The 262,500-nt window shown below is 34.8% G+C and overlaps 12 protein-coding genes across 17 annotated transcripts in view; 5 read left to right on the plus strand and 7 right to left on the minus strand.

The window, feature by feature from the left end:
* Positions 1-3,223, minus strand: part of elac1 (elaC ribonuclease Z 1) — a 3,742-nt gene extending 519 nt beyond the window's left edge. Inside the window, exons 1-3 of the mRNA XM_042751966.1 lie at positions 2,962-3,223; positions 1,419-1,895; positions 1-30 (exon numbers count right to left, since the gene is read on the minus strand). The exon at positions 1-30 is cut by the window's left edge and continues 519 nt beyond it. Coding sequence (XP_042607900.1) covers positions 1-30; positions 1,419-1,895; positions 2,962-3,202 — 748 coding nt within the window. The 5' untranslated portion in view covers positions 3,203-3,223. The remainder of the gene's footprint in view (positions 31-1,418; positions 1,896-2,961) is intronic.
* A 2,265-nt stretch (positions 3,224-5,488) lies between these two features.
* me2 (malic enzyme 2, NAD(+)-dependent, mitochondrial) lies at positions 5,489-23,033 on the minus strand. 2 transcript variants are annotated; one of them, XR_006158440.1, is made up of 16 exons: positions 22,878-23,033; positions 20,144-20,275; positions 17,777-17,910; positions 17,306-17,455; positions 16,573-16,648; positions 16,168-16,329; positions 15,027-15,240; positions 14,149-14,246; positions 13,924-14,037; positions 12,044-12,155; positions 11,223-11,365; positions 10,271-10,373; positions 10,039-10,109; positions 9,247-9,345; positions 5,768-6,849; positions 5,489-5,708 (listed from the first exon to the last, which is right to left on the minus strand). XR_006158440.1 is itself a non-coding variant. In XM_042751979.1 (15 exons), exons 2-15 carry the CDS (start codon positions 20,249-20,251, stop codon positions 6,688-6,690), a joined length of 1,746 nt encoding a protein of 581 aa, XP_042607913.1. In that variant the 5' UTR covers positions 20,252-20,275; positions 22,878-23,033; the 3' UTR covers positions 5,489-6,687. The 2 variants fall into 2 exon arrangements, 1 of the variants encoding a protein (XP_042607913.1); XM_042751979.1 differs by having other exon boundaries at positions 5,489-6,849.
* Positions 23,034-25,493: 2,460 nt separating this feature from the next.
* Positions 25,494-35,437, minus strand: LOC109095743 (proheparin-binding EGF-like growth factor). Its single transcript, XM_042751989.1, has 7 exons — positions 35,262-35,437; positions 32,454-32,550; positions 29,524-29,697; positions 29,159-29,360; positions 27,930-28,088; positions 25,840-25,934; positions 25,494-25,721 (listed from the first exon to the last, which is right to left on the minus strand). The coding sequence occupies exons 2-6, from the start codon at positions 32,527-32,529 to the stop codon at positions 25,847-25,849; spliced, it is 699 nt and encodes a 232-aa protein (XP_042607923.1). The 5' UTR covers positions 32,530-32,550; positions 35,262-35,437; the 3' UTR covers positions 25,494-25,721; positions 25,840-25,846.
* LOC109095995 (osteoclast-stimulating factor 1-like) lies at positions 34,614-39,971 on the plus strand. The gene is made up of 10 exons (XM_019109661.2): positions 34,614-34,845; positions 37,478-37,524; positions 37,614-37,664; positions 37,774-37,837; positions 38,191-38,244; positions 38,328-38,435; positions 38,606-38,655; positions 38,837-38,915; positions 39,190-39,288; positions 39,371-39,971. Exons 1-10 carry the CDS (start codon positions 34,812-34,814, stop codon positions 39,427-39,429), a joined length of 645 nt encoding a protein of 214 aa, XP_018965206.1. The 5' UTR covers positions 34,614-34,811; the 3' UTR covers positions 39,430-39,971.
* A 1,984-nt stretch (positions 39,972-41,955) lies between these two features.
* On the minus strand, positions 41,956-84,777 carry pxna (paxillin a). 3 transcript variants are annotated; one of them, XM_042752016.1, is made up of 11 exons: positions 84,629-84,749; positions 65,650-65,726; positions 63,290-63,492; positions 62,115-62,322; positions 56,970-57,162; positions 55,986-56,136; positions 49,416-49,574; positions 48,256-48,429; positions 47,064-47,145; positions 46,774-46,922; positions 41,956-43,368 (listed from the first exon to the last, which is right to left on the minus strand). In XM_042752016.1, the coding sequence occupies exons 4-11, from the start codon at positions 62,209-62,211 to the stop codon at positions 43,102-43,104; spliced, it is 1,272 nt and encodes a 423-aa protein (XP_042607950.1). In that variant the 5' UTR covers positions 62,212-62,322; positions 63,290-63,492; positions 65,650-65,726; positions 84,629-84,749; the 3' UTR covers positions 41,956-43,101. The 3 variants fall into 3 exon arrangements, with proteins under 3 accessions (XP_042607950.1, XP_042607946.1, XP_042607940.1); XM_042752012.1 differs by lacking the exon at positions 65,650-65,726 and having other exon boundaries at positions 84,629-84,777; XM_042752006.1 differs by lacking the exons at positions 65,650-65,726; positions 84,629-84,749 and adding an exon at positions 67,915-68,410.
* LOC122142210 (proteoglycan 4-like) lies at positions 49,583-55,856 on the minus strand. Its single transcript, XM_042752026.1, has 3 exons — positions 53,992-55,856; positions 52,418-52,687; positions 49,583-51,793 (listed from the first exon to the last, which is right to left on the minus strand). Exons 1-3 carry the CDS (start codon positions 54,853-54,855, stop codon positions 51,656-51,658), a joined length of 1,272 nt encoding a protein of 423 aa, XP_042607960.1. The 5' UTR covers positions 54,856-55,856; the 3' UTR covers positions 49,583-51,655.
* Positions 84,778-90,013: 5,236 nt separating the features above from the next.
* Positions 90,014-96,275, minus strand: crybb3 (crystallin, beta B3). The gene is made up of 6 exons (XM_042752037.1): positions 96,170-96,275; positions 94,967-95,049; positions 93,689-93,807; positions 91,327-91,459; positions 91,095-91,237; positions 90,014-90,430 (listed from the first exon to the last, which is right to left on the minus strand). The coding sequence occupies exons 2-6, from the start codon at positions 95,039-95,041 to the stop codon at positions 90,157-90,159; spliced, it is 744 nt and encodes a 247-aa protein (XP_042607971.1). The 5' UTR covers positions 95,042-95,049; positions 96,170-96,275; the 3' UTR covers positions 90,014-90,156.
* Positions 96,276-98,080: 1,805 nt separating this feature from the next.
* Positions 98,081-120,936, minus strand: LOC109060245 (trichohyalin-like). The gene is given in 11 exon segments (XM_042752044.1): positions 98,081-98,513; positions 98,757-98,848; positions 100,012-100,160; positions 100,454-100,590; positions 100,813-100,978; positions 101,398-101,530; positions 102,896-103,005; positions 114,053-115,527; positions 115,530-116,575; positions 117,518-118,464; positions 120,887-120,936. Coding segments are annotated over 9 exon segments (4,224 nt in total). The 5' UTR covers positions 118,450-118,464; positions 120,887-120,936; the 3' UTR covers positions 98,081-98,513; positions 98,757-98,772.
* Positions 120,937-133,290: 12,354 nt separating this feature from the next.
* Positions 133,291-166,523, plus strand: LOC109084885 (RNA-binding protein Musashi homolog 1-like). Its single transcript, XM_042752051.1, has 14 exons — positions 133,291-133,445; positions 133,990-134,030; positions 134,601-134,682; positions 134,786-134,870; positions 147,249-147,290; positions 148,782-148,874; positions 156,728-156,776; positions 158,082-158,164; positions 159,134-159,251; positions 160,787-160,867; positions 162,870-162,926; positions 164,278-164,337; positions 164,463-164,617; positions 166,040-166,523. Exons 1-14 carry the CDS (start codon positions 133,381-133,383, stop codon positions 166,079-166,081), a joined length of 1,053 nt encoding a protein of 350 aa, XP_042607985.1. The 5' UTR covers positions 133,291-133,380; the 3' UTR covers positions 166,082-166,523.
* A 3,526-nt stretch (positions 166,524-170,049) lies between these two features.
* LOC109089575 (transmembrane protein 233-like) lies at positions 170,050-174,139 on the plus strand. Its single transcript, XM_019103620.2, has 3 exons — positions 170,050-170,544; positions 171,494-171,628; positions 173,387-174,139. Exons 1-3 carry the CDS (start codon positions 170,146-170,148, stop codon positions 173,396-173,398), a joined length of 546 nt encoding a protein of 181 aa, XP_018959165.2. The 5' UTR covers positions 170,050-170,145; the 3' UTR covers positions 173,399-174,139.
* Positions 174,140-178,084: 3,945 nt separating this feature from the next.
* LOC109080090 (BCL2/adenovirus E1B 19 kDa protein-interacting protein 3-like) lies at positions 178,085-186,834 on the plus strand. Its single transcript, XM_042752065.1, has 6 exons — positions 178,085-178,242; positions 179,745-179,901; positions 180,790-180,877; positions 181,777-181,853; positions 184,124-184,270; positions 185,390-186,834. The coding sequence occupies exons 1-6, from the start codon at positions 178,200-178,202 to the stop codon at positions 185,436-185,438; spliced, it is 561 nt and encodes a 186-aa protein (XP_042607999.1). The 5' UTR covers positions 178,085-178,199; the 3' UTR covers positions 185,439-186,834.
* A 4,562-nt stretch (positions 186,835-191,396) lies between these two features.
* LOC122142217 (mucin-2) overlaps positions 191,397-262,500 on the plus strand; it is a 98,769-nt gene continuing 27,665 nt past the window's right edge. The window contains exons 1-6 of one of the 3 annotated variants that reach the window (XM_042752083.1): positions 191,398-191,458; positions 192,304-192,384; positions 194,991-195,424; positions 211,169-211,490; positions 219,231-223,058; positions 242,937-243,011. In XM_042752083.1, the coding sequence (XP_042608017.1) occupies positions 220,054-223,058; positions 242,937-243,011 (3,080 nt within the window). In that variant the 5' untranslated portion in view covers positions 191,398-191,458; positions 192,304-192,384; positions 194,991-195,424; positions 211,169-211,490; positions 219,231-220,053. Of the gene's footprint in view, positions 191,459-192,303; positions 192,385-194,990; positions 195,425-211,168; positions 211,491-219,230; positions 223,059-242,936; positions 243,012-262,500 lie in introns of all 3 variants that reach the window. The other 2 variants (XM_042752089.1, XM_042752074.1) reach the window with 2 other exon arrangements.

A 262,500-nucleotide genomic window follows, 5' to 3' on the forward strand; every position in this document is an offset into this window, starting at 1 on the left:
GACACCCGTACAGAGGCCCCGGCTTCAAACCTGCAAGAGATGACATGAGAGGGATTTTAAAATTGAATGAGTTTGGTTTTTTTTTTTTTTAATTACTGAGATTATATTTTTACTGTATAGCTAGATGTACTAAAGTACATACTTTATTGGTTGGCTGGTGTTTTAACGCCATGCCATCTTCGCTAGCTATTTTCATTTATGAGTAACAACTGAAATAGTATAAAAGATCAATTTAAAAAAAAATCTATATATGGTTTTTAATGTTTAATTTAGATAAAAACTCTAAAATGGATTCAGGGCTGACACTGTTAAATATTACTTTTGCTGAGCAATATATTATCATATTTACGCCATAATAATAAGATTTAACAATACATTTAATTATACATATATACAAAAAAAACCTATTATTTGTATATATTATAAATATAAATTATATATATATATACACACACATTATATATATATATATATATATAATGTGTGTATACACATATATAGATATTTTACAAAGTGATAAATAAATAATTCAAATTAATATTTGATTTTTTTGTATCTATTTCTTTTCCAGGAGAAACTTATTTATATATATTTTTTTATATTTTTTTAATGAAGGCCCATGATTTTGTTTCATTTGTTAGTTTCATTTGTATCATTTCATTGAAGGAAATAAAAATGATTTACACTGAAGGAGTAGTTACCGAAAAATAAATAACAAATTAAACACACACACACACACACACAGGCAATTATTCTTCTTTCAATAAATATACATGGGGACAAATTCAATATCTTGTATATACTGGTCATTTCTATTTTCAAAATAAAATCAATGATTAGATATTTCATTTATAATTAGATTCATAATGTAGGCCTAATTTGTTATGGATTCATTCATTCCATTCAATTTACCACTTTTTGGAAATATATGAATTCAGTATGAGTAATATCAATTCCTAAAAGAACTTAAACTAGCACAGTTTAATAAAATATATTTAAGAGATACATCCACAACACACAACATTCAGATTTAAGTTATCAAAGTAACAATAACTCAAGTAACTACAGCATATTGGTGCAAGCTATCATTTTACCATGGTATTTTTTTGTTAGGGTTGCAAAAAAGCTGGAAAACTTCCAGTAAATTTCAGAAACGTTCCAGAAATTTTGGAAACTTTCCAGGATTTTTTGGAATATTCCAGGGATTTTTGAAAAGTTTCCTGGAAATTTTCCACCCTTTTGCAACTCTATTTTTTGTACACATTAAAGGTAGAAACGTTAAAAAAAAAAGGTTCATTGTACCTGTAATATGTGTATATTTTAAAATAAACTGCTTAATAATCAATTAATAAATTAAAAAAATGAATAAAACAATAATATTTAATAGATGAATCAGCTTTTTGCCTTTAACAAGTTACCTAGTTCTTTCAACAGGTCTGTGTTTAACCGTCCTGGACGCTCTCGCTCCTCCACCGAGAAGCCGAACGATGGGACTCTGTGGTAGAGCTTGAATGCTTTAACCACAAACTGTTTGTCCTGGATGAGGTGGTAACACTCTGTGTGCGGGTCCAGCTGTACGGTTCTGCCGGGCCGCTCCTGTGGGTGGAGCGTATCGCTGCTGGCGGTCAGCGCAGGACTGAGACGCCCCTCCGCGGGACACTGCTCATCCGACGGCTCCAGCTCGTGCACAGCATACGGGAAGAGCAGCTGGGAGCTGGACAGCTCTAACGCCACGCGCAGGAAGTGTCTTAACCCGCGCGGGCCGTAGATGTCCACGCAGGGAGGAGGCTGATCCGGCTGGGGGTTTGAGTTCAGGCTGATGGTGCACAGCAAACCAGGAAGACCGAAGAGATGATCACCATGGAGGTGAGATATGAACACTTTGGTGATTTTGCCTGAACAGGGAACATGGGAAGGTTGAAACTATGAGACTATATGTGTGTGTGTGTGTGTGTGTGCGTGTGCATATTATACTATTTTTTTTAAAGAAATTAAAACTTTTATTCAATAAGAATTATTTATTCAGTTTCAATTTTCTATTCACAAAAATATTAACATATCAACAGCAACTGTTTCCAACACTGATAATAATCAGAAATGTTTCTTATGCAACAGATCAGCATACGAGAATGATTTCTGAATGATCATGTGACACTGAAGACTGGAGTAATGATGCTGAAAATTCAGCTTTGATTACAGAAATATATTAGATATTAATATATATTAAAACAGAAAACAATTATTTTAAGTGGCAATAATATTTCCCAATATTACTTTATAGAGGGCTTTTTTTTCTCAAATGTGATTTTCAATATATACCGTGATTTATAATGCAGTATTTTCTTTACATCAACATTCATTCTAAATTAAATAAGAGATAATACAATAACTTCATATCAGCATACATTTAAAAATCTGTTAAAATAGTGTTGTTTCATACGAGCATAAATTCAAATTGGAATCAGTTAAAAAAATAATAAAGTATTTTTAGAGTAGCTTAAATTAAAGAAATCAATACAAATATGATATCATATATATTTTAAAGACACTAATTAAAAGGTAATACAACAAATACTAACAATAAATCTTAAACAATGGATTTTTATAGCAGTAGTGATTTTTTTTTCACCTTTGCAGTATTTAAGACATTAGTGAAGGATGTGATTATTGTCATGAAAAGTAACAATTAAAACACACACACACACACACACACACACACACACACACACACACACACACACACACACACACACACACCCTAAAGGGGCCTAAAGTATTTCTCATAAGCAAAAAATAATGTCCTATTTGTTCTACAGATTCATGAGATTCAGCCAGTAGAGGACGAGCATGCAACATGTAAACACAACACGAAACACTGATCAAGATACATCCAGCAGAGCTACAAGTGAACTAGCGCGAGCTCAGACATCCAGCAGAGCTGCATCAGTGACAGTGACTCACTCGCTTTAAGAGAACTCCTCATGAGCTGAGTCTGTGTTCCCTCTCCGCAGTCAAACAGCCAGCTTTCCCCTTCAGTCCTCAACACCAGCGCAGACGCGCCGCGACTGGGAGACGGATACGCGGAGCCGGTCCCGAGGAACGTGAGGTCCATGGACATGGTGCTGTTTTGCGTGCATGTGACGACTAACAACGTTAAGTCTGTTAAAATACACCGGCACCGTCTCACGCGCTCGATCAACATCCGGGGCACGAGTACGACGCGGACGCGCACAATTACGACTGTTGCGTACTGCTCAAGATGAATGTTTAAAAATACTGCTACATGGGGTCGAGTTATGATTTTAAAAATAAAATAAATTAAAAAAATTATTATTATTATTAAATTTTTTGTTACAAATGTGACTGCTATTATGTCTGGTTCTGGTCAAGTAAATTAAGGTTTATTTTCCGGGACACTAGAGGTCAGCATAACATCACACACTAATCTAATAATATCTGTAGGTCACAGTTTAATCAGATCAGAATATTCAAGGCAACGTTTGCATATTAATATTAATTTAAAAGTAAATCAGTAAAAAATGTATATCAGCATACATTTAAAAATGAGTTAATGAGTCAGTTTTTTCATATAAATTCATTTTAACCTGTAAAAATATTATAAAACAGATATTATAAAACAGTCAGTAAAATAATAATGACTATATTATTGGTGTTTGTTTTTTAATTTGCTGACATAAAAATTTACTTGTATTTATTTTTTACAGATTAAAATGAATTTATATGAAAAAAAATATATATATTTTTTTAATTTATTTGCAAGGCATCTCTTCTTTTTTTTAGTTTTACATAATTCAACGTTAGCATTTAAAAGTAAAATTATACACACACACACACAAACACACACACACACACACATATATATATTATATATATATTTATTATGTGCATATTTTTTATAATCAGTAAAAGTATGTCTTAGTATATGCTATTTTTGCATTCTACTATGTATATTTTTTACATAAATTGTATATTAATTTTAATACACAAATAAGTAAAATAAAAATATGTATTATATATTTTACTGTTTTAAATATTTCCTTGTGTAAAATAAAAAAAAAAAAAAAAAAAAAAAAAAAGCATATTACCTTATTTTGACAGACAAAAAAATCGGATAATAGTAACAATTTTTTTGACAGAATCCCCAAAGCAGCTCTTATTTATATTAATGCATAATTCCCAGATGATATGTTAGTTTACTTCAATTAGCTGGAATTTTTTAACTATAACATATTTAAAATAATACTTAACCTCCTGAGACCCAGATGATTTTTTATTTATTTTTTTTTTTTTATTTTTTTTTTTTGAATTTTGTTTTTTTTTTTGTGTGTGTGTTTCTTTGTTTTTAGTATTTTTTCATGTCATTTAATTGTTTAGAGCATAAAAAAATACCAATATTAAAAAATGATATTTTATTCATGTTATGCCAATTTAATAAATAAATAAAAAGATATGAATGAACATGAATAGGCAAAAACAATAAATTATCAATACATTTTTAGGTTTCAGGATTTTTGTTTTATTCCAAACTTTATATAAAGATGATTCTCGACTATGCTATGAAAGATATAACAGGATAATTTGATTTTGCTTCATGCATGTGTAAAACAGACATAAGAGGGCTTTCCCATAATATACAATGTATCTGTATACTGTATCTAATTTGCATATTAATGTATTCTTGGGGCAACATGTGATGAAAAGTGTAATAATTGGCAAGATTTTCATAATAATATCTAATATTTCATAGGAATATTAAAATTTAATTTCCTTCTCCATTCATTTGTTGAGTCTCCCAAAATGCATCATAAACATGCTGTTTCGATTATTTATTTTATTTTCCTTTGATTTTAGTTTACGAATTTTATTTTAATGAGTTGGTTTTTTATGATAGTTAAAAATTATTATGGTTTTTATGTTAGAGTGTTCAATTTTATCATAATTGATGTCAGTCATATTTAAAGATCAAGGAGAGGGAGTGGTATCTCTGAAAAGCCCTGAATGTGCTCTGTACAGAAACTCAGAGAAACTCGCTAAAATATAATGTCCTCTACTGAGGAAAAAAGGTCTCGGGAGGTTAAATTACTTCAAAATGAGGGCAGAAAACAGACTAACAGTGATCCAAGCACAAATGTTTATTCTGCACTTGCAACAGCGCACACAGGGTTTTGAGAGGCTTTTAGTGTTCAGACACTAAACTTAATGAATAATGTTGTAATGTGTTGTTCTTGTGATCTATGACTTCTGCATTTACAATCACCAATAAAATATCTAACATATGATGTGCGACGACTAGCCTATATAAAAATACATAAGCAGGTCAACAGGTGCAAGCTGCACTGAGATTTTAATATTTTATAATTTACTGCTGTTGCATGAAACCTACACAGCTGTGATGATGATGATATCAGATCTCTAATTAACACAACATTCTTCTCTTTTTTCACATTATCTGAACTCAAATCAACACTTCAAGCCCATATTTTGATTTATTTGGGAAGCAGCTGTGCAATAAGTCGGATAACATACACTCAGCCGGTCATTTTTCAAAATAAACCCCTTTAAGGAGAAACAAGATGACCACGTTAAGGTTTATTTTGTTACAATGACATGCATTTTTTTTTATAATTATATAAAAAGCATGTTCATATCCTAAGCATGTAAATATTTGCTGGTAAATGCCCTAAAAACTTAGCCTGACTTCGTCATACTGGGCGGGGTTCGGGCTGGCACCCAGGCTACTAAAAACTCACAGTCACAGCTACAAATATACGCCATAATGCAATGACTGTAATATTGTGCAATATACTATATAATATAGAACTCTGCTAGTCCTCCACGTCCTGTACTTCCTCCTCCTCTTGGAAACAAATGGATCTTTATGAACTGAATGGCTGTTACAGACACAACAAGAAACCAACACAAAGATGAACAAATGAAGTGCAATTTCATTTTAGAAAAGGTTTCATTGCACACAGCATATAAAAACGACTGAGAGGAGTGACAAGGCACGCTACTGAACTCTACACAGGAGGAAATACTGTAAGGGTGCAAAAAAGAAAATATATATATATATATATGTATATATATATTTTGCATAAAGAAAATGAAGCTTACTTAGAATCATTCAGATATTTTGCATTGTGAAATCATTTTCAATTTTTACTACCAAATTCTCATAAGCACAATGGACCTGGACATTTTACTTTTGAGTTTAATTTTTAATTCTTTTTAGTCTCAATGGTTTCTTATTACATTCTCATTTCTGTAATGTTGTGAAGAAGTGAAAAGGTGTTACACAAATGAGAGGAAACATCTAAATACTACTGTGCATAAATGTAGATAAAATATTTCACAGTGCATTTTAGGAAAAATGTGCTTAATTGTGATGGAAATAATTAAAACAGGCTTCATTTTCTTTGTGCAAAATATCATTTAGTATTTATTTTGATTCTGTAGTGAAATGTTTCCTGGACATGTACAGGATAAAGATATGGTAAAATTCATCCATAAACTGAAATTGCGATTTAAACAAAGGGTGAGAAATATGAATAAATACTAGAAGTTGCAAAAAAGGAGTGTCTAAAACAGAAGAATGAAAACTCCCTTCAGACTTCCTAGTTTTTGTTCTGTTTCTCTCTATCTGGTGTTTTCTCAGGTGTTCGTCGTCTAGTCTACTACAGGGCTGTGAGAAACCCCGGGCCAGTCGTATATCTCGGGCAGAAACGAATCGTAGTTGATGTTCCACACAACTGATCTGATGTACGCTTCCTTATCCACAGGCTCTGGGTATCGAAACGCCATTCCCTTTGAATACACGTACTCCACCACCTGTGCACAAAACACACAGCGTCTTAGCAAGGGCTTCTGACAGAAAACAAGTGGCATTTGTGTCCCATATCAGGATTTATGCAAGTTTTATGAAGGTAAATCTAAGACTTTTTAAAGACCAATTAAAGAAAATTGTCAAAGCTTGAAAAATACAACTTCCAACCAATTTCCATTTCTTTTCAGAAGAAAACAGGATTTAATTTGTGAAAGGGCGATCAAGACCCTTTTACAAGCTTTATAAACCCTGCTTTATATATATGGTGCACGATACTGGCATAAAAAAAAACATTACTATATATATACAGTACAGACCAAAAGTTTGGAAACATTACTTTTTTTAATGCTTTTGAAAGAAGTCTCTTCTGCTCATCAAGCCTGCATTTATTTGATCAAAAATACAGAAAAAACAGTAATATTGTGAAATATTATTACAACTTAAAATAATAGTTTTCAGCCTTCAGTGTCACATGTAACATCCAGTCTATCACATGATCATTTAGAAATCATTCTAATATTCTGATTTATTATGAGTGTTGGAAACAGTTCTGCTGTCTAATATATTTGATGAATAAAAGGTTAAAGAGAACTGCATTTATTAAAAAAAAAAAAAAACATTCTAATAATATATATTCTAATAATATATTTTCTTTACTATCACTTTTTATCAATTTAACACATCCTTGTTGAATAAGAGTATTGATTTTATTTAAAAAAAAAGAAAGAAAAAAATTACTGACCCCAAATTACTGACCAGTAGTGTATATTGTTATTACAAAATATTTATATTTTAAAAACATAGCTTCTTTTTTTTTTTTTTTTTTTTTTTTTACTTTTTATTCATCAAAGTATCCTAAAAAAGTATCACATGTTCTGAAAAAATATTAATTCCAACTTTGATAATGAATCATCATATTAGAATGATTTCTAAAGGATCATGTGATAATGATCCTAAAAATTCAGCTTTGCATCACAGAAATAAATGATAATTTAAAGTATAATAATTTTAAATACAATTATTTTAAATTGTAATAATATATCACAATATTACATTTTTTTTCTGTATTTTTGATCAAATAAATGCAGGCTTGATGAGCAGAAGAAACTTCTTTCAAAAACATTAAAAAATAGTAATGTTTCCAAACTTTTGACCTGTACTGTATATATATATGTACTATGTATATATATATATATATATATATATATATTATATATATATATATTATATATAATATATATATATATAATTTGTTTTTTGTTTTTTTTTAATTTTACATAATTTTTTTATTTATTTTTTTTGCTGTATATATTGAAAATCAGGGATTTTTTTATCAGATGCTTGTATATCTTGGGGGGAAAAACATTTAGAGTTACTATGGTTGTTTTTTTTGAGTGCATCTGAAAATCAGGGATTTTTTTATCAGATGCTTATATATATATATATATAATATATATATATATATATATATATATATATATATATATATATATATATATATATGAGTGAAATCTTTTTAGGGCTGAATGATTTTGGGAAAAACCATCTCAAAGTTGCCTCATTTCCACTGTTTTATACCAATTCAATATGGCTATAAAATAATTATCATGATTTTATTGTGATTATGAAATAAAAAAATATTAAATGTGAAATATGTTGTTGTAAAACTGCAAAATGTTGTAAAAATAGTCAGAAATGTTTTCTTTTTTACTATAAAATGATAATAATTCTAATATATACATCTTAATTTCTTTATTTTCAAGCTGTAAACCATCAAGGTTTTATTTTGACGGGTTGTCTGCAAACAAAAATATGTTCTGCTGGTTTCAGAGCGAAGCTCAGCATTGTATGTTCTTCATGTTGCCTTCATGTGCCATCAGAAATTTCCATTCTGAAGTTGTAATTACAAGTTTGTTGCAATCAAGTAAAAAAAAAAAAGAAAATAAAAAATAAAAAATAAATCATCCCCATTCATGATTTCTTGGGGAAATCTTTTTAAAGCCAAATTGTATTGAAGATATTTAGTCAATATCCAAAAGATTTTGAATAAAATGTAGCATCCTATTCATCGTAACCATTCAGCTTGCTGATGATTCCGAAAAATTTGGTCAAATAAATGCTATTTTGGTTGTGTACAATACAAACAAAATGCATCAAATGTTTTTTTTTTAATAAAGTACATAAATATACATGACTGTAATGACAAGAGAAAGCAATGTAGATGTTGTGGGAAAAGCAAATGAAACATAACAGTACTATGCCGCTCGTGTCTGATTTGAATCATGTGTGTAAATGCTGAGCTTCACTCTGAAGTAAAGCAAATCTTTATTTAACCCAATCGCAGTCTGTGCGATTTGACATACTGTGACACACCGTGTCCTAAAACACACACACAGTCTGACCTTGATGGCCATCTGCAGTGACACCTCTCTGATGTTGGACAGGGGTGGATACAGTCGGCCCTGACTCAGCTCTTCATCTGTCAGCTGATCCACCAGCGTCTACAAAACAAACACTGTTTTAACAAGTTACAATATCAAATATTAACAAAAACAGCAATTACAACTTCTGCTTTTTACACACAGGCCACACAGGGCTAATAACTTATGAAAAATAACTCTAGAGATGCTAAATATATGCACTACATTACAGATTCATGATGTTTTTGCTTAAAATGTTGTCTTTATGATTTATTCAAACATGTTATTATGACAGCCACCATGTAAAGGTTTATATATCAACAATGAATTGAAGAAAAATCATAATTGTGTCATAAAAACTTAGTAAAAATGATATTAAAGCTTTTTTTTAAGTGCAATTTAAGTGTTTTATTTTAATAATAAAAAAACTAATACTACATATTTAAATTAATTTGATAGATTGAATGAACTTACAGTTTTCAGACTAAATTAAAACTTAAATTTAGGTAAAACAACTGTTTTGGTTCAAATTAATTTCAGTCCATCAATTAAAATGAATAATAAAATTGATTGATTAATTTGATAGCTACAAAAATTCCTGAAAACTAACATCTGTTGTGGTGAGACGAGACAATATTCAATACTGTACAATAAAATTAACTATACTATAATAATGAACTATACCATAATTGAATCCTTTTGAATTTAAAAATAATGCACATAAAAAAAAAAGTATAATCTGGTCTACAGTGTGGTTCAGGATTGTGCATTTACCTTTGCGGCCTCAAGGAAGACCGTATCACTGATGTGTCGCACTCCACTGAGTATAACAGCCAGAGCTACACCTGAAATCACAACCTACAGCTCAACACTCAGTTTTAAACCATCTGTTCATAAGCATCTTTACATGCTTCTTAGATATTAGCAGCTTTAAAATGTGTATGCGTTTAGAGCTAACCATTAAAACATCCATCACTATATGACTGTAATTAGTGCATGTTAATACCTGGGAATATATAAGCGTTGTTGCCCTGTCCTGGGGTCAGTATTCTGCCATCTTCTAGTGACACCGGGGCAAACGGACTGCCACTGGCAAACAAACACCTTCCCTGAAACAGAACCGTCTTCACTTATATTCACATACTACTATTCTTATGGTATGACAATCCATATACACATCAGATCCGTGTAAGACTACAGGTGTAATGTATGTTATCTGTGTACATCTGAGAGTATTAATGCTGTTATTACTGTAACACTGTAGTGATTCAAGCAAAAGCCACATTGGGACTTTTTCATGCTGAATTTACAAAAATTAAGTTTTGGCTCATCCGATCAGATTTTAAAGCTATTTGATATACAAATTTCTAAAGCCACTAATTAATCAACATGAACAAAACTTTTGTTGTACACAATCTACTACATACCTTATGTCTTTTTGCTGTAAAATCGTTCTGATTTTTATAAAGTATACATAAGAATAACTTTTGTATCGTAAGTAATATTTCATGATAAATACTGGACCAAAACAACTTAGGTTTACTTGATTATCTATACAGTAAAAAAAAAAAAAAAAAAAATCTAGAAAAAATAATCATGTTCTACTGTGATTATCAAATATGATCGATTATCAGGCTTTTGATTTGTTCATCTCTCAATCTGAATTATATTGCATCCTATATTTACACTGTTATAAAGATTTATATTACAAGCTATCAGGATTTCATCCTGCTTTTACTAAATTAATATCAGCAACTGGAGCAAATTGTATATTTTTTGGCCTCTGAATAAAACTGAGGTGTTTTTCCTTCCATATTCTCACTATCTCATACTATATGAGCCATAAAAGCCTGATGTATCAAATATGATTTGCAATAAAACAACACATATGCAATGTTTTTTTTCTGGCTATTATTTTAATCTGGCTTTGCAGGGTTAATGCATGAATGATATTTAACCTGTGTGAGGCTGTAGGCGTCTTCAGCTGTACACTCTGCCTTGGCAGTCGGGTTGCTGAGGGCGAAGATAATCGGACGCTCGTTCAAGCTGCCCATTGCTCTGATGACATCATGAGTGAAGAGCCGGCCAGCACCTGACACACCTGATGACATTGAGAAAGAGGTCAAAATAGCATATGCACATATTAATACAGAATTTAGGGGTTATATGTGACCCTGGACCACAAAACCAGTCTTAAGTGTCAATTTTTCGAAATTGAGATTTATACACAATCTAAAAGCTGAATAAATAAGCTGTTGTTAGGATAGGACAATATTTCTCAGAGATACAACTATTTGAAAATCTGGAATCTGAGGGTGCAAAAAAATCTAAATATTGAGGAAATTGCCTTTAAAGTTGTCTAAATGATGTTCTTAGCAATGCATATTACTAATCAAAAATTAAGTTGATATATTTACGGTAGGAAATTTACAAAATATCTTCATGAAACATGATCTTTACTTAATATCCTAATAATTTTTGGCATAAAAGAAAAATGTATAATTTTGACCCATACAATGTATTTTTGGCTATTGCTACAAATATACCCCAGCGACTTAAGACTGCTTTTGTGCTCCAGGGTCACATATATGATGCATTCAGCTATATGCATAAACTATATGCATCAATAAAACAATGACAACCTATGTTTACTTGCATACACAATTCTTTAAGGTACAGCAACAAAAGGAGGCTAATTAATTCAAATGGTCATGAAAAACGAAATGACAACTGTTTTAGTGCAATCCTTGACTAACACAGAGGGAGCAGCTCATCTTACCAATGATCGCCGTGGGCTTAATAACATTGACAGCGTCTAAGAAGCTTTTCACATCCCCGGGATCAGGGTGAATAAAACCCTCCTGATTACTATCTGTCTCATAAGCTCTGCCCTGGAAAACAGAGAAATCACACTGGATTACTGGCCTGCAGTTGTGAGTCTCAAAGCATGTGAAAGAAGAACAAGTTGGTAAATGACACAGATTCTCAATTCCTGTTTAGAGTGTTTAGAGGAGACTTTGCATGTGAACTCAGATAGTGAGTCAGCTAAGCTTAGTAAAATACTGTGATTGCATTTCGAGGAAAACAAACAACCTCAGTGGTAGTACTCATTTTTATTTCAGTATTATTTATATATTATTATATTGTTTATATTTTCAGTTTTAAATTTTAATTCAAGTACATTTTTTGTCATTTTACACTTTTTTATTTCTTTCTTTCTATTTAGGTTTAATTGATCTTTATTTCAGTTTTAGTTTCCGGTTAGTATTTTTAGTTTAAACTTAAACTTTAACATTTCAGTTACTTATTTCGGTTTAGGTATGGTAAGGTAAGGTTAGGCAAGTTATTTTTTTCTTTCTTTTTTAAATTTTTTATAAAGAAATAAAATGCAATTAAAATGAAAGTGCTCCTATTATGCCATTTTTAAGGTTCCTAATATTGTTTCGAGAGTCTCCTACAATAGGTTTACATGCATGCAAGGTCAAAAATTAGTTTGAAGCAGTTCTAAGATTGAGTCTCTCTAACCCCCTCCTTTTCGTGAGCCTACTCTGCTCTGATTGGTCAGATGGTCCAGTCTGTTGTGATTGGTCTACCACGTACAACCCATGTCAGAAACGATACGCCCATTGACATAGTTCCATACTTTAAACACTCGATAGAAAATATAAACATCTTTTATTTATCATACTTACAGGTTGTGATTCAGTGGAGCCAGCTGGTCCAAATAAACTGAGAACTGATTCATCTTTCCAAAGCAAGCGTTTTGTGAATCCCGCGTTGAACTCCCCGAGATTAGAGAAGCAGTAGTCAGTAAAATAGCGTGTTTGAGGGCGGGGTCAAGTTGTACGCGGCCGGCCAATATAGAACAAAGGTGGGAATTATGCAAATGTATTACCACATGATGTGTAGCAGTCACGGAAATGGGATTCGAATTACTAACGACTCGTTTAGGCTGTACAGAGTCGATTCTTTATTTTGGAAGATGATAACTTTATTTATCGCGCACTTTCAGCTTTACAACTTCGCAGATCGTTTACATTCACATACAGCCGCAGTACACACTGTATAAAAGGCAATATTCGAAATGGCAAAATAGGGGCACTTTAACATTTTACTTGTTTAAATGTTATTTTATTTACAATTATTATTATTATTTTATCATATTTTAAATTATTTTATATAAAATAACCAAAGTGTTTTAAAGAGTTTTAGCTATAGTTATGATCATTTTAACAGTAATTACAAAAATAATCCTGGTAGCACTGAGAAGTCTGATTAATTTTTAAGAGTCGGTTCATTTGATTCAATGAACTGGTTCAAAACCAGGATTCACTTATCATTGTTTATATTCCATTTTTGTAGTAAAATCCATTTTAATTAAAGCAAGCATCATTAGTGTTATAGCTCATAGTATTAGTGATTTTTAAAAACTCAATAATCAAAAGTATTAACGTTTGGCTTATAACTTGTCATGAGAAAAGTAGGGATGTGAATCTTCACTGGTTTCACGATTCGATTCAAATACAATTATGTCAATGATTCGATACATTTTCATATTAATTTTATATCAAATTTATTTAGTGCATTTTTATTAAATTACATAAGCAGGCTACTTTTTAAAATAATTACAAATTAATAATAAATGTTATGCTCACCCACCTTTACTAACAGACCATATTTGTCAAACATCCAGATTTTCTTTCTGGCTTCTGCCTGAGACATTCCTGACTCCATCATGGCCATGACGATCAGATTAGCGATTCCCAGAGCAGCCTAAAAAATACAAAATTCCATCTTAAATACACAGGTTACGTTAGTTTAATCTCATATCAAACCACACAGATTAAAAGACTGGGTTTGCATTAACGTGTCACGTGAGCTCACCTCTCCAGCCCCCAGAAACAGAACTTTATGTTCAGTTATTGGCTTCCCCAAAACACGCTGAGCTGCCAGTAAACCTGCCAGAGCTACTGATGCAGTGCCTGCGGACACACAAACACAACTACTGATGCACAGGAGACAAGCAAACATCTGAAAATAAATCAAACAAATATGCATTTCTTAAAGGAAATACCGGTGCTTGTAAGGCAAAGGAGGACCGATAACAATTCAGTATGAAAATATGACAAAGACATCATTAGTCTCATTTAGATTTTGAAAACAAAAAAAAACAAAAGCTGAAAAGTCTGATCATGCTTTCCTCAACAATATGCGTGGTTTGAGGAATAATTCATGTTTGGAGCACGTTAAACACTTAATGTTAGAAGTTTGTTTAAATCACCAAGTAACATAATAAACCAGCTCATTTGATTCAATGGTTAATCCTTGTGATTTGGAATTTGTTAAAACCACTAATACTATGATCAGTAGCACTAATGATGCTTGTTTTAATTAAAATGGATTTAACTACAAAAATGGAATGTAAACGATCATTCCTGGTTTTGAACCAGTTCACTGAATCAAATGAAATGATTCACTCAGATGAATCAGACTTCTCAGTGCTTCCAGTGTTATCATTAACTTAAAGTAAAAGTTATAAAAACATTTTGGCTAATTTAAATAAAGTTGAAATAAAATATAAATAATAGATTAAAAACTTTTTACTAAATGAACTAAACGAAAATTAGAAACTGAAATTTGAAAGTTTAAGTTGAAGCACTAAAATTACTAACTGGACTGAAACTGAAATAAAAATAAATGAAACTAAGTAATAGCAACTGTGGTTAGCAAACCCCATTAATAAGTCCAGTACTGGTACAAACCCTGGATGTCATCATTGAAGGTGCAGTACTTCTCACGGTATTTCTTCAGAAATCGAAAGGCATTGTGGTTCCCGAAGTCCTCAAATTGGATGAGGGTGTCCTGTCCGTACTTATCCACCACAGCCTCCATGAACTCATCTATGAGATCGTCGTAGCGCTGGGAACGGTCACGCCGCTGATACAGACCCATGTAGAACGGGTCCCTCAGTAACTTCTGCAGAAACACACAAAAACACAAACACACATAAAACAGATGCTTTCATACACCATCCGTAAGCAAACGTAATGTATGTTTGAACATTGAACACCCACTTCAGCAGGATTCTGGACTTAAGGAAAGCATTCAAATCTCCAGAATGAAACTGACAGTGAAAAGTCTCACCGTGATGGATATTCAATTCAAGTTTTTCAATTCAAGTTTATTTGTATAGCGCTTTTTACGATACAAATCATTGCAAAGCAACTTTACAGAAAATTAAGTTTCTACAATATTTAGTAGTAGCTTATCAGTGGTGACTGTCAGTTTATGTGTATACGGCAGAAATGTTCAGAAAAATCAATTAAAGACGTAAACAAACAGACGATTAACACTATTAACAGCAATTATGCAATCAAACTTATAGCAAAATGTGGTAGTTCTGTATAGTTATATAGTTAATATTCTTCTATATTTTAATATTTATATATGTAATAATTTTATATACATTTTATGTATATATAAAATGTTCTATATAAAATATAAACAAAAGTATATAGTATCACAACTTTAAATTACCTTTACATAAAAATGTATGTTAAATAGATCTTAAAAAATAAATAAAATTATACTAATAATATACAATTGTGATTGAATGTTAAATGTAAGTGATTATAATGTTTATTTATTTATAAAATGTATAGCTATATCCCATGGCTTTCTCATATACTAAATACTGTGTGATATATTATTAGTATAATTTTTTTTTAAAGATCTATTTAACATAAATTTTTATGTAAAGGTAATTTAAAGTTTTGATACTATATATATATATTGTTATTATTAAGGGTTAAATGTTAAATGAATATATACACATACACAGAGCTCTATACAGTAAACAAATCTCGCCACTCATGAATGGTTTAGAAATGAATGGTTACCAACCTCGTTATCCGTGCCTACATCAATGCAGACCGGCAGGCAACTCTCTGGCCGGATTCCAGCACAGGCCGTATAAAGACACAGCTTTCCTACAGGAATACCCATCCCATACACTCCCAGATCACCCAGACCCAGGATACGCTCACCGTCTGTCACCACAACAGCCTGTAAACACACACAGATGAACAATCCCTCGCTGTACTAACTCAAACTCTCGCAAGAAATCCAAGTAATATACGCACCACAGTCTAAAAGATGTCGTTCGCCAAAAAATCTCAATGCTGTCGTGTGTTTGGAACAGCATGAGGGTGAAACGACAAAACTTACTAATCAAAGAGTGTCATCAAACATGCACTTTAATAAAAACGAAAAGCAGCGGAATGCTGGAATGCTGAAATGCTCCAATACCTTGACACTGGTTTCTGGCCAATTATCCAATATGGAACGAATATGTCCTTGGTCCTTAATGGTGATAAACAGACCTCTGTGGAAAAAGAGACAAAAAGTTAATTCTCTCTGCCACACAAACCAGTGTTTTTGAGTAAATCTCCCCTATAATGACAATGACAACAACAAAAATAGTCCTAAATGTATACTAAACAAAACAATACTTTTCTGGCAAAATGTTTTTACTCCATTTCGAATGTGCATCTACTTTAAGCTACACATTGTTAAACCAGCAAACATCCTGACTGACTCAGTGTTGAAGGACTCAAATAGAAGAATTCAAACCGATAATTCATGAGTTTCTGAGTAGCACTGAATGATTTATTACAAGAACTGGCTCAAAGATTCATTTGTTCATTAATCAGGCTGGTCACACCATATTTGTTTTTGCATGCAGCCAGGGAAGACAAGTAATTTTTCAATTAAAATCTAGAAAATACTATTTTTATTCTTCAATTTCTTTTGCAGTTATGCTGTAAATCCTGAGCAAGTGGCTCTCAGTATCACCATCATATTTATTTGAGCACCTGGTAAGCAGTATTTCTAACTTGCAATATTTTTGCACATCTAAAAATGACTTCAACACAAGCTGAGAATAAGAGCAGGCTGGGCGTACAATCACAGCTGTGATCTACACAGAAAAGGTTCAATGTATCAAAGCTAAATGGGTCATTATTAATGAAGCATAGCTTACTTGGGTCGCCTGAAGATATGTCCATACTGAGTACATGCGAGACCAACAGTAGGTGTGTAGACGATGGGCATGAGAGCCTCGATGTCTTCCATCAGCACGCGGTAGAAGAGACGCTCGTTTCTTTCTTGAATCCCCATTAGATAGATGTACCTGTTCAAATGAACCCATACATGAATCTGCATTCAAAAAAATTTAACTTTTGTAATTGGACATGTTTTCAAACAGAAACAGAGTACGGAGTGTGAAATAATGTTGGGTTGCACTATTTAGCTACATAACTTTATCCATCAGGATCATGAAAAAAGCAGGTTATGATATAATTGGCTAAGATTTTTTTGAACCACACAACCTTTGTTGAAAAGTTTCTCTTATTTTTGCATAATATACACAGCAAACTTTGGGCATTTGGATATTAATTAGAACAGCTCTTATTCTCTGGAAAGGGTAGTGAAGTCAAGTGAATGAATGTACTTCTGCAGTGGGTCGGACATCTTCTTCAGGTTCTTCTGGAAGCGCATGGCCTGGGTGTCCTGAGTCTCGATCTTTGGAGGCAACAGACCATGAATGCCCAAAATCTGCCGTTCTTTCAGAGTGAAGGCCATTCCCTATGCATTCACAAATACACAATGAATGTTTACACTACATTTTTACTGCAGTAAAATAGAGGATTGCAAGTTGGGAGTGTTTGTCAAAGTCAAAAGAGCCCAAAACCGAGTCTCTAAGGCTTACTTTAAAATACAGAATGCCTAACAATGGTCAAATGAAAATGGTTTTTACCATTAAATATGGTTTTTACATTCAATGATCAAGGTTTTTTTTTTTTTTTTTCTGTTTAATATAATAATAATAATAATAATAATAATAATAGATCCAATCCAAATGTTTTTTTTTTTTTTTTTTTTAATTATTTTTTTTTTTTTTTTTTTATTATTATTATTGTTGTTGTTATTATGTAGTGCTATTTAATGTACAGAATAAAGTTACTTTTAAACTTATTCTATATCCATTTTTGGTTTGAAATTATTTTTATTATTTAATAATAATATTTAAAGAAATGTACAGATTATGGTTATTTTTAATATTTTTGTTTATAGTTAACATTAAGAACTACACGGTCTACAAACGGATCAAATTTCATCACTTGCTTGTTGCAACACCAAAGTTTCTTTAGGGTCACAGGCTTGTTCAAATCCCCAACCATAAGTATGAGCAATGCTAGTGATGCTTGCCTTAGCAAACGACACAGATTACAGACAAAGCCAGACACACAAAGACAGCTGCAGATGGTCTAATCTAATGCATCGTCTGTGCAGAGTGTCATGATAAATGGAGGGCAGAAAACACAATGAGTCACACAGAGAGAGACCCTGAAACACTGGCTATATGTGTGTTTGGAGGTGGGCTGGGGTCCTGCTCTGCTGTACATTAAAACCATGCATGAATCTTTGACCTGAGCTGCCACAAATGTAATGCATACATCCTATGTTAGAGGAGGAAATGTCTGCGGAGAGGAGATCAAACAAGAACAGCGACCAATGAGGGTCAGTGAGAGGGAAACACCCATCTATAACATACAGGAACTGCATTCACTTTACATTTCATACGCCTGGAGTGTGTGTACATGTGTGTTTGAGCATCTTTAACAGGGATGGTGGGTTACACGTCTGCTTAAAAAAATTATGTTAAATGCAAATAATAAAATGACGACAGACTACATTAAATACAATTGCAGCAAGGATAAACATAGATTGTCAACCACTATATGCTTTATGAGGTGAATTACTGGCTGCTGAGAACATGAAACCACCAGGCAGTTTAGTTTCCTTTTGTACAATAAACATTTCTGATTGTGTCTTGGGTCATCGCTTGATCTCCAAAGTAAAATAAGAGTCCTGAAGCAAAACCAGTGGTCTACAGCATGGAAATGAAGCACACACCCATGTTTTTGAGGATACGTGGCACATCTGCTGAGTCACTCCTCTAATGTTTTCCAGACAAAAGCATTAAGACCCTCAATACACACAGGGGCTGTGTTAGACTGTATACATCAGCACTGGGGAGTTCAGGAGTTTAAAAAGGTAGTGATGTAAGTGTTGTAGAATGATGTTACACTGTATTGTGCATGCAGTCTTACATTTATTTCAGTTTTGGATTTACTTGAGATGACTCTACTAAAACGTCCAGTTTAATTTAGTTTAGGTATACATTATATATCTAAATAAAATTGATATAGCAATACGGCTTAGTGTGATTATAAAATTATAAAGGCAGTGATTTAATTAAATAAATACATGCACTGCATGTTTCAGAGGAAAGCGTGGCACTGTGTTCATTTACATTTACAGCTCATGATACAAACATTAGCATAATTTTTACATCTTTTCTTGTTGACATCTTATTTCATGATAATCACAACATATATAATAATAATATTATATAATAATATATATACTAAGGCACCGAATCACTCAGGACACCTTAGCAACCACATAGAAACACCCTGGCAACCACCATAGAATTGTGGTGTCAAGTGTTACACGGGTCCCTTCTCTAATCTAACTAAATGTTGTTTATCACTCTGTTTTTTCATTAAGATTTATAAACTGGTGTGTTTTATGAGTTTTATTTAGTGTAAGTGTATGCGTTTGAGTTTAATGCTGTCTTTAAGACTGAGATCCTTGTTTTTGTGCCACTTGTATCATTTAAATGCTGCAAATTACAGATTAAAAGCAGGTTCTCCAACTCTTCAATAAATGATACTGGAAACCAGAAAGGACGGTGACTGAAAGAGACACTGAGAGAGAACTAGAAGGAAAGACAGACTGAATTTAGTCTCACCTTGTTGGTACGTGGGTTGAGCATGAGCGGTTTCCCCTTTTCTTTCGTGTGAACCCATCGGCACATGCTCACACACGGCCTCACACTCATGCTTAATCTGGACAGCATGGCTGCACTGATACCGACACACACCTGCAAAAGAAAAAAATAATACATGCCATTACACTTGCACTCAGACACAATAACAGATCACTTTCGATCAGTTGTGTCTGATAGAAGAGCTCTTATTTGCTGATTAGATTCAATTAGAATTATTATGGCTGATCTGTCAGCAGCACTTGATTCTCACACCACAACCCTGAGTGAGAACATTATGAGACACTGCTGTGCTGATAAACATTCATGCTAGAGACCTTCAGCACACAGATGGCACTGAAGAACATCTCTGTAGCCTTTGTAAATGCTGTGGTACTAAGGGGTGTGGGTTTGATTCCCAGGGAAAAACGTTAGCCTGAATGCACTGTAAGTCGCTTTGGATAAAAGCGTCTGTCTGCTAAATGCATAAATGTAATGTAAATGTAAGGCATAGAAACACATGCACGTGATCACTGAACACAAGACAATGACTGGCCCAATAAAGCAAGTGATAGTTCTCAGTAAAACAAAATTAGCATTTTTGTACGAGCTATTCCTTTAGGAATAAATCACATTACTTGTCTCAACACCATTAAAAAAAAATCAACTCCCTTCCCCCATGAGCTGACCTTACAGTGTGAGAGACACACAGTACACATTCAGTGCTCTTACACTCACAAGGAATCAGAATCTACTGTCAAAATCAGCTTTTCACAAACTGCGGTTTGTGAGTTGATGAAAATAATTAAATAATAAAAACGCAACATTCACACACATAATTAAAATAAATTACATTTTAAATTAAAATTTTAAATAAAAAAATCTAAATATGTACTAAAATATTGTATATAAAAATTTCAGAATATAAATAAATAATATTTCATTGGTTTACCTGCATGTCATGTGCCCATTAACTAGCATTAGAGAACTGTGAACATTAGGGATGCATCATGCACCGAAATGAAAATTCTGGGCGGAAGACAAATTAAATGAAACACTGGGCCGAATGCTGAATACCAAACACAGCGATAGACTGCATTGCATGTCTTCAATGGTTACTGTATGATGACTGAAATCGCAAAATGCCCTTACTGATCAATACCAATACTGATCTTTTTACAATGACAAAGGGATCACTCAAATAATGCAAACAAAAGCAGTGATGAATGGAAATTATAAAGCATTAAACACAATCATATTAAACATATGAAATTACCCTATGTCTAATATATCCATTTAAATAGAATGCGGATGTAATATCACTGAAGATTCAATCACATACTCAACTCTAAAACAACATAATCAGATGTGTGATGACTGCTGGTTGGTATGTCAGCATGTACTATATAAGCAGCTGAACATACTCATATCAGCACTGAAGTCGCCTACTTTGATTTACAAAGACGCAATAAAACTTTTACAAACATAAAACCACACCCTTACAACAAATAACCCAAGATCGCTCCTTATTGATTTATTATATTGTGTTCTTCTGGGTCATTAAAAAAAAGTCCAAGTACACAATGGTGGTGTGCATGCTGATGTCATTGTTATTGTTAGGTCGGGACTGTTTCATCCAGTGTGATTCACAGCAGACTCAATTCAAGAGCCTCGCTCGAGGGTGCAATGATGACAGTGCAGGGAGTTTCAGGGGTCACTCTAAACTGGGACATGTGCATTTAAAGAAACAGTTCACCCAAAACACGGAAACAGTATATTCCAAGATATTGTGAAGGTACTGAAGAACAGACCATTATCTGTCTATCAGATATCTACATCTATCAGATGTTTTTTTTTTTTTTTTTAAAGAACAGACCATTATCTGCAAGGCGGCAACCACTAACAATGTGATTCATGCATACATCTATCAGATTGTTTTTTTAAAAACAAGTTACCAAACTTACTACAGTTTATTATTACAGATTATTCACCATCAGGCTACAAATGCATCCAAGACACAGAAAGCATGCATTCTCTCTGTAAGGCTGTTCCTGCCATGGCCTTTGACCTTTAACAAGTGACACTGAAAGTTATTTTAGGGACCAAATGGGAAGTCACACCAGCTCTATCTAGCAGAATCTACAAGCTTCCAGTTACCAGTCTAGATCTCTCAGTACAACATCACAGAACACACACAAAATGGGAATTTGTAAATATAAATTAAGAGCATAACGCTGGTAGCATATGAATAGAGTTTGAAGTAAAGCGATTTTATTATAAAATATACAGATGCGTATAGATGAAATGTGATTAAATGTGAATTTGGGGTGTTTTCTTTTCACTAGTATGAAAGAAGACATGTTATGGAAGCAGAATAGCCCAAAATCTCCAAATTGACCAATGCCTGAAAAAACAAACAAACAATGCTTTTGCATGTACGTCAGATATTTAACCATTTAAACTCTGAAACCGTTAGTTAATGCAGCAAACCCAACGAGCCACAGGTGTAGAACCAAAATACTAATAATGTTAAACCACAAGGCCATCAGCTAACTAATTACACAATCATGTAAACACATTGTAGAACGTGATGCTGTGAATCTAACGTTAGTTGAGTGAAGTAATGACAGCTGCTGCTCAGCTAGGCTAACACAAAACGCTCAAAACACTTAATATATACACTCCAAAGCTGTCATAAAGGATATAACTGACGCCTTACCCTTTCCTTCAAACGTCTCAGAGTCAGTTGGTCACAATGATACGCGACTAAACATTTTATTTTGGATAAATTCACCGGTTTGGGGTCTGCGCGTCAAGCTGCGCTGAGTGACAAACAATCGCTAGCCTTCTCTGCACGAGACATTCTGCCCACACGCTGACAGCCAATCAGAAACGACCTCAAGTTTACCGTAAAGGTCTAACATAAAGCGCAGAACAAACAACAAAAACCGCCGACCACAGAAGCGGAAGGAAAATTATGAAATCACCGTAAGTTTCTTACACAAACCTCATCTCAGTCCTCCTCAGTTGAGTTTTTGCAAGACTTAAGCTAGCAGTATTGTTATAAAAGATTTTCTGTTTTTTTTTTTTTTTTTTTGAAATTATTTTTTATTTTTTTTACTTTTTAATCATCAAAAAATCCTGAAAAAAGTATCACAGGTTATAAAATAAATATTAAGTGTAATAATATTAATATTAACTGTTTTTATTATTTGTAATTTTTTATGATTGAATGATGATTTGACATTGAGGATCATGTTACAGTGATGGATTATTGAATTTTGGCTTTTTTATTATTTGTATTTGTATCACAGAAATAGATTCTTTTTTAAAGTAGAGTATACTAAAAAAGCATTATTTTAAATTGAAATATTACACAATATTTTACAGTAGAGTAAACTAAAAAAGCATTATTTTAAATTGTAATGATATTACAAAATATTTTAAAGTATAGTAAAATAAAAAAAGCATTATTTTAAATTGTAATGATATTACACAATATTTTAAAGTAGAGTAAACTAAAAAAAGCATTATTTTAAATTGTAATGATATTACACAATATTTTAAAGTAGAGTAAACTAAAAAAAGCATTATTTTAAATTGTAATGATATTTCACAATATCACTTGTATTTGAATCAAATAAATGCAGGCTTGATGAGCATAAGAGACTTCTTTCAAAGACAATAAAAATATTAATGTGTCCAAACTTTAGACAGGTACTGTAAAAAGCAGAAATATACAAAATTTAACATGAAATGGTGTATGAATACAAATATTAGGACTCATATTTGTTTCATGTGCATGTTATTGGGGGTGGGGGGCCTCCAACATGAATTTTGTCTATAGGGCCTCCAAATGTCTAGAACCTAACCCAAACATTCTGATAAAAATTAATGTCTGGTTATCTTTATATGCTTCATATACGTAAATGTATGTCCAGCTCGCGCATGTCTGTTCGCTCTATGACCAGAAGAGGTCGTAGTTAACTTGTTTTTAGTCTTGAGAAAACAATTAAAAGTCCTTGCACAACTAAACCAACCACTGACGTTTGAGATACTTTCAACAGGTTTGTTTATCATGCTGCAGTGTAAATGTGTTAATATGGTAGCACTTCTTAATATTTCTCATGAACAAACATGATCAGTATAGCTGATGTATTTTCCAACATATATTTTATGAACAATAATATATTATTTTTATTATATTTATATTTAATGTTTAAAGTATGAATTATGAATTTAATTTTATTTTTTTTTTTTTTTATTTTTAATTAAAATTCTAATGATCTGTTAATTATAATATCATGTTATGGTTTTACTCTTTCAGTCACAACCAGCAACATGGCAAGTATTTAGTAGCTGTCTTCTGGACCTGCAGAGTTTAGCTCCAACCCTAATCAAACACACCTGAACCAGCTAATCAAGGTCTTCAAGATCACTAGTAAAGTCACAGGCCAGGTGTGCTGAAGCAGGTTGAAAATAAACTTTGCAGGACAGCAGGGTTGAAGACCTATGAGTTACACCAAGGGTGTCAAACTCAGTTCCTGGAGGGCCAGGACACAACTCCCCTGCATAGTTTAGATATAACCCTAATTAAACACATCTGATACAGCTAATCTAATCATTTAGGCTTATTTGAAAACTATATGGTGAGTGTGTTGGAGCAGGGTTGGAACTAAACTCTGCAGGGCTGCAGCCCTCCAGGACACCCCTGAGTTACACCATAGCAGTTGAGGTTATTTAATGTGTTCCCCTTGTTTGTGCCTCTTTGACTGTTTGAGTAAATCAATAATGGTGTCTAAACCTGTTTTGCCAGTATATTTTTCCCCTCCTGCCACATTCACCAAACATTTGTTGATCAAACACTCTCACCTCCAAATTGATCTGTTCTTATATAATCTTCTATTATGTTATGAACCATAAGGATTAAAGATGATTGGGACATGGAAACATTGCAGAAAATTGCAGGGAGAGGCACCGCAGACTCCACCTGATCAGGTTTAAAAATGACTGCGGCGGACGTCTGCTTTCATATGTGAATAACACTCATAGCTGCAAGATTTGACATAATGTCTAAAGACTTAAATATTAATTCCTTTTACTAAAAAACAGCATTAATCCTTTCCATTTTTGTGGCTCGTCTGGTATTTCTGGTACTTGGTTTCAAAAAACAGAACAATTTTAAGAAAACAGAAAAATCCCAATCCTCTGTCCTCTTTTCACTGCAAAATTTAGCCATCGTATATAGTTCTATCAGATATAACTATTACTCAACGTTTTACAAGAATGCCCTGAGAAGGAAAATGGAAGAAAATGAGTGAAAGAAAGACAAAAATCTTATGAGTGTCCTTTATTTCATATGTGTACATGAATATCACATATCAAATAAACATTCAGTTTTTTTTTATTATCAAAATAAACACAAATACTAAGGAAATTATATAATTTGTTAATAAATAGATACAAACAATAAATATATTATTACAATAGGTTTTATTATATTAATCTATGTGCAATATATCTGTAGTGCACTCCACACCAGTGACGACAGCAGGACTTCTACCTGAAACAAAAACAATTTATTATTTTATTATGTCATATATATATATATACATACACATGGCAAACACCACACTAAAAATCTTATATTTAGCAACCCATAAATAAAGACTAGATCTTACTTCCTCTTCACACCATAATGTTCTTCTTCTCTAGATTCTCTCTCTCATTAGTGGAGCTCAGGAACGCCGCCTGAAAGCGATGATGTGTTCTATAGCTGGAATATAAAATCAATACAACAAAAAACATATTTAGTACATGGTTCTGTCAAATACTCAAATCTACTCTTATTTCTTTCCATTGTACTTTGCTTGATAGTTGATGTTGTTAGGCCTATTTCTTCTTATATGTTGAATTTGCATTATAGTAAAAAACAAAAAACAAACATAATATTAGTAGTGTCATATTCTTCAAAATGACGCTACGCTGATTTGGAGAGACACAGAGGAGACGACTTGTTGAATAGAGTCGTTGTTTTTGTTTTCTTCATGTACAAAAAATATTCTCGTAGCTTCATAACGTTAGCGGTTGAACCACTGATTGCAGATGGACTATTCTGATGATGCTTTTCATACTTTCCTGGACCTTGACAGTGTATTTTACTTGGCAGTCTATGGGACAGTCACAAGCCTCCCTGTTTTCATCCGAAATATCTTAAATTGTGTTCCAACGACGAACAGAGCTTTTACAGGTTTGGAACGACATGGGGGTAAGTGATTAATGACAATTTATGACAAAATTTTCATTTTGTGGTTTTGTATGATTTTTTAGGTTTTGTTATATTAAATTCCTGATAACTTACTCATTCCCATGTCATCCAAGATGTTCATGTCTTTCTGTCTTCAGTCGCAAAGAAATTAAAGATTTTAAGGGAAAACATTCCAGCATTTTTCTCCATATAATGTGTGCCTTCAGTGGTGCTCAAAACGGGTTGAAGGGGTTCCAAACGCAGTTTTCAGTCAGCGTACTAGAAAGTAGGTTGAAGGTCCAAACTGCAGATTCAGAGCAGCTTATCTAGAGAAACGATTTTTAATTTTCTAGTAAAGTAGGAAAGGTCACGCATGACGTAAACGGAAGTAGCGACCCAGTGAGTGTTTACAAAGTGAACGTGCAAATATAGTCAAACTCCCTTTATAAAAAAAAGGTAAAACAATGACGTTGGACGATTTTGAAGTTGGAGGAGAACATTAGATGAATGAGTTTTTCACCCTACCCTACCTTTTTGAACCGAAGTACCAGACGAAGAGCAAGACGAGCATTTGTGGTTAAAAAGTATAGGAATTATTATTTAAAATTATCATTCCTTTTTCTAGATTAGACCCTTATTCCTCAGCTGGGATCATGCAGAGCCCTTTAAAGCTGTGCTGAAACTGCAGTTTGGACCTTCAACCCATTGAACACCATTGAAGTCCATTATATGAAGAAAAATCCAGGAATGTTTTCCTCAAAAACCTTTATTTCTTTGCGACTGATAATATAAATACAGACTTTTTATTCTGGAAGTGAACTAATCCTTTAATATTACTGAAATGTTGTCACTTTAGGGCCTTGATCATAATAGTCATGCGTAATGCTTGAAATTAATTTAAGAGGCAATTATAGACCTAAATAGTGCATATGAATTTCTTCACAATGCTAAATGTTTTTTTTATAGGTAAGTTAAAAAAAAATGCTTGAGTATCCAGATTACGCATAAACTCCTTTAAAAGCATCCCAAGATACACCGAGCTGGTTTATGTATGTCCAGACTGAGTAGAGCTGCAATCAAGTACAAATCTAAGATGGTTCTGGAAGTTACTGGGTCTTTAATAATGCTCTCAAAAAGTTGGCAAAAACGAATACATTTATACTTTTTATTTTTTTATTTTTTTTTACATCTTGCGCATTCATCTAACATATTTTTAATGTTACTACAGAAAACATTCAAAAGCAACATTCCCATAATATTTACAAATTATAAAATTCACATAACAAAGAAAAAACGTTTTTAAAACTGATGTTTAGAATGTTCAGAGAACATTCAGAAACAATGGGAAACTTAATTGGAACGTTAGCTAGGTAGAGTTATTTCATAGTATTAATGACTTATTATGATTTACAATAGTAATGATAGGTGTGTCCAAACTGCTGTCACAATATGTGCCAATTATATCTCAGGCGTGTGTTTTGTGTGTGAAAGATGAATAAGTGTGTGGGAAGTGAATGTACTTACTGCACGCAGACCATGAGCAGAATGGCTAAGCAGCTGATGACTGACAGGACGACAGCCATAATGACGAGCGCGGTGTGGGTCGTTTCAGTGCTGCTCTCGTCTCGAGACGTCCCGAGAAGCTGGATCCCACAGCGCTCCCCATCATAACCTCTCTTACATCTGAAATGATCAGACTTTCATTACTTGAACACAACGATAATCCAGTGTTGATTGAATTTCATTAATTGTAACTCTTTATGTGAATTCCATGTAGTGTGCATGCAGAGAAGTATAGAAGCCTGTTTCTGCCATGGAATAAATAAAAAAGGTAGTTGTGAAAAAGGTTGTTTATCTCACAATTCTTGTGATTTTTATATCTCACAATTCAGAATTCCAGTCTCGGAATTCTGAGTTTAAATCTTGCAGTTTTCAGAAAAAAGTAAGAATTGCTATTTAAACTCGGAACTCCGAGACATAAACTCCAAATTCAGACTCTTTTCTCACTAAATCTCTAAATTCAGACTCTTTTCTCACTAAATCTTGCAATTTTAAGTTTTCTCAGAATTTCCACATTTAATTCTTGTGATTTTGTTTCCACCATAAAATAACAAATAAAAATATAAACTTTATATCTCACAATTCTGTTTATAACTCATAATTCTTAAAAAAAAAGTCAGAATTGTGAGACATAAACCTCCAAATTCTGACTTTTTCTATCTCATAGAGTGAAGTTTATATCTTGCATTTCTGAATTTATTTCTCAGAACTCTGAATTTTTAAAATTAAATTTCACCAGTTTTTTTCCGCCATGAAATAAAAAATAAATAAGGTAATTTAGACTTTGTATCTCACATTTCTGAGATCATATCTTTCAATTCTCAGAATAAGAGTCAGAATTGCAAGATATTATCTCAGTATTTATATCTGGCAATTTTGAGTTTATATCTACAATTCTGAATTTTTTCCTCTGAATTCTGAGTTTAAATCTTGCAATTGTGTTTTTTTTAGTTTTCACCATGAATAAAAGGTAATTCTGACTTTTTTCCCCCTCACAATTCTTGAGTTTGTATCTCACAATTCAGCATTTACATCACGCAATTCTGAGTTTATGTCTAACAGTTCTGAGAAATTGTCAGAAATAAATTCAGAACTGCAAGAAAGAAAGTCGAATTGTGAGATAAAAAGTCACGTTACCTTTTTATTTCTCATCCCGAGGTGGAAACAAGCTTCTGTAGATAAGTGTCACTCACACACAGACAGGCTCTCTCAGGCCGTGCAGGTACGTGCAGTGGCCGTGGATGCAGTAGTCCACGTGAGAGGTCAGGCAGGGGTCAGCGGTGGTGCTGTGATTTGGCTGAACAGGAGTGATATTTTTATTCTTTCTTCTTCCTTTGTTCTTTCTGCGCCCAGAGCGCTTGTGATTCTGCTCGTCTCCTTTGCTGACTTGGGTTACTGAAAGACACAAGATATATGAGAAACTTCATAATCATAAATTATGTATTTAATATCCTTATTAAAATGCCAAAGGTGTTATTAGGGTCAGTAATTATAATCTAAGAATAACAGACGTCTGCGGGGGATTGTCAAGCAAGTGGACGGGTTTGTTCGTCTGTACCTTTAAACAAAGTTGGATCACTGAACATTCCTGATGGATCCTGATCATCATCAGATTCCAAATCTTCACCCATGGCGCTCTGAAGCCCCTCCCCCGATGATGACATCACAGTCACATGATCCAGTGCAGATGTGTGAGCAGCAGCTGTTGTTATGGTGAAAACTGCACTGCAAACTACACACAGAAACACACACTATGAATCACAGCAGAAATGCAGTAACAGATTTGGGAGGAATGCTGATTTGTATTTAGTTTCGGCCCAGTTTGCACATAATAACAGGATCAAACGCTTCATTATATCACAATGACACATTAACCTCAATTAGCAGACATAAAGAGAGGTTAATCTTCTAATGTTGCGGTTGATATTGAGTCATCCTGTAAACACCCCATGTTTATTGTCCTGAGCAGATTAACTGTGTATGTGTGAGAGAGAGGGAAAATAAGAGTGAAAGACATAAGCGAGTGGAGAAGTTGAGGTTATGTGAGGTAAAGCTGCACCTGCTGCAAACACAATACAACATTAGAGTCATTTATTTCTACTTGTCTTGTTGGACACCTGCTTATGAGATACATAGTTCAGAATCTGATACGATCAACACAGCGTTCCATTCATGCTAAAATACACAACATAATGACAGGTATGATGCAAATAGGCCTACTGCACAGAACCCATACAGACCAGCTATTAAAGGTAAATTTGCAGATTTTGCCAACTTTTATTAAAACCCCATTTTGTCAGCTGTGAATTAGCCCTTTAACCTTATTTTACATATCTGGGATTAGATTTTCTATATGAAGAATGGCACTTTTGATTAATAATACGATGATTTTGATTAAGAAAATTATGTTTCAATGAAAATTTGTCAAATATGTAATCTCTCAAACATTGTATTGCACTGCATTATATGTTTTGCCCCCACAATAAAAACTACAGAGCTTTGATAATAAAACTAAGCATTTAAATATCATCTAATACATATTATCGGTAGATACAGAGTGACAAAAGATATTTATATGCATTTTATATAGTCTGCTGTACTGATATAAAGATTTAAATTTTTGGCCATATAAATACAAGCAACTGCACCAAATCTGGGCCTCTGAAGTTTTTCTTTTTTGCCATATTCCATATTCTATATATCATGCCTATATCATGCAATAAAATCAATAAACTATTCCATAATTTTTTATTTTTTTTTTAAATAGACTTTTAGATTTTTCAGACTATTATTTCATATGTCAGGGTTAAGACAACATAAAACAATGTTTGCATCTAAGGAGGTCTCAATGCTCACAACCCATGTGATTCATTTCCACAGTGAAACATGCTATTCAGCGAGAAAAAATGTAAGCTGGGATTTGATTTTATCCATCAGGAATTGATTGGGATCAAAAGAAAAAAAAAAAAAGAAAAGAAAAGAAAAAAGAAAGTGGGCGTTATATAGCAAAATGGATCTAGACCTGAATGTGAACGTGGAGGACTACTCCCATCCTGAAACACAGCCAGCATCTGTTGGTTGAAACTTAAGTAACCATGGTAACGTTGTTGCATAGGTGGAATAAGCTTTGATCGTCATGTTTTGATGGAAGATTACAAAGTCAACCTTGTTTGTATTTGGAATAATGAACAAAAAGACGAGAAAAAAGCATCTGTCTGATTTCCTCTTGGCTTGAATTGGTGCCATTGTCTGAAAATTGCAGGTACAAATTCCACCAGCCCTGGGTGTGTGGCAATCCAATCCAGTCCATCAAGCACTAATTGTAATTCTGCATGCCATTTTATTCTGCACATATTCTTTTCTTCATCACATTAACTATTAACAAGTTCCTTTAATATTTTACAAACACAGAGTCTCGGAAAGCTTTATTTTAGAACATCACTATATTAAACAACAAACTTTGTTGTCAAATATTTTGCCTGAAAAGCAAAGCATGCATGCAATTCAATGACATTCAGACACCCTGCTCTCACAGGTATCATTTGGCAACGGCTGCAGTCAAACAAGTCTACACAGAGAATGTTTGAGTAAATGCATTTGATCTGAACACTCCTACCGACTGGAATCCTGCATTTAATTGTCAAAGAAATTCACACAGACACACACACACACACACACACACACACACACACACACACACACACACACACACACACACCTATTATTGTGTGTAGGGATGACCTTTATAACGTTAGTTCACAAAGCTAAATATATATTTAACACGGCGGTGTGACGCCCTAATCCTTCGTCCTTTGCCATGAACAATAAGCGCTTTGTGACGTCGAACATGACAACAGACAGCCGAGATTTAAACTGTGAGGTGTTCTGGAATACACCTCTATGGGAAAAGCCGAAGCTCACAGCTATTCAGAGGCATGTTACTACAGGTCGAGTCAATTTCCCAAAGCCTGCCTCTCTGGAGACACAAATACAATACCACACTTCACTCAGCAAGAGACTTACTATCTTGGAGTCTTTCATACGCATCAGTCGATTGTCTTCTGTCAGTGGTCAAAGTGAAATTAAAATACAGTATGCAAATAAATAATAATAAGCAATTGCACATAATTTACACTCAACATGGAAGAGAATATCTTGCAAATTTCACCCACCTTTGACTTTTCGTGATTTTTCCAGTTGTTACTTTTATCATTGGACAAGGGTTTTCAAATTTGTCATCAAAATTACAAATTTCTTAGCAATATGAATATTTTAGAGCAAAGCATAACTAGAAATACATATATTCACACATAAAAAAATCCCACAACATTTTAAGATTGTATAAATGTCCATGATTTCAGAACTGGAAATCACAGTTTTAATTCCCCTACGATTTCCAGGTTTTCTATTACCGTGCCACACCTGAAGCTGCCAGGTCAAAACTAATATAACACAGGGTCAGATCAGGATGGAGAAAACGCAACTCACCAACACAGAGCAGCAGAGAGGAGAGGTGCTGTAGGTTCATGGCAGCTGAGTTCTGTGCTGAGTTTCTGTTTGTCATGTACTTATCGTCCAGGAGGAGCTTTTATAGGGAGGTTTCCATTCACACACACACACACACACACACACACACACACACACACACACACACACACACACACACACACACACAGATAATGTGAATGTTTGTAGGCGCCTTTTGTAAGGTGAATGTTTGACGAGAGTCCACCTGTAGAATACATCCACTGATCATTCACACACAATTCATTAAGTCAGATTCATTTTCCATTTCACGTCACTGAGCTATGATGCTGAATGTTTCTAATACTGTTCCTCTACTGTTTTATCGGCTGTTGAGATTTGAATGGGATATAAAAATACTAAATAAATAAACATGAAAATTGTCCATCTTTATTTTTATTTTAATGGTCAATTGTGAGGCCTCTAAATGTAGGAGTCACTGGAACTGAATTTGGCCTAGGATCTTTGAAATATCTGGGATGGAATATGAGACACATCACGTCTGGAATGAAAAGAATGAATGAACAGATAAAGAAAGAAGCCAAAATACCACCAGTACACACATTTTGTGCCTGTGGGCTCATGGGTCATTAAGTCTGATTACTGTCCCTGAAATTTGAGGCCAAAAAACTATGGTTCTCTACGGAAGAACGGAAGCTGGAAGAACAACCGGTTTTCTTAGATGAACCCATGAATAAACGTGTTTGTGCATTTTAAATTCTGTTTGAGTCGCATGCCGTGCAACATGTCCCTTACATTTGCATGGTAATGAGTTTCTGAAGAGCCCAAAAGGAAGAGAATTACAACTAATGACCCTGAACCGTTAACACCATAAACACCCAATTAGATGCTAACATGAACTAAGTAAAAGATATTTTGAGACACCACTGGATGCACTCCTTTTAACTTTTAACTAAAAGCAATGCATTTACAAATGCATTTTACATTGTCCTATGTAATTAAAAAAATTTAGTGAGAATGTGTACAGAAATCAATTCCACAAAGGTAAGAATGAGTTTGCATTCTGTTTATATGGAAGACGCCTTAAAATTCCATGTATAGGGACTCAGTGATAACATCGGACATCCTTTTTTAGCTCAGAACTTACATAATAGACAGGTCTATATGGACAGTGGATGTAATGCTGATGTTTTTAAAACAGAAATAACTAAAAGCAGAGCTATTCTGAGGCAGCTTCTTAAAACTTGCCTGCAATGTAAACCAACTTGTTGGTGCAGACCAATGTTATGTGTCTCCTCACAAGTCTAGAGGTTTACATACATACTTGTAGTTTCATTTGTGAGCTAGGTATTAAAAAGGGGTTTTAAAAAAAGTGCAGAAAAATGTTCTGCATTTGTTAGCTATTTTTTTTTTTAGTACTTTAGATTAACTTATCACAGTTTGACCATGCGGTCTAAAAGTTTATATTTGTCAGTAATGTTTTCTAATTGTCTACACTCCTGTTAAGCATTGTGTAATACATTAATGTTGGTTAATGTTATAAATGAAGGTTTATAAATTGTTAAGTGCATTCCCTAAATCTAAGACTTACATCAAACCGGATTCAATCATTTCAACAATCATTTATACAAATAAACTAAAGCCAATAAAAAAGAAATGTTATTTTCCATATTGCAAAAAAAGAAAATGATTCATTTGAAGTTTCTTCATTGACTACATAATTAAAATAAAATTCAAGTACATAAATCATTATTAAAAGTGATAAATATATCAGTCCAATATATGGTTTATAATTTGTAGCAAATACATTTATATCTAAGTTTGAAATAAATAGTTTTATATGCAACATGGCATTTTTATAGTAGCCTAACTATTGTTATGTTACTATAGTTTGCATTGATTGCACTGTATTTTACTTATTCACTGTATTTTATGTAAAATCATTTTCTATTTTTAACTGTTTTAAATTCATTAAAATCATTTCCAATGTTTTAAAATTGTTTGTTTTATGTTTTAAAATTGCTTGTTTTATTTTTGTTATTATTTTTCTTCATGATTATTTTACTTTCTTTTATGTAAAGCATTTTGAATTACCATTGTGTACGAAATGTGCTATATAAATAAACTTGCCTTGCCTTAGTAAAACTGTCATATGGGCAGTGCGCAATTTCAGAATTCCGCGCATGCGCAGTGCTACTTTTCCGCATTGGGCTCCTTCACGCTTCCTCATTGACAGCGCCTAAAGGAAGAAAGCAGCGATAGACTTTCATTTGCACTCTTAACAGTTTTTAATACCGTTTTCACGTAATATTTTCTTAAACAACTCGGAAGTCTTCTTTAAAAGTCTTGGAAAGTTCAGAAATGTCAAAGCCTCCCCCCAAACCAGCTAAACCAGGTAAGAGGTGCGCGTGGCGGAAAAGCCTACCTCGGCAAGCCTACTAAAGTCTCGTTATTTATTCGTACGTTTTTGCATGGTGTATTTGTCTGATAGCTATACAAACACGTTGGTTTCCGATGTCATACAATGCAATGTTTATAAGAGCATGCAATTTAGGGTCTTCGTGAACTTTCTCCTGCGGGTGGAGTTTGGCGTTTCTCCAAAAGAAAGTTGAGTTGCTTTGCGCTTTTACGCGTTTTAAACGCCTGTCACTGGTTAACATGCGCAAAAACCACCACATCTTAGCTTAAAGTTTCAAAGAGCAAGAAAAAATAATAAAAGGCCTTTGCCACACATGGCAGGATTGGGTTTGGAAAGAGAAAATCGCTCAAGCCAGCCATTGGCTGCGGATCAGATTCAGAACCACAGCCTACCTAGACAGCGCGTTTGGTGAGCGTAGACCCACAACGCATTTTTGGCTAAAATCGGTTCCTTCTTTAAAAAATAAATAGTTCCTATGATGCCCAAAAATGTAGACTAGCTCGACAGATCAACTGTTTTGAGTCACAGCTGTTGTCTCACAGTTACTTCCCCATATGAAAGAGCAGCTTGACTGTGCTTGTGTGTGCAAAATAACATGCCATTTGGACTGGTGATGTATGCACGGTCAAAGATACGCGTTGTAGGTAGAGCTAGACCAATATTAACTTTTCACAACTGGTACAGTGCATGTTATTTTCATATTAAAACAACCAATAACTGATTTGCAGAACTGAAAAAAAAAAAAAAGTTTTATTTCTGCTTTTAGTTACAACAATACCTAAATCTTTAGACTACAGAACGAGGCGTAGTTAAAAATAATGCCATTCCCTCATGCAAAATCACCTGAATGGTCACAAATTTATTTTTGATACCAGTTATTTAGAAAACTGAACTGAACTTTTTTATCGTTCCTGTATCAAGTCTTTTCATTTCATTTATTTATTTTATTTTATTTTATTTTATTTTATTTTATTTTATTTTATTTTATGTATTTATTGTTTTATTATTATTATTTTATTTTTTCTTTTTGTTTTTATGTATTATATGATTTGAAAAAAAAGAAAAATCTTGCTACGTGTACTGCATTAAGCTAACTGAGACTTTTTATAGCACTTAGGGTTGGGAATCATTAGAAATTTTCCGTTTCCGGTTGCACCTAACGGTTCCGGTTCCATTAAAATCATTAAACAACTATTAAAAAAAATAGTATGCACAATACTAAATGCACAATACTCAACTACTCAAAGCTCAACACTGTTTATTACTTTCTGTCAACTTAATTTAAAGGTTGGCAATGTCAAAATACAACATTTGTCAGTATACGAATCTTCATAAGTAGGGTTGGGTATTGTTAGACATTTTCCGTTTGCGATTCCATTTTAATATGAGCTATTATTATGTTTTTTACTATTTTACCTGCATTGAATGTAGTGTTGCTGGAAGGTACAGTAAGTAATGTTATGTAATGCTAGTCCATCAATCAGCATGAGCTTCAAAGTTGATGTTTTTTACAATATCAATAACATTTTGCTTGGAATAAGCTGGTTGGCCAAGTAGTCCCTTGAGGGCAAATACACTTGTTCATTTCCCTAAATTAATGAAATATAAACTGTTATACTTATAACCATGTATACACACACTCCATAAAGCCCCTATTTTACAAATAATAATGCAGTCAGGAGATGCTGTGATGCAATGAGTGGTTCCCACATTTTTAAACATTTAAAATGCATGATACCTAATATTTTCTATCACTTTGTTTATCACTCTTGAAATGGCCTTTACACTAAATAATCCAACCCTCATACTTTCATTTAATGGTCCAAGTTGAAGTCAGTATGTATATTAATGAGAATATGGGACAAATATAATGTAATTTAGTGGCAGACAAAACAACGTGCACAGTTATCAAAGGTGCGAGTGCGTGTACAGTCGTAGGAACGATGTGTTCGCTGCGCGTCTGTGGAGTGCACGTCATTGGAAACTATGTGCTCAGTAATTAAAGAGGCAAGGCGGCATTTCTGTTATTTGGTTTGTGACATCCTTTACAGGAAACGGGATAATAATAAAATGTGGTGTAGATTCGAGGGGAACTTTACGAAACATCTTATTGTCACTATTGCAGAGTAGATTTGATACTGGTTGAAGTGACTTCTACACTTCTTAACGATTGATTGTAACTGTAATTGTTGGCAAACAGAGTGATTATATCCAGTGGAGGCCAGTGTTTCCATTTCAGAGCCTGATCTGGAAGTTCAGGAGGGGCCGGTTGGATCCCGCTCAGCAGGGCTTCTCACTTGTTTTGTTATAGGGCAAATGGAAATACCTTTGCAGTCAGGAAATGCCCTTTGTTGTGCGTGTAGTGGTTTGTTTAATTTTACATTTAGGCCTCAGGGCCTGGGTTCCTCTGGCTTGGAGACTTACGCACATTTCTGTGTGATGTGGTTTGCCCTGCAGTTGAGCTGCGTTTAGTTCTGCGATACTACCTGGTTGTAGATGGGATGGTGTTTTGCATATGGTTGGGCTGATCGGTGAAGAGAAACTTTAACAGGTGGAACTGAAATGTGTGAAAGAATGCATCATTCATGTGAATGTATGTTTTTAACAGGGCAGGTCAAGGTGTACAGGGCTTTATTCACCTTTGACCCAAGGACGGTGAGTTTCCTTCTTACTTATACTCTTTCCCTGTTGTTTTAGCTCATTGCCTGAATCGAGCTCATCGTGTATATTTTCCTCTTTTTCAGCCAGATGAACTGTACTTTGAGGAAGGAGATATTTTGTACATCTCAGATACAGTAAGTTTACGATCTCGCTTGGAAGTACTGATAGTTCTTCCTGTGATTAAGAGCATTATATTCATGGCAGTGTTGGTGATTTTGTACTGATTGCTGGGTTTATTTTCAGAGTGACAGTAACTGGTGGAAGGGGACATGCAGGGGAAGGACTGGTCTTATTCCCAGTAATTATGGTAAGGAAAACAAGCGGCAAACTAGAGCCTACTTTACTAGAACATCTTCGGTGACTAAAAAGGTGGCTTTTGTAAAATGTGTAAATGTGAGTTTTACAGTCTTTTATGATGTCAGGAAAGTTTTATTAGAGATAATCAGTTGTGTTTGCTAAAGAAATCCTAGAAATACTATTACCATTGCACATAAACACAGGAGGTTAATGATTGGAACAAAACCCAACCTCAAGTTGATGCATTACATGCTATTACTTTTCAAAACTTTACCTAAATTTGCCTGGACGACAATAAATTGGGTAAAAGTATCCTGTAGTGGGTGCATCATTCTTATCTTGATCTGCTTTGCCTTTTTCCAGTGGCTGAGCAAGCTGAGTCCATAGACAACCCCATGCATGAAGCAGCCAAGCGAGGTACCCCAATAGAACCCTATCTAGCATTTTGTTTATTTGATAACATGGTGAAACAATCAAATGTTTTGTGTGTGTGAATGCAGGTAATCTGAGCTGGCTCAGAGAGTGTTTGGATAATAAGGTTGGCATCAACGGACTGGACAAAGCTGGGAACACCGCTCTCTACTGGGCCTGTCATGGAGGACATAAAGGTAAAAGATGCACACGTGCTTTATTTGTTTTCACATTTTCAGCAGTCGTGCACAAGCCTACAGCCTATAAGAACTCTTTAAGCCTGTTTTGTCTAAAAATGGCTCTTAAAAATCAAACTAATTACAAAGATGAAACATTTCACCTATTGTGTGTTTGTATTTTTTTATAGATGTGGTGGAGATTTTGCTGAGTCAGCCGAACTGTGAGCTCGATCAGCAGGTAAATGTGGTGTTTTGATCAATCGCTGTTCTTTAAATCAAATGCATTTATTTTTTTTTTTTTTGTTATGATGAATAATATGTTCTTATTAAGGTGTTTTTTATGAAGTGACAGTGAAACGGAAGCAGTGTTCTTTATATTTGACTCAGTGTAATAAAGAGCATGTTCATTTCCTCAACAGAATAAACTGGGAGACACGGCTCTACATGCAGCTGCCTGGAAGGGCTACTCAGATATAGCTGAGATGTTGCTTAATAAAAGTGAGTGAATTCTTTTTTTCCCTACTTATATAGCTCAACAGAAATCCAACTGCATTGAAATGAACCTTACATGGATTATGTGAGAATAGTGAAATGATATGACACATGAACACAACGAATATCTATGTACTGTAAAAAGATTTGCAAAAACGTTCTTGCATTAAGCCTTAACAGGAGTGATATAGTTTTGTTGCGATACATGTCTTTTTTTTTATATCTGTATCTGCATGTTTGATTTTTCTGCATTGTTTGTATTGCATATGTGCTGTTCTAGATGCCAGGACAGACGTGGTTAACAATGAGAAGAAGACTGCTCTGGATATGGCCACCAATGCACAGTGTGCTTCTCTGCTGAAGAGGAAACTGGGAGGAGGTGAGTCACAAGGCGTCTCCTTTCAGTCACCTTCCTGTGAGAGAGATTCACACCTAACTGTCTCTCTCTGTTGAATTTGCAGTGATTCTGCGCACCCACAGTAACGCCGAGGAGTATCTCGATGATGAAGACTCCGACTGAGAGAAGAGCAGCACTAATGTCCATTCATTCCTACATTCATTCCAACACAACATGTATATAGATCAGATTATATGTGCGAGAAACATTACTTACAAGGGTGTGAAAGCTGGTTGTCGTTGTCTGATTGTCTCAACTTTCTTCTTCATTCCAGTTCGTTGTAAACGTATTGCAGTACTTGTCTGTTCTGTACATGTTTAGGATGGACACAGTGAACATTTGTTCTTCTGTTTGCTGCTCCTCTCTTAACTGTATTTATTCCATAGAACTGTCTTTTTGATTTTAAAGTGCCTTCTTTAACAGGGAGATCGCCCAGAGTGCCTCAGAGCACTGGGGCTTTTTATTCCAAAAGTTTTATGCGCGTGTATGTGGTAAGCGTGTGTGTTTGAGCGTTTCACCCGTTTGACTGTGTTTGTGTGTGTGTGCGAGAGATGCTTGAGGATAGCTTCTGAGATGCATGTAAATCTGAATGTTATAACTATGCAAATAAACCAGTGTGGGCTTTGCTTGATATGCAAGACTCAAGCTTGGAGCTCCAATATAAAGGTGTGTGTCTTTTTTTTTTTTCATTGTGTGCATTAATTTAGCCATTTTTTTTAGTTCACGGTTGATAATTTGTGTGAATGTATTTTAGTGTTTCACCACTTTGCATCATTTTTAATCAGATTATCATGCGCTATTCAACACTAAGGACATTCTAGAGAAGACTATATTTAGAGCTTACTTTCCAAAATGGCAAAATGAAACTAAGTTGATTATATTTTTCTGTATCTTCATAATGCAATTAGAGAAATGCTTTCATTTCTTGACATGTTTTAGAGGGATAGTTCACCCAAAAATGAAATTCTGTTATTTACACACCAAAACTTGTGGAGCTTCCTCCTCCTGCTGAATTAAAAAGAGGATATTTTGAAGAATGTGGGTAATCAAAAAGTTGCTGGTTGACTTCATATAAATTGACTTTTCATAAAAAATACTATGGAAGTCAATGGTGACCAGAAACTGTTTAGTTAACCACATTTTTCAAAAATATCTTTGTGTTCAGCCAAAGAAAGAAATTCATACATGTTTGGAAAAACTTTATGGCGAGTAAATGATGACGGATTGATTTTCGGATCCCTTTTTTCATTAAGACATGATGTCAGGTCAACCACAAACCTTGTTCCAATCTATTTTTTATTTTATTTTTCATTTGTTTTAAAAACAGATGTGTTTGTGGTGTGGTCCTTATTAAATTATGTTTGCGTAGTTTGTGCCGCTTTTCATGAACTCTTGGCTTTGAGAGCAACACGATTCATGGCAAAGAAATTAAATAATAGTGTTTATTCCACAGGTTACTACTTCATTCTTATTCTATATGCGCAAGATAATGTAATAATAAAGAGTATATGTGTGTCCAGTCTTTATGTGACCCTGGAGCACAAAACCAGTCTTAAGTCTCTGGGGTATATTTGTAACAATAGCCAAAAAACATTGTATCGGTCAAAATTATTGATTTTTCTTTTATGCCAAAAATCATTAGGATATTAAGTAAAGATCATGTTCCATGAAGATATTTTGTAAATTTCCTACCGTAAATATATCAAAACTTAATTTTTGATTAGTAATATGCATTGTTAAGAACTTCATTTGGACAATTTTAAAGGTGATTATTTTGCACCCTCAGATTCCCGATTTTCAAATAGTTGTATCTCAGCCAAATATTGTCCTCCTAACAAACCATACATCAATGGAAAGATTATTTATTAAAAAAAAAGAAAGAAAGAAAAACCCTTATGACTGGTTTTGTGGTGCAGGGTCACAGTGATTTTGTATTCAGTTGTTTCAGGAGATTTAGTTGATTTCTGAACTAGGAACTATAAGGAGGTCATTGACCCACCTATTGCATTTACTGGAAGAGCATTCAAAGTAACTGCAGTTTAGTGGCCTCATGTTACATCTTGCCAATTCAACAAAAAAGTATGTTCTGAAATAATTTGCTGACTTCTCCATTTGTTCAGCCAGTCTCAGCTGCTGAATGTGCATTTTAGATTATGATACTGAACAATACACTAATGCAACAAAAGGTAAAAATCAGTAGTTTTAGTGTGTGATATATATATCTTAATTTTGACCACAGGCCTGAGCTAAGACATTATACTGAATGCATATAGGCCTATTAGCAAGGGACTTTAAATGAAATCATGCTGGCACTAAAGAGCCAGATTAGTATAACAGCCAAATGGTCTTAAAATTGAGTTTGGAATTTGACATCAGAATGTATGCATGAATGAACATTCTTTATCATACTATAAAATGTCGTTCTGATTATTTTCGTGGAATGTGGAAAATATTAACATTTATATTCATGCATTTGCCAGACACTTTTATCCAGGATGACTTACATCGCATTCAAGGTGTACACTTTTATCAGTGCATTTATTCCCCGGGAATGGAATTGATACAAAATGACTTAAAACAGATAGAAAAAAACATTTTGTGAGCTTTTAATGAGATTTCAATGCTAATAAATCAACAATGCATAAATCATTCATTCAGATCCTGGTATTTATTCAACGTCTTGTACAGTCCATTTAGACCCCAAGGTTTAAATACAATGTGCATGTCATCAGTCAATGTAGAACAAAATATGACATCACCCTGAAAAAGAAAATCTTTAAATTATGGAAAAACATAAGTCGAGTACATTTCTTTGCAATCACTAATAATCAGTAAGACTTTAATTTACTTGCATACAGTAGGAAATCAGATGAATTGAAATAAGGGAAAAATGTGCATCACAAACTCATTACATACAAGAAATTAAGACAAAAATCATTGTAAGTAAATCACAAAACATGCCTGGTGGCATTAGGCACATTGTGGAACGCCATATACTCAACGAAACAGGCATCTGGGCCCAAACTGGTATCTTTAAGAAGGCGTTTTGTAAGAATAAAATATGTAATTATAACAGCAGAAGTAAGTTGGTTCCACAGTTAAACTCTCATAAAGGCATAAGGATGGAAGCTCAAACCACTCCAGCCATCCAGAAAAACAAAGACCACCCATGAATATAAAAATAGAAACAATCATCAACAAAAAAAGGTAAAAGAGCACACTTTATAAAGTGATCAGACAGAGAAATACATGCACAATAAAATCAGGGCTGAGCAAACTCTGAGTACCAAAAATTAGAAAAATATCCAGAATATGGCATTGAGATTCTGATGATGCCAAGCTGTTATTGCACCTTTAAGAAAAACCTGATGTGGCCGATGGAGTAAAGAAGCAAAACTGAATAACAGAAAGTGTCGTTATACCAGAAAGCAGCAAAGAGATGCCTGAAATGTGCAAACAGAAGTGTGCATACGCATGTTCAAGTTAAGCTCAGTGTGTACAAAAATAGATCTGGATTTGTCCAATGCAGTCGATAATATCTAAAATAGCTCCACTCAATTTAAGAACCATAATTTAGTCTCTAGATCCAGGGAAAGCATTTTAAAAAGGCTGTTAAAAATCATCATAGCCTCCCTGAAGATCTACACTTCTCTGACAGTGCTTTGGCACAGGAACAAGCTGGTGTAATGCTCACTACCGCCACGAGATGACACTGTGACGAACTGTAAAACTCGGCCCTTGGGACTTTGGGTATTGGTGTGCATGTTCAAACACACTCCTCTCAACACTCAGATTCTAGCTGAAGAGCTTGACGAAGCAGCTTTGGCAGTAGGGTTTGTCGTTCTGCTCTTTGAACGTGCCCTTGTTCAGCTGTTTAAGGCAGAAGGCGCAGACGAAATGCTCGGGGTGAAACTTCTTGCCCATGGCGGTGATGCAGCGGCCGGTAATGGGCTTCTGACAGCCGGAGCAGAGGGAGCCGCGGTGCTCGTGGTAATGAGCCTCACAGTAGGGCTGCCCTTCATGCTCGAAGAAACTGCCGTTCACAAACGGAATGAAACACTCCTGTGGAGGACAGAGTGAAAACGCAGGAATCAGTCAGTTATGCAGGAATGATTCAAATAATGCTACAATAAAACAGCACAGATAATACACGCAGCAACATAGAAACATCTGATATTAAAATGTGCATACATTCAAAACACACAGATAGCAACATAAACACCACAAATCTTCCGAAACCGATACCAATACCTAGAAAGCAGCATGGCTTAAGATTGATCACATGTATATGTGAATTAATATACACTGCTGTTCAAAAGTTTGGGATCAGTAAGATTTTTAACGTGTTTTAAAAAAGTATTTTCTGTTTATTAAGGCTGCATTTATTTGACCAAAAATACAGAAAAACAGTAATATTGTAAAATATTATTAAGTTTAATGTTATTACATTTCGTTTTATTTTTTTTTTTTTTTTATATTATATTTTATTTTTGTTTTGCAAAGCTGAGTTTTCAGCATCATTACTCCAGTCTTCAGTGTCACATGATCCTTGAGAAATCATTCTAATATGCTGATTAATTACAGTTTTGCTGCTTAATATTTTTTTTAAACCTGTGATACTTTTTTTTCAGGATTGTTTGATGAATTAAAAGGAACATGCATTTATTTAAAATAGAATCTTGTCTAACAATATAGGTCTTTATTATCATTTTTTGTCAATTTAAAAAAAATATTTTTTTAGTGTATATTGTTACAAAAGATTTCTATTTTGAATAAATGCTGTTCTTTTTAACTTTTTATTCAATCCTGAAAAAAGTATCACAGGTTCCAAAAAATATTAAGCAGCACAACTGTAATAAATCAGCATATTAGAATGATTTCTGAAGGATCATGTGACACTGAAGACTGGAGTAATGATGCTGAAAATTCAGCTTTGAACACAGAAATAAATTATATTTCAAAGTATATTAAAATAGAAAACCATTATTTTAAATTGCAACAATATTTTACAATATTACTGTTTTTTTGGTGTTTTTTTTTTTTTTTTTTTATTTCTGAATAAAAATTTATTTATTTTTTTTTACAATTTTTTGTTGTTGTTTTAAAAAATATATATTACAAATCTTACTGATCCCAAACTTTTGAACGACAATGTATTTTCATATCAAACACAAACACACACACACATATAAAATCAGAATATTTACAAATCTGAATAATGTATAAAATGTATAAAATAATATAGTATAGTATAATGTAATAAGGTATAAAATGTAATTTATAACAATCAGTGGCGGGCCGTGCATTTCACAGTGGTGTCCTACCTGAATGAATCCACCTCTTAATACCACCATTATGACGCCACGGCTATAGAAACCATCAATATTATACAGAAATGCATCACAGACAGGTATCTCATGTAGTGAGAATGAATGTCATTACTAAAGCAAGAAACCCAATTAACACAATTCAACAAGTCTCCTTTCACTGCAGCCACAGCTGCACCACGTACATCATCTAATGAAGTGACAAAAATGCAGTCCACCCCGGTGTTCTTACAGACATTTATTAACTCAGACGTATTTATACCTTGCATATAACATTGGTATAAAATAAATAAGGTGATTACATGTGTTTTAAAGTTGACCTAACAATTTAACGTACTCATACAGCTTTTCATCTTCGCGAGTCTCTCCGCAAGTCTGCCAGCGCGCTACGGGAGGAGAATACTGGTTAGCACAGCTTTACTGGGAAAGTGAGCAAGTAACGTTAAAATAATTCATACAAGATGATGAAGAAAAGTGTAAACGTGCTTTAATGGGTACCTGGAATTTAACGCACGCCTAGGACGTTCATCTTGACGACGAGTCTCTCCTCGGGTGCCGCTGCGGGAGGAAAACTCGGAATCTGAGCGCTCCTTAGATATTCTTACAGAAACTTAAACGTAGCTTTATATACTGCGAATAACATTAGTATAAAACATATAAAGCGATTAAAAAGCCCAAAATGAAAATGAAACTTAGTCTTTCCTACGATATTTTTACGGAAGCTTTATATAGTGAGAAATGAAAATGAACCTACCATACTCTTCACGACGAGTCTGTCCTAATATTTTCCCAGAATGCATTGAAAATCTACAATAACATACTGTACACAGTGTATACAGTAAGAAACCTGAGAATACAGTAACAATACTGTGGAAACAACAAAAATGTTTTACAGTGTGCTGTTTTCTAGCTCTGACTACTAGTACGCTTTTTGACCAACCAATCAAAGGACGTGAAAATGCTGACGTTACTGTACGCCTGCTAGACGGACCCGCTGTCGCCAACTCAAAATCTGATTGGTTAAAGCAACAGTTTCATTCCATTTATTTTAAGCTACAGGCGCCCGCACTGATGATTCTGAAGGCCTCAAGGCAGATTTCTTTGACCCTGGCAAAACATGCTTGCTGAAACATGATTGGATAAAAGCTCTTATATAAGCATATGCTACTGGAAGCAGCGTAACCAAGAGAAAAGCTATGAAATGAAAGGAATAGACTATTGCACATAATTTAATACACATTTCATGGAAAAAAAAAATTATTAAAACTAAGTCAGTGATTCTGATAGTGTTTAGGCCCTGACGGCCCACCACTGATAACAATATATTCAGACAATTCAATAACTATACACACTCTGATATTGCAGATTAGATTATATTTTGATTATATTATATCAATATTTAGTATAATATATTAATAGGCCAATATTTGGTATCAGCAACCCTGCTGAATTAAATAAATTTAATAAAATATAAAACATTTAAAGAAATGTAAATCTTGACAGTAACAATCTCAATATAAGTATAAATCCTAAATATTTAACTATAAATATAGATTATAAAACACAAATATTTACAAATCTGAATATAATAATAAAAGTAACTTAAAACAATATATTTGAACATTTTAAACTTCAGATTTATATAACTATATTCACTCATATTGCAGATGTTATATAATTATTTGGTATATTAATAGACCAATATTTGGTGTCAGCATTGCAACACTGATCAATTAAATAAATTGGATAAAATGTAGTACATTTAATGAAATGTAAATCCTGACGATAATATAACGTATTATAATAAGTGTAAATCTTAAAAAAGCAACTATAAACAAAGATAAATAATCATAAAATATAAATATTTATAAATATGAATATAAAAGAAAATCTGATTTATAACTATATACACTCAGATATAGGATATTTTATATATCATTTTGTATAATATACTAATAAGAAAATATTTAATTCAACCCTGCTGAATTAAATAAATAAATGTAATAAATGTAATACATTTAATGTAATTCGAGAAAATGTGATTAAAATTAAATTTAATAACATCTGCCCATGCCAAATATTGGCCTATTAATTGGCCCGGCTGATATATCAGTACAAACACCCACAAACACATACTGACCCTGCAGACAAAACACTCAGGGTGCCACAGAGCGTTGAGGGCTGAAATATAGTTCTCCAAGATGGCACGGGCACAGCCGCCACATTTGGGGGCAAACATGTCGAAGTAGTCCTTCCTACAGTACGCCTTTCCCTCCTTCTCATGAAACCCTGCAGGAAATAAACAGAGAGAGAAAAAAAGGTTGCCAAAGGCTTAAAACCATTTTAAAGAAGAAGAAGAAAAAGCTGGTAGAAAAAGAAAGCATCAACTAAAGAGAAGAAAAGAGGTTGAGAGGAGTGGAAGCTGCTTACCCTCAGGCCCAAAGAATGACCCGCACTGGGCACAAAAGAAATGCTCCGGATGCCAAGTCCTGTCTAATGCGGTCACCACTCTCTGCAGGAGGAAGTAAAAGCAATGAAATTGTGGTGAAACACGAACAGAAACAGAAAGCACAATTTGATTTGAAAGAATTTATGCAAAATTAAGACAATTATCAACAATTATCTGCAATGTGTAATAACTGGCAAAGTGCTCATTACCCATTCAACCAACCTACATAAACAAAAATGTGAATCACTTGTGTTTTGGTGATATAAACTCCAATCCAAACTACATGCTAAACAAAATGCTGTTTTTCAACAATGTTATTTAGTTAGCTTTTGTGTGTGTTTTGTTTTAATGTGTATCTTTATCGGTTATCATATAAACATCCAGTCATTAAGTGAGTAGAAATTCATGACTGATTCAATTAACTTCTGTGATATAACCGACTCATTAAAAGAATCTGCTCATAAGAATCAGTTGTTACTGAATAGACTACACTGGATGCACTGTGTGTTTTTGCATGCAGCCAGCGAACACAAAACCTCATGAGTTCTTGTTTTTTTTATTACCTTTTTAATTTGATTAATTTTGTTTTCTGTAAAATTTTGTGTTAGTGTATCTTTATCTCTATGTTATCATATAAACATACAGTCAGTAAGCGATCCAAATCTGTGATTCGTGACTGATTCAATCATGTAACTCGTATGTTCATGAATCTTTTCAACAGACTCATTAAAAAGACCTTCTCGTAAGAACCATGCTAGTCAATCAGACTACACTGGTTGCTCTGTTTTTACATGCAGCCATGTATTGTATTGCTTTTGTATTATGTTGTGGTAGACAGTTTTTGTAAATATATCTTGCTTTAAGGACCTTTAGTAATTTTTCCTAAAAGAGTCTTATAATTATTTATTTTATGCATTTACATTTATGTTGTCAGCAGACTCTCTATCTACATGCATGTGTTGCATTCTACTGCAAACCATACTTGACAAATTTAGACTGTCTTTAATAAGTGACTGTTTATGTTTAAAGGAGATCTGAAACCAAATGTAAAGTGTGGAGGGCTATAGTAAGCACCATCACAACCGGGTGCTGACATATGAGACACTAACACACGTCCGTGAACGCCCCCGTGTGTGACCTCTTAAGGGTGGTGATACGAAACAGAATCCTTACGTCCAGAATGGGTCCGTTGCAGTAGTAACAGCGTGGAGAGAAGAGGCTGTGGTAGTCCTTTTCACAGTATGGCTGGCCGTCTCGCTCAAAGAAGTTTTTGGAGCCGATTTCCTCCTGACAGTGAGTACACACGAAATGCTCCGGATGCCACGTCCGACCCATTGCTGTCACCACCTGAATCAGTCAAAGACAACGAGGAGGGAAGTGTACGATTTCACTTTAATAAGTAAACAACAAAAGACATCACTGAATATCAGCAGCTCATAAACTTAATTAAGCCTGCAAGCTTAAACTTCAAGGCCTGGTTTCACAGTTAAGGGCTTAAACTAAGCCAGGTTTAGGCCATAGTTCAATTTGGACATTTAAGTATCTTTTATAAAAGTTAATAAACTTAATGTGAGTGTGAGAAATGGCAATGGTATTTTTTTATTTTTGTAAGTGTAAGTTTATTTTTGTTTAAGTTAGATCAGACATGCATTTTAGTCTGGGGCTTAAGCCTTGTCTGAGAAACCGGGAGTAAGATCACAACATCTGGAGCAATCCATATTCACACTCTATCAGTTAAAAGTTTGGAATAAAATTAAAATAAATAAATATAATAATTTATCTATTTTAATTCATTATTAAAATGTAATTTATTCCTGTGTGAGAACAGGGATACATTTTTTTCATGTATAGAAAGAACAGCATTTTTCACAAAAAAAAAGAAAAACTGCTGTTCTTAATCAGCATATTAAAGTGATTTCTGAAGGATCATGTGACACTGAAGACTGGAGTAATGATGCTGAAAATTCAGCTTTGATCACAGGAATAAATTTGATTTTACAACATACTCGAATAGAAAACTATTATTTCAAATTGCAATAATATTTCACAATATAACTGTTTTTACAGTGTTTTGATCAAAAAATTACAGCCTTGGTGAGCATAGGAGACTTTTAAATACATATTATATTTAAATTATTATTATTTTCAGATTTATGACAATAAAATAAATGTACTTCTTAAACAAACAAACATAAAAAATGTCTATACTGACATGCAAAATATACACATTGGCGGCCTTTTGGTTTGTTTTGGAGCACAGCATCTGCTCTAGAGCACATAATCCTAAAAATTCAAATGGATAATAATTTGGGGCTCTTTAAGGGATTTCTCACCTGGCCAGCGATGGGTTTCTTGCAGGCTCCACAAACGCCTTTGGCGACAGTCTGGACACCCAGCCGGTTGAGGTCTGACTGCAGGCTGCCCAACATGTTATCCAGTTTATTCCCCTGCTTTGGAACGCTGGCGGGGGAACTCTTGCCCTGAGCCATAATCTACAGGAAAAAGGAAAGAATTTTCACTTTTTAAAGACCGTTTCATTGAGCAAAGGAAATGTGGACACAGATCCCTCTCTGCACACACAGGCACAAAATAAGCACTTTCTCCTTAGTACACATTACTACTTACTACCATTCAGCAGATGCATTTATCCAAAGCGTCTTTTCATACATTTTTTTACCAGGTCAATCTTGATCAACTCGATCAATGACACAATGTTGATTATTCATGCTTAAACACTTGCAGGATTTGACACCACACCACCCACTGATACTCAACTTGTTTTGGAGACTCAACACTGAGAAGTGAATATAAATGCCCTCTAATAAGTGATGTAAGATTTATCCATACAAGCCCCAAAACTGATGATCAACTCTGCACTATGGGAAATCAACTTCCTTATTAAAATTCTCTTTTGGATGAATATTTTCTCAATATGACCATCAGCATGTGAAAAGATATTTTCTCACGTCAATAACAATACAGCATGTACATTAAGAGCTGTTTGATTGCACACATTTAATTGCATCATTTATTAGTCAACCCATTACATAATGTTAGTGTTATTAAACAACAACCACATGCACTAAGAGAAGCTCAAGTAGTTCTCAACTTTGCCGAAACACTGAATCACTTACATGGAATCAATTGTAATTAACCATACCAATGCATGTCATGGAAATTGTTTCCTTTGATTAATAAAAAGACATGATTCAAAGGCCTGTTGCATAAAGTCTAACAAGATTTGCTGTTTATGAATGGTAACTATTGCTTCTTTGTGCAGGATCATGCATCTCTTCCAACGGCTGTGAAATAAGACAAATGCAGTAAACATTTCCATCTCCCACTCCCTACATAACCTTCCCTAAATACAGCGGGATCAAGAAGGTGTTAAAGACATAATCAGATGACAGACCAAGCAAGGTTATGGGTCAAAAAGGGCTGGTGGTAACCCCATCTCTGTTCTCTCAATTCAAAGAACCGTGACACAGAAGCATTCTTCAGAAAGCAAAAATAGCAACCCACACATCCTCTGTTATTTCTGCACATGAACTCACACTTAAACAAGCTACTCTTGAAGCACTTCCACGCAGCCTGACTTTTAACTTGCAGCATTAAGTCTAGTACATTCTGCAGAATATTCCTAAACTCACAATTCTGACTTAAAAACTTGGCTTTGCTTTAGAGTCAGAAACCTCCCAAAAACAGGAAGAATTCAATCATAGATAGTTACAAACTTAGTCTTAAAAGACAACTCTAACTGATGGCCAACAGATCAACAGTCTTTTCTGTGATCACTAGCACTTCATTTGCAACAGAATTTGTTCACGTACCAGGATTCTACAGGGAAAACAAGGGAAAACACAAGGACAGACTGTCTTCATGGGACATGTTGGCACCAGCAAGCTATTTGATAAATGCTGAGACACTCCTAGTGTGAGCGCTGTTTGGAGGTCAAACACATAACGGCATGCGCTCCATATGCAACATGCTAGAAACCATGAAAGAATGGCTAGAAACAAGGCATAGGGTTCCCACACAATCTGATCGATGTTTTTTTCAAAATGACCATTCCAGTAGTTATATACTGTATATACACATTTACTATAAATTCAGAATGATTCACTAAAGAATCATTCAAATTGAATTGTGAACCACTTCAAGAAGTTTGCAGAAAAGAATCACCTCTCAGAATGATTCACTATGGCTTGTGAGCAAGATTTACTCTACACAAACCCAACATACAACCTGCTTCCTTTTATTCATTTCCATTTAGACTTTTCCAGGCCTAACAAATGCCCTACTAATTCAAAGTTTTCCATGACTGTGGGAACCCTGAAGACATGGATGTAAGCTCTGATCAGATGCAGATAGACAGAGAGAGCAAGTTCATGCCTGTACCGGTGGAAAAAGAGGTTCATATTCCGTTTGGCAGCCAACAGATGCTAAAACCTTGGGTGGAGGGGGCGGGGTCACAGGTTTAGGAGGAGGGGACGGAGGAGGGGTGGGGTCTTTAGGTGGAGGTGGAGCTGGAACTGGAGGAGCAGGAGGAGGAGGTGGAGGAGGAGAGGGCTCCCTAGGGTGGGGGGGTGGGTGGGGGTGGAGGTGGTGGGGGCAGAGGAGCGGGCATCTGTATCACAGGATCAGGCTTTTTTGGGACAGGATGGGTTAGGACTTTTTTCAGAGGACTGGGTGAGTCTGGAGGAATGATAATCTGATGGACAAAAAAACATGAAACACGTAGCAGGAAGTGAAAGGAGCACAAAATGCATAATAAAGTGCAACAATCAGGTTCTGGAAGTAAAAATAGCATTCATTTTCTAAAGAGGGAAATTTTTTTTTTTTTTTTTTTTTTTTATATACGATGTGAGCTCTGAGGTTTTAAAATCAAAGGTATAAGTATAGGCATCAGTTTGCATTATTTAAACCTCTTTTTTTTTTAAAGACTTGTGTTAAACAGCAGAATTGCCGAAAAACTACATTACCCATGATGCTGTAAAGAAAATTCCATCAATCATAGTTGTAATAAGCAAATTGCACCAAAAGTGCATGCTTTAAAAACAGCACATCACTTAATCAAGCCTGACTTGATAAGGTCTTAAAATACTTAAACAATTGTCTATATATGCATATTTTGCTATAAACTACTGCAAAGTCTTTTAACCCAATTTTTAAGTGCTTTTATGCTTCAAATAAAAGTTGTAACATGATTCTCCTCGTCACTGGTTGGTTTGGTTCATGGCTTATAACGCTAAAAAGCCAGTTTTATAAAACAAACCAATATAGGAAAAGCTGTTGTGCTACCATTTTGTGAGTTCCACTAGTAATCTTACGCTACCTTATCAACTGTTGGTGATACACCACCTTCCTCTCTCAAGCGCTGTGGGTTGGAACAGACAATGACTCCTTCCGTGAGCCAATCAGCTGGCTGCTTTCGTGGCCGCTCAGTGCGACCAATTCCCAGTTTCCCTTGCAGCTCTTCAATGAGTAGATCCTGCGAGTTATTCTTGTTGACAATTAGCGGGCCCATTTTTCGTCGCATGTGGCCATCACGAAACATCGGATGGACATTGGACGTTTCCTTTGTGCGTCTGATGACCGATTTAAGCTGCGGAAATGCAGCATTAATAAAGTGACCACCTTAAACGTTTAGATCATGCAGTGCTTTCTATGTGAATGCCATTCAAAAACATCCAGTCCAAACGCCTCTAGAAAGCAACCTCACACTACTCTGGTTTGGGCCAATGCAATTTGTAGCTTCAAGCTCCCTCTTCATGACTCACAATAGAAACATCTCTAACCTTCAACAAATGATGCAGGAGCATGTATAAAGACCATGAAGCAAACACAACATGCCAAAAGCAATGCAAAGCAAAACTGACAAAGCAAACTCAATTTTAACCTTAGAGTTGACACCAAAATCATTAAATTCAATGCATTTTAACTTAAAATTTGATTCAAAACCCTTTCTTTATTCAAATTCAGAGTGAATAAATTCAATACAATACAAATTTTGATTTAATTAATAACCATTACATGCAATATATTTTTGGATGCACTTCTAATATTTAAATAAATGTTCAGATGGAACAGACATTGCCCACATAGTGTACATTACTTAAATTGATTTTTAGCTTTCTAAACATGTTACTGGCAAACACAAGCAACATATGATTTAAAAGTTAGATTTCAAGATCAATGCATATGAATCGGCATGATTTTTAATGAATCAAGAAAATAACTGAACAGTTATATCATTCATTAGATTTCACACATCAACTTTAGCAACTGCAAATAATTTGCATCATGCAAAACCATTGGACTATGGAATCAGTAAAAAAAAACACTTTGCAGAACATCTCATGCATCAAGTGCGGAAGAAGTGAAGATAGAATGCAACTGCACAATGAAACTCCACTACAGAACTGCAAAGAAACAAGCAAGCCTAGCCTTGTTGTCCATTTAGTGCTATACACCTCGATGAGGAAGCGCGTCAGGGCATGCATTTGAACACCGCAAAGACTCCTTCCACAGAATCTTATCCATTTCATGCACCACACATACTTTGGATTCCTAAAATCTCCACCTTTCCAAAAGCACGTGATGCAAAGCAATGCAACAGAAACCCAATTAATTGACTATCCCTCCAATTTTAGGAGCACCAAGTGACATTTGCATACGTGTATCAGGTTTTTGAGAGGCATATTTAACTTGCTAATGGTGGGTGCTTCTATCCAGGCAAGATGGAAAGGTTCAGATTGGGTATCAACAGGCCCCTTGGCCCAAGGATCAGGCTCATGTATTTGAGAAAGCATAAACAGCCGTATGTGGTTCAGCATGCTTCTTGCTCATGCTCGCTAAATTTAGGGGTGCAAACTGGAGACAGTCTGACAGAGTTGGTGAGCCTCATACTTGTCCAGAAGCAGAGAGCCTTTCAACCGCCGATGGCTGGAGAAGTGGAAGGTCCAGCGAACCATCTGATGCCCCAGGGAACGATGTGGGGTTTAGAGAGTCGTCCATCCAAGTGACATCTTTAATGCCACCCTGTGGAGTCAACTGATGAAGAAGTCCCAGAACATCATCGTTCACCTCTGATGAGGCAGGAGCTCCTTCACCAAATTTCACCGGCTCTGGTTGGGAAAGACTGGACATCAACAGCTTGTCCAGAGCTTCCTCAAGATGATGCTTGGGGCAAGGAAGACTTATTCCCAATATGCCCGGTTCAAAGCTCTCAGGTTTCTCTTTGGAAGGCTTCGGAGTTAATGTTAGGGTTGAAACTGGAGGAGCGGGCAGTGAAATGGTAGTTGGCACTGGACTCTTGCTAGTAATCCCTGGTTGGGGACTTGGGCTCTTGGCAAGGACTCCAGGGACTGGACTTTTGGTTGCTCTAACAGCTGTAACTGGGCATGGGCTCTTTCTTACCACGACTGGACTAGAGGTTTTAGTAACTGTTACAGGACTAGGAATTTTCACATCAACAATTCGATTTGAGCCCTTGATAACCTGTGGTGGACTGGGGCTTTTAGCCACTGGGCTAGATATCCTTGGAGTCCTAGCTGGTGAGGAGGCATTTGGTACCACATGTGGACTATTTTTGGTGACTGAAACTGGACTTGAGGTTTTCGGATCGACAGTCTTGGGCGAATTGACTTCACGTGTCCATAAACTTGATGCCAGAAGGTTTGAAGATTTTTCAGAAGGTTCAGGTGATAAAAGAGACTCAGGGGCTGTACTCGTTGTGCTAGAAACTACCAGTACTTTCTCCGAATGGTTCATGGAGGAAGTGTAGAGCACCGTGGAGTTGGACTCTGGAGCAGCGGTTGACGATTCCTCAACAATGTGGAGTTCCAGTAAAAGTGGTGCACTATTAGGGGAAGGCTGGGGAGGAACGCTGCGATCAGACACCTCTGATTCTGGGACTAGAACAGAAGGGACTGTGAGGTTCTCAGTCACCACAATATTAGGAAGTTCTGACTCTTTAGTGGATAATGAGTCCTCCTTAACTGACAGAGAGCCAGACTAGACAATCAACAGCAAGACAACAACAACAAAAAGAAAAGGAGGAAAGCGTTTGAGTAGAAGAAATGATGATGAAGCAAAAAGAGGAGGCAATGTGACATGACATCCAATCTGATCCATTATCTTACATTTACATTTACATTTATGTATTTAGCAGACAATTTTGTGCATTCAGGCTATACATTTGTTTTTTGTTTTTTTACCAGTATCTTATTCTAAAATGCGAAAACTATGCATAAAAACCAGTGGCCTAATGTAATGCGTTATGTATTATCTCAACTTCTGGCTTATTTAGTCAATGTAACAAAGTATAAGTTGGTTTACCAACCTGAAGGCAAATATAATCACCAGAATTCCCAGATATAACATGACACCACAACCACAACATTCCAGATTCTCTCTTTTCGACCGCAGTGCGGCTCGCGTCCAAGACAGATATGCTAACAAGACCTTCAAATTGGACCCATGAGAGCATGCCCTCATTAAGGCATATAAACTCTTATTCATTTTAAAAGCCTTGATTGATAATAATCTACTGTTTACTATCTGATTATCATTATCAGCACTTAAAGACACACATATAATAATCACAACATAGCTGATATCCCTGCAATACATTAAAATGCAAAATCCAGTGACAACTCATTAAAACTGCCCTTGTAAAGATTGAAGCCAGATTATATGCTAATCAATAAGAATTACATAAGCACTACAAAATAATTTAACTAATTAAACACTTAGTCGATTTCAAACACATAAACGATCAGTGTGACTTTATTTTTTATTAGTTTTATTTTGTTTGTAATTGTTTTGTTTTTTTGTGGGAATGATTTGTTTGTTTGATGGAAAATTTTATTGCAATTTATCTCACTTTCTCTAAAACTTACATTGCTCTGAACTTTAAAGTCAGACAGTGAAGCCATGAGTTCATCAAGTTCTCGTGTCGCTGAGGAGGCAGAGATTCTGGCCTGCTGCTGGGCAGGAGTCTCTTCTTGAGCTTCCCTCAACTCAGGGACCACTTGTACTGATGGGGCGGGTCTGTAAATGTCGCAAATTTAAAAATGGGATGTAAGAATAGGTCTAAACCACAGATAGGAAATCTTCACTTGATCACAACTTTTCTGCTCATTTGCACACTAGAGTGGAGTCCAAAAGACCACAATGGAAAAATAGTATCCAAAGTTGTTTTTGAACTCAAAAATAAACTAAAACATAGGACTGTAAAAAAAAAAAAAAATTTTAATTTAAACATCATTCTATTTTCTCAAGTTAAGAGAAGAAATATCAATAAAATATTTTAAATAATATTTACTCACTAAAAAGTAGTAAAACAAATATAAAATATTTACATTATAACGAAAAACATTAAATATTATTATATAATAAAATATACACTACCAGTTAAACGTTTGGAATAATTAAGATGTTTAATGTTTTTGAAAGACGTGTTCAACAAGGCTGCATTTATTTAGTCAATGATACTAGCAAGAGGTTGTGGGTTCGATTCCCAGGGAACACATGTTAGGTAAAAAATGTTAGCCTGAAAGCACTGTAAGTCTCTTTGGATAAAAGCGTCTGCTAAATGCATAAATGTAAATGCTGAAAATTCAGCTTTGATCACAGGAATAAATGACATTTTAGACAGACAACAGAGTTCCTTTAAATTGTAATAATTTTTTAATGAAATTATGTTTTTTATTTTTGATAAATGCAGCCTTGGAGAGCAGAAGAGACTTCTTTTTAAAAACATAAAAAAAAATAAAAAAAATAAAAAAAAAACCTTTGTTGACTGGTAATGGGCACAAATATATGTACATATATATACATACATAAAAAAATAAAAAAATGAATGTTTTCAGCAGTGTGCTTACGCAGGGGCCGGCACAGAGCTTTCCAACTCATTTAGCAGGCTCTCCACACTGGGTCTGACGTCCTCTATCCCCCGTCCGGGTGCACTGCGTTTGGGTTTCTCTATCTTGGGAGGAGCCGCTTTCACTACTGCTGAGACGCCGTTTTCTGGGACATATCGCTGTGTGTTGCTGGCTGGTTTGGGTGGGTAGGCCTCTGTGAAACACAAAATGGAAAAACATCTATTGGATATGTTTGATATAGTGTGAAAAATGTTGATGGGATGTTTAACAACCCATTGACGCTGAGTTTTGAAGCACTCACCTTCAGTAGCGAAGGAGTGTGTGCTGTGCTGTACAGCGTTGAGCTCCAGCAGCAGACGGTCCAGCTCTGACAGGTTACTGCCCAGTGACGAGCTCATGACGGCGGCGGGGGAGTCAGTAGTCTTCTGCTTGTTGGGGAAACTATAGACGTGCTCTTCTTCAGACTGTGACACGCGAGGACTTGCACTTTTCGGAGCCGAGCTGAAAGACGAGGAAAGAAAAAAAAGCTGTTTTACTTTAAGGCACTAAAGCAAAAATAGGGAAATACTACAACAACAAATGTTTAACAGTATAAACCTGCGTTTCTCAAGGGCACTGCTTAATGCAGTCTCTCAAAACATTAATGGATTTATTTTTTATTTATTTTTTAGCTTTGTATAATAAGAGTTGCATGCAAATTCTTAAAGTGAAATCATGTGGGACTGAACTTTGTGAACTAAGCTTTTAATAATTCCTGTTTTTTGATTTGGCCTCTATATGTGATCAAAAAAAAAACCCACAGAGCCCAAAACATGCATTTTTAAACGAAATAAATGTCCCCTGTAGGAAAGCTATCAAAAACAGCCAAATATTTAATGCAAAAACTAAGCTACAAATACATAAACATTAGAATTTACATATCAGTGCAGATTCAATATTGAGAAACTTAACCCAAACTCATCTGTTAATTATAACAAACATAATTCAACTCAAATGCAACAATATAATACTCCCAAGGCAGTCACGTGGTTAAGATTTAAAAACTTTTTATTATAAAATTGTTGGCCAACATGTTTCGGCTTCTCTCAGGCTTCCTCAGATCACCTAATCGAATCATCTTAAAGGTACAGCTGCAAAAACAAATTATTTTCTCAGAGTCACCGAGAGAGTGGATAATGGTTGTGAAAGACTAAATTATGACCGGTTTTTAGTCCAAGAAGGCTTGACTAACATTATAAGTGAACTTAAATGTTACAAATATGTATAATATGGCCCCATTCAAGAACCCTTGAAATGTTGAACCTGTTTAACGGCACAAGTCTCTGGAGCTGCTGAAGATGAAGTGCTTTGCTCGAGGCGACAACAGGCTGAATGTGGAACAGGCCGGCTTCTGCTATTTGTCATAAGGTTAAAGGATAACCAGCAGCCTCATATAAAGACCAGCAGAAAGCTCTAGGGGATAAAGAAACGCTTCAGGAAGTGATGTTGCATTTTACCTGGGTGGATGAGTGCTTTGATTCTGGCTTTTCTACCCAAGATCCATTCAGTGTTTGAGCAGGAGGAGAGGTTAGCTGAGGAGGGGAGGACACGTCCTTATATTCACTTCCTGTGGGGCAGGAATATGGCGTCTCTTCTGGCAGAAAAACAGCTTGTTTGGAAATGAGGGAGGTTGTGGACTCCAAATCCGCAAGAAGAAGCATCTAAAAAAAAAAACAAAAGAATCAAAATGTTGGTTTTATTCTCAGGGCTGGATGTTTTTTTTAATGCCACATGGCTTCTTTGGCTGTTTTCATGGCGAGTAAACAACTAGAAATGGTATTAAAGAGAGATTTAAAAATTGATCTAAATGTAGCTTTAGAAAAAAAGCTGACAGTTAAACATTTATTTATTTATTTTTGACAATTTACAAAACTTCTGTATGTGGAATAATACAGTTTTCATAAGAGAACTTAAACCAGCAACATAAAATTCTGAAGACTATAGGGCTGTTCAAATCCATAACCTCAAGTATTCAGACGTTTGCTTCAGATTCAGGTTCCCTGGGGTGGTTTTGTGCAAGAATACCATAAATCCATCAGAAATCAAACGGGTTGCTGCTGAATAACCCGTTTCAACTTGACTCTGTCAAGTCTGTTCAAAAACATGGCTCTCGCCAGCTGGATCGGAGGGATAATTCTGAATCACATGATCAGGATGGTGAAATAACTGCAGGCTTCACTCATTCGGGGTGTGGTGGAGAGTGACAACCTCTTGTGTAAAGACTGCTCTGAGACAGCATGCCTACAGGCATAGATTCATCAGGAAGTAAGGTGCAAAATTCATGTGCATAAATGGACACACCTCTTAATGCACACATAAAATCAACATTCAAAAGCCATAGGATCAGGAATAGAGCAGAAATCACTTACACAATCCACACACTAGGTAAGCTTGTAAAACATGTTCTGAAGTGACTGTCAACACATCTCTGGTTTAAAAGTCCTTAACTTAGCAACTTCTTCTAAGATAAGGCACCTTTAGATCTCAGTTGCACCATCATCTTTGCAACCAAGCGTGTCACACCGCGTCTATACAGGAAGTGTTGATGTCATATCGCAGTGTGACAGCTTGAGGTTCACACTGTGGAAGCGAAGCAGCAAGTCACCTAAATTAGTTTGTCACACTGAACTGAGCTATGATAAATAATAGTAAAAAATGTTTTAAAAAAATGGACTTTGTATGGGTTTATTGCAGAATCCTAAAATAATTTTATAGATAATGTGTGCACAAGTTTAGAATAAAAAAATGTAAGTCAGTAAGCCAGAAACATCATGGGCCTAGGATATTTAAATAGAAAACATATAAAGTTTACAGCATATTAATTCATAATTACATAGCTCACAAAATTCAGAGCAATTTAAGTTATAAATATAAAATGTATAAAATTCAACCCAAATTAATTTACAAGCATTTAACTCATAACATTCTGAGCAAATTAATTCATTAATATACAATGCATATAATTCAGAGCAAATAAATCCATAAATTTAGAAGAAAGTATTCATAAATATACTGCATATAATATTCAGAGCATATTAATTCAAAAATATATAACGCACAAGCAAATACATTTATAAATATATAACGCAAAAAAATTCAGAGCAAATTAATTAAAAAATATAGAAAGGCCAATATTCAAAGAATATTAATTAAAAATACTTAACACAAAATTAAGAGGATATTAATTCATAAATATAACAAAAAATGCAGAGAAAATTAATTAATAAACAAATATTTCATCAAATTCAGAGAAAGTGTATTTATGAATAAATAAAAAAATAAAATTCAGAGTATATTAATTTATAAATATATGACATAATTCAGAACAAATCAGTGTATAAATATATAACGCACAAAACACACTGCAATTAATTCAGATATAAATAAAATTGTAAATGAAAAAAATCTGACAAATGGGAAAAATAAAGTAGCTAGAGTTATAAAGAGTGTGTCAAATAAGGCATCGGTTGTCAGTGATGATTTGATTGTAAGTTTTGATGCTTTTCGACATGCTGTTTCATGCCCAGTGTAGACACATGATGTTAATTTAGATGTTAGGTGTTAGGTTTATCTAGAACCATACATGTTATACAGTCCAAACTCACACAAGACGATTAATAACATCAAACTCAACAAGCAACCTCTGTGAGCAGCTAAACTTTGATCAGTCCACAAACACACAACACTTTGTCAAATCACACAATATCAACCGTCAACAACAGCAGATCCCCAAAATCACCATTACAGCCACAAACACATGAAGCCACAATCCCAAAGGAACAACCAACTAAATGCAAAGGACAGGAATGGACTGAAGCTGGTTACTTACAGTGTGAGCGGGACAGGACAGAAACCCCCTGCTGAGCTCGGTGTCTTTACCTTCGCACTTTATCTCAGACAGGAGGAGCTACGACAAGGAGTGGAAAAAACAGATAGGATAAGGATGGAATATCAAAGAGGAAAAGAAGGATCTAGATAGAAGAGGAGAAGAGAGAAGAAAAGGAAAACAGAGCACTTCGAGACAGGACAAGAATAGTAAACTCTTCTGCGCTCATTAGCAGGGACTGTGGAGTCGTCCGAGGGAAGGGTGGGCGGCTGTTTTTCGACAGGTGCTAACTTTAAACTTCCCCTCCACATACCACATACTAAAAATGCTGCGGTATATAACCTGCCTGCAGCTGTGTGCAGGTCACCAATCTGGTCAAGCGAGAGAAAGACACCGCTACCATTAGACCAAACAGATTAACTTGCTAAATGACTCGGTCAGTAATACTTCAGTATCATGATTATGCCATTTGCCAAATAAATGTGAATATATTTACAACAGCAAGGGAGCGTAAGACTTTGAGACTCGAATCTGCCCATATCTTGACTGTTTGCTCAGCACTCGGCCTGATGAGGGAGTGGCAAAGGAAACCATTAACCCATATTTCTCTCTCGCTCTCTCTCTCTCCAATCCTCTTTGCCGTTTCTCTGTGTTCCATCCATTACATTGATATTAGCAATCATTCTCCCGCACATTGAAAATTTAAAGGGATACTCCACCCTAAAACGAAAAAATTTTGTCATTAATCTACTTAAACCGCCCATGTCGTTCCAAACCTGTAAAAGCTTCGTTCGTCTTCAGAACACAATTTAAGATATTTTGGATGAAAACCGGGAGGCCTGTGACTGTCCCCATAATACTGCCAAATAAATGTCAAGGTCCATAAAGGTATGAAAGTCGTCGTCAGAATACTCCATCTGCCATCAGAACTGCAATCTGGGGTTATATAAAGTGACGGTATAACACTTTTTTGTAAGTGAAGAAAACAAAAATAACGACTTTATTTCAACAATTCCTTTGTCAACGGTCTCCTCTGTGTCGAGTCCTCGTCCATATGACCATGTGGTAAAGTGATTAATGACAACATTTTCATTTTGTGGGTGGGAGTAGCCCTTTAAGGCATAGTTCATCCAAAAATAACAATTCTGTTACCATTTACTCATCCTCAAGTTGTTCCAAGCCCAGCTACTTTCTTCTGTTGAACATAAAAAAGATATAGTGTGAAAAATGTTGATGGGATGTTTAACAACCCATTGACGCTGAGTTTTTGAAGCACTCACCTTCAGTAGCGAAGGAGGGTGTGCTGTGCTGTACAGCGTTGAGCTCCAGCAGCAGACGGTCCAGCTCTGACAGGTTACTGCCCAGTGACGAGCTCATGACGGCGGCGGGGGAGTCAGTAGTCTTCTGCTTGTTGGGGAAACTATAGACGTGCTCTTCTTCAGACTGTGACACGCGAGGACTTGCACTTTTCGGAGCCGAGCTGAAAGACTTGAGGAAAGAAAAAAAAGCTGTTTTACTTTAAGGCACTAAAGCAAAAATAGGGAAATACTACAACAACAAAAAATGTTTAACAGTATAACCTGCGTTCTCAAGGCACTGCTTAATGCAGTCTCTCAAAACATTAATGGATTTATTTTATTTATTTTTTAGCTTTGTATAATAAGAGTTGCATGCAAATTCTTAAAGTGAAATCATGTGGGACTGAACTTTGTGAACTAAGCTTTTAATAATTCCTGTTTTTTGATTTGGCCTCTATATGTGATCCCACAGAGCCCGAAACATGCATTTAAACGAATAAATGTCCCCTGTAGGAAAGCTATCAAAAACAGCCAAATATTTAATTGAAACTAAGCTACAAATACATAAACATTAGAATTTACATATCAATGCAGATTCAATATTGAGAAACTTAACCCAAACTCATCTGTTAATTATAACAAACATAATTCAACTCAAATGCAACAATATAATACTCCCAAGGCAGTCACGTGGTTAAGATTTTAAAACTTTTTATTATTAAATTGTTGGCCAACATGTTTCGGCTTCTCTCAGGCTTCCTCAGATCACCTAATCGAATCATCTTAAAGGTACAGCTGCAAAAACAAATTATTTCTCAGTCACCGAGAGAGTGGAAAATGGTTGTGAAAAACTAAATTATGACCGTTTTTAGTCCAAGAAGGCTTGACTAACATTATAAGTGAACTTAAATGCTACAAATATGTATAATATGGCCCCATTCAAGAACCCTTGAAATGTTGAACCTGTTTAATGGCACAAGTCTCTGGAGCTGCTGAAGATGAAGTGCTTTGCTCGAGGGCACAACAGGCTGAATGTGGAACAGGCCGGCTTCTGCTGTTTGTCATAAGGTTAAAGGATAACCAGCAGCCGCATATAAAGACCAGCAGAAAGCTCTAGGGGATAAAGAAACACTTTAGGAAGCGATGGTGCATTTTACCTGGGTGGATGAGTGCTTGGATTCTGGCTTTTCTAGCCAAGATCCATTCAGTGTTTGAGCAGGAGGAGAGGTTAGCTGAGGAGGGGAGGACACGTCCTTATATTCACTTCCTGTGGGGCAGGAATATGGCGTCTCTTCTGGCAGAAAAACAGCTTGTTTGGAAATGAGGGAGGTTGTGGACTCCAAATCCGCAAGAAGAGCATCTAAAAAAAACAAAAGAATCAAAATATTGGTTTTATTCTCAGGGCTGGATGTTTTTTTTAATGCCACATGGCTTCTTTGGCTGTTTTCATGGCGAGTAACAACTAGAAATGGTATTAAAGAGCGATTTAAAAATTGATCTAAATGTAGCTTTAGAAAAAAAGCTGACACAGTTAAACATTTATTTATTTATTTTTGACAATTTACAAAACTTCTGTATGTGGAATAATACAGTTTTCATAAGAGAACTTAAACCAGCAACATAAAATTCTGAAGACTATAGGGCTGTTCAAATCCATAACCTCAAGTATTCAGACGTTTGCTTCAGATTCAGGTTCCCTGGGGTGGTTTTGTGCAAGAATACCATAAATCCATCAGAAATCAAACGGGTTGCTGCTGAATAACCCGTTTCAACTTGACTCTGTCAAGTCTGTTCAAAACATGGCTCTCGCAGCTGGATCGGAGGGATAATTCTGAATCACATGATCAGGATGGTGAAATAACTGCAGGCTTCACTCATTCGGGGTGTGGTGAGAGTGACAACCTCTTGTGTAAAGACTGCTCTGAGACAGCATGCCTACAGGCATAGATTCATCAGGAAGTAAGGTGCAAAATTCATGTGCATAAATGAACACACCTCTTAATGCACACTTAAAATCAACATTCAAAAGCCATAGGATCAGGAATAGAGCAGAAATCACTTACACAATCCACACACTAGGTAAGCTTGTAAAACATGTTCTGAAGTGACTGTCAACACATCTCTGGTTTAAAAGTCCTTAACTTAGCAACTTCTTCTAAGATAAGGCACCTTTAGATCTCAGTTGCACCATCATCTTTGCAACCAAGCGTGTCACACCGCGTCTATACAGGAAGTGATTGATGTCATATCGCAGTGTGACAGCTTGAGGTTCACACTGTGGAAGCGAAGCAGCAAGTCACCTAAATTAGTTTGTCACACTGAACTGAGCTATGATAAATAATAGTAAAAAATGTTTTAAAAAAATTGACTTTGTATGGGTTTATTGCAGAATCCTAAAAATAATTTTATAGATAATGTGTGCACAAGTTTAGAATAAAAAATGTAAGTCAGTAAGCCAGAAACATCATGGGCCTAGGATATTTAAATAGAAAACATATAAAGTTTACAGCATATTAATTCATAATTACATAGCTCACAAAATTCAGAGCAATTTAAGTTATAAATATAAAATGCATTAAATTCAATCCAAATTAATTTACAAGCATTTAACTCATAAAATTCTGAGAAAATTAATTCATTAATATATAATGCATATAATTCAGAGCAAATAAATCCATAAATTTAGAATAAAGTATTCATAAATATATAATATTCAGAGCATATTAATTCAAAAATATATAACGCACAAGCAAATACATTTATAAATATATAACGCAAAAAAAATTCCAGAGTAAATTAATAAAAAAAATATAGAAAGGGCAATATTCAGAGAATATTAACTAAAAATACTTAACACAAAATTAAGAGGAAATTAATTCATAAATATAACAAAAATGCAGAGAAAAATAATAAATAAACAAATATTTCATCAAATTCAGAGAAAGTGTATTTATGAATAAATAAAAAATAAATTTCAGAGTATATTAATTTATAAATATATGACATAATTCAGAACAAATTAGTGTATAAATATATAACGCACAAAACACACTGCAATTAATTCAGATATAAATTAAATTATAAATGAAAAAAATCTGACAAATGGGAAAAATAAAGTAGCTAGAGTTATAAAGAGTGTGTCAAATAAGGCATCGGTTGTCAGTGATGATTTGATTGTAAGTTTTGATGCTTTTCGACATGCTGTTCATGCCCAGTGTAGACACATGATGTTAATTTAGATGTTAGGTGTTAGGTTTATCTAGAACCGTACATGTTATACAGTCCAAACTCACACAAGACGATTAAAAACATCAAACTCAACAAGCAACCTCTGTGAGCAGCTAAACTTTGATCAGTCCACAAACACACAACCCTTTGTCAAATCACACATAAACTTTGATCAGTAAAAGAAGATACAAAAATTTGTCATTACAGCCACAAACACATGAAGCCACAATCCCAAAGGAACAACCAACTAAATGCAAAGGACAGGAATGGACTGAAGCTGGTTACTTACAGTGTGAGCTGGACAGACAGAAACACCCTGCTGAGCTCGGTGTCTTTACCTTCGCACTTTATCTCAGACAGGAGGAGCTACGACAAGGAGTGGAAAAAACAGATAGGATAAGGATGGAATATCAAAGAGGGACAGAAGGATCTAGAAAGAAGAGGAGAAGAGAGAAGAGAGAAGAAAAGGAAAACAGAGCACTTCGAGACAGGACAAGAATAGTAAACTCTTCTGCGCTCATTAGCAGGGACTGTGGAGTCGTCCGAGGGAAGGGTGGGCGGCTGTTTTTCGACAGGTGCTAACTTTAACTTCCCCTCCACATACCACATACTAAAAATGCTGCGGTATATAACCTGCCTGCAGCTGTGTGCAGGTCACCAATCTGGTCAAGCGAGAGAAAGACACCGCTACCATTAGACCAACAGATTAACTTGCTAAATGACTCGGTCAGTAATACTTCAGTATCATGATTATGCCATTTGCCAAATAAATGTGAATATTATTTACAACAGCAAGGAGCGTAAGACTTTGAGACTCGAATCTGCCCATATCTTGACTGTTTGCTCAGCACTCGGCCTGATGAGGGAGTGGCAAAGGAAACATTAACCCATATTTCTCTCTCGCTCTCTCTCTCTCCAATCCTCTTTGCCGTTTCTCTGTTTACATCCATTACATTGATATTAGCAATCATTCTCCCTCACATTGAAATTTAAAGGGATACTCCACCCTAAAACGAAAATTTTGTCATTAATCACTTACCCCCATGTCGTTCCAAACCTGTAAAAGCTTCGTTCGTATTCAGAACACAATTTAAGATATTTTGGATGAAAACCGGGAGGCCTGTGACTGTCCCATAGACTGCCAAATAAATGTCAAGGTCCATAAAAGGTATGAAAGTCGTCGTCAGAATACTCCATCTGCCATCAGACGTGCAATCTGGGTTATATGAAGTGATGGTAACACTTTTTGTAAGTGAAGAAAACAAAAATAATGACTTTATTCAACAATTCCTTTGTCAACGGTCTCCTCTGTGTCTCTCCATATGACCATGTGGTAAGTGATTAATGACAACATTTTCATTTTGGGGTGGAGTATCCCTTTAAGGGATAGTTCATCCAAAAATAACAATTCTGTTACCATTTACTCATCCTCAAGTTGTTCCAAACCAGCTACTTTCTTCTGTTGAACATAAAAAAAGGATATTTTGAAGAAAGTGGGTAACCAAACAGTTGACGGTAGCCATTGACTTCCACAGTATGGGAAAAATACTATGGAGTCAATGGGGACCATCAACTGTTTGGTTACCCATATTTTTCAAAATATATCTTTTTTTTTTTCTGTGTTTAGCAGAGGAAATAAATTCATAAAGGTTTGGAACAACTTGAAAGTGAATAAGTGAAAACAAAATTTTCATTTTTGAGTGAACTATCTCTTTAAACATTTAACATCATATCAAATCATTTGACCAAAAAAAAAAAAAAAAAAAAAAAGGCTGTATTATCTGTATCAGGCTGCATACATATATATATACATATATATAATATAAAGAAATAATAAATAAATAAATAAATTATCATATCATGTTTATTGGTTAAGGATTTTTAAATACCACTTAGAGACTCCACTAAAAAAATAACAATTTCTAGTCACTGAAACATAGATACTTTAGAAATTTCTATGACTTCCATGTTTTTAAGATTTGCATGGTTGCTAATGACTATTTTTAAATGCCCTGATTTTTCCAGGTTTTTATGACCATGGGTATTATCTTCTGATAAACATAAGCTAATCTTAAAATAAGCTAATTATGAATATAAATAATAAATGTTTTTAAATTATTTTTTTTTAATGAAAGCCACAAAAACACTGTTCACACATCCACTAATTAATGAATGAATGAATGATAAGCTAATTATGAATATAGCCACATAGTTACTGCGTACATTTTGAAAAACAAAAACACTGTTCACCCATCCACTAATATTATATATATATACACACACACACACATTTTTTTATTTATTTGTGCACTTAATCTGTTTTAATTATACTGTTTTTATGTTTCTGTAATATTAATAATAATAAATTTATAAATGTAATTTTATTGTTAATTCATTTTTACAATCAATCATCTGTTACTTCTGAGAACCAAAGCTCATGAAACCCCAAACATCAGTCAGCCATATCTGCAAACGTATGTGTGCTAAAAGGGATTTTGGGAAATAAATACATACATTAACTGCACAGTGACAAGACAATAAGAGCCAATCCTACCTCCTCCCGTCACCCAATCCGGGTCTGGGATCATGTATGTCCCGTCTGAATCAGACGTGCCGGTCGAATGAACGACAGAACCTGTCAATGACTCTCCAGCATGTGCGGTTTCAGTTCCCAGAGCAGTGTGTGTGTCTGACGCCTCAAACAGAGCTGAATGTGGGTCAGGAGCGGATGTTAATGAGGACACTTCTACGGATGGAGCGACTGAATCTGAATTGATTTCTAAAGCCGAAACTAAAACGGATTCAGCAGCTAAATCAGAAATCACCTCCTTTTCTAGCATTTCTTCTACAGCACCTGATACCGAAGCTGACGCAGGTGCCAAATTGCTTGAATCAGGTGACGTCTTCACTGGCAAAGCTGATATATCGGTTTCAGGCATCGGCTCTTGGGCCCGTCCCGATTCTGGTGTGAAATCCTGCATGTCGAATTCCCATAAAACCTTCTCAATCTCCTCAACTGCTAAAACTGAGGAAGTTTCTCCGTCCATCTGAGAACAAAAAAAGGAACCGCACCCGAAAGAATTGAGCATGGGATCCGGAAAAGTCTGGAGTGGGATGAAGAAAGGAAGGGTCGTTCCCATTCCAAAGCATTCATAACATTCCACTGGGCTCGATTATGTATACAGCCGGCAGTCTGCTAGATAACGCTTTCTCTCAGGGGGTTTGGCTTACATAAGCTATAGACACTACGCAAACCCATATATGACCACGTTTTAGGGTCTCCAAAAAACACTACAGGGCTAAACATTCCCAGACGTTATCTAGGAAGAAAGTTATTCTGAAAATCCTGCAAGAGCGAGCAGAGGACCGCTATTCCTTCAAAACACTATACAGGATGTGGCTTATTTAAACATCGTTCATCAGACCATCTCTGCTCAGCTTCAAAAGAAGGACAGTCCGCTCAAAATCAGTTATCATCTGTAAAAAAATCAGGTCAATAAGGATCAGTCGTCATGAAACCCTATTCAGGGTTTCAGCAGGTTTTATAAAAAGTTACATTTTTAAGATCAAGTAAAGAAATGTATGTATAAATAATAAAATGGAACACAATACGGGAGTAAAGTCTCTAGATGTAACTTTTAACCTATTCTCATTACTTTTACAAAAAGAAATAGCATATGGCTTGAATAGCTCTGCTTCCAACCACTAGAATATGAGAATAAGTCAATACTTGGAGACAAGCAATATGAACTTCTCCATTGTTGTTCAGTCGTAGTACAAGAAGGGCGTGACGGTTGGTCGGTGTGGTATTAGTCCCACCCCTCCTCCACTGTGATTGGTTAGCTGATCAAAAAGTGACAGCGCTGTGTTTTACCCAAAGTTGAACATTCTTCAACTCTTGGTGCCTCGACACGCTCCTGGTGTTTAAAAAAAACAAAACGCAGTGCTCCCAATGAAAACAATTGAAAAAATATGCTAGCCTCGGGAGAAAAATGCTTTGGTGCACACGCAGCCTACAATTTACTAATCCTTCTGACCACACTGCAAAAAAGTGGTGTTCTTCATCAGTATATTTGATTTGTTTCCAGTGCAAATGTCTAAGGACTCTTAAATCAAGGTACATTTACTTAAGAAGCAAAATTACATAAGAGGTCTTGTTTTATGAGAATTTGATCAAAATTAAACGAGTTTATGATTAAAACAAGAACAGATCAACAGAAAAATCAACTTAATTCAAAAACTAAATAAGTTTTCATTGACTGATATTTGTTCTTGTTTTAAGCATAAGCTCAATTAATTTTGTTCAGTTTCTCTCTTTTTTTTATTTATTTATTTTTTGCAGTGCATGCAATATTTAATGTCATGACTATGAATTTAAGGCTTTCTGCTCCAATTCAAGACCCTTTAAGGCCTTAATTTGTGGAAGGGCGAATTAAGACTTTTTAAGACCCGCAGACACCCTGCTATTGCCACATGGTCAAAAACATAGCACATTATCATGGTATCTTGGTCTAGCTAATCAAAGGAGCTTTTCATAAAAGGGTCATGAAATAGAAAATCTAAATATCCTTGAAATTTACACATATTACTCTCCAATAAAATCATACTGAAAGTTTTCCACCCTTCTGAAACACAGGATTTGAAATCCTGGATGTAGACAAAACTCTGCATATCCTTCTAAAAGATCAATGTATTATAAATGCATGGCTGAAGATAATTTTTAACAACGTATCTGTAGGATTGAAGGAGAACGTTTTTAACGTTTAAACAAAATAAAGATCTGAAAATGCCCCTTTAGTCAGCTCTATGCTTTTGCTAAGGGAGCTTGTTAACCAAACAATTTGATGATTTTTAGCTTTGGCAAAATACTTATGAAGAAGGGATGTACGGTAGGATGATTCATATCCTGGCCACGATATAAAGTGTCTATCAATGGAGATTTTGCTATATTATGGTATGTAAATATATCCACGCATCCAGTGCACAGCGATAAAGAAACAATTTCTGTATTTCATAATTGCTTCTGTTAAATAAACAGACAAATAGATTGTCCCTGAGAAAAATTATAACACTTGTTAAGTACTAGTTTAGTTGTGTCTTTCTTCTTTCTAATACTGTACGTCATATTGTTTGTTATTTTTTTTTTATAATAAAGATAAAATAAAACACCAAATACACTAAAATACACCAATGCAAATATAACTGCAGCATAACTTCACCCTGACCCAACCTCCTCTGGCACGAAGGTCTATAAACAACGTCTATAAAACATTCAAACAGTGGTAGGAAAAGAAGGAATCATTCATTGGACTGGGATTATTAGTGGAAAACAGTGATTATGCATTGTAATACATGTTAAATAATAGAAGCCCGAACTATTTTCTAACACACCATTTCACAATCCAGCACATTTATATGATGTAGGTCAATAAATCTAGAGTCTAGAAGGAATAAACACAGCTGGAAATACAAGTCTAGGGTGCCAAGACCTGCTATCTCTGCTATTCATTATTGCCTATTTCATAATCCATTCATTTCCACTCTTACAGATATACTTGTTCGTCCCCTTCTTGTCAATAAGTGGAAGTGCAGGTAACACCTTCTGCACGCGAAGAGATAAACCAGTTGAGCTGAGAAACAGGTCTTAAAAATGACTCTGACAACTCACTCCAGTCTTAATTGCAGGAAACTCAATCTACACAGACACATCAAACCAAAAGAGTCTGATGTTGGTCATTTATGAGATTGAAATAGAGGCTTCTCAACTCTGAAGTCCTGACCTTCAGGTTTGAAAGCACCGGGGTGGTCGAGCCAAGGAGGGAGACCCAAGACCCCTGCACTAAAATAAGAGCCTCCAGTCCTAAACCTGCCACGAAGAGCCGATGAAATACATCCCACGCTGTAAAACCTGAGAGATCCGAGGGAGTAAAGCATTAATAACCCAGAATTCTCAAGTGTTCTGTTCTTGACATGTGACACAGATGTCAACCCTGCAAGAATGAGGGAGCGTATCGTGATTACACGGTAAGGAGATGACACAATCTGTTTTTCCATCACAACAGAGCAAACATAGTGAGGCAACAAAGTGACTGACAGGGATAAATCCCACAAAAACACCAAACACCAGACATGAAGCAGAATGTCGAATCTGCTTAAAAAAACTGATGCTTCTATTCACAGTGAATGTATTACATTATCATACATTTGCCACCAATTCTCAAAATACCCCAGACAATGCAACGCAAGCCCCGCCTTGATGTAATGAATGGCAGGGTGGGGCTGTGTTCAGCTCGGTATGCATTTTCAAATCCACATTGACTTAAATTCATTGCATGCAATTTAAACGTCTTAAATGTAAGTGTCAATGCATTTAAGAGAAATCAAAGACATTTAAATCACCACTTTGCAAGCCTTTTGCAATACCTTTGGCTCACAATGCATTTTGAAATTCACACTGCATTTTGCTACAATTACTATGCTGTATTCTGATGAAAATGCAATCCCAAGTGTCCTTTTTAGTGGTCGACCGATATATCACCAAGGTCGATATATCGGCCGATATTTGGCATTTTTCAAATATCTCCATCGGCCGATAAGTTTTTCTGCTTGGCTGATGTGTTCGATGCAGGACTTTTATTTTATACTCCAGTGCTCACATTCTCCCTCTTGTTTACTGTCGTTGTTAACAGTTCTGTCTAATACGGATAGAAGTCTGTCTAATAATAATCTGTCTAATAAGAAAGTATTATAACGACTGCTTATATATTATTAGTAATAGAAAGGCAAACATTATAATACTTTCGCGTTTGCCGTCAGCATTAAGCAAATACGCATTTATATAATTTAAACAAATCTTTGAATGACTAATGAACATTTAATTTCACAAACCTTGCATACTTTTTCGAATCCAGCTGTGAGATCTTGTGAAGTGTGGATTTTTATCCAGCATGATCGTGTTTTCTCTGTGTGACGGTCGGTCCGTGTGAATTGAACGCTTTAAACTTTAAACTCGTGATTTCAAATTATGCTGCGCTTTATGCATTTGCCCACTTTCATAGTCATGTCATTTACACTATATGCTGTATGTTAAATGAGTGTTAACCTGGCTTTATTTGAAAAATTTTATTCCCAATGCACACAAACTTCCCAGAATACTGTTGGTTACAGTGTTTACTTCCTTTTTAATTACATTTTTATTAAATATTTATTTGTGAAAAATACTTTGTCATCTAAAGTATAAGTATGTTTATCTTACACATTTATTTTTTAATCCACTAACGTGATGTGACATACAGCCAAGTATGGTGACCCATACTCAGAATTCGTGCTCTGCATTAACCCATCCGAAGTGCACACACAGATTTATTGGTATGTTTTTCTATGCTGCGGCGCCCGAGGAGCAGTTGGGGGTTCAGTGCCTTGCTCGAGGGCACCTCAGTCGTGGTATTGAAGGTGGAGAGAGCGCCGTACATTCACACCCCACCACCTACAATCCCTGCCAGTATGAGACTCAAACCTGCAACCTTCGGATTACGAGTCCAACTCTCTAACCATTAGGCCATGACTTCCCCAAATCATTACCAAATGATTTCAGATCTCTCTTAAATATTAATAAGAATAATTAAAAAAAAATTATATTGGCTTTATATCGGCTCCCTGCTTTCCAAGATATCGGCATCAGCAGTCAAAAAAAACAATATCGGTCGATCGCTAGTCCTTTTGCTAGTTTTTGCTTGAATAAGTAAAACATTTAATCAATTAGGGTAATACATTTTAATTTTGCAACTTATAAAGCATTAAAATATGTATTTAATTGACATATTAGAACCGAAATGTCAAATGTAAATTATATAATTGAATTTTCATTTTGCACCAACCGTTGCACATATGTGTGGGAAAATGTACATTTAAATACAGAAATACATTGCCATTTTACATATTATATTGCCATTTTTCAAATTACATTTCAAAAGGAATACTGCTACCTATATGTTTCCATATATGTGTGTGTGTGTGTGTGTGTGTGTGTGTGTGTGTGTGTGTGTGTGTGTGTGTGTGCGCGTGTATATCCAGCAATCACTTATATTAATTAATTATAATTCCCTTAAGATAAAAATATAAAAAATATATTGTTATATATTTATATCACAATAAACTATGTGTGACATTTTAAATGAGCAAACATTCAACGTTGGCCTGTTAATTAATTAAAAGCTACATAAAGAGAGTGAAAGACATGAGAAAGAGCTGTTCCTCGGTGGAGATCGTGTCCCTTTGGCTCCTCTATATTTAAGGCTGTGTGCTTTTTTTAATTATGATTCTGTCAGAGAGACGCCATGTGGGACCAATTACCAGCTCTGAGTCAAACACACAGACAGAGCGACGGTCCAGTATCATTATCAAACTGCTATTTATTCTAGTGGACCATCTGATTAATAACCTAAGAGTTAAATCACATTTAATCTAAAATGATAGCCTTCTCATGAGGAGAATCTTCTGCAGGCTACAGTACATTTGTGTAACTTGTGGTCAAATGATCTTGAAATTAACCATAAACCAATGATGAATCAACGCAGCTGATGACACAGATGTGAAGTCAAAACATATGTGGTCATATGGAGGAAGTGAACACACACAGACAGACAGTTAATAGTGCCTGAGCTGAAGAATAAATGATCCATCCTGAACATTGCTAGATGTCAACAGAGCTCTTCTGATTTATCTAAAAATATGATTGTGTGATTTTTTTGTGATTTTTCTGTGATTGTGATTTTGACTCTTTTACGTGAACATGAAAAGTCATTCACAAGGTATTTTAATTTAAAAAATAAAAATTTAAAAATAATAAAATCTGGAGTTTGGTTAACAGAGACTTAAAATTATAAAAATGAAAAATAAAATAATTTAAATATAAAAAATTAAATAAAATACTAAAACAAATTATATAAAATAAATATAAAATAAAATATAAGTAGTAAAAATAATAAAAGAAATATAAAAAATAAAAGAAAAAAGATCAATTAAAAAATTAAATAAAAATTAATATTAAATAAGAAAACGTATAAAATAGCAAAACAGAATATATATATATATATATATATATAATATATATATATATACAACACACGCATACATACATTCACACACACACACACACACACACACATACATATATATATATATATATATATATCGTCATATATATATATATATATACACACACACACACACACACACACACACACACACACACACACACACACACACACACACACACACACACACACACACACACACACACACACACACACACACACACACACACACACACACACACACATATATATATATACACACATATATATAATAAATTGTATAAAAAATTTAAATAAGGAAATGTTAATAAAATTTAACAAATTAAATAAAACTATAAATAGAATGAAAATGTAAAAAGATTTAATAAAACTCTTTAGATGGGAAGTCAAAGAGCATGTGAAGTAGTTACTGTTCCAGCTGCCATGTACAGGTGTATCTGAGAGAAAACAAGAGCACAGGCCCAAACTATCTCAATCAAAACCACCTGCAACCCATGGGATCCATGCAAATTGTTTTTTTTTAAAACTTAAGCACATGCTAACCAGTCTTGGTCACGACATGCCTGGGATTCAAAGCCTAATCAGAGAGGATACGTGCAGGCATCACCCATACAAACATGTGCCCTGAGAGTTACTGTGCTTTCAAAGAGAGAAGCGCATGGAAGGAACAGGAGAATAAATGTGCAAGTCTCTACTTAACATTCCTACATCCAGCCGTTCTCCCATGAGCTCTTTCTCTCTCTCCCTCCGTCTATCTATCTGATGGGCAGAAAGGTGTGCTGGGAATTCCTCAGATGCTTTGGCCTGTTTAGACTCATCCAGAACGGCTCTGATCGCCCTGCCAAATGCATCACTTAGATTAAGTCAAGGAAAACGCACAGCCAGTTCTGGGTATAGAAAGCATTTACGGAGTAGCCCAATAATTATCCTGACAGCGGGACTTGTTAGAAGCATGTTAAATTTATCTAACTAGGTTATAAGAGATTTCCAATATGTGCATGTCAGTTATGCTGTCTGCTGATGAGATGCTTTTAATTTCTGTTTAATGGTTTTAAATGACGAATGACTAATAGAAATGTAGCCATTTATGTTTAATGGTTTTTGTTGATTTGTTAATTATAGAAAGCATTTCCAACTATATTCTGCACAGAGCATACTGCCACAAACCATACAGTGAGTGTTCAACACAACATAAAAATGAATATATAACAAGAAAAAATTAAACAAGAACTTATTTATAATATTTAAGGACATATTTATAGAGACAATAAATATAATATTAAAAGAAGAAAAATATAACACTTAAGAAAGTTTAATATTATTATAATATATTAAAATATTATTGAAATATTAATTTATTTTTATCCTTATATATTTGTTTCTCCTTAAATGCTCCTTTAATATTATATGTACTTTTCTCCCTAAAATATTACATTTATCTGTTTCCTTAAAATATAATTTATTTTTCAAAATCAATATAACAAACAGAAATAAAAAATAATTAATAAATAAAAATAAATATACTATTTAAAGAGAAAATACAACATTGCATATAATATTTAAGGAGAAAAATATAAATATGAATATAAATATACATACAATATATTTTTATTTTGCAATAATTCATGTATTTGTTTTCTACTTAATATATCTTGTCTTACAACATTACTTAAAATAATAAAAGTATTAACTGAGTAATTGAATAAAAGCCTTTAAACTCTAACTTTTTTAATTGCTCAGTATGGCATCTCAAACACAAAACCTATTGTTTACCACAACAACACAGTATGTGGTATCTTCAAGACAAGACCAGATAAGCTTTCAGCTGTGAGAAAGTGTTCAGCTATGTGTTGTAAAAGATGTGAGCGTATCTGCCCGGCAAACAGGTGATGCTCTTGATAAATTCAGTCTGAAAGTCACTTTTTTTTTTTACAGTACAAAAACAGAATAAACTTAGCTATACGAGAAAGATAAAATGATCACATTCTCAAACCATAACACATACAAATACAAACACGTCACAGTTTGGGCCTGTACAGTTCACCATTAAGCCTGTGTTTATGTATGTGTGTGTGTGTGTGTGTGTGTGTGTGTGTGTGTGTGTGTGTGTTTGTGTGTGTGTGTGTGTGTGTGTGTGTGTGTGTGTGTGTGTGTGTGTGTGTGTGTGTGTGTGTGTGTGTGTGTGTGTGTGTGTTGAGGTTGAAGCGTTTCACCAATCGCCAAACACTCAGTGTTTACACATCACAACCAAACGCTCTTTCCCAGAAAAGGAACTGTCGTGAGAGCGTTTGCAGTGTGACTAAGAATCACCAAGGGAAGTTCATACAGTCATTTTACTCAATGCTTTCCATACAATGAAATGGATGGTTATTTATATATAAGACCACACAAAAAAAGGGGAACAAAAATGTATTAAAGCAGCGGTTCTCAATTCTATTCCTCGCGCCCCCCAGCTCTGCATATTTTGCATGTCTCTCTTTGTTAACACACCAGTTTCAGATAATCAGCTCGTTAGTGCATGAACTGTGTTCCCATTGACATGGTCCCTACAAAGTGTTCATTGCTCCCTACTCCCTGAGCAGGGGAAATCTGTTGAAGTTTACCTCACTTCAGAACATTCATTCACGCATTTGTGCTGCACAACGTCTTCAAACACTGACAAGTGTGACATCATATACCTCTGTAAATAAATACAATTTAAATTCACGTCTCGCACACTTCAGTGCACTCTGAATAGAACATATACAGTACATTAGCTTCAAACTGGAATCATGGCAGAATATCTTGTGATGTCCACTTCACTTACGTTCGAATAGAACAAACGTCTGAAGCCATAAGAGAAACATACAAATTGTGCAGAGCAGGGGGGCGCGAGGACTGGAATTGAGAACCTCTGTATTAAAGTATTTCTTATGACTTGTATGCTTATAATAGTCATACAACAGGTTTTTTTTTTTCCTTTCTTTTTTTTGAGCAGAACAGGTTTAAATTGAAGTCTTTGAATATATTGTTAGAGTCATATGCCCTACTTTTAAGTTCATTGTGCGTATTTGTATTTGTATATATATATATATATATAGCAATTGCAACTTTTGACCTCACAATTCCAAACTTGTCTCTCACAATTCTGACTTTTTTCCTCAGAAGCTTAGTCTGAATTTTAGATTACTTTTTTTTTTTTGCCCTATTCAAAGCCTGATAACCATGCACTTATTTCAAATGCAAATGAGCTGCTTAGACATTCTGCTAAACATCTCAGTTTGTGTTTCACACATAAAAATAAAACACAAGGGTGAGTAAATGAGGAACTTTCTTTTTTTAGGTGAGCTATTCCTTTAACTAACACATCATCAGACCACAGTGTTGCTTGCAGCAAACTCAATGGTTGAGTGCAAATGTGCTTATGACCACAATTTCACACTGTGTACAACAGAATATCACAGTTTAGCTCTACACACATCAGCAAACTCACACAGTGTCTGAGATGGTTTAGGTCAGACATAAAATAAAGCTTAATAACACACAATCCTTTCTGATTCTCACCAGATAATTTAGATAAATTTCATCTTGTGCAGTGTGCACACAAGGGGGGACGAGGTTAAACATCCAGGCCTTGATCATACAGACTATTATCATCAAGCTTGGACTTAAGGCCGTGTGTCCACCAAAGTGTGAAACGCCTAGCTGTGAGCACTTGAGAGTGATTGTGCAGCACAGCATTTTCAGTCGAGACGGTTTGGTGCTCTTATCCATTGTTTAAAATGGTTGAATGAATGTGCGGTAATTGCCTTAAAGAAATGTAATGATGTTAAACATTTAATTAATTTTTGATGGTTGTGTGTTGGTGGTGTAACTGCTTTGAATATTTTTATTTATGTTTTGCATTTAGTTAATTTTTTGTGAAGGAAAAATGACACAGAATAGAATGGAGCGCAAAGTTTCAATCCAACATAAGCCGATCTGATAAAGCAGTGGCTTGTAAACATGCCTGATTGTTTCACCACAGGGTGTCAGTGCCCTAAACTAGTAATCGCGACGCTGCAATGTGTGTGAGATCTGATGAATAAGATCAGAATGAACCTTTATTTATCTGTATTAAATATGTTTAAAAATATGTATGTAAATGTCACTATTCTGTGTCATTTTTCATTCACTGTATGCAATGGCAGAATATGAATATTCAAAGTAGTTGCACTGTCAAGGCAGGGCTCCAGACTGGCACCAAATGGTTGCATTTTGCGACCATTTTTTCAGCCGGTGCGACTAATTTTTATGAGAGGTCGCACTGGCGCGACCACCACGTTGCCCATCTCATAAGCTCTGCTATTTCTGTTGCATTTGAGAAACATCAAATGGCGGACGAAAGCGAAACTAAACCGCGCTACATTTCAGTTGCACAGCGCAAACCATTTATCAGCTCCGACCGTTACGCAAACAAACTTGTCCGAGCTCAGTACAGCTTTTCTCGGGAGCCAAAGCTGATTTTGCGACACTGTTACTGCACAGATGCAACAGTGCTACGAGATCCAGTGAGAAGAGTTTGAATTCACCGCACAATGACAAGGTGGCAGTAATCGCGACGCTGCAATGTGTGTGAGATCTGATGAATTCTCTGTTATAAACAGCGCTGACATACATCAGGAAACCAGAAGCGGTAATGCTAACTGTAACCATGGTGTTGTGGTAGAAATAGTCGAATGCATTACATCATTAATTTCAGGGTTTGTACAACTTTTTGAGAGAGAAATTCAAACACTTTTCAATGACTTTCAAGCATTTCACCCAACTGTTTCCAGCACTTTAAAGCTCTAAAATGATCCAGTTTGAATGTTATTTTTAATGGGATGAACAAAATATAGTTTGTGATAAACAAACACTTACGTAAAATTTTTAAAAATACATCAAATCACAATTATAACCAATAGACCAGAGCAGAGGAGCACTTATTGGCTTATTATTCATTCATTTCTACTTTTTCTCTATATTTTGAAATGATAAAATCACTATTATAAAAAATATGATTTTGCCAGATTTTTACACTTTTTTTTGTATGAAGTAGGAAAAGTCACAAACTTTTTAAAATTATCTTTATTTTGAATACCCCCACACACCACCCCAGCGCTACCAAATCTGCTCCTAGCGCCACCATCTGTAGAACTTTGTGGCGCTGATGCTCTGCTCTCAAATCTTAGTCTGAAGCCCTGCAAGGCGTCACTGTCAAAAATTAATTAAATGTTTAACATTGTAAAATTTCTTTAAGGCAGTTACTGCACATTCATTCAACCATTTTAAACAATGGAATAACTGAAATTGAAATTGAAAATACGCCAAATGGAAACACATCATTTTCACTAAAACTCCCATATATCACAAAAAAAGTTTTTACGCTAACATGAGATGGTTTTTCTGGCAATTCGAAAAAGGACTATTTTGCAAAACTGCAATCGAAACATTTACAGTTCACCTGGCATACGTAAAAGTCCCATGATCATTCTACAATGTACTATAACCTCCAAGAAACATCTCATCCACGGCCCCTCTTAAGTATAAGGGGCTTTCCTTGCCATTAAGTCAAGTCAAGTCTGCTTTATTGACTTGACTTGACTTGACTTAATGGCAAGGAAAGCCCCTTATACTTGAGAGCAGCCGTGGATTAATATTTGGATGAACTCTTATTTACACTGCACATGTCTACGGCGCATTACGGTTACAACACAACCACCGGAGCTGATTGTGGCCACTCTAGTCAATGCTTGTGTGTTTATACCACATTTTCTCTACACTGCTTTGCTAAAGATACACACCTACATCTCCTTCGATTAAAAATAATGGCTAGTGTGGGGACTGCGATATACTAAACCTACTAAATTCTTTCGCCATTAATTATCGCAATAGGAAAAAATAGCTCTTTAGTCGCATAACATTGGTTAATGAAAACGCTGTCATTTCGTAATTGTTTTTTTATTGACATTTATAAAATATCTATATCTAATATCTAAAAATATTTATTTGCAAATCTGTATGGAAATGCAGCTAATGATGAGTGCTGCGTTTTACCTAAAGTTGAACATTCTTCGACTCTCGGTGCTGAAGAAAACGCAGTGCTCCCATTGGAAAAAAGAAAATACAAACAAAAAAAACTTAATTATATATATTTTTAAAAGTAAGTGCTTTCTATTTGAATATATTTTAAAATAGAATTTATTCATGTGATGCAAAGATGAATTTTCAGCATCATTACTAGCCTATCTATTTTAGCAATAACGCCCTGGCAAATGATAAAAATATGATAAAAAATAAACTATAACAAATGGATTTCTCAACTCAGATGCATCTCTGTCCAGATACATTTTAGATGTATCTTTAGCATTTTACATTTTATCACTACACATGATTAACGATCAGTCCAAATTTCACCACACACTTGACACTGTGAAAATAAACTCTACTACTTCTGTGTCTAATTCTGTCCGTTTGTATTTTTGTGCAGTTGCCTGGTGATCATAAACACACAAGTGAACAGCAGAACCTCAGCACTCTTTCAACTCTCTTGTGTTTTATGGCTTTTTAGTTATTTATTTAGTAAGTAGCTGTGAAATGTAATGTAATGTACACTTAAGCTAATGTACATGCATTACCGTTTAAATGTTTGGGGTCAGTATTTTAAAAAATTAATAGCAATTCAGCAAGGATGTATTAAATTGTTTAGTACTGTCAGAAAAGACAATGTTACAAAAGATTCCATTTGACATAAATGCTGTTCTTTTGAACTTTTTTTTTTTTAATTATCAAAGAGTTATGAAAAGGATAGTGGTTTGTTAAAGTATTTTGAGGTGTTTTTGGTTTTAATAATAATCAGAAATATTTCTTGAACAGCTAATCAGCATATTAGAATGATTTCTGAAAGTTCATGTGACATTGAAGACTGGAGTAATGATGCTGAGGATATTTCAGCTTTGCATAACAGGAATAAATTATATTTTTTAATATATTCAAATAGAACACATTTAATTTAAATTATAATAATATTTCACACCATTACTGTATTTTTTATCAAATAAATACAGCCTTGATGAGCATATGAGACTTCTTTAAAAAAAATTTTTAAATCTTTAAGACTTTAAGCATTTGAACGGTACTGTAATCTGATTTGCTACAATGGATCAGACTTCTCTCCACTAAGAGACACACACGGACAGGTTTGTTTGTTTAAGAACGTCACATTAACTGTCTCAAGACACAATACACTGAAAAGGACGCTGGCGTACAGGTTTTTTAGGTTCAAGCGCTCCTTCACAGCCCACAACAGAGGCTTATGGTTTCAGGAGAGGCCTGGTAAAAAAAAAAAAACTTAAATAACAAAAAAAAAAAAAAAAAAAAAAAAAAAAACACGCTCACACCTGTGATCTCAATGTCTGTCTCGATCTATGCTCCACTGCAGAGGATAAAGAAACCACTGTTTGTGTGCCATTTAGGACACAGTCGATGCGGGCCTTATGAGATGAGGTAAAAGTGCACTGTGCACTTTCTTCATGCATGCTCTGAGTCTTATTTTGCAAAATTTGCATAGAAAAAAAGCCACTGAACTCAATAACAAAGATCTGCACATCTATATTGCTGCTGAATATCTGTGCGGAGATGCACTTGAAATGGTTTTGGAATCAGATTGTGATGCCACTCTACAAAATATTAAATGTCATGGATGGAAATTAATAATCCACTATTCTGACAATAGTAGTGATGACAATTTTTACCTGAGATTTAGAGCCAAGTTACAAGAGGGGGAAAATTACTTTATGGCAGAATCATGTTATTTTTAGACAGAGATTAGTTGGTCTAATAGTAAAATCGCCTGACTTTAGCAATCTTGTTGCATTATATGCATTACAAAATGGGAAAATGCACTTTTTGTGTTTATTTTTCCAAAGTTTGAACGCTTGTAACTCAAGAAGTATTAAAGATATCTCAATATCCTTTTGGATTTTGGTTCTTAATCTTTTATGTTGGCATCTTCATTTTTAAGACCCTATACAGTTAGTTTCCAGAGATATTGGGATTTCAATGTCACTCAATTAGTAAATTATTCAATTGTACACAAATATTTGTAGTGAAACGGAGTCATTCTGTGTCAAATAAACCAAATTTCAGAAACTTTCTGGCTACAATTTTTGATTTTGTTTATATTTTTCTGAAGAAAGACAAACGTAAATAGTGATGAGAGGCAAAATATTAAATGTACATGGATATATATTTGCAGAATAATCCACTATTTTGCAGAAGAGAGTCAAAAATGACAATTTTCACCTGACGTTTGGAGTCAAATTACAAGAGAGGGAAAATTATTTTAACTAAACACTTGCAACTCAAGAAATATTAAAGATATCTCAATATCCTTTTGGATGCTGGTTCTTAACAAACTTTTCTTTTGGTGTCTTAATTTTTAAGGTCCAATATGGTTCAGTTCCAGAGATATTGGGATTTCAATGCGCCTCCATGAGTAAACTGTTAAATAGTACACATTATCAACAAACTCCTACATTTTAGCCAGGGAATTTTCTGAGATTTGGATGATTTGGCACAGAATGACCCAAAAGTATAATCAAGTTTCAGCAAAGACTTGCAATGAAAAGACACTTGAGATTGTGCCCCATTTATGCCAGTCTGCATTACAGAGTATAGAAGGCTCCTGTGATCAGTAAGAGAACAGACGGTTTACAACGAGGCGGACACTAAAGCGCTGTCAGGACGACACTACCATATCACTGCTAAAAATAGGTTTGTGTGTTCGAATTCTTTGATTGAGTCTATTCAGACTGAGAAGACATCAATGCATGTAAACACAGTCAACCTAGCTTTCAGAAATAAAGGCATGTTGTTAGTGTTTTCTCAAGCTATGATATAAATCTCACATACATGCACTTTAAACCCCACATGTGAGACTGTTCTAACATACAACAGTCTAATCCGATGTGTAAAGATGAAGTACAACACTAAATATGTGTTAACTGGTTATGCATGCAGCATCAGAAATGGACTTAATTAAGGGACAACTTTCACCCCCTGGAATTCATTTTTCCATTGTGCCATCCACAAATGTCAAAGTAACTCATCTCAAACTCATTTCTAACAAAGTGAACGCAAATACCTGACAGCAAAGGCACTAAAGTCAACACTAGACAAGCCTAGATAAAAATGTAGTCCCCAAATATCAAATAAAAAGAGGAATGCACCACAATCGAAGGCGATTCTGTTACGTCCACTTTGGCATTTCAGCCCCCAGTCCTGGTTAATTTCTGACCCTGCTCCCACATTAATGTCTAAACGCTCATGCTTGTGGCACGGCGTCAGAGATGAACGAAGATAACTTCACTAAACAACATGCCCCTCATGAAAACACCACTCAACAGCCTCAAGGCAGTAATATTGAGATTAGTTAGATTAGGCTGCAGCTCATTTTCTCATTGCCCTGGGCAACAAGTCAACAAGTTACAACATCAAGCCCAAGATTATAGGATCAGATCCTACAGTGCGCCACTACTAGTTAATTGGCAACAAAAACAACTAATACTTTTATTGCTTATTTTGTAATGAAAGTGTTCTGGAAACCCATGTGTGTTGAATCCTCCATAAAAGCCCATGCAATCAAATGCACAAACCCAACAGAAAGTTTAAGGAGCGTATTTGTGAAGTTTGGAGGTCGGGTGCGAAATGACACATTGTTGTTTTGTTGACACATTGCAGAAGCTGCACTACAAATCAACCAGACAGGAACTATGCACAATAATTAGCAACAAAAATATGCTCTATACTTAGGGACAAGCATAAAGCTCAAAGCGGTCTAGTAATGCTCTGGTATTAATCACATAGTGTTGCAAGGGAAGCAGCTGTAAAGAATGAATCAAGCTGACTCCTGCTACACTGCAGCATCAACACAACAGCAAAACAGCTGGACACACATGAATATAATGCGTCAAGCAGCTTTAAACAGCCGTCCAGAGGCGCGAGCGTGTGTTTTTCAGCATGCTGCAGCAGTCGTGCATCGACGCGCGCTGACGTTGGCAGCAGCAACGCGCTCCATCCGCTTCTACGGTGTCAATTCAGCGCTCTAGCGTCGCGTCGAACTTCTCTTTACGCGATTATCCGATGTCAAACGTCAAAGTGGCTCACACTCACCTAAATCGTCCATGTTTCGCGGTGGTTCTGATTCGGGGACGGGAGCAGGAGTCCGTGATTTACCGCTCTGGCTCTGGTTCGCGTCTCGTGTGCGCTCCGCAATCGCGCGGAGAAGTTTTCAACTCAAGTGCACGAGCTGCGCGAGCCCGTGGTGAGTCGAGCACACGCAGCGCCCGCTCACTGACCTACAACGAGGTTTTAGGAAAAGCGTCAAAAACCTATGAAAAGATGACAAAATTATTACAAACAAATAATAACCAAAAAATAATACTAATAATTATAATCGGTGCTAATATGTAATGTAATGTAATGTAGTAGTAGTAGTAATAATAATAATAATAATAATTATAATAATAATAATAATAATAATAATAATAATAAATATTTGCATCACACACACATTAATAATTTAGCAAATTAAAAAAAAACATTAATAATAAGTGTCAATATTTAATTTATTTATAAAAAGAAAATAAAAATGGTAATAAAATAATATATGTAATATATAATAGAATATTTATGTATAAAATACTTAAAATAATTATTAAAAAATACAAATAATAATGGGTGCTAATAGTAAAAATATTCAAACAATACATGGTAATAAAATAATACATATAATATATAATAATATAACATTAAATATTGAAATAATATATACATACTACAATTGAGTAATATATACTTTAACAAATAATGCAAAAAAATACTAATGGTGCTAATATTTCATGTAATAATACAATTATTAAAATGATTAAAAAAAACATAACATAAAATATTATGCAAATAATAATAATAATAATCAGAAGAGAATCAGAATCAGAAAGAGCTTTATTGCCAAGTGTGCTTACACACACAAGGAAGCTTTCAGTACACAGACAGGTTAAAAAGTGACAAGACACAGATGACAAAAAAAAAAAAAAAAAATTAAGTGAGTAAAAATAAATGTGTAAAAACAATACACAAGAGACAGTAAACGGTATATTGTATGTACAAATGTGCTATAGACAAATTATTCAAGGGAATGTGGATAGACGTAAGATATATTAAATCAATAACATAGGCATAATAAATATAAGTATAGATAGTTGGGTATCACACATGTTTTATTGCACAGTGGGGAGAACATTTAACTGTTCATGAGGTAGATGGCCTGAGAGTAGAAACGTTTCCTATGTCTGACTGTTCTCTGTAGCTCCGCCGCCGGCCAGACGGCAACAGTTCAAAGAGGAAGTGTGCTGGGTGTGAGGGGTCCAGAATGATTTTACCAGCTCTTTTACTGACTCTGGATGAGTGCAGTTCTTGGAGAGTGGGGAGGGTCGTGCCAGTGACTTACTCAGCAGCCCGGACTGTCCGCTGCAATCTTCTAAGGTCTGCATTGGCAGCTGAGCTGAACCAGACAGTTATAGAAGAGCAGAGGACGGATTCTGTGACTCTGAGTAGAACTGTTTCAGCAGCTCCTGTGGCAGGTTGAACTTCTTCAGCTGGCGAAGGAAAAACAACCTCTGCTGGGCCTTTTTCACAGTGGAGTCAATATAAGTGTCCCACTTCAGGTCCTGACAAACAGTGGTGCCCAGAAACCTGAATGCCATGTATCAAATATATAAGCAAAAAAAATTGTATATAAGCAAAAAATAAAAAATACAATTTAATACATAAAATGTATTTAGATGAAGTTTGTGTGAATACTACATATACATTGATTTTTAACATTTTCCATTAAAAAAGATATTATCAGAAATAGAATTTGATTGAAGTTATGCATATATGTACACTATCTGCATGCGTTTGATAAAGCAGTTGTGTGAAGATGTCTTTGCTTGTCTCTCCCATGTGTTTAGCTCATTTAGACAGCAATAGCAATAGCACACACGAAATGTCATCCCATTACGTTCATGCAGTGCCACGTCAACCTATGCATTGCATAGCGATCAAGTCATCAGAGTCATTTCTGCACAGCAGCTTCAGCATGTTCTTAAGGATCATGCAGTGCAGGATTGTAATGACAACAGATAGGCTATACAGTGAATTTCAGACTTTTATTTACTGTGAAGAATCCATTTGATCATCTTTAGTGCTTTCTCTTATGTTGAGGGTGAAGATTGTGTGTGTGGGTCCGTCACGGGGAGCTGTTGGCTGTCATTAGACACTGGGATATCCCATGTTTCAACAGCTGTGAACAGGCTGCTGAAAGCTTCGGGCTCTTTGGGAATTTACTGAACACACTCTAAATTCACACGTCCATGTCCGTGGTGAAGTGAGCGGCGTTCACAGTGCTGCAGAGGAACCGCGTGAGGAATGTAAGGACATCTGTGTTTACCTGTGCTATTCCTGCATGCACTCCAAAACAAACACACTTCAATACTGAATTAAGGCAGGATTTATTTCTTAATTAAATGTGTAACTGGTTTCTTTTACCCAGTTAAAAACTCATTTTATCAAGCATGTAAGAAAAAGCATGTATTTGGAATAATAATATGTATGTACACAACTATTCAAAAGTTTAGGTTCAGTATTTTTTTTTATTTTTTTTGAAAAAATAAAAAAAAATTATAATGCTTTTATTCACCAATAGTGCATTAAATTGATCAATTTAAAATACACAACATTTCTATTTTAAATAAATGCTGTTCTTTTTAACTTTCTATGCATGTTTTCCACAAAAGTATGAAGCAGCACAACTGTTAATAATAATAAGAAATGTTTCTTGAGCAGCAGATCAGCATATTAGAATGATTTCTGAAGGATTATGTGACACTGAAGACTGCAGTAATGATGCTTTCATGAAGATTCAGCTTTGCATTACAGGAATAAATTACTTTTTGAAATATATTAAAATAGAAAACACTTCTTATAAATTGTCATAATGTTTCACAATATTACTGTTTTTACTATATTTTTGATCAAATAAATGCAGCCTTTGAGTATATAAAATTATATTATAATGCAAAATAAAAAAAATGCAAGAAAGAAACAAAAAAAAGATATGCAATTTAAAATAATTTGAAAAAACAATTTAATAAAAAATTATTAATTAGCATTTAAAATAATCTTTAAAAATTATTAGCAATTAAAAATAGTTAAAAATAATAATTAGTAAAAATTTTGAATTAAAAATTAGCTGTTAAAAGCAATAATTAAAAAAACTAAAGCTGAGTTAGGTTAGTAATGTTTTAGTGAATCTGCAAAATGTTAGATTTTATCAGTGATTATCTTTTGCACAATAATGTGAGATTCACAGTAGCTTTAAACAGTTCAACATCTGCAATGATTATATCAGAGTTTAGAGTCACAGTTGTGTTTTCCTCACCAAAATCTGCCTTTGTAGTAATTTGGTGATGCAAAGGCCTAGTCTGCTTTGGTAACCTCATCGATATGTTTTGCAGAATGACTCCAGTAAAGGCCTATAGACACTTCTGAACTACACACACTGCTTTCAGGACAGCAAAGGCCTGAATACAACTCACTAATGACATCATATTGTGTGCAATGATTTTAAACGCCAGGAAATCTTAATTTCACAACTGCCGAAGCCAACTGGATGAGTAACAAAACATTTTGAGCAACAGAGCGCAGCTGACTGCTTTACAAAAACATCTACACAATGACCTGGATCACTGTGAACCTTCTCAGACAGAAGAAAAGAAACGTACAAATGAAAAATGAAAGAACAGGGTTATTAAAGGCCCTTGGGGAAACTTGTCAAAAAATCGTTTGATTCTAAAATAGAATCTCAAATTGTGACATGTTTCTGTTGTTCTGCTGTTTTTAGGAAACTGCTTGCTCTTAAATCTGGCAACTGAGCTGACACACGCTATAGAAGGAATGCAATTATTTAAAAACTCATTTGAATAAACGTCAAACATTTGTTCTCTTTTCCAGTGAGGTTGTTTGCAGCACCACGTACAAACTGTTTTAGAGAGAAAATAATTGTCTCAGTCTTTTACAAGCTACTATTTCAAAATAAATGCACGGAAATGTGGGTTTTTGTCAAATAATCTAGCTTTGTTGCTCTTGGCTTGAATTAAACGTAACTAGTTTCTGCAGTTTGGATGGAAAAAGACCTTCAAATTTACTGTAGAAAAAAAAAAGATTTTTCAAAGTTGTAAATAAAACGATTAAATAAAATATTATCTGAGTATGTTTTATAAGAAATCACTATTTCAGTCTTTTCAAAATTTCACATTTAATTCTTTGTAATTATTCATGAAATTTTCTAGGAATTTTGCAGTGAAAATTAATTTAAAGTAAATCCTACACCATTTGCCCAGTGTATAAAAGACAGAATATATATATATATATATATATATATATATATATAATAAAAAAAAATACAAATAAAAAATAATTAGTAGTTTTTAGTAGTTTTTTATTATATTTTAATAAATAAGGAAGGTAAATGATGAAAATAAAATCATAAATAAAATTATTAGCCAAAATTACAAAAAACATTAGCAGTTAAAAATAATAATTAAAAATAATTAGGAAAAAAAATAATAATTCAATAATAAATAATTATTAACAGTTAACAATAATAATAAAAATTGTAAAAATTAATCATACAGTTAAAAAAAACATAGCAGTTAAAAAACAATCATTAAAAATAAATAAAATTATTTTTTAAATAATTGAATAATAATTTGTAAAAATTAATAATTCAATTTAAAAATAACCATAATAATTACTTTTTTTAAATAAAAATAAATAATTTAATTATTAGCTATTTACATATTAGATAATAATAAAAAAAATTTTAAACCGTCTTTTTCACAATAATGTCAGATACACAGTAACTAGCTAAATATTTAGATCTACAATCTACAGTGATTATATCAGAGTTTAGAGTCACAGTTGTGTTTTCCTCACCAAAATCTGCCTGCACTAGTAGTTTAGTGAGGCATAGAAAGACCTAGTCTGGTTTGGTAACCTCATCGGTATGCCATGGATTGGCATTTTGGACCAGCAGTGGAAGCTTGCCATATTTTTTCATCATCATTCGTGACAGAAATGCCAAACCATGGCAAGCCAAGCCCACATCAGCCTGGAGTTATTTCATTAGTTGTCATTTTTGGAGGCTGCCATGCTTTGTTCTCCATTCAAATGACTCAGCTGAACTCCTGCCAAGAGCCAACGACTTACAAAGAGACAGGAAAGACATACAGAGGATGAAAGGAAATAAAGAGAAATACACACAGATACGCACACCAATATGGACAATAGTTAGCCTAAAAACTAGGAGAAATTATAGATTTTGAATTGTAATAATATTTCACATTTTTGATCAAACAAGTGCAGCCCTGCTGAGCATTCATTACCAAACTTGTGGTATTTTCAGTGTTATATCAGTCTAGCAGAAAAAAAATAAAATCAGACACGAGCCAAAGGTCAGAGATCAAAGCATGGGGCCGAGGCCTTTATTTCCAATGATAGACACACAAGAGGCAAGGCAGTCACTTTTGCTTTCGAGCTTTCTTTGTGGTCCTCTGAGCAGGCGCAGGGCAGAGGTCATGGGCAGGGCTGGCCCTCCTTCAGCTGCTGGCAGCCGGGGCAGATGGGGCAGCGGGAGCAGGAGCAGGAGCAGGAGCGGGGGCGGGAGCAGGACTGGGGTTTGGGTTTGGATTAGGGTTGGGAGCCGGGTCGGGGACGGTGAAGCAGCCCCGTTTGTGCCACTGCATGTCACGTACACGTCTGACGGACTGCAGCTGTGGTTCTGTGGCTCCCCAGTCATTCCAGTGTTTGTATTCGCCATGTTCAAACACGAACTGACGCCCGCGGTAGCCAGGGTACATGTAGCCGACCCACCTGAGGAAAGAGATTGAAGTCATACTCGACTGTGAAAATAGTGTCCGAAGAAATCATGAAACAGCATTTGAATCCAATCAATTTACTTTTGTCACATAAAAAAAGATATTTAACAAGAAAAAAAAAACAAAACAAAAAAAACACCAGACTTGCTTTTATGATTGGATAAATCTGCCATTTTACGTAAGAATTCAAATTTGAGTTTGTTGTGGATTGACACACATGAAAACATTTGCTGTGCTTAATATTTTTGAGAAAACAAAGATTTTTTTTTGATGAAGAGAAAAAACAGCATTTATTTGAATTAGAAATCTTTTGTAATGTTATAAATGTCTTTATTGTCACTTTTTGATCTAATGCTTGTTTCTTTCAAATTTAAAAAAAAATTCAAAAAAAAAAAAAAAAAAAAAAAAAAAAAAAAACTGACCCCAAACTTTTCAAAGGTAGTTTCTTTCAAATAACATGCACTAATGACCAGGAAAATGTATTTAAGAAGTAAAAAGAGTACATTGTGAGATCACATTGACTTTCAGACTGTTTGTAATCAGGTAAAATAAGATTTGAAACAAAAATCAAAACCATCTTGAAAAATCAAGCTTCATGAGTTAATGGTCTTTGGATAGCAGCGGCAAGAAAACAATCTCAAACAAACTCTCAAACTCACGTTCCGTTGACAGCTTTGGCACTGGCCACACGGTCCTGGAAGCCGTGGACCCACAAGCTGGGAATGTCATCATCCACGATTTCCATCTTTCTCCCGGCAAAGCTGCAGTTCTCGAACAGATGTAGTTTGTGGTCTGCGCTGTCCTAGTAATGGAGCGTAAACACAAGACTCAGTGGGCCGTGGCAGAAGAGCAGATCTTTAAGCAGGTGTGAGGTGTGAACGTGTCTCTCACCACTCTCAGAGGTCTAATGGACAGGAGGCAGTAGCTGCTCTGGCTGTTGGTCCAGGTGGACCAGCGAGGATATTCTCCCTTCTCCAAAACAAACTGCTCTCCCAGAAAGCCCTTCTGCTCAAAGGCGACCCATCTATGACAAGATCATCAAGATCAGGACGGATCAATGGATGATTCCTTTTGATTAAAGAAGGGATTCACAAACTTTCTTTGCCAAACCCCTTTCAACATAAATATTTACTTGAAGAACCCCTGAGAGTTTAAGTTAATATTTCAATAATTTAACAATACATTTAAATTTTGACAGTTTTCTGATGTTGGTTAATGGTCACATGACATGCAGGTAAAGCTGTTTTATTTTAGTGTCATTTATATACTATTATAGCTATTACCTATTAAAGTTTTTGTTAATATTTTGAGTTAGATTTAATTTTTAGTTTTTTATATTAATTTTCATTTTAAAGTTTTAGTTTTTTTCTGTTTTTTTTATTTTTATTATTTTAAAAAAAAAAAATCTTTATATAGCCTATTGTTCATTTAGTTGGAGTTATTTTAGTACTTCAACTTATTAAAAAATACATTTCTAAAAGAAAATGAGAAATGTTTACTTGGCAACTAGCTGAAATGAAAGTTATTCAAATGAGTTTTTATTTTTTTTTATTTTATTTTATTTTATTTTATTTCTATTTTATTTGTATTTTATTTATTTTATTTGTATTTTATTAATTTAATATTTAATTTATTTATTAATTTGAATTTAATTTTAATTTAATTTAATTTAATTTAATTTAGGGTTATTTTATTTATTTTATTTTCATTTTATCATTTTATTTCAAGTAATTCCGTTTTTTTTTTTTTTTAGTTAAGGACAATAACCCGTAGTTAAACAAGTTAAACAAATAAAAAATTTTCAGTTATTTCAGATATTTCAATAGCTCTTTAATTTTTTTTTTTTATATATATATATTTTTTTTTACTTGAAAACGCACTATATAATATAATTCTAAGCTGTTATTTACATTTTTTAAATGCCCATATAGGTAAATTAATAAATCACAGTTCATTTTGGGATTCCAGAGGTTTTAAGAACTGCTTGTTCTAAACGAACATTATAGAGAAGAAAAAAGAAATATGATTCCATCTTTATATCTTTATTGTATTTTTGCATTTATATTATTATATTATATTATGTAGTATTATATTATATTATATTATATTATATTATATTATATTTTATATTATATTATTATTTATATTATATTATATTATTATCAATTTTAAGAAAGGTCTGCACTGTAAAAAATAAGTGTCATTTTAACTGTACAATTTTGTAAAAACGCTACAAAAAAAAAGTGTTAATAGGTTAACAGTAAGTTCCTGTACTATATACAGGGAAAAACTGTAAAAGATCTAACCAGACATTTCATGTAATTTTACAGTAAAATGCTGTTAATTTTACAGTTTTTAGAAATAAAAAAAGAACAAAATCAATGTATAATTTACAGTCAAAAACTGTAAACTGATATTCCCAGAATTCCCTGTGTGACGCTCCACATTTGAAAGTATTTTGTTTAAATAATCATGTTTTTTAATAGTTTTTTGTTATCAGTTGTACATTTGGGCTTTATGTTACATCTTCTGCTGTTTAATGAAAGTTTATTGAATTGTTTAAGTATCGTGTGTCACCATGATGGTGTTTTGTGTTTGCATGAATGGACTTTGTGCACCTTCTATATATTAATATAAACTTCTGCTTGTGGCGAAGCTACTTGTGATGAACTTCCATTCTTCATGTGGCTTTCTCTTTACCACCTGCATTATTATGGTGGTTGTCAGTATGTTAAAGGTACAAAAACAGATTTTAATAGCAGTGTGCGTTGTTGAATTTACTGGTTTACATTAAAATTTTCTTGTTTGTAAATAACAGTTTTATACTGTAAATTTACAGTTTTTGGCCGTAATTGTGTTTACAGTTTTTCTGTATTTTTTACAAAAGTATTCTGGCAACCACAGCTGCCAAAATTATTTTGTAAAAACTACAGACTTTTTTTTACAGTGTATTTTTTACAAAAGTATTCTGGCAACCACAGCTGCCAAAATTATTTTGTAAAAACTACAGACTTTTTTTTACAGTGTGGTTGAGAAGCACTGATATAAGTTGTCCATTGAGTTATAATCTTCTGAAGTCATTTGCTATAATCTGTGTGCAAAACAGACTGAAAACCTTCTCCTAGAGTTCTCCAACAGACAAATTCAGTTTGCATATATTCAAACATTTGCTTCAAGAACAGTCTGAACATTCTTCAGTCCTTCTTTTGTGGTTGTAGATAATGTTGTTTGACAGTAGAGAGCATGTACTCACGGGCAAGACTCAACTATGATTGATCCAACTTTTTCCAAGTTCTTCTCAATCAAGTCCTTGCATTCTGCTGACAGCTCGACCTTTTTTCCACGGAAGTTCTCGAATTCAAACAGTGAGACCTGTTAAGATGATTGATTCAACACATTTTAAGTCATAAACTGTTTGTCATAAACTTTATAAGCCATAAACTCTTTCATTCGTGAAAAACGAGCAGAATTTGTGTGTAAATAATTTGTAAAACCATTCATGTAAATTGTCATTCATTTTAATGAAGAACTTCATTCTGCTCTTGTTTCCCCTAGACAGCAATAAGAGTTAATGAAGAACAAGTGGAGATATTTGCTGTTCAGAATTTTCTTCTCAAGACAATGTCTCAAACTGTGTTCAAATTTGTCAGTATCAAAGTCTGTAATCAAAATTCAAGAGATCTCAATATTAAAGAAATAGTTCACCTTAAATGAAAATGTACTCACTCTCAGGTCATGTAATGATGTAGTTTTGTTTTTTTGTTGTTTTTGTTTCTTAGTAAGATTTGTAGTATGAAGTGTATTGTTGAGTTAATGGTTGGAGTCAGAATGGGTGTTAAAAAAGTTGATAAAAACAACAAGTAATCCATAATTTTTAACTTTAAACCGTTGCTTATGACCAAAACATGAGTCCAGAATCCATAATTATGCTTCCTCCAGTGAAAACGTCCAGTTGTCCTTCCCCTGTTGTCCTCTCATATTAAAATCCATTGAAATATTTGTTTAGAATGGCTTTGGACTGTTTTTGCTTGTAAATGTGCTTAATCTGTGCGTATTTCTCTCCTGATTCACACGAGATTACTTTTTCAATGGTTTCAAGTAATAGTTTGAAATTAAAATGAAAAATTATTTTTTTCTTCTTACAAACATGCATGTTTTTTTTGGCTTCATAATTTATTGATTTGTGTGGTGGGTTGGTTTGGATTATTACATTATTTGTTGTTATCAGCTGTTTGGACTTTCATTCTGACGGCACCCATTCACTGCAGAGGATCCACTGGTGAGCAAGTGATGCAATGCTACATTTCTCCAAATCTGTTCTGATGAAGAAACAAACTCATCTACATCTTAGATGCCCTGAGGGTGAGTACATTTTTACATTCCTTCATAGATAAATACTCTTACTGTGTGTCAGCTATTGGCTTGTTGTGTCTGCTTTTGCAAGAATCCACTCAGTCTCAGGAGCTCTAAAAGAGTTTCCTCTGGGCTTTTTGTCTGTGAAAAAGAACTGTATAAATTAGTATATCTGGACCTTGTAAACTGCTCCTGCTCCTCCTTGGCTCTTCTCAGCGACCTGCTGATCTGGGACTCCCTGCTGATCCGACATCTCTCCACCTGTCCAAAACACAAACACACGTCAGAGATGAGGAAAAAGTGATTCACCAGCTATTGCTGTATGAGCATTAAAAACATGAGAAGAGTAAATAACTTCAATAAAATGTTAAACCAAAAGAAAACAGGAAATTTAATCTAAAGAGGATGGCCACAAAGCACATCTGGACACTTATAAATACATAAATATTATTGTATTAGATAAAAAAACAAGAGGCATTTAACTTGAAGAAACATACACAATCATGCAAAATATTCATAACTGATATGAACAGTATTTTTTATTTTATTTTTTAACAAAACACAACTTGCGTTTCCCCAAAATTAGACAGGTAAACATATTCCTTAAGCAGCAATTTATAAAACTGAAATTAAACAAGCTGTTACAATTGTTACAGCTTGTTTAATTTTTATGTACATTATTGTATATATATATTGTTGAATTGATAAAATATGTTCTTGGTAGTAGGGGAAAAACAAAAACCATACAAAACAATGACTGAAAAAACTTCAGAAGGGACACAATTAAACATAGCTTATCATGTTCATTATTGTAACACATTGTCTTAAAAAATATTTTTGGTAAAACAAAACAAAACAAAACAAAACAAAACAAAACAAAACAAAACAAAACAAAACAAAACAAAACAAAACAAAACATTCAAAAGGGACACAATTAAATTCAGCTTATTATGCTCATTATTGTTACATATCCATTGTGTCAGTAAAAATGTTGTTAGTCGGGTGGCAAAAATAAAACAAAACAAAACAGATAACAAAAAGCTAATGCATCTTTCTTTTCAATTCACAAAAAAGAGGTTTGTTATAGGTTTTAAACTGAAACAATAGATCTAGCGGTGACAATTAAGACAAAAACATTTTGTAAACGTTCTTGTTTTAGCAGTAAAAGTTTGGATCAAATAGATTAGTCTTGATCAAGGAAAAATCTCTCTAAAAAGGATTTTCCTTTCTCTTTTATACCAATTTCTGTATTTCAATTACACTGCATTAGGTATCCAATTAAACCTAAGACAGATTTCTATGACAATGATATTTAGTTTCTTTTTTACTGCCAGCACACATGAAAAGTAAGACTTCAGATGAAGGCTGAACATATCTTTACCTGTTTCTCCCGTCCTTCACCTTCAGCAGTTCTCACCCCTCCACTCTCTCTCAGCGTGTGTGTGTATGAGTGTGTGTGTGTGTGTGTGTGTGTGTGAGGAGTGTGTATGGAGGTGAGGGTGTATGGTGGAGGGAACCTGGGGGGTATTTATGGTTTAATTCCGTCCACAGCAGCAGAAATGGGTTGGGCGTTGATTGCTGTTGATGCAGCAAGTCTGTCGTTCGAATTTGTGTCCATCAGACTGCCTCTCAATAGGCTGTGAGTTGGCAGGAGTTGCCCGCAGCCACCAGCTTGCTCTGCTGCCAGCGTGGGTACAGTGGGCACCGACAGGGCGCGAGCCAAGAGGATTCAGACAGGATCAGCTGCTGTCATCACAACCCTGCTCACTATCCTCTCTCTCTCTCTCTCTCTCTCTCTGGTCTCTCTGCCTCTCTGAGCCCAAACCCATTCCACAGATCTGGGCCATTCATCCTCATTTGATGGATTCTCAAAATTAGTGATTGTTTTCTATAACTTTTTGCCCAAGAAAAGCATGCATGTAAAAAAAAAGGAAAAAAAGAAAGAAACTTTTGAAATGAACAAATGAATAAAAAAGGGCTTAATTTTGGTTTAAAATGTAGTTAAATACAACTTAAATTGAATTTTCAAAACTTGGTCGATGTAAGTAAATGTATATCCAACACTTCCCACTATCACGCGCTATATTAAATTCAATATATTTAAATTCAACAAACTGCATTTACAAAAGACTAGGGATGCACCTTAAAAAAAAGCAAATCAATTATTATTTAATTTAAAAAACAAACAAACTTTGAAATCACATTTGAAATCGGTAAATAAATAAAAAATGCTTTAATTTTGGTTTAAAATGTAGTTAAAAGTATCAATAACTTAATATGTATTTGTTTAAATAACATTTAAATTGCACTTAAAAAAAAACAAGGGATGCACCTTAAAAAAGGAAACCAATTATTAAATAGTTAAAAAACACAATGAAATCACTTTTGAAATCGACAAATAAATTAAAAATATTTATTTAAATGCTTTAAATGCTTAATTTTGGTATAACATATTAAATGTATCTAATTAACATGTATATATTTTAAAATTCAACTTAAACAGCATTTAAAAAAGAATCTGGGTGCACCTTAAAGGAAATTAATTATCAATAATTTTAAAAAGTCTTAATTTAGGTTTAAAATGTAGTTAAATGTAACAAATGAATATGATCTACTGTACAATTTACCCTCTTATAAGGACTGTTTTCATAGCTCTTTCACTGATCTCTACTGATATCTCAGTCCTGCAGCACATACGCAAGCAGTATATACAAAGACAAACTTGCTTCCCATTTAGAAAAATATTTAATGAAGATAATTGCAGTTCGTTTTTTAGAAAACACAATTCATGTTACCCAACATTAAACAGGTAAACATTTTCCTCAAGCAGCAATTTACACAGCTGAAGTCTAAAAATAAACATGACTGAAAAACATTTCAAAGGAACACAGACACAACTTATTAGACATTATCTTAACTCTGATTTGTGTTTGTAAAAGTGTTCTTGGCAGGACAGAAAAGACATGGGCAACAAAACCTCATAAATGACAATCAGCCAGATCCAAGCACATCAGCTGATGCTTTTCTGCTCACTAGCTTTGATTAAATTAGAAACATAGAGAATAAAATAAAAGAATGAACTGAATGAGATCAAAATATCATCAAACAATGAATTGGTCTTAAAGGAATGGCATGATGTAAACAGAATGAAAACAATTAAGAGAAAAAAAAAGGAGTTTCATATAGCAATGCCATAATGAAGAATCTTAAGACTTTAGAAACACAATATTTAAAATCAGAAAAATCAAACTCAAATGCAATTTAATGCCTTAGAGCCCTAAGGCACCTTTTCCAGTGGTCTGACTCATTTAAAGTGCATTGAAGCTATACTGATTTCTGCTTCTCCATGATCAGAGATGAACAGAAGATATGTGCATTTGGCCCCTGATCGAACTGGAGGAACTCGAATGCTTGTTTTACCATCCTCACTTTGGATAAAAACATCTGCTGGATTATTAAATGTAAACAAAATTAAAATGAACAGCACTTGCTTTTGCCACTTATAATGCTGCCAAATTATGACAGACTTTTAATGTAAAAAGTAAAAATGTACATCTTGGCAAAGCCTTCAAACTGTTTAGTCCAGGACTTGTACTCAAAATAGTCTGATACTCAGTCAGCATGAGAATGAAAGATCATTGCACTTCTCATTCATGTAAGTCAGTTCCTTTGGCATCTTTGTGGCATCACACAGACTTCCTCTGCAGAGGACTTCTGCATCAAACCTGTGAGGCAAGACAGCAGGGTAAACAGCCTTTAATGTACTCTTCAAATTGTAAGAAGAACTAAATGAAGTGATATGTGTGTGTGTGTGTGTGTGTGTATGTGTGTGTGTGTGTGTGTATGGATTTGTCCCCTCTATTGGAGATGAAGGTAGCAACATGCAAATATTCCTGGATTTTCAGGAAAGTTTCAGGAAGCTTCATTATTTAAGCAATCAGAGAACTGGATCCTGCAAATACACTGACCTGAGCTTCACGAGCTTCATGCTTCACTTTCAGGTTGACTCATTCGCTTCTTGGATTTGAGCTCAAGCAGCCAGGAGGGGGAAGAGCCGGACCTGGATTTACAATGAATCACAATGATTACATTTGACATAATGATGAATAAGAATGATCTGAATGGTGTATTCAGACAAATAATGCTAAATGAAGCACCATAATAAATGTGGCACCATAAAACATAATGTGCATCAAAGATAATAAAACACTGAAGCTGCACAATGAAATTAATCCTTTAAAGCCTGACATATGAAATAATAGTCAGAAATTTTTTTTTGGAACAGTTTTTGAACCTTTAGACAAATATGAAAAAAAGAAGAAGAAAAAAAAAGGTTTGCGTGTGTTTAATTGTATAATTGGTACATCAGGATTTTATAGCTCATTTTATATGATATAGTGAGAATATGGAGAAAAAAAACACCCCCGATTTTATTCAGAGGCACATATTGAGCAACACTACACAATTTGGTGCAGTTGTTGATATTTGTATGGCCAAAAAGTAATACAATTATGATAGTATGACATACAATAACAGTATAACAGACTACTGACATAAAGTGCATATAAATATCAGTTTTCACTCCATATCTCCTAATAATATGACTTAGTAAGACAATATTTAATTGTTTAGTTTTATGATCAAAGCTCTGTACTGTAGTTTCTAAACATATAATGCAATGCAATACAATGATGATTGAGAGATAAACAAATAAATATTCCTCAAAAGCCTGATGATCATATTTTATAATCACATTTTAACATGATTAAAAAAAAAAAAGATCTATGGATGATCAAGTAAACCTAAGTTGCATCAGTCCATAAAGTGTTCATCAATATACTATAAATATTACTAACAATATGAAAGTTATTCTTACATTTACTTCATAAAAATCAGTAAAGATTTCACAGCAAAAATACACGTGAACCATGATCTTATGGTGGATGTTTTTACAATTAAAATAAAAGGTGTTTACTTGCTAAAAAGTATCAGTCAGATGACAGAAAGCATGTAGTAAATTGTGAACAACAGGTTTTTCAGCAAAGTTTTGATCATGTTGATCATTCAGAGGCCTTAGAAATGTATCAAATATAATACAGTAGGCTTTATAGGGTTAAATTAGCTGAAGAGTTATAAAACGCATTGATCTGACAATGAAATTGTGATTGCATCTCATCCGATAAGCAATTATTTTTTTTACTGAAAGTTTCTGGTCACACGTACCCACTGTCCTTGGCGTCAACAGGGGGCAGCACTCTGGGGCCGAGGGACCTGGTGTGTGCGAGGGGAGAGCGTGTGGGGACAGACGGAGGCGTCTGTGCTTCTGCTGGACTTACTGTTTCTGCAACTCCACTTCTCCGCTTTAGCTGGGCCTGCGAGAGAAAAACAAGACATGAAGAGTTGATGTGTGGCTTCAGAGGGACTTTAGTTAGGTAAAGTGTGAGTGTGATGTGTAGCCAAGTATGGTGTCCCATATTCAGAATTTGGATTTAACCTATCCAAGTGCACACACACACACAAGGGTCTCACGTCAGTCTGGTATTGAGGGTGGAAGAGAGCATTGTTTATTCACTCTCCCCACCTACAATCCCTTCCAGTACTTAGACTCGAGCCCATGACTTTTGGGCTACAAGTCCGACTCTCTAACCATTAGGCCACAACATACCATGAGGGCAGAAGGGTCCATCCCAGGAAACACAGGGACTCTCTTGGGCTGGCTCGGGGCTGGAGAGGACGTGACATCCTGGGACGGTTCCTCTTCTGATTCAGAGTCCGCTCCATTGGAACACTGATCTTTTGCTTCTGTAACATATTGTTTTCTGTCTAATCAATCATTGACATAAAGGTTTGTGGAATTTATGCAGCTGAAGCATACAGATTCTAAAGGATTAAGACTAAAATGTAACGTAATGTAACTATGATTCAGTGTTAAATATAAAAACTGCTCTGCATGGGACATCATCTATATAAATAGTTTTTATTTGTGATATACAGTATGATATATGATAAGAGGTATGATATGACCTGTGGAGTCACAGAACCTCCAGTCGGGATGCGTTCCCTCTGTCAGAGAGGGCAGGGCGGCTCTCTGTCGTATAGAACGAGACGGTCTGGAACGCTTTATGCTCCGTTTCTTCCCCAGATCAACCTTTGAACGGAAAACACTGGAGTCCGGTAGAGGAGCCGCAGTCTAATCCAGCATTTCACATGCAAAAATACAAACATTAACACAAGTACACAATTATTTACATCATATTATATTATTTTTATGTCATATATATTATAAAGATTATTTTATATTATTTTAGAAGACTTGAGTATAATATAACAGATATGAATTATATATAAATTAATATGAATTCTTATAAAATGTGTATCTGTTAAGCAGAAAAGTCTGATGATCCTCGTGCATTACATTATATTACTGTAATACATAATGAAAAAAATCGAATAAAATCCTAACTTATAATGGATATAAAACATTTTAATGTTAGTGTATATAATGCATATAAATATAAACATATAAATACATGAATAAATAAAAATAATCTGAATATAAACATAATATATAGATATATAAAATCTGATAAAATCGTAACTGAATTGTACCTCAAGAACCGGCAGCGGTTCGGGCTCCTCCTGAACTGGGACGTCTGCTGTGTCTGAATCAGTAGATGTATTTCGTTGTCGGACCTGAGTCAGTCTCTGTAGGACTTGATTGATTTTGGTCTGTGTAGCGTGACTGAACAGAAGAAAACATATCAAATCAACCCTAATGTAAGTCTACAGTGAAAGAACTGATGTTTGATGCTTTTCATGACCACTAGGGGACAGTCTGAGCAAAACTGATGTCTGATGACTGTTAGTCTAAAGGTACATGTACATACAATGCAGTGTTGGGAAAGATACTTTAAACCAGGGTTATAGTTCATTATAGCTAACTTAACCTATAAAAAAACATATATCTTAATAAAAATAAAAATACATTTTAACATATATTTTTTTTTCAGGTAGTTGCCAAAGCCACATCATTTTCATTTTGTTTAAATTTATATGCTTAATTTACTTAAAAACGATAGACATAAAAAAAAAAAAATGCTGAAAAAACTTAACCTTTAACTAAGACTTAAATATAAACACAAAATGCACTAATAAAAAATTAATTCAAAATATTGAAAAAAAAAAAAATCAATAAAAAGTATATCAATAAAAAAACAAAACACTGCTTAAACTCTATTGGATCTATCAGTGAAACACAGCAAGTTATGTAATTTCTTTGACAAATACGAACATTATTTATCTGACACAAAAACAATGTGGATCTCATGTTGTAACACTTTATCGGTTCATTCTGTCTTTTGTGGACTTTTAGTTTGTTTCTGTTCAGTCTCCTTTGTTCTAGTCCCCACCTGTACTTAGTTGTCATGGTAACTGATATGATTTCATATTCTGTCCAGCTGTGTGTTGTTCATTATCCTAGCTTGCCTCAGTATTTATCTACCTGTGCTTTCACCTCATTAATGCTCTGCTAAGTTTGGTTAAGGGTTTTGTTCATGTTCATCCTGTTGTCTGCCTACACCACGCTTAGACTGATGATGTCAAAGTTGAACACATAAATTTACACTAATATAACTATAAACCCTAATTATTTAAATATAAGCATGTACATAAAAAGCAGCTTTTAACGAAACAATAATTTTGCTACTAAGAAGATATGAATAAATAATGAGTGATTAATCACTGTTTTTTTTTTTTTTTTTTTAAGTTCAGTGTAATGAATCATCTAAACAAAACTAGCAAAATTTTTAGTTAAGGGTATTTTAAGAGACCTGAGACTTTTATTATTCCCTCAAACTTATTGCAAGAATGAACACAGAACATAAAAACACAGCAATATAGTTATTTTACCACCTGACACCAGGGGAAATAATAACTTGTTACTGGAAAAACGACATGGTTTTGAGACTAAAAAAGTCAGCAGCTTTGCTAGTTTTAGTTAGTAGCTCCACAACACTGATCTAATGCTATTCTCAGATGTTCAAAAGACAACTAAAGGTTTATTGCGTCAGTGAAAATGATGATGTATCATGTTGTAGATATTTCTTACTTATCAACAGTGTCGTTGTTTTCATTTTGTTCGTCGGTTTCCCCGATTAGATTCTCTGTGTCCTGTTCTGCAGCTGCATCCTCCTCAGACTCACCGTCCTTCAACTCACCCTGCAGGGATTAATGAGAGCATACAAACACACACATACTTCAATACTCCGATTACAGTAAAGAGCTGCTGAAAACACCAGCTTGTTGCCACATCAAAACCATGGAAACCATAGGAAAACCATGCTGGTTGATCAAGTTTCTTTTATAAACAGCTTGCCAATACAACCACCAAACCAGCTCAGACCAGTACAGAAAGACCAAAGCTGCTCTCCTCAAAGCACTGTTATTATTCATATACGATTATAGCTTTCATTAATATTCTGAATTAGACATTTCTCATTTTGATTTAATATAATGATGTACTTCAAATAACTAAAACAGATGTTATATATATAAAATATATAAATATTAATAAAATCTATAATTGTATCTCAGTTATACTAAAATAATATTGTTCAGCTAAATGAAATTATTTATTTTCAGTTAGAAAATGTATTGCAACTTAAACATGCACGTTTCAGTTTAACTTTTTTGTTTTAGTTTTAAGTTTTCGTCTGCTGTCATAATTTCATAATCCATGAACCTCATGGCACGACACATTTCTGGAGTCAAGCCATTAAAACAAAACTCTGAAGACCAAAATAATTGTAGGTCTCAGTGTTTTTATGATAGATAATATTTTACCAAATGGCTAGAATATTTATACATACATTCAAAATGTAGTGTTGCATATAACAGACTTGCAGTCACACTTTAGTTTGGGAACCATGTCTCACTATTAGCTAAATATTAACTATAATTTTTGCCTAAATAAACTCATAATTTGCTGCATATTAATTAGTAAGGTAGTTGTTAAGTTTAGGTATGGGGTAGGATTAAGGGATCTAAAATATGGTCATGCAGAATAAGGCATTAATATGTGCTTTATAAGTACTAATAAATATAGTGAAATGCATGCTAATAAGCAACTAGTTAATAGTGAGAACTGGTCCCAAAATTAAAGTCTTACCAGAATTGCATAATGCATAAGGCAAAATACAAATTCAAACAGGCAAAAAAAAAAAAAAAATTATGATCAGAAAGTTTCAATTCACATTCTGTTGGCAGGCATGAAAAAAAGTTCATTTTGGTGCTAAGTGATGAGTTAAAACTACACACACACACCAAAACCACATTCACTGCAAACAGAAAGGCACCAACAATCCAGGCATACGCATTTTAATGATCAAAGGGGCGAAACTGTCCTTTATAAACACAACAAACACACACACACTCGCTCTCTCAATCATCCAGACACATCTTTGTACACAGACCAGATACTTTGAATTTCACGTCACTCTGCTGTTTAAAACATGTCAGGGTACAAGAATTGCTACTAGGAAACAAAACACTTCCTCGTAAACAAGCTCTCTGTGAGCAGCACATTAATGTTCATTCTACAGTCCATCACAAGACAATAACATAAACATACAGCAATGACAGCTGGACTGTATCTCTGATCTGTACACATTACTCACAATAAACAGCCCCTCTTCTGCATCACACCCATCATTCATTTCTCTTCTATACTGACAGAGTTGGAGGCTCTAAAAGATGCTGTATGTGATGTTTTCAGTGTTGAAGTAATGGAAACCAGGGGAAATTGTGAGATGCTTTTAATATGAGAAACATATAAGTGTCAAAATATAATGACAAAGACTAGATCAAAATATTAATAACAGGGGTTAGGGGCGATCTAGTGCTGTCAAACGATTAATCGCGATTAATCGCATTCAAAATAAAAGTTTTTGTTTATATAATATATGTGTGTGTACTGTGTATATTTATTATGTACTGTATATATAAATACACACACATGCATGTATATATTTAAGAAAAATATGTTTTGTTTATATATAAAATATTTATATTTGTATATAATATAAATTCTATATATACATGTAAATATTTGTAAAAATATACATGTGTGTTTGTGCATTTATATATAAACATAATAAATATACACAGTACACACATATATTATATAAACAAAAACTTTTATTTTGAATGCGATTAATCGCGATTAATTGTTTGACAGCACTAGGGCAATCACTTAAAAAAATAAATGATATTAACCCAATTTATCTCAAATAAGAGGCAATAACAGCAATAAAAATCACAGTTTGAATATATATTACTATTACTAGTTTAAAGCTTCGTATGGTACCATTTACGGTGACAGGGAAGAGAAGAATTGTTGAATAAATTGTTTTTTTTTTCTTTGCACACAAAAAGTATTCTCGTAGCTTCATTAAATTACAGTTGACCCTCTGATGTCACATGGACTGTTTTAATGATGTCCTTACTACTTTTTTAGGTCTTGAACGTTTAGGTTCGGGTCAGAAAGCTCTTGGATTTCATCAAAAATATCTTCATTTATGTTCCGAAGATGAATGAACGTCTTACAGGTTTAGAACGACGTGAGGCTTAGTAATTAATGCATGAAATTTTCTTTTCTTTTTTTTTCTTTTCATTTTTGGGTGAACTATCTCTTTAACCAGAATTTGCATGTGCATCAGTAAATGATGTGTATGTAAACATGGCTGATGTGCAGCTTTAATTTGTGTAGTTACTCACTAGGGAAATTTAGGACTGCTCTGCTCTTCTATGAGCACCATTAGAGTCATCCTGTGACATTTTAGTAATAATCCATGAGTCATGCAGCAACTACTGAACTAAAACACGCCGTTAAACTTTATACAGACTCATTTTACCATTCAAAAAGTTTGCAGTCAGTAAGATGGTTTTTTTTTTTTTTTTTTAATTATAGTTGACATTTATACATTTAAAATGTTACTGAAGATTTCATATAAATGCTGTCCTTTTGAACTTTTCTGTTCAGAAAAGAACCCTGATGAAAAATGCCTCACCGTTTAGACAAAAATATTAAGCAGCACAAGTTTTCAATGCTGATAATAAAACATGTTTCTTGAGCAGCAAATCAGCATATTAGAATGATTTTTAAAGGATCATGTGACACTGAAGACTGGAGTAATGATCACAGCTTTGATCATAAATTACATTTTCAAATATATTCAAATTATTAATTTTATTTATATTGAAATAGATTATTTTTTTTGGTTGTTATTTTTATTTATATATATGTTTTTTTTTTATTTTTAATTAAATAAATGCAGCCTTGGTGAGCATTAGGGACTTCTTGCAAAAACATTTAAACATCTTACAGACTCCAAACTTTTGTATGTCCATCTAAAACCTCTGTATTGACACACGTGCATGTCTGTGGGTTGGGTGCCATTTTCACCAAATTGGTCTAATAGAATTCTGTGAGTTTTGGGTGGATCAAGACCTGTCATGACTGACAGAGATGCATGTAGGGAAAGAACATCCAAAACGAGAGGATGAGCAAATTTACAAGTGAATAAAAACAAGCCTAGACAGCTCGAGATTCTGAATTATTCCAGAAGACCTCACATCCTGTTTAACAGCATCTGAACACACTGACTCACGCATGTGCAGTGGCAGGAACTGAAATCAGTTTCTAATGAATAATAATTCAGCATCATATTCGCTGATTGAAATCCAATATGTGTTTCTTACTAATTTTGGGGTGCTGATTCTAAATATAGTGCCTGTTTATAGTTTATAGTTCCTTGCAAATACATTTTCTTTTAGCATTTTTGCTTCTGATAACCATTTGTACGGTGAAGAAGTTTTGTATTATCCCTTTATCACCAAAAAAACACCACAAAGACATGATTCCTGTTTTTTTCTGAGCCAGATTACGACTGTTTCTTCAGCTCTCAGCCTATTTTCAGGTTGATATATGCCTATACAATTATATATTTATAATTACAATGAATGACAGAAGAAAATGCAAACATGAATCAGATGTTTTTGGTACATCTGTGGGTATTTTACTATATTCAGAATGCATATCTTGATTATTTTGTAAAGTACTTTGACAATAAATGGGATATTTGAACACATTTTTTCCCATTGGCACATTTTGAATTCCTTATTGATGTCATTAACATTTGACTGCTTTTATTATTTTGATATCCTCATTCTTATTTAGTGGAAAAATTGTATGGCATGGAAAAGGTTTTTTTATTTATTTATTTATTTATTTATTTTTAACTCAGCATCATCAATTTAGGTACTATCAGGGCTTTTTGGCCATTCAGGAGATTTTTCTCTTTTTCTTTTTCAGAAAATAATAATATTAGTCTCAACCCTAAATCTTTCTCAAAGCAATGCTTGATGCATATTTTGAGAGCATGCAGTAAAAACAATCGTGACTGTTGAAGATCTTTTAAAGTAAGAGCAATGCCTTAAAAATTGTCTGACAGAGCAAGACAAAATAGAAGAGAGGGCAGAAAACATTCAGCATAGTCTTACATTATTTGAGTCTGATGCAGTCGTGCGTTTGCGCAGGGAAAAACGCTGACGACTTTGCTGAGACAGATTTCGAAGAGACAGTCGACCACGAACTGCAAAACTTCTCAGCGGTGAGATGGCCCTCTCAAACCTTCCCACTCGTTCTTCATCTTCCTCTTCCTCGATTACTCCCTCAGGCTCCAAAGCGCCCGACATCAACTCCACAGCCTCCTGTAAGGAGCGACGCATGTTGCCCACCCATCCCGACACCTGCGTCTGCGCCTCGGACAGTTTGTTACCCAAGAACTGCATCTTGCAGTTATTTCACAACTGACAGAGTATGTTGAAAAAGTCAGTGGTATCTGGCAGGAAACTCCCAGATATGAGGTCTAGAGGGCGTTATAGCCAACATGCATTGGCATCTCTGTAGGCATCTTGATTTGTAGACCAGACTTTCTGGACCAGACTTTATGCCAATGTCCATCAAAGACAGCACTTCCAGTTGTCAATCAATCCTAGACGCTCTTCTAGCACCTTCCACCACAAAACACATTAATGTCAATCCATTCTGCAGCTGATCTTCTCTTCTTGTTTAAATGAGGTAGAAACACAAATCTGGGAATACAATCTTCTGACATCCAGAAATTAAAGTCTCGTAAGCTTCTCTCTTGTGCAATTCCCCCAGATCTCAACGGAAAAGCATAGCAGCACTCCGGCAAGCCCACCGCTTACACTTGAAACGCTGCAGGTACGAACAGGTACCGGAAACAGACACAGCCCTCAAATGAGTGACAACATCCCTCAGAGAAACACACACACAGAGAGAGAGAGAGAGAGGGAGGGAATGAAAGGGGGAAGGGATGAAAGAAGATCAAGGACGTTTATGTGTCACTGCATTTGAAATAGTAAAATACAGACGGACTGAGAGAGAAATCAGGAAAACGTTTTATGTGGGAGCCTTTCTGTATCTGTGAACTTTGGAAGAGAAACTCTAAACCACAAAACCCTTATGCAAACTACTGATGAATCAGGCGCTTTATACTTCACTGTGCATTAGTTTGACTATTGGTCATGACTAACAGGCTGTGTTTGTCTAATATGAGCCATAGCGTGTGTGTCTGCAATAAATTCTCCTTGACACCAGCTGTCATGTTTAAAGTAAGTACTGGTTTAACTGGAGGACATTTATTTCACACTAAATAATCACATGGGATAAGAAACTTTGTAGTAGCCATTCTAAGTATAAAATAAAGATGCATGGTAATTAATAGGAATATTTGTTTGAAATGGCTTTCACAACACGTTTTGCGATAGATAGATAGATAGATAGATAGATAGATAGATAGATAGATAGATAGATAGATAGATAGATAGATAGATAGATAGATAGATAGATAGATAGATAGATAGACTCTTATGCTTATCAAGGGTGTATTTATTTTATCCATACAGTAATATTGTGAAATATTATTACAATTTAAAGCAACAGTTTTCTATTTTAATGTATTTTTAAAAAAAATAATTTATTCCTGTGATCAAAGCTGAATTTTCAGCATCATTACTCCAGTCTTCAGTGCCACATGATCCTTCAGAAATCATTCTAATATGGTTATTTTTTTTTATTGTTGGAGATGGTGATGGTTAATGCTTTTTTTTTTTGGGTGTGTTTGTTTTTTTTTTTATTGATTATGTTACAAAACATTTCTGTTTTAAATAAAAACATTTTTTTTTTTCTGAATTATGTGACAATGAAATTGTCTGCTGAATTTTTTCCCCATCACATTTATATAATTACATTTTATTATATTTTTGTGCAATTATATTTATTTATTATATTTTAATAAACAAGTGTTATTAATATAATTTTTTTTAATTATATTTCACAATATTGATCATTTTACTGTATTTCAGTCTTTTTCAGAGACTTACTGATCACAAACATTTGAATAGTAGCGTATATTTTTTACACTTCTACAGCTGAACACATTTAATGATCTAGCACTGGCAAAGCAACTAAAAACTTAAATAGTGTCCGTTTTGATTTCATGTCGACTCTAAGTACTTGAGCAGCATGAATAACTGAAATAAAAACCACGTTAAAAATATAAAAATACTCTACAGATAAGAACGTTTGTGAAAACTCATCAGTCATAACCAGTTTCGAGGGAAGTTACTTTTAAAAGTAATGCATTACAATATTGCAAAAAAAGTAACTACTTGTGTTATTTTTATGGAAAGTAATGCATTAAGCTACTTTTGCATTAATTGATCTCATCTTTCTCGTTTGTGTTATTTAAAATTAATTATTGCAGGCTTGCATTTCACAGCTTTTATTCATTTTGAGGAATACTGAATCTGTTTTTGAGCGAGTGAGATGAGTAAATACAAGTTCACATTCAGCCTAGAACTATAAGCATCATGTTTACACAGCACACACAACACCTCTGCACTTATTCCTGATTTCTCTACACGGGGACAGGACAGCTGTCAGAGTAACAGATTCAGCAGTACAGCACAGCATAGAGAACTACAATATATCATTACTCGATGAGCTGAACACTGTTCAAGAGAAGTGAAATCATAGACGTTTCCTCACGTGAATAAAAACTACCCGAGAATCATATTTCATAACCTTGAACAGATCAAATGGCTTCTTTGGAACTGCACTTAATTATATCCTTTCACAAGAGCTGAAGAGGTAGAGACACTGTCCTATACTGTAATCATAATGAATTTCACAGCAATCAGGAACCAGGAAGACATTCCCTTATGTTATGATATTACTTTACTAAGCACATGAAAAAACAATTTTCAACTAGTAGATAATAAAACAGGCTGATAAAATCAACCTTTGAAGAACTGATTAATATCTAGAGTATGCCAGCACCCTAGCAACTGCATACCACATGCTGAAAATGATCCAAACACAAAAAGACAAAACATTTATAATGTAACAAATAATTTCTATTTCTTTTTTTCTTTTGAGAAACAATTTTCTTTGTTTCATCACATTATATCCCTATTACATTTTATTGTTTAATTTTAATTATATTTTTAAATATTTAAAAAATTGATTTTTTACATTTCATTTTTTAATAATATTTCACAATATTACAAATTTTACTGTATTTCAGAGACTTTTTTATTTTATTTTATTTTTATTTTTATTGAACCTTTGGGTTGCTGGGTAAAACAAATTAGAAACAAAAATTACTGTAAAACAACCATATTTCTTAGTGAATAATCAAAATAATGGCAATTTGCATGTAAACAACTGAAGAGGTTGTATTTAATAATAATAATAATAATAATAATAATAATAATAATAATAAAAATGGACTAATAAAAAAAGTACTCTATTATGAATAAACTGAAAATATTTGGAAAGGTTTTTAAATTTTATATTTATTTATTTATTTTATAAGTGTTATTATATATTTAAAAAAATGATGCTGACCTTTGTACCACTCACTTTCTTAAGAAAATGTAAACTTAATTTCATTAAATACCTCTAAAGGCTACATTCAGATGCTGAACGTTTTATTAAACCACTCTATAAACAAAAGTACATAAACCAGAGAAATCCCACCCATGCACAGATATTTCTCTCCTTCTCCTGATGTGAACAACTGCATGAACACACAGCAAGACCCAAGTGAATCTTAATCTGTAGCCCAATAGATTCAACCAGTAGTTCACATGAAGATATGAAAACCAAACAAAGAAAACATTCAGATCATTCTACATCAGTGCAAATGTTCTATTTTTGTTTTAAATATTTTGGAGTTTCAAACTTTATTTGCTTTGCATACGAAAGTAAACATCCAAACCTTCAGGGCTTTGCAAATCATTTACATGAAGATCGGAGCAGAGAAACTTCCCTGACTGTCCCCAAAACCTTTCACAGGAATCAAATGCAAATTCAGCCTCTAAACCATAATTAGTGGTGCTCACTAAACTCAACTGTAGTTCATACTCAGGGTCTGATCAAATCCAGTGCACCCTTAGCTGGAAGCATTGGCTATGTGCCATTAAGATTGTGATTATGTTGCTGTGATTACATCGGTGCTCATGTTATCAAAATATTGCGAATGATGCAATTCTGATCATAATTACAGTACAACCATTATCACAGGAAAATATGTGGTGGTTTTAATTACACTATAGGCAAGTACACAATTTAATCGCATTTCTGTCACTCAGATAAACAAGAAGCAGGAACTATTTTGCATTTGAAGCAGCAAATAAAAAGCAGCAACAAACAAGTCAACTGCATTTGAATTGAGCATGCTGCTGTGTACAAAATGGCTAAAAATCGTCGCAAAAATTACTCCTCATTGATGTTAATTGCAATGAATTTTATTATACCAATAGAGAAAGACACTGACACTAAATTGTGACTAAATGAGCTGTGTTCAGATAACAGCTTTCAATAGACAGACAAAAGTACTTAATTATGAATGGAAATATTTAGACTGATTTTGCAACTTTTATAATTATATACAGTATATATATATATATATATATAGAGAGAGAGAGAGAGAGAGAGAGAGAGAGAGAGGGGGAGGGGGGGAGAGAGAGAGAGAGAGAGAGAGAGAGAGAGAGAGAGAATTTTTATTTTAATTGAACATTTTTTTTTTATTGCTCGATACAAGAAAATAGAAACAAAATGGCTGTAAAACAACTAGATTTCTTAGAAAATAATCAAAATAATGGCAAGGATCATGTAAAAACAACTGAAGAGGTTGTCTCTCCATGTCATGTAGGCATCCTAATAATAATATAACAATATTTTAATTTGGATTAATTGTTCAGTAAATAGACATATATTGGTGTAGATGTAATCAGTGCCAATGTTTGTATGATCTGCTTCTCAAATGCAGTTGATAAGTGTTGTTTGAAAATGCCATAGGCCTAACTCAAGGACAAGTGTCAAGTAAGAACAAACACATCAATTTACAGTACACACACCCAAAACAAAGCAGGGTCTACTGTGATGACATCACTCTACGCAGTTATAAGACACCAATGGGAAATTTCAACATGACACTATCAAAGGAAACAAAGGCCCTGCCCCGAAGAGTAACATCAGCGAAACAAGGTTTCTCGTACCCTCACCTATAAGTTCAGAGCGGATTATGGTTGCAGTCACTAAAAAAATCATGCAATTCTCTATAGGTAATATTACAAACTAGATTTTTTGACTTTTAGCAAGTTTAATGCATGCGAGTTGTGCTTATACAAGTCTGGGCTGCATTTCCCAAAAGCATCGTAACCCAAAGTACACTGTAAGATCTATTGCCACCAATGGTCTCTACGATCAACTTTTCTTACGATGCTTTTGAGAAACGCAGCTCTGGACATTTACAGTTCTTGCGGTTCTCTTGTTAAGACACAGTGCTTGTGAAGTTTGGCAAATCCAGATACTATTTTTCTTCCCTCAGAACTTCCAACAAACATAAAAACATCCGTTGAGCAAATTACGTGCATTTGTTTTTAGATTAGGTTAGGATGACAGCATGTAGGTTGTATATTTTACTGATACGCGCATCTGAAACTGTGACTGAGAGGAAAACTAATGAGATCTGCTTTCAACAAACACCAAAAAAAAAAAAAACATCTACAAAAACATAACTAAGTTTCAGTGATTGCGAAGAATTGTATGATATATGGATTTGAACAGCTGTGAATGAAGGCAGGTGTCGTTTGCCCCATAATGTAGGAGCAACTAGCAGAGATTAACTAGTAAACCAGCTAGTTCTCCTAACCAGCTAGTAACCCCTTACAGGCTGCTGCACATTAATCTACTGAAAACCAAAAGGGCCAAAATCGTCTTTTCAAATAGTGTTTACAGCCAGCTGAGCTTATTGGGGACCATTTAGTTTCTGTTTCATTAAAATTCAAATATTTACTTCATAAAAATGACTTATTTTATGATTTTAAATTCTGATTGCATGAGCCATGCTCGAATGCAGATAAATGTACACCTGTGATTGCACATTATAAATTTGGTGCCAAGTTGGTACATTGCTTTTCAGATTTAAGTTATAGACAAAATTATATTCAGATTTATTTTTATTAATGAATAATTAATGAATACTATTAATAAAAAGTTTATAAAAGTTATATAAGTTATATGTTTTTTACTTTTTTAATGATATACTTTATAATGCATTATTTTTGTTATAAAATATTTTATTATTTTTATATAATTTTTATTTTATACTTTTTTTTCATATTACATTACATTATTTTATAATATAAACATTTATTTATTTTCATATATTTTATATTATGTGTATTTATTTAAAAAGTTTTTAGATTTTTAATATATTTTATATTAATATGTGCCCTGGACTGTAATTGCTCTGCAACTTTTATATTTGTATAATAGATTATTTTATATTATACATTTTTAAATATTATTTCTAATATATTTTATATTATTTTATTTTTTATTTATATTTTATAGAATTAAAGATGTACCTTGGACCAGTACACTGATTATTATTAATTAATGTAGATTTTTTTTTTACTTTTATATTTTTATATTAAGATTAAGAAAGTTAAGAGAGTTTTACACTCATAAGAACACCCCTAAACTTGAGGTAAAATCACTGTAATTTAAAGTCTCTTGTGGCTTATTGTTTTTTATTAAAGTAAAACATATCACAATATTAATAAATAAATAATTTTGCAATATTTAAATAACTGTCATTGGTCTCACCTCATCAGATTGAGTTTGTGGCTCCAGCAGGTCCTCTGGTTTGGACTCCTCAAATAAATATGTCTGCTTTCTGCTTTCTGTCAAGTTCTGTGGACTGGAAGCTTCAGGTTCAAATCCCATCAGATCGTGCACATATACCTGATCTCCGCATGGTTCTTGGGATCCAGGATCATTGGACTTTGATTCTGGCTGTAGACTGTGGTCAGGAGCAGCAGGATGTTCTCTGGATGGAGACGGTGTTGAGGAACGTCTCGCCCTGGTTCCCCATCTTCGAGGTTTCACTGAAAAGTCATCATAAATCACTTCAGTGAGCAGAGGCGGGACGTCAGCGGCTTGGACGGTGGAGACCAGAGTCTGTGACGCCGCCGGCTCCTCCGCGTCAAACGATATTAAATCATAACTCGTAGGAACTTCCTCTCGTGATCTCTCTGCTGCTTTACATGTTTCCATCTCCATCTCATAATCTCGTTCTTTTCTCAATCTTTCCTCCTCTTTCAGTCTCTCCAACTCCTGAATTCTTTGTCTCTCCTCTTCCTTCACTTTTTCTTTTTTTAGTCTCTCTATTTCTCTTTCCTGTCTCAGTTTTTCCTCTGCTTTCAATATCTCCATCTCTTGAATTCTTCTCCTCTCTTCTTCCATCTCTTTTTCTTTCTGTAGTCTCTCCTTTACTCGTTCTTGTCTCAGTCTATCTTCCTCCTCTTTCTGTTTCTCCATCTCTTGAATTCTTCTCCTCTCTTCTTCCATCTCTTTTTCTTTCTGTAGTCTCTCTTTTTCTCGTTCTTGTCTCAATCTTTCCTCCTCTTTCTGTCTCTCCATCTGAATTCTTTGTTTCTCTTCTTCCATCTCTTTTTCTTTCCTTATTCTCTCTAATTCTTGCTCTTTTCTCAATCTTTCTTCCTCTTTCTGTCTCTCCATCTCCTGAATTCTTCTCCTCTCTTCTTCCATCTCTTTTTCTTTCCGTAGTCTCTCTTTTTCTCGTTCTTGTCTCAATCTTTCCTCCTCTTTCTGTCTCTCCATCTCTTGAATTCTTTGTTTTCTTCTCTCCATTCTTTGTTCTCTCTTCTCTCTCTCTCTTTTTTCTTTCCGTAGTCTCTCTTTTTCTCTTTCTTCTCTGAGTTCTTCTCAGTCTTTCCTCTCTTTTCTTTCTGTCTCTCTCCATCTCCTGAATTCTTCTCCGCTCTGTTTCATCTCCTGAATTCTTTGTTTCTCTTTTTTCATCTCTTTTTCTTTCTGTAGTAGTCTCTCTTTTTCTCGTTCTTGTCTCAATCTTTCCTCCTCTTTCTGTCTCTCCATCTCTTGAATTCTTCTCCTCTCTTCTTCCATCTCTTTTTCTTTCCGTAGTCTCTCTTTTTCTCGTTCTTGTCTCAGTCTTTCCTCCTCTTTTGTCTCTCATCTCCTGAATCTTCTTGAATTCTTCTCCTCTCTTTTTCTTTCCAGTCTCTTTTTTTCTTTCCGTAGTCTTTCCTCTCTTTTTCTCTCGTCTCTTGTCTTTGTTTCTCTTTTCCATCTCCTTCTTTCTGTCTCTCCATCTCTTGAATCTTTCTTCCTCTTTCTTCTCCCATCTCTCTTTCTTCCATCTCTTTTTCTTTCCGTAGTCTCTCTTTTTCTCGTTCTTGTCTCAGTCTTTCCTCCTCTTTCTGTCTCTCCATCTCCTGAATTCTTTGTTTCTCTTCTTCCATCTCTTTTTCTTTCCTTATTCTCTCTAATTCTTGCTCTTTTCTCAATCTTTCCTCCTCTTTCTGTCTCTCCATCTCCTGAATTCTTTGTTTCTCTTCTTTCATCTCTTTTTCTTTCTGTAGTCTCTCTTTTTCTCGTTCTTGTCTCAATCTTTCTTCCTCTTTCTGTCTCTCCATCTCCTGAATTCTTCTCCGCTCTTCTTCCATCTCTTTTTCCTTCTGTAGTCTCTCTTTTTCTTGTTCCTGTCTCAGTCTTTCCTCTTCTTTCAGTCTCTCTTCTTCCATTTGTTTTCTTTCCTCCATTTCTTTCTCTTTCTTTAGTTTCTCCAGTCTTTCCTCTTCTCTCAGTCTCTCTTTTTCTTCTTGAATCCTTCTCTTCTCCTCTTCAATCTGTCTCTCCCTCTCTTTTTCGGCTTGTCTCCTCCTCTCCTCCTCTTTTCTTTCTTCTTCAATTCTTCTCAGTCGTTCTTCTTCTTGCTTTCTCCTTTCCTCCATCTGTCTTTGCTTTTCCTCTTCCTGTTTTCTCTCTTGTTTTCTCTCTTCTTCCAAAAGTCTTTCCCTTTCCCGCTGTTGTCTTTCTTGCTCTAACTGCTCATCTTTTCTCTGTTTTTCTTCTTCTTCCCTTCTCTTTTTCTCCTCATCTAGGCTCATGCCAACCCTTTGGTAAACAGGAATGGCAACATGGTCTTCCTCTTCTTCTACATTCTCCACACTAGCAGCAGAGTTCTTGATTTCTGTTGTACTTGCTGCTTTGTCTCCAGTCACCTTCTCTGTCACTGCAGGTTTTTCAGATGATCTCTCATTCGGTGGCTCATCTGAGGTGCTCTGTGTCTTCTCGGATGGTGGACTGCAAACATAAGAGTTTGGAAATATGTTACAGCTTTTAAAATAAGGACAACATAAGGCCAGAGTACATACTTAACATTCCTGCCAACATTTCCGTTGGCCCCACTACAAAATAACTTTTTATTTGCCAAGACTAATATTTATATTTTTCATGAAATGTTATTTTTTTGATACCACCACAGTAGGCCAATACACAAAAAGAATATTTGCAACAAATTATATAGCTACATTATTCTTAAACAGCATTAATTCATAAACACTTTTTCTGATAAATGATTGCATAAAACGTCACTGATTGTCATCTTTGCAATTTCAACAAAATCAGTTAGCGATCTAACATTGTCTTGGCGACAATTCAGCAAAATTTAAAAAGTTAATTGCGAAACACGATTCTAAAGAAAAATGTTTATGTTAGGCTACTAAATAAATGAAAATAAAAAGAACATTTGGAAAACATCACTATTTTAAAATGAAAAATTTGTTCTTGAATGATTCAGGTTTTTTTTTTTGAACAAATCCGCTGAATGATTGGATCATTGACTCGCTCGCATGAATCACTTATTAAAAAAGTCACCTGTCAAGATGTTTGTGAAGCTTTTCATACATAAACATGACAACTGCTCCTTCTGGATCAGCGGCGGTGTTTAAACTTGATTCTGTCACTGGTGTGATTGTTGGCTATGTGTCAAATGGTTAAGAGTCATAACTGACATAGCTGAAATGTTTTCAAATACAACTGAGTGGGTGTTTGGATCAGGATCGCGATCACACATATACATCTTTATGCAATACATAAAAACTGATCAGCAAGATCATTTAATGTAAAATCGACAGTTCAAGTTCTGTCAGCTGAGCCCTGGTATCTGTTTACATACACAAAGTATGTTTTGTGCATAAAAACACAAGTATTGAAGGTCAGAATGAAAAGATAGGCTCCGCTAACCTTTTATGAGCACCAGTGGATGGCAAGCGCGTCCTTGGAGCGTCCAAGCTCAGATTCTGGATTCTCTGTTTAATGTCAACAGATATTTCAGCTTGTGGATTGTCTCTTTTGTTGAAGGTGTCCCTGCACCGAGCTGCTGTAGATCGATCGAAGAGAAGGCTGATCCGTCTCTTAATGCTGCCTCCGATGACCTCCTCGTCTCCCGTCTCTCCTTTCTCCATCAGAGGCTTTGAAGAGCTGGACTCAGAAGGAGAATGCGGTGGCCAACTTTTCTCCGGTGGAGACAGTGACTCGAACTTGGAGGTCAGCTCCACGGAGAGACGATTTCGAGGCGGCCAGCATTTTGAAGACATTTTGACATCTGCATCAGTCTTGGCTGCTTCTCCTTGGACCTTCTGGCTCAGGATCTTTTGTTCCTGAGAACCCAAGGATTTTGCCCTGCTTCTGAGCTGAACGTCCTTCACATCTTCAAAGGTCACACCAGGCTTTGAGTTTAGACCGGTTTGGTTAGTAGAACTTATTAGAGTCTTTGTGGGTTCTGGTTTAGCCTTAGCCATTAAGTCAGGTTTTGGGCTGAGTGGGATGAGTTTAGGGGCTGCACTTTGGTTAGAGCCATTTACTGTGTCGTTTGAGCCTGATTTTAGGGATTCTGATGGTTTTGAACCACCAGTATCAGGTTTTGTGATATCAAAAAGCATTTCGGAAGAGGTGGCTCGATTGAGCTCTCTGCTAAAGTTGGTTTTCGGGGCCCGGATTGGGCGGATGGTGGCGTTCCTTTGCAGGACAAATGGTTTGGGCATGAGGTGGGATTTTGGGCCCAATGCTGTCTTCCCCGTGTCTCCAGGGAGAGCAGAGGCTGAAACTGAAGGTTTGTCTGGGTTAATGAGCGACTGGCCCATTTCCCTTGTGGACGCCTCCACCCATGCAGCCATGGCTACACACTGCACCTGAATGGGAAAACAAAAGAGAAACACCCCTGTGGGATCTCAGTGGTATTAACATACATCTTTGGGACATTATAATAAGCACGCTTGTTAATGATTAGATAGAGTTGTTAGTTCCTTTGTTTGGCTCTCTTCAAATTAAATGGCATTGCATCGAAGATTCTTTCCTTATATATTCCTTCCTCCTAAAGCAACCTAAAAAATGGCCACACATTATGCTGATCACTTCAGTGGCCAGCAAGACAACAAGCCCAGAGCTATGAGGAAACCTCTGAGTACAAGCGAGATAACGAAAGTGTAATGTAATATCCGTGAAGTAGTCAAAGGTTTTTGGATGGTTTAATCAGTGTGCATTCTGGAAAGATTTGTTTGAATTTTCTAAGTCAGTTGTTCGGATTTAGATCACTAAGTAAATAAATGGTCATTTAGTGAACAATTTTAGGCATCTTGCAGCATTTTCGCTTTCAATACGGACAGAAAAAGAGGTTAGGACCTGCCAGGAAAGTCATTATATTATAGTAATTTTTTTTCATTAGTGACAGATTGCAACTTCCTAATGAAGCAGGTTGTGTATTTCACTTGACGCATGTGACAAAGGATATGCTATGCATGTTCATGGAAATCTTTATATAAGACCTTTTTGGCAGAGGCAGAATGAATGAATCAATGAACACTTCAAAGCAGCCATAAACACATAAAACAGTGCTCTCTGGGAAAGACACAAAAAGCCAGTCCAGTTGGTTGAGCTCTCCGAGGCCATGTTACTCTGGTTGGGCTAGATTTTTACGTTTTTCCATCCAACTAGAGTTACTCAAACAAGAACCGACTAGACATTTTTTCTACAGGCTGTTTATACACACCCTGCATGACCCACAATAAATGACCAGCATCACTTTCCCCTGATGTTTGACTCTGATATCAGCAGTCTGCATGCACACAAACACCATCACATGGAGAAATTACTCATTTGCTAGAAGTCACGCACTAGCCTGAAATGAACTGAAAAAAAAATCTGAATGTTGACATTTTGAAACCGTCACCGATGTTCTCTTATCATCTAAACTATCAAAACTAACAGTGCAAAACTAGTTAGAGCCTGGTTGTTGTGAGTGTTTAGGAAGAAATCCCTTCCTCAGGCTGCATACAAAGTTAGGCAAAGTTGAGTTATCTTAGTGTACCTTCTGATTTCCATTGGCCACAAACAGAAAATCCTTCAAGCAAAGACACTGAAACATTATCCATAGGAGAAAAAAATGGTCACTTCTCACTATTTTGGCTTGACGTAAATCTGTCTTCGTTCAACAAACAGGTCCAACAGGAAGACAGTATTGCCAGATGAGATATAGATGGACAAAATGTGTTACACTCAAAATATATCACAATGATAATGGCTGACAGTTGGAGCAAGCAGTTATCAGACAATCCCTTATCAATATTTATTGGAGTTGCCGCCAAAGCAGCATTTCTAGGCAAGATATTGAAAATTATAGCTGTTAATTACATCTCAACAAAAAATACCCATAGTTTTAAACAAACTAGATTATTAATATGCATACTGTCTTTCTCTGCTTTCTGAGATCCAATGGTTTTGACCTGGGATGGTCGAAGGACAGAGTTAATGTTCAAAGTAAGTAAGTTCACAGCATATAACCTAGATCTGCAGTACTTACACTCACCAGGAACATATGCAAATTATTATGGACAAATTTATATGCTGAGCTTGTAACATGACCAGTGCGTGTCTGGAGAGGAGCAATATAACCTCCTTTTGTTCATCAGTCAGGTGCATTTATTTAGGCCTGCTTTTCTGCTTCTCTGAATTTGCATAGTTAAATTTCACAATAACTTTTTTTTTAGTTAGAAACGTTATTAATAACCAACAACATTATATAATTAATTAGTTAACCAATTAAATGCAAATATCTATAAATGGCATCAAACTTATTCATATATTTTCAAAAATAAATTTATATATTAATGTAAACGAACTATTAAGGTTAAGCATTATATAATGTTATTGACTACTGATGAGGGTTTTACGTATATATAAAAAAAATAAATAAATAAATAAAAACGAGAGAGAAAAAAAAAGCTTATATAACAGGAGCACAGTAATCTGCACCTGTTGGTTGGTAATAAGTAACTTATGAATAAGTGCCTCTCACAATGAACCGTCTGTCTTTGAACCCTGTATAATTTCCAGCTGTGGGGGAAAAAACACACTATTTTGGCAGTTTAGTCCGGAGGTACTGTTAAGCATACAGAATGATTAACAAAATAAATCTTACAACCGGAATAAGTATACCCTTTATTTACATTAGAGACTGAATGAATGTTGTTATTAGCATATTAAATACACAAACAATTTCAAATAATGTGCATTTACCTGTATAGTAATAAAATTATTCCATAAGATTGTACATACAGATTCCAAGCTCAAATACACGTCTGTGTCCTTTGGGTTGTAGGTGTGCAGCTCAAACTTTAAAGAAGGGAGGGCGGGTCGTAAATGTAGGAATCCTACTATGACGACTACTGATCTCATGAATATTAATATAACGTTCCTTAGAAACCTGACGGGAGTGTCCATGGCTAATTAATATTCAGAAGACAACGGGAGAGTCTGATTCGTTTATTTGAGAACTTTCATCCAATCAGTGGCGAACGTCACGGTACGTAATTAATATTCATGAGACAGGCCTGGACGGGCGATTCCTGTCAGACCCAGCAGCACGCGCAGCTGCGGTCTCGAGTGTTGCGCGTGGCCACTCCTCTCATATACCTGCTCAGTCTTCAACCGGAAAAACCAGTTAAGCTGAATGGAACCAGAAAGACGCGGGGTGTGTAAGAAAACACTGTTTGAGATGGGAGACAGAAATATCGGTGCATGTTCCATGATAAACCATTCAGTGACAACGCGTGGCATCTAATTCATTCTATTTCATTTAGAGTCTTTCTGACTGTAGAGTTAACATCAAAATTTGGACAGACCTGTAGTCTGGTCTGAAACTAATAACCTGATCGGGCAAACGTTTATTTAAGACTAGTGCAATAAAACAAAAATAGAGTAGATGGGTCAGATAAATATAGTGCTATCATATCGACCTGTAGATTCATGATCATTAGAGCCATGCAAGTTAAAGCAGTGTCTAGGTATCTTTGAGATATTGTTATAGTTTTACTAATATTTTTGCATTTTTCATTTTCATCTAAAATGTTTATGTGTGTGTGTGTGTGTGTGTGTGTGTGTGTGTGTGTGTGTGTGTGTGTAAAAAACCATATACAACTATAACTATATGTAATATAATAACCTGGACATAAGGTTCCGAAATCTATAATTTGAAATCAGTCATTTGTAGGACTAATTCACCCCTGAAAATAAAAGTCTGTGTCATCATTTACTCACCCTCATGCGGTTCCAAACCTGTTTAACTTTCTTTTTTCTTACAAAAAAGTAATATTTCATCACAATTTTTTGTGCTACATTATGCTAAATCTTCTAAAGTCATATGACAGCTTTATGTGAGAAACAGAACATAATTTAAGGCATTATTTGCTGAAGATCTTCCTGTCTGTCACAAATTTAATTAGCACTCAAATCAGTTTTTTTTTTTTTTTTTTTTTTTTTTTTATTTTTTTGATTTTGTGGTTTTGAAGTTATTGCTTTAATGTTGTTTTGTTTTAACCCATTCTTTGAAGAAAAGGTTCTATATATAAAAATGGTTCTGTTGGGCACTTTTGGTATTTTTGGGGGGTTCAGTCAAGACATGTTGTAGTTTGACATCACTTCATTGGCTACAGACCTGTGCAATCTTTATGTGCCATAATTGAATTTAATGTGAATAAGATTTAGAACTTTGACAGAGAGGAAGATATGAATGATGGATTTGTTTTTTTACAAACATGCAGTTTTTCACTTCACGAGATGTTAACTGATGGAGTGGAGTGGTGTGGATTATTGTGATGTTTTTATCAGCGGTTTGGACTCTCATTCTGACGGCACCCATTCACTGCAGAGGATGTATTGCTGAGCGAGTGATGGAATGCTACATTTCTCCAAATCTGACGAAGAAACAAACTCATCTACGTCTTGGATGACCCGTAGGTGAGTAGATTTTCAGCAACTTTACTTACATTAATGCAGCCTAAACATTTATATTGAAGTATCACTCTCGATAGACAGGAGAGAAGCACACTTTGCTTTGTCTGAAGAGAAAGACTTTGGTCTTACATTCTGGTAAATCACTTGTTTTCACAACAACAGGATGAAAGTGTTCACTACTGTACAGACTTTCTCTCTTTACACCTCCCAAATAAAGTTTCAGACACCACGTGCTGCAGACGCTGAGTGATATGACTCATCAGAATGATTACATTTCCTGTCAAAATGATTATTGTCATAATTACATACTTAGTATAATCACATAAACACAAACAAAGAAAGTGAACTGACTCAGCCTGTGAAAGAGCCGTTTTGCATTTCAGGAGCAGTGTGTGGGGGGTTAAATGAGGTCATTGGCTTTTTCTGTGAATTTCTTTTGCATGTTTGCTGACATCTGGTGGAAAGTCTTTGCTGCTGCGGTTTTCCTCTTCAGGCAGGGATGTCATCTTTTTGTTTATTTTTTTAGGCCAAGGACCCATTGGTGAAAATATACAGAGCAGAGATCCTTGTTACAAATTGTGAAAATTGTGTTGCATTTTAAGCCTGGCCTACAATATCATGTGTATATTACCATAGTCTTGTATTTACTTACATTACACATTTAAAAATAAAAGGAGACATTCCAAAACGAAAATATATTATGTAATATTTTAATATGTAATATATGTATACAACTAATTTTTGTGGAAGAAACATATGTGAGCTTAAACAATCATTGGCAGACCTCCAGTTTATGTTCTTTGATTTAAATGTGGGATTTTTTGCTTATTTAATGACAGCATACAATAATTTAGAAATAGCAACAGATGCGGTGTCCTCCCCGTGCTTGTGTTACCTGCACACCACACCCAGTAATCACAACTGATGGCCTCCATTATGTGTTTGGTCCATTTTTTATGACATTCTGACAAGGTCAAATGGGTGGAGTCTTTCAGTCCATGCCGGGGCATGTGCTTTCTATGAGGATCTCATAAATATGAAGAAATAAGCATTATTTTAAAATTAGACTACATTTACAGTACTTTTTTTTTACATTTTCTGAAGAAAATGTGAGTGCCTGTGCAAAATTCAGAATTTTACTAAATGGTCAAAAAGGTATTCTAGCTGGTTGCTAGGGTGTTCCGGATGGTTACTAGGTGATTGTTTACTGGCCCCGGGTCAAATGATGCCCTGCCTACACACCAAATTTTTAAAGTGATATTTCACCCAAAAATGAAAATTCTGTCATTAATTATTTTCCCTCATGTCATCCCAAGCTTTAAAATACAAATTAAGATATTTTTGATGAAATCCCAGAGCTTTCTGACCCTGCATAGACAGCAACGGAACCTCCACATTCAAGTCCAAGAAAGGATGTAAGGACATCGTTAAAATAGTCCATGTGACAGTGGTTCAACTCTAATTTTATGAAGCTACAAGAATACTTTTTGTTTTTGCAAAAAAAATAAAAATAAAATAACCAGTTTATTTAACAATTTCTTCTCTTCCCTGTCACTGTCCGCCGCCATTCACGAGAGTACCATGATATGTGCGTGTGCAATCTTCTGCTCATAAACAAGGTATTAGACTAAGGAATATTTCATTTCAAAATCAAATATTAATTTTTTCGCATGCGGGTTCTACATCAGAACGCCGGCTCCTGCGTCAGCAGCATCACACGCATGCGTCACGATAGAAAGCTCTTGGATATCATCAAAAAATCTTAATTTGTGTTCCAAAGATGAACAAAGGTCTTACAGGTTTGAAGCAACATGGAAGGACATAAGTAATTAATGACAGAATTTTCATTTTTAGGTGAACTATCCCTTTAATACTTAATGCTAAATATTTAAGTTAACTTATGAGCAATAATATGCTTGTCTTGGCAAACACCACTAATGATATAATTGTCCTTTTGACACAACAAACTGAGTTTATTTATTTTTTAATTTGTCTCACTTTATCTCTTTTTGTCTCTCCATTTGTATAATTGTATAAGTTTATAATTTGTATTGTCAGATAAAAGCGTCTGCTAAATGAGTAAATGTAAATATACCTGGTGCACTTCTGCCTTTGGTCAAAAGAGGGCGCAAGAGGAGAGATTCACAACTTTCTCAATATTCCTCCGTGAATTAATCGAAATTACATATGGAACTTTAAGATATATGTGTTATAAATATGTGTTATCCCTGTGAAGTCTGACATAGTAGTCCAAAAAAAGAAGAAAAAAGAGAGAAAAACTTAAAAATTAATTGTGTTTTTCTTTGATACATCAGGACAAAAAAGAAAAAGTTGCTGATATGGAAATGGCCAATAAGTAAAATAAAATTCTGATTGCAATGCAACTCAATGAGCTCTTTATAACTGAATAGCAGAATTCTTACATATAATACATATGAACAGTTGTCACTGTATCTGCCAATAATATGTCTGAGTAGGAAGATGATATTTAAATGCATAGTTTTAAGATCAAAGCTCTGTAGTTTCAAAACGTATAATGCAATGCAATGTAATAATGATTGAGAGATGAACAAATAAATGTTCCTCAAAGGTCTTTGAATGATACTCGTTTTAACAATTTTTTCAAAAAAATAAAAAATAAAAATAAATAAAATGTATGTATGGATAATCAAGTAAATATTCAGTCCAGTAAGTGTTTTTACAGCAAAAAGACACATGAACCACAAAGTGGATGTTTTCACAATTGTACTAAAATTAATTTTACTTGCTAAAAATCAATCAGATGACAGATGACACCTGCTGCCAAATGATGTTTCATTTTGTAAACTAAAGCCTATTGACTATTTTCCCCTAAATATGTCCTGGCAAACTTACTTTTTAGAGAACTGCACATTTTAAGTCACAGGGTCTTTGAATTCACTGTTAATTATACTACGCTAGATCATGCTGATCTCAAATGATTCCAGTTATGCTTGATTATGTTTCTGCTCAAACCCCTCGTTCTTTTCAGAAGGCTACTAAATCACTTTCATTCATACTGCGCTGATCCCTTCTTTATGTTAACAATTCATCCTGTCTTCCTCTTCCCTGCTCTCCCGTTTTTTTTTTGTCGGCTTTTTTGCGCTCCTTCGTTGCTTCGTTGTTTTTTTTTTTTTTTTCTTCCACTCTCACCAGGTAACCAGACCTCCTGTGGGGGGTGTTGAGTTTCCACTTTCCCAGAGAAGGAGACAATTTGAGCCTCACAAAGCCCACAAAAGCTGTATGGCAGCGTCCCTCCTCTCTCGCTCTCGGTCCTTTCTCCCTCTAATTCGCCACTGTCCGTGTGCCTTCCTCACTATTCCCTTGGCTGTTTTATCTCTTTGCTCTCTTTCTCTCTCTTTCTCTTTCTCTCTCCCTTTTTTTGGTTTCAATCAGATATACTGGCAAAAATAATTGCGGGGCAAACTGTGAAACACATATACGCACATTGGCAAAAATCACATCAGACCTCAGTTGTTCACAAGATATGGGAAAGAAATCAAATAAAGTAAACAGTGATTGGTATCTTCTCTGCTGCTTCGCTCGATACAAAACACTTGTGTGTGTGTGTGTGTGCAGCTGGACAGCAAAGAACAAGTGTAACTGAGTCGATGTGGCAGGCGGGGGGGCGGGGGGATCTATATGAGTGTTGGTTTACAGTGTGCAACGATGACAGCAGTGGCACCGTGAGAGACGAGCCGAGATTCACCCTGTGACCTCTCATGCTGTCGCTCACTGAGAAAAATACTGCGTCATTATAGTTTACTGTGCCGTTTACTGCAGTTAAAGGAGTCAGTCACTCAGAAATGAAAATTCGGGCATCATTTATTGACTCTGTCATCTGTGAAATTTAAAAGGAGATGTTTTGTAGCATGTTTGCACTGCACTTTTCTGTGCAGTGAAGGGATGCAGAGACCACGGCAGAGAGGAACACTTTAATTTAATTTAATTTAATTTAGTGCACTGATAACAGCATGTAAATAAAAGGTTGTTTAAAAGTTTTTACTGTAAAAGTTTTTACTTTTACTCTTTTAAACACACACACACACACACACACACACACACACTCTTTTAAAAAAAAAAAAAAAAAAAAAAACACACACACATCTAATAACATTTTAATGGTATGCTTTAAACAGCATAAAAAGTTTACTTCTCAAAAGTTTGTGGAGTTAGTAAGATTTTTTAAGACATGAATACTTTTATTCAGCAAGTACAGAATTAAATTGATCAAAAATATAAACAGTAAAGACATTTATAAAGTCACAAAATATTTATATTTCAAATAAATTGAACTTTCTACTCATCAAGGAAATCCTAAAATTAATTTTGTATTATTACTATTATTATTATAAATGGCTGCTGAAATTTCTGATTTTTTTTTTATATATTGCAATACTAAACAGTTTTTTTTAAAGTTGTAATAATACTTTATAATTTTACTGTTTTTACATCAAGTAAATGCAGCTTTGGTGAGCTTAAGAGAATTATTTAGAACTATAGTGTACACTCATATATATATATTTTTAAATATGTTATTTCTATGGTGCTTTTAAGGTGTTTTTGTTAGTTTCATTGTATGGAAAAGAGCAGCTTGGACCTTCTGCAAGTGTCCTTTAGTGTTCCATGGAAGAAATAAGAACATGAAGGTGACTGAATGATGTGAGAATTTTTTTATGAAATATTTCTTAGTCTATGTCGAAGTAGGGGCTTTTCAAAAAATAAAAAGGGGAAAAATGTTGTAATGAATTCAGTTTTGGCTGAATAAGTCCTGGCCTTTCCAGCACCCAAAATAACAAAAATCAAAAGAAAAGAGTCTGTTAAAAACAAGCCTGTTAAAACAATCTCTCTCTAGATGAAGGCCACAAACTTTAAAAATGCTTTTGCAGATTTGGAACAACATGAAGAAACTGGGGAACAATGGATATTCAGATTGAGATCATTATCAACAGTTTTCACATCTTCTGACGAAAATGTGAATGGTGCATCCCCATGCAAATCTCCCCTCCTCAATATGTAATAATAAGACCTAAGGCATTACTTTGCGGTTGCTAGGGTGTTGCTATGTGGTTACTTTATGACCAAGAGTCAAAAGAGTTCACCCTCAAGTCTCTGTGATATTTTGATCTTTATAAGTGGCCTGGGTCCTTCTCAATGCAGCTATAGGATTTCTTCACCAATTGTATTATTTGTCAGGTGAAAACAAAGTTTATACAGCTCTTGGACCGCTATACACTGAAAAAAAAGTAGGAAAATGAAATGCTATTTCAGTTTAATTTGTTTAGTTTACTGCTGATATTATTAATATATTTTTTTTTTCAGTTTACTAGAAATTTCTGTGTGAAATGTCTAACTTGTTTGCTTCAATAATTTCTTAAAATGTAAAAAAAAAAAAAATGGTGTTATTGAAATTAGCTGAAAACATAACAAGAAATACTGTAACATTTTCCAAGACTTTTGGTGTGGTACTCACAAAAACTCACAAAAAGCCTTGAAATTGTATTGCACTGACAAACACCATTGTTTATTATCAATATTTTCATAAGCAAATTTTATGTTGTTTAAAGGATGTTGAAATATTTGTACTGTAAATATATAATATATATATATATATATATATATATATATATATATATATATATGTATGTATGTATGTATGTATGTATGTCTTATAGTAACAAATATTTAAACATCCTTTAGTTTTAAATAGGATTGGCATTTTTTTTTCATATATATATAATTTGTTTTAAGCATAAATCTAAAAACATTAATGATATTTATGCTTTAAACGTTTTTGAAAATGTGCAAAATTTAATACATTTTACTTCTCATTACCTGTTCAAAAGTTTGGAATCAGTATGTTTTTTTTTTTTTTTTTTTTTATAAATTTATATTTTAATTCTGCAAGGATGCATTAAATTGAAACCATGTGAGAAACTAAATCTATTTGCTATTAATCATTTAGTAATTAAAGCAAACATGTTCAGTGAATAATGACTTAAATATCACACAGGTTAATTTTATGGTGCTTTTTCAGTCTTTTAGGAGTTTGATGGCTCTTATGCTACAATTTTATGGAAAAGAGCTGCTTGTACATTCTGCCTAACATCCGTTTTTATGCTCCACAGATGAAAGAAAGTGTCAGGGGTTTGCAACTCATAAGTAAACAATGACAGAATTTCCCTTTCAGGGTAAACTTCCCCTTTAAGAACACACCAAACCAATTCACCTGATCTGACATATGTTAAACAAATAAAAAGTAAAAATAAATGTCCCCTGGTCAGTAGGGGATTCCCATGTCCTCCGTCTTGACCCCCACCAAAATCCTTCAGTAACCCATTCACTAACCAGGCAGTTCCAAAACGAACCCCCCTTCATCCCACAGAAAGAGGGAACGCTGTGGTCCTATAAATAGAGGCGAGGAATGGTGCTGATATGTTGAAGGAAGGAGGGGGGCATGGAAAAAGGATTAAGAGAGATATTCGACTGGTGATCGGGCTGTTCTTGCAGCCTGTGGATCTCTGACTCAGGTAATCTGGATAGGAGGGATGTCACATGTGAGTTTCGTGCGATCTTGATGACAGTACAATTGGCCTTGATGTGCTCGTTTTGCTCCATCTCTTTCTCTATTTACCTCTCTTCCTTTTGGCAGCAGTGCTGCGCCTTCCCCCTAAGGATAAGATGTGTGTTCAGTATTGGAGGTAAAGGTGTGATGACTGTACATCGTGTTCAGGTGCTTACTTCCTGAATGGAAACAGTCTGTCTTCCTTATTGGCTCATCGGATGCTCTTATCCAATCAGAATCTGGCCAAGTTCACTCCTTGGTAACTTAATGTAAGAAGATTTACAGGGAGTCTAGATCTAAATTGAACATGTTGTGCTATATAACTTGCCTACTGCAATCACTCACACAAACAGATACACGTTCAGCTGTCTGAGTCAGTTTGCTAAGGTTAATTGGCATGACTATACACATTTACAATATTTATGAAGCATTTACAGGTCAGAGATCACAATATGAACTGAATATAGCTTGTAAAAAATATTTTTCAAAGTTTTAAATAAAGCATAGATTATTGGAGTACATTTTCCAAGAAAACACTATTTCATTCTTCAAAATTTAACATTTAATTTAATGTATTACTTTCAATTTCTTTGTAATTATTTTGTGAAATTTACTAGCAAATTCTTCGTAAAAATTATTTCTATACAATTTTTATATATCATTTAAATATATATATATATATATATATATATATATATATATATATATATATATATATATATATATATATAATATATATATATATTTATAATATATATATATATAATTTTTATCTATAATTTCAGGTTAGTTTTTTTTTTTTTTTATTATAAAGAAATCCATACCTTTATTCATCAAGGATGCATTAAACTGATCAAAAGTAAAGACATTTATAAATTCACTAAATAATTATATTTTAAAATAAATGCTGTTTTTTAAAAGAGAAATACTTTCTAGTCATCAAAGAATTTTGAAAAAATAGGCAGCAAAATACAACATTTTCAACCTTGAAAATAATCAGAAATATTTCTTGAGCAGCAAATCAGCATATTATTATGATTTCTGAAGGATCATGTGACACTGAAGACTGGGGTAATGATGCTGAAAATTCAGCTTTACATCACATTTACATTAAAATATGTTCAAGTAGAACATCATTATTTTAAATTGTAATAATATTTCAAAATATTACTGTTTTACTATATTTTTGATTAAATAAATGCAGCCTTGGTGAGCAAAAACAATTTTTAAAAATAAATAAATAAAAATGTATTGTCTGTAGCCCTAATGGTGACTTTTCTCTCATTCATTTTTGCACTTTATCTCAAAAATTAGGAAAAGACAAAGAGGCCAAAGTTAGGCCTCCTTTCCTGCTTAACAGAATCAGTGAGTCGGGAGCAGGTCTCAGGGTTGACAGAGGTTAAAGAGCAACAATAGCATGTGAGACCCAGGGTCAAAAGAGCCACAGGAGTGATGAATGGCCAAGAAAATCACACTAGTTTGTGTGACTGTGCAAGTTTGGGTAAAGAAAGAGTGGGAAGAAACAGAGCAAAACATTTCATCGTCATGTTTCATAAGACTATTTTATGATATAATAAACTTTTAGAATGCAAGGCTAAAGCAATCAACATTATTGTGGGAAAAAAGCATATAGTGGAGACTCCAATAAATATTTCTCAGGGTGGGTTTCATTTCTGAAAGTCAGTTTCTTTTCATTTACCACAAATTGCATGTTGTCACACTATATGGGGTAAGTTGTCACATTGGGTTATAGATATTAATATGAAAGGTAACACTCATATTGTTTTAGCCAGCATAAATTGTATTTAATAAATTATATATAATTACAACATTTGTAACAATATACCCCAATTTGACATTTATGAAACTATGAAAACTTGTTTCCACCGTTTTTTTTTTTTTCTAATCCCGTGGCAGAAACAATCTTTCATATGAAACATGTTAAAATCCAGTTAAGATGTGTGGCTTTATTGTTTACTTGTTACCCAACAGCTACAGCAAAAATGTGATGGGAATGTAACTTCAGAAGACAGAATTCACAAATATAATTTTCATTTATGGCAATTTTCTACATACAAAAGCACTGCTGGAGAAAAGAAGAATTTGTGTAATTGAACTTCTGACTCAAAATTTCATAACCTCTGTGACAACTAGCCCCAGTGCCCCCTGTAAATATGCCATATTCTTTATCTGGGGTGTAACTTCTTATTTTGCTTTCTTCAGCTCTTTTGTGCAGTTCCAGAACCTGCTTCATTGACTCCTGTCCTGTCATGTCCAAACCAACTTCAAAGGACTGTGTTTAAGCCGCCAGCCAGTGCAAAAGAATAAAAAGTTGCATATGAAAACAGATGTACATCACTCATTGTCACCCACTGTTGAGGTACTTTTCCTGTGCAATTCTCATAATGAGGTTGAGATTTATCATAAATGCATCTTGTCTCGTCATTCTGTTTTTCAACCTCTTCTCAACCCCCTTTCAAACTAATTCTTTACCCTCCCCCTCTCCCTCTTTCTATTTATTCAAAGCCATTGATCATGCATGCAGAAATTTAGCACGCCCATAGCTCCAGTCGGGAGCGCTGGGGCGCTGTCCTACATACTGCTTCTTCACACACACACACACACACACACACACACACACACACACACACACACACATATACAACACACACACACACACACACACACACACACACACACACACACACACACACACACACACACTTGTACTGAGACCACAATCAAATATACAAGCATGCACCCACACCCACACACACACACCGGGCAACCGTGCTGACAAACTCTTGAGCCGTGATACATAAGCACGCAAATTTTTTACAAATTGTGGCATGCATTCCTACCTGTTCAGCCTATGAACTGCTCTCAAAACTTTTGGTGCATGAGTATGATTTTGGATCTGATAATTCAGATTTTCACTTTGCATCTGTTTTCTTGTCATCCACTGAAATATCACGTTGCATATATTTAACTTGTACTACTTTCTTTTTGCAGGTGCACTTCTGCTCTAGCTTTTGTGCTCTTAACTGCTGATATTGTTGGCTTTTGTATGATAAATTGCTTTGGATAACAAAATGATTAAATGTAAATGTCATAGAGATGCAGATGCAGATGTCATTTTTATTTTGCTTTATTGAAGTAAACAAATTAGGAAACATAAAATCCACATTTTATTTTTGCATGAGATGTTTTGTGAACCACATAGTTTGGTATAAATTGTTTACATTTTTGGAATTATGTTTCAAGGTAAATGTGCTCAGAGCCAGTAAATATATTTTGGAACAGGCTTTAATATTCCGAATTATTAAACTATTTTTTTCAGCCTGCATGACCTCTGAATGTCAGTACAAATCACAAAATAACAAAACATTAAAAATGATAACAATACCATGTGAGACGCTGATGTTTATGAGGAACAATGCACACCTCCCTGAGGACTACAAATGGTTGTGGTCAGTCTGTAAGCCCCACCCACACATACAAACCACCAATCACCTGGTCTTCACTTTGTGCCAATTCAGGCCTCTGAAATCCAGACTACCAATCACCAAACTCAGCCTGATGCTGTGTGATATTGGCTGCTGCTTGGCTATAGACAGCGCTGGGTTGGTTTGGTTGATAATACACACAATAGACACAACAGTCTTAATCTATGTATTTGTCTGTCTGTCTATCTGTATATCATCTGTATCACTGTCTACTTCTTATTTTATATTCTTTTATATATATATATCATAGTATATAATATATATATTCTTTTATATATATATATCACAGTCTGTTGTGTTTTTTTTTTTTTTCTGTTGATTGTTCATTCTTTCTTTTTTTTCATCATCTTTTTATTCTATCTATCTATCTATCTATCTATCTATCTATCTATCTATCTATCTATCTGTCTATCTGTCTGTCTGTCTGTCTGTCTGTCTGTCTGTCTGTCTGTCTGTCTGTCTCTTTCTTCAGACTGACCACGTTTCGACTTGACTACTGTACAACAGCACATGAAAGCGGGCGGCGGTGAGAAAGAGGGGGCGGAGCAGACTACGAGAGTCCGGGAAAAGTCGAACGGGAGGCGGTGCCTACGTGTGTGCGTAATCCACGCTTGGCCCGTCCTCCTCCAGACGGGCTCCCTCCCCCACCCCCTCGGGCCACCCGCTCTTGAGTTGGAGACTCCTGGCTCCCGTTCGGCTCACAGTCCGGGCAACAGAGGGACACGGGAATGGACACAGAAGGGAGTCAGAGCAGCCTGTCGTCCTCCACGCAGGACTCCCCACACGACCCCTGGTAAAGCTTCCTTTCTGCGCGCTCCGCTTGACTTTTCCTCGCGAACGGGAGATGTATATATAAATCTATTCATTTAAACCTGAGAGTTCTGGGACCAAGAGGAAAGACAGCACCGGAGACAAAAGACACAAGCGCGGGTTCCTTTACGAAAGAGCGAAAATGGAAACAATGTAACAGCCAGGAGCCTCACTGTTACATTGTTTCCATGCTCCCTCTTACTAGGACGCGCGCTGTTACATTGTTTCCATCTGTTACATTTGGAACTGTTATATTGTTTCCAACACATTATATTATTACATTCCATTTCGCTTTTTCAAACGGGGATGATCGAACTTCTTACTTTTTAACGGAGAGGAAATAATCAGTTCTGCGTTTTCATTGGAAATAACGGCACCCATCCATCCATCATGGCCGAATTACACTTTTCCGCTTGCTTTATGATGATTTTTGCGTGTTGATTACTGTATTTACACATGCACCAATAATCGGTAGCGTTTCAGTTGACTTTCAGGTGTCTGATCTGACTTTCTTTTTCACCTTTCAGCAAAATGTTCATCGGCGGGTTGAGCTGGCAGACGACACAAGGTGAGACATCCTGCGTGCTACTTCCACAAAAAGTCTCACGCATGGTCTGCTATGAGCTCGTAGGAGCATTTGTTTGGTTAGAAACAGAAAGCAAATAGTTCATGCACCAAGAAATCAAAGCATGCATTCAACGCGCGAGCCTAATGCTTTAGCTATTCATTACATAGGTGAATATTTATAGATCAATACTCGGCATGTTTTATCATAAAACGTCTCTTGCAATACTTCCACGAAAGCTACAGAAGATATATATATATATATCGTGGTGATTTAAGGTGAAAGCAAGGGCACTAGTTAGGAGGCACTGATGTGGTTGAATAAATGCAACATGCAGTGTGGAAAATCTCTGGTTGCATGCCTGTGTTGTTATTCAAATACTCAGCTTAGCTTGGAACATTATAATAAGAATGCTTACCAGAGCTTTATAATGAGCACTTTTGTTGAGATGCAAATGGTAAGTCTCATTGCTGAACTAGTATCAGCAAACTTTCAGTTTAAGGTACATCAAACATGATTTGCGTCACTAAACTGGTGTTATGAAATAAATGCATTCTGTTCTTCTTTCTCCAGAAGGGCTAAAGGAATACTTTTGTAAATTCGGCGAGGTGAAGGAGTGTATGGTGATGCGGGATCCGGTTACAAAGCGGTCGAGGTGAGGGGGAGGCGCGCGCACATCCACTGCTGACTTGTTTGTATGTGTGTTTTGTAACTTAATTCTTATGCGTAATGTTTGTGCATGCACTGCTTTTGCGCAGGGGGTTTGGATTTGTCACCTATGTAGACCAGACCGGTGTGGATAAAGTTTTGGCCCAAAACAGACACGAGCTGGATTCAAAAACAGTGAGTTTTTTTTCTCGATCATTTTATTATTCTGTATATCAGTGATTTGTTTGTTTATATAAATGCAAATATAATTGCACAGAATCTAGAAAAATTTAGTTCTGCATGCTCTACGAGGGTCAGTGTTACATCCAACTTGCATCAGTTACTGGCTACAAACAATGTTTTTTGGAGCACATGCTTCATATTCTTTAGTTTATCCCTTAAGCCCTCAGTCGGACGAATGCTTCTCGGTGGTTTTCGTTTCCTAAGATCATTTTAACTTCATATGCACGAGGCGCGAGGTCCGTTCCAGCAGGTCGGTCTGGCGCAGAGCGCGCCACATGAAAGCGTTCTTTCGCGCTTTTCATCGTCATGGCAACCAGGGGAGCGAAACGGGGCAGAAACAAACTTTTCAAAAGCTTCTAGCATTCGATCAAAACTGCAAAAGTCTTGTGTATATTCTTTAAGAACCTCTGTGAATGGTCGAGAAGTTAGTGTTATTATTATTTAATAAAACATGCTGTTATCGTAAAATATCATGGTATTCTTTGAAGTACAATGCAGTAATTCACTATTATGGTATCTATGCAAATAGCTCTATATTACCATTACTAAACTAAAGAATTAGATTCTGTTTTTGTCTGTCCACACTTGTGATGTGTGATAATTTGCTGTAGTCACATTTAAGACATGTTTGTTTTGTGTTATTATTTATTTTATTTAAGTTTGAGACCTGTATATTGAAGTCTAATTTAATTTGCATTATGTTTTTCAACTGGTTTTGCCTCAGAAGCCAGATTTGACAATCTTAAGTTAAACACTGAAATGTATGAAATGAGATGCACAGGTCCAAGAGTAGTCAAATGATTAATATGATATTGACTGAATAGGAAAATTGGCAATTTTGTAAACGCATAAGCAACAGCAGAAGTGATTTACCAGCCAAACACGCTGCTAAATGTTATAATATATTAGTCTTAGTGACGGGTGAACTTGTAGTACTATGAAGATTGTTTGGATGCACAGCCTTTGACGTCAACAACGAAAGATCACAAAAAAGAGCTTTAGCTCCTCTGTTTAAATAGTAAATTTTGCTATTATGACTTTGCATGGGTAAATGCTTGGATTTTATTATATTTATTTAGCTTTGTGTTATCCCTGATGTCTGTGAGCCGATCAGAACAGACTTGTAACTCATTTTTGGATGCAACCCACCAGTTGAGAATCACCGATGTAAATGGCATGAATATATGGTATTTCAGAATACTTAAGTACTGATATGACACAATTACCAAACTGTGAGGATTTTAATGGAAAGGAAAACAACCTGAAAAGCTATGAAACATAATACATGTTGAGCTCCAGAATTTTTTGTCCAGTATTGACCACATTGCACAGAGTAGCGTGCTTGCTAGTAGCTGTATTTGAATAAACGCCCAGGTCGTGTTTGAATATGTGAGTCCTGGGACTTCACTGATGGTCCTTTGTCAGATCTGTGTGGGTGTGTCAGCAGACAAAACCAGCCAGAGCTTTACTACAGAGATGCCCTTACGAGCTGTGTGTGTGTGTGTGTATTTATTTGTTGTAAAATTTGGGCTGTGTTGTGGCCTTTTTCTAGTCCTTTCACATTAAAGAATGAGGCTAGCCGAATTATGTTTAGATGCAAGTTTTGATGGTGACTTAAACACTACTGCTGCGCGGAGAGACTCATCCTCGCAACACTTCAGTCTCTTGGGTTCGGTCGTCATGTGGGACTGTCATCACCATAACAACTTTGTTGGTTATATCCGAGAGTGTCACACACTCTTAAACACACCCATTAACTGCTATGACCCTCCATAAGATATGCACAACACTTGATGTTGATGTGTAGAATAATGTAAAATCTCTTTATTTTCTGTTTTGAAAAATGGATGGCATCATTGTTACATTAAATGTAGTTTGAAATGATTATGTAATTCAAACATAAATCTAAAGTATTTTTTGCTTGAATTCATACGGAAGAAGGACAGATGAAGACATGTATTAAGTCAAAGTTTGCTATGTGTTTTATTTTCGTAATGCGTATTAATAAGTGAATCTTAAACGTAGGGCCAGGGTTTATCCTTTAGGAAACTGATTTTATTGAAAAAGACATTTTCTTCTATAATATGTCTATTAAGGAAGTAAATTTAATACTTATTTATGTGTATGGTCTTTTATGTTGTGAATTGTGCAGTTGTTTGTATGTTAGACAACAACTGGAGAAATATTTATGCAAACTTACACTACTTTTCAAAAGGTGGGGGACAGTACGATCTTTTTTTTATATAAATTAATACATTTGTTTGGAAAAGATGCATTAAAGTTTTCAAAAGAGACAGTAAAGACATTTGTATGGATCGTGGTACAAAATATTTATATTTAAAATAAATGCTGTTGTTTTGAACTTTAGGTTTTCACAAAAATATGAAGCAGCACAACTGTTTTCAGCATTGATAATAATAAAAATGCTTCCCGAGCAGCAAATCAGCATATTAGAATGATTTCTGAGTAATGATGCTGAAAATTCAGCTTTGCTTCACAGGAATAAATTACATTTTAAAAATATATTCACATAGAAAATAATTATTTGAAATTGTAACAATATTTCACAATATTACTGTATTTTCAGTCACGTAAAAAACATCCTGATACTGATAGTGTTGATATAAATCTCCATTACAGGTAGCCTATGAAATAAAGCTCTGTTTTCTGTGCTGTGGTGTGATGCAAAGGCTAATCAGTGTTAATTGTGTATTGATGGGTTTGAAAGGCCTTTTCGTATGGTATTTGAGGCTCTGTTGTGTTAATGTTTTCGTGGGGTCACTGAGGGGGTTGCTGTGGGTTATTAGGTCACTCCGGGGGGGTCTGAAAGGCTGCGTGGGGAGGGATTCGCAATAACAGGAAGCAATTTTGATAGATAAGACCATTGTGCAAACAGCTCCTTGTCCACTTTCAGCTGCATTTCGAGATTCCAGCTGAACTGCACAGGCATCGTCAACAGTCTGTAACACAGATGGCAGTATGTGCTGTTTTATTTGATATTTGATGTGGTACTGTAAAGTTTTGCATGTGACAGTAAAGCCTTTCCATGCTGTCCTTCTTCACTCAAAAATTTCAGTCCTTCTGTAGCCTTTTCTGGGTGTTTTCCTGTTTCTTGCATTTGCCATCCATGCGAGAAACTGAAAAGAAGATATTGTGAAAGGGTCCGTGTTGAAAACAGAAAGAATGTGCCATGCTGAGAGTGTTTTTTCATGCTATCGGCCCTTAGAAGAACGAGTGAAAGAGGATAGGCTGGTAGAGGGGTGTCTGAGCTCTGGAAACGAGAGGTCATATATTGTCAAATCTCATAAAAACAAAGCAAAATTACAAACAGACGTGATAGAATGTGCATTTATCCAACAATTGGATATAAATGATTTTTTTGTGTTGTGAATATTTTTTTTTTTTTTTTTTTTAAAATGTGTGCATGTACAATATTTTGAAATGTGTCTTAGCTGTATCTGTGTGCGTGTACAATATTTTGAAATGTGTCTTAGCTGTATCTTAACCCTGTAAAGCCTGATATATGAATAATAGTCAGAAAAAAAATATTGGAATTGACAAATAAAAAGTCAGTATTCCTCAAAATGAATAAAAATAATGCAACTTGGAATATGACGCAAACCTGCAATAATTAAATGTTAAACAACACAAATATCCTTTATGTATTTAATACCATTCTATAAACCAATGTCCTTGCTTCTGACCTTCGATGATCCAGTTCAACCATAGTAATAAGCAGGAATTACTCTAGACAAAGATTTGTGTGTCTTTTTTTATTGCTGAAGTGTGTTGAAATTTCTTCTTCTGCATTCTACTGTACGGACGTAAATTTACTTTCCCTTCAGCCTGAGGTGTAATCATTTCACTTTCGTTGTGAAAAGGCTTTTATATTTGCCAAAAATTGAAGTTTTTTATTTTAAAAACAAGCAAGCCATGTCCAGATTTAAAAAGTAATGCAAAAGTAACGTTACGCATTACTTTCCATAAAAAGTAACTAAGTAACGTAATTAGTTAATTTTTTATGGAGTAACGCAATATAGTAATGCATTACTTTTAAAAGTAACTTTCCCCAACACTGGTAATGCATTAGGAAAGACTACTAATAAAAGCATGCATTTCTTCCATTTGTTAAAAAAAATATAAACAAGGTCAATGCTATATAAAAAGACAAATGGCTAATATCAAACCTGAGCAAGTGCAAATGTGAGTCTTGATCCACATCTGTCAAATAAAGTAAATATTTGAACAAGTGCTTCAATTAAACATGTTCGTGTAGCAACAGAGATTAAAAACTGCTGCTTAATAAACACATCAGTTTTGCTTATTCAAATTTGCAATGAATGCACAAGCAATCTGACTGTTCATTCATTCCTGAAATTGCTTTTTCAGTTTTATTGCACATTCAGCTCTGATATGCTCATGTAGTTACAAGTTGAATTGATCATACAGCGAACAGATCTGCTAGACTCAATGGTTATTTATTCTTAATGGCGTGTGTTTGGTAGAAATGAGTTGCTGTTTTAATAGAAATAGACACAAAATGAAAGCATAGTAAAGAACGTATGTGTCTTTATAGCTCGTGGCTTGATGGGTTTATGTATTTAACTCTGCTTTTAACACGCAATGCTTGTGCATAATATGCTTTTTTTTTAATTTTAGCTTTTTAAAAGTTTTTCAGTTTGTATTTCAATGCCAGAGACAGTCCTGAGTTGTGCATCATGGAGAACTAGTACAAGGACACTTTAAATGGTTTGGATGAGAATCTCGTTGGAGGCCTTGAGTGCGTCATTGACGTGTATGCATGTGTATGTCGGTTTAGCGGCAGATTTTGGAGATTAGCTCTCAAATGCTGACAGCATGACGAGGTGCGGGCCACAGGATGGAGGGAGAAAAGAGAGAGAGAGAGAATTCCCTGACCGTAATTAGTATGGATCGTCAAAGCAACTAATCGGATTGAGGGAAACAAACTGGATCGCATTTCCGATGTAGCTACATGGCTAAAGCCAAAGCCTCTCCGGAGATTTTGCATCATGTCAGCACACACACACACACACACACACACACACACACACACACACACACACACACACACACACACACACACACACACACACTCACCTTTGTACCATCTTGGTCATGGTCTGGGGTTGTTGAGCCTCATTAACGAGCATCGTTAGCTAATTGCTTTGCCATTGTTCACTCATGCACAGTGACCTTGATGGCCCAGTCCCATATACAACAGCAGTTCTGCGTCCACCAGCACAATCAAACACCTTTAGTTTTAACACAGTGATGCACTGATATATAAATATTTGCCTGTACTGATAATGATTGTTTTTGTGTAAGTTTTGTATAAATAGTTTTAATTATGTTCCAGCTCAAGGAGGAATTTTGATTCCTTTCATGATCTCTACTTAAGCATCTTAAGATCTTTTTTCCTTTTTACAGTCTCCTTTATCTTGCTCACTACTAATATTCCTTGTAAAGCAGCCTAGGAACAATATGCATTGTTGATGTTGCTATCCATTTAAAAAAAGAATGTATTAGTAATGATATTATGTATGGCCGAAATTAAAGGTAATTTACTTCCTCTGAAATGAGGCATCAAAAGATTAAAATACACAGTATGAAAGTTTGATAACGGTTTACATTAAAACATTTTATTATTCAAATTTTGTTATAATTATTAAATATAATTTATAAAAATGATAAATAAAATATTGTTATTAATATAGTATTAATAATACTGTATTATCTATTACATATAATTTTATATAGATTTGTATATATAGAAATATAGATTTCTAAAAAGCTATGTAGCTAATAATATTAGGGTTTTTAAAAATCTAGTCTTAATATATTTATATTTTCAATAATATATTTATATTTTCAATAATTATTTATTATATATAAATATATTTATTTATGTAATTATTTTGATTATATAATATTTATAATTTGATTTGATTGATTATATATTCAAATTAATTACATTTTTTATTGAACCTTGATATGTCAGGATCATGGACCTGTTTTGTTGTGGTTTGCCCCTGTCACCTGTGTTTCCCAGTTATCCCTTGTATTTAAGTCCATGCTTTTGCGTTCTGTGTTTGTCGAGTCTACTCGTTGTGTGCGTCTTTTTGCTCCAGCGCCCATTGTGTGGATTCCCCCTGTGTTCCTTGGATTAAAGACCGTTTACATTTCCTCTTGCCTCCTGCGTGCTTCCATAACAGTGTATTGTGACAGAAGACCTGACCAACACAGCTACCTCCGTGTGTTTACCCTCCGTTTTTGTTACAATTTTTCCTCAGTGTTTTTTGTTTCCGTTGTTTGTATGGATCCCTTCACCCTTCCGGAATTCCTCCTCCTCCTGCTGGAGCAGGCGGACAGTTCTCTCGAGGTCTATATGAGACTGTTCCGGCTGTTAGCTAGCACCACCAGCTGCACTGAAGACGGGCTCTGCTCATTCTATGATGCGAACTTGAACACCGCGAGGACAGCGCCGTTGTCCGAAGATGGTCCTCGAAAGAATTTCGCCACCTTCGTGGAGTGGACTCCAGACCCAGTGCCCAGCCTACCATCTCCCTGCGGTGCGGAGCTTCAGCCCGAGCCCATCGATGACGGAGAGCCTATTACCGCCGCGATCAACGAGCCAGCACAAAACCGAGCGACTGAGTGGAGGATCGCCCCTGATGTTGAGCCTAACCCATCAGACCAGGTGCGAAAGCTGACAACAGTGCCCACTACGAGGGAACAAGTCGTGGACAGTGAGAGCTCGGAGTGGAGCTCCGCCCACTGCACCATGGCTGAGGGTGAACTTATTGTGCATCTGGGACTGCTAGATGTAGAGGGGCAGCTTACTGACTGGGAAACAGATCTGGAGATTGACTGGCCCCCTCTCATCTCTCATTAATCCCTGCTGGTCCCGTCCAGCCCTCCTTTGTCTCCTGTCCCCAAGTCCAGCCAGGAGTAGGCTTTGATGCTGGAGGGTAGGCCTGAGAGTGCCGAAGGCGCACGAATAAACACCCACTCCTGCCTCCTCCACCCATGTCATCTGGCAGCACCTCTGCTTGCCCTCAGCCCACCATTTATACGGTGTGAGCTCCGCGGGTCTGCCATCCTCCATTGTCGCCATGGCTGGAGCATTCCTCTCCTTCACCTCCAGCCTCCAAGGACTGGACTCCGCCTCGTCCTGGCTCCTAGCTCCCTTGCCTCCACCGTCACCCCTCAGTCCACCAGCTCCACCAGGCTCCCTCTTCCCTCCGGCTCTGCCTTGGTCGGGTGTCGACCTGCCATCGCCTCAGGACTTTGCTCCTCTGGCTGCATCCTGTCACTCTGTCCCACTGGCTCCATTGGGCTCCCCCCTCCCGCCAGCTCCACTTTGGTCTTCAGTTACTCCTGCTTTGCCGTTGTTCTTCGGCTCTCCGCCTCGGTCGCCAGAGCCCTCGGCTCCATCCTGGCCCCCCCGATCCTCGACATCCCTCTGACTCGTTGGCTCTCTGCCTCAGGCTCCTCCACCGCTGTTGGTCAGCCCCCTGGAGTCGGCCATTCCTCCTCCATGGCTCCTCCCTCTGTCGGCTTCACCGTGGGCCACAGTTATGGCTGTGGCCTGGGTCCAACTTGGGTTCTCCTGCTCCAAGTCCTTCCTGTTTCCTCCCTGGCTCCTCCCTCCTTCTATACCGGCCTGGCTCTTTCTGTTTCCTCCCTGGCTCCTCCCTCCCTGGACTCTGTCTGCTGGCCCCCTCACGGGTGTCCGTCCTCCTCCCGAGCCTCCTCCTAAGTTCCCACCCGTGCATACCCCCCCCTCCCAGAAGGCGCATCCTCGCGCCGTAGAACAACAGGGGAAGCCATAGAACAATAAATATGATATGTCAGGATTGACCTGTTTTGTTGTGGTTTACCTGTTTCTGTTCCTCTTTGTCCTTATTTGGTCATATTCCTGTCCCCATTTAGTTTGATAATGTTCCATTGATGTTGCCTGTGTTTCCCAATTATCCCTTGTATTTAAGTCCATGCTTTTGCGTTCTGTGTTTGTCGTGTCTACTCGTTGTGTACATGTGTTTGCTCCAGTGCCCATTGTGTGGATTTCCCGTGTTCCTTGGATTAAAGACTGTTTATGTTTCCTCGTGTTTCCTGCGTGCTTCCATAACAGCGTAATGTGACATGATATTAGCTTAGTTTTAGCCTAGTCCTACGGATGCATCCCCACTGTATATGGTCTAATATTACAGTTTAAAGTCCAACATTTTTTCTCATAATTATTATTTATTTATCTATTAGTATGGTATTTAGTGCATTGTTTTAAGTCCAGTAAATGGTTTAGTAAACTAAAGGCCCATCATTCATGCTGCACAGATAATGCAGGCTGGTGTACTTGCTAAAGTTTAATATTTGTCATAGGTTTGTTCAAATCACTAATATTAACTATATGAGATGTAATAGTGATGCTTAACGTAACATAAAAGAAGTGTACATGAGCTCTTGTGTACGAAGCAGATGTAAAGAGTGAATTTGAATTATAGTTGTGTAACTTGATTTGGTTTGTTGATGACTGTGGAGTAAAAGGCAGTGTGTGTGTGTGTGTGTGTGTGTGTGTGCGTGGGTGCTCAGGAGGGGGTGGACCTCTCTCTGTCCCATCTGTTTGGGGTTCATCTTTGTCCTCATAATTAATGGAAGCAGAGGGGGCTTCCTGACACACACACACACACACACACACACACACACACACACACACACACACACACACACACACACACACACACACACACAATCAACACCCTCAGCTTTTCACTAGCAGGTTTTGTTTTAGCTGAATTGCTCCCTCCCTCTCTCTCTCTCTCTCTGTCTCTCTCTCTCTCTCTCTCTCTCTCTCTCTCTCTCTCTCTTTCTTCTCCTTTGTTGTTTTCATTCACTTTTTTTTGTCTTTGCTGTTTGGTGCTGATTAATTTGCCCTCACCCCTTCCTGCCTCTCTCTCTCTATCTATTTTCTCTGTATCTCCTCCCTCTCGGCTCCGAGCAGAGATTGGATGTTGGGATAGGCTTTGCCTGCCCTCAGGCCTGAAAAGAGGATTGTCTCGCTGAATGTTTGAAAACAGATCTGTTCCAGTAACCTGTAAAAGGAGTAGCCTTTGACAACACACACACTCACTTGTGTTTCTATCAGTTTGTTCTTTCGGTCTGATACCAAAAACTGTAGCAGTGTCATATCTGACCTCATTTTGGATTCCGGAAAGTTTTGGTTATTCTCGGATATTGTGATGTTTTGAAGCAAGCAGAATGTTCAAATATCTAAAACAACAGTATGGTCAGATATTTGTAAACCTCATACCATTGGAATTAAATCTTACATACTTAGGCTACACCGTTTTGAATGATTCCTCAAATTATACAGCCTTTTGAGAAAAGGTGTGCTATTACTATCACTACTAAACTGTTAGACATTGTATTAAAATAACACACAGAACACCTAAGGAACTGCCACGGTAACCATCCACTACATCCTTTCATCACAGAGGATTATTCCCGGGGCAGTCGTCACTGTTTTCTTCAGAAAATGTTGAAATCTAGTTTTACGGTAGTTCTGTTGTTATCTGTCACAATGGGCTAACATACACTACCAATCAAAAATAACACTTTTATTCAGCAAGGATGCATTAACTTACTCAAAAGTGATTGTGAAGACATTTACGGTGTAACAAAAGATTTCTATTTCAAATTAATGCTGGTTTTTAACTTTGTATTCATCAAAGAATCCTGAAAAGAAAATGTATCATGCTTTCCACAAAAATACTATGCAGCATAAACTGTTGTCAGCATTTATAATCAGAAATGTTTCTTGAGCTGCAAATCAGCATCTTAGAATGATTTCTGAAGGATCATGTGACACTGAAGACTGGAGTAATGATGCTGAACATTCAGCTTTGCATCAAATGAATGAATTACTTTTAAAATATATTAAAATAAAAACTGTTACTTTAAATAATATTTGATAATGTTACTGTTTTTATTTATTTATTTATTTATTTATTTATTTTTTTTTTTTTTTTTTTTTTAAATCAAATAAATCCAGCTTTGGTGTGCATAAGAGTCTTATATAAGAGTCAAAAAACCCAAACTTTTGAACTGTAGTGCAAATAAAATGTAACTAGTAGATGAATTGACAGTAATGTTAATCTACTACTTATTGTCCATCAAAAAGCAGAGGATTTCACATAAAAATAAATAAAAAATAAAAAAACAGCTAAGACGGGAAAGACCCCTGAAGATAACCAATGCTTTAAAGAATCCTGTGAAATTAATTTACATGATGGTGGTGCATGAGAGACATTGTGTTTCATTGTGAGACTGACATTTTACATGATTTCTTTGTGTCTGTTTGGTATTTTTGGTGCACAGGTTGGGACGAGGTTTGGGATCAAAAGGTGACTATGAGTATAGAGCTGAAATCATAGTACTAAAACTGTAGACACTGGTAAGATAAACATCGTAGAGCCTTGCTGGAGAGTACTAATAGATGGCTATTGTATGCTAGCAGTACACATGAATCTAGCTGGCGTAGAAGGACATTTAGATCAATGGCAGTGCATAACGGCATGGCATGGGGTTGCTAGAGTTGGTTATAGAATTAGGATGGACATAATCTGGTCTAGTGGGATTAGATCAAATTCATGATGTTGCTGATTTTTTATTGATTGTTTCATAATGCTGAATTATATTAGGAATTAAGTGAATAATTTAGACCCTCCAGATTTCCAGAATTATGATCAAGTACGGTTCACAAGTCAATAAAGTGGTTGTGTAACTTTCATTTTCATTTTTATTTTATTTTTTAAGTTTTAATTTAAAATATATCTGTCTACTATGATTGCAAGTTTTTTTTTTTTTTTTCCAGTATGTCTTTTAGTTTAACTTGCTCCAGTCTGCAATAATTGCAAATTAATCTTGATTATTTTTCACATTTTTTTATATTTTATTTATTTATTTATTTATTGCTCAACAAACATAGTTTTGAGTAACAGACATCAAACGATTAAATTGTTTGAAACTTGGCAGATTAAGCAATTTTAAAAAATATATCTCAGTCAATTGGAACCATCTGTACTGAAATAATTAGAATTTCATTGCTTTCAAATGTATTGATTTTTTTTTTTTTGTTTTTAATTTGCAGGATAATTTAGCAATTTTTTATATCATTGATATTATATTGTAATCTTAACAAAAGCAAACTTCTTTAAACAGTGTTTTTATGGGTCTTAAAAGGCCTTAGTTCACCATTTCACAAATTAAGGCCATAAAAAGTGGAGCAGTCTTAAATCTATAATATCATGGCACAAATGTTGCATGCAGTACAAAAAAATAAATGAATACCTTCCTCAGTGTTTTTGTCTTGTTTTTAAATACAAATATCTAAACATCATTAAATCAAGAAACATTTACTTGACTGAACATGTCAAATGAATTAAAAAGTAATGGAGATTGTGTTGCTAATACAACCTTTTTGAGAACAGATTGATGTATTGTGTTCCCTGCAATTTATTACTAAATTTTCTTTACTTGGTCCTAACAAGTCTTAACTATACCTTCATAAAACCTGCAGAAACCCGATTTAAAAAGAATTAGTTTAATGCATTTATTTGACAAAATAGATCTTTTTAAAACATGCACAAATAAAAGCTTTAAGCATAAACTGTAAAGATGTTTTCTTTGAGGTTTTCTTGTTTTTCTCACATGAATTGCAATGGTCAGATGATTCAGATGGTGGGGATTTGATGTAATTCCTCTTGAAATATTTCAGAGGATTTGTCTGTTGTAGCTTTCATTTTCTGCCAGGTTCTGCGTGCAAGACTTTTTCTGAATATTGTTTAAGAACAACATTAAGTTGAAATATTAGCTGCATATTAAATGATGTTTTATGGCATTAAGCAATAAAGGAATTAAATGGGGTATAAATTAAATATAGTGTCTTACATATTCATTGTGTGGATTGCTTAAAGAAAACAATGACTGAGATTAAACAGATCTGCTAGATCAATAATTTCAGTAGTTTCTACAGTTTAATGTCCTGAATAACGGCTTATTGTTTATATAATGATTACATTATACACGTTAGAAGTGTTAACATCAGTAAATCCTTGGGAAACACCGACAGGCCTGTTTGTTAAACAGCTGTGAGAGGATTTTGAGAATATTTATGAAATACTATCTTTGTCTCTCAGATTCCGTAAATGCATGACGTTTCCCTCTCGAGATAAACGTCATGTTATTCCCTCTCGAGATTCAAAGAAGCTTTATTCACATGCTAACAAATCTCTCTCTCTCTCTCTCTCTCAGATTGACCCTAAGGTGGCCTTCCCACGCAGAGCTCAGCCGAAGGTGAGTGCCAAGTCTCTGTTCAGGTTAACGTCACACACGTCACTTCTTATTAAGAATACGCAGGTTCTGTTCTGAAACCTAGTGAGTGTTTTAAAGCATCATAGGTGTTTTCTCGATGTGACAGCTCTGACAAACTGCAGGCAGCATAATTCTGAAGATCCTTCTTTTTCACCATATCACAGAGAAGTGGCATGAAAAGTGGGCATCATATTTTTTTTTCTTAAACTAAACAAAACTTTTAAAATGATAGGTAAAAGGACTTTAAATAGACACTAAACAACTGGTCACAAACATTTCCTCTAAAATGTCTATAGTAATTCTTTTGGACCTTTATTGCATACTATGGTCGGTAAGATTTTTTTAAATGATTTTCAAAAAAGTTTCTTATGCTCACCCAGGCTGCATTTGTTTGATCAAAAATACAGTAAAAACAGTAATATTGTGAAATATCATTACAATTTAAAAGCACTGATTTCTATTTGAATATTCTTTGATTAAGTTAACTTTGTGAGTTCGTGATGCACTACAGTAAGGTGAGTGACGCTTTCTAGTGATTATAAGGGTAGCGCTCTAGGCTATAATCCATTCAGAATTTGAATACATTTACTCACAGATTCACTCTTTGATAACCAATATTGCCACTTGTCATTGTGTTGCGTATACTGCATCAGTTAACTAAGTGAAGGTGAAGTAGGTGCTTGCTCAGCGAAATATGTCTGTAGGCACGTTGCATGTGTCGACACGTGCCCATAAATTAACAAATATGTATAGCGTGTATATCTTTCACCATTCACTATGCAGCAACTTAAAAAAAAAAAAAAAAAGACACACATTTTAAACCGTATAACTGATAGGATTAATCGATCAAAATTTGTACTTTTGGTTTATGTTTAAACGGTCAATATGAGCATCCATAATTTAAACATCATGTCTTTACTGTCACTTTTTAAAATTTTATTATTTGGTTTTATGTTTTAGAGGTCATTTTTAGCATCCATAATTTAAACATGTTCTTGTTAAATAAAGATATTATTTTCTTTACAAATATAGTAAAGAATAAGATTTTTTAATGCATATTAGTGCCTTGCATTGTTAGCTTAAAATCAAGTTTCCCCTGTGAGTCACATAAAATAAATAGTAAATACATAGTTAATCTGACAGAGTTTCTCCTTATGTGGAGCGTCCCGAATCAGAGTTCTTTCAATTCCATTTTTGAGGTTCCATTTTTAGTTAAAATGCTCCCTTAGAAGGCAGCTGTGTTGACAGTAAAGTAGCTCACTATGTTTTGGAACAGAGACATACATAACTCCTATTTATGTAATGAACACATACTCATTGTTTCTCAACAAAATAGCTGACTCTTGTTTACTTTACCTTTAAATTTGAGCTGTTATGAAAATATGTATTTAAATAGCACCCTAGTTGTCTTGTTGAAAATCCTGTAGATGCATTTGATTATTTCATCGTCTCATTATGTTCTGGTATTTTCAGCTGGTAACAAGAACCAAGAAGATCTTTGTTGGAGGATTGTCTGTCAACACCACCATCGAAGATGTGAAACAGTATTTCGATCAATTTGGAAAGGTGAGTTCAAGGGCCATATTCTACACTAGCATGAATTTCGTTGCATTTCGTTGCCTTGTACCTTACATGTGCAATGACAATAAAGTTGAATCTAATCTAGTCTAATTTCCTTCATAATTTAATTTAGTTTTTCATTACCACACTGAGAAGGTTTCACAAACAAATTTCACTCAGAAATTGCTAGCAAATTTCACAAACAATTACAGAAACTGCAAGTAACACAATGAAACGTGAAATTATGAAGTAGAAAACCTGAAATTATATTTTCTTGAAAAATATACACCAGCAATCCTTCTTTTATAGGCTATACAACTTCAAAAATCTCTTTACAGTGCGTTTTTCATACCTCTCTCTGATCCTTAGATTTAAACAGTCGGTTTTTGCTGCTGTACCTTTAAGACTTACATATGACAGTCATACTTTTGGGCAGATTTTCTGAATAATTAGGTGTTATTTAAATATGGGAGGTCATATGTTAATGAGCTTGTGGTTGTGATGTCAGTAGCATCTTAGCTTCTATAAATGGCTGTAAATGTTAGAGTATGTTTACATAGTACAACTTTTAAAAGAACCAGAAAAATACTGTTTTCTGTATTATCACCCAACAATGTGCTTTTGATGCTGGTGAGTTCTTTTTTCAGTTACTAAAAGGTCACAGAAATTTTGATGCACTCGTGATATCTCTTTTATTCTCCGTCTGTCATTTTATTCTCTCTGTCATATTTGGTGTCGGTGGTAAAGAATTGGTATCCCAGTTGAAGATGGAGTCCTTGTGTAGCTGCTTTTCCTTTTGTGCGAGAGTGGCTCGCTGAGCTGAATAGTAGACAACAGAGACTAAAGAAAGAGAAGAGCGTACGAGCAGAGGCAGGAGATGAGGGAGGGAGGCCGTGTCACCTCCTGTGGGTCGAGGGCACGAGAAGAGAGCGAGAGAAGGGGACGGCCTTTCAAAAGAGGAGAAAGAGTAAGACACGCAGTACAAAGGGAAGTTTTAGAAGTAGGAGTCCTATAAATTTGTTCTAAACTAACCAGAATTATTGGAACAACAAGTAAAAAGGGACCATTGGGACCGTTGGGACCGTTTCCTGTTTATGGGTGAATTTTTTATTTAAAAAAATAAAAATACAGTAAAAACAGTGATATTGTGAATTATTATTACAATTTTAAATAGATGTTTTCTATTTGAACTTAAATTTTAAAATGTAATTTATTCCTGTGATCAAAGCTGAATTTTCAGCATCATTACTCCAGTCTTCAGTGTCACATGATCTTTCTTAAGTAATTATTCTATTATGATTTTTTGCTGATGAAGAATTTTTTATTATTATCAATGTTGAAAAATTTTTTTTTTCATAATACTTTTGTGCCATGATACATTTTTTCAGGATTTTTTGATGAATAGAAAGTTAAAAAGAAAAGCATTTATTTGAAATATGTATGTATGTATTTCCTGCCACTTTTGATAAATCTAATGGATCCTTGCTGAATAAATATATATATATATATATATCTATATATGTGTATATGTATATATATATATATATATATATATATATATATATATATATATATATATATATATATATATATATAATTTAAATTATTATTTTAAATTGTAATATTTCACAATATTACTGTTTTTACTGTATTTTTTGTTCAAATAAATGCAGCCTTGGTGTGCATAAGAGACTTTTAATATTTCTAAAGCATTTAAAAATCTTTCTGACCCCCAGCTTTTGCATGGTAGTGTAAATAGGCTCAGTTTGCTTTCATATTGCCTTTAACTTATTATGTTGAAATAATGTAAAAACATTCTTTAAAAAGTTCTTGTTTTTTATGTTGTAATGATCATTTTGCCTTTAAAAACACAAAAGATCACTTGAGTGTTTATCAAGGCTGTGATTCGATCAAAATGTGAGGTACTGTTTAGATGAAACATACTTCGAAGACACTTCAGGTAGTCCCTCACTACAGAGTCAGCCTTATATGAAGTGTCACTCACCGCAGTAAATCCTGTGAAGGTAGGAACGAGGGAATGGAGCGACTGAGAGCGAGTGAGGGTGTGAAGGTGCTGTTGGTAAAGGGGGAGGGTCTCCCGAATCTTAACTAATCTGATGCAACAGCTGCTGCCCCCCCCACCCTCTCAAGCTTGTTTCCACGGTGACCTGCTGGGCCTATTGTCTCTGCACACATCTCAATGTGACACCGGGTGCATGTGGGCTCTTTTTTTCAAATATGTAAATGCACGTGTGGATTTGGTGGTGCACACACTCACAAACACATCCGCAAACACATATTAGTGGATGTCAGAAGCTCGTGCACCTGTTGGCCTGCTGGGATAGACTTTATAAGGGATTGATAAAAGTTTAAAGACAACATGAAATCAGTATTTCCCCTGTTTATACTCTAAAAGTGTTTTTTTTGTTGTTGTTGTTTGAAAGTAGTCTCTAATGCTCACCTAGGCTGCATTTATTTGATAAAAAAATACAGTAAAAACAGTAATATAATCAATTTATATATATATATATATTATATATATAATATATATATATATATATATATATTACAGTAAAAACAGTAATATTTAAAATAACTGTAAAATAAACATATTATATGTATATACATTTTATAACATTTATTTTATATTTATTTTAAATATATATCTGTTTTTTCTGTTTTATATATATATATATATATTATATATATATATATATTTATATATAATATATATATATATAATATTATATGTTTAAAGACAAAATTAAATCAGTATTTCCCCTATTTATACTCAAAAAGTTTGTAATAATTACATTTTTTTTTACGAATGTGTTTGAAAGTAGTCTCTTATTCTCACCAAGGCTGCATTTATTTGATAAAAAATACAGTTATATTTTAAATAATTGTAAAATAAATATATATTATATATATAAATTTTCTAACATTTATTTTATATTGTACTGTTTTTACTGTTAAATATAATAACAATACTGTTAATGTGTATATATATACTGTACATATATATTTAAAACGTACTTTGTTTCTGTTGTGCAAAGCTGAATTTTCAACATCATAACTCCAGTATTCAGAATTTAACTTATGGTCAAATTTGTAATATCGCATAAAACATTTGTGAATTAAGCATCGTTTCCATCCAACGAGTCAAAGAGGACAAAATCATCACTTCCTGATAAACTGACATTAAATATCACTAAGAAAAGTAGGAGAAGCCTCTGAATATAATACTTTTCATATATAATAAATTACTTGTGCCTCAGAGCGAGCAGAAGAAACACAATAAATGCGGTCATTGCTTTTGGAGCTGGGTGCCTGCTGTTTGGGAACGGTGTCATGTAAGACAGTTCTGGGAGGAACTATACAGAAATACTTTGATTACAGACTTTACTCAGACATTTAAGAATGACCATAACAACATTTCAGATGATGTGCCACGAGACCGGTCCGCTGGTCCAGGTATACCGTCCCATAGCGCAAAGTCACATGACTTTTTTTGACATGCATGGAGGATTTTATTCGGTAAATGTGTTTCCATCGTAGTTTATGCATATTTTTTCTTACTGGATACAAAGTTTATCTGACACAATTGTGCGCATATATTTTTTATGCACATAGAATTTGTGGACATCTTGGCATTTTCCAAAATGCCTGATAAAATAGGTGGATGGAAACATAGCTATTGTCACATGATCCTTCTGGAATTAACCAGTTAAGGTCAATTATTATTATTATTATATTTAATTGTTTTTTACAGCATTACAGTTTTTTTTTTACTGTATTTTTATCAAATAAATGAAGCTTTGAAGTCCTCAGTGTCACACGATCCTTAAGAAATCATTCTAATATGATGATTTGTTCTATTATTAATAATAGTATTAATAATAATTGTCTTATTTTTATGATTATCAATATTGGAAACAGTTTTTGTCTCTTAATATTTTGTGGAAATATTTTTTTCCAGAATTCTTAGATGAATAGAAAGTTCAAAAGAACAGCAGAATGTGATTTTTTTTTTTTACATTATAAACATGTTTAATGCATTTAAATGGTATTACTATTAACCCTATTTTCCCTGACTGTTAAACATTTCTGAAAGATCATGTGACACTGAAGTCTGGAGTAATGATGCTGAAAAATAGCAAAATATCGCACAGACAGTTAGAAGATAGAAGTTAAATGTGTTGCAAATGCCATTTTTGGGTGTTCAAACACAGAGGAACATTATGAAGGCAAATTTGATTCCTTTTAGACAAACTTTACAAAGAAGAGATTTTTTGGATTTGTTGGATCGGTATCAAAAACACGCTGCACATTCACTCGCACAATCTGGCCGTCCGAGCCCGTCCGGGAAAACTCGCTGCCCTAGAATGTCCTGATCTGTTAGGCACAATCCAAAATGGTTGGAATATGATCAGCCTCACAAAAGTGAAGTACAGTGAGAGTCCAAGCGCTCTGACCCACAACAATGGATATAATGAAACACTGAGAGGGAGAGGACTGGTGGAACGGACAGACTGGAAAAGTTAGTCTCCAGTCAGCCATGAGAGCTGTCGATTAGAGAGCTTCACTGGAGTTTTTGTCCGCTGGCCTGTTTAAAATGAGAGCAACAGATGAGGAAAGCATAAAAATCAAGTTTTATCAGATCTTACCCTCTTCTTGTTTAATAAAGCAGAACGGGACACTTGTCGTTGCCTCCCTGAGTGGTTTTTTGAGAGGACAGAGAGAGAGTGTTTTGTTTTTGAGATGATTATAGACTAAATAACTTATAGACTTATAGACTAAATAAGTTTGTTCTGTCTGTTTATCCATGATGGTGCAAACAAACATGTCTTCAGAAATCTCTAACATTTCTCTTTTCATTTTTCTTAAAGCTGTTTCTTGATTTAACATGTAAAATGATTTTAAGTTGTGTTATAGCTGTCATCTTTCAAGCATTGTCTTCTTAAACTTTTATTTTTTAGTATTCACTTCCTTTTTTTTTTATTTATTTATTTATTTAATATTTATTTATTAAGTAGTTAGTTAGTTAGTTAGTAAATTTAAAAGAGCAGCATTTATTTGAAATAGAAATTCATTTGCAGTTTCTAGGGTGTTCTGAGTGGTTGCTAGGGCATTGCTGTTGTGCTCTAGTTTGTTGCGAGGGCATTTCTATGTGTTCTGGGTTCTTTCTTAAGTCCAAATGAAAAGAGTCTCTGAAGATGTTTTGGTCTGTAAATGACTTTCTCTTTCACTTATTTCTACATTGTTTGTAACAAACAGAAGCGTCACATTGTTCATTTTTCACATCGGACATCATGCTAATGCTCACAGCAGCTGTCGGTCGGCTGTCTTCTCCTGACTTTGCAGTGTCATTGGATTTGGAAGATGGGGAGGGTGTGTGTGGGATGGACTCAATGAAAGTTTCAATAGGAGGGGTGCAGGAGAGGGTTATAGTTAAATGTCAGAGTGTAAGAGTGTGTGTTTGACAGCGGCTCATCCGGGCTAAGAGTGTTTGACCTTTCCCATGGTCATTTAACCAGGTGGCACTGAAAAGCGCTACCCGGTCACATAAATGTGGCCTGCCACATGATTCTCAAACGCTTGGACCGGTGCCGTCCCAACAGCTCTCACACAGACAGAAGTGACAGTATAATCCTGAAGATAGGGCCATCGCTCGCTAAATAATGAGGCCTCAGATCTGGAGAAGAGACGGTTAAGTGTTGCGTCACGATGCTCGTGTTACAGGTTGTGTTGAGTTTCATCAAACGGTTGAAAGCGGGACTGAACCGCGAACAGATTCACACAGTCATCAACTCGCTGTCACTCTGTGGTGAGCAAAACCAAAGATTTACCACAATTAAAGTGTGGAGTTAAGCTGGATGCAAAAATGAAAAATAAATTAGAATAATATTATTATAATCAATAATGAGGTTTCATAAGATTTACCACAATTAAAGTGTGGAGTTAAGCTGGATTATATAATAAAAATTATATATAAATGATACCCACACATGTGTGTGTGTGTGTGTGTATATATATATATATATATATATATATATATATATATATATATATATATATATATATGATATTTTATCAAATATAAATAATTTTTTTTTAGAAAGTTTATGATTATATAAATGACTCACACACACACACACTCACACACACACACACACACACTCACACACACATATATACATATATATATATATATATATATATATATATATATATATATATATATATATATAATATATTTTTGCTTCATGACTGAAAATATATTTGTCTCTCTTGTCAAAGTTTATTTGTCCAGTACTATTTGTTGCAACCATTATCCAGCCCCTCGTCTCTCTCTCTCTCTGTTCTATTCATGAAAGGAGAAGTGAGGGAGGAGGTCAGTTCTTCTAATTGAAATTCTTTGCAGAGTCTCCATGGGAATAGTAAACTTTGGAGAGGGTTTGAAGAGAAAGGGGGAACAGGACAGAGAGAGTTATTGAATAGATTCTCCCCACAAACTCTGAAGGCGGGAGGGATTGGAATGGAGAGATGTTCATGTAAACCATGACCAGTGCACATAGACGTCCGTTTAATGAGAGAGAGAACATGTGTTTGCACCTCTGTTTCATTTCTGAGCTGGTTTCTCTGTTGTATTCTCCACAAACAAGTGTCAGTTTTGCATGCAAAACCATGAAATGTCAGGGAATTTGAAGGCAAAGTCTGACAAAGTTCAAAGTCTTGAAAAGTCATATAGCGAATATTAATTTGCCTAATTATTCTGTGCTCTAAAATATTTTATTAGCTTGAATTGCTTCTTGATTGTGCGATCTGTTATATATATATATATATAGAGAGAGAGAGAGAGAGAGAGAGAAAGAGAATTTTTTTTCACTTAAAAAATATTTTATCAGTTTGAATTGTTTATTTTTGTGAATCACTGTAAAATAATAATTTAAAAAAAATGTCTACAAATGCTTAATGAGTAGAAATAGTGTTAATAATGGAAATCAATATTTGAACTTTGCTCGAAAATATTTAATCAGTTTGAAATGCTGCTTGTGTGTAAATCACTGTAAAATAATAATTATTATTATAATTATTACACAACAGGAAGTCAGGGAATTTTACGGCCTGGAAATGTTGTGGAAATTTTTACAGTCTATATGAAACTGTCTAGTTATACTTTGCTCTAAAATATTTCATCAGCTTCGTTTGTTTCTTGTGTGTGGATTTCTATAAAATAATTTTGAAAAAATTCTTATCATATAATCACGCACAACAGGATATCAGATAATTTTAAGATTTGTAAACATCGTGGAAATTTCTAGTCAATATTCATTTCTTTTAATTACAGAAATCATGAAAATTAAAATGAGTGCACCGGTTTCCTTCATTAAAAATTTACGTGCAAATTAAATCAAGCATTTAAATTAAGCACAATTAAGCATTTTGAAGTACCACAAAAAACGTATATTTTGAACCACAGACAAATTTGAACACTCTTTTAGTTTGCCATTTAATGTCCAGTGTAACATCTGTGTCTTGAAGCAAAACCAGTTGTGAACCGCAGATCTTATGAAACATCAAGAAGAACAAAGAGGGTTGTTTGCTGAAGCTGAGGTGCTTCAAAGTGTCCATCGCTTTCTCCTCTTTTATTTCAGCCCCTTTCTTTTGCTTCCATCCATATTCTCTTTCTTGTCTTTCTCTCTGTCCATCTCTTTCTCTCTCTGTTCCCCCTCCCTGCTCGGCCCCTCCATCTGCTGCCCCTCTCTGTTTCTCCAGAGCCTCACAATAGAGCTTCATGCTGGGTAATGGCTCAGAGTGTCTCATCCCTCTCTTTTGTGTGTGTGTTTTGTCTGCAGGTTGATGACGCGATGCTAATGTTTGACAAAACCACCAACAGGCACCGAGGTAAGGCAGCATTCAGGCACGCACACACGCAAATGCACACGCTCGCATTCAAAGCCTCTTTGAGTCTTTATAATTATACAACAACAGTCAAGTGTCTACATGCTTCTTCTCTTCTCTTCTCTTCTCTTCTCTTCTCTTCTCTTTTTTCTTCTCTTCTCTTCTTCCTCTCCTCTTCTCTTCTCTCTCCTCCTCTTCCTTCTCCTTCCTTCTTCTCTCCTCTTCTCTTCTCTCTTCTCCTCTCTTCTCTTTCTCTTCTCCTCTTCTCTCTCTCTTCTCTCTCCCGTTCCTCTCTCTTCTCTTCTCTTCTCTTCTCTTCTCTTCTCGAACTTCTCTTCTCGAACTTCTCTTCTCGAACTTCTTGATCTTGAGGAATATTTTACTGCTCAAACTTTGCTCATTCATAACTTAAGAAAATGAATGAGTTCTCATTTATACTTGAGCTTCAGTATCAACATCATCTCAGACATTTCTCTCAAGTCCTTTCATAGCTCATTGTTCAGGAGACTTAATGGAGTTACATATCATTTATATTTCTAAAGCAGCTTTGTCTCTGATGCTTCTTTTAGAATTTTCATTGAAAAACATCTTAATCTTGATTTATTCTCTTGCACTTGAGAAATATTTTACTGCTCAAAAGTGTCTCATTCATAATTTAGGAGATGTGATGGAGCTCTCATTTATACTTATGCTTCAGTATCAACTTTATCTTTTCTTTTCGAGAATTAAAAATAAACGATACCACTCAAAGGTTGCTCATTCATAACTCATGAAATTTAATGGAGTTATACTTCAGTTAAGCATCAACTTTCATCTGGAGAAATAGTAACTAAAAAAGATCAGACAGATTTATATATATAAAAAAAATTAATAACTTGTTGAGATATCAGAGATCTTATCTTCCTGTCTCTTCTCTGCTCATCATAGTCTCATATAATCTCTGTTCAGAGGCATTGTTAAAGTTCATGTAGGGTAATATGAGCTGGTTAGTAGTTCAGAGGTTAAACCGCCATTCACTTTGGCAAGGAAAGTCTGACTGACAGCAAGTGGGCGGAGCCTGTAGTGAGTGACAGATGAGTGGGCGGGATCGAGTAGGACAGGTAAATGCAGCAGGTGAGGAGCTAATCTCCTGACAGAATGGACTGAATATATGAACAGATGTAAACAGAACAAAAGACAGAGAATGAGAAAGGAAAGGGGAAAGGTCATGCCAGGATTGGATCGGACACAACTGGACAAGATAAACACACTAGATTCAGTGCCATGTTTGTGATTGGTAAAGAGTGCATGTGTGTTCCCGCTCTGCAGGTTTTGGCTTTGTGACCTTTGAGAATGAAGACGTGGTGGAAAAGGTCTGCGAGATCCACTTTCACGAGATCAACAACAAGATGGTGAGAGTGTGTCCTGCTATGAAACGCTGTCTGTGTGTGACTGCGTGTTTGATAGGTTCATGATACATATCAAATGCTTCTCCTAAAATTCTTTGCAAAACAAAAATCCATATGTAACATAAAATATATAAACTAAAATAAATTAAAAATAGAAAAAAAATTATCTTTCTAAAATAAATTTAATTAGTTTAAATTCATTTAATATACACACACATTATTTAAATATTACTTATATATACTTATATACAGTATTTAAATCACTGGAAAATCCAAAATATGCATTAACACATTTTATATATGAAATATATAATGTTAAAAATATATTTAAAAATGGGAATATATATATATAATATATATATATATATATATATATATATATATATATATATATATATAAATATATATATATATATATATATTATATTAGCAAAAAAATGCATATATATATATATATATATATATATATATATATATAAAACTTCAATACCTTGCTGAGATATTAAAGAAATCTCCTTAGTGATTTCTCTTCTGTGTCTTTACTTGAGGAATATTTAACTGCTCAAATGTTGCTCATTCAGAACTCCAGAGACTTAACGGAGTTTCTTAGTTCTTAGTCATTTAAGTATCAAATGTGATATTCTTTAAATAAAAAAAAAATTGCAACAAAGGATTATCAAATCTTTATATCTCATCTCATCTCTTTTCTTCTTGTACTTAAGGTATGTTTCACTGCTCAAAAGTTGCTCATTTATATTTTTTTTTTTGTACTTATTCTTCAATATCAACTTAGTCTCAAGAATTGAAAATAAAATAAAAGATAATACATATATTTTCTTACTAATGGAAAACGGGGTTATATTTCATTTAAATTTCACTGTCAGTTTTGTGCTTAAAATGCTTGAAAAAAGTCTCAGTTGCTGTCTAGCAATAACTAGAATAACTCATAGAGATCTCATTTGTGTTTTTGAAGTGGAGTGCAAAAAGGCGCAGCCGAAGGAAGTGATGTCACCGACAGGTACGGCACGAGGCCGCTCCAGGGTGATGCCCTACGGCATGGACGCCTTCATGCTGGGAATCGGCATGCTGGGTGAGTTGAAAGCTGGAAAAGGCAAATAATCTCAGTGAACACTTCTGTATGAGCAAACCTAGCATCAGTGCAGCGCTGCAGCTCCATCTGATGAGAGTCTGCTGCTGCCTGCTGTTTCCAACGGGGAACTCCACTCGTGTCTGCCTGTTTGTCAATGTGACTCAAATCAGAGATGAGAACAGAAAAACAGATGGAAAAAAATATTTCAAAATTAGTAGAATTACTGTCATTCTGTGGGTGGGGTGCATTTACAAATTAAACATTGCAAAATACCATATAACAATTCAATAACATTAATTAGATATTATTGAAAATTTTATAATATTTAAAAGTAATTGAATTAATTATGTATTATTGTTAATGATTAATATATTATTTAAATTAATATATGAAAGTATATTCAGTTGTGATTTATTGCAAATAATTAATTGTGAAATAAATTCTGAGTTAGTAAAAATATTATTTGTTTTGATTGATTTGATTAAACCACTAAAAATCACCAAAACACCACTTGATCAAAATATGTTGAGCAAAAATGAACTTGATCTAATACAACAGACATTAAGTGCCAGTTATCTCATTTTCATTAGAAGTCGAGGAAGAAAAGAGAAGCCGTCTTCTTATTTGTGTTTAATACATTTTAAATCAACTGTGACCGATTTTTATTTCTTGCTTTTTGTTGTTTTATTTCTTATACATCTGTTATGATTATTTTATGATTATTTAAAATCCTTTTTATGGAAAGTGCTTTAAATGAAATGTGCTATATAAATAATCGGTGTCACTTTACAATAAAGTTCCATTTGTAAACATCAGCTCACTCTGTTAGTTAACATGAACTAACAATTAAAATCTTCTAAAGCAGTGGTTCTCAATTCCAGTCCTCTGCGTATTTTGCATGTCTGTCTTATTTAACACACCTGATGCAGATCAAGAGAGCTCCGTGCATGAACTGTGTTCCGATTGACAGGCTCCCTACACAGTGTTCATTGCTCCCTACTCCCTGAGCACGTGAAATACATTGAAGTTTACTTCACTTTAGAACATTTATTCACGGATTTGCGCTACGCCAAAGCCTGCAGCGTCTACACACAGACCAAATTTACTAGAGAATTATGACATAATATACCTCTATAAATAAATACAACTTAAATTCACGTCTCTTTAATGCCCTTTGAATGGAACATATATGCTTCCTTCAAACTAAAATCATGGCAGAATATCCTGTGAAGTCCTCTCCGTGAAAAGAGATAAGAGATACATACAAAATGTGCAGAGCATGGGATACACGAGGAATACACTGCAATTGAGAACCACTGTTCTAAAGCATTTACTAATCTTAGTTCATGTTAATCTCAGCATTTACTAATGCATTATTAAAATCAAAATATGTTATCATTAGTTAGTGCACTGTGAACTAACATGAACGATTTTATTAACTTATATGAGCAAAGGCTAATAACTGCTGTAAAAATGCTCATTAACTAAATAATCTTGAATTGCCTTAAACACTATGCTTTCTTTTTTATTTTTAGGTTACCCAGGGTTCCAGACAGCCACTTACGCCAGTCGTGGCTACACAGGAATCACACCGGGGTACACATACCAGTTCCCAGGTAAGTTCAGCTTCCCCTGTTTCCATCTGTAGAGAACTTTCTCAGAGCCAGTCATCCACTGCAATGTCAAAATGCATTATTTTATCCGTTACAAGAAAGGAACAGTTTTTCCTCTTATATTTGTTAAAGTGGGTTTGATCAAAACACACTCACAAAGACAGTAGTTTTTAAAGCTGCGTGTGGATTTGATCGGTATAGTTGATGCTTTTTGCCATGCAACCCAATAAGACATTTCAGAGAAAATAAATATTTTTTCTCTGTTCTCTGCACTACTCAGACTGTAATTGTTTCTCAGGTGACGTTACGTCAGTAAAAAAACAAAAACATTTGCATGGTTCCTCTGTGATAAAACACGAACAGGGCATGAGAGACGCTGTCAGCCAAACCAGAAAGTAGGAATTACACTTGATCAGTAACATAACCTTTAAAATGGCATTGACAATAGTTGACCTGTAGCTGCCAAAAGGTTAATTTGATTATGCTTTTGGCTACAAACTGTAAATACTGAAAATATGTTGTGTAATATTTTTTGTAATATTTGTACTGATAATGCTTGTGAAAATATATGCTATATATAACTACCGATATACTATATCATAATACACTTAAAGATGTAAAACTGATTTTAGATATATTTATTTATTATTTATATACGATAGGGGTGTAATGGTTCATGCATTCGTCCCATACAGTCACTGTACTGATGTCACGGTTCGGTTCATGCAGTCAGACGACAAATATAGAACTTGTTTTTAGTTTTATTTTGGCTGATCTCTATTCTAGGATTGAACACAAGCTGCATTGCAGTCATTTCCCAAAATGTAATTTGTGTGGAATTTTTTATGAAGTCTGTAAAGAGGAGAAAGCACCGTACCAGGCAGATCAAGCTCACTGACTGTCTTTAGAAATGTTTTGATGTCATTTTCTTTTCCAATTACCTCCATATAATGCATATTAAAGTAGTGGTTATAAGCAGCTGGTTTGTTTAATGCGGTAACCAAGAAAAGCTATATCGCTGCTGTTCCATAAGCGCCACCTGCTGTCAGAGAGTGAATTTGCATTTTCATTCAGTCCATCTGCTGTTTTTGTGCAGGTGTCTTATGTAGCACAGGTTCACAAATCAGACCATTCTGTGCTTGCGTTAAATCTTGAAATTATGCAGTCTAATACAAAACAACTGCTCATGCTACATGTATGTAACACTACTGTCTGTTCAAAATAAATGAAAAAAAAAAAACATTTCCTGTTGTATCGAACCGTGACCCATTTATCTATATTTGAAATTTTATTTAACATATAACATGGATATTTTTGGCAATATAGAAATCCTGGCCAGGACGTGTTTGGGAAAAAGGGCACGTATGGTCACCCTAGATAAATATAAACACATTGTTAAACAAACGCCTCAAAACCTGTGGTACAGAATCTAAGGTGTGATTGAATGAGCTGCGACATTGCACCTGTAAACAGCTGCACTTTAATAACAAGTTCAGCTTGACTTATTTTCACTAATATTCATGCATTTGGCTCTACCGTGGCATAGCAAAATCTGTAGCGTTGCATGATACCGTCATACCGCCCAGCACTAACACTAACCCTTGTGTGTTTCGGCTCCATGTCTAACTAACTCCACACTTTAAGATCAGCGATCTAACCACGTCCTCCTTGTGCTTTTTGTTCCTCATGTCCTTCTGCACCTCAATCTGTTCCCTTCCTTTCCTCCTGTGTAGCAGCTACACCTGGCTGTAAGTGGCTTCGCTGTGTGTGTTTCTGTGCGCATAGATGTGTCTCTCTGCCGCTTGAAAGCTTCCTTTCATGATGTACGTCAGTGTGTTTGTGTAGAAAGGACTACATGTGGAAAAACAATCACTCTGTGTGTGTGTGTGTGTGTGTGTGTGTGTGTGTGTGTGCGTGTGCGTGTGTGTGTGTGTTGGTGTTTTAGCTCAAAACTTGCTTACGCTGAGTTCATTCACAAACCGCTCTTTTGCTGTTTCTGTTCTAGAATTCCATTTAGAACGGACACCCCTTCTGACTTCCTCTCACCCCCAAGAGATCACAGGTTAGTCGCTCGTCTGGCTTTACGAACACACACACAAAAACACACGGCTGCACACAAAACACACATGCTGCTGAATTTCCCGCAAACGTCTCGGTTCAATTAAAGGTCCAAGACAGAGCTGCAGTGTGTCATTTCTGCACTGCAATGATGTGTGGTTTCCTGAAACTAGTCACTGCTTGAGCCTTAAGTTAACATGCAGGCCTGCTTAAACACTACTGTTCAAAAGTTTGGAGTTAATAACTTTTTATGCAGAGAGGATGCATTTAATCGATTAAAAGTGACATTTATAAAATTACAAAAGATTTCTATTTGAAGTAAATGTTGTTCTTTTTAACTTTCTATTCATCAAAAAACCTGAAAAAAAATTGTTTCTACAAAAATATGAAGCAGCACAACTGTCTTCAACATTGATAATAATCAGAAATGTTTCTTGAGCAGCAAATCAGCATATTAGAATGATTTCTGAAGATCATGTGACACTAAAGACTGGAGTAATGATGCTAAAATTCAGCTTTGCATCACAGGCATAGATTACAATTTAATATATATTCATATATAAGTATGATTTTAAATTGTAATAATATTTTACAATATTACTATATTTTTTATGAAATAAATGCAGCATCTGTGAGCAGAAGAGAACTCTTACTGATCCAAATTTAATAAACACTAGTATTTCTATTTTATTTTATTCTATTCTCTGTTTCTATTTTTATGAAAATTGTATTTATATAAATTATGCATTGCTTGCAATGTTTATAACAATTTTTATAAACAGACAATATTTCCAAAGCTATATCTTATATTTTACTTCATACACTGAAAAAACTGAATATTCACAACTTTTTTAAATAAAAACCTTTATAGACATTTTTTTCTGAAACTGAATTTAAAATGATATTTTGCATATAATAAACCTTGTTTATTGGATTATTGTATGTAGTTATATTTTTACAGTTGTATTTTCATTTCTAAACTTATTTTTTAAGCTTTATTTTAAATGTATTTTAACTATATATATTTTAATGTGACATTTCTGAGTGAAACTGAATATTTAGTGCATCATAGTGTAAGGTGGGACTTGATTTGAGCCATTTGGCTTTGATTCGATCATGAAAAAATACATTATTTGCTGCCATATGACATACATCAACAGAATAGTCAGAGATGGAGAAAGTTATCAGATTTTGATGAAAAGGTTGTAAAAGTAAGCATTAGTATAACATGCATTGAACATGCGACGTAAGGTTTGAGTTGACTTTTTCACCATAAAATGATGCACTTCCAAGTGACTTGAGAATCTCGAACTAAAATGTATTTGTGTGGCATTCTGTCTCTCTCTGTCCCGCAGCCATTCCACTGACGGCCTACGGACCAATGGCAGCGGCCGCAGCTGCAGCGATGGTCAGAGGTATGCAAAATCACATTCACTTTATTTAAAAATGTACTTTTATTTGTCAGATTTGAACATGTATTAAACTCCTTCCACTTGTAAAGCACCTTGTGAATGTTAAAGATGTCTGTGTTTCGCCGTAGGTTCCACCCACTCACGTACCGCCGGCTTCCTGGGCACCAGCAGCCCTGGGCCAATGGCAGACCTGTATGCAGCGGCCAATCAGGATTCAGGAGTCAGCAGCTATATCAGTGCGGCAAGTCCCGCCCCCAGCACAGGGTTTGGACACGGACTCGGGGTAAGTACAATCAGACACACACATACACATTTAGAAATATAACATTATTGTCAAACACATGTGCCAAGTCTGAGGTTTATTAAAATAAAGTACATTCTTTAAAAATGTGTGTATGTTATTGATTTATGTGCCCCACTGATTCCACTGAAAGTGCATTCCTATTTATTTTGTTACTATTATATTGTTATTTGCATTTTATTACTTGCATTTATCATTTTTCACCACTAAAGTATTCTTTACATAATACTGAAGTATTTATTAATATTTTGAATTAACTTGTTTCAATTTATATTTTAATTTTAGTTTTATGTTGAAGTAATTTTGTCATGTGCATTTGTGATTTTTATATTTTTTTATACAAATATTTCTATTTGGTTGTAATTCATTTTAGTTTTAGTAATTTTTAGTAAAGTTTTTCATCTAATATTATATTATTGTATTTTAGCATATTTTAATTAATGAATAAATTAAAATACTTTTTAATAGTTTTAGTTCTAGTTAATGATAAAGTTATAATGTTATAATGTTAATGATATATTTTAATTTTAGTTTTTATTTTTTTTCAATTTTGTTATGTGCTTTTACAATTATATTATGTATATATTTAATTAATGTTTCTATTTAGCTTCTTTTTTATTTATTTTAGTTTTAGTCATTTTAGTTATACGTATTTCTTTAGTAGTTCATTTCTAATTTTCATCTAAGTTTTAAGTTTAAATTTTTCATCTAATACTTTTATTTTATTTTATTTAAGTTAATTGAGATGATTTTTAACAGTTTAAGTTAACAATAATAATTTGTCATAATTTTTTTACCCTCATTTATATGCTATTTGTAGTATTTATTAATATTTTGAATAATATTTAGAATTTTACATTGATATATATTTGTATTTTTATATTAATTAATATTTAACTTTTCGTTTTAGTAATTTTAGTACTTCAACTTAAACCTACTTCTCTAAGTGTCCAAGGCAGCTAACATTTAAAAATGTTTACGTTTTTTAGGTGCAAGTTTTTCTTTCAGAAATTTGAGTCATTCTCATTCTCTTATATTCAGATTTCAACTTTATTTCAATTCCCAAAAACAATTGTACTAGTTTTAGTTTTAGTTATCCATAACAACACTGCTATTAACACATTGCACCAGAAATGAGAACCACTGAAACAAAATTACATCTCTAATAATGCATTTTGAACAGAAAAATTACAATGAGCATTTTAATAAAAATACGAGCTTCGCATTCCTCCTTTAAATCTCTCCAGGATGTCTTGCCACAAAGTCTTCCATTGCAAGTGCATTACCGTAAACACGATTTTTGCTTGTTTTTACAAACTAAATGCATTATTTCCATTATTAAGTCACTGAGGCATGTACTGAACCTGGAACATTCCATTAAATTTCCTCTTTCTCTCTTCCAAGGGTCCTTTGATTGCAACGGCCTTTACCAATGGCTACCACTGAGGGGTGTCCAATCAGAGCCCGGCATGGGAGGAGAAACTCACGCGCTTGTGAACCGTGAGCACTTCTGGCGACGTGACGTGCTTTTGGGACGAACCCCACGGGCGGCTGCGGTCCCTCCTAACTCCGCTCTGGAGTTTCCACCTTTTCTTTTTCTCTATTCTCTACTAACATCACTTTTCGTTTTCCTCATCCCATATTTCTTTCCTGACGTATCCGACTCGTTTATGATATGCTGCAGACTGTCTTCTGAAAGAAAAAAAATGAAGAAAAAAACATTGTCAAAACTATTTTGTTTGATTGTACGTGCGGAAACGCAAGGAATTTTGTTTCAATTTCGACAGTTTTTCTGCATTTGTTATGTATTTTTGCTGACTGTGTTTTTATGTTTTTACTGTACTCATGCTGTAACGGATGATGTCGAGAAGACACTGAGAGAGAAAGAGAAAGAAGGGGCAAGAAACTGGAAAGAAAGTCCAGGATTTGTTTGGTTTCAAGCGAATCCAAACAACATTGAACAAATACGTGAGAATGAATCAAATTTGTGAAAAACAAAGCAAAACGACTGGACAAAAATGTATATTTTGGTAGTTTTTACACAGCATTTGTAATGTTATGACGAACATTCTTAAGCTGAATCAGTTATTTTTTCCGTAAAATTGGTTTTACATAAGAAACAACGGGCCTCATTTATGATTTTTCTGCGTGAATCTACATTCTACAGTTTCAGATGTAAGAATATTTGACACATTTTTACACAGAAATCCGTTCTGCTCATGTTGAGGCTCATTGTTTGGCTTCTTTTTGTAGATACTGTATATATGCATGGATTTTGGGAGGGTTTGAGGGTTCTGATTGAATGATGGACCGGGGTTTGCGGGAGGGCTGAGGGTCCTTTATGGTTCTTAACATGCAAACATCTTTCTTCACATTCAGTCTTGCATTTCTGAGACTAGTTTCATGACCAAGTTGGACCGATGTGGGTCTTTGGTTGTGCTTCTCTCGCTTTCGACTCCATTTATACTAAGATCAAAGTTTTGATGCTCTTTCGTCCTAAATTCTCAGAGTCAAACGGACCTTTTGGTCACTTCGGTTTTGTATGAATCCTCACGCTCGTGAATTTTAAACTATTCAGAAACCACGTTTTTTGACGTTTGCTGTCACTTATGAGGTGTCACGCCACATTGCTGAAAAACCAGGATGCGTTTTCCATTAGAGCAAATGATTTGGTCCCACTTTTGGGAAATGGAAACGTGGTCTTGATCCGCCTCATTTTCGAAGAGCACAGCTGCTGGGCTTCTCTTCATGCTGTTTTTGGAAATATATATTATATATATAATTTTTTTGCCTAGTGTACTTCTATTGTAAATTGTTCCCTTTCTCCTTTTTCTGTTCGTTTTTGACGGTACAGTGCTGTTTTTTTTGAAGAAATGAAGGACAAATTTTCAAAGCAAAGGAGTCTGAGCGCTGTTACACCTGTCGTTGTGTGTTGGGATGTGCGTGTGTGAGTGTAAGTTGCGGCGACTGCTTAGACTGAAGTATGGATGTACACGTAGCTAGTTTACATGCATTCAACTGCCACCTTTGAAACTGTCTCGTCTCTGCCAGCTATGGAGAGGAACGTCTCTGAAATCACAGCTCTAATGGAGGCCTTCTGGGAAAATTGTTACGCTTGACTAATAATAGACATCCAGAGTGATTTTTTATTTTTTTTCATTTCAGCAACATTGGATCTGTTTAATTTCTACTTAATTGCATTGATTTTCAGTCTTCCATTTGACACGTGTAGCCTCTTTTTGGAGCAGTGGTCACGTGACGACCGAAACTCCAGCTGATGGGGACGCCTCACAAAACTACTGCACGGCACACACTGTAACTATTTAACCAACAAAAAGCAATAAGTTAATTTTAAATACAAGTAATAATGAACGCCGTTAACGGTGGTACGAATACAACGGCGATTATGTGGCATTAAGAATTATTTTTTAGAAGAAAAAAAAAAGCTATATTTTTCAAGATCCGTTTTAACCCCTTGAAAGTTTCTCAGATTTTTACCGTACTTGTTAGCTGTTTGTTTGGATGATTTGTTGAAGGGGATCAGCGGCGGAACTGGAAAGCATCAGTGGGCGGCGCTCCGTCCCGTTGCTGTGGAGCTGCACGTCAACACTGTGACCTGATGCTCAAATACGCTGGTTCGCTGTCCCTTTACTGTATTTTATTTTTATTTTTCACCTCTGGAAATTTTCAAGTAAAAAGATCCTAATAAATTATTTTAAAACATTCCATTTGATGGCCTCTGTGTTCATGTTTTTCTTTGTGGTTCACTGCATTTGTAGGGTGTGTTAGCAGAGATCGTCATGTTTCGGTCATATGTAGAATGGATTGCATTCTTATAAATGACACACTTTATAATATACATTTGAGTAGTAAATGCAAAATCTAAAACATCCCATTTGCAGTGGAAAAGTGAATGTGGATTTTGAATAATAATATTGTAAACCCTGAACATTTACACATTTCAAAGTTTCCTAAAATTCTAGAAAAAAATTGGACAAATATCAGAGTACTTTTCAAAGATTATATAACAAAAAATATTTTAAAATAAAACACACACAAATACACACACATACTTGTTTCAGAATAAAGTCATCAAAATGAAGGAATTATTATTGAAATCATTTTCTGCTTTTATTTTATATAAAATAGTTTATAAATATTTAAAAAATATATTAAGGTTTCAATATTAACAGACCAACAGGGTTATTATAGTTAACTAATGATAAAACTATTTAAAATAATTTTAAGATAAAATAATTGTTAACTTAAGTAAAATAAAATAAAAAACTTAGACTTATTTTATTTAAAACAGATTAAGCTAGAATTCAGCTAAAATAAGTAAAACTAAAACTAAGAAAAAATTATAAAAAGAAAGTAAAAAGAAAATAAATAAAAACTATGCAGGCATTTAAAAACCAAAAATCCTAAAAATGTCAAAAACACAAAATTAAAATTAAATAAAACTAACTAAAATTGTAATGGAAACAGAAAATATAAAAATAAAAGCTTAAAAAATATAATAGTACCTCATCAATACTAGAATAATGATATAATTATAGAATACTAGTAGTAAATAATTGTCAATAAAATAGAATTATTTATAAAATAAACACTGTTGGCTATAAACTAAAAACAGAAAGACAGACAGACAGACAGACAGACAGACAGACAGATAGATAGATAGATAGATAGATAGATAGATAGATAGATAGATAGATAGATAGATAGATAGATAGATAGTGTCCAAACCTTTGACTTGTAGTCTATAAATTATAACCTTCTTTAACATTTGTTTTGAATATTACATTTCTCCAGTGTGTAAAAATAAAGATACGCTTTTGATATATTTACTGTTTATATAAACTGGCAAGAACATTCACAGCACTAAAATCCTGATGCTGTGGTGTTACTCATTTTCCATGCAAAATGTATGTTTTCATGAAAAATTTGAATATTAGTAGATATTTTACATTGCCAAATGCCCTCTAACATGTTACCTAAAATGGGTCTGGTGTGTTTTTACATTGTTAGCTGGTTTGCAACATTTAACCATTTAATAACCTTTGTTCATGAAGCTAGCATTATTCCAGTGCACCAAGTAAACAAACAAATGATAAGACACACAGAATCTGATGACTGACCATCCAACACTTCGAGACATGGGAACAGTCGTGGTTCATCTGCCTCCTCTTGCTCTGTTATGTTCATCTCTATCCAATAACAAACACCTGATACCCTGTGACCCCAATACCACCCAACGGCCCCATGTCAAACCACACACACACACACACACACACACACACACACACACACACACACACACACACACACACACACACACACACACACACACAGTTTCTTAGCATTTCTGCATTTGATTATTATTAGTCTAGATTTCTGTGACTGTCCTGGTGTCATTTTACAGTTTTAGATATCTGCCAAATTTAAGAGAGATATGGAAAATCAGAAAATCATACACACTTTAAACTTTGGCAACTTGGAATCCGTCCATGAGAAAGTGCCTCATCTGCCTGATCCCGTTACTCATGGGTTCTTCTTGCTCAAACCCTCCCCCCAAAATACTCTTCATTTCATCTTGTTTCCTGACAGCCTGCACAGCTCTCATTGAACCCTGGTGGATTTATTCATCTCTTTCAACTCATTTATCTCCACTCTCAGACATTTGTCTGTTATGTCTGTTATCGGAGAGTTTGTCTGCCATCATGGCGACGGGCAGCTCGCAGACGGATGTGAAGGGCTCTCTGAACGGGAGCATGGATTTGTATCACAGCTGGTTCGGTCCTACGACCCCACGACCTCCTCTACGAAACTACCTGCTCCTGACCATCCTCACCTGCTTCTGTCCGGCCTACCCTGTCAACATTTTAGCCTTGGTGTTCTCTGTAATGGTGAGTTAACAATATCCGGCTGGACTGTGTTTACTAAAACTGGAAACCGCTTGCAATTTTATCTGCATTTATATTAATGTCTGCATGAAAGCAAGGGCTTATATTGATAGCTCACTTAATGACAAGACGTCAGGTATCATCACTATCATTACTGATCCTATTTTAAGGTGCTGAATATTTTGGGGGGGACTGTACTAAAGCATAACAAATACCTTAATTTGTTTGCACATATTTAGAAAACATGCTAAGTTCACATACTTGTTTCTCTGAAAAAAAAAAAATGCTACAGACAGTTATTCTGCTTTGAAATGTGCGTTCAGTGTCGGATCGTCTGTTTTTGTTTTAGTCTGTATGATTTCGCCCACTGCCAGTTTACCCAATAGCATTTTGACACCCCAGGTTGCTATTTACCAGAAAACACTCGTTCCTGTTGCGTGTCCTCAATCTGGCAACCCGTGTGAGCGTCGAGTCTGAGAAGGAGGGGGATGCAGAAACAACTCTTTCTACTATTTTGAATTTGGACTGCAGTACCCATTTCAACCACATTTCAATGTTACATTCTCCACCTTTAAGACTAAGACTTCAACAAACTTCTCGGCCTATTAAACTGAAATGCTTAACTCATTAGCTCTTTGTGATATGGGCATGATTCCTGCTGATGTTTGTTGAAGAGTTGTGCATGTTTGTTACTTGTTCAACTTAACAATCAGACAACTAGAACCTAGCAGATGATAAAACAGGCCTATGAATGAATGAATGAATGAATGAATTAATTAATTAATTAATAAATAGCCAACCATAGCTAGAGAGCAGAATCATCACCTTGAGAAATTCATTGGTTTGATTGCTGATATTAGTTTGACTGGATGAACACACACACACACACACACACACACACAGAGAGAGAGAGTATATATGTTAATTTGAATGTACCTTCTGTCTTTTACAGTCCAGAAACAGTTATGATCAGGGAGATTATGAGGGTTCGAGGCGTTTAGGGAAGATGGCGCTCTATGTGTCCATCGCCTCCATCATCATCGGCATCCTCATCATCACCATCTTCTGCGCTGTGCATTTCAGCACGGTAACATACTGTCTCATGTCTTATATAATCATATCTGATCTCTTACAAAGAACTCTCAAAAATGCAATTTGTGGCTAAATATTTTATTTTAAATGATATGCAACCCCAATTCCAGAAACTTTGGGACGTTTTGTGAAATGCCATAAAATCAAGAATATGTTATTTGTTTGTTCTCTATAACCTTGATTTAATTGACTAAAGTACAAAGAAAAAAAATTCTAATGCCTTCACTGTCCAACTTAATTTTATTTTGTAAATATAAACAAATTTTGATTTTGATGGCTACAACACACTCCAAAAAAAGTTGGGACAGAGTCATGTTAATCACTATGTCACATCACCTATTCTTTTAATTACACGTTTTAATCATCTGGGAATTAAATATGCAAATTTTTAGTTTTGCAAGCAAAATTTTTGCCCAAGCAGTCTTACTTGATATAAGACTTTAGATGCTCAGCAGTCCATAGTCGTTGTTCTCCTTTTCATGGCTGGTCATACATTTTCAATAGGAGACAGATTTGCTGGCCAGTCAGTCACATCCACACATATCTACGAAACCACACTGTTGTATTGTCTTCATCAAATAACCATGCACTTCCCATGAAAGATGTCATCTTGATGGCAGGATATGTCTCTGTACAATCCCAATATATGCCTCCACGTCAATGGTACCTTCGCACATATGCCAGTCACCCATGCGGTTTGCACTGATGAACCCATATTCCATGACAGATGTTTGCTTTTGCATCTGTCACTGATTGAAGTGTGGATGTTCCCTTTCGTCTTTAGGACTGACAATTTGATGTCCGTTTCCCCCAAAAACAATTTGAAATGTGGACTCATCTGACCACAGCACACATTTCCACTGTCTTTTTGACTATCTAAGATGAGCTCGGGCCCAGAGAACCCCGTGCCATCACTGCATAGAATCGCTGTATAGATTTCTCCTAGAGTAACATAGATTCAAGTTGCATTTCTTGATGCAGCTGCAGACTGTGTTAAGTGACAGTGGTTTTCTGAAGTACTCCTGAGCCCATGTGGCTATATTATTTACCACAGCATGAAGGTTTCATGCATGCCATTTGAGGGCTCAAAGGTCAGGTTCTTATGCGATGCATTGCCCCTACCACAGACTTTTGGGATTCCCTAAAATCTTTTCAAAAGGTCAGTTGGTATATTCGTTTGAATGGTACCTATGTGACAATTCTCTCATAAAATTTGAAGGTTAAGACAGGACATTTAACCCAAACCACAGATACTTGAAACAGTTTATTGCATTTTACGATTCAAATGTCCCAACTTTTTGTAGTGGATTTATTGTTGTTGTATATTTAGCTGTACCTATGTCAATTATTATTGAATGTACTTGATTATTGCATTTTACGAAATGTATTACATTTATATATTTATTTCTAATTTTATGCAAACATTACAATATTGATGTCTAATTTTCCACAAACATTCTTGATGTCCCTTCCTTAAATATTATGTCAACCTGTCATTTTAAAGGGTTGAACAGAATAAGCAAGCAGAAAAATTAATTCTTTGTTTCTCAAAAAAGTCATAATCTAATCAACTTCATTTTACAACAAAAGAGGTAAAATCGGTTTAATTATTTGTTTATTCTATATAACCTATTCAGTGGAATGCTGATGACTGAGGACATGTAAATTGATTAATAAAATGTAGAAATAAAATGAATGACCCTGTAATATTACTCTTTCTCTGATTTGAATCTTTGTGTTTCTGTTTGTTTAGAAAGATGTGTAAGATGACAGTGTTTTGTCGTGCTGTGCTCTGGGTGAAGGACGTACACTGGGTCGCTCTGTCTGTTGAACTGAACGGAGATTTTAGTCATGAAACCAAGAGCAGGACAGATCCAGCACAGGACATCAGCTCTCCTCCATCTGCAGTCCAGCTCTAAATGAACATGCTTATAGAAGAGAGAGGTAGATGATGGGGCTTGAAAAGTTATGCCATTTTGTCAAGACATTTTTACAGACACACTTTTAAACCGCTGAATATTATGCATCCATGCATATACTGAAAATGTAAATAATTTTGTAACCCAGGCATGTGTGTTCTTTTTCTAATTCTTTTTGTGGTTTCAGGGTTGAATGTCAATGCAAAACTGATTCATAATGACCTTAATTACTAAATATAATTTCAACACATCACACCGTTTACAGTCTTCAAGTCTTAACAGCTCTTATAAAATCTGCAAAAAAAAAAAAAAAAAAAAAAATAAGTATGGAAAATGTAAATATTACCAATGTCGGTGCTTAGTGTTTTCCTCTGCCAGTAGATCATGAAAACAAGAAAAGGCTCTTAATTAAAAATAAATAAATAAATAAAAAATACTGATTCTATATATCTGGGTTTAAATTTTTCTCAATTTATTAATGTAGGCTAATCTATGGTGATGTTTATGTGTTGTCAGATGTTTTACAAATGAAAATGACACTAATTTGGAAATAATGTTGTCCTGATTACATTATAAACTTAATTTTATTTTAAAAAAGTTGATTTGATACTGAAATGTATTATATTTTTTTTGCACAAAAAACGCTGCTCGATTTTCCCACAACTATGTGTGGAACAACAAGAACAATATCAACAACTACAATAATAATAATAATAATAATAATGCAACAAATTGTCAGCAAAAACATGTCTCACATCTCGAGCAAATTCCATCCATTATTATGCAAACGGAAGTAAAATGAATTTCACTTATCAGTCTTAAACTTATATAAGACAAATAAGATCACTAACAGAAGTGAGAAATGATAGTGTTATTTATTTTTTCTATCTCCCCGACGCGCTTCAGGCCAGAGAGCTGGTGTATTTGGAGATGTACCTTCAGTCCTCATCTGTGCTATATATAGTGTTGGGTCTCAATCCCGCGGTGGAGTCAGGGGCCTCTTGTTATCCCAGCGTGTTCAGGCCAGCGGGGTCACATGACACTGGATAGCTGGTTCAGCACTGCCTGTGCTGAAAAACACAAGAATGTCCCCACGCTCCTGGGAAACACTTCAGCCCAGTGAACAGGCTGAGTTAGAATGTGAAATATGTTATGGGACATCAGGGGCGCTTCTAGCCTTTCATAAGTACTGGGGCACAGAACCCCCATCAACAAGTGTCCCAATATTTTCATACTCTTTCATGACTCTTTCTGGAAAATGTTTGAAACTTTGTATTGCTAGTACTTCTAGTGTTATAGACCTTAAAGGGATAGTTAATCCAAAAATGACTTACTCACCCTCAAGCCATCCAAGGTGTATATGACTTACATCATAAAAAGTGCTCCACATGGCTCCAGGGAGTAATAAAGGCCTTCTGAAGTGAATCAAAGATTTTAACCATATTTAAAACTTTATAAACCATAATCTCTAGCTTCCTCCAACTGTCATACATGTGATGATGAGAGAGTGGCGTGGGACATAGGCGTAGTGTCAGCTCTGGTGAGAATCCTTTGTTTACAACAAAGGAAAACCAGTCCTGCTTCATTCGCTGGAACACAACCCCTCTAGAGATTATGATTTAAAAAGGTTTAAATATGGAGTTTTTCTTTTTTTTTACACAAACGGTTCAATTCACTCCAGAAAGCCTTTATTAACCCCCTGGAGCCGTGTAGGACACTTTTTATGATGGATGGATGCACTTTATTTTGCTTCAAAATCTTGACCATCATTCACGGCCATAATAAAGCTCGGAAGAGACAGAATGTTTTGTAATATAACTCCAAGTGTATTCGTCTGAAAGAAGGGTTTGAGGGTGAGTGGGGTAATTTTCATTTTTGGGTGAACTATCCCTTTAAGGCGGGGTTCCTCGAATCTTGCCCTGCAGAGTTTAGAGCTTGCAGAGCTTCAACCCTGATCAAACCCACTTCCCTGTGATTTTCTAATGATCCCGGAGACCTTGATCAGCTTGCTCAGGTGTGTTTGATCAGGGTTGGAGCTAAACTCTGGAGGGCATTGGCCTATTATTGTTAACAGAATGTTCATTCAAAGTTATGTATTTAATAACATTCTCAAAACCTCTCAAAACACACACACTCTCACACACACAAACACCATCATTAATACATTGTTCATGTAATGTCCTAATGTCCTTTAATGTTTTCTCTAGCATTCACATTAAAACATTTAAGACACTGAAGGGTTCATCACATTTTTTCACTGTTTTCTGACTGCTTGACACAGTCCACGTTTGGTCTGGTTGCCTTTTCATTAGAATATTGCATTTTGCAAGATGAGCTTTTACCAGCTGCTTTGCCTAGAGGGCAGAGCGACATGATTTAGTTGAACAACCCTAGGGTCAAATGGCACCTGATGAAGCAGGTGTTTTTAGATGGACAGACGGATGTTTCCTTGTCATCCTTCAGTAATCAGACAGAAAGACACCTGAGAACTTCAGCCAGACCATCAAAGTGTTTTTCAAAGGATGGTCAACAAGAAATGATTTACATTTATGCATTTAGCAGAAAAAAATCAAACAAAATAACATTTTAATACTAATTGCATCCTGAATATGTTTATTACCAGCAATGTATTAAAGCAAAACTGCACTTGAGGTCATGTCATATCGTGTGTTGTGCTGTCCATCCCGAAGTGTTTCGCATTTGGCTTTGTCTCACTCTGGTGGCGATGTATTAAACAACGATCCGATGACGTCAGAGTTGCATGATGTCATTCATAAGTCACCACTGATTTTTACAAGATGATCAATAAAAATCATTATGGTCATGAAAGGCTGACTGTCTTGATCTTCATCTGATAAACATCAGCAACATTGCTGCTGTATCCTGATGTTCTTCAGAGGATTTTTATCAGGTGTTCTGAAGATCTTTTCCAAAAATCTGCTAGCTTCAGGATGAGCTAAAAAAGTCAAACAAAATAATATAATATTGTTATTGACTTATTTCGTTTTTCAGAGGCCTTCAAATATGATACAGTAGCTTTTATAGGGGTAAAAATGAGCTAATAATGACAATGGGCAGAACATGATTAATTAATCTATTATTTTTTTTAAGTTTTATTATCATATATTTAAACAGATGTGTCCTAAAAATTCTAATATTCAGTTCTGAAAAGATTACCAAAACATAAAGCTAGATAATTATTATGGTAGCATCTACACTAATATACAAAGAAAGACAAATAATATAAACGGATTAATTCAGGAACAATCTAACTTTTGCAGAAAACAATCTACCATGTGATATCAGTTGTAGAGAAATGGAGGAAGATTTCTTCCTGTTTTACTTCATAAACTTCGTCATTTTTGAGAATAGGTTTGGTCAGATGATCTTCATTTTTTAAAGGTTAATCAGTTAAACTGCATTCAAATGATCACAATTGAAATGCAACACCTATCAATATTACATGTACAATATATATATATATGAGAATAGGTGTGGATATATATATATAGTACATGTAATATTGATAGGTATTACATGCCTAATTTCACTAACCAAAAAGTACTGCCATATATATATATATATAACTTTTTGGTTAGTGAATTAGGCTTTTATTAGATGGATTAGGCAGTGTGTGGTGATCAGGAGATTATCTGTCCATGTATTAAAAGTTTATTTGAGGTCAGGCGATTTAAAGTAGGAAACAACACATTTTGGATGTTTTTTTGGTCATGCAATTTATTTTGAGACACTCTGTTGTGTCACTTGTCTCTATTAAATACACTGACCCTTTAAAATCATTTTATACATAGGCCTAATGTATGTGTCATATCTGGACATGAGCCATTTATAAATATAAAATAAACAAGACTTGAAAATTGGCACATATCTGGCCTATTTATGGAAAGAAAGGGAATGATGCCAATATTTACCTCCTGCTGAAACACGTGGGGAGAAAGAGAGCTTACTGCATTTACGTCATAGAAACAGAATAAGTGTAGAGCAGCAAAGCCTCTCCGAAGCCAGTGAAACAGAGGGCGGAGCATAGAAGCCCGGAAGTTGTCTCTGATTGGTCAGCAATGGTGGGTGATAAATAATTATTATTCCGTTTCACCTCGTGGGCGTTTATTTTAAATACAATGTCCATTAGATATATATATATATATATATATATATATATATATATATATATATATATATATATATATATATATATATATATATATATATATATATATATATATATAAAAATGTCACTATTCAGGTATAAATTAGTTCACGCATTTGATACAAATATTTTTATGATTACTTGAAATATCCAACTGATTTAAAATAATTGCAAAAGCACATTCTCGTATTATATCATATTAATACTTTTAACTTTCCAATAAAGAAAATATTAGTGATACACAATAATTCAATAACTTAAAAAACGTGTGATTTGAGGCTAAGGTTTCATGAGCCACCGAGCGCCCCCTAGAGGATTAAAAGGTAATGTCCTCTAAAAAACAGTGATTAGTGAGTAGGAGCCACTCAAACACACACACAACAGTGTCGTCAACACACGCAGAGGACAGTGAAACACGGACAAAGGGAGTCGAGAGGAGCTGAGGTCAGTGCACTGCTCCTGAACTTCTCTGTCCCATCATGGCTCAGTCAGGATCCCAGTCACCGGATGATGCTTTGCACGGTAAAGACAACTGCATAACACTGCTTCATTGTTATAACCTGTGATTATGTAGGTATATATTCTCTATTACTATATATTTATGTATGTGTATATTTATATTTATGTATATATCAAAATTGTTACCTTTTTAAATTGATAGTATATCCATAGTATACAATTATAGCCTATATAAAATAAAATTATTTACAATTAAATTAAAAGTATAATTTTTCATAAAATAAAATAACAGGAATGAATGTTAAATACGGTTTAAAATATATATTTAAATTAAATTACAAAATAAGTAACTTGATAAAAATAAATACTATTCAAGACTATTGAACTTATAGAATGAATCTTTGTTTAAATTACTAAGTATTTTCTATTACATCTGTCTGTTTTTCTTTTGCTGTGCTATTGTTTTTGTCTGTATTGGTATGTAAATAGATTCCATGACTCGCCCCCTTTGTCTCTCTTTAAGCCAATTGCTGTGAAGAGGGTTAACAGCTCTTATAATTTGATCAGTGGCTTAAACTGTTCGCAGGGGAAAACTTGAGAACAACAGTGTTCGCAAAACACAAGATCTGAGAACAACAGTGTTCGCAAAACACAAGATCAAAACAAAATGCACCTCTCTCCGCGGGCGCATACATTATCATCATAACACACACACACACACATGCACATTCACACCACAACACACACACACACACACACACACACACAGCTTGATGTTATGCTCTGTATAACACACAGCCCTGGTCTATGGTTATGTCACAGTTCCACATGCTGGAGAATCTGGGGCAATGACACAATCGCTCCACAGCAAAACTCTTGTCACTGAAAAAACAAACCCAAAATGACCAGGAAGGGCAGAAAGAGAGGATGCTTAAGGCATGGGGAAAGACGATAAAGGTCAGGATTAAGAAGGAGATTGGGAGGAAGAGAGAGAGACAGAGAGAGGGGTGACTGGCTAATCTCTGACAGAAATAAAATGCTTATGTAAGCAAGCTCTTGTTTGGGCAACAGTACTGTATCCTCATGCCCATGTGTTCATGTCAACAATCAGTGTGAGATAGATAGATAGATAGATAGATAGATAGTGTAGATAGATCTGTATCCTCATGTCCATGTGTTCATGTCAACAATCAGTGTGATAGATAGATAGATAGATAGATCGCTTTGTTTTAAGGATGTTTAGATATTTTACTGGAAAAGAGAGATAATACAGATTATTAAACACTATACAGAACAATAATATATATATATATATATATATATATATATATATTATTATTATATATATTTTATTTATATATATATTTTTTTTTTTTTTTTTTTTTTTTTTTTATGTCTGGGTTAGGGACAACTTTTTTTATGGAAGCAAGATGTGTTTATGTTGACTTTAACATATAAATGGAAAAGTGTAAGTCACAAATTCCTCTGTCATACACCGATCAAACTGAACCCGTTTTCTTAATCCAAAAGTAACCTGAAGTCCACGTTGTTCATGTGTCCGTCAGGCTCTTGGGTGGAGCTGGAGGGTCTGGTGGCTTCTGCGAGTAAAGCAGAAGCAGAATCAGGAGCACAGGACACCACGGCCCCGCTCCTGCAGGGGGAGCTGGAGAGGATTCTGCTGGAAGCTCAGCTGGAGTGTGAGAGGAGCAGTCAAACAGAAAGGTGTGGAGCTGTAACAAGGCCTGTTTGAGCTTTTTCTTTGGCTATTGTGAAAATTTGAACCAGTGCACTTGGAAGTAAATGAATCTATTCTTAGGAAAGAATACTCACAAATAAGATCTTTTTATTTTCAGTGTTTCTCTGTATACCTGTTTTCTTGAAATATTAGATAATCTTCACATACTTGTTGCTCCACCACAATTTTGGCTGGAAAAAAATTATTTGACTTTTGCATTGTTTAATTTCGATCAGTTTCCAGCATGTTTAGTGATTGAGAAATGATTGCATGCTGCAAACTATCAACCTATATACATTTTAGGCAATGTTTGTGCAGCAAAAATGCAACATTGGACTTTAGTGGTTGACCTTTTTCAATAAGCCCATTCACTAAATCACAGAATTACTCCAAATGATTTTTAATGTAGCATATATTATTCATATTATTCATATATAGATTGCAATCCTGACATCATTTTTTCCAGCAATATACTCCTAAACAAAATATGCTTGTATCATTATTTTTATAACCTGTGGATACCTAAAACGTTCAGCAATGTCTTAAACTGAACTCTGCAGTTAAAAGACATTTTAGTATGAAATTCAACATTTCCCATTGAATTCGCCCCAGACCAAAAGATCTGAGCTGCTTACACTCATTTTATAGCTCTTCCTCTGTTACTGGATGTCAGTAATTTACTCGTCTTTATATCACCTGAGACACTTAAGACAGAGACACATCTGAGACTAGGTACACATGAGAACTCCAGTTTCATGAACATTAAAATCACCTGAGTATGTATATATATGTAGGGTAGAAATTAAAAAGCATCCAGTCTCCGGTAATCGTTTTGCATACTTTTTTCATAACACAAGTTTCCTCTCCCAATTCAGTCCTCCACAGGTCGTGACCCCGAGAACATCCGGATCTCCCAAACCAGCCAGTGAGGGCAGCAGCAGCACAGACTGTGTGACTATACAGGTAACAGACACCTGGAGCACTGTTCAATGTATGTTAGTTCCCACAATACTGGCAAATAAGGTAGGCTGTTTTATATTAACAACCCATGAGCTGAATGATGATGATTATGGTTTTGAAAGTCTAATGAACTTATTATGGATACAATCAGCACTTTAATTATGACAGATTGCAATGGTAATTAGTCTTGTGGTTTTATGTATATGCAAATATGTTTTTGATTACTCACTCAATAACCAAGCTAAAAAAATCTCATTTTACACTACCGGTCAAAAGTTTTGAATAATTCAGATTTTAGAAGTCTCTTAGGCTCACCTGCATTTATCTGATAAAAAATACAGTAAAAACAGTAATATTGTGCAATATTATTACAATTTAAATGTGATTTCTGAAGGATCATGTGACACTGAAGACTGGAGTAATGAGGCTGAAAATTCAGCTTTGCATCACAGGAATAAATTACAATTTAAAATATATTCAAACAGAAAACAGTTACTTCAAATTGTAATAAAATTTCACAACATTAATGTTTTTACTGTATTTTTTGATGAAATAAATGCAGTCTTGGTGAGCATTTAAGAGACTTTATAATTTGCATGTAATAATTTAAAATTTGCATGGTAAAAATACATTAGAAAGGTAGAAAATACATCATATACAGGCTACAATAAATACAGGTTCACTTGCAACGATTAAACATTTATATAATGTTGCATATTGTTAGCAGTGTGGTTTATAATAGAGTTATTAATTTACAGTACACTTTATATTATTGAACATTAAACAGTTTTGTTTCTATGGGTCACTAGAAGTCCAGTGTAACATCTGGTTCCTGAAGCTACTGATTTAAGGCAAGTATGGCATGTAAATGATACACTCACACAGGCTCTGCTCTGTTTCAGTCGGATGAGAATGACAGGCGAGTGAGTGCTGAATGGGTGTGGGATTGGTCCAGTAGGCCAGAAAACCTCCCGCCCAAGTTGTTTCAGTCTTTACCATTCTTTCAGTTCACCTTCAAGTTCTTCTATAAATCACGATAGTAGTCTCAATGTATTCTGTAAACTTGTTGTTCACTTCTGCACATAGTTCAGGTTAACTATATTTTTAACTTTTATTTTTATTATATGTCTTTTTTTTTATAATAGTAGTATCTACATTTTATAGCTAATGTGTCAAGTTATCTGTAAACTGATAACGCATTTCGATTCTTTTTAAGCACTGTACATGGGGTTTGTGAACTAAACACCAGTGTTTTTTAAGCAGGGGTTTGTGGAACTGCTGAGGATCTGTGTAATAAATCATATAAATTAAATCATCATATCATATATAAATTATGGCATATAAAATAAAACAATGTCACTTACTGACCTCAAACTTTTGAATAGTAGTATATATATTTTTTTTGTTTCACAGTACTGAGAATCCTGATGTATGAGCTTAATTTCCTTGAAAATGAGGAATATACAGTGCAAAAATATTAATTGAATTTCTAATTTTTTTCCCCCTTTTGATTTTGTCATGCAATATTGGTTGTCACAATATTGAAACAAATCTCAGAGGATGGTTCATGTACTTCATTTGAGCTATATAGCTTTATTAGACTGGAAAACATTTGGAATAGGCAATGATAAAGATGAAGATAAAGATGTATAAATTTTTAATTTTTTTTTTTGATGATGGGGGTTTTTTGTAGTAGTTGATAATATTATGTTTTTTGGTGAAAATACGTCATGAGTACCATATGGCATTATTGGAGTATGGGTAATTATGGTGTTATTTTGTGGTGGTTTTGTTGTGTTCCTTTATTATGTAGTTTCAGAATAACAGAGCGCTTCACAGATTGGCAGGTCTTGCAGTGGAGTTGTCCTTTCAGAATAACAAAATCCTTGAAAAACCACAAGAAATCATGATTGCATTATATGTATCACAATCCTTGAAAAACCATGATTCTAACCTTGAAATCATTAAATACTATCTTCAGAATCATTCATGTGTGTTAAAATGAGATGAGTATTGTAGAAATAGTTGTAATCTGGCTCAGAGGTAATTAATGGATAATACTAGACTTCTTCATCTTACAAATGTTGTCAAAAGCAAAAATGCTACAAAATGCATTGATATTGTGTGAGAAAGTGTGGGCAAGTTCTCAGGCAAAACAGCACCCCAAAATTAGTAAGAAACAAGTATTGGGTTTCATTCAGCTAATATGATGTAAGATGGTGAAAGCTGTTGCAACCATACTGATTCTTAATCACAAATCAAAAATAATAACAATTCAAAATGTAATAATACACTAACTACAACACTTTCCTGCAACCATGTGGCTTTGAGTTTTATTTTGGTTGCACTGAGCTGCTTTAAACATCTGTGATGCTTAGATTCTCTTGGTCAAATATCTTCCATTAAATAAAAAAGAAATTTCTTCATATATTCATATTCTATTGTTGATTTTGATTGCTTCCATTGTCCTCATTTGTAAGTCGCTTTGGATAAAAGCGTCTGCTAAATGACTAAATGTAAATGTAATATATTCTTGCATTCACGCATGTGCATGAATTCCAGTGTGACTGCATTATAGCAACAATCTTGTATGATAGGATAGACCAGATTTAAACTGGGATTACAATGCTGAATTTTTATTAATCTGTTTCAGAGGAATTTATCTTAAAACACCTTCAGGTTCACATGTTGCAGGCTTGGTAAATTATCCGGCCTGACATGATGTTTGTTTCAAAGGCTTCTTATATATGAAAAGACTAATGAAAATCTGTGAAAGAAAGCAAGCATTTTTAAACATTAGATTTTTTTTTTGTTTGTTTTTTTAAACAAAGGAATGTTGCTGTAAAATGAATAAGAAATGTTTTAAGAAATAAGTTTTGAATAAAGTAATTTTCATTTTTAATGATTATGATATTTTTTTCTTGTGACAATCAGATTGTTCTTCTCAAATCATGCTGGAGAACATGATCATCAGGTTTTGTTCATGTTGCTCCATTTCCTGATGTCATTAAAGCAAAATAGAAATACTGAGACATTTACAGATTTGTGCATTTTTAATTCAGCTACTCTGAAATTATGCTGATAATATTGTATAATCAGAAATTTAGTATTGGTTTTTTATATATTTACAGTCTCACATCATATATATATATATATATATATATATATATATATATATATATATATATATATATATATATATATATTGCTGAATGACCCTGAAGAGACCTTCTCTCTTTCTGTCTTTAGGGGGTTTGTGTTTCATCACCCAAAGCAGTCTGGTTCTCTGAGCGTGAGGAAGACTGAGGTAATGAAGAGGGGTTTGTTTTCCTCAGACGTGCTCCTCATCCTCCTGCCTTCTCTGCTCGCCTCACACGCTCTGACGCTGGGTTTGGGGTGAGACTTATGTCATATTTCATCATATCTTCTAACATTTTCATTTTAATATCATTGCGAATCATTTGCTTTAAGTCTGCATAGGAAGCATGTGCGGTCAGTTTTAATCAAATGTGACAATGAGGTTTATCTATGTATATAGTCTGCATATATTGCCTATTGTGCATTTCAGTATTTTACAGAATTAAAGGTAATCTACATAGATTTTGCGGGGAACATTTTAAAATGAAGCTCTGTTCTTTGATTTCAAAATCAAAAGAAGGCATTTCATATTACTGCTCTGTCACAAACCTCCGAATATTGATTATTCATATGTAAATACATTTATAATGTATTATGCTCTGTTCAAAAGTTTGGGGTTGATAAGTTTTTTTTTTTTTTTTAATCTTTTTACCATGGCTGCATTTATTTGATTAAAAATGCAGATATATTGTGAAATATTATTTAAGTAAATTTTAAAATATAATTTATTCCTGTGATGCAAAGCTGAATTTTCAGCATCATTACTCCAGTCTTTAGTGTCACATGATCCTTCTATCATTCTAATATGCTGATTTGCTGCTCAAGACTCAAGAAAGATTTATTATTATTACTACTGTAGAAAATAGTTGTGCTGTTTCATATTTTTGTGGAAACCGCGATACATTTTATTCAGGATTCTTTAATAGAAAGCTCAAAAGAACAGCATTTATTTCAAATAGAAATAGTTTGTACACTTTGTGTACACTTTTTAGATGTGACTTCTGTCCCATCTTTGCTTTGTAAGCATCACTGTAGATCAAATCTAATTTGAATATGATTGTGAGTGCGTCCCCGCTTAAGGCCGGGGTCCTGTCGCAGCCACCGAGGCCCATATGCCTTGTTTGCAATAAATCACAGACAATTTAGAAATGTTTGTGCTGTTTAGACTCTCTAAAATGTTGTATTGAGCCATACAAATTTAATTTTTAATTTCCATTTTCATTACAGGCATTGATGTTACCTAAAAAAAAGAGCATAAATAAGAACTCTGACGCTGTCTGACAGAAGATAAAAGATGACTGATTCTCTCTTTCTTTCTTTCTTTCTTTCTTTCTTTCTTTCTTTCTTTCTTTCTTTCTTTCTTTCTTTCTTTCTCAGAATATACATAGGGAAACGGTTGGCATCCTCCTCCACCAGCACACTGTGACATGTGACATTTGGCAGCTCACTGATTGGCTGAGGCCGCTGCCACTAGCACTGTAGCCCAATCACGGCTCTTTTCTCCTCCTGTGATGGGCAACAGCCTCTTCTGCCTCTGTCTGTGTTTGTCCCGTTTCACCCCAAAACCAGTCTGTCTGTGTCTCTTTCTCTGTCTCCACATATTTGCAGGGGTCATATCATGAGGAATCAAACTGTCCTTGATATTTTTAGATAAAAGAGCCTGATGTTCTATGACAGTATATGTTTCAGAATGATATACATGTTCAAAAGCTATAACAACTTATTGTGAACTCTGAAGACCTAAATTTAAGATTTATGTATTTGCATATAAAATTTCCATTATTTTAAACTTAATGTGATGCATTTTAAATAACCAGCTTTTTAATATTTATAGTCAATAAATCCAATTTGGTTCAGTCTCATACATTTTAACTAAATGAATACCGCTTATTCCACAGCTAGCCATATTTTAACCATGTTTATATTTTTTAACTGAACAAATGTAATTGTTTACACAGTGAACGGTTTAAGCTGATTCTAAGCAATTCAAATAAATGCATTTTGAAAATATGATTGTTTAAGAGAAACAGATGCAAATTGTTAATAAAATAATAATTAAGTGCAGAATTCATACCCGTTTCTTAGCCATTTCATCACATTAAGTTTATTAGTTTATATCAGAACTGTGTAATCCAAATAGATGGAAATTTTATATGCAGTTCAAATACGTAAATATTAAATGTAGGGCTAACTATTTCTGATATCAGACTGATTAATACGTTATAACATGACTGACCAAATTTAAATATTCTATATGTGCGAAATGTTAATTCAAAGGAAATTAGAACTGTTTTTGGTGCAAAAAAGTATAAGTGGAGCTCAGGGAAAACTCTATGCATGATATGACCCCTTTAACCACCTGTAAGAGTCTTTTAAAGACAAAACTGTCCCTTTAAATCTTTTTTAGTTGTTTCTCTAGTCCATTAAGGACTGTGTCCACATGAGTGTCAGGTTTAATACAGTACAATTACTACGGAAAACAGAAACAGTAATACACTGAAATCTAGCTGAAAGAGTGTACTGTAAGAGAGAAGGAAACTGACAGTGAGCGAAGCAAAAAAAATATTATTTTACATCTAAATTAAATGCAAGACATTCATTCAGTTTGAGACAGTGTTCAGTCATGTATAGGTTATGACTGAATCATTTCGTTTGCATTTGTGTGGAGCAGAGTAATGTGAAAAATCTCATGTCGCAGTAACTTGTTTGTGATATAGACTCATTCCATGTTGTAATGTGAAGGTAACTGGAGTTCACCAGGTTATCTGGTCAGATTAATCTCATTTGTAATGTCTCGACCATAATAAATGTCACTCTTATCACCTTCTGCTTGGTCTGGTGTGTAAAAATGAATGTAGATGTAGATCTGTTGTGAGGCTTTTACCTTTAAAAAAATACAGAACATTACGTTAATTTATTGAGCATATACTCTTTGAAGTACCCTGGCATAGAAATGGTAAATGAATATGATAATTATGGGTAGTTATAAAATATGATGAAATATAAAAAAGTGGCTGTATAAGGGGAAGTGTATAATTTAATTATAATTATAATTGAATGTGTTCACCATTTCTTTGACATGTTTTCACTATTTTACTTTTTCCCCCCTTCATTGTTGTATTGGTCCTGTGATGAGTTTTTAAAAATGCTAATATTTTTTTTGTATTCAATGTCAGATTTGAAGAAGTACCTCATATCAGCTTCCCGTATATCAAAAGATTGTGATATTTCCATCTGATACCTTTACTGTTTATAAAACAATGAAACAAGACAAAATACACATTAAAAAAAAAATAAAAATCTTAATATCTAATAATAAAAAAATATTATTACATGTTGCTACAGACAAATTTAAGGTTTTTAAAATATTTTGTGCAGTAAAACAAGACATAAATACTGATTAAGATAAAAAGAATTAGAATTTTTATTTAGATTTTTTTATTATTTTTTTTCTTGGAATTCAAAATTATGGTGCTTTTTGTCCTTTTTTGGATTCACTGTTTGCTTTTATTGTATAGAAAAGAGCAACTTTCCACAAAGGAAAGAAAATCAAACAGGTTTGAAACAACATGAGGGTGAGTAAATAATGGCAGAAATCTCATTTTTGGGTGATAATTTTTAATTGTTTTTACAATGAACATGAACAATGAAATAGATTGCATCCATTATTAGTCAGGAGTTACTATTAATAAAATAACGTTTAAAAGAAGCTCAGGGAAGATGTTCATTAAATACACAATAATATGCGGACAAATACTGGGAAAGAGAATAAATGGATAGGGACTGACACTTTTGTGATCATGTAACACAGCAGTGTGATTCTCTGAACATGCACCAGAGGTCAGAAGTGCTCTATAGTGTGCACTGCAGTACATAATCATGAGACGCCTGCAGTTAATATGGGAGTTATGGCAGGGTTCTACACTTACATTTTTCTTTAGAAGAAGCTGCGTTCCTAATTTAGGAGCACAGTCAGAAATGTAGGAGCACCTTCTGATTAAGGATATAAATTAAATTTCCCATTATGTGGATTTATTTTTTTAGCTTCAGTTAAATTCTAGTTTTTTTGTTTTTTTTCACCTTTTACCTTTTAAAATGGCAACCTTAGTAAATGAGTAATTTCTTTATGTCAGACTCTTACATTTAAATGGATACATTTGTTTAAAGATTTTAATTAAAATGGTAAATTTGATTAGAATAGTAAGACAATTAAATTGACGTGAAAACTAAAAAAATCAGTAGGTGGCAGCGGGAAGTCTTTGTCATTGATACATTGATTCATTCAGGAACAAAACTGCTTTGCTTTGTTTTGTGTTTTTTGGAACTATTTTCTTCGGCAAACTGGAGCGAAAACAGATGATATTGTGTCTAAAATGTAAGTCAGTTAATACTCTCTTCTTGTTTATTGAACTGTTGTATAGCCTATATAATCCATATCACATTAGCAATTGTGCTGATATTCTGGAAAACGGCACTCTGGGTCATGTGATAGTTCTTATTTATATCATATATTTATAAATATTAAAAACAAACTCATACAGGGGTATTTTTGCCCCAATATATTACATTTTGGGGGCATTTTAATTGATTTTAGTGGCATTTCCGGTCCAAGCCCAACTAATTATCGATCCTGCATTTGATAATCAAATTTTATTTGACAGGCTGCAGAGAAATAACAGCAGCTCTTAAACATAAATGTACAAAAAATTTAAGTTCAATGTCTAGTCTTGAACATTAAGTATAGTCAACACTTTTGTGTGACTGAAGTCATGAGTGAAACGTAACTGATGCATTTTGGGAGTTGCAGTTTTTAATCCGATTGTATTATACAGCTATTGTACATACTTGGGGTAGTAATTTGAACAAACCTCTGACACTAAGTATTAAACTCTGACCCTATTAAAACACATTGCAATTTATTGGCAACCACCCACAACATCATTTTGCTGGTGAGTTTTGTTAATGAGTATTGTTTCATTAATTACAGTATTCATATAATTTTCCTATTTTCTCAGAAGCCATCATTTTCCAGCATGGTATTCCTTCTCTCCTTGTCTTTTTACTTTCTTTTGCCTCTTCTCATTTGTGATGGAAGGGTGGCAGAATTCAATTTAGTGCAGTAAAAATTAAGACAAAGTAGCCGGAGTTTGGCTTGTCATTTTTATGGAGGCACAGATTTAGATAAAGAGGGAGGAAAAACAACAGTGGCGTATTGATCAAAGCCTCTTGTTCAGGAAATTGATCGTCAGGAATAAAAAGACCTGCGAGATGAAAGATGAAGGGGTAGAAGCACTTGGCATGAGCAGCGTCTCCCTGCCTTCAAATCCAATAACTTCATATAGGCTTGAGCAACTGCAGAACCCAGAACCTGTTGCTTCTGAGAGATGAGGTATGGATCGTTGTTGAAGAAACTCCTCATAGATGAATCTCATCAATATGCCAGGGTTGTATTTCACTTCAAAGTCAAAAGCAAAGATATGAGAAGTTATATTTTGCATAGAGAAAATGAAGCCCATTTTAGGCCCATTAAGATTTATTGCATTGTGACATTAGTTTGCGCTGTAAAGCCACTCCATACATCCAGTTTTCAGATTCAGTGGTTCCCAACTCCAAGTTTAATTTATTGTGATGAACAAAAATCTAGTCTATTTTATTTATTGATTTTTATTGTATTTATTTGCAAATTACAGTGATGAGATACAGTAATGAAAAAATATCAGTGGTTCTTTAAATAGTCATGCATTTTCTTTATTTTATCTTTATAATGAATGTAATTTCTTATTTCTTTCTTTTGAAATTGTGTAATGTTAAATTATGTAGTATGCGTAACCTTCAGATCAGGAGGCGAGTTATGGTTGTGTTCATAAATCTGAAGTCTGCTGAATGTAGAAAATGACTAAAGGTGGACTTTGTGTCTCTATGTTTGTGTGTGTGTATTTTCTCAGACTTTGGTTTTCGGTGTTCTTCGTGTCAGAACACATTACCTGTTCTCTAGCCATCTGTTCACATCTATAACCATCACCAGGGGTGTGAAGTCAACATGCACACACACACACACACACACACACACACACACACACACACACACACACACACACACACACAAACACACACACACACACACTTCACATACTGAAAATAGACACTAAAGGATGCGAGGGTGAATCTCACATAACTTGTCATGGAATATGACCAGGTTATATTTACAACCCCCCCCCCCCCCCCCCCCCCCCACCACCACACACACACCACACACCTTTTTGCAATTATTTTTTAAATGTATGTATTTAATTAATTAATTAGCAAATTAGTGTAATGCAAAATGCAAAATGCAAAAAAAAAAAAAAAAAAAAAAAATATGCAAAAGAAATGCAAATAAAATCTGTTTTTTTTTTCAAATAGACATCTATTTATGATATTTTTTTCTTTTGAATTTACATATCTATAGATAATGTTAGTATTTGTTGAATTGCCTTTAATTTATGCTTGTTTCTAAATAAAAAAGGGGGAAAAAAACACTTTTATCTTACAGAATCACCACTGAGAGCAATGGAATGATGAACTCACAAGTAAAACATCTGGATGCATTTAAGTACCAGTATTGCGAATTTTGGGGGAAAAGAATTTTTGTTTATGATGGAAAATGCAAAGAATCTTAATAGTCCTAAAACAGGCTTTAAAATATTTATGTGTTTATTTAATTTTATGTTTATTTATCAATAGTTTGTTCTTTTTTCATTTAGATTTTGATGTGAACAGGGACATGCTTTCATGAGATAAACCCATTAAAGGGAAAATATTTTATACTTTTGAAGCATTTTTTCGCTTTATCTAAAGTTCACTGCTAATGTTAGTCATGGTTTCTTGCAATCATAATTTAGTTTTTTAGTCATTTATTAGTCATTTTAGCTTTTTTGTTTTTGTTTTGTTTTTTATTACTGTACCTTTAAGATGTCTAGGCTATATGTTAGTGACCTCTGTTATTATTGACTAACCACTGTGTGTTGGTTTAGTTTACATTGCCGTTCATCAAGATGAGTCAAGTTGCAGAATACTGAATCAGTGTTTATATGTAAATGTGGTTGGTCATATGTTAATGAGCGTATGGCCGTGACTCAGTGACCTTTATTTCTGAATGACCAGTTTTTGCAAATGCCTGCAAAGTACATCATATTCTTTTCTTTGAAAAATCCAGTTTTCCATGTTATGGCCCCTTTTAAGCCACTACACTTTGAAAATGAAATCATATTTGCTCTTTAGTGGTAAATTTTTTTTTTACCTGAATCGAGTGAAATGAAGGTGAAATGCCATCTCACGTACGTGTCTAGTCATCCTTTCTTCTCATCCATCACATTTAGAGTCCAGATGAGACCTAGTGATACAGAGGCTTCGTACACACACGCTGCTCTCCGATGATTGATTGGTTGACCTCTGTCCACGATGAAGGTGATATTTAGGATTCTTTTCTTTACCGAGGTTGAAGCGCACCAGATGATTTATGAAAAGAAATAAAAGATGCTTCTTTGACTATAAACTACGTCATTATCATGGCCATGAGAGACTATATATGGAATAGTTTGTGAAACCATTAAGAAGTTTTGAGTAATAAGTCAGTGTTGTATAAAGTTCCCAGTAGTCATACTTGAACAAAAACAAAGATACTGTTTGGGTAAGTGACGTCAGTAAAAGTTATAAGTAACAGATTTTTAATATACTTCAGTTTCAAAAGTAATTGACATTTGTAATGGATTATATAAATGGCAAACTAGTTGAATGGCAGAACCAGGGTGCATGTCAGAAAGTGCCCATATTATATTGATTTAAAAGCTCATCATTTTATTTTTTAAAGCCAGTTCACCATTTTTTGTGCTACGCTGAAAAAAGAAATGCATACAGGTTTGCAATGACATGAGAGTGATTAGAATTTTCATATTTGTCATAACTATCGCTTTAATAACATCATCTCCCAGGAAGTGAGATCATTTTGGAGGGAAAAGCGACCTTACAAAATATTAGCAAGTCTCCAACATTTCTTCTTGTTTGATAAAATTCCACAAATTAGTATGATAGCAACATTTTGAAAGATGGTTAAAAATATCAAAATGATATGAAAACTTAATGTTGATCCTCTGCAGAACTCTCTTGAATGACTTTGTTTGCTGCAGTAGATGTTTGTTATTTCAGCTGACACAGCTATTGTGATCATATTGAAGGTTTTGAACTTTTGCTTGTCCTCTCAGGAGTGATGTACCGAAAAAGAAGTCTCTTAAAATCACTGTTCTGTTCCTCAGACCTCTGAAGAGCCGTAATCGCATGTGACGTTAATCAAGTCTTCTTGCCCAAGGCTCGTGTATATCGGCTCAATGCAGCAGGTGAGAGTTTTTTGCACAGAAATGAGGTTGTCTGTGTTACATCAGATAAGAGAGCGATAGAGTAATACTTTCATCAGGAGAAACGATGACAGGGATGCTTTGACTTCAGAGCTGCGGAAGAACGAGAGTCGGGACAGAATAAAGGAATCATGTTTTATGATCACTATAGGATGGGCTGACAGAGACAAAGTCCACAGATAATCACAGACAGACTTAGCAAAAACCCAAATAAACTTTAGTCGAGACATGTTATGAGTCACAAGGAGGCTTTAATATATTCATTTTCATTTCAAATGAATATTCAAATATTCATTTCACAAAATAATAAAATATTCACTACCTTTCAAAAAGTTTTTTTCTTTTAATTAATTTTATTCAGCAAGGATGCATTAAATTGATCATCAGTAAACAGTAAAGACATTTATAATGTTGCAAAAGATTTCAAATCAGTGCCGTTCTTTTGAACTTTATATACATCAAAGTTTCCTGGGAAAAAAAATGCACAGCAGCAGCACAACTATTTTCAGCACTGATAATAATCATAAATGTTTCTTTAGCAGTAATTTAGCATATTATAATGATTTCTAAAGGATGTGACACTGACACATTTTTTTTTCATGCAAAAATGATACATCACCATAAAAGTAGTCTGTCTTCTGAAATCATACAATAGCTTTTTATGAGAAACAGACTGAAATTTAATTTGTTAACTTATTTCCCTCCACAGTATAGTTTTCAAATCTCAGATGTAATATGAAAAAAACATTGCACCAGATTTCAAATCTTGCGAGTTTGAAATTGTGATGTGGTTGGATGGGAAGATTTTCAGATATTGGAAATGATTTCAGTGAATCACACCTTAAAAGACTTGGAATATAATGCATCCTAATGAATACTTGTGTGGCCTTTTTAGAGCTGAACGCTGTCTATCGTCATTCACTTCCACTGTATGAGAAAGAGCAGTGTATACGTTCTGCCTCGTACAAATTTGGAACAACAAGAGGGTGAGTAAATGATGTCAGAATTCTAATTTTTGGATGAACCGTCCATTTAATCTCATAAATTGTGTACAATCTGCCCTCATCTGGCCAAGACTGGAATTTCACCATATGTTGCTACAACCTTCTAATTTTATAAATATGCCAGTGTTCTTCTTCATACCTTCATTCAGTCCTTCATTTACCCTTCATCTATTTCACCTGCTCTACTACTCATTCCTGGTGTTTTTTTTCTCCATGTGTTTCTCAGCAAGACCACATGTCCCTGTCTGATGACCCCTTATATCCACCTATCTGTCCATGCTGCTCCTCCTCCCTCCTCTCTGCTCCTCCTCATCATCAGTCATCTAGCATGTCTCTCCGTGTCCCTCCTATGCAGCTCCGGCATCCTCTGGTTTAATTAAATGGCCAGGCACGCACGCACGCACACACACACACACACACACACACACACACACACACACACACACACACACACACACACACACACACACACACAAGCACTGATGATGATGATACCCAGTCTTAAAGGCGCATCCAAAAATTAAAATGAATCATTTACTCCTGGCATTTCAAACTCATATGTTGTTACTTTTCCTTGCAACACAAAAGGAGAAATTTTCAAGAAAACATGTGCACTGTATTCATATAGTCATATGATAGCATTTGTGTGACATACAGACTGAAATTGAAGTTGTAAATAGTCTGCCATAGCTTTCAAATAAAATATGGCACATGATGACATCAATTATATCAAACATCATTGGTTCTTCTGTGCCTTGTGACCTAAAAAGTAATTGACATCAAGCATGATGCAAAGGAGCAATGCTTGATTGAAGTGCTGCTGCGAAGGGGAATATTTTTAGTCAATAGTGGCTTAAATTTGGTTTTGTTTCTCGTAGTTGTTAAAATAAACTAAAACTATTAAAAATAAGTTTGCATTACTTTAAATAAAGCTAACACAAAATTCAATCAAAAAATTGTTTTCGTTCATTGAAAAAGCTAAAACAAAACATATATATGAAATGAAATACTAAAAAAAAATTGAAAATGGCCTTGCCTTGGCAAATGATTGAAATAATATGTACAAATATTTAAACCAAGTTTAAGGTGAAGTACTGAAATTACCACAACTAAAACTGAAATAAAAATAAATAAAAGCTATTCAAATTAACAAAAGTCTAATGACAACAAAATTGCTAAAACTGAAAATAAAAGTTAATTAAAAATATTAATCACTAATAGTTTATAAATAATACTAAAATGACACTGTGTACAGCTCCAGAAGACCTAGAAATAGCGTACAAGTCACTTCTTCAGTGCTTTTTGTCTCTTATAAAGTTTTACAGATGATCTGTTGTTGCATGAAAAAGAGTGGTGTGTGTGTGTGTGTGTGTGTGTATAATATATATATATATAATATATATATATATATATATATATATATATATATATATATATATAATTTATTCAGCATTCAGGTTTGGAACAACATGAGGGTGTGTAAATAATGAGCTATTCCTTTAAGTTGAAACAGTGGATGGAGAAGAGGAGAGAGAGGGATGAATACAGAAGAGTCTAACCCTTCTGTTTATTCACTGTCGTTAGGTCTGCGTGTGTGCTTTACTCCCATCACTCCCGCCCTTTCCCATTGGCTGCTTCCCTCTCCCACACACACACACACGCGCGCGCGCGCGCTGGCTCTGAGCTCGGACACCAGAGTTGACGTTCTCGAGCGGAGGTCGAGAGAGGGACAGATGGGAACCGCACACACACCGGAAAGAGGCACACGACGCTCCGTGCAGCACTGATCACGACCGACACATCGAGAAGAGACTCACGCATCGAAAAGAGGACAGTGAGACGGAGGAAAGAAGATGCTACTGAATCAGCAGGATGGGACTGAGAAACCTGAGCATCTCCGAAGCTTCCTGAAGACGACAGCAAGATCTCTTTTGAGTTTCAAGCGCTTCTGAAAAAGGACAGTTCTGAACGCCTCGTGCACTTGTGCACTTGTGCTCGGATCGAACGGCAAGTTTCTGGTGAGTAACTTTCGCTCGTGTGTAAAGGACAGTTTCCTTGCATGGACTGGTCAGATCTTATAGTTCCCAAAGGCGCTGTGCTTTATGTTTTGATTGTCCACGTGTGCAAAAGTCAAAACGCAAGCGTTAAGAGATGATCCGGCTGGATCTAAGCAGCTGTGCTCTATTAAAATGATGAGATCGCACGGATGGGAAGACAAAACAGCACAGTCAGTTTTCACACACACACACACACACACACACACACACACACACACACACACACACACACACACACACACACACACACACACACACACACACAGTCAAACATATCAGTGCTTCATTGCATTCATGCTGACACAAACTGTGAAAGCACACACAGTTTTTGAGATCGTTTTATCGGGTCAGACAAGAAACGACATGAAAGTCGGGCTGCTTTGAGAAAACCTGGTGTTCAGTTATAGCTACTAAATTTGCCAGGTACAAAAGCACTTCACCCTGAATTCAAAAGACAGCGTGAGTCAGTGTGTGTGTGTGTGTCGTGAATAACAGAATGAAAGTGCAATCCTGAGAACTGCAGAGGTCATGTCAGATTCACAACCTTGTGTTTTGGGGAGCTGGGCGATTGTGGTAGTTGGTTTAGGTAAACATATGTGTTGACTTTAACATTAAAAGTCTAGCACCAGACCTGTCAGATGTGCCAAGTGGTCTTCTTTAAGTCAGTGGCAGGCAAATTGAGGCAATTACCTGGCCATGAATATTGTTTACTTGCCTTGAAACTGTATTTTGCTTTATGTACCTTATGTACCTTTCAAAAGTCAGTAAGATTTTTATTATTATTATTTTTTTAAATAAATGAATACTTTTATCAAGGATGCATTAACTGGATCAAACGTGACAGTAAATACTTAAATTGTTACAAAAAGGTTCTATTTCAAATAAATGCTGTTCTTTTGAACCTTCTATTCATCAAAGAAACCTGAATTAGGGTTTCCCCAAAAATATGAAGCAGCACAGCTGTTTTCAACACTGATAATAATCAGAAATGTTTCTTGAGCAGCAATTCAGCTTATTAAGAGTGATTTCTGAAGGATCATGTGACACTGAAGACTGGAGTAATGATAAATCGCAGGTAAACATTTCATTTTACAATATGTTCAGATAGGTTGAGGCTTAGATAAGTTGATGTTTGCAATATTAATAATGCATTATGCTTAGCTTTTTAAATCACATCAGTTGTGTCAGTCTGTCATTATTAAGTTACGATTCATATATTTACAAAATAAAAGTATAATTTTAATATTGCAGTTTTAAAAAATTGCCCGACTTGATTTTATCCATTGGGAATTGACTGGAAATTGGGTGTGGTATAACCAAATAGAGTGAGCTGATTAGAGGGCAAGTGTCGAATATTTATGATGTGTCGTCCGAAAAGGAAAGTCAATTCAGAAAGAAGGAATGCTCTTATATTTTGATAAAACATTACAAAGACAAACATTAATTTATTCGTGATCACATGCACAACATGAATCGTGCACAACAAGACCTGGAAGGTTTAAGGCATTAAGAAAGTGAATGGGGTTAATGCTGATTTCATGCTGACTATGATTTTGGCCCGTTCATGCGTATACTCAGTCTTCGTGTTGTGCTTGTGTGCTTCCAAAAACCTGCTGTGGAGAATCTGTAAACAGCATTGAGATTCACAAACTAGGTTCTCCATTAACCATGAAGCCGGTGTAATGCATGTACTGTCAGACGCTGTTTGTGTCACTCATTCACCTTCTGTCCACTGTGTCACTCCCACTCCACATTCATTCGCATTTCGCCGTGAAGTTGCTTTCTCCCGGAGATCACATCACATCAGGGCTCCAGATGCACTTTTGGCTTCCAACCAGACACTTAAGCTTCCTTATCCTCCTCAAACCTTCCACCCCAATTATCTCTTTCTCTCTCTTTCGCTGTGTTTCATCGCTTCCACGCTTGTAGACTCAGCCAAAACAGTGGATTTGAACTCTAGGGTTCTCGTATGAATGGGATCTGGAGTTGATAGTTTAGAGTTGATTATGGTCATTTTTAAACGAGATTCCCAGCAATTAGCCAGCTGGGCTCAGCGCGTGCTGGACGCAGGTCATTATCGGCCCAGTGGGCAGAACCAGCGCACTTTAGGACCTGCCAAATGAAGCATTTGGGAAGAGTATGTTCATCTAATCCCACCAATCAAAGCATTAAGGGTACGTAAACAAGAAGTCATTGAACCAAATGGTCAGGGTTTGACTGGTTAGCGTGGCCAGTTAACCCCTGCTTGGAGATTGTGTAACTACAAGCCTTAATATCTAATGCAATTTTGCTTTTTAAGTAAAAGCATTTAATTTTAAGGACATTTAAATGTGTTTTTACTGCAAAACAAGAACACTGAATACAAAAAATTTGATGATGCTTATTCAAAAGTATTTTTTGTTGCAAGCAAAATATAAATCTAAAATAGATTTATATTGTGATTACAAGCCTTAATATCTTTAAAAAAAAAAACATTTTTTAAAAGACACTTAAATATTTTTTACTGCAAAACAAAAACACTGAATATTTTTTTGATGCTCATTCAACATTTTTTTTATATAAAAAATATAAATCTTAAAATATTTTATATTTTAGCTGAAGCTTTTAAAGTTATTTAAAATTGTAAGTTATTTTCATACATTAAACATTTTATTTCATATTTTTTATTTTTCACATTATTTATTAAAATAATTCTAATAATATTGTAAAAAAAAAAAAAAAAAAAAAAAAAAAAACTTATGTAACCTTGACTTATTGATCACATAAGTTTTTCCATTAACTCATCAAAAATAATTTAAAACCAGTTTCCAATTTGATTAAACTTAGGAATTTAGGGCAGCAACTGAATACAAGTTTGAAGTGAAAGGATCAGTTAAAAGGATTTGACCACCTTCATTCAGTTAAATGTGACAATTTGTCGATGAGGCAGCCGCAGCGTTTATTTGTTCCAGGCTTAGTCACAGTGAAATGTGCATTTTAAATGTCCATCTGGAGTTTGTTAACCAGTGCTTCTCATCGCTTCGTTTCTAATTGATAGCACTGTTGTTGTGACATAGGCCTAATCATTTAGCCAACCAGTGCATTGTTAATTATTCATGCGTGATGTTTTCATTCTCATTCTTTAATGCTGCTGCAGTCCTGCTGAGTGACAGATCTGTTCTGTTGGCACATGCATGTCAAGGAGATTGGCTGTTTTTTATGTTTGTCCACAAAACACAACTGAAATGTAATCCATTGCTATTAAGTGAAGCACTCAGTCACATTTGCCTAACAGGTGTGTGTGTTTTAGAAGGCATTTGATGGTATTTGATGAGCACTTTTCAACTAGTCAGGCTTTGAGACCAGATGCTGGTCAGTTTTATTTTAGTAAACTACAAGAGTCTCTTATTTTTAAACTGCTTTTTTTTCTTTTTTTTTGTACTTCTCTAATAAACCTATTTGGCATAACATATTTCGCAAGACACGATAACTGTATTTACAAAAATAATCCTCACACACCATTGTTTGTTAATATTGAGTTTCCTCCTCAAGCATCAATAACTGTTTGTCCTCTTGTGATGATTGTGCAGGAGCCCCTGTTACTCCTGAGCGGCGAAGCTGCCCACTGTTCTTGACAAAAATCCTGTCATTTTGTTGGTTTCCCAGCATGCTCTTCACATATGAATTCTCAGCCATTGTGGCTCAGTTGTGTTGAGATTTAGCTTTGCCTCTCCAGACATCTGAGGGACTCATTCACAACTAGCACAAAGGACTGCAAGCAATTGCTGATGCTCAGAGAAGCAATATTAAGAACAAAGGGTGTTTTTTAAATTATTTAAACATTTAAAATTTTTTTGTAAATGTCTATAATTTAGTTCTACTTCCACAGTGGAGCACTAAAAAATAGAAAACCAATTATCTAATTTAAGATTTTATCTTTTTTTTTTTTTTTAAGCCAAATTCTTACAGGTTTTGCAAGGAATGTGTAAAATGAGCTGGTAAAGCTGGATAACCTCGCTGGTAAAGCTGGATAACCTCGCTGGTTAAGCTAGTTAACCTCGCTGGTAAAGCTGGATAACCTCGCTGGTAAAGCTGGATAACCTCGCTGGTTAAGCTAGTTAAGTTAGTTAGTGAGTTCTCCATCTCCATTTGACAACAGCACTAGTATAGAATTTACAACTTCCTCCGAATACCCTGTAAACCTTGAGGTCCCTGCAACAAACAGCCAGCGAGACAATATCATGCATCAGTAGGTTAACTTCATGAAAAATGGGCCAAATCCTGATTCAACCAGGCAGTGTTTATGGATTATGTAACTTTTATTACATGCAATGACATAGCACATTAATACACAACAGAAGAGCTGCACAGGGTGAGAAGACTGCTGAAGAAATAGCTCATTTATTTCCTTATAACCGTTATTGCTTTAAATTGTCATTTAGGGAATTTGGCTACAGTAATGCCAATTCATGGGGATTTATTATTTTATCAATCATGTTGTGGTGCACAAACTCTGCTTTCTGACAACTGATCCTTAGTTATCTTCATTATATGTCAGTTTGTTGACTATACCTGTATATTTATTCTGAAAAAAAAAAAATATGTGGCTATTTGTTTGATGAATTTTGTGATTGGTGGATGATATATTATTCAATATTTTCATTGGTTGTTTGCAAGTTTGAATTTTGTCCTGGTTTGCATTTAAAGGAACTATACACCTGCAACGTGATGGCAAAATAAAATTTTGGTTTTTATACTGTACAAACTGTATTTTCTATCGCCCTACACCTACCCTACATCTAAACCTAGTCCTTACAGAAAAGTACTGGGAATTTTTGGATTTCATAAAACACCGTTTTGAATGTTTTTAAGCCTTTTGTTTTGTGGGGACACGGGGAGTGTCCTCATGAACCATGTAATTATACAATATATAATATATAGACATGAAAATATGTAGACACTTAAAAATATATAGATATTTAAAAAAATGAAGATGAAAAGTGCAACAAAATTATTAAAACTTTAAAATTAAAATAAAAAAAAAATACATTTAATTCACATTTTTAATAAAAAAATTATATTAAAAATTATAAAATAACATTGGTGTCTGTGAACAAATAAAGGGCTGTTCAATAGCAAAAAATAGGACATGTTCTTGTGCACAGTTGTTGGTCTATGCACACCAGGGTTATTATAATTAATTATTATAACTAAAATTAAAGCCATAAACAATTTCATTAATTGAAAAGAAATAAATGCTAACTGAAATAAAATAAAATCTAAAAAACTTTAACTTATTTTATTTAAGCTAGTTTTTATTTAGTTTAATTTGATGCACTAAAATAACTAAAACTGAAATAAAAATAAATAAAAACTACAACAACAAAAACTAATAAAAATTAGAAAAACACAACAAAATTACTAAAACCTGTACAAAAATTTTAATGAAACAGAAAATATAAGAACTCTTATTAAAAAAAAAATTGTAATACAATTATATAGTATACTAAAATAACTAAACAAATAAAAAAAGTGCAAAATTTTCACATATTTTGTGTATTTATGTAGTTCAGTATTAAAGACCCATTCAAAGGCGAAATCATTCTGAAAACCGTTGCGGTTCACACCACAATTATAACAATTATAGCACAGAAAAACAATATCATTGGAATCACTTTCAGAATGATTTTGAACGATTAAAAACATTGATAGCCAATCAGAATCCATTCGACTTTAAAGAGATTGAGCATTTAATTTGGCGGATGACAAAACAGCAGCGTGTGCTTATAAGAAACAGAACGATATTGTTCCTCGCTGTGGATACCAATATAATTATTGCTATATTTATATTTATATTTATAGTTATCATTCTTTGTGTGATGAGTCTTTACAGAATATACGATTATAAATACTCCTTCTATTTTGTTTTATTATGTTTTGTCTGTTCGGTGTTTAACGTGTGACTTTTCATGTTGTTGTTTTTTTCAACTCAAGCTCAATTTCAATAAGCATTATCACAAAGTGACACTGCTACCGTAAACTATCCAAGTCTCACTTGGACGCACACTTTCAGTTTTACACCCGCCGGTCAGGTCTTTAATAAGTTGTTTTCTCTTCTGAAAAAGTTCTTTCTGCGCTGTGTAGGTGTTTTCTGATGTATAAATGAGTGTTGGTTCAGCTGGTTCACGCTTCCTCCTTCTCCCTCTATCATTCTCGCAGCACATAAACACACAAAATACATGCACGGTACCACTGTGCACATAATCATGACCATGGCTGACACTGATTACTTCTGCAGATGGGAAACTGAGGGGGGTGTTTATGAATGGAAATATTCCAGGTATTCCAGAGCTTAAAGCCTACTTGAAATCGAAATGGACCCTATTTACCTTCTTACACGTTCCGTACACGTCCCTGGTCCTATTGTGCATGATTCATTGTGCTGGTTCTTTCAAAGTAAAAATTTTTTGTCTTTATAATCTTTTAACAGATTATAGTAACTTCCTCCACCTCAGAAACAATGCTCTTCCTCGTGGCTCCATTCTGATAAAAAAGAAGTGGTTTTAACCAGAGATTTAAGATTTCAGGGAGACTAAAGGCTGTTTGTGCCCAGATTTTTGTCCCGATTTACAGTCTGGACAAGTTGATGCTAATTGCTGAAAGTCAGAGCCAGTCTGCAGAATTTTGACAAATTTCATGGAAAATCGTGTAGTGTGTGATGGTCACTGACTGTGATTTTTTAGCTTCAGACTTTGATTGCAATTTGATATTTTGAGCTGGTTTTAGAACACATATTGTTTTTATTTGTCACATGTCTCCTAGCAACAAGACGCGTGTTTTTGTGTGAGTTTGTGGTGTTCTGAATGACTTGATAGTTTGGTAGTGTATGATGCCCAGTATTTCAGTGGGCAAGTGTATGATGATTTTAAAATCTGTTCAAAAGTGATGTAGTGTATTCAGGTAAACGTTTCAAGTTTGCCACTGAAAATTCTGTGCACTGTTTCTATTTAATGGAAGGAAATATGTCCATCTTAATGTCTTAAAAACCTGTATTTCACAATACAGTTTATCCTGATACAGTTATTTTTTTGCTTCCCTTTGAAATCCATTATATTTTGTAAGAAGGATGGATTACGGTGGCCACTTTGTGTTGATTGCGTCACTAGAAAATACTGTTTACATGAAACACACAACACTTATAATATTGGATATTCATAACTAGAAGTTCATCCACTTAGTCATGAATTGGACACTTTTACAGCATAGATTATACGTTTTTGTACAGAGTAACTTATGTAGTGAATTATTCAAAAGTTTTGGGTTGGTAAGATTTTTTAAATGTTTATGAAAGGCATCTCTTATGCTGCATTAATTTAAAATCAAAAATACAAAAAAGTGAAATATTATTACAGTTTAAAATAACCGTTTTCTATTATAATATATTTAAAAATATAATTGATTCCTGTGATGCAAAGCTGAATTTTCAGCATCATTACTCCAGTCTTCAGTGTCACATGATCCTTCAGAAATCATTCTAATATGCTGATTTGCTGCTCAAGAAACATTTCTTATTATCATTTAAATTTGTGGAAAATGTGATGCATTTTTAATGAATAGAGCTAAAGTTCAATAGAACAGCATTTATTTGAAATGTTATTTTGTAACATTATAAACCTCAGGTCGCACTGAACCCATAGCATTTCTTTAAGACATTTCCCTCCGTCATCTCCTCCGCTGGGTTGCACTGATGACATCTGCTGCTCACGCTGGCAATACTAGCGATCTTAATGAAATAAAAAGAGAAGCTTCCAAAAATACTTTAGTAATGAGGTGCTTTGAAATGTGACATTAGGTGACCAAATCCTCTTTTTTTCTCATTCATGATGGACACATTCGATTCATGTTGACGTCTTTTAGTGCCACAGAAAGCTGAAATAATCAGGTAAACAAACATAAAAAAGTTTGATTAGTGCTTCCAGCATCCTTTCAGCACTAAGCGCAACCTCCCTATTCACTACGAGGGGCGTTTGTTTCTTATTTCTCCATTTTCTAGCGTTCCCCATTTCCATTGCCTTTGTTATGCAAATGGACTCTCTCACACATGAGTGTGAGTAGGTGTTGCTAAGAGTTTCTTTGTGCTGTAGAGTTAAAGTTGGCAGAGGTGGTTTCTCTGCAGAATTATTTAGCATATAGATAATAAGATCTCATTGTCATAAGAACCATCTCAGAGGCTGTAGAAGTTTTAGCACGTTGTACATCATCTTTGGCAGCTCTCAGGAGAGCTTTTGTTCTTCTCAAAACAAATCTGAATTCAAGATTTGTTTCAGGCCTAGTGTCTGCCATGTGAATCAGCAGTTTTGACTGTGATATTGCTTTCTTGGGCAATCAATGAAAGGAAATACAATGGCCAAGATGTTTGCCTTGAGCACTGGGTTATAAATGTAACACTGATTGCTTCTTCAATTAATCAGAGAGATTGCTGAATCATGTCTCATTAGCTGAAGGTTTGTGGATGTAAGGTGACTTAACCTTGTGACTGCAAAATCATTGCAAGAAAACGGTTTATCATTGTCTTTATAGTGGTTTAAGCTGGATATGGCCCTGGGATAAATATCTTTTTTTTTGGTGATCTGATCTCTAGTGCATAGTTGAGATTGTATGAATTAAAGAAATAGTGCTCTTTTTATTTTGCTTTATGTATACTGTTATTTTTTATTTGTATTTATTTATTTATTTTTTTTGTAATAATGAATTCTAGCAAGGATGCAGTGAATTGACCAAAAGTGGCAGTAAAGTCATTTATAATGTTTCTAATAAATAAATAAAAACAACTTTCTATTCATTAAAAAAAAAAAAATCCTGAAAACATTTCCACACAAATATTAAGCAGCACAACTGATTTCTGCAGATCATGTGACACTGAAGACTGAAGTAATGATGCTGAAAATTCAGCTTTGATCACAGGAATAAATTACATTTTACAATGTATAATTCACATTTGAAATTCTAATAATATTTCACAATATTACAGTTTTTTTTTACTGTATTTTTATCAAATAAATACCCCCCCCCAAATAAGGTCTGTTTTCAAACAATATATAATAATATCCATATGATGAGTTTTATGTGGTATTGTATGTAGTAACCATGTCAAAATGTATGTATGCAACTTTATTAAACAGCATATATACAAAAAATCTGAATGTTTATATGTTTTGTCATTTTTTAAATACACAATTTTATGGATGGGCACTTTTCATTTCACTTCTTTTGCACTGATGCACTGCAACACCTGCTGAGTGCCATGAAACAGCATGAAAGATCAAAAACAATTTTTAATATAACTCTGACTGGATTCGTCTGAAAGAAGAAAGTCATATACACCTAGGATGAATTGAGGGTGAGTAATTTAAAAGTGAAAAGAAAAAAAAAAGTGAAAGTGACGTGACATAAAGCCAAGTATGGTGACCCATACTCAGAATTCGTGCTCTGCATTAACCCATCCAAAGTGCACACACACAGCAGTGAACACACACACACACTGTGAACACACACCCGGAGCAGTGGGCATCATTTATACTGCGGCGCCCGGGGAGCAGTTGGGGGTTCGGTGCCTTGCTCAAGAGCACCTCAGTCGTGGTATTGCCGGCCCGAGACTCAAACCCACAACCTTAGGGATAGGAGTCAAACTCTCTATCCATTAGGCCACCACTTTATGGGGTAATTTTCATTTTTGGGTGAACTAACCCTTTAAGTCGCTGGGGTATATTTGTAGCAATAGCCAAAAATACATTGTATGTCAAAATTCTAAAATCTAAATTTCTTCGATTTGTCTTTTATGCCAAAAATCATTAGGACTTTAAGTAAAGATCATGTTCCATGAAGATATTTTGTACGTTTCCCACCATAAATATATCAAAACTTAATTTTTGATTAGTAATATGCAATGCATTTAAAGGAGATTTTCTCAATATTTAGATTTTTTTTTTTTTTTTTTTTTTTTTTTTTTTTTTTTGCACCCTCAGATTCCAGATTTTCTCGGCCAAATATTGTCCTATCCTAACAAACCATACATCAATGGAAAGCTTATTTATTCAGCTTAGATTGACACTTATGACTGGTTTTGTGGTCCAGGGTCACATGTGTTTTGCTTCATATAACAATATATTTAATACATGGAAATTGAATATGTACATATTTTCCATTTATGTATGGTACTGGTCAAACAAACAGGAAATCCAAACCCAAAGTCTGTGCTAAAACGGGATACGAGTAAGTGTATAACATTGTTCTTTAAAAAGTTTCTCTTTTATCATTTGTGAAGAGTTTAGTTCCAACCCTGTTCTAACTCATCTAAGTTTTTGAACTCTTTTATTTTTAAGAGTGCAGAAACAGTCTGTTTTGGTCCCTGATGTAGTTCAGAAATAAACAAGCAATAACAACAAAAGCGGAGTCTTACTAATGCACATGATTTGCCACTTCACTAAACTCTTAAGTATGGCGTCTTTACCGCAGCGTAGGGTGTTTCTAGTCCTTTCCCCCCCCACTGTCTTTCTCGTTCTCTCCTGTCTTGCTTCACTTCAGCGTCTCTCTAAATATATCTCGCCGTGTCTACCTTTCTCCCCGTCTCTCTGCTTGCACAGTCTTGTCCAATAAAGTTAGCCATGCTTCACCAATCCAATCTGACACACTTTTACATAACAATTCTATCTGCTGCATGCGCCCTCCCTTCACAGATGCAATTCAAAGCTTTCTCCATGAATGAGTGACTGTAATGCAGTATTAACTGAGCATTTTAACACTGAATATTAGATGTGTTTGGTGAATAGCATCTATTGAAAGTGAAATGCCCTCCTGTCTTTGTGAACACTGGTGTGGATGCATCAATGCCAACCTCAATGAGGACTTCTTGGCTTTTTGGCTCTTTTCCCACATAGATGTAGTATCGATTAGAGCTGGAGATTCTGCTGTACTGTTTATACCGTTGTATATCTGTGCCATAATGCATAAATGCAAAATGTATAAATAGAGCCTTGTAAGTCATTTGCAGTATCTTTAGACGTGGCTTAGTCATATTTATAATCTATCAACTCAAGTGTCACATAATGTGAAGCTGTGTTTTCACATTTGTTATGAAAGATCAAATTTTCTAATCTATCAACATGATCTCATTAGTATTCATATTTGTACATTTAATGTGATTCTAGCACACATACATTCTGTACATATTGATTCTGACAGCTTCTAAAATGTAATAGTGTGTGTTCATTTTTTGACTAATTTATTATAAGATTTTGTAAAGAGTTATTACTAAAGCTATGAATATGTAAATTGTTGCATGTTTTACATGCTAGTAATGCATCAATATTATGAATTTATTGTGTGTGTGTGCGTGTGTGTGTGTATATATATATATATATATATATATATATATATATATAATGTTATTTTTATATATCATTCTCCTGTTTTGTAGAAATATATAAAAATATGTAAAAGTATAATAAGTGTAAAATGAATGAATAAATGTAAAATGAATATTGAAATATGAATATTTTGAATATTTTACACATACACACACACACACACACACTATACCAAATATATATATATATATATATATATATATATATATATATATAATCAGTGCAGCTCTGTAATTTGCATTATTTAGTCTGTGTCTGTGTGAGGAAAAACTATATTTTTTTGGGAGCTGTTTTTCTTAGGAAGGAAATTTAGCTACGGCTTGAGAGGCTACACAATTATTAAGCATTACTGGCTCACGGAGCTCAGGGGACGCTTGTGAAGTCTTTAATAACAGTGATATGTCTGAGTTATGATTCATTTAGATGCTAGTTAGCCCAACTGTGTATGAAGCGTGATATGCATGTGGAAGACTCTCGGCGGGTTGAGGGGGTCAGTGTTCCTGCCACTAGGACACACTGAGCATTAAGAAATGCTGGATTCATTAAACTGTCACTGTAAATCTCTGTCCACACTGACTGAGAGAGAGAGCGAGAGTGAGATGGGAGGAATATGTGAGTAGAAAGGAAAGCATAGGGAGTGCTGGAGGGAAGAGAGTGAGATTATACAAAAGGATGAAAACTGTGATGGAAAGCAACATCAATTATGCAGATAAAAGACAGAAAAGGAGACAGTGGGTGATCTGATGTGCCCTTGTTTTTCTGTCGCTAAAATGACCTTCAGTTCTTATTTTTATTTTAGCCTTCAGAAATGCAATTGCCTAGTTAATGTATTCCTTTCTGGTAAATTCATCAGTTGCTACTAAGTAAGCACTTTTATTTTGTTTTATTGGTATTGAATTTTTTTATCATTCCAAAGTAGCTGTATTTTGTAATTTGCAAGCAGCATCTAATTTGCAAATATTTAATTATAAATAATAATAATAATAATAATAATAACAACATTTTCATTTTATTTTATTATTTACTTGAATTTTATGTTATTCCTTAATTTTATGTAAGGTTTTTTTTTCTTTTTTTTTGCTGTACACTTGTGGTGCGGAAAGTTATTGATGGCATTTTTAATATTACTTGTTCAAAGCAACATAAATTATGGAGATAAGGACAGAATAGGAGACAGAGAGTGAATTGGTTTGCCTGTTTTTCTATCACCAAACTAACCTTCAGTTCTTATTTTTATCTTTATTTTATCCTTCATAACTGCTGCTGTTTAATTAATTTTTATTCCTTTTTTGGTATTAATTGATTGCTAAAATGCTTCATTGTTATCATCTGTTAATTTGTTTTATCAGTATTAATGAATTAAACCAGCAATATTTAATTTGCAAATGTTTAATTGTTATTAATAATAATATTTTAAAATTCTATTTTATGATTTATTCAACTGAATTTGAATCAGTATTTAATTTGCAAATATTTAATTGTTGTTATTATTATTATTAATAATAATTTTATTCTATTTTATTCAACTTTTATTTTTTTTTATTTGGTTTTTGTTTTTTTTTTTTTTTTTTTATAATAAGGTTTTTTTTTTTTGCTCTATGCTTCTGATGCAGACATTTTTAATATTACTTATTCTGACAAAATATGCAATTTGCAAGCACCATTTCATTTGCTAATATTTAATTAAGTAATAATAATTGTATTTTATTTTTATCTTTTATTATTTAATTGAATTTTACATTCATTTATTTTATATAACAGTTTTTTGTTAGCGCTACGCTTGTGATGTGGAAATTTAATGAAGACATTTTTAATATTACTTGTTCCCTCTGTTTGTATTATTGTAATTTTTCAATATTTTGCTTATTAGTACTGCATACTAATGCTCATATTTTGGGTTAGCTGCAGCTAAAATCATGATTTCAAAACCTTTACACTTATCCTTTAAAGCGCTTAAATTGACTATTTGTGAATGATACTTCAAATCATTCGACTTATCATGTGCAGTGCAGGAGTGCGCTATTACTTTTGTCTTCTGTTTTATTTTGATTCTTTTCACCTTTTATCATTGTTCACAGCTTCGAATGCACAGTGTTAATATGCCACCAAAACACATGAAATTGAAACTGAATTGAAAAGGAATTCGAATGCAGTGGCACGGTGTCTTTCTCCACAAGAGACCGGATAGAACAGAACAGTTGAATGCTACAAAAACAAAGACTCATATCTTTACAAGACCTCCAGGATGCAGATGCATGAGGCTGAGACAGCAGCTCTTTCTGTGAGGTTATGATCTGATGCTCGGCTCCAAACACCAGCAGCCGGTGGCTCATGATCTCCCTCACCTAATAATGTGAAATTATCAGCAGAATAAGTACATAAGGGAGCCCGAGCATCAGTGCTTATGACGCTAATAAAGGAAAAAGATGCACAAGTGCATCATATATCATAAAATCTGATGATAAAGTTATTTTTTCATTAGTACTTTAGAGACAAGGTGCTTTAGAGAGTTTGCAGCGTGCCCACGCAGTGTAGGTGGGTTCAATGAGTTGACAACATTGTTCGTTTAAAAGAATAACACTGCTTTGTTCCAGTAGTGTGTGGTGGACTACAGCCCCTTCTTTGCATGATTTTTTTTTTTTGTCAGACATAAATTCATGTTCTGTTTGCAATCAGTTTTTAAATTGTGTTCAGGTTAAACGCATATAGAACCCCATTTATCTAACACTTACGTCATTATAATGTTATCTAATATGATGTGAATATTATTACACACATACAGCTAAATGTGACAGAGTTTTTGTGAATATTGTTTTAAATTCACTTGTTATATATATATATAATGTTTTGTACTTAATGAATGAATAAAAACATATGATAACTTGCTGTTTAGGCCTATTGAGTATTACAAATTGTGGCTTTCTACAAGCTCCAGTTCTCAAAATTCCTGGGAACCAATTTTCTATATGTGTTTTTATTGCCTTATTCAAGTGATTTAACATTTTTAGTTTTTCACTAACCACGCATAACATTTTTTTTTCTCAAAAGCACAATCATGTACATACATGCTGCTCACATATTATTATAGCCTAGTTTGTGCTGATTACAGTGAGATTAGACTTTAGCCATTTAGATATTTATAAGAAACTGAAAAAAGCACATATGTCAGGGCATTACAAAACTTCTCCAGGCCCCAAAAATACCCTTAGACTCCAGAGGGTTAAACTGTAATGTTGAATGCCTATAATTAAGCATTTTATTGTCAGATTAAAATAAATAGAATAATATAGAACAAAAAAAATCCATTTAATAGAGGCATCAGAATCCATTCTAGCCTTAATTTATTGTGCTTAGTAAAAATTTGCCATTAAACAAATACAAAATACTGTATGTTTTTATTGCAGTACATTAATTTGGATATTTAATATGAAAATATATTTATTATTACAGATGTTATCATTCGTATTATATTATAATTAACATTATATAATATTAGATTAGATCATTAATGTTAGGTATGAATAATCATGATAAATTACAGAACAATGTAATGTAATTAGTTATTTTTAATTGATTGAGAGCATATTTGAAAGCCTGTTTCCTCCATGAAATGAAAAAGCTAACTCCGACTTCTCACAATTTAAACTTTTTCTCAAAAAAAAAAAAGTCTGAATTGCCAGATATAAATTCAGAATTCTGACTTTTTTTTTTTTTTTTTTCAAAATGTAAATATCATAATCATTTTTTTTTTTCTGGAATGGAATAAAAAATAAAAAAGGTAATTGAGACTTTTTAGCATTCAATTCTGAGTTTATATCTCACTTTTTGTCAGAATTGCAGAAAACAAGTCAGAATTGTGACAATTACCTTTTTTATTTTATTTTTTATTTTGTGATGAAAATGTGCTTCCAGCCTGTTAATAGTCACTTTTTTTAATAAGGCATCTAAAAAATGAATGAAGTTTTTAGGTTAATTGCATTTTTAAGAGGGCGAGTTGTTAACTTTGTAATTAGTCCATTCATTTGCATCAGTTTGCCGACTAGTTGTGAACTTTGTAGCTGAGATTTGTCCGATTGACAGTCATACTAATACAGCTGCCTGCATTTTTCTATTACTGCTCCACATTCACAGTCTTCAAGAGGTCACTGAAAAAGCTTCTTCTTAACCTTCATCCACCGGCATCGCTGTTGGACAGCGTTAGTTTAGAAAAATGAGCGATTTAGACATTATGTAATCTATTATTGTGATATATTTGTTTAATTTTCATACTGATTGTTTTATTTGTGGATGCACTCCTCAGAGAAAAACGCCGTGCTTTGTTGTTGCCGCTCTGAACGGCAGCGTTTCCTGCTCCGTCACGGGTGCTCTGTTGATTCACATCACATCCAGAGGCCTCGGCGTGTCACGGCCAATCACATCAATGCCGTGATGCGCCACGGGATGAAGATGAGGATGAGGAGGTGGTTGTGGTAGAGGAACACAAGCGCCAAAGGCTGCAGCTCTCCTCCTCCCAAACCCCTGTCGAGCATCACAGTAATCATCAGTAATCCTAATAATCAAGGCTTCGCCATGACCAACGGGGGTGTTACCATGAAAAAGATGTTTCCTGTGGAAAAAAGCAGGTAAATAAATAAAAATAAAAAGACAGACCCCCCAGGCATCCTTTCCCGAAATAAATGTGCAGTGTAGCTTACTATTTCTCCAGACATGGCTAGATTCGGCGACCTACTCTGAGACAGCCGTGTCAAGATCGCTCCACTGTCTCGCTTCTTTCTTAATAAAGCTGTCCAAGAGACAGTGACATATGCTGTCTCAACTCTCACTTACTTAGGGCTGACATCACTTTCGAAATTCCATTCGAAATGTCCCCGTGTAGATCTGACGGTTTGTGACAGAACAGCAATTCGGACGGGATTGGTTTCTAAATGACATTTGGATTACAGTTATTAACACAGGATGTCATTTCATGTACTGATTGGGAGGACGTTGGGATCTTTGTAGTTAGAATTAGGATGAGAGCGTATACTGCCAGGATTTAGATGTTATGGGATGTCATATAGAAATAATAGGTCATGAGTCATTACACCGCCATTCAAAAGTTTAAGGTTAGTAAGTCTTTTCAATGTTTTTGAGTCTCTTATGCTCATCAAGAATGCATTTATTTGTTGGAAAAATGCACTAAATACAGTAATATTGTGAAATAATATTACAATTTCAAATATCTGTTTTGTATTTGAATATATTTTAAAATGTAATTTATTCTTGTGATTGCAAGCTGAATTTTTAATAGCCATTACTCCAGTGTTCAGTCTCACATGATCCTTCAGAAATCATTCTAATATGCTAATTTACTGCTTGGAAACTTTATTATTATTATTATTATCATTATTATTATTATTATTATTATTATCAAAGTTGAAAACAGTTGTGCTGCCTTATATTTTTGTGGAAACCATGATGCTTTTGCAGGATTTGATGAAAAGAAAGTGCATTCAACAGCATTTACAGTACTTGAAATACATATTTTGTATCATTATAAATGTCTTTACTGTCACTTTTGATGAATTTAATGCATCCTTGCTGAATAAAAGTATTTGTTTCTTTAAAACAATAAAAACAACTGACTAACCCCGAACTAAAAAGGTCTAAATTTAGCTCAGAGTGAGTACAGAATTCAGTGAAGGTCAGAATAAATGAGGAAAAGCATTGTGAAAAGAACTAAATATTATACCAACATAATTTCTATCCAGACACGATTGGTTTTCTTGGAGGATTCCAAAACAGAAGGTAATTTGTGAGAAGTTTTAGTTGTTGTATGAGAAAACTTGGATTAAAATGACTGTACATCTGTGAAACATGAGTTTTTGTGGCATCCTCATGGAAAACTAGTTGAGAAGAGCTTTTAGAGAGACGCTTGCAGATCGAATCGTTAGTAAAAAGTGTCTAACAAAATCTCAAAAGTGCCAATGTTGAGATTTTCCCTCTTTTTTTCCTTTCTGAATGAACCATGATGTGCTTCAAACTCTATGTTCCCAATTGAACGGCGTCCCGCGATTATACCTGCCCTCTGAATTTTAATTCTGAATCCCAGACATCCTCTAGAAACAGGCTAAAACAACCAAGTGTTTCCTAATTAAATGTTCCGGTTATGCAAATGATTCATCCAATTTAGAGCTTCATTAAATAATTGACTTCTCTTCAGGGGAACAACTTCCAGACATGCAGGATAATTGAGGGCAGTTCCAGGAGAGCAAAGGGACAGAAAGTAATCCATTCTGCTCTTCATTTCAGTTCCTGTAATCTCTCACAGTCTTTCTCATTTCTCGTCTCTGAAGGAATTCCTCTGGCCTAAATTGGGAATGTGAAATGAAAAACAATTAATATTATCAAGGGCCTGAGCTTGGTTGTGATTTTGTCCTTAATTGACCTTGTGTGTGGCCAAAGCTGGCACGATTAATGTCTCTAGGTGTGCGGCTCAGCAAAGCTGTCACAAAGCATGTGAGTAAAGGCTGCGAATACATATTCAGATGTATTCATAACTTATTTACACAGAGTGAGCACATTATAAATGCTAATTCTCCCACATGAAACACTGCCTTTTTGCGGTTGCAGTGAACAACTACTAAATGATTTTGATGGAAATGTAAAGCTTACTGTGTGTTGTAATGAGACTAAACTAAATGCATAACAGCAAGTATTATTTACCCGACATGCAAAATAACATTTCTCAATCCGGCATCTGTGCCAGGATGAATCACTCATGGGAGCATTTGAACTTCCACAGGGGCCACGAATCCGCCACTGGCACTAAACTGAACGTAACATTTCATCATTTGCAGAAGCAAAACAGAACTACATGCAACAGAAGGCAGCGGCTAAAGATGGTAACACCTTTTTTTACAGAGTTCAGTAGAGACAGAAGACTTGTTTTGCTTTTGACTTTTATAAAACAGATTGTTTCAAATTGATTTTGGATGAGCTGCGTTCAAAACTGTTGTACTTTTTATATTGAGGAAACTGCAGGGTTATTATCATTAACTAAAACTAAAAAACATAAAAATAAAAACTTTTTGGTACTTAAAATAGATATTAGATATAGAAAATATTTTTAAAAATACACTTTGGTTTCATATTTTGAGTAATCTGCAGTGTTAATGGGCTTTATTGCCAGGTATGTTTACACATACGAGGAATTTGTTTTCGTGACAGAAGCAGAAGCTCCGCAGTGCAAAGAGAATGACAGAAACAAAAAACACACAATAAAAGAATATAAAAATACAAAAAATATAAATCAGTAGGTAAGGAATGAAAATATACAAATTGACAATTGTATGGCCAGATATATTACGAGCAGTTATGTATGTACAGGTATATTATGTGCAAAAAAATAATAATTTAAGTGTACACTAAGTATGTGTGTTTGTTACGAGCAGTTATGTATGTACAGGTATATTATGTGCAAAAAAATAATAATTTAAGTGTACAAGTGTTCATTAGATGGATTGCTCTGGGGGAAGAAACTGTTCCTGTGTCTGGCCGTTCTGGTGCTCAGGGCCCTGTAGCGTCGACCAGATGGCAACAGTTTAAACAGGGAGTGTGCTGGATGTGAGGGGTCCAGAGTGATTTTGCCAGCCCTTTTGCTCACTCTGGATAAGTACAGTTCTTGAATAGACGGGAGGGTTGTACCGATGATTCTCTCTGCAGTCGGACTACCCTCTGTAGTCTTCTGAGGTCAGATTTAAAAGCTGAGCTGAACCAGACAGTTACTGAAGTGCAGAGGACGGATTCAATGATGGCGGAGGAGTAGAACTGTTTCAGCAGCTCCTGTGGCAGGTTAAGCTTCCTCAGCTGGCGAAGGAAGTACAACCTCTGCTGGGCCTTTTTCACAATGGAGTCAATGGTGAATGTCCCACTTCAGGTCCTGAGAGATGGTGGTGCCCAGGAACCTGAATGACTCCACTGCAGTCACAGTGCTGTTCATGATGGTTAGTGGGGGGAGAGCAGGGGGGTTCCTCCTGAAGTCCACGATCATCTCCACTGTTTTGAGCGTGTTAAGCTCCAGGTTGTTGAGAGTACACCAGACAGCCAGCTCTTTAACCTCCTGTCTGTAGCAGACTCGTCACCATCCTGAATGAGGCCGATGAGTGTGGTGTCATCTGCAAACTTCGGGAGCTTGACAGAGGGGGTCCTTAGACGTGCAATCATTAGTGTACAGGGAGAAGAGCAGTGGGGAGAGAACACAGCCCTGGGGAGCTCCAGTGCTGATTGTACGGGTGCTGGATGTGGACTTTTTCCCAGCCTCACTAGCTGCCTGCCTGTCTGTCAGGAAGCTGTTGATCCACTGACAGACGGAGGTGGGCACAGAGAGCTGAGTTAGTTTGGGGAGGAGGAGGTTTGGGATGATCGTGTTGAAGGCCGAGCTGAAGTCCACAAAACAGGATTCTCATAAAGTCCCTGGTCTGTCTAGGTGTTGCAGAACATAATGCAGTCCAATGTTTACTGCATCGTCCACAGATCTGTTTGCTCTGTAGGCAAACTGAAGAGGATCCAGTAAGGGTCCGGTAATGTCCTTCAGGTGGGCCAAGCACCAGTTTTTTCAAATGACTTCATGACCAAGACGTTAAAGCCACAGGCCTGTAGTCATTTAGTCCTGTAATTTTGGATTTCTTTTGGGATAGGGACGATGGTGGAGCGTTTGAAGCATGAAGGGACTTCACACAGCTCCAGTGATCTGTTGAAGATCTGTGTGAAGATGGGGGCTAGCTGGTCAGCACAGGATTTCAGACAAGCTGGTCTTTCATCTAGTTGCCAAAACATAGTTTCTTGATTAATTTAAATTAAAGTATTAAAATAACTAAAACTAAAACTGAAATAAAAATGAATATGGAATATATAGACATACTTAAAAAAAAAAAAAACAAAAAAAACAACTAATACAAATAAAAAAAACAATTAAATTATTAGACTTTAAAATGAAAATGGAAAATATAATAAAGACTAATTCAAAATATGAATAATAACTAAAATAGTACATTAAAGATACTAAAATAAAAATTCCTAAAAACTATATGGACACTTTTAAAAAAACGAAAACTAATAAAATGATAAAATGAACAAAAAAAAATTATTATTTTTTTTTATTTTTTGAATTTAAGTGGATGAAAGTGTAATATTTAATAATGATTAATGATTTAAATTATAAATTATAGTTTATAGTTTATTGATAAAATATAAGTTATAAAAAAAAAAAAAACATATAGACTTTTTTATGCCAAAAACAACTAAATTATTAAACTCATTAAAAATATTAATAAAAATAGTACTAAATAGTACATCAACGATTCTAAAATAACAGTTAGATAACTTAAAATAACTTAAATAACAACTGCAGTTTCTATGTTAAGATTTTGCAATACGCTTTTTTTGCAACCAAAAACAGCTCAAAGTTATGGACTATATTACTTTGGAGGGAGAATTGTTTAGTCCAATTATTCATATGAATCAATGTAACTGTTTATTGAACACTATGGTCTTTTTTTATTGCTTTGGCTGTTGTTTCAGAAAATAAATAATATAAGGAGCGACTATGCGTTGTGCGTTAGAACACCCCAGTGTAACGCACAGCCTGTTGTGGCTTTATTGCTGTAATAAGTAACAAGCCTAAAGCACAGAACATACTCTAAGAAAGTATGTGAATGCAGATTGTTCTAGTTATGCAAGCTCAATTTCATGCATCTTTGAATTTCAAAATGTGTTGCGTTCTCTGCAAGGGGTGCTGGAGTGGGTATTCGAATAAAACAGGGTTATTTTATCATCACTTTTCTCTTTCAGAGGAACTACTATCATGGTGGAGCACATTTTTTTTTTCAATTGCACACTTGAGTTCTGAAGTTTAGTATTGCAAGATTATTGCAAAGCATTAAATATTGGCAGTGCATTGATCAAGCATTTGCATCTCAAGTCACAAAATTGCATAAGATTTATTCAAATTAATTGAACTAAATACTGTACATTTGGTACTAGGCACTTGAGTTAGTTCTATAACAGACACTTGGGAACATAAGCTCATGATTTATTTACAGACTGTTAAACTTTTTAAATTAGGGGTGCAGGGATTAGTTTTATGATTATTACACATTTAAAAACATTCAGTTTAACAAAGTCAATGCATTCACCTAATTTGACATTGCAACTGCTGTTCTTTTATTCTTTTCTGTCTGTTCTGTACAAGCCCCCAATTATCGAGCTATATTACTTTACAATTGCTAAGCTGTACTAACCTAGATTGATCTTTGGGCTACATGGAGATAACAGGTTAATAATGGAGAATGTCTGGCCTTTTGTCTGGGGCTCCAGCGGTGGTTGAACGTGAAGAGCTGCAGTGAGAGATTTCAAGAGGAACTTGTAGTTTAGCTGAGTGAGAGGCAATCAATGAGGGCTTGATTACCTACATAAAACTAGAGGTGTGAGGTGATAGTATGTGCTTTATGCCTTTTCCTGTGAACCTCTGTGCTCAAGGGCCTGTTGGTGCTATCTGAATATAATTATGAGGGACTTGTAAGATCAAAATGAACACTGAATGTATGTTTTGGCATGCAAATAGTTCTTGAGGTATTTGTTTTATTTATTTTGATAATGATTGTATATTTTGGTTTTCTGTTGTTTGTAGTATGTGTGCACAGTGTACAAATGTACTGTGTGCATAAATGCTTGAATGGCCAGCTGCTTTTGCCAAAATATGCAGTATTTAACAGAGCACATTATCCCAAAATGCATTGTACTCAATTTGACCTTCATTCCAGTGTGAAGAATGAACCCAAAGCAATGTCAGCCAATATTTTTTACATATTTTTCTTTTTAACATTATCTGATTTGAACTGATAAGTAAACATGAAAAATAAAAACTGTTATTTACGAGATCCTTACTAAAGCAACGCACATGCAATCTTTATAAGGTCACAGTGTTGGCTGTCAGATTACCTCATGTCTCATTCACCGGTGGAAAAAAAAAACATTACAATACAAAGCACAAAATATTAAAAATAATTACGCCTTCTATTTTCGCTCGGTCTGCAATAGCGTAATAGAACTACGCTGATGGCGTATCCTGTCTGTGCGAACAGGGTGTGCGGAGGTATGCAAATACATACATTTGGATAAACATTTTATGGTCCTACACCTTACACAGACGATATAAATACATATAAATACATTTAGACCACTTTAACTTAGTGATTGCTTTCAACAAGCATAACAAAAAAAAAAGTTTTTGAACCAAATCACCTACCCTGCCTTTAAAAGTGTACTGCATAACAAGAATGATTCATACATCTATACCCTGCAGTAATCACTAATTGTGCATTCACGTCATGTCAGAAAGACGGCACCACAAAGTTGAAATTACAAGTGGGGAAACTCTTGAACTTTCTTAAGTCCAGAGTTTCTGAGTTTGGGGCATGTTAGTGAGAAAATATGGTGGATGCAGTAGATGCAGCATCTGTATTGACTGGCTATAAAACTAGCTAGAATGATTTGAATACATCCAATGTCGTAACTCGTCAGTACGAACTTCTCAGGAGAACTTGAACACACCATAAGAAGCGAAAATTCCATTCCAAGCATGGCCATAGGCTAATAATCTTTTGCTACAAACAAGATATCATAGTGGAGGGCTGTGAAATGTAGTTTTGTTGAGTAAGATGCTCTATGCTATGATTCAGTCCGACTGATCTGATAGGAAAGTTACACTGAGCAAATGGGTGTATCACAAGACACATACATAGACATTTAACATCCTCTCATGACTCAGGGGACTGTGATTGTCTGATCACAGACAGAATGCAGTGCCTGGTAACAGTGACAATGTGATAGAGTGTGTTCAGAATTCCCTGTGGCGATCAGCCGTCATGCTCGTGCCTCCATGTACCAGGGGGGTTGCTTAAAGACAAGCCAAGTTAATTAGCATTGTCAGTCTCTACCCCTGAATATCTCTTAGCCTGCCCCTTCTGAGACACTGCTGAGTTAAACACCAGCCCCAAAGCTACAGACAAGCTAAAAGTACTCTCAGTGTCTGCCTCTCTCATACATTGGACCCTAAACTATTCTTATTTTGTAGACCAGGAAATGGAAAGAGATCAAAGACTTGATTATTGGAGAGAACTCATGAAATCTTAGCTTGAGGCAGTTTTATACTTGAGGAATCCTATCTAAGTACTTATGTATGTTCTTAGGTACGGTTTTATGTTAGAGCCAGCTTATGTGTATATGTTTGTCAAAGTAAATCATGATTTAGAAATACAAACTTCAATTTTGGGACATTACTGAACCTATTGTCTTTTTTTCTGTGTTTCTACTTTGCTCAGATGTTCCAGTTCTGTTCCTGTCTCAAGAAAATGAAGAGGTGAACGACACAAGCAAAGAAACTCAAGGGCAAACGTGAGAGATAAAAGTCAACCTGAAGAGATGCATTGCCCAGTCCTGGACTATCAAGATATGCTACACCAGAGAGGACTGTGCACACAAGCTTTGAATGGGAAAGTTGGGCATTAAAGGTGTCGGGACATCCTCTCACTGGTCAGCCTGAAAACTGTATCCCATTAACATTTTATTTGCCTTGATATTTTTAGGACAAGCATGGTTACAACTGCTGCTCTTACACAGTGAGAGCTATGTGTCTTGAGATTTTGCTCTTGGCTATGAAACCATGATGCAGACTTCTGGGACATACTTGCAAGCCTACCCTGCCAAAGTTTCATGCTCTTCAGGACTTACACAAAGAGAGTATCACCAAGGTTGCTCATTGAGTGTTTAAGTGCCCATGTGGACTAATGGGGCTGAAGCTCAGGATACACCCAGTCCCTCTTTTGCATATAAAGGCACTTGCTTATAAAGACTGTTCGTGTCAAAACCAGAACCTACTCTGACAGCATTACCACAAAGACTTACACAGAAACCCTCAGTCATGTGACCTGAGGAAAGGACCAGTCACATGCTCTGCTGCCATCGGCTGGTCTGTTTTATTTTTTTTTTATTTTTTGTTACTGCAGCATTTACCACATTCAGAGTTTGCCAAATGTCAAATATACTGTGTGCTGTAAATATTTTTTTATCTAATTAATTGTTCATTCACATTTGACTTGTGAAAGCAGACAAAAAACCCACACAGTCAAATTTTTATTTACATCTATGGTCCATAAACTACTCTTGGATAACATGGTGAGCAAAGAGCCCAACCATTTGCCAACTGTTCACAGCCATAGCAATGGCAACCCAGACAAAACACCCACCACCGTGACTGTGCGCTCAGTGCTCCTCAACCGGAACTCTCCAGATATTGAAAGCAGACTTAAACGGAGACGAAATCGCACACAGCAAGTACGTTTTAAAGATTTGGAGGATGATGATGAGTCTAAGGATAAAAATGAGAAGGTGAGGAGTAAGAGCCCAACAGAGGTTCCAAACTGGCAGAAAGAGTTGACAAACGGGCCCTCGTTGGTGGGAGCAGTCCGTGGGGACATGGAAAAGACAATTGGAGCAGTGACAGCATTTTTGAAGAGAGCACCACCGCACCCACTTACCCCTGGGCCTGCCAGACGCTGCTGGGTCCCAACACATCCATGTTCCCTCACATTGCCGCTGCCAACTCAGCCATGCAAGAGTACAGCCATCCAAACCTCACCCAGTTTGCAGAAGCCTCCCTCACTCTCTGCCACACAGACTCGCAGTCACAGCCTGGGGGGAGCCTGGGATGACGGAGACTCCTCTGATGAGCTGACTGCACATGTCTACATTCCACCTTGTAGACCAAAGAAGAGCTCTGTCCAGCCTTGTACCCCTGCTGAGCAATCAAGGTGCAAGAGAACAGAGGACAATCAAACTGCCTCTGTGGGAACATCAACACAATTCCAGCCATGTTCAGCTGCGCCACAAAAACAGTCTAGAAGGAGGGGTAGGAGGAAATCTTTAAATAGAGCAGCAAGTGATCCTGGGAAACTTGAGCCTCCTTGTACTTCCCCAACTAAAACTGTGCACAGAAGCCACCAACAGTCTAACCAACCCAAGAAGCTTCCATCCAAATCTGTGGTGCACAGAACTTCGCCAGATATTGTACCCACGCAGTGTTATCCCATGCCCAACACAGTTCATAATATGCCATCTAGTGTCTCTTTCACACAGACTGAAGCAAGCATTGATTCAAAAATCCAAACTGTCCCAGACAACGCAACATCTTTGCAAAATGCTGAAGTCGATCCTGCATCTTGTCCATCTCACACTGCACCACCTCCATCAACCACATGTACCAAAGAAACGTCACAATGTTGCCCACATCAGGCTGGTGTGGAGAACATCAGTTTGACCCCCACTGTACCAGAACCTTTGTGCACTACCACAGCACAAGTCATATCCACTGTCACCACATTCTCAACACACCGTCAATCATGCATGTCTCCTACTGAATCTACAGGGCGTTGTTGCACACCTGCTATTCAGAATACAACAAACTGTAAGACTCCCCCATTACCAGAGTCCCAGAGAATTCCAGATTCTCATACAGATCCAACAACTCCTGCCCAATCCAGGCCTTGTTTCCAGAAGTTGGAGGAAACCATTCCATGCTCCAACACTGCTAGCTCAAAGGCAACAGCCTGTTCTCAAGGAGCACCTGCAGTTGCCTCTACGTTCAGTTCCACACAGCCATGCCAGAAGACTCCAACACAACCCATGGCATGTGATATCACCTCCAATCAACCTGTGTACTCTGTGATATCTCCAACACAACCTGTAACTCCTATTCAGTCTGTGCCAAGATGTATGAGTCCTAAACAGAACGAGCCATTGGGTAGTGCCCATACCCTTCCTGTACAGACTCCTAAATCAGCTACACACACCCCAACACCTGTTCAGTCTACACAGTCTACATCATCTTGTAAAATTACAATGCATACTGTACCATACTGTGTCAAAGACAAACCAGCATCCTTTGGCTCTTCTACACCACCTACGGCATCTCATAAGATTCCTAAACAAACCCTCCCTCACAATGTGATGTCATTTCCTCCCGAGCCATCCTGTGCCACTGCTCCACACCCTGTCTCACACTTCAAGGGCCCTATTGCAGCTGCAGCACATGCCATTCCTGTTGCACAAACTGCAGTACATTGCATTTTGGATCAACAAAATGTGGCAACCCATGTGACTCCTTCCATGCCAGTTCTGATTTGCAGCTCTTCCACACAACCTGCACCAGGTACACTTTCTGTTCAAGCATTGCCACACTGCAACTCTAGTATGCAAAATACAGTGTCTTGCAGTAATCCCTCTCAAATTGTGCAACATTTTAAGACTCCTACTCAAACAGTATCGCACTCCAAATCATTTCCACAAAATATGTCACCTGTTCTCTGTCCACGTGAGGCAATTATGTACGCAAGTAAACCCCAGGAAACTGTGCTTCCCTCCACTAATTTCAGGCATTCTTTACCTCCTTATGCCTGCCCTCCACAGACTACTCTGCTGTACTCTAATGCTGGGGCGAACCCCACCCCTCCTCAGGCCTTCTGCTGCACTCAGGACAGACGAGACAGGAGAGAGTTCATGCTTCCTCCCCCACCACCTCCTCCTCCTCCTTACACCCCCCGCAAAGAGGGCTCCTCTACTCCTGGACATCCCCGTAAGCCTCCTGTCCCCCATGCTGAGAGCTACAATGCTGAAAAGGATGGAGTGAAAACTGGGGCAGTGAAGCCAAATGCTGAAGCAGGAACTCACCATCAGGCAGGTGAAACCCCACCTCCTATCCCTCCCAAAAGTAAGGCAAGAGCTATGGTGAGGCCCACCTGTTTAAGTGTCCGAAGGGTGATCCTCGGCCCAGAATCCCAGGCCAATGCAAACCACTTGCCTCCTGCTGGGGGGACAAACCCCCAGGCGGCCCTTGGACCAGCGGAGGGCCAAGCAGACACACTGCGGCAGGTGCAGGAGCTACTGGGGGGGCTTATGTCTGGGACTAAGTGTAAGCTGGACCTGGCAAAGGCTAAAGAGAAACTGTTTGGCCCAAATGGCCCTCTGTACGACATTGGGGCTCTGCAGTCTCAGCTGCACAGCCTGGAAGGAGTGTTGGAGACCAGCCAGAACACCATCAAGGTTTTACTGGACGTCATTCAGGATCTAGAGAAGAAAGAGGCAGAGCGAGACGGGTGAGTAAGCGAGTGAGTCAAGGAATAACACAGTAAGAAGAAAAACTGTGAATTCCAAAGCATATTTTCTTGGTAAAGTCAAATTGGTAACAGCGTTAATTCTCTTCTTTTTTGTGGTTGGTATAAAGAGGAAATGAGTGAGACATAAACAGCAAGGAAATTGTTCCAACTCTCTGCTTTTGCCTACAATCCTGTGTTGATTGTCATTAACATGTTCCAGCAGTGATAGCTGTGATGCTTTTTAAACCTCCCTCCCATCTGTCCACTCATCAAGTTCATCACTGAGGGATATGATAGTTTTCATAAGAAAGGCCTCTCAGCGTGTCTTCTTGCTATAGAGAATGTGCCAGCACATTTTAGTTTGAAAAGTCTCAAGTAGGATGTGTGAAGACACATTCGGTGATTCAAATTTTTTGCCATATTCTGAAAGATGCTGCTTTGCGAGACATCAGAGTTTTATTACTTTTTACTCAAAAAATAATAATGTTCAGTGAACTTAATATTAAGAAAGCATTATTTGTCAACAATAATAAATTAAGCATTTTCAAGATTTTCTTCAATTATTCTAGACCTGCTGCACAAACTTAAATTTATGTGGTCTGATAAGTTGCACTGTGGTGTGCATGATTCTAGATGATTCGAGTTCAAATCCTACTCAATCCTTCTCATTTTTATTGTTTCTAGTAGCCATAAGTAGATTAATTTAAGTTTGTAAAACAAAAATACAAGTAAAACTGTAAAAGCTGTAAAGCAGAATATGGCAAACACTTTGCATTTCGATGTCTGATGCTACATTATATTGCTACATAATACTATTATACATTTTTATCAAACATTGGACACTGATAAACTGTGGATCAATTAAAATATGTAAGATATGTTTTTCAACATGTATTTCTGTGCAACAAAAAATATGAATGCAGTCCCAAAACAAATGGATCAAGTAAATTAGCATTTTGCAAATTTAAATTTGTTGCATGAAATGAAAATGTTCAAGAATTGTGTTGCATTAGTTCTGAATTATCTAAACAGAACAAGCCATAAAAATACACTTTTGTGTGTGCTAAGTCTTTCGTTATTATCTACAACATAATTTTAAGTATGCATGTGTGAATCTGTCAAGTTATTACAAAATTAATCAAAACAAAATCCTTAGCCTCATTATCAGCCATCAACTGTTCACGGGCCGTGAACTATGAAAAAATATTCATCTCTACTGTGTGCCCTGTCAGACACTGCTTAAACACAACTAAAAATGTATTTATTTTTCTTGAATAAGAAATGAACATCATTATGGTATGATGGCATAATGATCATCATAAAAGCTTGATGATTAAGAATTTTTGATATCGTGTCTCTAATGAGGTAGGGTTATACACAGATGGGGATAGTTTCTGAAAGGAAAGAGCCACCAATTTCATTCATCTACAGGAAAAATTCAATTTCCAAGATAAAAAGCAATAGGCTGAAATCCTTTAAAAATTCATGTCTGTGGCATACTAATGATGGACCAACCGTGCACTCAGATCTCAGATAGTGGCTCTGTGTTCTTTTTGGCACTTACAGGCTTCATCTTTGTTCTTTATTTATTTCTTATATAAGTTGCTGTTTTATAAGCTATTTGTTTCGTATGTGAAAAAATAATATGCATAGGATGATTTTTATTTTTTGTAGAATTTATTTTCTTCTTCTCTTTTATCAGGGGTTTTTATTTCCAGAACTAATTGAAGAGAAATGACATGCCATCGGTCAGAAACATATCATTTTCCCATTCTTCTTCAAATACAATTTAAAATGCATTTAATTTCAAAGCATTGACATTTGCTACTGTAGTTGCTAAGTTGGATTGCAGGCTATGCAGAAGCTACTCACAGCCCAGAAGTCACTGCATGTTAGTTTGATTGGAATTATTCTGATGCTATTAAATGTCTTGATGGAGCAAGTCAAGTCCAAGCTAAAACACCCAGTTTGTTTGCTAAAGCATAACTATTTTTAGACATATTCCTAAATCAGTGTTCATTGAAAAAAATATATATGTATTTTCAATCAAAATCCAAACCCTACAGTACACTACTCATATGATTAGAGGACTATGATTGGTGAGGATTTTTTTTTGACAAAAGCAACAAAAAACATCGATCAAGGAACATCTCATGCTTGTGAAAAAGTCAGCTTGAAATCAATATGCACTTTATTTACTTTCTTAATACACTATTGTTGTCTTATTGTGAGCGATTAATTGGTGCACATCAATACAAAATATTTAAAAATGCAATCACTTTTTAACTTGCTCTGCTTTTGAATCTGCATGACTGCATTCTATATGTATTGCCATTTTGCAATCTGATTGATTCCTAATGGATAAAATCAAGTCTTGTTCTACTTTTGTTGTTTGTTTTGTTGAATACACTATATATTATGGAAGTAAATTGGAAGGTTTTCTTGTATTCAGCAGGTATCTGTAACTAGCATGAAACTTGGAAAGTGAATGGTGTCTAAATTTTTTTATCGTGCAAGAAAATGAACTTATCAAATGGTTCTTCAGGTCATTAAATGTATGATAGTGATTATCAGAACTCAGAACTAGAACAGTAGAGCTGAAGTCAGTCAGCGGACTTGCTAAAGAGAAGGTCTCCAGAAGATACTATGGCCTACATTAGGGCATTTTCTTGCTTTTGCGAGGGTATTTACAGAATGCAGAAGTGGGACAGTGCTCAAGAGATAAAATAGCTCTGTGGACAGCAGAGGGAATCTCTGTTTTTTTCTTGAATGACCATGTGATGCACATAAACACATTTAAACATACCGACATGTGCAAAACATGCACAAACAGACTCACTCTTCACTAAAGCGCACACAACCTTTCACTGGTTAGTTCACTCACTCTCATGTTCCTAACCTGTATGCCTTTTCTTTTTTAGCATGGAAAGTGATGCACTGATTGCATTGTCATATTTTCATCTTTAATTTCTTTTCAGTGCATAATGCTTTTTATATGATTTCAGAAAATTCTTCCATATACAAATGATATGGACTTTCTTCTGTTTAGAGCTGGACAGATTCACCTGTACATTATATTAAAAATAAGAACTTAATTAAATAGCAAATGGCAATTTTTGATTTAATTTTGACTTATCTTTTCATGTTTATGTCAGCTATGGAAATGCTCTGAATATATAACTGCAGCTTGTCTATCTCTACAAATGTCAGTGAAATCGATTCAATGGTTTTCCTTAGATGTGCATCTTATTTTAGTTTCTGACTGTACAAAGCGCATGAGTATTTTTAGTGAAGCAGGGTTTCATAAACCCAGGTTAAAAGCAGTGCTAACCCCCTTTCAGAATAAAAAGCATGAAACCTGACTCAACACAACCTCAACAGAGTTTCAAAAGAACATAAATCCAGCATTTATCATAGTGGGAAAAGCCTTAGAAAGTAATGATTTTAAGTGAGGAAAATTTGAGGCAGTTTGCTTCATACGGTTTATAATGCACACAAGGTTGTTTGTTATAGCTGATGAAGGCCTGAGAATTACAACTTTCTTGTTCCTTTGAGAACACTCAAACACTGGTGTGCAAAATTAGCTCATAATTGCTGCGTAGTATTGCTCGCTGCTTTGTTTGTGGCTCCCATTAATGTAATAACATGGAGAATGGTCTTAGAAAAGGTAGAATGAAAAGTAATATGTAATTTGTAATTCTGTGGCCAAACACAGGTCAGTTTCGGTCCCTTAACCCTGTAAAGCCTATTGTATCATTATATATTGGCAAATTTCAATAATTATCAACATGATCAAAAAAACTGCTGAAAAACCTGCTGTACACAATCTACTACATGTTGTCAGTCTACTTCTGTTTTCTGATTGATAGTTTATACTACTGAAGCAAGTAAACGCCCTGTTAGTGGCCTGAAGCAACTTAGATTTATATTTCTGATGCATGTTGTCGGTCTGTTTGTGTTTTGTGGTAACTTAGATAAAACATCTGCACCATCATAGCATTTATTTTTTAGCTTAATGTTTTGGAGCTTTTCTGAATAAAATTCAAAGACATTATTTGGAGAAAATTAAAGTGTTTTTTTTTACTCCATATTCTCACTATATCATGCTTCATGAGCCACAAAAATTAAAGTGTTTTTTTTTACTCCATATTTACTTTTCGATTTCATGAGCCACAAAAAATGATTTAACATTTCGATTTCATCTAAAGATTTTTTATATGTCGGGCTGTAAAGAGTTAAACTGTTATTGTTGATATCATGGTTCACTTTTCAGGCTGAGTATCTCTTGCAAACTCCTCTTTTCCATGGGTAGTCTTTTTAGTTTAATGTCAGTTTTAGGAGTTCCACGTTTTCCATGCGTTCTATCTTTATATTAGTCATTAGAAATTAGGAGTTATGCATAAGAAATAATATATGTACAAATCATTTAACCCTGCCATAGAATATTGTTGTGTTGTACGGAGTGTTTCTTTCTTGTTTTTACCTCCCACACCTTTGGGGCTTTTGCATTTGTGGAGGATAATTGGAGTAGGCGTTGATCATAAGGCCTCGTCCAGGACCAGTTTCCTCAACCCCAGTCCTAGCAGAATCAAGAGGAGGAAACTGATCCAGGATCAGAGGATCCAGGGTTATTTTACATCAACACAGATGGTGGTGGGTGAGGAGGCTGGTATGTGGCTCATTCGAGCCACGTCAGAGCCCAGAGAACACAAACAAGGCCGTGGATCAGCCGGGCTCCTGATACCTCTAAGCTCGGGCTTACGCAGCCATCAGAGCTCTGGAGCGGCCAACTCGACAGATTGGATAATCAGACGCCGCTGCTGTCAGATGTAATCGAGCACAAATGTGAGTTTTAATGGATAATGTTGTTTGGGTAACGCAATTTGCCCATCTGGAAATGTGGTCAGCTTTCTGGATGAGCGTGATTGGTTCTTTCTGTAGACATACATTGGAGTAGAACGTGCCTGAGACCACATCGATTTTGGATATTCCTGAATAGAAAGTTTTAGTATTTATATCGATCCATTGTTCATCATTTTCTTTTTCTTTCTTTCTTTTTTTCTTTCTCTTGCTATCCATCATTCTTTATAATTTTATCTATTGTACATTATTTTTATTTTTCTGTCAGTTGTTCGTTCAATTTTTCTTCTTTATGCCCTTTTTCTATCCATCATTCTTTTTCTTTCTTTCTTTCTTTCTTTCTTTCTTTCTTTCTTTTTTCTTTCTTTCTTTCTTTCTTTCTTTCTTTCTTTCTTTCTTTCTTTCTTTCTTTCTTTCTTTAATCTATAGAATGATTTTTTATTGTTCATTGGCCATGTAAAACGGCACAAGTTTGATATTCTCTTATGTTTTTGTTTATTTTTTGATGTTCCTGAGATAGTTTTAGAAAATTCTAACAAAATTGAGATTTTCTCAGATTTCTCAGTTTTCCTCATGTGTCTAATTAGTCATGTTCACCTGTTTAGTTCAGTTATCTTGTTAGTTTCCCTCTTATTTAAACCCTGTGTTCTTCCCCAGTGTTTGTCCGGTGTCGTCAACTCTATCCTGTGTTGTGGATTGCCTGTGTGTTGGATTAAAGATTTTATAAACCTTCTTCTTCATCTTCGTACGTTTATTTACAGCATAGCATGACAGAAGACCGGACTGTAATGTGAAAGTAAACCGTTGTTTGTTTTGTGCTTATTTTTGTTTGATTCAGTGTTTTCTTTTGTGATTTATTTTATTTTTTTCACTATCATGGACCTCCCTGCCATACACCTCCTGTGCCTTGAGCAGGGAAATCACTTCCTCGAGGAGCACATGGAAGAATTCCTGGGTCTCACCCATCAGACCACCTTCCCAGATGACAGCCTTTGCTTATTCCTTCATGCCGGCGTGAACACGATACACGAGTGCAGTTGTCCGGAGAGTGTCCTCGAGGGAGCTTCCCCACTTATGTGGAGTGGGTGCTGAGCTCTTGCGGATCTGCCTTCACCATTGGCCTCATAGATGAAGACACCAGCCCCACTCCCAACCCAGTGCCCAACCAGGAGTGACAGCCTGAGCCCACCGCAGACAGAGAGAACACCTCTGCCACAACATCAGAGCCATCGCCAGTAGGAGTGACCTACTCCTCTGCCTCAGATGGTGGCATGTGTTATCACACCTTGGCTCCTCCCTCCATTGCCGGCGCCACGGAGCACCATTCTGGCTGTGGCCTGGCCCCCTTCCATCATGCCCCTGCTCAAGGCCTCTCCCTGGCTTTCATTTCTGTCATTACCACCCAGGACTTTGTTGTTCGTCCTCCTCCCAAGCCTCTTCCTGCACCCATCTGCCTTTGTGTGCCATCCCCAAAGCTTGGAATATGTATGAAAAACAAATATATATATATACATATATACACACACACATAGATTAAATGTATAATCGTTTATAAAATGTAGTTTAATTGAAGAAATGACAAACTTAAACTTTGTCCTTTTAACAGATGGTCAGATGTTTTATTGAAGCATGACATGATCTTTTGAAAATCTCAAACTCATGCTGGAGAACATGATCATCATGGGTTATGGCACTTATTCATGTAAATTTTATTCATTTACATGTTTATGCTGCTAAAATAATTTGTGATTGAACAGTTTGCATTGAATTTGAATGTGGGATAGAAGCGTTTTCATTCAGGGTCTCTTTTGACCTCCACTATATTTGACTGAGATTAGACCTGACCATGTTTAGTACAAAGTTTTGTTCGTTTTCTCCTTGAAAATCTTTTGTCCATTCCAATAACTCACTCTGTGAATGTGTTTGTTTGAGAGCGATAAACAGCCTTGCGTTTGACACTCTCCCTCCCACCCGCTAAACATGACTCAGTGTGCTGGAGTCTACATCTCAGCAAGACACAAGCTCAAAGTTAACATGCCAAACTCACACCTGCATATTAGGAAGCTCTCGCTCTTTCTCTCTCCCCCTCCATGCTTACACGGATGTGTATTTTAATGGCTGCTCAACCAGCTAACAGTTCCATGAAATGACAAAACAAACCATGCTGTCACGTTTATTTCCTTCAGCGGTTACAGAAATCCGGTTCTGTTTTTATCAAAACGCTTATGAGTGCTGCTCAGCCTTCATGTGCTAGATCGATCTATCTATCTATCTATCTATCTATCTATCTATCTATCTATCTATCTATCTATCTATCTATCTATCTGTCTGTCTGTCTGTCTGTCTGTCTGTCTGTCTGTCTGTCTGTCTGTCTGTCTGTCCGTCCGTCTGTTAGTTCATCTATATAATCTCTCTCTCTTATACAAGGAATTAATGATTAAATGTCAGTCTTGCATATTTTTTATTTATTTATTTTTTTACCATTTTTTACTTCTTGCATTAAACGTTTTGAATCTAATTGACTGTAATAGCTGTTTAGTTGAAATGATTGGTTTCTGGTTTTCTGATTGGAAAAAAAGAATCCCTTTTAAGCCATTTCAAAGCAAACACATAAATATTGAGAAAAGCATCAAGTAGCAAAATATCCAAACATAAAATCTCAAGTATCAAGATTTGTCTAGTGGCCACAGTCTGGCTGTAAATTGATATTATATAAACTGCATTTCTCTGCTCAGCTTCTAGCGTCTGTGATAACAGCAGAACCCTTTAATCTGTTTGGTGAAATGGTTTGCTCTATTGATCCATAGTTCGGATGAATAGATTCAGGCTTGATTCATGCCATCAGGCCCAGTTTGCACTTCCTAAATGGTGTTTATCTTGTGGCTGTCATGTGGCGTGACTGTGGGTTTACATAAGAGAAGCCAAGGAGTATGAAGTCAATTACCCTGCACCTCCACATCCACTTTACCACACTGAGGTTATTTATCTGGAAAGTGACTCCTTTAAGTCAGAAACAAGTCAGACAGGGCATTAGACATATGAAAGAGAAAGAAAGAGTAGTGAATACAGACACATCTAAAGAGGATTGCTTCAGACGCCGCAGTACTGATACTGGTGATGCATATGTGATAAGAGATATTGTTAGTCATTGTTTTAGGCTACAGTAATGCTGCCGTTTCATTTTTCTTTCATTCATTTTCCTTTTGTTTCTCTTCTGGGAACATTTTCCAGATATTCTGTCCCCAAAAGCACACAAAACCTGTTAAATACACTCAGGCAGGCTTTCTGTGAATGTCAATACAAATGAAATTTGTCTAACCAAAGCTTTATTCACTTACAGTGTTTAAGCTGATTTTAAAAGTGCTGTAAAATAGCATTTTTTAAAACCCTTTTTTCCCAACTTCTCATCAAAAATCAACCTTTCAGCGGTGCTGATGTCAGAAAACTTAAAGACATAAAATGATTGACAGGCACAGAATGATCCTGATTGGCTAAAAAGCACAGGGCATGCCAGTTTAGCTTTCATTTGGGAGACAATGATTGACAGGCACATAATGTTTCTGATTGGCTAGTTTTCAATATCTAATATCTGTCAGGTAGCAACATTTTTGTGGTGTAATGAGTTCATATGTTGCCACCTTCTATGGCATTGTTTATGGCAGTGTGTAAACTTGACTTTAAACATGACTTAAAGGAACAGTTCACCCAAAACTGCTGAAAAAGTACTTGTCCTCGGGCCATCCAGATTTGGAGAACTTTAACATTACATCACTTGCACATGGGTGCCGTCAGAATGAGAGTCCAAACAGCTGATAAACACATCACAATAATCCACAATTAGACCACACGACTCCAGTCCATCAATTAACATCTGGTGAAGTGAAAAGCTGCGTGTTTGTAATAAACTAATCCATCAAGATGTTTTAACTTTAAACATCTCTTTTGGCAACAATCCATAATAACGCTTCCTCAAGTGAAAAAGTCCATCCTCTGTTGTCATCTGCATTAAAATCCACCACCATATTTGTTAAGATCTCTCTTGGACTGCTCTCGGTTGTAAATGGTGCATATTTCTCTCCTGATTCGGACCAGATGACTTTTTACTGGAGAAAGCAATATTATGAATAGTGGGCTCAAATTTCAGCCAGAGGCAATGGTTTGAAGTCAGAAACATCTTAATGATGCATGGGGAAGTCGTGGCCTAATGACTCCTAACCCTAAGGTTGTGGGTTTGAGTCTCGGGCCGGCAATACCACGACTGAGGTGCCCTTGAGCAAGGCACCGAACCCTCAACTGTTCCCCGGGCGCCGCAGCATAAATGACCGCTGTGGGTGTTCTGGGTGTGTGTTCATGGTGTGTGTGTGTTCACTGCTGTGTGTGTGCACTTTGGATGGGTTAAATGCAGAGCACAAATTCTGAGTATGGGTCACCATACTTGGCTGTATGTCACGTCAATTTCACTTTTTTTTTTAACTTTTCACTTTTTTCTTCTTTTTTCACTTTTGTTTCTTACAAACATGAAGCTTTTCACTTCACACGGCATTAACTGATGGTCTGGAGTGGTGTGGATTACTTGTGGATTATTGTGATGTTTTTATCAGCTGTTTGGACTCTCTTTCTGACGGCACCCATTCACTGCAGACCATCCATTTGTGAGCAAGTGATGGAATGCTACATTTCTCCAAATCTGTTCAGATGAGGCCTGAGGGTGAGTGCATTTTTAGTCAATTTAAATTTTTGGGTGAAATATTCCTTTAATTATCTAGATTATGGCCAGTTAGTGTAGTTTTGTGTATTTGTTGTTAATTTAGAAAAGTTGTTTATTTTTAAATCATATTTGTTTTTATGTTCCAAAAACGCTTACTTTTAATATTCTAATGTAGTAACACAAAGTGGACAAATTGTGACCACTGCAATGCCTGCGAGGAATAATTTATTTTCTTTACAAAGCATAAAGAACAAAAATCCATAATTTGTTTAGAGCAGTCAGTGGCACCTTGCAGTGCATTCAGAAATGTATTATGCAAGGTTAAACGTCCAAACAAAATCACTCCAGAGACATATGTTTATCCAACAGTTATTGTGGTTTAGGGGGCAAACAAACACACACTGATGCTCCCGCTGTGGCGGTAAAGACACCATAATTAATCACACATGCCCCAAAGGCATCCATTTAGTGCTCGTTTCGTCCTCAACAACTGCCACCAAGAAAGTTCCATCCATTTCCATTTTATTTAGTTAGTTGTTTTGAAACACATCGCCAAAGGATTTCATTACACTGCTTTTGGTCACCAAAACACAGAGGAAAGTACATTAACAATTGCTTGATTACACAGAGATTATGGTCTGCGGTCAATAACCATTGAGCACTACAGCAATGCCCTTAGTTCCATGGGGACGGTTCCTGCAATTAGTGTGCTGTACAACGCTTTCAATAAAACGCATCTGATAAATGGCGAATAACTAAAAATCTTTACAGAATTAACTGTGATATACTAGCTAGGGAGTCTCTTGGCTTCCAAAGAGACAATTCATTAGTCTGGCTGAAAATATTTGATGCTACAGAAGTAGAATTTTTGCTCTGTCTTTGAGATGAGAAAATGCAATTTTGCTTTCAGTTTGGCTTTGTTTCATGTTTTTTTTCTAATGTATTTTATGTTGTCGATTGTCAAATAATAATTAGCAAAAATCCAACTAAGTTGCATTAAAAATTGTGTACTTAAAATGTACACTTACTGTACTGTCTTGCAAAAAACAAATAAAAAAAAAATGTTTGGGCATAAATTTTAAATGTATGTTTTTGAATTGCATATAAAATTGTTTTCTATTTAGATTACACAGTTTTAACGTAAACTAATAAACTTAATGTGATGCATATCTGTTGTTCATATATAAATGAAACGGGTAAAAAACCGGTAAGATTTCTGCACACCAAAAAATCATGGCATAGTTTATTTTTAACTGTTTCAATGTTGGATTTATGGATTAATCAATGCTGAATACTGTAAACTTACGGTTATTGTATTTAAACCATATTGTTTATTAGTACTATTACAGAATTCTTAATTGTTTCATTTACTGTATGTATGACTGCCAAATATGCATCACATTATATTTATTAATTTATGTTAAATTTTTGTAATGCAAATGAATATAAATTTTATATGCAATTCAAATGCACCCTAAATTAGTAATATTTTAGTATTGTGTTGCTTTTCTTATTGAGATCTTAAATTGTATTTAACTTGGACTATTCCTTTACATTTTGAATCTAGATTTCAGTACTTGCACAACACACAAAATACAACATATGCTTTTCAGCAGTGATTTCACAGCTTAGCTTTTTTCGCATTCCGATTGATGTTAAAGTCATCCACACTAGTAAACAGGTTGACATGGGGCTGACAGAATAAAGGTGTAGAGGTTGATGATTCACAGATTGTTGCTGTGAGATGATGGACTGATACTAAACCTTATCTGTTTATTTCAGAGTGCTACTCATTCATTTCACTCTCACAAACGAGACCAAAAGAGTGAGTGAGGGATTGACCAAAGTCAGTGAGTAAGGACAAGATTAGGATGCTACATTAGCATGCTTGTCACATGGGCTGCTGACTCTAAACATGTGGCCAGTTCGTCTCTGCACGAGGAGCAGCTTACAGTCTACAGTCTAGCACGGACTACTTTCAGTTCACAGTAACATGGAAACATGGTATTGTTACAAATCAAATAGATTTGGTCCTGGATTATTATTGTTGAATATCATTTAGGATAAAAAAAAATCTAAAGCAGTCATGTTATGTTATGTCATAACATGTCATGTTATATATATATATATATATATATATATATATATAATAGTGAAAAATGTGGCATGTGACAAACATTTCTGCAAAATGATAACCTATTACATTACATTTCGAGTAAGAGTGCATTCAGTTTTATCTGAAACAGATGAACATGAATCTGGCACCTTTTATTACATTGATGAAATCAAACGTCTGGTGACTGGACCTAAAAGGTTTATGTTCTGTCGCGTTTGAAAATATCATATAACCCTACACTAAACCTAACCTATTATGTTAACAAGAACAAACGTGAGATAAAAACTCATTACTGAAGCAACCATGCCATTTTTGCTTGCTTCCACAAGTTTTTGACCTCTTTTATTGAGCATTGTGACTGATGTTTAACAGGACCTGTACCTAAGTACTATACCAGGTGAGCTAATGAGCAAGTTTACTATGTCAGAAAAGCGAGAAGTATGCAGCTAATTATCAGAATCAGAAAGAGCTTTATTGTCAAGTGTGCTTACACACACATGGAATTTGTCTTAGTGACAGAAGCTTTCAAGACACAGACAGGTTGACAAGTGACAAGACACAGATGACAAAATAAAAATAAGTGTGTAAAAATAAATATGTAAAAAACAATACACAATAGACAAAGAGACAGTAAACTAGGCTATATTATATGTACAGATGTGCTATAGACAAATTATGTAAGGGAATGTGGATAGATGTAAGATATATTAAATCAATAACATATGCATAATAAATATAAGTATAGATAGTTGGGTATCACACATGTTTTATTGCACAGTGGGGAGAACATTTAACTGTTCATGAGGTAGATTGCCTCAGAGAAGAAACGTTTCCTATGTCTGACCATTCTGGTGCTCAGTGCTCTGTAGTGCTGGCCAGATGGCAAATGTGATGCAAATGTCAAAATGAATTTGTTTACAAATCATGCACTATTTTAAGAGGGTCAAAATATAGTATTGTGCAAGGAAATGGTGTGAAACTAAGTGTTTATTAATCAATAATCTGCCCCTGTAATCATAATTTGTGTGAAAAGTAATACAATTTGTTGCCATATTACTGCCACAATTTCAGCTGGAAACTGCAGTAAATTGGAGGTACGTTTTTGGAGTTTTGCAAATATGTAGGTAGATAGAGGCTCATTTTCCAATGAACCTGTGTTGGGTTTAGAAAAGCAATAAGGCTCTTGAGGCTGTGCAATGTTTTGAATGTAGTCACAGCTAAAAGGTTTGCAGACTGTGTTGTACATCATGCCTAACAACATCCTTTAGCTGTGACTACATTCATGCATCTTATTGATGACAGGTGCTATTACTTTTCTAACCGATTTTGCCTGGCAGATGATAAAATGGGTGAACAAAATGTAAGACCTGAGACATATAAAGAGGTGAGAATATCAAGGAGGCTTGAAAATGGGCTCTTTTGTCTTTGCTAGTGAGCATCCACCTAGCAACCACATAGCAACTTTTTCTTCTTCATTTTACAAATGTAGTTTAAATTACAATACACTGAAAATAATATGGTGTGGGGTTTGCTTTGAAACAGTTTTGACTGTTAGAAAAATTCACAAATAATTACAAAGAAATAGCAAGTACCAAACTGAATTAAAAACACAAAATTTTGAAGTAGAAAGACTGAAATTATTTTTATAGTGTATGCATAGTATGTATAATTTGTGTATGCATGTCAACTGGAATGACATACTAGAGGTTATTTGTCAAAAGTTGCAGTAAATCAAGTCACCTTTTTATACTGCTTGATACAATACAAACTGTTTCAAAGCTGCTTCACAGTAAAAAATAGGAAAATTACAGAAAAAATCATGCAAACTTCATCATATATGAGATTCTATCTTCATTCTTTGTCATTATTAGTGTCATTATTTTGCTCCAGTCAGTTCAGTGTTGATTCAATTCAGTTCAGTAACAGTGCCAATGTTGCAAAATGTTTTAATTATAAAAAGTCATATACGTTTCTTTCCCACAATGCAATGCATCCATCTCTTAACTTCCATTTTGTGCCATAAATAAGCCCAAAAATGCTGTTTTATGCCCTGCACTTACTGTAAAAATAGCATGCAGTAAAGTATACGTTGTTGTAGGAAGCAGAAAGGGGCAGAATAGTATGTGATTTCCAGTAACGATCCCAGTGTCCCTAAAGCAAATGTATGTGTCATTTAGTTAAAGTAAGTGCAGCACCAGGTTTTTCTGAGTTTTGATGCACTACACCGGTGGCATTACATTGCTGTCCATCACACTCAACAGTCTGCTTGTTTCTCAAACCTGACAGCATGTCTCCTCCGGGGCTCGGTTGATAAGAGAAAAACATGCTTGCCAAAACTCTCAGACGTGTCCATTTCTTTCTAAACCGTGCTGCCTCGCGGGTTGTCCATAAACCTTCGCTGTCATGTTATCCATGAGCTTCTGTTTTTAGAAGCATGAAGTCTGCGAACAATAATGATCTGATCTGCGTATAAATGAGATGGGCAACATACGGTAGCATACTTACAAGATTGCCCTGATCCGGTATGTACTGTATAAACTGCTTGGATTGGCATCTTTCTTCGCAGATGCCCTGTACACCCTGTATTTATAAACTGTCAGCTTCAAAGCGTGATAGAAAACTCTGGAAAGCTTGTTTTACTTTGTGAGGTTGCCTAGGAGAGATTCACTGTTGCATTTCAAACTGTCAACCAAGTGTTTTCCACAAAGACTTAATTGCTTCATTTTAGGCCAACTTTGTGGTGCATGGTTTTGTTCTTAGCTGAAAATGCTTGAAACACGTACAGGCTTAGAAATGACTCATACTAGCTTGTCCAAATTAACATGCATGAAAAAAGTAACAATTTGTTTGTGCTTGTAAAGACAAATGTTCTGAATCGCAATTGTGAACAGCTTGTTATAGAAATAAATCATTATGCATTAAAGTTATGCATATTTCATAATTTTATAGATGCAAACCAAAATCACTGTTCAAAGAAAAGAGCCTTGCTTGGGTAAATCAATAATGTTTAACACTTAGAAAGACAAGGAATATGAAATGGCATTCTGCTAGTAAATGTGTGCACAATGAAAACAATAGCAGAAAACAACAGAAAGAGGAAAATGGCATAATTTTGTGTCATTACAATTGCTGTGATCAGTGCACTATCAAAGATGATTAGTCTTCTTTATAAGAATGTATTCATGAATCTTCAGCGCATGGAGTGGAGTGCTGCATTATGTGATTATGATGGGTAAATGGCTTCTCACTTAATTTTATTCTCTTGTTGGTTTTTAGTTTGTGTCTAAGATCTCTGTTAAAGCAAGTCACTTCTCTCTGTAGTCATTAAACGTTTGCTTGGTTATGTCGAAGCTCTTTTGAATTTCTTCTAGATCCGGGTCGGCAACCTATTTGGCATGACGTGCCAATTTCTATTTGGGGGGGGGGGGTTGTGCATTTTGTAATGCATTAATACTTGGTACAGTACATACACATTTTTAAATGATAGGATAAAAATTAATTTAATGCAAATATTTCTAAAGAATTTTTAATAAATTAGTTTTTTAAACTTTTCAAAAGTTTCTGGAATAACAGATATACAGTGTGCCCTTACTGAACACCACTGTATGTGTGTGTGTGTGACAAGACCAATGCATTAAAAACACACTCACACACAGAGATCTGCGATCGCCCTGTGCAAAAATGTAACATTCAGAAGCTCATAAACCTGTTGTCAGCACTGCTAAGCGACTCTTATTTATTGATACTGATTCGCTACATTATAATTCTCAGCAAGGAGGGGGTAAAATAGCTGTTTTTAAGTAACTAAACTTCGCTTTATTGTTTGTAGAAAGAGACACAGATGCAGACAATTTACACATCTCTCTCTCTCTCTCTGTCTCTCTCAAATTTGAAAATAAATAAATAATAATAATTTTGAGTTTGCTGAAACCATGTATAAATAACAGTTTGACTATTGATTTATGGTATAATCACCTGCATGACCTAAGAGACGTCAACAGGAAAAGAGGCAGAGCAAGTTATTATTTATATAAAGATATTATTTAAGTTTTTTGAAGTTGTAAATAAAATGAACATTATATTGTAGTAAATACTATTTCAGTCTTTCTACTTCAAAATGTCATGTTTTATTCAATGTGTTAGTCTCTTTTCTGTATATTATTTCTTTAAAAAATAATGTAGAAACTGGTCTAGAAACTTTGTTGTTTTCATTCAGAAATTGCTAGTAAATTCCACAAATAATTACATGTAACACATTGAATTAAATGTGAAATTTTGAAAGACTGAAATAGTATTTTCTTGTAAAACATAATAGTAACCTAAAAAATAATTTGTCTACAGTGAAGTTTCAGTTTTGATTTCTTGTTGACTTGAATATTGTTGTGGCAATGAAATAACTGCTCACATTTATCTCAGATTCAAATAAAACCTGTATGAATCAACTGAGCACCAGTACATAAAATAGCAATGTGAAAACGTGAACGTCTGCTCTATATGAATCTTAAACTGCTGTATTCAGTTAACCTGGAAAAGACAGATAATTAATTCGACCTTACACTCAAATCCCCACAGCGTCTCTCTCAGAGTAATTAACACTGAAAGGTCATCCCAGAAAACAGATCTAAGAACACTTGGGGTAACTTTCTGACAGTGATTTGTATTGCAATATTGTCACTTGTGCTTGTGCACAAGTTGCCATTGTGATGCTACAGCACTATAAAAAAAGCAACTTCCCAGTTTACAGATATTTTTAGTTAATTATATGAAACTACATTTAGAAAAAAAAAAAAAAATTATGTAATACTTTAGATAACACTATTCACTGTTAACAAGCTGTTTACCTAGCATGCATATTACTAGAATATTTTGCTGTTTTTAGTACTTATAAATCACATGTTAATGCCTTTTTATGTTAAATGTTTTTTAGTTTTTCTTAATAAGAATATTTTAGTTAACATTAATCTGAAACAAATACTTTATTTGCTATCAATAAGCTGCATATTAGGAGTTTATTGAGGGGAAATTCTTATTAAAAGGGAATATGTATTCCCTAATCTAAAATGTTACCCAGAATTCCCCCAAATGTTGCCCCAAGTAGTCAAACACATTTGTCTAAAGAAATTCATTACTTTAAATTAATTTGAATAGAATTGGTAAAATATTAAAGGTCAATTATTTCCCATAATACATTGCAACATGAATAAAATATGCAGTTGCTGTTTGAATTACACAGATTATTGTTTTGTTGTGGTTTCAATTTTTGTCTGTCTTCTCACTATTGATATTTATTTATTTTTTCTTTTGTGATGTTCCGAGCTCATCTTTTTTCATTTGTTGATTTGTCACTATACTATTCGTAATTTGTGTGTCAACTGCTTTGTAAGCATTAGCTTTAAATGCACCTTTAGAAGCATTTAGGAAGATAGCACATTTGAATTTATATATTAATTGTCCTTTGAAATTAAGAATAGTTGAGAGGACCTAACTATCTGAATGCACTAAGTTGTGTTGAATTTTTAGATAATTGCTTATAGAAGTTAAAGCATAGCTCTCTTTAAAAAACAACAGCAGTATTTGAACTGTACTTCATGCCTGTAAGAAAAATATTTCTTATCTTCTTCACTTTCAATCACTAGTTTACCAGAATGTTTCTAAAGTAGGGAAACACAATTCACCAGATACCTTATATTTAATTTATTAAAATGACAAAATATTTTGAATGTATATGTAAAGACTATTTTTGGTTAATGCACCCTCTAACGTCCATCTTTTTCCGTCTTTTCTCTATATTTCTCGTAATTAATTTTTTTGAAGTCTTAACAAAAGATTTCTCGTGATTGATGACCACCAATTATGACTGATTGGCTTTTTGGTTTGTTTATTTATATGTTTATTTAGGATATAATGGCTATATTTCATGTCAAATAGTTGTAATCTTTTGTTCGTTTTGTTTTCAGTTTAAATGCACGGCTTCTGGGGAATTAAATCATTAGGACTATTGATTTTTTTACCGCTTTCCTCTTTACGTTATGAGAATAGAAATGCTCACACACACACACACACACACACACACACACACACACACACACACACACACACACACACACACACACACACACACACACACACACAGGAGCTGTGTTGTGTTGATGACAAATGACTGTCCCCCAGTGAATGAGTTAAGGTGAGACTTTAACCAGCTTTTAATGAGACTGTTGCCTTGATTGTGTGTGTGTGTGTGTGTGTGTGTGTGTGTGTGTGTGTGTGTGTGTGTGTGTGTGTGTGTGTGTGTGTGTGTGTGTGTGTGTGTGTGTGGTGTGTGTGTGTGTGTGTGTGTGGTGTGTGTGTGTGTGTGTGTGTGTGTGTGTGTGTGTGTGTGTGTGTGTGTGTGTGTGTGTGTGTGTGTGTGTGTGTGTGTGTGTGTGTGTGTGTGTGTGTGTGTGTGTGTGTCTGTGTGTAAGTATTTGCATGTGAGAAGGAGAGAGTAAGACTGATGACCTTTAAAAACATGTTACTTTAATGTTAAAGCTGTCACTTCTGCAGTCAATACACTGTAGATGCACATAAAAATGGATGGATGGATAGATGGATCTATTTAAACTTAAATAGAAAGTAGAAATGTTGCACTGGCAACTGAATAAATTTTAAGTTAAAGTACATAAATTACTGAAATAATGACCCCCCCCCCCCCCAATTTCATAAAACTTAAAAAAAAAATATGTATATATAAAGTTAATTTAATTTGAATAAATACTAATAATACTGATATATAGATTCACTGAAATAAGAGATTCAATTAAATAAAGCTGAAATAAAATATAAAAATTAGATGAAAGCCTAAAATAATAATAATAAAAAAAAAACTTAAACTTTTAAAATAACTTTTAAAATAAAATAACTTAATTTTTTTCAATAACTTGGCAACAAAGTGAAGTACAAAATTTGGTAAAACCAAAACTGAAATAATGATTTAAATCTAAATAGAAAAAAAAAATCCTAAAATGCAAAATAAAATTAAGATGTAAACAAAAACAATAGAAGTTAAGTAAATGATACTAAAATAACTGGGATGGATGGATGCACGTTACAGATAAATGTTTTGTGTGAAGTACAGGCTATTCTAAATATAAAGCATGTTGGTTAAAAGAAAATAGATCAAAGATGTTCACATAAAGCTTCTCTATGATTGGTTCCCATCTGTGGATTATTTAAGCGCTGCTCAAGAACCTCAGGATTACCATCAGCTCTTTAATTCCAGAAGCAGAGGAAGGCGAAGAGGAAGATTCCGGAAATCTGTGATGTGTAATTAGTCCCCATTGTGTAGAGCTGCTAAATCAGGCTAGCATTGTTATCCCATGTGAGACTCAGGCACCGTATGTGACATGTATGCATGCGTGCATATAGTCTTCCTGCCACACGCTTTTATTTAGCAGCACCTGGTGTCTGTGTGAAACCACATGCATTGATGTAATATAGTGTAAAAAAAGAGCCCTTAAAAGTGCTAAATGCTAAAATACTTACCCCCCGTTTCACAGACAATGCTTAAGCCTAGTCCCAGACTAAGTCTGAGCTGTTTCAACTGAAAGAAACTTGCACTGATTGATCTTAAAATATGTCAGTGGTGCCCTTGTTTTGTCTCAAGATGCACATCAGTAATGTTTTTTTTTTTTTCCAAAGGCAAAAATTACTTAAATGTCCTAAAGGAACTATGACTTAAACCTTGCTTAACCTAAGCCCTGTCTGTGAAACCAGGCCTTAATGTGCAGAGACAACTACAACTAATCCATGTGTGTGTTGACTTCCTGAAGATATCTGTAATACCTGCATGTAAATTCAATGCATGCATAATGCAAACTTGGCATTCTCAGAAGATGCCTTCTGTCTCACACTCACAATATATAAACACACACTAACAACAGTGTTTTAATTAAGCAGAATGGTAGTATAGTCCTGTTAGCTGTGACTCACTCTTACATAACTGTCAGACACTCAGAAGAGTTATTCATCAAAGACACCATGAACATGAACTGCTTCAGCTGCATTTGATTCAACATACTTTACATGCTTTAGGTTGTGCAGTAAACAATCTATGTGGTCTGTCAGCAATAGCATTAAAGTTATTAGGTCTTTTTTCATTACAACACGCTCACAGTTTTAAAAACCCCTGGTAATTGTTTTCTTGTGTGTGTTTCAGAAGACACTCGTACCGAACGGGACAGGACATTGAGAACTGTGGCACCTGCAGAGACTGTGCCTGTATCATATACAGGTAAGACACCTTTCATTTCTATGCGTTTGTATGCAAATTTGCAGAATTACATAAAGTATTTGCACAAATACACTCAGTGGAAGTCATACTATGGAATGAAGCTCAAATGAATTGCTGCTCATTTTACTTCTTAGCATGCATGAGTATGTGGGAAGGCGTTTGCTAGGGAAATATGCAATGTCCTTGCTAATTAGTGAGTTGCCTGTTAAATATGAGCCAGATTATTACTTTTTAACTTCCTGGTAAATAATACGTGAACATATGAATAAAATGTGATCTTTTAAACTTGTCTGTGATTATACTATTAGTCTCAGGCTAAAAGACACTTCACAATGCATAAGTTGCATAAGTCTGCAAAAACAGCAAAAAGAAAATATGCAAAAATCAGCTGGTTCTCAACTGGTGTGTTTCTATTTATATATATATATATACAAATAAAATGTCTAATATGCTGGTTTGGTGCTCAAGAAAATTTTTTATTATCAGTATTGAAAACAGTTGAAAACCATGATTTTTCTTTTTTTTTTTTATGAAAATAAAGTTCAGAAGAGCAGCATTAAATGCAGTTAAATCAATTAAATGCATACTTGCTGAATACAAGTATTTATATTACATGTATATTAATTATTTTGTGAATTTATTTTTAAGGATGTTTTTATTAAGACATTTAATGAGATTTTTTTGTTTGTTTTTTTGCAGTGTAGACTTTGTTTTTGACATCCTAGGCTATGTGTTCAATCAACGTCTAGTCATTTGGCACAAATTCATCTCTCATATGTTAAAAGCAAGACAAATATGGCAAAAAAAGAGTCTCCTAAAATGTTTATTTTCTTCCAAGAGCATCAAACCAGGTCTAGGCACTAAACTAAAACCACTTGAGAACTATGCTTTACACAATTCTGTGAATCCTTCTCAGTTCACTTGGAAACAATATCATGTTTACAAGTTCCCAGTCTGCTACTATGAGGGCTTCCAAGGAAGGCATAGCTGCATTTGGCAAAGTCTGTGAGGTTTGTGCCATTGCGTCTTTGAAAGATATTCAACAGTTTTGTTTGAGACAGTAGCAAGTAAACAAGCCAAGTGTCCTTAAGAGCATCTTTATTTTATTCAGCTGTGCGTTTTGGGTTGTATCTGATTTCAGATTTACCTGCATCTGAACAAGTCATTGTAAACAACAATCAGACAGTCTGTTCCCGTCTAAAAATGAACGATTCTTGGCCAGAATGGGCTGCAAGGTGGATCAGACAGTCAAAAGTCTGGCTGTATGAGACTTAATCTAAATGAGTGTCTATAGTTTGCCAATGTAATATATAAAGTTAGTACAGCTGAAAACAAGTGGATGAAATCTGCGAGAGTGTGTGTCACAACCGACCTGATCAGACCTGATCAGCTGAGTGGCTGAAACCTCCAGGCGTGTGAATCAGTGTTCAGAGCGCTGAGGAAGATCCAGGTGGACATCCAGGAAGTTTCCTTCTTCCCAAGGTATAATTGCCTGTACTTACATAACCTCCCCCACTGCACGATGTCTACTAAAATCAATAACAGTGGCCCACGTCACCGCATATTTTCATCTGCTCCAGCCTAGAATGAAGGTGTGAATAACACTCCCAGAGGAGACCTGGAGAATCACAAACACTTGCATGCACACATATATGGATGTCTGTGGTTAGTTTAAATTAGGAAGGGGGCGGAGTGACACAGAATGCAATTACAAGAGCTTTAAAGTCAATGAGAAACTCAGTTTGCAGCCGCTTTACCTTTTATACACTCTTAAAACTGAAGGATCCAAAAGGGTTTTTTGAAGTGAACCATTCTTTGGTTCCCCAAATACATTCTTAGAATAACCTTTTTTTTGTGGAATGGAAAGTTTCCTTGGATGTTAAAGGTTCTTCATGGAACCATCAATGGCAATAAAGAACCTTTCTTTTTAAGCAAAACCAGTTGAGGAGACACATTTGAGATATTTAGGAGATGTCGTTTGCCGGTTTTGTTTCCTGAGAGTATCGTCTGTTCATGTCCAGTTTATGCATCATCCTATAGACAGCACCAGATGCACATATGCTGGACTTTTAAGGACGTCAGAACTGGAATCAGTCAGTTAACAGGAAAGGAGATTGCTCAGTATGATGAGCGCTGGCAGCCTGGCATCGAGGACGGGGATCCGCGTCTGTGAGCTCAAAAGCACAGAAACAGATGAGCTGAGAGTGAGACGGAAGGATAGAGAGTTGCCAGGTCCCTGTAGAGATCCGAGGAAGAAAGAGAGAGACAAAAAAGGAACACGTCCAAGTCTGAGTGCGACTCCATCTGTGGGGGGAAATGAAAGCGAACCTGTGCTTCAAGAGCCGGCGACTGAGAGAAGCAGGTATGGAGGAAGAAAGCGGGAGATGGAAAGGATAAATTTAGAGCGATTACAGGCTAGATATTTTCTCTTGTGTCTACCCAGAGGGTGATCTAAATATTAATGTTGGTAAAGCACTTTACCAACAATGTGCGGGTCGCGTCAGGGAGTTAGGGTTTAAGCCTGACATTTGAAATAATAGTCTGAAAAGTTTCATATTTTGAAATAGAACAGTTTTTTTGACTATAATAATTAATCATCTTCAGCATTTTTTTCAGAGGCCCAAACTGAGTAAAAATATGCAATTTGGTATAGATGCTTATATTTATATGGCCAAAAACTAATATGAAATTCTGAGAGCTTGTAATGCAAATCAATGAGATCTTTATAACAGTGTAACAGACTACTTATATAAAATTCATATAAATATAAGTTTTTCACTCTTTATCTACCAATAATATTTCAATAAGATGGTATTTAAGGGCTTAGTTTTATGATCAAAGCTGGGTAGTTTTAAAACATATAATGCAATGCAATTCAATGATGATTGAGGGATGAACAAATAAATGTTTTTCAAAAGCCTGATGATCATATTTGATAATCACATTTGAACATGATTTTCTTAAAAAAATATGTTTGGATAATCAAAATCAAGTAAGACTGAGTTGATTCAGTCCAGTAAGTGTTTTTTTTTTTTTTTTTTTTTTTTTTTAGATATTACTAACAATATAAAAGTTTTTCTGAAGTCTACCTTATAAAAATAAAGAAAAATTTTAGAGCCCCCCCCCCCCCAAAAAAAAAAACAAATTTAAAAAGAAAAATTAAAAAAAAAAAAAACATACCAACCATGAGCTGAAGGTGGACATTTTTACAGTTACACTAAAAGGTCTTTTACCTTCTTAAAAAGTATCAACTATCAGTCAGATGACAGAAGGCATGTAGTAGATTGTGTACAACACGTTTTTTTTTTTTATGTTGAAAATTTACAGGGGTTAGAAATGTATCAAATATAATACAGTAGGCTTTATAAGGTTAAAGTAATAGTTCATGCAAAAATAAACATTTGTGCCATTTATGTCATTCTAACCATATATGTTCTTTGATTCATGCTATCACACAATTAGAATTTTTAAAGGAACCATTAAAATACTATAAAAAGTCTATGACTCATACTAAAATTATGTACTGTAACTCATGTGCTATGTTGTGTTTTTATTGATTTGTGAATACTGACGTAAATTTCATTACTAAATTCTTTCAAATGACTTCCAAAGCTTTTAAATAAGCAGATGAGCAAATGATGATTTCAAGTAAATGATTTCCAGACATGTTAAGCTACATGTGGCGATTAAAAACACATGATTATGTGGCATGTTTGAGGCTGTGACTACACAGCAAAATCCCCAGTGTTAATTTAACACTCTGAGTGTGGACTCATATAAACACTGAAGTAGTGTTAAAAGTAACACTGAAGCAGTGTTGAAGTTAATAAGATAATTAGGTGATTAATTGAGTTATGATTTACCATTATTGAAGACACCTGATGTTAACAAGCAGAATCACTAAACGAGAACATCACAATTTGTGTGTCACCATTATAGTGGTCAGTGTTTGCTTTAGTTGGGATCTTGACCCTTGACTTTTTAACATTAAATTTTGTTTGGCTGATATAACTGAGTTATAACAGACAGATAAGCGAGTGAAAGTCATCAGGTGGTGATGATTATGTTTTAACGTAATCATTATTTGACCTGAATCATTGAACTCATTCAGAGTCTTTTCTCTGAGTTATGTATCCTTGATTGAATATAACAACTTTCATTCCACAGTGAAAGAGTCTGTGTTTACTATACATTTTGTAAGGGTCCCTTGCAAACTGTTCTGATTTTAAAACGTTTGTTGTTTTAGGCACACACAGACATCAAGAATCAGTGTATGAATCTCAACAACGGTGACAAACAGCATATTCAGATAAACAGATCAACTCTGAACATCACAAAACTAAATACTAAAAAGTCACATACAAAACGGCAAAAATGATGAGTTTTTATTGGCTATAACATGCTTTTTTGATGGTCACCATTGTTGTGATGCTCACGCTGATTCTTGATGTCTGTGTGTCTAAATAAAGAACTCTTTGTTTATGTAGAAGTAACTTTTAAAAACATCTATCTGATTAGGACAAAAATGAAAGATATTGTATTTTTTTTCACCTAGTTTATGTAATCAATAAAGAGTCAGGTCACTACATGAAAATTAGTCCAAATCATAATAAATACCACATGATCACATTTCCTCTGGTTTATCTGTCTGTTATAACTCAGTTACCACAGCCACACAAAACCTAAAGTTAAATACTTAAGGGTCAAGATCCCAACTAAAGCAAATACTGACCACTATAATGGTGACACACAAATTGTGATTGTATTCTTTGGTGATTCTGCTTGTTAAAATCAGGTGTCTTCAATAACGGTCAATCATAACTCAATCAATCACCTAATTATCTCATTAACTTCAACACTGCTTCAGTGTTACTTTTAACACTACTTCAGTGTTTATATGAGTCCACACTCAGGAGTGTTAAATTAACACTGGAGATTTTGCTGTGACTACAGTACAGTTCTTTTTTAGTTTTAGCTCCAGTAATACTGAAAAGAAAAAAAAAATTCATAACCCTGATGAAAAACATAACTATGCAGTTTGCTGGTTTTAACTGGTGTAAGTTGGTTTAGCTGATCTCCCAACAAGGCCAAGCTGTTGTTAATATGGTTAAGCTTGTCATCCAGCTGAAATGTGACCAAAACCCTGTTAAAACCATCATAACAGTCTAGTCTCAGCAGACCAGAAATGCACCTTAGGCTGGTTTAATCTGTTGTTCTTGGCAGGAACAATGGTTCATAATGCATGCAACATGACTTAAACTGCATCATATTCCAATATTACATCAAAAGTTATTTCTGCTTCTATTGTTCTCATTTGCAAGTCGCTTTGGATAAAGCGTCTGCTAAATGATTAAATGCACAGTAAATATAAATGTAAAAGTGCATACCAAGTATCCAGAGATCATAGACTAAGCCCAGCTATCCGTTGACCCTAGGGCCATCTCTGGACCTGGTTATCCTGCACTGAGGCTTCAGTACAACTGATGGTGTGAGAGACTCAATAGAGGATATTACAGAGAAAATGAGAGAAGTGGACACAGGCCGAGCTGCTTGTGTGAGTGTTGAGGAAACATGAGCTTCCTGTACCAGTGGGAAATTAAATCACAATAATGTCTTTTCATGTTGTATCCTCCATGAAGTGAAGAAGAAGATAAAGGAATATGTTTTAGTATCCGATAAAGGCTTTGCACATTGTGCTTTTTGGGTCTCCTGATGCTAGTCACGTTTTAGGTTTTTGGAAAGTTTAATCTGTGGAAAGGTTATGATAAAGGAATGAAGAAAACTATTAGATATGAGATGTGCACAGGTTTTCACATTGTCTCGGTTTGTCAGATTAAAAGCCTACTATACTGTAGCTTAAGATGTAATGATACATGCCTTACTGCTGTGTTAAATCAATTTTTGCTTGCATGTGACATGCACTTCTAGTAGATGCCTGTCTTGGTGAGGCATTCATTTGAACACAGTTTGTCTGAAGTAAATGTACACAATGAAAACAAAACAAAAAAAAAGTAGAAAAAGGGAAACTGGTAATTTATGCCAGATTGTCCATTAAGTTAAATACATTCACCCTAAAATACAACGCAATGTGTAATTCAAAATACGGGTAGAGCACCTGTGATATATAAAATAACACAATACATTGGCCCCTATTTTTAGACTTTTCTATAACTCAATTCAGATATGAGTTAAAATACTGGATCTGTGCATGAGACCAAGTAAATATGCTGTGTGTGTGTGTGTGTGTGTGTGTGTGTGTGTGTGTGTGTGTGTGTGTGTGTGTGTGTAGAGAGAGAGAGAGAGGTGTGAACTAATTGTGCAAGAAAACTTTCAAATGTTATATATTTAATGTATAATAAATATTATTAAGACTAATGAAAATATTATTATGAAATAAATACAAAAAGCATAAGCAGAACTATATATATATATATATATATTATTATTAAGACTAATATATATATATAGTATTAGTGCTATCAAAAAATTAATCATGATTAATCACATACAAAATAAAGGTGCGTAATATATGTGTGTGTTCTGTGTATATTTATTATGCATATATATATATATATATATATATATATATATATATATTTATTATATATATATATATATATATATATAAATACACACACATACAGTATATATTTTGAAAACATTTACATGTATATATATTTATATAATTTATATTACAGATAAATATATTAAATATATAAGCATAACATATTTTTCTGAAATGTATACATGCATGTTTATGTATTTATATATACATAAATATATAAAGCACACATATACATTATATATTATGTAAACAAAAACTTTTATTTTGTATGTGATTATTCACGATTAATTGCTTGACAGCACTATATATGAAGAGTTTATTTGCAAAAACAGATAACTCAGTTTTTTTTGTTGTTTTTTTAGCTTAATCAAAATAACCCAACTGCAGTTTGATTGAGATTAATTGGAATACACAATGAAGAAGCATGATTCCTGAGAATTTTTAAAAATGGAGTTATCTGTTTGTACAAATGAACTCTTCATATGTTTCCCCCCCTTCATTTTATAAGTTTTAATTATATTTATCATATTACATTAAATATACAACAATTATGTTTAAACTTCAGTTATGTCAACTTTATCTGAATATGAATATGATATTACTTGTTCACTAGTTTATTTCTGTTATTTCCCTTTCATTAGTTTTAATAATATTTATTATATTATATAAAAAATATATATTTAATAGTTCGCTTAAACAATTACTTGTAAAAACTTATTTTGCAAGTACAATATTTAGGTATTTTGAGTTAAATGTTATTATCATTATTATTGTATACATTTAAAATACTTAAATATTATTATTTTATCATATACTTTAATATTTTACATCTTTATACTGATTTGTAAAAATGATATCATAAATTGATACTTTTTAGACTGTATTTTTAAATAGATTACATTCATTTGCATCATTGTTTCTGCTATTGTATCAAAATTTGCAAAATTGATATTGAGAATCATGAAATGATGATTATTACTATCAATAACCGTAGTGTGAAAATCTTTTTCCCCCCTTTCATTTTCAGTGATTTCCTAAAGCTCCACACAGGCCCATTTCTCCATTATAGATGCACTTCCCCACAGATATACACAGACTCCATTTATTTATTATTTACGGTGTTCTCGCAGCATATTAATAAACAGGTTCAAATGTGTGACGGGCTGCTGCATTACTACAATAAATGCAATTGTGGAGTGACGGGGGAAAAAAAAACGACCGACTCTTCCATTTAGGAATCTATATGAGCGCTCCAGGCCTCTGGAGTCCATATACAGCAGCCTAATCAGATTCCAGAGGGGACGGAGCACAGAATGAAACCTGATCCTGCCTCTCATTGTCCAAAGCCTCAGGGAGAGAGATTTGTATGAGGTGCCTGGTGACAGACTGCCTCATTTCAGCCCAGCTTCGCTCGTGGCCAGGCACGACATTTTTTTTCAGCCTCATCCACGGTGCTTCACGTGCTGGATGGGAAATGTGTCATTTATCTAGAGTAGCTCCCGAAAGGGTAGAGTCACTTAAACAGACACAGAATGATGCTGTTTACAGATTGATTTGTGGCTGGTACATTCAAAATACATTCAGATATATGGGTTCTTGGTGATGGTAGCGCATTCTCATCGCTATATCAATAACCTCTGAAGGCCTTTAAGTGACAAGGGTTAAATGAATGGATGACTGAATGAATGAATGAAGCCTCTTTTCCAACCGTTTGACCACTTAAGCTTTGCATTTCAGCACAAAAAGTGTTGCCTTATTTCCTAACCACCTGCATTCCATTTCAACTATAGGCACTAACTGCACTGGAATTGCACTGTGAGCATTTAAATGAACTCATTGTCTTTCTTTTCTTGGCAAACACACTTCCTTTCTATGTAAATGAGGCTTTTATTATATGTTATATCTATATTGTAGAATGCACGGCATTCATTTAAGTCAGCTCTGTTAATTTATGTTCTACTATTAGTGTTTGAAGAAAAACAGATTTTTTTTGTACACATTTTGTCGTGATCTTGGGATTTATTCGTCAAATTATGTTGAAGAAGATTGTAATTGTGCATATAGGCAGACATGCTTTGGAGCTTTACAGAAAAAACAAACAATAATTCAAACGTTTGGTGTCTTTAAGCATTTTTTATAAAGAAATTAATGCTAAATATTATTTTAATATTTTAATTAATATTCCATATTATTATGTTAACATTATCATTTTGTATTAAATATATTGAATCTTATATACTTAACAGTTTATTTTAACATTTACTTTTAAAACGTATTTTACAAATACAACACTACTTGAAATTTGTTACTTTTTTTTTATTCATTAAAGAATCCTTAAAATGAATTGATTTGGGTTTCCACAAAAATATTAAGCAGCACAACTATTTTCGACATTGATAATAATGAGAAATGTTAGAGATTAGAATATAAGAATGATTTCTGAAGGATCATATGACACCGAAGACTAGAGTAATGATCCTGAAAATTCAGCTGATCAAATTACAGTTTACAATATATTCAAACTGAAAAGAGTTATTTTAAATTAGAATAAGATTTTACAATATTACTGTTTTTACTGTATTTTAATCAAATAAATGCAGCCTTGGTGAGCAGAAGAGACTTCTTTTAAAAACATAAAAACAAACTTTACTAGTTTGTTTATTTAAAAAAGAAACATTCACAAACATTTACAGGAAAACTAAAAAGCCTGAAATGACTGCTGCAGAAACACATGAGTGAATGTTATGTATGTACAGGACCACACGTTCATACTGTTTCGGTCAAGTATCAGCGTCATCTTTTGCGTAAGTCTTTCCGTCTTTCTCCATGTATGACTCAGTGGTCTGCATGAGATGTTTATTTCCTCGGGGCAAAGACACGCTCATTCCACGTCTGAGAGGAGGAGGAAGTCATGGTGCAGAATGGTAAACGTCTGCTCTGCTCTCAGCTCTTTCGCTTATTCGCTCTCCTGATGGCACTCCTGCAGTGAAATATTAATCTGCATCAAATATTCAATACCTAGTAAAAGTTTTAAACAAGTGATAATGAAGGTGAAGGGGAGAAAATGCCTCGTGAGGGGAAGCGGAGGGCCGTGTACGGCAGCGAGTGCTGAGGTGGAGTGTGAATTACAGGGAGGCAAAAGCCATAGAGAAAGATAGACACAAGTACTGTAGTGAAGGGAATCTGAGCAAGAGACGGTAGCTCTGTTAAAAAAACCTATTGAGCAGCCTGTGGTTGACCATCTAGGTTGTTATTGTGTTATTATTGGTAATAGTAATAATAGTATTACAATAATAATAAAAAATTATGTAGGATTTACTAGTTGCTAGTCAGAAGTTGTTAGTAAACTTCACAAATAATTACAAATAATAATAATAATAATAATAATAAAGTAACACAATGACTTAAATATGAAATTTCAAGTAAAAACTAAATGGTGAATAGTATTAGTAAATAAAAGGCAAAAAGTAAATAGTATTTTTTAGTACACCAATAACCTTTATGTAACTCATTTTATTTCAGCTAGTTGCCAGGGCAGCATTTCTTATTTTCATTTAGTTTTGTTTGATGTACTAACATAATTAAAACTGAGACTGAAATAAAAAATAAATGAAAACTATATAGACATTACATTTTTTTTTTTTTTTTTCAGGAGAGTTCTAACAGTTTGGACATTGCGTGAATCAGAGGTAAAAAAAAAAAATGATATACACGCACAGGCTGAAGAAGAAGATGCGAACGCGCTCAGGACAAGCACAGGCAATGTATCGTCACGAGCCGCAGGGTTTAATTTGGTTTTGTTTGTGTATGCTTTTTTCTTAGTTTTATTGTATGTTTTAGCCGTGATTCCCATCCACTTACATTATAAGACTGGTAGACTGCAACGGTTTGAGCCAATAATCTTGGTTTGTGTTCTACTGAAGAAACAAAGTCACCTACATCTTGGATGCCCTGGGGGTAAGCAGATAAACACATTTTCATTTTTTGGGTGAACTATCCCTTTAAGTCACATTTAAAAGTTTAATGCTGCTAAGAAGTTGATTATTTTCTGAGCCATTTTATCAGTGACATTTAATCAGTTCGTGTTTTGGTGTTTTTTGTGAATAATAATAATAATAATAATAATAATAATAATAATAATAATATAATTGTCATATAAAATAAAATTATATTGAAAAATAAAGTGTGAGCTGACTGATATGAATTTCATTTGTTAAACATTTTGATTGTAGATTTTTTATTTTTGTCTTTACAATCATTTTTGACTAGATTGTAAAGACACTAAATTAAAAATTAAATAAATAAATAAATAAAACAGTTAAAATGTAAACATTAAAAAATTAAAAAAAAATAATATAATTAACTAAAAAATGTGTATGTTTTAAAACTTTGTATATTTTTGTATATTCATTCATTACACACAGACTGATATATTTCAAATGTTTATTTATTTTAATTTTGATGATTATAACCGACAACTAAGGAAAACCCCAAATTCAGAATCTCAGAAAATTAGAATATTACTTAAGACCAATACAAAGAAAGGATTTTTAGAAATCTTGGCCAACTGAAAAGTATGAGCATGAAAAGTATGAGCATGTACAGCACTCAATACTTAGTTGGGGCTCCTTTTGCCTGAATTACTGCAGCAATGCCGCGTGGCATGGAGTCGATCAGTCTGTGGCACTGCTCAGGTGTTATGATATGCTCTGATAGTGGCCTTCTGCTCTTCTGCAATCTTGGGTCTGGCATATCGCATCTTCCTCTTCACAATACCCCATAGATATTCTATGGGGTTAAGGTCAGGCGAGTTTGCTGGCCAATTAAGAACAGGGATACCATGGTCCTTAAACCAGGTACTGGTAGCTTTGGCACTGTGTCCAGGTGCCAAGTCCTGTTGGAAAATGAAATCTGCATCTCCATAAAATTGGTCAGCAGCCGGAAGCATGAAGTGCTCTAAAACTTACTGGTATACGGCTGCGTTGACCTTGGACCTCAGAAAACACAGTGGACCAACACCAGCAGATGACATGGCACCCCAAACCATCACTGACTTTGGAAATTTACACTGGACCTCAAGCAACGTGGATTGTGTGCCTCTCCTCTCTTCCTCCAGACTCTGGGACACTGATTTCCAAAGGAAATGCAAAATTTACTTTCATCAGAGAACATAACTTTGGGCCACTCAGCAGCAGTCCAGTCCTTTTTGTCTTTAGCCAGGGCGAGACGCTTCTGACGCTGTCTGTTGTTCAAGAGTGGCTTGACACAAGGAATGCGACAGCTGAAACCCATGTCTTGCATACGTCTGTGCGTAGTGGTTCTTGAAGCACTGACTCAAGCTGCAGTCCACTCTTTGTGAATCTCCCCCACATTTTTGAATGGGTTTTGTTTCACAATCCTCTCCAGGGTGCGGGTTATCCCTATTGCTTGTAAACTTTTTTCTACCACATCTTTTCCTTCCCTTCGCCTCTCTATTAATGTGCTTGGACACAGAGCTCTGTGAACAGCCAGCCTCTTTTGCAATGAACTTTTGTGTCTTACCCTCCTTGTGCAAGGTGTCAATTGTCGTCTTTTGGACAACCTGTCAAGTCAGCAGTCTTTCCCATGATTGTGTAGCCTACAGAACTAGACTGAGAGACCATTTAAAGGCCTTTGCAGGTGTTTTGCGTTAATTAGCTGATTAGAGTGTGGCACCAGGTGTCTTCAATATTGAACCTTTTCACAATATTCTAATTTTCTGAGATACTGAATTTGGGATTTTCCTTAGTTGTCCAGTTATAATTATCAAAATTAAAAGAAATAAACATTTGAAATATATCAGTCTGTGTGTAATGAACGAATATAATATACAAGTTTCACTTTTTGAATGGAATTAGTGTATATATATATATGTATTAGTTAATATATATATATATATATAGAGAGAGAGAGAGAGAGAGAGGTTGAGAGAGAGAGAGAGAGAGAGAGAGAGAGGAAAGATTTAAGTTGAACGTTTCATATTTCTGTAAATTTTGTGGACTATAAAAGAAACAATTTTGTATTTGTTTTATCATTGTATATTTGCAAGATTTTTTCAGAAGGATTCAGAAACCTATATTAACAGAAAACTGGAGTACATGATAGAAATTTGTCTATTTGATGCATTTTTTTCAAAATGATATTTTGGTAAGTAAAGAACAATACATTATGCAACTATACATTTTTTTGGGAAAATACAATCTTCTTTTCTTTTCTTTTCTTTTCTTTTCTTTTCTTTTCTTTTCTTTTCTTTTCTTTTTCTGGCAGCTAATGTTGTTTATGTTGTGACTATTTGTTTATTTGGATCCCCATTAGTAACTACCAAAGTAGTGGCTATTCTTCCTGGGGTCCAACAAGTAAAAAAAAAAAAAAAAAAAAAAAAAAAAAATTAAAAAACAAATAAATATATATACACATTATATAACATTAATACACATTAATCCACAACAATAAAAGTTAAGTCAATAAAACATACAACCCCTAAAATTCAGGACATTAGGAACTCTAGACACTGAAATCTTATAAGACAAAGCAGAGAAATAATTGTCCTATCCTTCACTATCCTTATACATTCTTGTATTATTAACCCTTCTATTACAGTTTAGAGTGAGTTGTGCAGCTCTATTTTGGACTAACTTGACAGTAGTCTAAATAAGAAAGATACTGTATATCACAGTATATGCTCTCTCTTTTCAGTGGTTATAATTTCATCTTAAAATCAGTATTGAATGTCATTTATTTATGTGGTAAATGATAAGTTTACAGTCAGCTGGACGTTCTGATGACCCTGTCTGTATTTGTTCGTGTGATAATGACTGTGCATTAAGCCTAATAGAACTGATTAAATCAAACATAGAGTTACAGGTGAACCGTACAGCTCTGCATGTATCTGTCTGTGGATCTCACAGCTTTGTGGACTTTTGCTCGTCATCTCACCACTTTGATTTCCTAACCAAAGGCAAATGAATCTGATTGCATGGCCTGACCCTTTCTACCTACACTCTGAAAGATGTACAGTATGTGTGTGTGGACGGAGGGGACAAAGCAAAAGTCACTGAACCGTGTGCCTGACTCGTCCGGTAATCCATCCTCTCTCTTCAGACCGGTGGAGGAAAACAACAATGAAAGGGATGATAGAAAGAGGAAAAGTCCTCCGCATGTTCACCATCACCCTGAGGATAGCAGCATCAGACTGTAGCTCAGATGGTAAAGGGACTGTGGGGGAAGACGCTAGAAAGAGAGAGGAAGCCAGAGGTATTTTTACTCAACCGACACACACATATATACCGAGTAGATGCGAGTGTAGCCGCTCAGAGGTTGATCTTTCACAGCTCTGGAGAATTAAAGCAATAGTCAAAATAATAAAAAATAAAAATAAAAAAATATGTCATCATTTGCTCCAAACCCATATGAATTTTCTTCTTTTGATGGAGAAGAAATAGAAGGATTTTTGAAGAATATTCTGAAGACATAGTGATTTAATTATGACTATTTTAATTCTCTCAGTATTTTGCATCTGATTCCTTATGACAAGGATTGTGATGAGATTGTTTGAGTTGATACTGAGATCTCTGACTTTTAATTGCAGATGTTGGTGTGTTGGCAAATCTGAGATTTATTTATTTATTTATTTTTTTGTGATAACGCAATGAAACATGCCAAATCGTGCGAACATTTTTGACTAGGCTGTGATAGGAATAAATTATGAAAACAGAACAAGAGAACTAAATATTAATAACTTATTGTTTATTGTTTGAGGGTTTTTTTTTTTTTTTTTTTTTTTTGGTCAAATAATATTGTCAGATAAATACCTTAACCAAGGTTTGTTCCTACCTCATATAAAAAAAATAAATAAAAAAAAAATTAATTCAAAATATTTTGATGGTTTTTTGATGGTTTTATAGTAATTGTAGAGTAATTAAAAAAAAATATCAAATAACTTTTGATCACTTTTGGTTTGGGGTCAGCATTAAATTGATCAAAAGTCACAGTAAATACATTTATAATGTCACAAAAGAATACTATTTTAAATAAACATTGTTATTTTTTACTTTTTTTTATTAATCAAAAATCCTGAAAAAAATATTTTATAGTCTCCACAAAAATATGAAGCAGCACAACTGTGTTCAACACTGATAAAAATAAGAACATTTCTGAAGGATCATGTGACATCGAAGACTGGAGTAATGATGCTTAAAATTGAAAATTCAGCTTTGCATCACAGAAGTTATTTACACTTTGTTTCCATAGAAAACAGCTATTTGAAATTGTAATAATATTTCACAATATTACTGTCTGTACTCTATTTTTGATCAAAGAAATGCAGCCTTGATGAGCAGAAGAGACTTACGAACCCCAACCTTTTGAACAGTAGTCTATACCGTATATTCACTGTATATTGGCTCAGATGTGTCTTCTAACATTTCTCTTTAGGAAAGATAAAAAGACACAGATGAGTCAATAGTTGGCATACAGTAAGAGTACAGATATGATATGAATGTGGATAGCAGCTAGATTTTTTTTTTTTTTTTAATTTGATAAGAATTGTTGGAATTTATTGAGATCTCTACATTTTGATTTGCAGACCTTGGTGAAGCTGAGCATAGTTTGAGAAATGTTTGAGAATTTATGAAGCACACGAGATTACTGGGCTCTACATGAGGAATGCTTAAGTAAAAGTGTATTTTTGCTCCCCTTTTCATCTCAGTGCTGTTTCAGAGAACCATTACAATATTAAAGTGACCTTGTTTGATTTTTAAAAACAAAACATTTCTGTAGATCAGATTTCAAGATCTACTCTACCACGTTTTTAGATGTTCTGCATTTAAAAAGGTTAGAAAACTTACTTTAGAAGCTCTCTAAAACTGTATCTGTGATACAAATAATTTCTTCATCACTTTTAATTTCTCACCAGAGAGTTCACGATTAATTTCTTAATCACTTTTAATTTATATTTGGATTGGTTTTTTTAGTTTGTCTATTAGTTAAGATATGTTTGTGTGAGTGTGCAACAAACAACACGCCTTAAGGCTCCAATCAATCAATTAATAAAAGGCATTGAAATCTGTTTAAATGTACAGAGCGCTTAACACACTGCAGTCTGGATCCAAGCTGCGCTACAGACCTCTACTTTAAATAACTTCCCACCTACAGAGTGGAAGATCTCTGAGTTTTAGCATAAATAAATCTAGCTCTGGCTAAATTACAGCTAAGGTACTTATAAAGTAGTACAGCTGCTTTACAGTCAGAAGTTGAAGCAGAAATGCAGTTTAATCCAAATGTGAAACTGTTTGGCTGGTCAGTTTAGCAAGATAGTACTGAAATATAGTACTGCAATGTTCTGTGGTGATTTTATTCTGAATCTGATTATTAAATAGGGCTCTCAGTCTATTAAAATGTTATAAATTGCAATTTATATTGAAATTTGCTGTCAAAAACCTCCAAATTAAGATGAAGACATTGAGGGAGGCAAGTAAAGAAAAGAATATTCAATATATTGGTAATTTTGTTTCTGTTATGTCATTGAATATATGCTGATCATTGGTCCACAGCAATCATTTTTGCATGTGTGTCAGACATTTTTTTCTTTGCATTCTTATTGATATTCTTCATTATAAAAAAATAAAATAAAAAATTTAGTAGCAGCGTGCTTTTTTCTTTCTTTTTGAACATTGCAGTTTTGACCTGTACAATTTACAGGGTTTTTGCAAACATTTTCCCATTTTTACTGTGTTTTAACAGAATTATTCTTGCAACCACAGCTGCTAGGTTTTTTCATGTATAAACGAAAATGTGTGTTTATACTGTAAAAAATGATAAGTTTGAAGCTGTAAATAAAGCAGATATTATTGGAGAACATTTTACCAGAAAATACTTTTGAAGTCTTTCTGCATCTTAGTGAAAACTTTCTAAGCCAATGTAATGTATCCTGTGATGTAAAGCTGTATTTTCAGCATCATTACTCCTGTCTTCAGTGTCACATGATCCTTCGGAAATCATTCTAATGTGCTGATTTGCTGCTCAAGAAACAGTTCTTCTTATCAATTCAAAAGTTCAAAATAACAGCATTTATTTAAAAAAAAAGAAAACTTTTGTAACATTATAATTGTCTCTGCTGTAACTTTTGATCAATTTAACGGCCCTTACTGCATAAAAAAAAAAAAAAAAACTAACCTTTAACATTTTAACAGTAGTATATTAATTTAATTTTTATTTAATTAATTAAAAAAAATCTAACAGAAAACATTTCTAACATTTTTCAAATTAATTTATTTTTTAACTCTAATTAAACATTTATTTGAAACATTTGAAAACAGAAATGATCCATCATCAAGGCTGTCAGTAGATTTTGAAGGGCAAGTTTGCACTTTATTGGCAAATCTCGAAAAAATCTGATAATCTCAAAATCACCAAATGATAGCCGTATAATGCAAACTAACAAACACGACTGTTCCCGCAGCACACTTCCACATTAGCTCTCTCAAAGTATCGTTCCATCATCCTCGGCTTTAGAAAGACAAATTGTGCGAGTCATGCGGAGTTATCGTCTGCCTGCGGGACATGGGGAATTAGCTGCGAGCTGCCACTGCAATTAGGAGCTGCGCTGAAGCAAAGATTGATCAGGCATCATTTCCATCCTCCATACAGACCATGTGACGTTCATCAGGCAATCTCACAAGCTTCCAGCTCCCACGTCTTCATCGCTTACGCTCTATTATTAGAGTAAATGTTTATGCAATATAACCTCTTTTATGTTCCTCAAAGAGCTTTTGGACACCTTTTCTCAGATTTGACAGGATCTCTGGCTTTGCTTGCGGACCCACAAAAGCCAAGGTATATTGAAATGCCAGAATTGAGTCAAAGAATTAATTATTATTATTATTATTATTATTTTCAACTATTGGGTGTTTGCGAGGTGAGAGGCCGATAAATAGAGGGAAAACTTCAAAAACAACAACAACAACAAAAAGACTGGCAAGGCTTTTTCTGCACTCTGAAGCAGCGAGAATCACTAATCATTCCTACAAAGGCTTGAGTCAGCAAGCTCATTCTCTCGTTGAGTATCTCTTTTGAGCCGGCGCCAACGGTGTAGGTTCTGATATCACTGAAACTTTAATGTACATCTTGCTGGAATCGTATGGGTAGGGGTTTCATGTAAATCTTTTACAGTGGAGTTACTATAAAAGAATCATAGGCAGCTTTTGAACAGATGCTACTGGGAATGTGTTTATATCACAGTAACAGTATATATCATGATTAAGGCTGGAAAAATGTATGCATTTATTTCTTCTTTTAATGTTTATGCAGCATCCATTTCTTCCTGAGGCTATGCTGTGTTTTCCCTCAGTTCTGTAAGTTGCAAAGATGCAATTAAACACGTTATTTAAAATATTCTTTCTCTATGTTGATTCTTCACTAATGTGGAGATTCAATTAGTCAATATGTTTCTATAAAATATAAGTACTCTATATAGTGTGTTTTAATGTTAGGTGAACTTAATCGTGATTGAACACAGATATGAATGCAGTTAATTAGGCTGTTTGTTGTTGTTGTTGTTGATACTCAGCCATAAGCAAGATGGATTTGTTTAATATATAAAAGATTATTTATGTTTTAATAAGTATGTGGCAAAGGCTTTAAACATGAAAATTAAAAGTGATTATATTTGGAACTTGAAAACAAAAGATAAGAGCTTTCGTAACAAATAATTAGTCTTGAATCAGTTATATGTATAACTATTAATTAAAAAACAGATGGCTCAAAACACAAACTCTATATACTGATTGGGTGAGCTAAATTTGAAGCCATTGTAAAATAGGCAATAAATGCATTTTTTTTTTATAGTAGCATATTGTTAAAAAATTATGTATATTTAATATTGACTTGCTTTTGATTGTACATCAGTTATCTGTAATATATATATATATATATATATATATTGTGTGTATATATATATATATGTATATGTGTGTATATATATATATATATGCTGTGCTGTTGCTCGGCAACTGTAAACTAATTCTGTTATTCTACTTTGTTACGAAAACACAAGTAAAAACAAAACTCCAGATGGTACAGTAAACACACTTTTAAACTGGTGTGATTCATTTTTTAAAAGTTTATGTTTGGGGGAATGGCCTTGTGTTTTAGAATAAGGCAGAATAAACTGCACATCTTTGCCATTTTGCAATATTCCACCCCCAGGACTTCCGGAGTAATGGCTTCATATGTGCCACGAGGTGAAATATCCCTCAGCTTGCAACCCAATAAAATCTGAAAGTAAATTACATAACATTTCACAAGCTCTTTCCTGTAGGCATTCCGCAGCATTCCATACAGAAGCAGCTGTAATTCATTCAGCGCTCTTTGCATCTGAGCTTGAGTTTTATTGGCTGTAATTCTTCACCGGAGAGACCATAAGCAGCTGCTCATTTTCACTGGCCGAGTCACAATGCCTTTTCATTCTGTGGCTGCGATCTGCTCTCAGGTTTCAGGTGGTTTTCTTGGAGTAACAGCAGAGTAGGAGTGGAATGAAATGCTGTGAGGGAGAAAATGAGTGAAGAGAAGTCTCTCTGGGTGTGGACGAGGAAGAGCCAGAGAAATGGTAGTCAATCCCTCTAGAGATCGATCGCTTCTGCCAGGCCCAAAAGAGAAAAAAAGGACACTTAAAGACAATTAGTCTTGAGGTGAAGTAAACACACTCAGATTGATGGCTCAATTCGGAGAATGGGAGAGAGAGAAATAAACAGAAATTGGTCAGTCTTTCTTGACTAAATCACTTCACACCACTTCTGTAGATTGCAAAGGAATCAATGTCACAAACAGAATGAGTTGACATCTTCTCTGTGAAGTCATCAGTTATAATTATTTTGTTCCCTAAAATAGTTCACTCAAAAATGAAAATGT

Source organism: Cyprinus carpio, chromosome A5 (assembly GCF_018340385.1).
Source record: "Cyprinus carpio isolate SPL01 chromosome A5, ASM1834038v1, whole genome shotgun sequence".
Lineage (NCBI taxonomy): Eukaryota > Metazoa > Chordata > Actinopteri > Cypriniformes > Cyprinidae > Cyprinus > Cyprinus carpio.

What these genes read in the sequence shown, in the direction of transcription:
- LOC109095743 (XM_042751989.1), bottom strand. Translation starts at nt 32,529, where the DNA reads ATGACAAACAGAAACTCAGCACAGAACTCAGCTGCCATGAACCTACAG. An exon ending in CTCTCTGCTGCTCTGTGTTG is followed by an intron (nt 29,698 to 32,453) that starts GTGAGTTGCGTT and finishes TTCTGTGTGTAG; the next exon opens with TTTGCAGTGCAGTTTTCACC. An exon ending in CTGCTCATGGTCTGCGTGCA is followed by an intron (nt 25,935 to 27,929) that starts GTAAGTACATTC and finishes TTTATATTCCAG; the next exon opens with CTATAGAACACATCATCGCT.
- LOC109084885 (XM_042752051.1), top strand. Translation starts at nt 133,381, where the DNA reads ATGGACACAGAAGGGAGTCAGAGCAGCCTGTCGTCCTCCACGCAGGAC. An exon ending in GAGCTGGCAGACGACACAAG is followed by an intron (nt 134,031 to 134,600) that starts GTGAGACATCCT and finishes TTCTTTCTCCAG; the next exon opens with AAGGGCTAAAGGAATACTTT. An exon ending in ACGAGATCAACAACAAGATG is followed by an intron (nt 158,165 to 159,133) that starts GTGAGAGTGTGT and finishes TGTGTTTTTGAA; the next exon opens with GTGGAGTGCAAAAAGGCGCA.
- LOC109089575 (XM_019103620.2), top strand. Translation starts at nt 170,146, where the DNA reads ATGAGAAAGTGCCTCATCTGCCTGATCCCGTTACTCATGGGTTCTTCT. An exon ending in CCTTGGTGTTCTCTGTAATG is followed by an intron (nt 170,545 to 171,493) that starts GTGAGTTAACAA and finishes TGTCTTTTACAG; the next exon opens with TCCAGAAACAGTTATGATCA.
- LOC109095995 (XM_019109661.2), top strand. Translation starts at nt 34,812, where the DNA reads ATGTCAAAGCCTCCCCCCAAACCAGCTAAACCAG. An exon ending in CCCCAAACCAGCTAAACCAG is followed by an intron (nt 34,846 to 37,477) that starts GTAAGAGGTGCG and finishes TGTTTTTAACAG; the next exon opens with GGCAGGTCAAGGTGTACAGG. An exon ending in TCTTATTCCCAGTAATTATG is followed by an intron (nt 37,838 to 38,190) that starts GTAAGGAAAACA and finishes GCCTTTTTCCAG; the next exon opens with TGGCTGAGCAAGCTGAGTCC.
- pxna (XM_042752006.1), bottom strand. Translation starts at nt 68,407, where the DNA reads ATGGACGGAGAAACTTCCTCAGTTTTAGCAGTTGAGGAGATTGAGAAG. An exon ending in AGCTCTGTGCCGGCCCCTGC is followed by an intron (nt 56,137 to 56,969) that starts GTAAGCACACTG and finishes CGACATTTACAG; the next exon opens with ACCCGCCCCATCAGTACAAG. An exon ending in GCAACGGACCCATTCTGGAC is followed by an intron (nt 47,146 to 48,255) that starts GTAAGGATTCTG and finishes TTCCTCCTGCAG; the next exon opens with AGAGTGGTGACCGCATTAGA.
- LOC122142210 (XM_042752026.1), bottom strand. Translation starts at nt 54,855, where the DNA reads ATGAACCATTCGGAGAAAGTACTGGTAGTTTCTAGCACAACGAGTACA. An exon ending in GGCTCTCTGCTTCTGGACAA is followed by an intron (nt 52,688 to 53,991) that starts GTATGAGGCTCA and finishes GCATTTCCGCAG; the next exon opens with CTTAAATCGGTCATCAGACG. An exon ending in TATCACCAACAGTTGATAAG is followed by an intron (nt 51,794 to 52,417) that starts GTAGCGTAAGAT and finishes TTTGTCCATCAG; the next exon opens with ATTATCATTCCTCCAGACTC.
- crybb3 (XM_042752037.1), bottom strand. Translation starts at nt 95,041, where the DNA reads ATGTCGGATCAGCAGGGAGTCCCAGATCAGCAGGTCGCTGAGAAGAGC. An exon ending in CCATTAGACCTCTGAGAGTG is followed by an intron (nt 91,238 to 91,326) that starts GTGAGAGACACG and finishes CTCCATTACTAG; the next exon opens with GACAGCGCAGACCACAAACT. An exon ending in GCCAAAGCTGTCAACGGAAC is followed by an intron (nt 90,431 to 91,094) that starts GTGAGTTTGAGA and finishes CTCTTTCCTCAG; the next exon opens with GTGGGTCGGCTACATGTACC.
- me2 (XM_042751979.1), bottom strand. Translation starts at nt 20,251, where the DNA reads ATGCTGTCCAGATTAAGCATGAGTGTGAGGCCGTGTGTGAGCATGTGC. An exon ending in ACGCCTACAGCCTCACACAG is followed by an intron (nt 10,374 to 11,222) that starts GTTAAATATCAT and finishes GTTCTGTTTCAG; the next exon opens with GGAAGGTGTTTGTTTGCCAG. An exon ending in CACTGCAGATGGCCATCAAG is followed by an intron (nt 6,850 to 9,246) that starts GTCAGACTGTGT and finishes TTTTGTGCACAG; the next exon opens with GTGGTGGAGTACGTGTATTC.
- LOC109080090 (XM_042752065.1), top strand. Translation starts at nt 178,200, where the DNA reads ATGGCTCAGTCAGGATCCCAGTCACCGGATGATGCTTTGCACG. An exon ending in ACCGGATGATGCTTTGCACG is followed by an intron (nt 178,243 to 179,744) that starts GTAAAGACAACT and finishes TGTGTCCGTCAG; the next exon opens with GCTCTTGGGTGGAGCTGGAG. An exon ending in AGGAGCAGTCAAACAGAAAG is followed by an intron (nt 179,902 to 180,789) that starts GTGTGGAGCTGT and finishes CTCCCAATTCAG; the next exon opens with TCCTCCACAGGTCGTGACCC.